The 210,290-nt window shown below is 48.9% G+C and overlaps 6 protein-coding genes across 7 annotated transcripts; 1 reads left to right on the top strand and 5 right to left on the bottom strand.

The window, feature by feature from the left end:
- Positions 1–6,307: 6,307 nt before the first annotated feature.
- On the bottom strand, positions 6,308–35,064 carry CRKL (CRK like proto-oncogene, adaptor protein). Of its 2 annotated transcripts, none has more exons than XM_045819820.1 (3): positions 34,237–35,064; positions 21,127–21,592; positions 6,308–9,855 (listed from the first exon to the last, which is right to left on the bottom strand). In XM_045819820.1, the coding sequence occupies exons 1-3, from the start codon at positions 34,545–34,547 to the stop codon at positions 9,721–9,723; spliced, it is 912 nt and encodes a 303-aa protein (XP_045675776.1). In that variant the 5' UTR covers positions 34,548–35,064; the 3' UTR covers positions 6,308–9,720. The 2 variants fall into 2 exon arrangements, with proteins under 2 accessions (XP_045675776.1, XP_045675777.1); XM_045819821.1 differs by lacking the exon at positions 6,308–9,855 and adding an exon at positions 17,756–17,829.
- A 2,464-nt stretch (positions 35,065–37,528) lies between these two features.
- On the bottom strand, positions 37,529–59,787 carry SNAP29 (synaptosome associated protein 29). Its single transcript, XM_045819860.1, has 5 exons — positions 59,340–59,787; positions 50,110–50,306; positions 46,132–46,217; positions 44,065–44,163; positions 37,529–40,432 (listed from the first exon to the last, which is right to left on the bottom strand). The coding sequence occupies exons 1-5, from the start codon at positions 59,574–59,576 to the stop codon at positions 40,275–40,277; spliced, it is 777 nt and encodes a 258-aa protein (XP_045675816.1). The 5' UTR covers positions 59,577–59,787; the 3' UTR covers positions 37,529–40,274.
- Positions 59,788–59,977: 190 nt separating this feature from the next.
- Positions 59,978–160,824, top strand: PI4KA (phosphatidylinositol 4-kinase alpha). The gene is made up of 55 exons (XM_045819751.1): positions 59,978–60,201; positions 75,318–75,434; positions 77,607–77,700; positions 78,996–79,084; positions 81,351–81,423; positions 82,075–82,334; positions 82,894–82,960; positions 84,957–85,105; positions 86,961–87,026; positions 89,343–89,439; positions 90,585–90,776; positions 91,270–91,370; positions 92,012–92,141; positions 93,150–93,282; positions 94,273–94,368; positions 94,710–94,893; positions 95,354–95,457; positions 97,797–97,965; positions 100,507–100,557; positions 118,795–118,903; positions 119,255–119,391; positions 119,592–119,725; positions 122,063–122,145; positions 126,683–126,753; positions 126,836–126,960; positions 127,528–127,609; positions 127,856–127,939; positions 129,036–129,125; positions 131,206–131,325; positions 133,933–134,025; positions 135,351–135,507; positions 135,765–135,892; positions 140,847–141,005; positions 141,301–141,452; positions 142,825–142,932; positions 143,545–143,672; positions 144,638–144,757; positions 144,920–144,999; positions 145,106–145,299; positions 146,267–146,357; positions 146,722–146,889; positions 147,501–147,554; positions 151,526–151,646; positions 152,399–152,528; positions 152,993–153,063; positions 154,563–154,635; positions 154,719–154,789; positions 155,945–156,054; positions 156,476–156,580; positions 156,673–156,798; positions 157,108–157,228; positions 157,650–157,809; positions 158,766–158,855; positions 159,333–159,416; positions 160,360–160,824. Exons 1-55 carry the CDS (start codon positions 60,052–60,054, stop codon positions 160,409–160,411), a joined length of 6,303 nt encoding a protein of 2,100 aa, XP_045675707.1. The 5' UTR covers positions 59,978–60,051; the 3' UTR covers positions 160,412–160,824.
- Positions 105,247–116,274, bottom strand: SERPIND1 (serpin family D member 1). Its single transcript, XM_045819752.1, has 5 exons — positions 116,158–116,274; positions 112,201–113,096; positions 108,630–108,903; positions 106,753–106,897; positions 105,247–106,084 (listed from the first exon to the last, which is right to left on the bottom strand). The coding sequence occupies exons 1-5, from the start codon at positions 116,205–116,207 to the stop codon at positions 105,893–105,895; spliced, it is 1,557 nt and encodes a 518-aa protein (XP_045675708.1). The 5' UTR covers positions 116,208–116,274; the 3' UTR covers positions 105,247–105,892.
- A 6,468-nt stretch (positions 160,825–167,292) lies between the features above and the next one.
- On the bottom strand, positions 167,293–169,652 carry TMEM191C (transmembrane protein 191C). Its single transcript, XM_045819928.1, has 10 exons — positions 169,498–169,652; positions 169,113–169,236; positions 168,912–168,962; positions 168,690–168,767; positions 168,475–168,531; positions 168,286–168,345; positions 168,066–168,130; positions 167,914–167,986; positions 167,608–167,648; positions 167,293–167,500 (listed from the first exon to the last, which is right to left on the bottom strand). Exons 1-10 carry the CDS (start codon positions 169,650–169,652, stop codon positions 167,293–167,295), a joined length of 912 nt encoding a protein of 303 aa, XP_045675884.1.
- A 6,525-nt stretch (positions 169,653–176,177) lies between these two features.
- On the bottom strand, positions 176,178–204,058 carry HIC2 (HIC ZBTB transcriptional repressor 2). The gene is made up of 3 exons (XM_045819851.1): positions 203,885–204,058; positions 184,442–184,540; positions 176,178–182,638 (listed from the first exon to the last, which is right to left on the bottom strand). Exons 2-3 carry the CDS (start codon positions 184,465–184,467, stop codon positions 180,814–180,816), a joined length of 1,851 nt encoding a protein of 616 aa, XP_045675807.1. The 5' UTR covers positions 184,468–184,540; positions 203,885–204,058; the 3' UTR covers positions 176,178–180,813.
- Between the last annotated feature and the right edge of the window lie 6,232 nt (positions 204,059–210,290).

Below are 210,290 nucleotides of genomic sequence, written 5' to 3'. Positions count from 1 at the left end.
GGGAAGTGATGTCACATCTATCACTCAACATATCAGGGCCCACCAACTCTGTTGTCCTATTACTACTCCTTTGGTGGCTTCAGTTGGGTCCTCATTTTTTCTGCCTCTCCCTTTCTTGGCCTTGCTCTCTCCCTCTAAGGATGACAATAAGACAGCAGTAATGGCCCTTTAATTATGCCACACATCACCTAGGGGGGCCAGTACAGCACCCCCCCTCCCTCATTTTACTGATGGGGAAGCTCAAAGGCTGAGTCTCCCCTAGGGGCAGGACCAGGGCCTTCACGGGTTACACTCACGCAGGGTGTGTGGGGTTCAGGCCATCCCTTTGTGGCCATGTGTGGATTTTACAGTTTGATTGTTGCCACTGCCATCACTGGGCAGAGGGCATTGCCTGAGCCTGGTGCCCTTGGCCTCCAGCCAGCCTGCCCCCATTCTGTACATGTGCTGACCTAGCCCACACCTCACCCCTCTCCCCACCCTTGACCCAAGAAGGCAGTATGCCCGTGGTCATGGCTGTGGCTTCACATGCATTTATTACTGTAATCTTCACAACATCCTGAACAGCAAGTTTCTCTTTGTATCATCTCCATTTTACAGGTGGGGAAACTGAGGTTCAGAGAGGTTAGAGGCTCCCAAAGGCCACATCGCTGGTGAATGGCAGAGCACAGACTTGAATCCGAGCAGGCTGGCTAGGCTGTGCTGGGTTTACAATATGGAAGGGTGGAAGTTGGACGGGAGAGGCCTTCCAGACCCAGCCAAGGCCTCAGGGTCTGCAGTTCAGAGTTCAAGTCCTGTCTGTGAACCTTTCAATTAGTGAATCCCTCAGCCTTAGGTTTCCCAGGAAACATGGGGGTTCCTGCATTGGCCCTGGGCTGGGCTGCCTCCAGGACAATGTGCACATGATGGGTGCAGGGCCAGGCACTCATGTTGTGGGGTGGAAGCTGCTGAGCTTGGGGTGCCAGAGATGAAATTTGAGGGGTAGGTCAGTATGGGGGCTGAGGAGACCAAGAACCTGGGGAGATGTCCTGACATGGGATGACTGTGGCCTTGACATGGAGGAGCCTGTCATGGTGCCCTCTGCCCTGGGGATTAGGCTCAAGGCTCTCTGACCGCCCCATGGTGGGACAGAAATGGCAAGGTCCCCATGGAGCCAAAGTTAGAACTGGAGTAGGCAGGAGTGCTGCTTCAGTGGAGCCCCTGGGCTTTGGGGTGGTGCCCATGGACATGGGGATCCAAGGACACTCAGTAGGCTTCTGAGCCTTGGGTAGGTCCTGGTCTAGTCCCAAAGATGATCCCGACAGTGTAATAGCATCCATCCCAGCAGCCTTAACAATACCTAATGGGACAACAGCAAAGAGGGAAATCAAGCTCTGGGTTCGGATGTAGTGAGGTGCCCTGAAGGAGCTGAGGTCCACCTAGACCAGCAGACACCCTTCAAAGGCAGGGTGTGGGTTGCCGAGGTCAGAAGGTGGGTGACCCCTGCCCACCCCCAGCCCTGGAGCACCCCCACCATGCAGCAAGCCTGTCTCTGCCCTCCTTACATCTTCCCCCTCCTGCTGGTTTCCTTGTTCCCCACTCCCCTCAGCCTAGGGTCTCCCAGTCCCCTGTGCAGGTCGGTCCTTTTTTAGCTGGAAAATGAAGTAGCTGCAATGTCTAACATTGGGATTGACAAGGGCGCCCCCTGGAGGCCAATCTGAGGGTCCGCAGGGCCCTCCCTGAGCTCTGGGCTTCTGAGGCAAGGTGTTGAAAGTGGGGCCCTCTTTCCTGCCAACTTAGGTAGATTTCTAGATAGAGCGATACCTCAGTTTGACTGACATATCCCCAGGAAATGTTGGGCTGCTGATAAAGCACAGCCAACATCTGAGCTGAGGCCAGCTGTGTTGAGGAGCAAGACGGGTAGAAATGATGATCAGAGCTGAACAGTGATTTATTCGTACAGGAGCAGAGGTTGGGAGAATCCTCAGGCTGGGTCAAGCCCCAGGTCAAACCCCACTCCCAGCCTTGTCCATGACTCCCTAGCTTGCTCTGGCTACCATAGTCCAGCCTCTCCCCTGCTCAAGTTGGTTTATACAGTCCGACCACCCTGTTCCCAGCACCCTCTAGGTTCTCTGGGGTCTCTCTGACTCTGCCGAGCCCAGCTCCAGCTCCCCCAAACCTCTTTAGCCCAGTCTGGACCCTCCCAAGTTGCTGGCTTGCTGCCAGCACTGTCCCGTTCTCAGACTCTGGTGCTTCCAGTCCTCATGAGGTGAGGGAAAGATCAGGAGGTCTTTACTAGGAGGTGGCAGGAGCTGAGGACAGATGGGCCAGATGGAGCTCATCAAAGGAGAGGAGAAGGGCATCTAAGCAGAAGAAATGTGTGGGCAAAGACAAGGAGATAAGGTGTCAAGTTCTGGGAAATTCGGAGTGTGCCAATCCAGTCTGGCCTGAGTACTGTGTTCTGGGTAGGGGTGTGGCATTAAATATGTCATGGGCCAGGGAGGAGGTGGGTAAGGGGTTTTCATCACATGTGTCTTTAGGAATAAAACATACCAACAACTAGGACTGACACTGTACTAAAAGGGAGAAGGGAGTCCAGGATGTGAGGAGACACCTGGGGCAAAGGCCAAGGGCTGGAAGGTAGACCTTGCCCCAGTGGACTTTACTTAGACCTGAGGATTTTGTCATCAAAAGATTGACACCTTTCCCAACCCCCGGTGACAGATGGACTAATTAATATAAGCTGCCTCATCCACGGAGTGGAAGAGTACAATATTGTTCAGCATTAAATGGTGCCTACAGAGGTTCTGTAAAGACAGTATAGATATTTTCTTACGCAGTGCTGGTTGAAAGTGCAAACAGGCAATCCCTACAGAGGGCAATTAGGCAACAGCACTGAGTTGCAAATGCCTGGAGCGTACGGCCCAGCAATCCCACTCCGAGGAACGTTTTTTTTTTAAAGGATCTGACCACCTGAGGTTGGAAAGGACCTACATGTCTATCAATAGAGGATTATAAATGAATGACAATGCATCCGTCTCATGGACGGTGATGAAAAAGAACAAAGACTCAATGTGCTGATTCATAACAACCTCACAGAGACTGAGGGAATAAAGCACTGTGCAGAAGAGTAAGTAATCTGTGCTACCCGTGTGCAGAGAAAACATTGACTAAGTATATTTACAGATGTATTCTCTTATATGCTATAAAACAACTCTAAACAGATATGTACAATAAACTGGAAACACGGAGGTTGTGGGGAGTAGAAAGGACAGGGAGGGAGAACTTTTGCCAGACACCCATCTTCTGAATGCCACATCTGTGGATGTTTTCCTCCAAATCCAAATTTCTCAAACTCCTTGAACTGTCATGGTTCAAGGCCATGGTGTCATGGGCTGCAGACCTCTATTCCTGGAGGGCCGGCACCGGAGCTTGGGTCCTCTCCTTTGGTAACTGGCCTGGCAGAGCCCTGCTCAGGTCCCTTCTGCTCTTGGTGCCTGCCCTCACCTGCCCTCTATGTAGTGGGCAGACCATCTACTCCCTGCACCTCGGATTTAGCTGCTGGGCAGCTCTGAGTGCCCACTCAGAGGGCTCCCCCTTCCCGGACCCTCTTCACCTTTACAGTGGTTCCACAGGGCTGTCTCGGGTGCGTGGGTGTGGGCTGTTTTTCCTGGGCGGCTGCCTAGCCATCTGCTCCAGGCCTCCCTCCTCCACTGATGCCTGTCCCCACTTTAGTGACCACGGGAGTCTAAAATGTACCTTATTCAGTTTCTTAGGGCCAAAAGCCAAGGGAAGGGTGGGAGGGAGAAGGCTGTGCTGATGACCCTGCCTCCCACTCCCACCCAGCCCTCTGCCTGCCTCCGGGGAGCCCCAGGCCAAATGCTGCAGTCCCAGGACAAGGGGCCCGTGAAAGGGACTCACTCTCCCGGACACTCTCTAGGCAGCAGAGGCCCTGTGCTGTGGAGAATGTCAGGGTGAGTCAACTCTTTCTAGGACCTGGAAGAGGGGAGGGAGCCTCCAGGGACCCAGAGCCTCAAGTCCTCCACATCCACAACGCAAGGAGTCTGCCCTCCCTGTAACTCCTACCCCAGCGGGCTGCGCACCAGGGACTCCCTAGGGTCCAACCCCTGCCCTCGGTGGGGGGCAGGATGTAAGGGGTCTGGAGGACTCCTCACAGTGGGGTTTCAGCTGAGTTTACCACCTGCCCGATGGCATCTGGCTGTCCATCCCTCAGGTCCCCCATAAAGGCAGACAGGAAGAGTGCCCCTACAGGGAGTCCCAGAGAGTCCCGCTGTGGTACTCGCAGGGCCTCAGCTCTCCTGCTGGCTGGCTCCACACTCCAGCGCACCAGCTCCGTTCTCAATAGTCGGAACGTGGATGACAGACCATTGGCCCAGGGCTTTGGGCAGCTAGAGTGGGCAGCCAGAGGGGCAGGAGTGAAGGGGTTCACTGGGAAAATGCTTCTCAAACTCCTGGAGAATTAAAAAAAAAAAAAAAAAGGCCAGCACCCAGATCTTTGAAATCAGAAACTGGGGTGGGATCCCAGTCTCCACCATGCAGTGTGGGTAAAGGGCCCAAAGTGCTGATGAGACCAGAGGAGTCGAGGGCGGGCAAATAACCCCAGGTCTCTGGAGTCAGAGGGAACGTGGGCTAAGACAAGAGCAGTAGCATTCCGAGGCCAGATTACCCTGATTTCCCCTTCCCTAGGTAGCCTGGAAGCCTTCCAGCACAGGCCCTAGACTCCACAGCAACAACCTCCAGACCCCCAGCGCCGGGGCCATCACCACGTCTGCACTAGGTGCTTTCCAAGGCGGGGTAGGGATTCCTGCGCTCCATCTGATAGTGTACCATCCAGGGAACCCAGGTGTGCAGGCAAGGCTGCAAAGGCCTATTTCATCCCTCAACTAATGGGTACAAATTCCACTTTCTGCTAAACAGCCCTCAGGTACTGGGCCCTCCCAGAAACTCAGCAGTGTCACAGTTTTCACTGCAGGGTGGTTTCAGGACCCATGCTCTGGTGGGCAAGCCCTGTGGATCATCTAGCAGAGGGAGGGTGGCAGATGGCGAGGCGGCCTCCACACCCAGCCCCCTGGGTCTGAGGACCCAGGATTTCTGACCAAAAGAAACCTTTTCAAACTGGAAGTATTCTTCAAAGGTATCTCTGGGGCATATCTTTTCCCCCATAATGACTTGACAGTTTTGGTATTTCCATTCAAGACAAACTTTTCTCTCATTCTGCAGAATCTTGAAAGTAGGAGCCAGGAAGCACCAGTTCTATATAAATATGGATTGGTATCACTTCCTGAAACTTGTTTCCGGAGGTTTTACCACATAATTTGGACCTCTCACTGCTCACACAAATAAGCACAGAAACAGGGTGATGGCTGAGGGGGTGTTGGAGAAATCAGTGAGCCCCCAATACCTCAAGCTGTCCACCTGAAGGTCCCTAGAATTCATCAGGAGGCCCTTACACAAACAGGAACACAAAACGGTTTTAAAGAGCCAAATAAATGCCTTGCCAGGGTAGCTCAGTTGGTTAGAGCATTGCCCCAGATACATCAAAGTTGTGGGTTCAACCCCTGGCCAGGCCACATACAAGAATCAACCAGTGAATACATAAGTGAAACAACAAATTGATGCCTCTAAAATCAATAAATAAAAATAATAAGCCCTGGCTGGTGTGGCTTAGTGGACTGAGCAAAGGCCTGAGAGCCAAAGCATCGCCAGTTTGATTCCCAGTCAGGGCACATGCCTGGGTTGCAGGCCATATCCCCAGTATGGGGTGTGCTAGAGGCAACCATACATTGATGTTTCACTCCCTCTCTTTCTCCCTCCCTTCCCCTCTCTCTAAAAATAAACAAATACAATCTTAAAAACAAACAAACAAATAAAAGGAGGTTAAAAAAGTAAAGCCTCAGAGGTATCATGCCCTGATCTGGAACAGGGCTATTTGACTATTCATTTTCGGTGACTTCTGCTTGAAACCATTCAGCTCTGGCTAGCTCATGATTAACAAATATTTAACAGAAGCCTTCAAATATGGGTGTCTATGAAGAAAAACACCCACATTTACCTTGGTATAAAGCATGGTAACTAGTGCCTCAGACTCAGAAGGCTGAGAGTAAGCACCAGCTGCTCCTTTTCTGGAGGGAGGACACAAGGTGGGGAAGGGCTGACGCAAGGTCCCACTCTATTTTACGGTCAGTAGCAGGGCTGGGTTGCAGGACTCACCCTCGGGGAGGCACCTGGAGTTTCACCAGGAACTGCTGGGGAGGCTAATGGGGGCTGAGCACCTCCAGGCAGCACTGAGGAGACACCGAAACACTGAAGCTGCTGCCACCACCGGCTGATGCAAGTTTTATTGAGACAATGTACAAACAGGCCATGGAAACAAGGGTTCTGATGCCAGAACCAGTAACGTAAAATGAAATACAAAAATAAAAAGGCACTAATCTGTTAAGAAAAGACACTCAATGTATTCTAAGAATATAAGTCATTTAATACTGTTAATTTTATAGCACAAAATAAAACAAGCTATGATCCCCAAAAATAATTTTAAAAGCTTACACAGAAAATATTATTGCCTGAAGTTTACGATCTTTAAGTTACAGGTCAAGAGTTTTGTGTTGTTTTTGTTGTTTCAAAACACACAGTGAAGACCGTCTAGAAGCAAGGCCACCGTTTCTCCTGCAGAGACAACGACCCTGTCCACAGAGAACTGTCCTTCCACTCCTTTAGAACGCACAATTAGTTCGGTATCCACACTGTCAGCAGTTACCAGGGACATTGGTCTCCGGTCCCGGAGGGTAGAGTTTGAGGCAGAGCTCAGTGGTGTCCAAGAAAGCATTAGTCTTAGGTATTGTGTTAAAACAAGAATTCACTCATTTTAAGAAGTTAATGAACATAATATTAAAGGATTAAATTATAAACACCTGGCACAAAAAACACATCATCCCTTTTCAAAAATAAAATGTTCATTTTCCTCTGAGCAGTCATTACAAGAGCAGCGGCCGCCCACGCCACCCGCCCCATCTGTAAACAGCTGTAAAAGAAAGCACAGTGCCAGGGATGCGTGAGCTCCGAGGAGGGAGCAGCTGTCCTTCCCTCCTTTCAGCTTTCCAACCGGGAGCACAGAAGGTGTCTCTTCTGGGCGACTGAAGTCAATGTGTCCTCCTCTTCGTTACCGTGTCATAAGGTGGTACCACACTGTGCATAAATGACAAAAATGACTCCTGTGTTGAAGATCCTTCCCAGGATAAGTTCTGAATCAACTGTCAATGCCCTTTAGTACGTAACTTGTTCACTTCCCAAGTGAATTAATTTAACATCCAAATATTTTCTTAAATGACAAGCAGTACAGTAGAGCAAGTAGCAATAATGAACCGTCCTAAAAGGGAAGTGTGCCCAGGAGGGAAGGAAGCCCTTCTGGAAGATTCACATCACTTTCTGAAGCACTCTTCCCAGACTGCTGGGGAACCCACTCACAAAGCCAAGGCGAGGGTGCTGTTTTTTGTATGTTTAGTGTGAAAAATTTCCCTGCCTGATTAAAAAACTACTAAGAGTCTAGGTCAAAAAGGTGCTACTTTTGGCACGTATCTTGAGAGTTCAGAACTCAAGGCTCACCCTGTTTGATGCTCTGAGTCTCCAGGGTAGTCCTGGAGACACATATGTGGGCTGAAGTGGTGAGCAGACAGACTTACTACGAAGCCAAACCTAGGCTGTGAGTGTTCTGATTCTGAAGTGCTCCACATAATGTGGGTCTGCTATACTGGTCAGCAGACATGGCTGAAAGAAAACCTTGCTTTCCAAAACGGCCGTTCTACTTCTTGTGTTCTGGGCCAACTATTGTCCTAAGAGGTGCCAAGCCCCCCAGTTAACGGGCACACATTCTACCTTCTGCTAAACACCCCTCAAGTACTGGAGCGCTAGCCGCAAGGCTAGTTTCTAGGCAGAGTGTGGGGGTCCTTCCATGCACGTGTCACTTGTCACCGGGCCTCAACTAAGAACAAGCAGCAACTGCAATGGATGAGTACCTTCAGAGCCACAGGTGCCCACAGTTCTCACTTGATTAGGAAGAGCCAATAGCTATCTTCTTTTAGGAAAAGTACAGACAGGCAGCCACAGTGTAATTTTTTTCCAACTGACCATTAATTCTGTCGCATAGGAGCACTCTCAAGATTCTTTAATATGGTGGTAACCTGCCTGACAGAATACAGATTAAAAAAATTTTTTCATTGTTATGCTAGTTCTGTTACCAGAATATATTGCTCTAATGCTCAAAACCTAAGACCTCTGGGAGACAAACAGATATAGCAGACATTCCGTAAATGACACAGAGATGCTCATTAGGTCACCGCTACATCTCCAGGTCTGCTGTATTCTTTATAAGCTGAGGCCTGTCATCATCAGTTTCCAGAAGTGACAGCAGGTTGAAATGCAAAAAGGTTCCATAATTCTAGTCTGCCTTAGCCACTTGTACCAGTTGGCTTACACGAAGAGGCCTCTTTCAGGTAACAGGGAAATTAACATCAAACTGGTAAATAGTTAATGGTAAATTGGTTAATGGTTCTCCCTAGCCACTAAAACATTAGACATCAAATACACTAACCAATGTCCACAGTCTGCACTTTCTTTGCTTGGGAGTATCATGAGCACACAGACAGAGGAACCAGTATCAGCAGCACCATCTTTCTCTGGCAGCCTGGTGAGCCTGGGCTGGGGCAAGGAGGGCTGGGCTTCAGAGAGTAGAATTTAAAGTAATGAATTCAATGATTCTATGAACAACCTCCCTTTTTAAAGAAACTTAAGTCCTATACTTTAAAAGGGTACACTCACTGAAGCCCAAGACAAAAAAACTGGTCAAGTGCCCTCTCCCCAAATGTTCCTATCGTTGACAAACAAGGTGAAAGCAAAGGTTCCCCCAAATCGCCCTCCACACTATTGCTTTGGGGGACAATGCAAATCTAAAAGGCTGCCCACACAGCTTGGCACACCGTGACTGCTGAGTTTTGGGGTACTGGGTGTTGTTTGCTATATGGCTAAAAAGATTCTGCCACCAACCAAGACAATAAAGGCCTCCTCTTCAGGGTTTTTCTTCTTTTTTCATTTCTTCTAGGTACAGTACCTCCAGTTTAGAAACTCAGAGGCATGTGTCACTCCTGGTGATATCACAAAAATCCAACCTGCTACTTAAAAACCTGTTCAGAACACACACATCTAATTAATTAAAGTCTTTCAAAATCAAACCAAAAGGAAAAAAAGACAAAAGCCAGATTTGGGGAGTTGAGGATAGAATTCCCTCTTCTTTAACGTTCACTTGCTCTGTTCTTTAAAGAAAAACAAACTTAGCAATTCAACCACTGTTTTGTTGAACAGCAACGTGCAATGTCTCACCATGGCCTGGAGCTTTCTCTGATGAACACGACAGAAACAGTCACATGTACAACAGGGCAGTGATGAGAAGGACCCTTGCCTTGTCAGCTCCTCTTGACGTGTGTGCTTCCACCAGTATTTCCAGTTTATGATCCAAAGGAACTCTAAAATCTGCTACTCTTTGACAATACAACTATGATACAAATGCGAAGGCAGCCACTGTGTGCATTCCAAATGCGTATGGGACCGCCAGTCTGCAGAAGGCTGGACGTCGGCAATGCAGTGTAACTTGCCTATGAAATAGGATGCTTTTCCATTGAAAGGACTATGACAGGCAGAACAATGAAGCAGCAGAAAACAGGGCAATGGCAATCACTCATTTTCATCTGGGTTTTGAGGGTCAATGATTTTGACATGAGTGAAGGGGAAAAGCCCTTTGCGCCCATTGACTTCACCTTCCCACTGGCCATTTATATTCATCCTCGTGACTTTCACAATGTCACCAACCTGTAAGAATGGAGAAAGAAGACAAAGTCAGTATGTTCTCTGTAAACTAAAGAGAAAATTAACATTAAATCACACACACCATCCTATCCAAAGGAAACTATACATCTTTTCAGGACTCAACTTACACGATCAGCCATTTTAAAAAAGCACTAAGAAGTAACTCCCTTTACAGGAGGATTGGAAACACACCAGCTATGCAGGTGACTATCTCTACACATGCCACCGGGAAGCAGACAACTTACCTGTTTTGCCAACACCTACTAAGTTTGTAAACTTGGTAATTTTGTCCTAATGTGACCACATATCAATATGAAAAGGGCTCATGCTGCAAAGAGCTGAGGGAAAGGCCCAAACAGGATGGAGAAGGAACCTGAGTTATGCAGGGTTTCTAATTCAAACGAGACACTGTGGATCAAGGACTTGCCCACGTGGCCCCATTTTCACAGAGGTTTTACCTCCTCTTTGACCCCCGACATATAGCAACCTCCTGTAAGGTGTGCTGGGATAAAAGATCCAGAGGCTAGAGCCCTCCTCAAGGTAACAGGCTGGTCCACCATGAAGCAGGGGCACAAAGCTAGGCAGCAACCAGTGGTGGACACTTATGTCCTTGCCACTCTGCACAATGCAAAGGCAGCAGGGCCCACCAGCACCTAGGATGACTCAGCCTCCCCCCTGAGCTTTTCTCACAAGACACCCTCTGCCCTTAATACCCTATCTTCTGAACTTCCGTCTGCAAAAGCAGGATGGCTACCACGAGTTCTGTACTTTCCCATCCTTCATTATTATTTTTTAGATTTTTTTAAAAAGACTCCATTTATTTATTTTTAGAGACAGGGGAAAGGCAGGGAGAAAGAGAGGGAGAGAAACACAATGTGCAACAGAAACAGTGAGTGCCTCTAGCACACCCCCCACTGGGGACCTGGGTCACAACCCAAGCATGTGCCCTGACTGGGAATCGAATCGGCAATCTTTTGGTCCACAGGCTGGTGCCCAATCCACCGAGTAACACCAACCAGGGCTCAAACCTTCATTACTTGATTTTATCATTCTACTTGCTCACTGGGATGTATGAGTCCAGCCATTTAGAACAACTTATAATTCCTCACACCTACTGAGAAATAAAACTATAGTCACTATATTTCCACAAAAGCACTATTACTAAATGGAGCTTCTCGTCTTGTGGAAACGGACTTATTCTGTGTATTCATCAAAATGACAATGGAAGAAAGAACTTTATCCCCTGAGGCTCCCTGGTTAGAACACAGAATAAATTCAGTTAAAAAAAATTTTTTTTCCTTTAAGTATCCTGTCTGAATTCAGTCTTAAACTCCTTTATTTGGAAAAACCACCAATCGCCCTGGCTGGTGTGGCTCAGTGGATTGAGTGTGCCAGCCTATGAAAAGAAAGGTGGTCAGTTTGATTCCCAGAGTACATGCCTGGGTTGCAGTCCAGGTCCCCAGTTGGGGGTGAGCAAGAGGCAACCTAATGATGTATCTCTGACACACTGACGTTTCTCTCCCTCTCTTTCTCCAGCCCTTCCCCTCTAAAAATTAATAAAATAAAATCTTAAAAATAAGTTAAATTGTGAAATACTTCAGTGGAGAATATTACAACTGAGAAAACATGCTTTCTCTGGCTTTGCCTTACAAGGAAATAAAAATTTGGAGGTGAGAGTAAATTGATTTAATATAAAAATTGTTTTAAAATATCTGGGACATACTAAAGACTTCTGAAATAGATTATTTTTAGTGCTTGGGGTCCAAGGATTGCTCCCTCTCTCCAAGTTACAATGTTTTTATTTATAGATAGAAGGAGAAGGGTCTTTCTTACTTATAACTGGGATAATCACACAAATATTCTGGATAATTATGAAAAAATTCATATTTTTTGAAGTGGACCAGGGATTTCACTTTATAATCTGTACATGCTTTCCCTATCATACAGAAGTCACACTACAGAACAACTTTAATTATTATATTTGTTTCTAGTAGAAGCATTTTTCAGATCTGCATTGAGAAAAACTCCATTGTGAATGAGAAACTTGAGTTATAGTAGAGACTGTCGAAATCACACAGCTGGAAGCTGAAGTTGATGACAATCTGGAATCACACCTTGTGTCCACTCTATAATCATCCTATACCATTTTAAAAAAGCATTATTTAAGCACAAACATAAGATATAATAATGCTTATTTAATGACACACATATTAAAATCAGGCCTAGGTGAGCAGAGAGAATCCTTCTGTAGGAAGGAGGTACTGTGACACTACAAATCATAAGTCCCTATAGCTGGACCTCCCTGATTTCCTTGAGCTCTGTACTACACATCCTCTAGATCTCTGGCCCCTTTCAGCTTTTCAGTGCAGGGACCTTCTGTCTCATTGTTCAGAATACAGTGAGGCCATCAAGATGAGGAGCTTCACTATCCTGCTTCTCTCTTCAACATGTCATATTCTTTGCTCATTCTCCTTTTCACCTAAGAAAACAGGTTGACTCTTTATTAAAATAAACACACAAAAAGGCAAGGACAAGTAAGAGAGTGTGTAGATGTATACCGGAAAAGAGGATTCAGTGGGGGAGGGGGGACAGATCAGGCAAACATCTGGTGTATTCTGCTGTCCTAAGGGATGATGATCAGAGGGCACCTGGGCAGTCTGGGGCAGTCTGGCAGGAACTCAGAGCCAGATCCCAGATCAGACCCCCAACAAGATGTTAAAAACAAAAGGTTACAGCAAGAATGAGCCCAGACTAAAAAGAAACAAAGTTACAGCTGGTGCTGACAGGTGATGTTCTGCAGATGTCAGAATTAATAGCTTCTCCATGTGACTGAAGTTTTTGTTTGCACTACTCAATTGATGGTCTACAAAAAATACTTTGAAACTGTTTTATTATACATATATTTTGCTATCTTTAAACTAGACTCCAGATGCTCAGAGAGCACATATTTTGAAGAAAGTTTAAAAATTTAGTTTGCCTTCGCTGAAAAGGACAGTCTCACCTTCCTGAAAATCCAGCCCTGGACAGCTTTTCCTTTTTTCTTCAGTGAACTCATCCCTCTAGCCTGGGAACTAGGAAACACATTCTCATCTGCTTACGTGCCCAGCTTCAGTTCTCCCCAGCCTCTCACAAACTGTCTCTAACAGCCTAGCCCAGCCATCCTGCCCTGAGCTACCTTACCTTCCATCATCTATGTCACCCCAGTCCAATCAACCAACTCCTAATCACCCCCCTCTCCTATAGCCAAACCTTGCTTATCATACTGTTGGCTATTGTTCCCATCATTTCACCAAGAAACTCCTGATAGCCCAAGTCAATAGCCTGAGTTCAATTTTCTACCTAAAACCGTAACATTACTCTTAGAAGAAAACATAAGAGTAAATCTTCATGACCCTGGATTTGGCAGTGGATTCTTAGATATGACATCAAAAGCATGTTAAGTTTAACTTCATCAAAATTAAGAATGTGCATCAAGGTAAGTCAGCCTGCGAAACAAAGGGTCACAGGTTCGATTCCCAGTCAGAGCACAAAAGCATCATATCAGCTCTACCACTATATGAGTGGAAATTAAAATTTTATGTAGTTTTTATATGTTGTAATATTTGTTCAAATAAAACTCTCCTATAATAAAAAAAGAATGCATATCAAAGCACACTATCGAGAAAGTGAAAAGACAACCTATGGAATGAGAAAAATATTTAGAAATCATGTTTGATAATAGCTTAATATCCAAAATATGTAAAGAAATCCTCAAACCCAATAACAAAAAACAAACAACCCATTTTAAAAATGGGGAAAAAGTTTGAATGTTTCCCCAAAGACGATATAAAAATGGCCAAGAAGCACATGAAAAGATGTTCAACATCTTTAGGAATTATGGAAATGCAAATCAAAACCACAGTAAGGTACCACTGCACAGCCTGTAGGATGGCTATAATTAAAAAAAAAAAAAAAAGGAAAATAAGTGTTGATAAGTATGTGGAGAACTGGAGAACTGTAACCCTTGTGCATTACTGGCAGGGTTGTAAAGTGATGCAGCCACTATGAAAAACAGTTTGGCCATCCTCAAAAAATTAAAGAGTTACCATGTAACCCAGCAATTCCACTATTAGGTATATACCCCATCCCCCCAAAATGGAAAATATGTATTCAAACAAAAACTAGTACATGAATATTCACAATACTCTTCTTAATAATCAAAAGGTGGAAATAACTGATGTCCATTGCCTAATGAGTAGCTAAACATAATGTGGTATACAGCCCTATAATGGAACATTATTTGGTCATAAGAATGAAAATATATGCTACAACATGATGAGCCTTAAAACATTATGCTAAAGGAAATAAGACAGACCTAAAGGACAAATACTGAATTTCTATTTGGGGTGAGGAAAAAGTTTCGGAACTAGTGATGATGATTGCACAACACTGTGATGTAATGAATGACACTGAGTTGTACACCTAAAAATGGCAAACACATTTCACAATAATAAAAAAAAAAATACCACAATAGGGTTGCTTAAAAAGACCATTGGTTAAGTCTTAGCTCTGGTACATACCACCTGTGAGACTGTCAGCAAATAACAACACAAACCTCAAGTTTTAAGTGCATAAACTGGTACTGATGCCATCCACCCCCATGAGGATTAACTGAAATACTCTCTGTGAAGCCCCTCACTGACGGTTCTTATTCAAAAGCTATTACCACATACAAAAACTGAGGTCAGCACTAATGTCCCAAGGCTGGGAAATGCCTTGTTTGAACCACACTAAGGCCACAATTTCATGTTGTTGTTTTTTTAATCCCATTTACATATTACAGAAGAAAAAGGAAAACTTTAAAAGAATAATCTCTGGCTCACAACCATGAGAATATATGTTATAAAAATATTAAAAAATATAAAATTCTAAAGGACTTTCTGCAGATTCCAACCTTTTTTAAAAAAAGTTTTATCTATTTATTTGTTAGAGAGAGAGGAAGCGAGGGAAAAAGAAAGGGAAAGAAGCAGATCTGTTGCCTTGGAATGAAACCGGTGACCTTCTGCTTTGTGGGAAGATGCCCGGCCAACTGAGCCACAACGGTCAGGGCTAAAGATTCCAATTGTTTTTTAAACGTTTAAAAAAAGATTTTACTTATCTATTTTTTAGAGAAGGGAAAGAAAGGACAGAAAGAAATATCAATGCGGGGCCACCACTCTTGTGCCCCCTCCCGGGTACCTGGCTCACAACCCAGACATGTGCCCCAGACTGGGAATCGAACCAGCAACCCTTTGATTCACAGGCAGGCACTCAATCATTGAGCCACACCAGGCAGGGCAAGATTCCAACTTTTGATAAGGTTTTGTGATTAAGGAGAAAAGCACTTTTGGTATAGAAGTAGAATATATCAAATTCCTAAAATTAGATGCTGTTAAGGACAACCACCACCACCAAAGACAAAAGGGAGGAGAAAGAGCCTATCAGTGTTGAGGAAATGCCCTGAGATTCTTATTAAGAAGCTGAATGCAAGCTCCTAGGCATCTCTGACATGCCTCAGTAAGAACAGGCATCACTGCTGACTGTGATAGAAGGTGGCTCATTACATGTCAGGAGGCTATGACCCTGAACAGATCTCCAGAGCTGAGCTGGATGCTTAATAAAGAATGTGTACAGCCCTGACATCACTGTGGGTATATAAACTACAGGTCGTCCAGCCACAGAAACTCACAGATAATCCTTGAGAGGTTTAAAAAATACAGCCACTACTACTGACACCTGTATTTGCTCTGCAGACTTTATCTCAGTAAGACATAGAAGAAGCAGTGAATAAACTGCTAGTGTGAATTTAATTCTAACCAATGAAGCAAAACCAACTGGTTGAAGTAGAAATCTGAGAATTCCAGACCACTCAGTGAAGGAACTGGGACCATAGGCCTTAAGAAGGCCAATTCATAAAATTCTGAGACCAGATGTACCCTGATGAATAGAGGTTTCAAAAATGGGGAGAAGGCAATCCAAGAAGAAATGTGAACATCACAATCACAAATGACCCCAGTGGGAGTGAGGAGTTGAGAATGGTGGTGAGCCCGCCCCCGCCCCAAACACTCTTGAGTGTCATAAAAAGAACACAGATCAAAGATAAAAGGATGACCTTCTCTGATAAAGATATCTAAGTACTGATGAAACACACTGGCAAGTAGGAATAAGAGTTTAATAGTGGTCCCTTGCCATAGCATCACAGGACACTGGCAGACCTGTGAAGGGTCAAGTCTCTTGGCTTTTGATGACGGCAAATTCTATAAAACATAAAAGGTGAGCTGCAAATCAAACCTGGACAAAATTCCGAATCAATAAGCAAAATATGGTTCACAAGGACTAGAATGGGAAATGAGATGCTTGGAAGGCTGAGCCCCAAAACAAGTCATGTCAGATCACCACCTCATTGTGTTTGTTTAAATGAGACATTAGATCAGGAGAAGCTGCAGGAGAGAACTTGGTACAAAGATCTGGATTGTGCTTTTATGAACTCTGTAGTTAGCATGAACCTGGGGGAGTGGGGGTGTGGATCAACATACTACAAGACACAATCAGGATTTTAAAAGATCCAGGCCCTGGACTGGTAGCTCAGTTGGTCAGAGTGTAGTCTTGATACACCAACTTTGCAGGATTGATTTCTGGTTGGGGCACACACAAGAAGCAACAAATGAATACATATATAAGTGGAACAACAAATGGAGAGGTATCTCTCTCTCTCTCAAAAAAAAAAAAAAAAAGAAGATTCAGAAGTGTACACATGGTGTAAGACTGAAAAGAAGAACAAAAAACCTGGAGGGACAACTGTAGGGCAACACACTGAAGTCCAAACACGGGCCAGGCAAATACAGGAAAGGGACTCACAGCAGTTTGTGATAGATAGATGCAAAGAATTTAACTACCCGAGTCACCCAACACGGAAGGAACCACCTCATGAGACTGTCCCAGAAATTCCACAAAGACAGAAACCTTTGTTTTGTTCATTGCTATACTCCAACTCCTGTAACAATGCCTGGTCACATAAGAAGCACTCAAATCTTCACTGAAGGAACGAATGCTTTTGAAGACTTCCGAGTTGGAACTGAAGTGCCAATGGATTTAGACACCGTAGAAAGCTAAAATCACTAGGAAGATGGTTAGGCTAAATGATTTTGCCTTTCTTCTTGGTTTGATCCTGAATCACTTTAGGCCTTACCTGTAGCCTAAGAAGTGGTTATTCTTTTCTGTTCTACTGACTTTTGATTGCCACAGACCCCTACACCTTAAGTCACCAACTGTATTCTTAACTCACACTACAGAGAAAATGGTTCCATTTAGATACTTTGATACAAATTTTCATACTCATGGGCCTGTATACTCAGAGTTAAGTACAATTCTGAAGATACTAAGAAATTTCTTCCCTTTCTTTTCTAGTCAGGCAAGTATACTGAAATATAAGTGTGTGAGAATGAAATTATTATAGGGGGACTCAAGCATTTGCTCTAATTTATTTTAAAAATCAATGAAAAAAGGTATATTGTCTGCAAAATTCGGAACCTTCTCTATTGCAAGGAATTGGCTATTTCATACCTCAATAAAGACAACACAAGAAAACTCTTGTTCTCTTCAGCTTAGCCCTTTTGATGATATGGCAACAGCCTACTTCCCCTGCTTTGTCTTTTGCCACTTTTACCCAACATACTCAGCATTCTCAACAACCCACAGCTTCTCAGTGGTGTTAGTCTTATTTATCCAAGCTCTTCCCTCTGCTAGAAATGCCTTCCCGCATCACCCAGCTAACTTTGTAACTTAATTCAAGGGTCACTTACTCCAAGAAGCCTTCCCAGACTCCCATTCCCATCTCCAACTCTCCCTTCTACTCTGTGATGTAGGCACACTTACCACACTGCTTGTTTGTCTCTATTCTTTCATAATGTGGGAAGCTCCTTGGTGTTAGGACGCTACAAGGCACCCCTCACAGGTTGGCTGCATGAATGGATGACAAATAAACAAACTAACATCAAGTCTCAGAGCCAGGGTGCCCCCCCCCTTTAAATAACTTATTTACTTATTCATTTATTTTTAGATAGAGGGGAAAGGGAAAAAGAGAGGGAGAGAAACATTAATGTGAGAGAGAAACATTAACCGGTTGTCTTTTGTATGCATCCTGACTGGGAATTGAATGGGTGACTCTGCTTTGCAGGACTATGCCCAACCAACTGACCCACACTGGTCAAGGCAGAGTCATGCAGAGCCTTTTAAGCTCGAAGAATTTAAGTAACCTGTCCAAGATCACACCAGGAAAAGCCAGGACTTGAATGAGGGTCCATGATCTTTCCCAACCACCTCACTTTCCCACTGTGTCACAGAATGCAACTCTGGCTACAAGTATTTTATGACAATAGCATCCTTGCTCCAAACATTATCTTCTGGCCAATGATATACTTTTGGAAAAGGCTATATTGCTTCCCTCAATCTGAGAATGCTCTGGTAGGGTGTGACCTGTCTCCCAGGAGCCCTTCCATTCCTGTGTCATTATCAAGGGCATTAAAAACAGCAAGAGCTGTTTTCAAGGAGTAGGGACACCCAGCATGATCCACCTCACACGAGCAGCAACTGTTCCCTTTCAAACCAAGCCCCAAGGATCAACTCACTTCTTGAAAAAAGGTGAACAAGAGAGGAAAATGGCTAAACATAGACCTGTTTAAAAACATCTCTTTACCTGCATGAACATTCTCTTGAAAATCAAGTTTTATGAGGAAAAAAAGTGAAATAATTTGAGAAATAAAGTTCACCTAAACTATCATCATTCTTTGTAATACTATCAAGGGAAATATGAAGTTTCAATTACTGGCACATTTTGTCCTATTTGTCTCATCTTTCTCATTTTAATTTTAATACGTTTATTCTGGTAACCTAATTGCAATTGTCCCAAGAGAGTTGTTTTTAACGAGATCAGATAGGTTAGACCACTAACTTTTAGAAGATAACACAATTCATAGAAATATTCAGTTATGCTATAGCTGAAAGTCTCATTTAAACATACAAAATGAGAAATACCATTAAGGAGAATTTGGCAAAGGTGTATTTCTTGGGTCCCACTGACACTCTCTCTGTGAAGCACCAAAGTCAGACTTTGACAAGGTTTAGAAGGCTGGGTTAGCGTCATGATCTGAGAGTCTAGGAGAGCTATGTAATGGCCAAGAATATAGGTTACCTTAAAATATACGTCATTAACCAGAAAGGCGTTCTCTTCATTCTGGTCAAAGGCACCTACCCATGTATCTACTCACCAAATTAAGTGATCCCCTCTATGGTACCCGCTAATCTTTCTCTCTATAACCTCCTATGCACACTTCAAGAATGCACCAGAGATATGGGTTTCTAAACTGCATCTCTTCAAGCCAGAGGTCAACAGGCAGGCGTCCTAAATGGAGTGAGGCTTTAAACACTAACTCAGGTAGGAACCCAATTTCTGGCTTTCTTCAGGGTCTCAACCCCGATTGGGAGTCACAACCCCCAAGGTTCTCACCTTGATGTGCCAAAAATCAGCTGCCCAATATATGCAAATTACACCCACTCTCTGAATCCTAGCTCCCAACTGGTATGATGCAATGACAGATGTGAAAATGACTTAGAAGGCAGAAATCACTACACAAACTAGAAGGTATGAAGAGCCCAGGACACACCAAGTTATTTTAGGGTGTTGAGAAGTAAGGAGCAGCCTGGTCCAGATGTGTGTGCTGTGCAGGGGCAGGTCTGTATGGGGCTGAGAAAACCAGAAGGTCTACTCAAGCCAGACTCGATCTATGGAGGCAGCTTCCTCTGTTTTTTCCCTCCTAGTCTTCCACTGGGAAGTATAAAAGCACCTGGGGTCCTATCCAGACCCTAGTCCCTGCCCGAAGCCTCATTTTTTCCTTACAGACAGCATGAAAGGGAGGAGTAATCATGGACTCTGAAACAGACCTTAAGGTGTAGTTCACACGTGACTCCTGGCTCAGAGAATACAGAGAATAACCAAAGGAAAAATATAAACAAAACAAATTACAGCTAATTTTTAACTGTGGGCAGAATGTTTTGAAAGTTAAATTTTGATTTTTTGAAGCAACAGGTTCCATTACTTCATCCTTCTACCGTGAACCTAGGCTGTCTCCTCACCCTGCCCTGCTTTGATCTTGAGGTAAATACACAGTGAACAATCATAAGTTAACTCTGTTTCTCTAATGTATATGCAATTTGATAATATTAAGAAAAAGTATTCAACTGTAATCATATTATAATGATACACTGCAGTTTGTGGTTCACAAAGCATTTTCAGTTATCAAGAAATGAGAGGTAAGATTTGTGGTACCAAATTCCATGTTCTGATACAATACTATTTGGGGCCTACCTCACTGTAGGCCTTTTATAACTCACTAAAAAAATATACAGGACTATTCTAAAAATATGAGTTTTTAAAATCGACTTAATTTGTCCGAGTCTCCTGTTCGTTCTCTCCCCAGGACTGCCACTGGGTCTGTGCTCATATGTGGTCACTCTGGGCTTAATCAGATGTCTCATCAAACTTCTTTCTACCTTCTGGTAGAAACTGTGGTATTGAAGCTTTACCACCCCCCCCCCAACAGGCTCATCAACATTGGTCTTAAGAACTTTTTTGTACTTCCGCAAGCTACAGTAATATGCTAAGCTTTGCAAGACTCTTTTTAGTTAGAAGAACATGACTTGGCAATTAAAATGTTCAAGTTCTAGGCCCAGGCCAGGTATTTCAGTTGTTTAGAGCAGTCCTGAGACACCAAGGTTGTGGGTTCGGTCCGCACACAGGAATTAACCTATGAATGCATAAATAAGTGGACAACAAATTGTTGTCTCCCTCTCAAAAAAAAGTTCAAGCTCTTACTTCATTCTATTGTAATTTACAAAAATCTCTTAACATTTTAAAAATTATTCCTCTGCCTGGCTGAACAGAATCCTAAAACATTTGTTCATATTTCCCCTCAACTCAACAGACCACAACATTAGAAATATGGAAAGGTGAAAGTGGCTGTGTGTATGTCTATCTACTGATGTCATTTCTAGGTCATGGGTCTTAACCATCATCTTTCCTTATTGGAACTTGGAAGAAACAAGGAATAGGAAAGGACAAAAGAATCATGAGAAACATTCACAGATCTTCCAAAATCATCTGGTTCCCTTATTCCCGTGAATATAACTTTGCAGAAACAAAGTTAAAAAACTAAAGATAAAAACTGAATGTTAATCCCCCAAAACAGCCATAGATTTTACCTCTAATGCCAAGGCAGTCTTGTCATATGCACAGGGTACTCTTTTCTGGATGGCTTTTGCAAAGACAGGTCCATTCTGTGTGGATGGCAAAGGGTTGATTGCTGCCCCAGGAGTACTGGAAACCGCAGGTAGAGGAGTTGTGGTCTGAGGTTGAGCATACGCATGAGCAGGTTCTGGGATCCCGTAACTGTTGGAATTCCTATTTCCATGCTTTCCATGTGGTGAGGATCTCACAAGCTTTTCAACATAAGGGACAGGAATCATGCCAACCCGGCCGTCCTTGTTCCGGGCACTCCACCATTGTTCTTCAGGCTTCTCTATTATCACCAGGATCTCACCTTTTTTAAAGGGTAGGTCTTCAGCATCATTCCCAGGAAAATCATACAGAGTCCGTACATATTCCAGATTTTCTTCTGCTGTAGGCAGGTTGGGTGCTGATACAGATCCCATTGGTGGGCTTGGATACCTTAAGAAAGACAGAAAATTATTTTAAAAGAAAAATCTTACCCTATACCAGTGTTGGTCAAACTTTTAAATAAACTATTATCTATCATAAATTATCTTTCTCTCTAAATTCTCAGTAGTTAGGAAGGTTCTGTCGCAGTGTTTTACTATTACTTGCATCATAACAGAATAACCTGAATATATCTTTTAAAATCACATGCCAAGTGTGCGCGTGCGCACACACACACACACCCCATACCTCTATTTTACAGGAATCTTTTGTTTACACAGAGATATCTGGTGTGAATCTATTTTAAAAATCTCAAGTTCAGTAGTTGTCTCCCTTAAGGACCCTGTCACAACCACCAGGCACTCTTCCTCGTGGTTCTAATCTATGGCACGCATCCTGCACACTTTCCTGGACACCCACAGAGAAGATGACAAAGACCTTTGTCTCTGTGTCCTTCACAATATAAAAACCAGAAAAGGGTTTATATGCTTTCCAAATTTAAAAAACCTCACACTGCATCTTGTATGGGAATCATCATTTGAACATCCAAGTGAAAGCATGCGAAAAGTTTTCACTATAAAACTCACAGGGCAAGAGTGCTCCATCTAGGCAATTAGTCTACAGACACCACCATACCTCTCTGCTGTGCTTACAGATTCAACTTGTATTTGACTTGCACAATGTGTAACTGCACTCCCAGACACAATTACACAAGCAAAGACCCCTGCTCTCCAGCAACATCCCATCCATAATGCCCCTTCTGCAAAAGAAACAGAAGTCTCTCTCGGTCTCTCTCAGAACCTAAGAAATGTTCTGACAAGCTGCAAACAAAGCTGAGGTTTTGAAGAAACTATTTTACCATTACCTGCCCCACACCCCCATAACTTTTCTAAAGCTCTGAAGCACACAATGTATGCCAGAGTAACAAACCCTGGGCTTCACACAAAGAGTCTGCCCATCTTTAGGAGATGACTTTGCCTGCAGGACCATTCACCAGAGCCAGGTTCTAGACTAGCCCTGAGGGAGTATGCCAGGGTACTTCCACTGACTATGGTTTCCAATTAGCTCACAGCCATTCTCTTGCTTTATTCCTCCACCAATGATCTAAGAAGTTATTTCATAACAACACGCTCTATGTCGAAACATTTAAAAAAAAAAGTTTGCTTTATAAAAAGTGTCAAATTATAGCATTCAACCAAAAAAAGGAAAATAGAAGATAAAAAAAAATCCCATAGTTCATGCCCTAATGAAGCTACAATTCTCCTTCCCCTCTCCCCTCCCACCAGCCCAGCTTATGGCTTTCCTTTAAAACGAGCCCTAGATATGCCCGCTGCAGGGTTTTTTGGGGTCCTAATACCACACCACAGGCATTCTCCCACATTGCTGGTCTTCTTCCTGATGACTTTCTCATCAGGGTAACATTTCATTCTGGGAGTCTGCTGCAATGAAGCATTCCCGTTTTCCCGGATATTTAGTTTTTCTTTCTTCCTATTTAATCATTCATGCCACAAACTTTTTAACCATATTTTCCTTATGTTAGATTTTTTGGTAAAGCCTCGATTTCCAGATTAAAGAACAGGAAGATTTTCATGGCTCTTGGTACATATGTGCCACACTACTTCCCAAAAGACAGTCTTCATAATTTGGCAAAACTTTCACCTTTATTTTTTATTTATTTTTAATTTTTTAAAAGATTTTATTTATTTATTTTTAGAGAGGGAAAGGAGGGAGAAGGGAGAGAGAGAGAGAAACATCAACGTGCGGTTGCTGGGGGTCATGGCCTGCAACCCAGGTATGTACTCTGACTGGGAATCGAACCTGCAACACTTTGGTTCGCAGCCCATGCTCAATCCACTGAGTTATGCCAGCCAGGGCTTCACCTTTATTTTTTTAAAAAGATTTCATTTATTTTTAGAGAGAGGGGAAGGAGGGGGAGAGAGGGAAAGAGGGAGGGAGAGGGGGGGGGGTGAGGGAGGTGGGGGGGGGGAGAGAGAGAGAGAGAGAGAGAGAGAGAGAGAGAGAGAGAGAGAGAGAGAGAGAGAGACAGGCAGACAGACATCGATTGGTTGCCTCTTGTATACACCCCATCAGGGGACAGATCTCGCAACCCAAGCAAGCAGCCTGACTGGGAATCAAACCTGTGACCTTTTGCTTTGTGGGATGACACCCAACCAACTGAGCCATGCTGGTCAGGGCAGACTTTTTCTCTTTATAAACATTTCTTTAATATTGATTTCTAGAGAGAGAGGAAGGTGGGAAGGGGAGAGAGAAAGAGGAAGAGAAATGTCAATTTTGATGTTCTACTTATTCATGCGTTCACTGGTTGCTTCACGTATGTACTCTGACGGGGGATGGAACCTGATAGGCTGCCACCTTGGCCTATTGGGATTTTGCTCTGACCTACTGAGCTACCGGCCAGGACAAAAGTTGTCCTATGCCAGGCATTATTTACAGTCTTTTTGTAGACATTAAATGGCTTAATCCTGCCCTGGCTGGGTGGCTCACTTGGTTGCAGCACTGTCCCTTATACCAAAAATAGGTTGCAGGTTTGATTCTCAGGTCAGAGCACATACCTACAGGTTTGATCCCTGGTCGGGGGCATACTAGAGACAACCAAGCTTGATGTTTCTCTTTTAGATCAATGTTTTTCTCTCTCTCTTCCCTCCTTCCTCTCTCTCTAAAATCAATTTAAAACATCCTCCAGGGAGGCTAAAAAAAAAAAAAAAGCCCTGGCTGCTGTGGCTCAGTGGGCTGGGTGCTAGATTGTGAACCAAAAGACTGCCAGTTCAATTCCCAGTCGGGGCACATGCCTGGGCTGCAGGCTGGACCTCTGTATGGGGGTGTGTGAGAAGCGACCAGTTGATGGTTGATGTTTCTCTCATGCATCGTTGTTTTTCTCCCTTTCTCCCTCTCCCTAAATCTTAAAAAAAATAATAAAAAAAATTAATAAATAAAACTGCTATATTCTCACACCAAGCTGGTGAAGTAGATGTTGTTATTATCTGCATTTTACAGACAGGGAAGCCAAAGCAGGGATTAGATATGCACTCAGGTAGTCTAGTTCTAGAGTTATCACTGATAACCTCTAAGCTAGTCAGCCTCATGAATTAAACCTTCACCTTTCAGGTGTATAAGAATTAATGTCATGTAAACACACAATACAATATACAGATAATTTATTATAGAATTGTATACTTGAAGCCTATATACTTTTATTAACCAACATCACCCCAATAAATTCAACTAAAAACAAAAAAGAAAAAAGAATGTCATAATGTATGTAAAACATTCACAACAGTTCCTGACCAGGCATGGAGCATCCAATTACCCCCCCACCGCTTTAAAGTATACCTCTGTTCCTATTTAAAGGACCATGACGATTTTGTAAAAAGTTTGAGTAGTACTACATAAATTTCAGATGCTTTACTAAGAGCATAATCGGTTGCATATCAGACCCTTCCAAGAGTATTTTACTGTTTGTATAGTAAAAAATTAAAAGGAGTTCTAGAATACTACAATGCAGATTGTGAGAACACTATTACAGCTTCAGTGGGAATTAACCCTAATGAAATCCATTTACCCAGATATCTACTGGCTTACTATATGGGAGACAAACTGAATTAAAACCAAGTTCCTGCTCTCAAAAGACTGCTAATTTAGTGGAGGAAGAGACTAGAAGACAAGTGAGAGATCTAAGTGCAATTGATGTATGTCATGATAGAAGTTGGCAGGGTCAAAGAGCACTCAAACGAAGGAGTGAATTGCTTAGGATCAGAATCAGTGAGGAGATAATGCACAAAAAGCTGAAGATAGTATTCTTTAAAGCTGATGGATTTTGTGGAAGATAGGCATACATATTTTGGTTCTGTTTCAGAAACAAGACTAAAGGCCCAAAGGTTCAAAAGCTCCCTTTCTCAGCTTCCCCACAGCTCACAGAACATACTGCTGGTTCCAGCCTCCAGAGGTTGGCAAATTTCTGTATAAAGGGTTGATATACGTTTGAGGCTTTGTGGGCTACTTACGGTGTTTGTTGTATACACATTTTTTATATATACAAACCTTTAAAAGTTTAAGAACCATTCTTAGCTACAGTACACTATACAAAAACTATCTGGAGTCTAGCCTACTGGTCTGCAAACTATGGTATGTAGACCTTTATTCCTACTGCATGGTTTCATAAGTAAAATTTTATTAGAACATAAGTCCGTTCGTTTCCTTTTAAAAAATACTTATTTATTTTTAGAGAGATGGGAAGGGAGGGAAAAAGAGAATGAGAGAAACATTAATGTGTGGTTGCCTCTCACACACCCCGAACTGGAGGACCTGGCCGGTAACCCAGGCACGTGCCCCGACTGGGAATCAAACCCTTTGGTTCGCAGACCAACACTCAATTCACCGAGCCACAACAGCCAGGGCCCATTCGTTTTCATATTATCTAGGACTGCTTTTGTACTGTAAGGGCATAGCTGAGTAGCTGTAACAGAAGCTTGTATTGTCCTACACTGAAAGTTTGCTGATTCCTGGTCCAGATTCTTGTGTTACAGGAGGGAGGAAGTATCTTCCAACTTTCAATACTTCCTTGGCGAGGGAATGTATGTATGCATAAATTTCATAAAGATGGAAGACAGCTTATACTTTCTGTACTACTACATTGATACAGTGACCTTGGAGCTCATTTCCTGTTTCACTACATGTGCAGATATCCTTCAATTTGACATCAAATCAATCTCCCAGCCTCCTCCCTGACACTGAAGTCTTCCACCCTAGTCTCAAACTTATTTATTCATCAAAACCTCCTGCAAATTACACATTATTTCCACTGTAGATGAAACTGTGATGATGCAAGGTCAGATATACTTGCCTTTTAGGTCCCACAGCCCACCCGAAGACATAAAATCAGAACAATTAATCATTTCTCAACTACTTCCCAGTTTTGATCAAGACTGTAAGTAGCATCCATCGACTCCTCTTTCAAGTTTACACAGAGAGAATTTTCTAAGCCCATTCACACATACCGAACCCAAGCTTCCCCTCTCTTATGCCTATAGTCCATGACACACTTTGAGTAGCAAGGTCCTGGAGGACTCCCTGGTAACTAGCTTTTCTTGTCTAATGACAATAAACCTTCCTCTTCTTTTGGTTAAAAGCAGTGATTTTCAACCCTTTTCATCTTGTGACACACATAAACTAATCATTAAAACCCTAGGGTACACCCCAAAATATAGTTTTTGCCAATCTGACAAAAAATTTATTTCACGTTGGACAGCTATTATTGTGTTGGCTATTGTCATTTTTTAAATTTGACAATCTAAGAGAAAGAGGTCAGTGCCCCTAACTAAATAGTCAGGTACTTCATGTTTTAAAAATTCTTGCAGCACACCAGTTGAAAATTGCTGGTTAAAAGCATTCTCAGCTTCATGTATTAACCATAGATAAAACGTTTCCTTTAAATTTGAGTGTTAATACCTTCTAAGCTTAAAATGTCCTCATTCATACTGAAGAGCAATATGATCAACCTCTGGTGGGAAAGTTTCAAGGGTACTGGTAAAGTTCTAGGTTTTTTTTTTTTTTTTAAAGATTTTATTTATTTATTTTATTTTTAGGGAGGGAAGGGGGGGGGGAGGGAGGGGAGAGAGAGAGAGAGAGAGAGAGAGAGAGAGAGAGAGAGAGAGAGAGAGAGACATCAATGTGCGGTTGCTGGGTGTTATGGCCTGCAACCCAGGAATGTACCCTGGCTGGGAATCGAACCTGGGACACTTTGGTTCCCAGCCCGCGCTCAATCCACTGAGCTACGCCAGTCAGGTAAAGTTCTAGTTTTTAAAAGGGGGTAAAGGCCCTGGCTGGTGTGGCTCAGTGGATTGGGCACCAGCCTACAATCCGAAAGGTCGCTGGTTTGATTCCTGGTCAGGGCACATGCCTGAGTTCAGGGCAGGTCCCCAGTTCAGGGTTTGAGAGAAGCAACTGATCGATGTTTCTCTCTCCCTTTCCCTCTCTCTAAAAATAAGTAAATAACCTGGCTGGTGTGGCTCAGTGGATTGAGCACCAGCCTGAGAGCAGGAAGGTCGCTGACTGGATTCCCCGGACAAGGCACATCCCTGGGTTGCAGGCCAGGTCCCCAGTTGGGGCATGCAAGAGGCAGCCAACTGATGATGTTTCTCTTGTATACTGATGTTTCTCCCCCTCTCCTCTCTCTAAAAATAAATAAATAAGTCTTTTAAAAGAATAAAAGGGGTACATGAATACTATTGAAGATTTTTCTGATTATACACACATATACATACACTCTCTTAAATGTATGAAATATTTCACAATAAAGAGTTGAAAGACAAAAAAAGATAGTAAAAGAATTCCTGGAAGACTGGCTAAGTACCCCTCTAGTAAAACTGCTTTATATAACCCTTCTTAATACTCAGTGTCATTGGACACTGAGGACCTCTCCCTTCTATCCCCGGACATTCATACTATCACTAATGGTTCTGCTTCTATGCTTCTTCACCTCCTTCCACAGCTTCTCTTCCTCTGCTTATTCCCATTCAGCTTATCCTGGGGTTTCCATCTAAGCTTAGACTCCCAAATCTATAAATTTAGCTGGCAACTCTCTTAGTAACAAACCCATCAGACTGCCAAACATCACCTGGCTTCCCAGTTGAAACAAATCATCCTCTCACCCTGACCCTTTCTCTTCTACTCTCTCAATTAAAGATATCTTTCAATCATCCATCCCTGAAGGCAAACCTCTCCCCTCACCTTCTATATGCAACTGCCCAAGGAGGACTGTCAGTTTCCATTTCATATTCCCAAAGCATTTGATCTTAGTTTCATCTTCTCAAAATGCTCAAAAAGCCCTGGCCAGTGTGGCTTGGTTGGTTGGAGCATTGTCCCGTGCACCCAAAGGGCAAAGGTTTGATTCCCTGTCAGGGCACATACGTAGGTTGCGTCAGTTTGGTCCCCAGCCTGGGTATGTATGGGGCACCAATCGATGTTTCTCTCTCTCTAAAATCAATGTATCTGGGGTGGGGATTTTAAAAACTACAATAAAAGCTAAAGACTAAAAGCACTCTTTAAAGTTGACAGATTTTGTGGGAGATAGGCTTACGTATTTTGGTTCTGCTTTATTCTTCCTTCCTAGCTTACTTCCCACCACTCACATTAATTACACTCCGTGCCTTTCCCAGCAAGCACTGCTACCACTTCTTTTACCACACACACTTGTTCTCATTCTTCGAGAGTCAAGTATGAAAGAGTACCTTCTCTATCAAGTCTTTTCTAACCCTTTATTTGATCATACTTGCTTTTAAACTCCCATGGTATTATATTTTAATTTGTTCAATATACTGAGCTTCTCAAAGGCTAAAACCATGGTTTATTCCCACTATACACCTTGAACCTAGTACTGGGCTTTGGTGTAGAGTAGGCCTATATACATTGAAATTCCCGCTAATAAAATTAAAATGCCAAAGACACAGGGTAGCATTTCCCATTCCAATTTCTATACTTTTTTTCTTCTGAAAATGCAAAAGCGTTGCCATTTCAATTTCCTAAACCTGGTTTAATTCTGTTATACAGGCTAGGAAATCCTGATTTGCCTTCCAAGTTGCTCTACCTCACCACTGCTCCACTCATACTCTTAGCCATCATTCCAGGCTAGCTGCCACATGCCTGGGCACCCACCTTATTTGTTAGGATCTTAGCTCAGACTCTAGGATAATCTGAACTCCCACTAATAAGCACTGCCTCCTTTCACTTATCAGAAAGAACTGAAATATTTTAGCCTGAAGGAGCCTTAGAAATAATCTACTCCAACTATTCAGATCAAAAGGAAAATTTTTTTACCTTTCTTAGGTAAAAAATTCTCTGGATTCAAGTCTCAAACAAGAGATATGTCACAAATTAAACGGCTACCAGTATTTCACATGCCATGGGCACACCTCTTAACTGGGCAAGCTTCTATTCCAGATATAATGACAATGTTCTTATATCTCATCTGAACTGAATTTAGATGATTTAAAATACCAGTAAGAGGACCCTCAAAGGTTTATTCAGTGTTGAATCCTATGGTAATCAAAATTACTGGTAATCCCTACTCCTAAATAGCAAAGTCCAGATTTGAGGTCCATTAAATATTTAGAACAGGGAATGTGGGGGGGAAATGTGACCCTGCTGCCTGTGGTATCTTCTGGTCCATGCGGAGTTTCCTTTCCGCTTCAGAGGTTTGAGGGTCCTCCTCCGGGCACTCAGGTTAAGCTTTTCTGATTCTCCCACAGATACTTTACCACATTAGATTGCATGGAAGTAGCCTTTAAAAAGTCTTGGTAACCAGTAAGTTCCTCAAGAACATGACAGGGACTGTTGATTTAATGTTAGTTCTGTATTACTAGGTACATGCGATATGCAATGTCTGTTGAGTAGGAAAGGAGATTTTCTCTGAGGGTCAACTTGCCTCAGTTTTTAAATGTTTACTTCTCATTATTTTTCTCCTAGCCTTCATACATAAGCTAGAACCGGAAAAGCAAGTTACACAAAACACACTTTCAATCCCTGGCTGGTGTAGCTCAGTGGATTGAGCGCGAGCCTGTAAAGCAAAGGATTGCTGGTTTGATTCCCAGTTGAGGCACATGCCTGGGTCAAGGGCCTGGTCCCCAGGAGGGGGTGGTATGCGAGAGGCAACCACACACTGATGTTTCTCTCCCTCTCTTTCTCCTTCCCTTCCCCCCTCTCTAAAAATAAACAAAATCTTTAAAAATAAAACACACTTTCAAGTTTCTAAACCATGGGAAAATATAGTTCATATCTACAGAAACCCCTCAGAAACCTTCTGAAACATTCTGTTGTTAAACTGGAAATAGCCTCTATTAAACAAAAAAACAAAACAAAACAAAACACTAATGCTTACCTTACTACTGACTATAACCACCACCACAGGATGTGTAATTTGTAATAGAAAAATTACATCCATATGCACAAGGAATAGGGTCATTCAAAATCAACAAAAGCCATCACACTGCACGGGACACACCCACATGCCTTTCTTCCCTCTCAAGCATGCATCTACTCAACTCTAAGGGTCCCCATGAGACTGGCGACCAGGGGAGCAATGGGCAGTGGCAGCTCATCCTGGGCTAACCCCTGAACCTGATTCCAAGGCCCCTTTACTCCGACTTTCCAGTGAGCCAAAGCAGCCCTGCATAGGCTCTCTCCTGTTGCTTCTTCTGTCCTAAGCCCTTTCCTGTTTCACTTGTTTAATAAATGTACTCTTGGGGGCAGGGGAAGCCATGTGACATGCTACCTTTTGGGGGTTAAGTTTACCACAGACAAATACAAAAAACAATTACAGTAATAAGATAAACCTAGAGGACAAAGTTATAAATATACCAAGTCATTTTTGTCACTTCCTTTTTCTTCTTCTATCACTCCCCTCTCCCATCAGCATCAATTTTACCTCCACCAAGCCACAGCTGTCTATGACGTCTATCTAACCTGTGACACACACCATCACTCACCATTATTTTGCACCTGGATTACAGCAACAGCCCCAAGTTCAAACTCCTTCCACAGCACCAAGTGCGCTCCATAATGGAGAAAGTATGTGTGTCACCCATCTTTTCCAATACCTATCACTGGGATAAAATTCTCTTGTAAATATTTGAATGAAAATATAAAATTAGCCCTGACCACTGTGGCTAAGTAGGCTGGGCATCGTCTCACAAAGTGAATGATCACTAGTTCAAGTCCTGGTCAGGGCACATGTCTGGGTTGCCGGTTCAGTCCCAGGTTGGGACACGTATGAGAGACAACCAATTAAAGTCCTCTCCCTCCTTTTCCCCCTTTCTTAAAAAAAAAAAAGGAAAATATAAAATTAGAAGTTAAGAAATATTCCTGCCCTGGCCGGTTGGCTCAGTTGATTGGAGCATCATCCCATACACCAAAAGGTTGAAGGTTTGATTCCTGGTCAGGGCACATACATAGACTGCAGGTTTGATCCCCAATAGGGGTGTGTACGGAAGGCAACGGATTGATGTTTCTTTCTCCCTTTCCCTCCCTCTAAAATCAATAAACATGGCCTCGGGTGAGGTTAAAAAAAAAACCAACAAAAAAACAAACACTAAGGAATATTTCAATAAAAAAATCAGACTAGAACAATACAAGCAATGACTCTTAAGTTCTGAGGAAGTCATAGTTATGACCTGTTAAGCAATAAACAACAACAAAAAAATTACTGACCATAGGTCATGTAATTATGCCTTTAAAGGAGCTTAGTTTTGATACCTAAAAAGTTAAACCACTTAATTTATCCCGTTTAGGGTGAGAAGAAGCATTACACTCATTTTTTGCATCTGGCGAAGGTTTTACTAGCCTCTAGTTTTCCATAAAGACTATTAACACATCAAACCAAATCTGTAAATTTCAGGCTTGGGAGAGGCAATCCAAAGACTCAGTACAACAAAGTAAATCCAGTTGGGGTCTAATTCAACCAGGACTGAAGGGCCTCTGAGAGATAGCAAGCCAGAGAAGGAGAAACAAAGCTGAAAGTGAGGGGGAGGGTCAGGGAAAGGCCCTATTATTTATGAGAAGCCTGGAACAACAGGTAGGTTTTCAATAGGTGAGGAGTGGGTGGAGTTAGGCAGTCTAAGAAGAGCCAGCAGCCTGAGCAAAGGTTTCCAGGGAATGAGTAAGCAGACTAATGGGGCTGCACTAGAGTTAAGAGGGGAAGGAGGCAAGCACAGACATCAAAGATAGATTTGGTATTTGGTGAGACATGGTGTATGGAAAATATGGAGTTGCTTTTTAGGGGTAGCAGGAAGCCACTACAGCATATTTCTTTTTCTCCCTCTAGAAGGGAATCTGTTTTTTAGACTTTTTTTTTGGGGGGGGGGGAACAAACTTTTAATGTGCCAGAGATACATCTGTTGCCTCTCTGCACAACCCCAACAGGGGACCTGGTCTGCACCCAGGCATGTGCCCTGACTAGGAATCAAATAGGCAACCTTTTGGTTTGCAGGCCGACATTCAACCCACTGAGCCACACCAGCCAGGGCTCAAGCCATTTATTTACTATTTGGAACAGCTGTATTATAGTACCTGTCACCTCAGCCTCAGCACAATGCCTTGCACATTGCTTGGCTTAAGAAATGCCTGAAATTAATGATGTAATTCACCTTTCCAAGTTAAGGAAGTCATTTACTAAAATATATTATAAAATCTCACCACAGTAGGTTCTAAGATGCTCTACAACACTTTATATCGAAATTATATTGTGCTCCAAGTTGAATTCAACTAGTAGCTTCCTCAGGACCTGGCAGTTTCACCAGATTCTTGGTGTCTAGGTCTTTGTTATATAGTATTTGATTTATAATCACTTTCTCCCAGTTTTTAAAGTCCATTTACTTCAGTAGTTAAATCTTATAACCATTATACTATTAGTTTTATTTCTTCTCTCTATTCCACAGACACGACACTTAGACCAGGCATCCAGTGAGTATTCCTTAATTAACTATAGTAGCTTTTAATGTTTAAAGCTCATAGTAATATCTTGTCAGCAAATCTCTAAAACGACAAATATGTCATCCCCCCAAAATCTGTATTAACACCCTGTCCTTTTAAAATAGATGTTTAAGAAACAAATAAAATGCCTTTTATTTTTAATATTTTAGGCAATTTCCTCAGCTCAAATTTGGCTTAATTTAAATTAAGAAACACTGATAAAACACCGATGAAAGCAAAGGAAAACAATAAAAGAATGCATTTTACTTGGAAAAGGGGATGCTTGATGCTCAGTGTCAAACAGATATTAAAATTAAAAGACATTAAGTCATTAGACTTAAAACAAAAAGTACATCTAAAATTCAAAAAAACTGTCATTCAAAAATTTGAATGACAATTCAAATAAATTTCTAGACTTATTCTTCCTTGGAATATAACCAAATGGGTTGCTAGCTTACTAACGATCCAGCTTGGAGTAAAAGTATAAAATAAAAATTCAGAAGGAAATCCTCGCTAAAGCTAATGTGCCCTCTTTTAAAATTTTTGTATTTAATGTATAATAGGTGTCTGGCTATTTCAAACTTGGCACCAAAGTATTAATATATACAGTTCTGATATTTCAGTTACAGGCTTTTGCTCTTAAATGCTAAAGCATTTTCATTTGTCGACTGTTCCAAAGGCTGCTGGACAGGAGTTCTTAATCTGGAGTTCAGAGATAGGCAGGGCGTTCAAGAACCTTGAATGGTGTGCAAACGGGTGTGTACGTGCATTTTGGGGGAGGATGCCAACGGCTATGCTCAGATTCTTAAAGAAGTCTATAATCCAAAAAAGGTTAAAAAAAAAAAAAACCAAACAACAAAATCCTGCTTTAGTACCATAACTAAATAGTGAACGTGACAAAAAAAAAAGACCCGTACATTTTAATTTTTAACTATGCAACCGCCGTGAACACGCATCCCCTCATGCACAGTGACCCAGATCCTGACGCTAGCCTTCCATTTGGAATGCTTTCTGGAAAGTAATTCGGTTTACACTAGGAGGAAATGAGATCAATCACCCGTACCCACACACACACACACTCTTGGATCGACCCCATGCACCAACTCGGCCATTGTCAATCCCCTCTTCTCTGGTCGGGTGGGTAGCACGCCCCGGGACCGCGGGCGCTTGCGTACCTGGGTGCGGGCTCGATTAGGGTGGTGGTGTCCAGGTAGTGAATCTTGTAGAACTCCAGCAGGGTCGACAAGTGGTCAAACTCCTGATCCCCAATCTTAAAACGGCGGTTGGGCAGCGAGTTGATGATGTAGTGGGAGACCCGCGAATTCTCGGACACCGACAGCACATAGTCCCCGGGGCAGGTGGAGGAGTCGCGGACTAAAAACATTCCGTGGCGCTGGCCCTGGAGCCGGGTCTGCGCCTCCTGACGAGACACTGGCCCCATGTACCAAGAGGAGCGATCAGAGGAGTCGAACCTGGCGGAGGACATGGTGTCGGGCCGAGGCTGTGGGGCGGGTCGGGGCGGCGGCTGCTCTCGCCTGCTCTGGACACCTATTCCCGGCAGACGGCTTTGGGGCCGAAGAAGGGCCTCTCGGCACACTTCGAGACGTGCTTAGAGGGCCGAGCCAGCACCTTCCTCTCGGCTCCGACCCCACAGCATCCTCCACTTTAGCCCGCCTGCTCCGGGGCCGCCTCACGGAAGGAGCCGGCTCAGGGAACCCGGGGCAGAGCCCGAGGTCGCGGCGGGCGAAGCCGAACCGCAGCGGAGGCCGCCCCAGGGTTCTCGGGCTGCCCCGCGTACCGGGAGTGCCTGCCTCCAGTCACTCCTGGCCTGAAGCGTACCGGTTCCGCGCCCCTACGGCTCTGCACCGACCCCAGCTACTACACCAAATACCAAACTCCAAGGAGCGTCGCGCCTCCAGGGCGGTTTTGCCTAGCCGGTTCCCAAGAGCCACAGCAACAAAATGGCGGACGCGGGAGAAGCTGCCGGCCACCTCCCCCTCCGCTCAGCGCGCTCTGTTTGCGCACGCGCGGGCTCCGGCTCCCAGAGGCAGTCGGGGCCCTCCCCTGACGTCTTGCGACACAGCCAATCAGGAGCGCGGTCGTGACGGTTCGGGCCTGCGCCGCTCGCTCCGGCTCCCGCGTTCAGGGAGGAGGCGGAGGAGTCGAAGGCAGCGGGCACTCCCTTCTTGGCCCTGCGTACGCCGCCGGGGGCGCTGGCGCTCCCGGATGGTAAGAAAACAGCTGGAGCCGAGAGGGAGCGGCATTTCGAAAACCTGCTCTGGGAACAAAGCGTAACGTGCAGGCCGAATCTCTGGCCAGGGAGGCGTGGTACTGGGGTGACCTGGCCAGCCGAGGGGACAGTCCCGGATGGGTTGAGGTAGCTTAGGAAGGAGATGATCGTGGAGCTGAGGCGGCCAGCAGATAGGGACTAGGTGACCCTGACCCGAGGTGTCCTGGTAGGCTGAGCGACCCGAAGTGGCCAAGTGACCCAACAGGCACAAGTTGAGGGTGAGAAGGTTGGACTGACAGGATTAAGTGGTCTAGGAAACACTGCCTGGTCGTTCCTGGCGCTGAATAATGCACAGACGCTTCTGGGGCGTGGCCGTCCCTGCTAGGGGCTCAGCCTACTTCTCCGTTAGTCTTTCATTCCCCCCTTGTGTAGCCGGCTCCAGCCGTGCCCTCCCAGCCTTTCTGTTCCCTAACCCCCGACTAGAATGTACATTTTGAGGAAGTGCGGACCTTGTCTGTCTTGTTCACCTCTGGGCCTAGCACGATGCGTGGCCCTGAGTTGGTGCTCAAATATTTGTTGAACAAATGACTGACAAGAAAAACCTTCCGGCTACTGGTGCCAGATTATTGGTAGCGCCACCCCAGGAACTGGACGGACAAGCCGGTCCAGGCCCTAGCCGGGTGGTACAGTGGGTTGAAGCCTCGTCTGGATACACCAAAGTTGCGGGTACTATCCCTAATTGACACATGCAAGAAACAAATCAGTTTCTTTCCCTCTAAATCAATTTTTAAAAAAAATATGGCAAAGGACCTAACAATCTGGGAAATGCCACTCAAGTGTCTATCTCTGCTTTATTGATCTGGACACAAGTACATAAGTCTGGAAAAAGCCTTTTAACTTGTTACATTGCAAATTAATTATCTTCAATTGAGGATTAGATGGAAGTTCCTCAATTGCACAGTTAAGTGGATTTTGATATATGAAAAGTTCCACTGCACTTGCCATCAAGATCTGAAAATGCTGCTGGAACTGTAGTTTGAGCTCAGAAAATGTATGTTGCAAATTTGTGTGGGAATGGAGATCTTGCTTTTGTTTAAATTTCTGACAGCATGGGAAGTGTATGAAGCAGTGTAATGTTACTTGTGCCGCAAAACATTAGTTATTGTCCAAATGACTTATCTGCAGTATACATTTCACATGTAAACACTGTTTTGCCCCCCATAACTTTAGGTTGAATTAAGAAACATTATCAATTAGCCCTGGCTGGTGTAGCCAAGTGCAAACCAAAGGGTTACCCGTTCAATTCCCAGTGAGGGCACATGTCTGGGTTGTGGGCTGGGTCCCCAGTGGGGGCCACGTGAGAGGCAACTACATATTGATATTTCTCTCCCTCTCTCCCTTTTCTCTCTAAAAATAAATAAATAAAACCCTTAAAAACTTAATTATATAGCACAAGCTAATTTCCAAGGCCATTAAGTATTCAGTAACAATAGTTTAGATTGGTTCTGTTCTGAAAAATCTGTCTTGGCTCTGAGATGAAAAAAATAATAATAGAACTTTACCATTGATTGGTAAGCCATCAAAATGCTGTGTAGTAGGGCAAGTCAGGACATTCAGCTTCTAATTCCAGCAAAAATTCATAGACCTGCCCTGGCTGGGTAGCTCAGTTTGTTGGAGCATCATCCCATTCACAAAACGTTGAAGGTTTGACCATTGGTCAAGGCACATACCTAAGTTTTGGTTTGATCCCTACCGGGATGTATACCAGATGCAACCAATCATGTTTCTCTTATGTCGATGTTTCTCTCCCTCCCTTCTCCTCTCTCTAAAATCAATGAGCATATCCTTGGGTGAGGATTAGAAAAATCACAAGAAGTATTTTGTGGCATGTAAAAATTGTATCAGGTTAAAAGTTCAATATCCATGTTTTATTGGAACATGGCCACTTATATCATCTTTGGCTGCTTTTGTGCTACAATTGTGGAGTAGATGTGACAGACGGTTTGGCCTGTGAGCCTAAACATTTACACTCTAGCCCATTCTGCATAGGGGGCATTGAGGTAGGAGACAGAACCAGAAAGCACTCTGACGGATGAGAATTTCAAGAAGGAAGTTTGTACATAGGCTAAATGTGGCAGGGAGCTAAATGTGGCAGGGAAGGCCATATGCAGGATGACTCAACAAAGAGGATTCCCCTCCACCAACTCTTTGAAAATAACTAGGTAGAAGACAGAAGCTGATTTAAAAACTTCACATTTTATTTCATGGAATATGGTTGTTGTTAAGTTGAAGGCATGGAACATAAGAGCTGTTCTGATACAGACTGAACAAAAAAGCCCACCTTCAATGTCCACAAGCACTTTCAATGACTAAACCATGATTCTGTACATAAGACATTTCATCCATCAGAGCGAGCTGAAGATGCTCAACAACATTGCTAACTTTAAAAATTCTTCAAAAAAGGCCTATAGAGACAAAGTATAAGATTTTTACTAAATTGGTGTAGTGTACACTTAAAATTACATATTTATAGAAAGAAGTTAGAGAATTAAAATACACTTCTGTATTTCTTTCCTTGCCACCTGAGTTAAATTCAGGCCTCCTTTCCTACAGAATGCAAAGACAACCCCACTGCTAAGTTACAAATCACTGATGTTAGAAATTGTTTCCTCTGGAGGAGAATGCACTTATTTTGAGGTTAGTAGCACATTTAACATATAACCAACCTAAAGTTAGAAAAACCACTTTTTTGAAGGCACAGTTTGTTTCCAGCTCAACAGTGGAAATAAAAATCTGTCTTATGGGCCCCATTTGGCAAGAAAGGTAAGTTCACTGGTCTTGTCTGTCATACCAAAGCCCATTCCACACCCAGCCCCAACCTGGGCACTTCTGAGTGTCTTTAGAGAAAAGAAAGTTCTTTTTGATCATCACCATCACGTGTAAAGATTCTAGAGGCTCCTCAGATATTCCTTCATTCTCTGAAAATGCAAACAACTTTGCTTTATAAAGCAGAATCAGCAATGGGTCTATTGTGAGTGTGGGAGCAGGGGTGAAGACCCAGCAGAAAGAAGCTGCTGGCCAGTATGTGGCTTAGGGACAGTCCCTTGGCAGAGGCCTTAGAACTAGGGGGTCTGAAGAACAAAATAAGATATGAGGCTGTCTAATATGCCAGTGGAAGACAAACTTCTGTGAAAGTAAGGACAACTTTCCTTCCATATGTGTGGGTTAAAAAAATGAGGTGAGGTGACTGGCTTCATCAATACAAGAAAGAGAAGGAAGGTATTTAAAATAAGGTGCTACTTGTTTCAAGTCAGTTAAATCACTCATCCCATTAGGCAAATGGAAGATTGCAGAAGAAAATTTTTGGCAGTGGGTGGCCTTTATTTGAAGGGAAAAAAAAAGTCTAGGTCTAAGGTATAATGACTGATCTCTGTAAGCGTATGCCTGATGATAATGAGCAGAAACAGTTACTACCTGAAGGAAGATGTTAGGGAAAAAACAAACTATTAGAACGAGTGGAAATGTACATACTGGCTGCTCTGTACTGTGGCTTTATGCTTTTTGAGCAGCCTTTTTGCTGAAAGCTCTGAGAACTTTAGTTTGGGCTGGGTATATGTTTAAAATCTAGCCAGTACCATGTTTCAAGGTGAAAGGCACTGTTATTGTAAAGTTTCTGACCTAAACTGTCTCATTAAAATCAGTCCCTTTGCTCACTTTCACCATTTTCAAAATGTTTTAATTTGCTTTTTAAAAAGACAAGAGCCTTGTTGCTTCAATTATTTTGTTGGCAGTTCCAACACAAAGAAACCCATTTAATTACAGAAATCAATTATAATGAATGCTTTTAAGTGATTCTTTTTGTAAAATGAAAGAACGAGTTGGGCCAGTTAAAATGATGTCTGGGCTTTCTCTTGTAACCAAATCCTTCTATACAGTCAGCATCATTTGTGGAGTTCCAGCCCGGAAACTGAGTGGCAGAGAACCAAGCGCTGAGTCAAGTCACCTTGTAAGATGTGCAAGGAGAGTGAGTGGGAACCCTGGACTGGTCAGGAGACCTAGGCCCTGTGTGAACACTGTCATACCCGATACTGGAGGCCTGGTCAGGAAGAGTCTCAGAGTGGAGGGCTCAGTGTAGAAAGGCCACTGCTTGGCCATGTGTGTATGATGCTCCATTCCCACTAACTCCATAAGGCCCCCAGTTGGTCAGCCAGGCACAACATTGAGCTAGTGGAGAATCTGCTCCTAATCATGAATAGAGAGTCAGGAATGAGGGCGCACAGGGAAGAAGGGCTTACCCAATTCCCTACATATTTCCAGGTGTCACAGCTGGCAGGGCTGGTCTAAACACCTTCCACTAAATTGCACACCAAGGATAGAGGCCAGGAGGGGAAAAGGTGACATCCATCAATGAAACAGTAAAGAGTGCTCACATATTCCATTAATGAACCTCAAACTAATCCTTTTCCAGGAGGTTAGGAGAATTACGTGCTCAGAGTGTACATGCATGTGTGGGGGGCGCTGGGAGAGGGATGATGACTGCTAAATAAAGGTGTGGGGAGGAAGGACCCTTCTGCACCAACAATGGGCTCACAGCATGCTTTAGCACTCTGATGAAGGTAAGGCCTAGGAATGAGATATACAACAAACAGACTGAAATTCTACCCACATCTTTCCATATGCTCATTAAAGAACTGCAACTTTTTCTTCTCATTCCAGCATGGTAATAATCAAAGGCTCAAGATATTCGAGGCAAGGAGACTGCTCAGGCTAAAACTCTAAGCATTCAAAGAAAGGAGCGAGGTGTTGGCTCTCATTAAAAGTGGGACACACACTTCCTATGACAAAATCTCTTAAGACCAACTCTATTATGACATTTGCAAACACATGTTAAATTACATACTAAAATAATAAATGAAATTTCTTGGGAGTTAAAAGATCTTCCAAATCTTTTCATCATAATGGAGTGGAAATCCTTCACTGTCTTTAAAGTTGTCGAACTTTTTTTTCTGTGCTTTTTATATTGACATCTAACTTGTCCACTTTGGTTGTGAGGCGGTCAATAATATCATCTTGCTCCTCAATTTCCGTCTGCATCCCCAGGGCTATGTTCTTCAGCCGGCCCAGTCCCATGGACAGCTCATCTGTGGGAGAGGGAAAGGACATGCAGGCCTAAGCAAACAGTGACAGCATTGGGAACTGCTTCTTGTTCCCTCCCAGGTGTTCAGTGACATTTAGATTATGAAGTCCTCTTCCTCACATAATAGGCTAACCTCCAGGGCTTTGGTTACATTTTCCAAAATACGTGCAAGTGAAAAGAAAATCTGCTTACTCAATAAAAAGTAATGTTCTTTTTTTAATCCTCACCAGAGGACATTTTTTTCATTGCTTTTAGACAGAGAGGAAGAAACATTAGTGCAAGAGAGAAGCATCGGTCAGTTAACTCTCATACAAGTCCAGACTGGAGACTGAACCTGCAACCTAGCTATGTGTCCTGACCAGGAATCGAACCCACAACCTTTCTGTTACAGGATGACACTCCAACCAACTGAGCCACATCGAACCCACAACCTTTCTGTTACAGGATGACACTCCAACCAACTGAGCCACAGTAGCCAGGACAAAAGTAGTATGTTCTTAATGTAAAAGCCACTTCCCCTGAGACCGACCATGCAAGATAAACACTGTTAATACAATGGTGTTTTGTCCTTCCCATGTTTTATAAAGTGTATGTAGATCTACATAATTTTTCAGTGGCCTTTGAACCTTTTCCTAGGTTGCTGCAAAAAGCAAGATCAGTACCCGTGGAAAAGAGCACAGAGGGGCCTGGAAACAAGTTTCCTTCCTAGATCCCATGATGAGTACCTGGGAGAGGTATACTGATTGTTAAACAGCCAGACTCACTGGCTTGCTCTTCAGCAAAAACTTCCCGTCAGTGGGTAGTGCCTGCTTTTCTTCCTCCCATCTCTAGCTCCCTAAAGCTAGATCAAACTCAGATCCAGAGTTAAAAACATGAAGATCTCTGTTTGGAAATACATCTGAGAGGCTGACCCGGGAAGCACTGTCCCTTGTAGAAGGGTGCACCCTGATGGTCCACTCAGCAAGTGGCAGGAGAAGGGGATTGGGGGTCTGTCACTGCCCTGCCACCTGGTACGCTCTACCAGAAAACACATGAACTACACATGTTCCCACTGGACCCAGATGCTGTGAGGTTCCTTTACCTATGTTATGAAAATTCACACTTTCCCACATTCATTTATTCATTACTCCCATTTCCCGGATCCACGAACACATCAATGCTGCCAACATTCTGGGGTACAACAGTTAGCTTGCATTTCCCAGAACTGGCCTGGCACCATTTCCTTCACATGCTTTGTAGTCAGAAAGAAGGCAGTAGCCTCTGAACAAGCTGGGTATACAGATTTCTGAAGCCTAGTGTCCCCATGTCAAAAGTGCTGAAGGTGCTGAGTCCCTTCAGAGATGCCAGATGGCTGAGTCCCAGGTAACTGTGGAGTACATTGCTTTTGGCAAAGGTTCAGCTTTTGTGCTAGGTTGTTATATCATTTTATTGAAATTCAAGTTCAACCACAAGAGCCCCACTTCCACCCAGGGGAAGTCTAGTATGGGGGAAATCCAGGCTAATTCCACTGGGCCTGAGTACAAATTCTGACCTCGCCCAGGACTATGACTACAGCTGAGGAGAGCCCACTGTGAGGAAAGGCCCCAGAAGCGCCTGGGACAATGACCTCTCCTTGTGAGCTCATTCAATTTCCCTCATTATGTTGTTCCACTATTGGTAACAAATATTTTCATTCTGTTTCAAAAAGTTTTCAATCTCATATTTGTTTTGAAGAGGGATAATGTCTATAAGGTCATGGCCAGCTTTAGGAGTACGTGAAGGGCTTGCGTGGCACAGACAACATAAAGAGGCATGAAGAATCCCCTGATGGGGCTGAGCTAACTTCAGATATAAGTCTTGACTCAATTTTGTCTGGACAAGTGATAAAGCCTTCTCCCCAGGTTTCATAACCGTGTGTGTGTGCAGATACACACCTGCACATGGGGAATGTGAATGGGGGGCATGAACAGGCGGGCACGAATGGAGGGCATGCCCAGAGCTGCATTCCGCTCTTTCACTGAGAACAGCAGGATAGGAAAGAGCCAGAGAGAAGACAGAAGAAGTGGTGCTTTGTAAATCTTCTAACTGCTAAATTACAGATTAAACACTAAGTGAAAAAAGGCCAGAATCTATAAATACTGGCACTGGCACAGCAAATCTAAGCTGGAACAGTTTTTTTTGTTTTGTTTTTTTTTAAAGTCTTAAGCCTTGTGCTTCTTGAGTTTCCTGGAACCCATGACCAGAAAAAGTAAAACCTGTGAGGTCACTGGCATCAGGAAGCTTGTTGGCAGCTGGAACAGCAAAGAACAGGCAGATAGCTACACTGAGATAAAAAGTGTTATAAAGTAAAGCCACCAGGCAAAGGAGTCCCCAAGACAGAGGGAGAGTGTGGTATGAAGGGAAGAGCTAACCTGCCAGGGCAGCCATACATGGCCAGTATCAGCAGGGCCTGGTGGCCAAGCTCTGAAGTCTCCCTGTTCCACCCCAGCCCTCCTCCACACCAGGCTGCAAGTCCTCATGCCAACCCTATACCCTCAGCCTGTAAAGGCGAGTTGGACATACTGAATCCTGTACCTTCCCTAGGCCAGTCTCCAGGAAAACCTTTGGTAGGGAGGACTGATGGCTTTCAAGCCCTTTTGTTTCTCTGAAATAAGTCAGATCCCGCAGATGCACCTTCTGAGGTCTTTGGCTCTGGGGCAGAGTCCAGAGGACAGAAGCAATGGGTGGCTGTCTGGGCTTTCAGGGCAAAGGGCAGGTGAAGTTTGGTGAGGAACCTGCCAGGGCATGGAAATGCTGAGATGGGCCCTCTCCCCTGTGGTCAAGCAGATGTAGTGATGACATTTACTCTGAGAGATGCACTGCTGAGTTGTGGGTGGTGGAATTATAGTTCTTTTATTTATTCTTGCTGATATCTATTCTCTAAAATAAATGTCTTATTTCTGTCAAGGTTTCTTTAAATGCTTAAAAGGAAGACTCTAGACTTCCATTCGAGATGGTGGCATAGGTAAACACAGCTCACCTCCTCACATAAACACATCCAAATTACAACTAAGTTATAGAACCATCATCACATACAACCATCAGAAATCTAGCTGAATAGAAGTCTGACAACTATGGAATTAAAGAAACCATATCCATCTACTCCGATGGGGCAGAGATGCAGAATGGGCTGGTCCCACATCTGCATGTGGTGGATAAAAATTCAAGAGGAGTATCTTGGGAGTGAGGAGTCCCAGTCCCATACCAGGCCCCCAGCCCAAGGTTCCGATGCCAGGAAGGTAAGTCCTCATAAATTCTGGCTGCAAAAACTAGTGGGGACAGAGGAGGAAATGTGGCTGTGTATGCCAAACAGTAAGAATGAAATGAGCAGGGGCCAGGCTGCATTGTGTGACCCCTAGGGACTCCTGGCCCCTGCTGATGTTACGATTCAGACAAGAGGTGAAAATGCAATGATGTGAACAGACTCCAGAGAGTGAGGGGTGAGATGGACACAACTTGTGTTGGATCTGACATGTGGCCAGGGAGAGGTAGACGCCAGGTTTTAGTCCTGAAAACCTGGGTGCCTACTAGTGCACTGGCTGGCTCCACACGATCTACCTGGAAGACGAGTGTCTCAAATAAGGGATCTGAGGAGGCTGGTGCAGCTTCCACTCTTACCTAGATTACTGTCAATCTTCTGGTGATAGGCTCGAAGGTGTGGGTTCTTCGGGTAAGCCTCGGCACTCACAGCAGACATGGCCCCTTCAGGGATGGAGTCTGAGTTTAGAAAGAAACATGAGGAGAACCATTGACTGATGTCCCTAGAAATGTTGCTTCATCAAATTAATCTCAATCTGGAAAACAGGTGGGAGGAATAAAGTGGTTGGTTCAGTGGCCATTTGAAGACGTAAGCGTGCCAGTGGATACCATGCAAGAGCAAGGGCAGTGGGCGGGCTTGTGGGGGAGGGAGAGATGCTTTCTCAGGGCAGCTCTTTGGAGATCAGAGACCCTTGACCTACAGCTGGCCTGGTCAGATACTGGCACATAAGCTCAGGAGACACAGATTCACACGAATACTAATATAGCAGTGGAAATGCAACAAAGTACAACCACACAGGCTCATAGGCAAGGTCGAAAAGACAAGGTTTAAAAATGAATTGTTACTGTTATAGAAATTGGATGATGAGTAATTTTTTCCTTTTGAAATTTATTTCTATATTGTCTTTTCACCTGAAACAAAACAAATAAGGAAAAAAGGGAACGTTAAATAATGCGCATTCATCCCTAGAAGTAAATGTGCCGCGAACTTCAGTCTCTAAATGTACAGAAAAGCCTGTCTGTCATCCCAGGTTATGTCTTTGGGGAAATAGCCCCTTCACACTTAGTGTATTCCCTGTAGATGAACCCACTGAAGCCATTCTACAAATACAGTGTCATTTTTTTAAGTCTCTTAATACACACCACACAAATAAAAACTCCCTTTAATTCCTTGAAATCATGTTGTTTGCATGTAGGGCTCCTGCTCCACTTCAGGGCACAAAGAGCTCGATTTTTTCCTGGGTTTATTTTAGTTCTTTCTCATTTCCTCCTGTGGTTTCTTGCCTTTCCAGATTGAACTGTGTTGATCTCAGTCTTTCCTGACCCCTGGCTCTTTCTCCACCAGGCCTCTCCTTAGTTGTATCAACAGAAGCCCCCAAAAGGCCTAAATTCCTTTTCAGGTAAGGAATATTTCCGGGCTTGTCGTGTGATATTAGTGGGATGATTTCATGCAAAGCATTCTATCTTGCACACCTTTTCCATGCTGCTGCTTCTTCCCCCCACTCAGGCTTTGGGGCTGTATTAGTCTCCCACTGCTGCTGTAACAAACTTATCCTTACGTTCTGGAGGTCGGAAGTCCAACATGGGTCTCACTGGGCTAAGATCAAGGTGTCAATAAGGGTTGTATTCCTTCTGGAGGCTTTTGGGGAGAATTCAATTCCCAGCCTTTTCTAACTTTCTGGCGGTCACCTGCATTCCTTAGTGATGGCCCGTTCCCTCCACCTTCAAAGCCAGCAGCACAGCATCTTCAATCTCAAATTATGACACTCCCTCTTCTGCTACCCTTTCCACTTAGAAAGGACCTTTGTGATTATACTGGGTCCAACTGGATAACCCAGGATAATCTCCCTACCTTGGACCATAAGACACACCTAGGTTTTAGAGGAGGAAAACAGGAAAACACTTTTTGAAGCAAAAAATGTGGTAAAATATTTTATAATATAAATAACAATATTTCACCAATGTAAATGTAAACAGAACTCAACAGCAGCATTAACAACCATTATTCCTCCCAAATGGGGGAGGGGGTGCATCTTATAGTCCTAAAAATATGGTATAATTCCTTCTGCAATCTTATTTCCCCCTTTGCCACATAACCTATTTACACAGGGTCTGGGGACATCTTTGGGGGGCCATTATTCTACTTACCTAGGGGTTCTCCTCCAGCTGGTTTTTCAGAGCTAAGGCTCAGGCTCCTTCTCAATGGGAAGGAGTCTCCCACTTTGTTATTTCACCCTCTGAAGCAATGCACACCTCCAGCTCCCTGAGAGCGGCACTGGGTCCCTCAGACCCTTCACCCAGCATGTGGGCTGACAGCAGCTGAAGTCCCTGATGCCCGCCCCCCACCCCATCCACTGGGGCCAACACCAAATCCAGAGGTCTCCCCACAAAATCCAAATGTAGGAGGGAGCGCAGGTCCCCACTAACCTGAGTCATTCAGCTTCCTGAGGTTTGGGTGGCTGGCCTGGTACTGTGCCTCCTGTTCTTTACTTGTACTTATAGCGTCTTTCAATCTTTTGATAAAAGTTAAGAAAAAAAGGAAGTTTTTATAAAGAAAAAACACTTATGACAGTACAGTCTTTTCAAGTAATCCTGTGTGAGAAAATCAAACGCCTTCCCTGACCTAAGAGGAGAGTCCATCAGCACATCTTAAAGCCCCACTGCCCATGTAGCAAGCTTCTGAGACACCTGCTTTAGAAGCAAAGCATCTAGTTAGGTGGCCCCCCCTCAGGAATATAAGGACCCTAGCCCCAGGTGGAAGAGAAGCATGCAAAACCACCAACTGGGTACTTTAAACTGGGACTCAGCAAACTTTTGACCTGCAGGCCATATCCAGCCCACCAGCTGCTTTTATACAGCCACAAGCAGAGAATGGCCTTTACAGATGTCTGCTGGCAGTCATTTAGTTAAATGATAGGGAACATTACCTTTGAACCTGAATTAAGAATTTCAGTCTTCTCATTGGTAGACTTACATTACAAAAAAAATTGTACTCAATTCTTATTTCATCAATTCTTATTTTGACTTTTATACATAAATTTTTTTTTCCTATTATATAAGTCCCTACAAAATATCTTTGATTTTGCTTCCTGGCGCATGAAGCCCAGCTTGCCAGCTCCAGCTGTAGACAGTGACTTCTCCTGGCAAATCAGTGACACTCACACTGCACCCAGCAGCCCACTGAACCCCCAGAGGTGTGGCACGTGTCTCTGAAGCTGGGCCTCCTGCATAGTCTGTGCTTCTCCATCTCTGCTGACCAGCAGCCTGGCCACTTCATCAACCAGCTGGGAGCCCCAGATAGTCTCCAAAAGGCCCTCCTCCTCCACAGACCATACAAACGAAAGTCCTCTTGATCTCCCATGAACCCCAGAAACCTGGCCCCTCCTTCTGCTCTGCCTCTCTTTGCTCTTAGGGGTTAGTTCTCTGCCTTTCCAATCCATATCCCCAAATGCCAAGCATCTTTCTAACACAATCCTGTCACGTACTTCTCCAGCTAAAGTTTTTTAGAGGCTCCCCACCACTGGGATTCTTGTCAGACTAACGGTTTTACAAGCCCCTAGTGCTCCACTGACATGTAGAATAGAGCTGAACCTTCTGAAACCTGAGGTTTTTGTTACAAAGCAGCAGTGACTTAAGGTCTAGTACACAAAGCTGGTTTCTCTGAGTATACCAGTGAGCACCAGACACTGCCTACACCCAGGCTGGGTGTAGGTGGGAGATGTGTGGCTTCAGAGTCTATCCCGCCACCATCCAGTCCGCACACCTCAGAGCTGACTATTTTTCAGTGCACTCTTATGAAAGGGCTCCCCCAAGAAAGCCAATTCTGGGGATAGTGACAGAAGTGATAAGAAAGGAAGGGAGACTAAGAGAGTGGTGGCTCTTGGTCAGAAACCAAGTCTTGAATGAGTTAGAGAGTTTTAGGTTTGGTGGTGGTGAAATCTATGATGTGAATGGATCTCCCATGAGCTTTAAATGGAATAGGAACAAACAGCTTATGAAGCTCTGTCACCAAGGACAATGGCTTACCAAGTGACAAAACTTTAGAGAAAGCCCAAGGATTTATGCAATAAGGAAGTACACAGGAAACACATGACTTGATAGAAATTTGGTTAGGAAAAACTTATTTTAAATGACAATTACCCCGTACTTATAGATTAAGGGTTTTAACAGGATCACAAAAATTTTACTGCATTTTGTAGAAGCAATTATATAATACAGTGTAGTGATTTCTGCAAATTTAGGGATTAGGAGCTCAAAAGCCATATCATCACAGGCCATGCCTCAATGTTAAGAACCTGGGGGGCTCCTGTTCTAGAAACAGTCATGTCCTCCCTTGCCCTGGCTTTTCTAGTGTCCTGACTGCCATGGGTCTGTCCCTTAACTCCCCCTTCAACTGGGTGACTTCCACAAAACCTTGACTCCAAGCAAAAGGTTGGCTCCTGAGTACCCAGGGTGAAGTTCTCTTCTTCTGTTCCTCTACTGCATCTGTTTACTGTCTGCCTCCCCATACCTTCAAAAGAAGATGGACCTTGCTCCTATAGCTCTGTCTCCCAGCCGAAAGCATGAGTCTGCAAAGTATGCAAGCTCAGGACCCATGAAGAAAGGAACACACACAAAGCTACCAGAGCAGCCTCTCTACAAAGCTGCACAGACCTGCTTCCACACATTTGGACCCTTGAATGAGAGCGAGTTGCTTTATGTAAAAGTTTTGCTTTCCTGCATGTACTAAGTGATGGCAAGAACCCTACCATTGACTGGGACGGATCTATGGGCAGAGATCACATGGGGTACCTGACGTGTGGGAACCGAGAAGCCCTCCTCTCTAAAATAACTCTGGTTGCCTCCCTACTGGAACACCTTTGTTGGGAAGGCCTCCAGTTTTCAAATGCTCCAAAAAAAGGTAGTTACCCTGGGAGACCCAGAACCTTAAAGGCTTTTATACTATGAGCTCCAAGAAAAAGTCCTTGGGAAGAGGTGTGCACGGCACAGGGCAGTGCTGATTACACAAATTGCCAGCTTCCCCCTCCTCCAAGGGTTTGCTCTTTTGCTGAGATCATGTGAGGTGGATGTCTCAATCCAAAGTGAATAGATATCCACACTTCCTGTGGTAATTACAGGTAGCCAAAAATGAGGACACAAATAATTTTTCTTATCTGCATGTTGAAAAAAACAAACAAACTACTCCAATTGGGCAAGCAGAGTGACAAGGTATTTGAAATTAGGGTCAAGTTGCAAAGTTGGAGATGAATGGACATTATGGCTGAGCTAAAACACCCCATAACCTTGGCCAGTGTATCCATAGAAAACAGCCCCTGGACCTCTCACCACCAACTTCACCCACTTGCTCTTTCTGCTGCCACCACTGACTCTTCTGCCCACACTTGTTTCTCCCCAGACCCACTGTGAGCTGAAAAGTTTCCTAATTTCTTCCCCACAGCACCCTACTTCCTGATCTGGGTGATGGCCACACAGGTATATACATAGGTAAATAGTCATTGACTCTCAGCTTGATAGTTATGCATTAAAAAAAAAAACAAAAACCTCTTAAAAAATAGCTCTGTATTGCAGAAGTAAAAGAGAGAGACGGCTTTGAAACCTGTGTAATAACATTACATCAAACATTTTTCTGGGTTAAATGGAAGCAGGCTACAAAACCAAATGAATACTCTGACATGATACAACTATGAAATCACTGAGTAAGAAGGAAAATGTAATTATAAGTTTTTGTGTTATGGTAGGTAAGGGGCAGATTTTCTATAATGTGGCTGAATCATTTTTATAATATAAAACAGACAATGACCTGAGATATGAATAGTAGTCATCTATTTTAGCAGAAATTCAATTTTTATCTTTTGTTTATTTTTACCACTACCATTCTCCCCCACTTATGCCCCCCAACTCTTTTATCTTTTAAACCTGTGACATTTAAATGCCTGACAAAATCACATGTATGATTTCATTATACTCTAGTCAAAAGATTCAGGATAATAATCTCTAATTTTAAAATGAAAATCAATTAGCAACTTGGATTAAATATGGAAAAGTTCACTCTAAAGACTTTCCCAAGCAAAATTTTGGTGAAGTGAGTCACATTTGTACTGATGAAGCTTTCTGAAGTGAACAGTCTCTCTTTCCAATTACTAGGGTCACAAGTACCAGAGCAGTAATTTACTGGAGACCCAACTGACGCCAAATTTGCAGACCGGATGTCAACCAAATGAAGGTAATCAGGAGTGCCAGGGAAATATTTGTTTCAAACTGTTTGAAGAGGAATCCCTCCCAATGAGAAACTTCCAAGGTTCCCAGATCCCTTTAAGGCACTAGAAGTGGCCTGAGAGTCTCGGCCATTTGCTCTAAACCCCACTTTCTTCTATTTCACATCAGAACGGCTGAAGACCCACTCACCTGCTGTTGGGCTGGGGGGTGAGGGTGCCATTCTGTTCAGGTGGGGTCTCTGCTGGTTTAGATTTGAAGTAGTTGACAAACCCCCCAAACACACTTTTAATGCTGTTAATGTGCTTCTGGCTGATCTTCAAATCTTGATCCATTTTGTCCACCATCTTCTCTGTGCGTTCTAAGACTCCTCGCTGACGCACAAGCTCCTGGGGAAAACCAGAGGTGATGGCATCACGTTTCTGTTTAATTCTTCCTCTCCTAGACAGGGCCACACACAGCAGACTCTTCATAAACCCTCAGTGAGCACATAAGGGGATAGAAACTATCACTTGGGAAGGGCATGCCATCCTTTCCGACAACACATTCCTTTGTCCCCTACCCCCCACCTCTATTTGCTTGCTTTTTCATTTGCTTGAGTCCACGTTAACATGGGTGCTTGTGGGGGCTCAGAGTACAGGGCCTGCACCAGCAGCGGAGCCTCTCCAGCCCTGCCCTTGGCCCTGGTAACCCTCACAGGCTTTGACCTGGCACTGCCCGGTGGACTATGATTTTGTACTCTTTCTTTCCAGATATGGAAGTTCCCATTGGGCCATGTGGCTTTGGTCATGTCTTTAATTTTGTGAGTAAATCCTGGGGTCCTGTTAGTGTCTGATTCCAGCTCACCCGTGGTGTCAGTTTTAAAACTTACAAAAAGAGGGACTCTAACACAGGGCCTTTGCACATGCTACTTTCTCTGCCTACAATGGCAGGTACTTGTATGACTCCATTCCTCAATGGGAGTGCCCACACAAAGCTCACTTCCTCAAAGAGTCTTTCCTGAACACGTTCTCCAAAGCAGAACTCCTTTCACCCTCAACACTCCGCTCATGACCTGCTTTAGTTTTCTTTACAGCATGCCAGCTCTGTGAAGCAGGGACCTGCTTTGCTCACTGTAAAGTTGATGAGTGGGCACATGAATGATGCTCTGTGGCCACAAGGACAGTCTAGATCTTATTCCCCAAGAGCTGATGCTCCTGACTGCAGATGTGAACTCACCACTAAAGAAATACTAACACCCCCTTTATTTGTGCCAAACTTGTTTCAGCCCCTATTTAGGCTATTCTAACCTTGTCTCCTCCCTGTGATCTGCCTTTCCAGTCAGAAGCCTACCAAGCCTCTCAAGGTTTTCTTCTTTTACTTCTTGATGCAGCCCCTGCCCTCAGGTATCTTCCTCTCATTCTCCTAACCCTGCATCTCCCTGTGGCTCAACAAATTAATTGTGCAAATAACCTGTGGAGATGTTCTCTCTTGATACCTAAAAACAAAGTCACGAAAAATGTAAACAAACACTCCAAAAATCCGAAGGATAAAAAGAAAACTCCAGGCAATGTGTTTGAGAGCCCATTTCAGATAATTGGAAAATTGTTTTAAAAAGGCTTTTAGGATATTTAGGGCCCAACATATAACTTGAGTTCTGAATGTTTAGTGGATAAAATTTAAAAATATACTGTGAAGACAAAAAGCTAAAACACTGGTTGAAATTACTATTAAATTCTGCTTAACTCTTATTGGAAATAAACTTAGAACTGTGGAGTTGTATACCATTGAACATGAAAATGTTTTTCACCAGCTTGAGATACGTCTGAAGAAATCATCAGCTTTTCCAATTAAAAAGAAAAAAATGTTTTCTGGACTGTGTTCTTCAAATATGTCAAGCAAATGTGACAAGGGTTAATTTTCAGGAACACAAATCTGTTAATTTATCTGGAGTTTCTACTTCTAACACCTCAAACCATCTGCATGTCCATTCAGAGGTAAGTCTTTTCTGGAACAAGGGAGAGCTATAAGTTAGTATTAAAATGACCTTTTCCAGCATTCACATGTTTTTTGAGTTGACATATTTTTACCAGTCCAATCCCACTTAGCTTATTTCACATGTTGCAGCAAAGAGAAGAATTTGAAGCTGGAGAGGCACTTGGGGCAGCTGGGGCTGGGAGTGGTGGCCAGGGCTTTGCTGCCCACCAAGAGGCAGGTCCTTGGCCTCCCTGACAGTGACCTCTCCCATCACAGTTCCGCTCATCTCATGAACTATTGGGTTGGCCAAATTCGTTAAAAGCCCATTATGTTTTTTCCATAAGTTGGCTCTAACTTTTCTTTAGCTTCATGAAGTTGGTTGTCTTTAACTTTGTTAGAAACAATTTTGTTAGATTGTATCATGACACAGTCATATATCAGCATGCGTTTTAAAGAAATCTTATCAAAATTGGTGAATTTTTGTGCAGCCATTTTACTGCTGAAGATAGAAAAGATGCAACATTTTCAGCGAATTATGCTTCATTATTTCAAGAAAGGTAAAAATGTTACTGAAATGCAAAAAAAAAAAGATTTGTGCAGTGTATGGAGAAGGTGCTGTGAATAATCGAACATGTCAAACATGGTTTGCAGTTTCTTGGACTATTGACATTTTGGGCAAATAATTCTTTGCTGTGAGGCTGTCTTATGCACTGGAAGATGTTTAGCAGCACCTCTGGCCTCTACCCACTAGAAGCCAATAGCGAGAGATAGCCAACATACTCAAAATATCTAAATCAATAAAGTTATTTGTGAAAATGAAAAATGTGTCTTTTACTTTACAGAAAAACACAACGGACTTTTTGGCCAACCCAATACTTTCCCTCCCACCCTGGCCTTTCCACCTCAACTTGGAGAGTCACAGCAGTAACAAGCAACTGACAAAATCTTTCTCAATTCACAGTGAGATTTTATTTTTTCTGTTCACAAGTGACACAGTCTTTCAAACTCTGAGTCAGTGTCACTGTGCTCACTCTGTAAGAAAACCAAACAAATTACTTAGATATTGTGACAGAAGTACAGAGAGATATGAGGGGGTGCCTTGTCCTGCTGGGAGGCTGGAAGGCCAGGAAGTGAGTGCTGCTGTGGTCTCTGAAAATTTCTGAGCTGGAAGCTGGTGTTTCCCAGAGGTGATCTGCTGGTCAGGAGGCCAGCAGAGGAGGAACTTCTGTTAAAATCGCCCTCCAAGGCAGAGAAAAGGACTGGACTCCATGTACCTGTGACCTGGTTCTAACCAACGAGGAAGAAGCGCTTGGCAGAACAAACACCAGGAATGAGTGCCAGGACAGAAAACACAGGCCAGGTAGGCCCTGTGCCCCAGCCATCACAGAGGCAGGCCTCACACGCTCCCAGCCTCCGGAAGTGGGGCTACAGCATGTCTCCTCTGTTGGCTCCTGTGGGAATGGGAGGTCACCTAAGAGACGAGGGTGGCTGTGAGCTCAGCAAAGTGCCCTCCACGTAAAGGGCACACATGCAAAGCTCTTAGCTCAGTTGTTATCATTACAGGTGAGTCGCCCTCTCCCTTGAGCCCCAAAGGAGTTTTCTAAAGTTAAACCAGAAAAGAGGATAGAGAAAAAATCTGGTTGGCTAGAGGTACAAAGCTGAGGGACACAGAGAGAGGAAGTGTCTCAATTCCTCTTTGGCTTGTGGCTTTTTGTCAAGCATAGGGATTCCTGACAGAACAAGGAAAAGCAGAAAGACAGCTGAAGGCACTGTTAGGGTGTACGCCACCTGACAATAGGTGACACCTGCCTGATGGAGTAAGTCCAAGTGAGGATGTGAAGACATCAGGGAATCATGGCTGGCAGAGAGCTCTTTGAAAACACACACACAATGACAGAGTGCTGAAAGATACCCACCAACACCTATTATCCGGCACCCTCTCCCTCTCTGCCAGGTACTGATCCAGGCGCATGGAAACCGGGGGTGAACCCCCCCAAATCTCTGCCCTGATAGAGCTGACAGTTTAGCAGAGAACAATACGATGGGAAGTTTAATTTGATTTTTCACTGTTGACTAATACTACGGTGCTGAGAAGCCAAAGGGGAAGGCAGCTGGGTCCTTGCTTCACTGAACTTAGTCTTGTAGGGGAGACAGAAAAGAAAGTCATCATACACATGACTGAGGCTCTGAGAGAGTACGCCCCTCAGAGGGACTTCTCACCTGGTTTAAGGGGGGAGGGCAGGGGTGAGAAACCAAAAGCTTAGAAGTTAGGGAGTCTAAGGGTTGGGGTGGGGCAAGAGCGTTAGGCAGAGGGAGTGGCCAGTGCAGTGGCCTGGGGCGGCAGGACCAGCTGGGGAACTGAGAGGAAGAGAAACTAAGCGGTGTGTGTGACAGGGAACAGGCAGGGGTGTGGGGCAGGAGCCAGCAGGGATCAATGAGGGGGCAGAGCTGTGGCCTTCAAAGGACAGCAGGGACTACCAGACCCCAACCCCACAGCCAAGGCATCTCCTAATATCCGACAGATCTTGGCGTCTTCCCTGCCTGAGCCATACTCTGAGTTCACAAGCCAAAGATGTCAATGCTAAGTTTCTCATGTTGAACTTGTCATTAAACTCAGGTATCAAATGATAAATAGGCAGATGACAGTTTGGAGCAAAAAAGCTGAATCTAGAAACTCGAAATTTATCTTTGTTATGTAGCTCCTCCTCCAAAGAGCACACATATGCACAAGCACTGGCAGGGAGGCGTGCTCATGCGTGTGAAGCATGTGCAAATCCGGGCTCTGTCTCAGTGTAGTAGCATGAGAGTCTCAGCATGTCTCATAGTGACAGCATGAAGTGATTCACAATCACAACCTGAATCTCAGGTTACACAAAAAACCCACCAAAGGCAAAGACAGTACCGTTGCTGCCCCTCACTGCATGTATGCGCGCAGACCAGGGGCCCAAGTAAAGGACTAACTCAGTAGGCCAGGATTGTCCACATCCTGCTCATTCCAAAGAAAGGCCATGTCTGCCTTCTTGCCCTTGAATTACTCACATAAGAGTGTTTTTGTTTCCCTGGGCCCTCAGGCCAAGCCACAGAGTTTGTGATGGGGGCCACGGGCCCACATGCTCGACTTCTGGAGATGCTGGACACTTAAGTCAGCCAGGTGGGCAGCCAGGCAGTCACATAGGCATCCATGCAGACATGGGTAACTCCTAATAAAATCTCTGGACCCCAGGTTTCGGTGAGCTTCTTTGGCAATACTGTGTGCGTTGTTGTACATCACTGCTGGGAGAAGTAGGTGCTGCCTACACAACTCCACTGGGAGAGAATGGCCGTAAGTTCATACCTGGCCTCTGCCCTATGAAAATATAACAGTTTTGCTGTTAGTCCTAAAGAATCATCAAACCTGAAGATGGTCTGGGGTCCCTCAAACAACATCTCCAACAGCAACTCCCACTCTCAGAACCACCAACTCAGAGGCGGAAGGCTGAGAGCAGAGAGCCCCTCAGCTTCCTGCAGCACATCACCTGGTCAGCAGAGCAAGGTCTCTCAGGACAGCACGACAGCCATGAGTGGACATTTCAGGAAGGGGCAGCAGATACGGCCAGGTGCCACATCTCTGGTATGGGATGTCTGACCTTACAGAATGGTGACAACTCATCCTCACAAGGGGCCTTGTTACAGCTAAGGAGCCAGCAAGTTTCCCTGGGATCCCAAAATTTTCCAGCCAAATTCAATCATTGACAGTTTACGAAAAATTTAGTAAAAAAATAAATCCAAAACAGACCTATTGGTGAAAATGCGGTTCAATGACATTTCTATCAGAGTCCCTTACACCTGGGTAGAAAGTCTGAAATGCCAAGAAGGCATTTTCTGGCCATCAGGAGGAAGATTTCATCTAGAGTCACACAGATCAGTTCATTCTTCCCACCTCGGTCTGTCCTCCACTACCAATCAATCCTCTGTTCCGCCCATTCCTTCTCTTTCCCTTCCCCAGGTCATTTATTCACCTGGCAACTATTTGGGAAGCACCTAACAACATAAAGGACACTGTGCTGAAAAGTGTGGGAGTAGAAGGTTGAGCAAGCAACTGTTCCTCCCCTATAAGTAACATTTAGAAATCTAGTGGAGAATTACCGAACCTAGCAGACATCTTGCCCTTCATCAGCCTTTGTGTCAGGATAGGGTTGTGCTAAGAACTATGGCCGCATCAGAACCACCACAGGCTGCCTTGAAGGGGAGACTCTGGTCTGTACAGCCCCTCTTTTGGAGAGGACATGGTTCTGCTCCAAGGCTAGTTTCCCAGAGAATGGGGGTACCGCAGTAAGTTATGGAGATAGACTGGAAAGATGACCATGATGATCTTTGTTCTGGGCTAAGAGGGTGTTCTTCTCTTGCCCACCTCTCTGAACTAAATGCCCGGTGTGGTTGACTGTTGCATGCTAGAAAGACACCAAGAAGGCAAGTGAGGCCCCTGCACAAAACAGTGTTGAGGACGTTCTGGCTGGGGGTGCTGAGGGCATCATGTTCGAACTGCTGACAACCACTTTCTTTCCACTGATGTTACTGCACCAGCTGTTCAGGGCTGGGTCTAGCATTTGTTGCTGGACTCCCTTGCACTGAGATCCCGGGGCCCACAGTATGTCACTGGAGCATGCTCAGCTCGCAGCCAGAAGGGATGTGAAGAGACCTGGGCAGGCTCCTCTGCCAGGGTGGGGAAAGGGTTTACACACACAGTGTCCAAGCAGCACACAAACAGGTTCACCAAAGGGCAAACGACTCAAACGCCCATCATTAAGGCCCTGGCTACATAAATAGAAGCCATCATTTAATGGAATATGACACAGCCTAAAAAAAAAAAGAAAAACAGCAGTGTATTATATATTGCTATGGAATAACCCCAATCCTATTAAGCAGAATAAAATGTATAGAATGCTTCTTAAGTTAAAATTAAAAAAAAAAAAAGGAAAAGAGGCTATAACCATACCTTTAAATGCAGAATATCTCTATAAAACATCTAAGGAACTAACAGTAAGTGGCTGCTGTGGGGGCAGAAGGGTAGGAGGAAACTTCATTGCTTTCTATATGCTTTGAACTTTGAACCAGGCGACTAGATTGTTGCTTCACAAAACTTAATCCTTAGAAAAAGAAATGACACTTGGGAGACAGAAGAGCTGTCTCTATGGTTCTGGAGTGTGCTTACCAGGCCAGCAGAGTGTGACCTGCTCTGCCCTGCCCACCTCTCCACTGCCCGCTGGCAGTCCTGACCTGTGGCTAGTCTCTGCAAGAAACGAGCCCTGCAGGTTTCACAGGAAAAGGGCAGTTCTCCTTCACTACAGGTGACTCCACTGATTTTCCTACTTTTGCCAAGCTGGGACCTCCCAACCCGTTATTATTTGCAGACTCCTATCCTCTATAAAAAAATCTGTCAAGCTTTGTCTTGTTTCATAGTGCTGGGTATCCGGCAGGTACCCGTCTAAGCTGGGAGGTGAGCAGGTGACTTGGGTCTGCTGGGAACCACCCTGTGCACTGAGGGGCAGGAAGGGCTCACCTATCCCACTTCCTACTGCCCCCCCTGAGGGGAATAAAAGAGTGCTGAGTAACTGAAAGACAGTTTGGAGAGTATGAAGTAGGGTGGGGCCATTCCTGCATCCAGTAATTGAGAACTTAGACAAATTCAGCATGGAATCATGGTAATGAGAGAGCCTGTCACTGCTCAGTCATGATCATGCTGTACCTCTCAGAGTAACACCAGCTTGGCCCAGGCCTCACAGGCCTGGGGCACCACTCTGTCTACCCTCACAATACCCCCTGCATAGAGAGAAAAGCCTCTGGGGACAGCATGGGGTGTGTCAATACAACTCACATGAAACAACTCACATCGTCTGTGTTTTTGGCTCTCTTAAGTTATGAGAACAGATCTTCCTTCCAGTCCACAGAAGGCTCCTAAGCTGCCTCCTACAGGCTCTTACCTCATCCTCATCTTATGCCTCACTTCCCTGCCCAGGGGCCCAGGGACCCAGGAGATCAGGAGCTCTGGTGCCAGGCTAGTGCCTTTGCGCTGCTCCTATTTTCCCTGGGAACATCCTTTTCTTCCTCACCCTTTTTGTCCAAACCGTAGTCTTAAAAGCCAGATTCAAGCTAATTTGCTATCATGACGCCCAACTTTGTGTAATTCTGATTTCCTACTTCATTTGTTTTCAACAGGTTTCCAAATGTGTCTCTTTAAGCAGTTCTTAGTTGGCTCCCTGGGCCTGGAACACTCAATCTAAGTGACCCCTCCACCAGGGCCCTAAGACCTCAACAATCCTCCCATATGTAAGTCAACATTTTTCCATTTAGATTCAAAAATGGGAATCCAGTAGATATGACATTTAAGAACTACAAGCTAAACTTGCTCAACAAGGCTAAAGACAGGAAGGTAGGCCATGAGGGATACCGTAATGGGGAGAAGCAGAGAAGGGAAATCAACCAAGAAAGGGATGATGGGGAAATGATGGCGATGACTATTTGAGAAGTTGATCAATATACCTCAAAACTGCCCAAGACCATAAGTGCTCAGGTCAGAATGAACTTTGCCAGGGAAAAGAATTACAAGGAGACCCATGGAGAAAGACAATACATTACATTTCAAAGGTTCATATGCTAAAGATTAATTATTCTTGGCTGACACACCAATAATCTACTATTTGAGTTTTAAAAAACTCAAAAAAAAATGTCCACACACAATCATTAGTGGGCTGAGGAGAGAATGCAGTGCTTAAGAAAGAAAAATCCTCACTTAAGGTCCTACTCTGAAATCTTCCATGGATGGGACGAACTGCCAGAGGTGAGTTGGAGCAATGGACTGTCCCAACCACACAGTCTGTTTAGATCTTTGTTTAGATTTGAGAAATAAAGCTAAGGCCCAAGACTCGACCAAACTCGTGCTTTGGCATACTCAACAGGTGCCCAGGCAGACAAGACCTCAACACCTCTACTGGAAAGGTCAAGTGCTCACTGATGGGGAAAAACTCAAGGCCCATTTGCTCTTCTGCTTCAGACACCAGCACGCACACAGTCCTCAATCATTCTGGTCACTGGGAGAGGAATGTCTGAAGCCCTTGGGCCAGGCTTCTAACCAGAAAATTATGTAAACGAAACAAACCCTCTATTTTCCTGAATCAGGCCCTGCTGTTCAGAATTTTTACTTACCTGGACCAGACACAGTGTGGAGTGTACCTTTGAACTAGAAGTACAAAAATAGAATCAAATAAGCAGACTAATGGCTAAGGAAGATTCCTGCGGGCAAACTGCCTCTTTGAAGTACTCAAAAATGCACCATCTCTTTACATTATAAATCATCAAGTCACTAAGTACGAGAACATATTCCAGGCAATTCAAGAATTCCCCTAACCATCGTGAGTAAAACATTTCTTGATTCCTGGGACAATGCAGACTGGCCGGTCCGGTCCAGCCCAGCCCTACTCCAGACTCACCTCGGAAGTGGCGACCCCGATCTTCTCGGACTCATACATGACCGACAGAGACCTGCTGGTGCTGGCGGCCGAGGCCTCGGCCCTGCGCATCACCTCCTGCCGCAGGTACTGCTGCTTGTCCGCAGGCGCTCCGGACCCGACGGAGAAGTCGCTGGAGTCCTTCCAAGGTGCCGGCGGGTCGCCTTCATCCTCAGCGTCATCGTCAAACGGGTTGTAACTTTTGGGGTAGGCCGACATGGTGCCGGTGCTCGGCTCACTCTGGGCGAGGCAGGAGCTGCGCGGCCGAGGCCAGCAACGGCCCTTCCGGGCCCACAGGGGTCCCGGATACCCACCGGCAGACCTCGGGAAGCGCCCACAGCCCTGCAGCCAGCCCTACTGGGCCGCCACCCTCTCCCAGCGCCTCACTCCGGCTGTCGACCCGCGGTCGTGGTAAGAGCTTCTTCGGCTCGTCGAGAGTCGGCGGCCACGCCTCTGGAGCAAACCATCTTGCCCTCGGCTTGGGGGGGAACCTCGCCCGGCGCGCGCCAACCCGCCACACACAAGGCTTTTTCCTCCCCTCTCATGGTCGGACCGCCCACGACCACGCCCCACCCTGTACTGCAACACAGAGGTCACGTGGTGGGGAAGCCGGAGGCAGATGCGCCTGCGCGGTGAGCTCCGGAGCGCTAAGGCCGGGTGTTGGAAGCCGGCGGTCAGCCCGGCTGGGCGCGAGATGATGGCGGCCGCAGCGGTGTCCCGGGGAGGCGGCGGCTCCAGCTGCAGCTCCGGCTCCTGTTCCAGTGCCTCGCGGGGTTTCTATTTCAACACGGTCCTGTCATTGGCCCGCTCCCTGGCCGTGCAGAGACCTGCATCCTTGGAGAAGGTAGCCTAGGCCGACCTGGCCGAGGGCTGACAGGAGTGGGGGACCGAGGCAAAGCGGGGAGGCTGGGCAGGGGTCAGCAGGAGGCGGAGTAAGGTGTCGCGTACTGCCTGTGAGGGGGGCTAATGAGCCGGTGTTCGGCGGGGTGAAGAAGCCCGTGGGCGGAGGGGGTTGGGAAAGAGGAGTCTTGGGAGAGTGGGCCGTGTGCAAGCACAGGCGGGGATGCTACGGGTAGGGGGGTGTGGGAGGGACGTGTGAACTACAGGCCGGAGCTCGAGACGGAGGGGCACCTTGTGACATCGCGGGGGCGGGGGTGGCAGAGAGGAGCAGTGGGAAGAGCGGAGGACCAGGATCAAAATCTGAGGCTTTGCTCCTAACTTCCCCTGCTTTTTATTCCGTGGCTTCGGGGAGATGCCTTTCTTGTAAAATGGAAGTGCTTTTACCTGCTTTGCCCACTTCACGAGATTGTCGTGAAGGGCACGTGAAATAGCGTTTTCTAGAGTGCTTTCTGAAATTCAAATCTACTGCGCATTGTTTTTCTGTGACACTAGAGGGGGCGTTAGATTGGGTAAAAGATTGTGTGTTTGAAGGGACAGTGTCAGGAAGCGGGAGTGAACTTTCAGTGGTTACAGACTCCACCTGGGGATTGCTTCCGAGGAAAAAGGAGCACTTAGGTCAGAGGAATCCTTATCTTGGGAGAAAGGTGAAAGGCAACTCAAGGGTGTGTTTGGGATGGTGGAAGGAACACAGGTCTTAAAGTCAGGGACCTAAGTTTGGTCCCTGCACTGTAACTCTGCATTGTTTTGGACAAGTTAATTCAACTCCGAGAGCCTCTGTTTCCTTATCTGTGGAATGAAGTGGTTCTTGAGGATTAAAGGAATTCAAGCATCGAGTGCCTTGCACAGAGTAGGTGAGCAGTAAATGTCAGTTTTCTTCCCCTACCAGTGTGTGCGTGTTGAAGGAATGGGCTTCCTTTCTCTCCACACAGCTTTCTCCAAGATGGAAAGGGAATGCTGTCAGTAGAAGAGCAATGGAGACTTGCCTGCTCTAGTTGGAAGTGGTTTTGTGGTTCTGGTGAGGGGTGAAGTTGAAAGGCTGTTTAGGCACTTTGGCAGAGTGACCTAGTTCTTCCTTGCTTTTGTAGCTCTCAGACTTGACTTGTCATTCAAATGCAGGATGAGCAGGTCTTGGGAGACTAATGCTAACCTGATTTCTAGTTAAAGGAGGAAAACATTAGAATAGAAAGAACATGAGTTATAGGACCACCTGAATTTAAAACCTGTGTTATGTTGATACAACTCTGGGCAGGTCACTTTCCCAATCTTATCCTCTGCTTTCTCCTGCAAAATACACTAATTAATTTAACCTTTAGGTTGGCAGCTCCCTAATACCATCTCTTACTTAGGGAGGTACTTCAGTTTCATTACCAACATTTACAAATCACTGTAGAAAAGAGTTAACAGAGCAAGCCTGAAGCTGCTCTCTTCAGAAGGGCTTGCTTGCAAGGTTGGCTCCTGATAGGCATCTGGGAACTTGGCACTTGAACTGTTCCCTCCATTTCCTAATTGATAAGGGTGGTTCACTGGGCATAGACTCTGTACAGACAATATGATTTATGTTGAACACCTGCTTTCCTTCTGGGAATCTGGAATTTTTGACAGTGCCTGTGTGATGAGCCCCCAATAAAAACCTTGGGTGCCTTATCTGTAATGAACTTCCCTAGGCACAAACACGGTGCCTATGCGACATGTCACAGAAGAGCAATGAGAACCTTGGGTGCTGTGTCTCTAATGCACTTCCCTAGGCACCACATTGTTTGCTGCTGTGAGAGGGAGTGTGCTCGGGGTATACCCTCACAGGAGGGAGAGAACATCAGAAAGCCTGTGCGTGGGTTTCTACAGGTTCTACCTGTGTTTTTCCCTCGCTGATGTCCTTCCACTGTCATAATAGTTAGCCACAAGTACAACTATGTACATATGGGTGGTCTTGGGGACCCCAGAACAACTTCTTTCTTAGAGGAGGCTTCCGTAGGTGGCTGATTCCATCAAATATGTGTGTGTGAATTCCTCTTATCCTCATCCAGGATATTGAGACTTGATTATGATAGGGATCATTGTTACTATTTGGTCTTAAAGTATTTGTCTGCTTACTACATTCTCCTCCTCTAAACCTACCAAAAAGAAGCCCTTAGCATACCTAAGCAAAAGATTCTTGAGATTCTTAAGAGGGAAGGAATTTCTGAGTACCCATCTGGGATAACAAAAATGGAAGCTTAAGGGGGAAGATGAATATTGAAAAATACCCCCCCCCCATTTCTTTGTTTCCATTTTCCCTCTTTTCCCAGAGAGAAGGGATCGGACTGAGAAGGGTTTAGTCTAGACAGGACTGACGTGAGGAAGGCTGTTTTCTGAACTTGACTTGACAGCTCAGCTCATACCTTGGTAACTCAGGCAGCCCTAATATGCTTTTTGGGGGCACATTAATGGCAGCTTCCACTGTCTTTGTCTCTCTCTGTGCCACAGTTGTGTTTATTTATGCCACTCTAATCCCAGGCTGTGAAATCAAGTTCATCGCTACTCAGTGGATTTTATTTTTTGTTATTTAATTCAGCCTTTCATTCAGAAAACATTTATTGAGCACCTAATGCTAAACCAGGTAAATAAGAAACAGTCCTAATTCGGTCACTTAGGTGACCAGCAACAAGTCAGACTTGCGTAAGTCCTCCCTCTAGTCTTGTGTCCCAGGTCAGGTGACCAGACTCCTGCCATGTTCAGGGAGCCAGACCCAAGACCCTCGGGCATCTATTCTCTGATCCATATATGAACTTGGACCTTTTTCTGCTGGGCTTGTCCCTAAGGCTGGAGTCTCAGCCCTGAGTTGCATCCCCAGGATTGCAGTCTAACTCTGAGGACCCTCAGTGAAGCCCTCTCTCTAGACCATGCTCCACTCAGTCCTCAACACTCTCCCCTCTGGGTGAAAGGAGAAAACTAGAGAAGAGATTTCAGTGTACACTGGAATCTCTATGTGTGGATGATTTCTAGACTCCCTCTGGCTGATTTGTAAATGCCTGGCCATCCTGCCCTGCTTTCCTGGTTCTTGCCTGTCTTCATAACATTGTTGAGCTGCCCCTGTCCATCCTCCTCCTGGCTCTGCCTGGTTATACTCCTCTGTGGCTAGGAATTCAGGTGTCCTGTTTCTGCCTCTCCTCTTCTGTCTGGTGCCATACTAATGGACCCCAAACCCTGGGACGTGGAGAATTCTGGGCAGAGCTGCAGAGTAGGAGCATTTGTTACCCTTCCATTCCTCTTCTCACCCTCAGGAGGCTTTGGGTAGAGTCCTTTCCCATGTCCTAAAATATCCTTTCTCTTTCTTTTCTTGGAATGCCAGAATCTCAAGGTCGTCTTAGCTAACTATTGATCTGATGTTTAAATGGCGCTGCGGCTTTGGAGACAGGCTGGACCCTCCTTGGTGGACAGATGTACTTAGAAGATGAGCTGATTAGCTCTTACCTATAATTGGAGCAACGTGTGGGCAGATGCTGAGGGCAGTGGGCTTTCTTCAGTTCATGGTTATCCAGTTTGTCCTTCACAGTGGTCTGCCATGGAATAAAAATAATGGTAATGGCATTTTTTTTTCCAGCATGATGCAGCTGAAAATTTTCTATCCTTGCTCCCTTTCCTGTGTGAGGCCACATTGAAAAGAATCCCAGAGTGAGAGGAGAGAGAGTGAGCATTGGCAGAGGGTATCATGTTGCTAGAACCATTGTTACTAAATCTAAAATACTTCAAGAAAAACGTGGAAGAAGAAAGTCTTTACCTGTAAACATGCCACATGAGCTGTATTTGTTTGCTAGGATTGCCATAACAGAGCACCACCATGGCTTAAACAACAGAGGTTTATTTTCTCACTATTCTGGAGGCTAGAAATCCAAAACGAAGATATCTATAGTGTTAGTTTCTTTTGAGGCCTCTTCCTTTGTCTTGTAAATTGTCTTCTCCCTGAATCGTCCCAGTCTCCCCTCTGTGCCTGTCTGGGTCCGAATGTGTTCTCATGAGAACACCAGTGAGATTGGTATTACTGGCCCCCCCATTACCTCATTTTAACCCAATTACCTCTTTAAAGACCCTGTGTTCCAATACAGTCGCATCCTGAGGTACCTGGGGGTTAGGACTTCAGTATGTGAATTTGCGGGGGGAGGCACAATTCAGCTCATAACATTAGCCCATCAGAACTTTCATTTCTTACAGTGCCTTTTTAGTCTTTACCCGCATATAGCGGTATTCACGTCATGATCTTTTTTCAAAAATAGCTCATATTTATTCTTTTCATGGCTGCATGCCATTTTTTTTTTGTCTTGACAGACCATAATTTACTTAAGCGTTTACTAAACTAGACTTTCTAGTTTTCCCTCTGTAAAAAAAACAGCATGTTTGTACACCTAGCATTTTGCCATCTTCTGAATTCCATGCTTGAGTTAAATCACGGGTGGGTAGTGATGTTTACTGCCCAGTTGTTTTCAAAGGACCACACTTCACACTTCGTCCATGATAGCATCAGCGGGACACCTTGTGCATATATATTCGTCTGTAGCGTCACCAGTTGTATTTTATTTCTTTTTTCCTGCCAGTTCAGTAAGCATGAAAGGGTACCTTATTCTTTTGATCCCAGGGTAATGATATTTGACGATGGTTGTCTATGTTAAATTAAGAGTTAAACAAACAACCAAAAAACCCCATAAGGTGGAAGTGGGTATGTGATACTGCTGCATTCTTGTTTTCTGCTCTGTGGAAATTCAAATTCAGCGTTCTCTTCATACTTGCAGCCCTGTTGCTTGAATACTGCCTCCTAGCTGTGCTTGCTGTAGACAGTTTATTTTCTACAGTTGGACCTACTAGGTGCGCATGCAGTCCCAGTCCTCAGCTAATTTGCAGGTACATAGCAGCAACGATAGTGCTGGGCTGGCCAGGTGTCTCTCCAGAAACATCCTGTGGTGGTGCACTAAGTGTCTTTTCAATAAAAATCCCATGGGAGGATATTTAGCTGTTTTGCATTTTGCTGTTTTGCATTTTGCATTTTGTGAGTTGGGAGGTCCAGATAGTTGGCTGGGGCGGGGCAGGGGGGGCATACCTTTTCTCCGTGGTGCTTGACAGGTACGTGCAAGATGGTAATACAAGATAAAAATGAAACGTGCTCTAAGAAAGTGAAAATGTTGTGGGCTCTTACCAGGAAGTTACTTTCCCCTGAGATTTTAAGTAGGGAAGGCTTGGAAGTGCTGAGGATGGGCGTTTGTAATGCCTAATGTGGTTGGCAAGGCAAGGTCAAAGCACCGAGGAGAATGAGGAGCAACAGGTAACAGGTTGGCAGAAACAGCATATGTAAAGGAAAGAGTGGAAATGAGGCTGGATGAGAAAGCAGGCGACCTCTTAGGTGGTCCCAGACTCAGAGTTTGGATTTCACTGATGAGACAGGGAAATGCCCTTGAATGTTTCAGGGCCCAAGAGTGATGTGCTTTAAGATTGTGATGGCTGGATGGTTGATGTGGACGGCCTTAGGGCGTCTCGGAATTGATGTGTCACTAGCTCTTTGCTCCCCCAGAGGGCAGAAATGTTCTATTTCTGACTCTGTACTGCAGATTCTCTTTTTTTTGTGATCTGTGTTTGCAGTTTGTACCCAGTGGTTGTTCCCACCAGCAGCTATTCTCGTTGTTGATTTTAGTTGCTGATATTTATCTATGTACTTAATTGTCCTAATGACTTATTTATATATTTGTTTTTGCATTTGCTTCTCTTGTGTAACTTGACATTTTGGAAAAATGTTTGGCCTCTTTTGCCAAGCGATCCAGAATACTACTTTTATTTGTGTGATAAACTGATACATAAATACCGTGTTGAGGAAAAGTCCTCAGTTCTCACTTGGATTTATTTGTTGAGTTCTGAGAGGCTCTGTTTCTGCTACCCAAGCCATTCTTTTTGTCTCAGTGTTTCTGTGTTTAGAGCTAGTCTGGAAGCCTAGATTTAGGACACTTACACGATTATGAAAGCAAAAGATGGTGACATTCACTCATTCATATAATAAATCTGTGAGTGCCTGCTGTGTGCCAAGCACTGTGCTGGGCCCTTAAGGGGCCCATTAAAGGGATGAATAAATAGACATGGTGTTGTTGTCATGGAGTTTACCATGGAGAGTGAAAGACAGACAAATAAACATTAAACAAAAAGTTGTAAGTAAATATAACTTAAAATGGTAACAAGTACCCCAAAACAAAAGTAAATGCTGTCGATGAATTTTGTCTCAATTTAAAAAAAGGTAAATGATGTCAGTAGAGATGAAATGGGTATTTCTATGGATGTAAGGGAAGATTTTAAACACAGCTAAAAGATGAGTAGAAGTTGGCCAATGAAGAGTCTGGAAAAGAGCACTCTTAGCAGAGGGTACAGCTTGTCCAAAGGGCCAGAGGTAGAAAATTTCTGACACTTTTGATGACCTTACAGAGAAGGCTGCAGTGATCGCAGCTTAGGGAGCTAGGCGGGCACAAAAATAGACTGAGGAGGGGGGCGGGGCCTGATCACCCCAGGCAGGTTGGGGAAATGATTTGCAACTATTTCCTAAAAGCAGCTTAATTGTTTTATAGCCTTTAGGGGATTGGTGAAGAATTTAAAATATTAAGAATAAGTAAAGTAAAAATGTCAATTGTGATTGGCATAGAGATGGAACTATTTTAAGACCACTTTAAACAGATTTGTGAAAATTACATTTTGTGTGAGTATTAGGTATTGTTTTCCTAGATGTCTTTTCTCACTTAGGAAAATAGTCTATTAGATCTTTGGGGCAACTTAAAATTATATAATTATAGGATCACAGGAATTTGGATCTTTCTTTGTTTCTAGTATGGTATTTAAAGATGTAAATTTCTCTCCAAATGCTGCTTTAACAACATCCCACAAATCTTGTAAGATGTGTTTTCTTTTTTATTCCTCTTAAAATGTTTTTCTAATTTCCCATGTGATTTCTTCTTTGATTCGGAGGCATATAGAAGTATACTGTGTAGTTTCCAACATTTGGGGGATTTATAGATGTTTGTTGTTGATTTCTAATTTTATTCTGGTGCAGTCAGAAAGCACACCCTGACCTCAGTGTCTTCTGGCAGGAAGCCGGGGCGCTGCGGAGCCCACTCTGTTTCTGCTCTCCCAGGCCTCGCGGTCCTCCCCATCCAGTGTGCGAAACCAGTGTTTTTTATGTTTGTTCATTCTTGTAGTTGTTTTATGGCAGGAAGGTAAACCCAGGTCCTGTTATTCCCTCATGGCTGCTCGCAGACATTCTCGGATCACAGAGTTTTATTGCAGGAGCAGACATTGCAAAACACTGGTCTAGTCTTTCTTACGCACATGAGAGAACTGAGATTTGAGGGAGATGATTTGTAATATTGGCATAATTTTAAGACACGCAGGCAAGATTGCATGTGTTTCTGTATATGCACATGCTTGGCGTTTTGTCCACATCGTACAGAAGGAAATATGACAGAAGGGCAGAGGTCTTCAGGTAGGTTTTGTCACTTATCTGTGGAGACAGAGGTGCGAAATGGCAGAGCCGGACTGCAAATCAGAGCCTCATGACTCCGTGCAGCTCCCCTGGTCACTGTGGCGCTGCCTGTTGAAATGATGTGCCAGGAACCAGAGGTGTGTGGTGGACACGCAGTACCCTGCCAGGCACCCGGAAGAGCTCAGGAATGGTGGCTCACTAGAGGTGTGTAAAGGCCTGTGCTGACGGTTGTAGAAAGCCATGTTAATGGGTCACGCAGTCATCTACCAATGACCAAAAGAATGTTTTTCATGAATCCCTCAGCCCAGGCTGCTTGTAGGAGCAGGTGCTATGCGTCCTGCACCTGCAGCTTCTCGTGCATCGATCGGGTCTCAGTCACCTCTGCTTATCCTCATAGCTTGGCATCACTTAGGAGTGTGAACCGTGCTCAGTGTTCTCTAAGGAGAAGTACATTTGAGAAAGAACAATCTAAAACATGGTTTATACCAAAAAACTACTGCTAATACTCAAACCTTTTTCTTTAGTTCTCAGGGAATTTTGTTTCTCCAGAAAGACTATTCCCAGAGGTTTTGGGTAACAAAAGTTGTATGCTTTTTTAAAAAACTGCTAATGCTATTATTATAGCTGTATTTTGACCCAAATACCATACTGACACGTACTGTTATGTCTGATTCTCATCTGCAACTTGTGAGGGCATCTTATTTTCTCCTTGGTTTAGCATTTCCTTACCTTGGCAGTCTAAATTCTCATTCCCTTCCCTCCCCTCGTATTAATTTTTGGAGAGTGGGGAAGGGAGGGAAACATCAGCTGGCTGCTTCCCACACATGCCCCAACTGGGGACCAAACCCACAACCCAGGCATGTGCACTGACCGGGAATCGAATCGGTGACTTTGCTTTGCAGGATAATACCCAAACAACTGAGCCACACCGGTCAGGGCTAAATTCCCTCTCTTTTAATAGTCTTGAGTTAAAGTGCTGTCAGGAGCTCTTATCAAAGTCTGTGTGAGTTACCTCTGTTGCCTCCCTGTGGTCCTTGACTTATTTTCCCCGTAAAGTAGTGTGTAAAGCCCCTCTGGATCCTTTTTGTAAATGGGAGTGCCCCTGGCTCTCTGTCCGTTTTGAGCTTAATGACTTTTTACAATGACAAGCTCTACACCCCTGCCCAAAACAACTTGTTAGTGTGTTGTAAAATTCTGACAAAAAATTTCAGTTATTATCTGTTCTCATTTTTGAATTATACCATCAAAGCTTTATCCTGCATTAGGACTTTGACCTCTCTGTGTCTCGGTTGTTTACTCCGTAGAATGAAGATAATTCACAGATTAGATAAGATAGTGCAGACCAGCGCCTGGCCACATTATAAGTGCTCCTGAACTGGTAGCTGTTTGTATTTGCAGAGTGGCAAGCTCCTGGGAACTGGTTCTCCCTTATCTGATGTGTGACAACTTCTGTCAGGCCTGGGTTCAAGTCTTCACATGTTTTTCTCCAAGAGTCTCAGTTTCTGAGGGCATTTTGCATCAGAGCCTGGACCTCATGCCAGGTTTTCTGGGCTGTCCGTTTGGTGACTGACTTGTGTTACTCACTAACTGTCATGTCCTTTTTATGGTTTTGTAACTCTCAATGGATTGTAAGGCTTGTAAGGGTGTGGCTGTATATCATATTATACATTGCTTTGATTGTTCTTCCAACCATCCTTCCATTCATTTGATGACGCAGCACATATTTGTTCATGCCAACTGCATGCCAGCGCTATGCCTGGTACTGGTTATATGACAATTATCAGAATGTACGTAAACCCTTAGGAAGCCTGCGTTCTAGTGGTAGTCTGTTTTCTTTCCTTCTTATTTCCTTAATTCCCTGCAGCACTGGCCCCTTTAGGTCCACTAAGTAGCTGTTAAGTTTCTGGTTAAGCAGGGTGTAGTAGATGCAGTTGATTAGGGTGACACAGTCCTGTTTGCAGGGAGTAGAAGGTAAATATACAAGTAACATCAAAACAAGATATAAAAAAGATAATTACCTCAAGAGAAGTACAGAGTTCTTGGTGGGCTACAGAGAGGTATGATGGGAGAGATCACATCCCATTGTAGGGTCTGGCCTTGGCCAGTGTGGCTCAGTTGGTTGGAGCATCATCCTGTAAACCAAGTGGTGGTGGGTTCAATTTCTAGTCAGGGCACATACCCAGGTTGCGGGTTCAATCCCCAGTTGGGGAGCGTACAAGAAGGAACCAATCAATATTTCTCTCTCACATTGATGGATTTTTTTTAATCTCTCTTTCTTTCTCCCCCTTCCTCTCTCTCTAAAGGCAATAAAAAATGTCGTCAGGTGAGGATAAAAAATAATTTAAAAACTTTGCAGAGTCTGACTGGAAAAGCTTTGAGAAGCAGGAGACATGAGATAGATGGGTAGAATTTTTATAGAAGAGGTGAGGCAGGTTGAATGAAACGTTCTGGGTGGGTGAAGACCATGGGAAAGGCCAAGCAAGGGGAAGTGGGTGTTGTATTCGGGTCTCGGTGTTCAGGGGAAGTTGGGAGCAGATCTCATTGCCAGGGTGGGAGTGCGCGTGGTGTGTTCATTGTGGCAGGGAGCCATTGCAAGTGCATGCACAGATAGTGGTGGCGTTGGAGTAGGGAGAGACAGAAGTCAGAGAGAGGCCTAGTTAAGAACCTGTTGCCTAAGATTATGTGTAACCTCTAACACAGGGTAGAATAACATACACCAATATGCCCGCAAGTGGATGTTTGGCAGTTGACTCTGTGAGAGACCTTCATCTATGACCCTGCATATGTTTGGGAGTTGTTGGTGGTCCTTCAGCATGGGCGGTGGGGTGGAGACATGTTCATGATGACGAAAACTTATCCTGGGTTATTGCTGGAGTGCATGCCTGTGCCCTTTCTGAGTAATTCGTTTCCGGTAAGAGTGTAATACCTAAAAACAAAAAAAACTAGCAAACAGACCCAACCCAGAACACCTGTCCTGCGAGGAGAAATCCATTTATTACATTTGACTTAAAGGAGGAGACCTTACGGTTTGCCTCTGCCCTCTGGGACAAGTGCCAGGATGGGCTGGCAGCATGCCCCAAATAGGAGAGGATCTGGATTGAGAAAAAAACCTGCCACACTGGTCAGAGTGAATTTTGGGCAATAAGGAAGAATAGACGGGCAGGGTCTGCGGCCCAGGCAGGAGTGAGCGTGTCGCTTATCACTAATGTCCACAGTGGAGGAGATGGAGATGCAAAGGTAAGAGATGATTTTTGCCCAAGGAGCTTACCAGTTAGTGTGCAGACAGATACATGCACTAATAACTGTAACAATAACAGTGGGGTAGCTGCTGTTATTGATGATGTCATTGGAGCCCTTCAAACACATGAAGACTGGAACTGGTCACCTAATAGCCTGATTGTCTCCAGGCTAAACACTCCTTTGACCGCTCCTTGTATGGAATGTTTCTAGACCTCATGTGTCCTGGATGTCTGACTTTGGGTACTTTTCAGTGTGTCAAAGAGGCAGCTGAAATAATCTTTCCCTCACTTCTGTACGCCGCCCATCATCAAGTCTGTAAACTCTTCCTCTGAAACATGTAAGCTGGTCTGTTTCTGTCTTTGCTTGTTCTGGTCACTGCTGCCTCTGCCTGGACTACTTCCTGGAGGACTATCGACCCATCTCTCTGCCTTCACCCTTGTCCTCCAAAATTTATTCTTGTAGCAACCAGAGGATTTTTCTAAACTTCAATTCTTAACGTGAGTCATTAAGGTCTCTGTGTGTGCCTCAGTGGTTGTGGCTTCCCATTGCTGTTAGAGTACAGTCCAGGCTCCCAACCTGGCCTGTGGGGCTGCCTGTGCTTGCACTTGGACTTCTGGGCACCCCTGCTGTCCCTTTCCTACAGTGCTGCCACCCTAGCCATCTCTGCCAGACTGCTCTTTCCTGATTCTCCTTCCAGATTTGTCCTGGCTGATTCCTTTTTTAAATTTTTATCTATTTATTTTTAGAGAGAGGAGAAGGAGGGAAAAAGAGAGGGAAAGAAACATCGATGTGTGAGAGAAATATCAACTGGTTGCCTCCTGCATGTCCCCACCGGGGGACCTAGCCCTCAACCCAGGCATGTCCCCTGACCGAGAATTGAACCAGTGACCTTTCAATTCATAGGCCAATGCTCAATCCACTTAGTCATACCAGCCAGAGCCTGGTGGGTTCCTTAATCAGTCCCAATATAATGGGCACCTTCTTAAAGAGGCCTTCTTTGATCACCCCATCGAAAGTCGTCCTGCAGGCACTGTCGTTAGGGAAAGAAAATTAAAAACAAAACCTCTCAACCCAGACACGCTTACCACAAAGGTAGTAGAGAAAGAAAACACTTTTATTACTGAATAAGCATTAAACCAGAACATGATATGCATCACAGGCCATCCACTAAGAGATTGCAGAAGCAGAAAGAAGTCTCAGCCATGTGCACAGCCAGGCAGATACAACCCACCACACACATGTTTTCAGAGGAAACCATAACTAGTTCTCAGGTAAGAAGACCTGACAGCACCCTCTGTCACACACAGTTCATTTACCTGGTAATTGGAGTCTGTGTCAGCTCCTTGGTTTAATTAGAGGAAAAGTGAACTATCTTTATGACAGGAGGTTGTTTCTCAACTTAGAGCAAGGAGCCTTACTGGAGTTAGGTTCCTGCCCTCCCACAGAACCTGGGAGGTAGGGGTGCTGTCCCCCTTGATATTTACATTCCAAAGATGGCTTCCAGGTTTTTGAGAAAGACATTCCTAAGTCATAAAGCTTACAAATTGCCAGTCTGGTCTTCAGCAAAATTTATGTACATTTCCAGAAAGTACAATAGTGAGTTTTCAGTGTAAATGAACAAAGAAAAAGGAGAAGAGGGAAATGGCTTCCCTTATTTCAACAGTGAGAATTAAGCTTCTTATTTTAAATCTGTCTTTGTTTTGACCCTGTCCCATCTGATAGTTACCTGGTCTGTCTGTTCGGATGTAGAATGAGGGCAGGGGCCAGTCTGCCGGGTTTACTCTGCATCCGCAGTTCTCAAGGCCGTATCTCCCACAAAATAGGTGCCCGGTAAAGAGTGAGTTAAAAGCGTATTGATTTGATTAACTCTTACGCAAGCCATTTGAAAGGTGTTATTGAAGAGCAATATAGCATGGACAATGTTTATCATGTCCTGGGAAGTGAGTCCCGAGTTCAGGTCTTATCTAGCTCTGCAGGGACTGCTGTACAGACAGGGAAGCTGAGGCTCAGCGTGTCACCCAAGCTGGCCGTGCCAGGGCCAGAATGTGACTCTGGCTCTAACTCCAAAGTTCATGTGCAATTCACTGCCCTAAAAATTGTCAAGATTAAATGTATTCATAGCCACAAAAAGAAAACAATCCTTACCCTGCCCCCAGAGCAATCAGTAGGGACAGAGAAAGGAGCTGAGAGCAAAAATATTTAAAATTTTAAGTGTATGTGTGTGTCATGTGGGAATATTGACAGGTTACCTTTCTTTGTATGGTTACTCTTTTCCATATTTAGTGGTGAGATTGTGCCAGTTTTGATGAGTTTCTGAGTCTCCATTCTGTCTTCGGGCACATTAGTCTTGCCTCCCAGGTATGAGGCAGTATATGTCCTTGTGTATTCAAGCAGAGTGTCGATTAAGTGTTGTATGGGACAGGGCAAAGTTCATGGACTTTGGCAGGGCCCCATACTCTTCTGTCTCGTTACCTGTTGATCCATAACCAACATTCTCAGCATCACACTGACTCATTTTGATAGAAATCCACCTTCCTTCCATCTCTTATTTACAGGGATGTTTCTTGAGAGGCTTTTTCTGTCAAGGTACGTGATTCTTCTGTGAAAGCGGCTAGAGCCTCTGGAAGTAACCACTTTATTGTGGTTGGTCTGCAGGTCTTTGTTATGTTTTGTTTTTCCGTCTGGTTGTGGAGCATATTCTTCTTGTGGAAGAACACTGGAGAAAGTGGAAGTTTTAACATTTCTGTCCCTCTCTTGTTATTACTTTATACTCTTTTGCCTACGCAATTAATAAAAAAAGCATGGATTTCTCCTCCCCCCATAGGTATATGTTTTTTATTTTAGCCTACTGGATGCTTTATCCTCATTACCTAAGTAATATTTTCCCCTAGAGCGTATTTTGGCAAATATGAAAAAGCACAAAGAAGACATGTAAAATCACTGGTCATCCTGCCCCTCAAAACTATTAACATTTTGATATGCTTTCTTACAGTATTTTTTTTGTACATGGTCATTCAGGATCATTCCTCTTGTAACTTTATAGAACATTTAGAGCCTTGTTCTGTCATTGTTTATCTTAAGAAGAACCCTTCTTAATACTTCTTAAGACGTTTTTAATGTCTGTAGTATTAGGTTAAACTTTATGAAAGTATTGTTTTTGTAGTTAAAAAATGGTTGAATATCAGTTATTTCATGTGATTCAACCTAATATTTCATCAATTGGTTAAATCATTTAATCTAATGTTGGATTATTTCTGATTTTCTTTTTTTAATGTCTTTATTATACATTTTCCATTACCATTTCTGGTTTTCAATTACTGCTTACAACACTGTGATGAAAGTATTTTACATAATCTTTGCCCAAGGCTGTAATTATTCTGTACAGCCATTCCTAGAAGGAACATGCTAGGACAGAGACCGTTGGCATCCTTCAGGTGAGAAGGGGCTTTTCTTTCAGGCCTGTGTTGTCTCTTTGTATTTGCGCTTTTAAAATCCAGGCAAACCAAAGCAGTTTGCTTTCTTTCTAAAAATTACAGTGGAAACTGGTTGATGCATTTTCAGGGTGATCGTCAAGCACTACACTTGTCTTAAGTCATGAAAACCTCCCATCAGGTCTCTGTCTGTGCTAGTGGGAACGGATCACTGGGTCTGCTCTCTGAACAGCAAGGGTGGGGCTTTCCCAACGGCCTGGGCTGTGCCACTGTGTTTGTGAATGCTCTGTTCAAGAGATTCCTGCGGCAGAGATTTTCAAGATTGAGATAATCTTTTTTCCTATTTATAGTAAATCCTTTATGACATATTTGCTGTTGGTTTGTTTTGAAGATAATTCTGATTTTTCTGCTTATTCAGTAAGTTACTGATTTATTGCCTGCTTGCCTTCTGCTAGCCACTATTATGGCATATCCAGGAATAACAGGTATTGTTTATTAAGCAGTTACTGTGTGTTGTGCACAGTCTTAAGTGCTTTACACACATTTGATTTTTAGAGAGACTTAAGGTGAGGCACTCTGTCTGTAGGTAGGTTTGGCTAATCTGCTTATAGGCATCATGGGAAGTGGGGTCTGTGCACTGTCCTGACCCCAAAGTGTTAGCCGTCAGCTATTGCGCTGTGCCTCCTCTGTGTATGCATGGTTGTAACCCTCTCCCCAGGTTCCTCAGGGTGTGTGTTTTGAGGCCATGTCTACAGTAATTTCTGCAGCCGGAGATGTTCTCTTTATGATGTTAAAATTGGAAAAACTGGCTTTGGTTATATAACTTCACTGGCCTTTTGTGATATTGGTTTATTCTGAATGTGGGTTGATAATTTTCTAATCTGTGGATTTTTTGGTCTCATTTTCTAGGTCCAAAAGCTGCTTTGCATGTGCCCAGTAGATTTCCATGGGATCTTCCAATTAGATGAAAGGCGGAGAGATGCGGTGATTGCTTTGGGCATTTTTCTCGTTGAATCTGACCTTCAGGTAAGTCTTCACTACATTGAAAGTGTTTCGGGCAGTATAAAGGGGGGTGTAATTAGAACTTAAATTTATACCATGCTTATGTGTCCCAAAGCAGTACTAGAAGAATGCATACAAACCTAGTAAGAGTGGTTAGTGGTGGGCGGGATAGAATAGGTGGAACAAGTGAGAATGAAACTTTCTTCAGGAATGAGATTTTTTAATGTACATCTTATGAAATTTTGTTTTTTGAACTGTGTGAATAAATTATGCTGTTAAAAGTTAGATTTTTTTGTTTGCTTGTTTGTTTACCTGCCAGAAAGTTAGTTAAAAAGTTTTGTGAAGTGATTGTGTGTCCTCCAGAGTAGACTTGATTTTTCAGTCTCAGGTAAAATGTTCATTAATCAGACTCAGAGTAACTACTTTTTTTCCTTCCAAAAGAACAATATTCTTTGCAACAATTTTGATATAATATCTTTTTCAAAATCATGATAGATATAGATTAAGTTTTAGAGTATGTGTTAATGTGCCTTTCTTTTCTTAAGATCATAATAACGTGTTTAATCCTACATTTTTATTATGCATTTTGGATATAAAATATTTTAATGCAAAAAGTGAATTTTTTATCACATACATATTTTTTGACTATTAGGTATGTTTTTTAATTTTATTTTTCATTATAGTTGGCATTCAATATCAACATTATTTTATATTCATGTCAGGTGTACAGCACAGCAGTTAGACGGTTATGTAATTTATAAAGTTATCCTCCTGATGATTCAAGTACCCGCCTGATCGTTCTTACAGTGTTATTGGCTGTATTATCTATGCTGTACTGTACATCTCCGTGAGTGTGTTGTGACTGCCTTGCAGAGCCCTTGGGAGTTCTGTGTCTGTTAGCATACTAGGATCCTGGACAGATGTTGTAGTCAGCTCCTTTTTATCTATTAGAGGAGAAATTGTTTTGTTTTCACTAAAGAAAGTTCTCTGGTTATCAGTTACAGTTGTGGTATGACAAACTATCTCAAAACCTGGTGACTTAATACAACACTTTTTTTTTTCTCATGAATCTGCAATTTAGACAGAACCCAGAAGAGTCACTGTTTCTGCTCCATTTGGTATCACCTGGGATGGCTTGAAGGCTGGGGTCTGGAATCACCTGAAGGCCCATTCATGTCATATCTGGGGGTTAATCCTGGCTGGGACTCTTGCCCAGGTCACCTCTGTATACAAGGCCTCTCCACGTGGCCCAAGCTGTGTCTTTGTGTCACACCATATTGTCTGGGTTCCAAGGACGAGTGTCCTGAGAAGGAGCCAGGTGGAAGCTGCACTGCATTCTCTAACCCAGCCTGGGAAGGCAGTCTCATGTGTACAACAGTCGAGATCCACTAGAAGCAAGTCTCTAAGGCAGCCCATTTTCCAGGAGAGGTGAATTCACCTCCGCCTTTCAGTGGGAGGAGTTGACAGAACTTGCAGCCGTGTATTCAGAACCACATGTTTTTTCAGTATTTCAGAACATCAAATAGCATTCCGCTTCTTCGCAGCACACTTACCTACTTTTTAAGTGGAGCATCTGTAAATAGGGAAACAACCAAAAGAGCCGATAGTGGAAGGTGATGAAGTTATATGCCGATTGACTAGTTTGGAAACTAGAAGAAAGTGAATTTTCATTGACTGATGATGGCTATAAAGTAATATTTAATTCAAGAAGAGCTAAAGGAAAAGTGAAGCAGAATATAAAAGCAAAACAAAAACACAAAGCAAGTAAGGGCCACGAACAACAGAAGCATCACCAAGTTTAGAAGCATGTAGCTGCAAGCTTCCTTCCAGTCCAGAGAATATGATCCTGGAGCCCACTGAAGGGTCTGGGGCAATCTGAGCACCTCTTAGTGAAGGCAGTTTTGAGTGCTTGTGCACACACATACCTTCTTTTGGAGAGCCCTCCCTGAGGGCACCTTCCAGGTGCCTCCTCCCCAGAGGAGGCCAGAGCCAGGCTGGCAGTCAGCTCCTGCTGGCAGGTCTTAGCACTGCCCTTAGGCACTTGAGCTGATGGAAAACCAGAAGGGTGGTATGCCGTGTGAATGTTCCTCTTTGAGATGATTAGGGTGTGGATATACTTTGCTTTGGGCTCAATCTATGCTAAATAGCTACCAGTCATGTATTTTAACTATAATCTGTTTTTTTTTTTCCTTTAAGCACAAAGATTCTGTGGTTCCTTACCTTCTTCGACTTCTTAAAGGTCTTCCAAAAGTATATTGGGTAGAAGAAAGCACAGCTCGTAAAGGCAGAGGTAATTTTGTAGAATGTGTTCTCTGAACGCAAGGAAGAATATATATGTTCATTATTTGTAAGAATTAAATGTTTAATTATACTGACACATCAGTTAAGTTGCTACTGATTGTAAACTAGGGTCAGGGAGCATTTGAGCTCTTGTTCCCCAGCATATATGTCAGTTTGGCTCAAGTGAACTCTTAATAAAAATTAAGAAAAAAAAAGAAAGGAAAGAAAGGAACTAGGGCCAGGAAGCAGTCAGTCTGCATTTTAGCAAGCCTTCCATGTGATTTGGATACACAGTCAAGTGTGAGAATGACCTGGAACTGCATCTTAAAATAAGTGCAAAAGTAGAAATGTAACAATTTTCTGCCATGCATTATGCGTATGGTCATAAAACTAGGTAATTCTGTATCTTTGATTAAATGTTTAGTATTCAAAATTGATTATATATTAAGTAGTGATTGGATGTACACAGCAGAGGTTCTAACATTTTGAAGGTGCACTTGGTAGAATTGCTTCTTCTCTTTTGGTTAGTTGGGTATAGTGCTCCTTTCTTGACCTTGAGACTGTGCTTTTGAGAACTTCCCTGCTAAGAGGCTCAGTAGTGGGAGGGCTTAAAAACCTATGAGAAATAGAGCAACTCTTTGGAAGTTCTTACTAAGATTTTCTCCATTATCCTGGCTGGGTAGCGTAGTTGGTAGCGTCATCCTGATACACAAGCATTGCGGTTGCATCCCCAGTCAGGGCACGCACAAGAATCAAACAGTGAATGCACAGATGAGTGCAACAACAAGTTAACGTTTCTCTCTTTTTTCCTGTCTCTCTCTAAAGTCAATAAATTTTTTAAAAAAGATTTTCTTCATTTGTCAAAATAAAGCAGAAAAGAAAATACCAATGTTTAATTTGGTTAATTTAGTATAAAGTAGTGGTAATACGTGTTTGACAGCTAGCCTCCATATCCTGCGTCTCATACACTATCAAGATTGATTTCTTGCTTTTGTTTGGGTTAGGAATAAAAAATGGAATTTATCATGCCGAGAGGCTGTATAATCTCATAAACTATAAACTGACTCAGGAAGCATTTATGTTTACTGAACCAAAATATTTTATTAAAAGAAAAGTTGGGGCATTCTCAGCAAGCAGGTTGGGACCGCATCTGTTCTGAGATTCATTTCAGTGAGGGCAGCTGCCACTTTAAACTGGTCCCCTGGCAGGCCGTGTGAGAAAAGGAACATACTGAATTGGGTGACGAGTAGGTGTGGCCCAGCATCTCATTTGTGCTGATCTGATTCGAGTCTTTATGGATTCCAGGCGCCCTCCCAGTTGCAGAGAGCTTCAGCTTCTGCCTGGTAACCTTGCTTTCTGATGTGGCTTACAGGGACCCTTCACTTAGGGATGAGGTAAGTGTGTGGTGAATTGTGCATTTCTGTAAGATCAGAAAGAGTCCCAAAGTGATGACAAGATTAAACAAAGCAAATTTGAAGTGATTGGGTTGTTCATGTTCATTTATTTCATACTGTTAACAGCATCCCTAAGATGTTTAATACTTGCTTACAGTACTTTACAGGTTACCCACTCATCTCCTGTGTCTGATCTCATTCAGCTTTCCGAGATAGCCCTGTGAGGTAGGCAGCCAGAGGCAGAGGCAGCTGGTTTTCCTGACTGGACACTGGGTACTGAAGTCTTTCATAGGAGAGAATTTTCTGGATAGTGGAAGCTAATCCTTTAAGGGCTCAGATATTTTTGGTTCTAGTTTATTTTATTGCAAATGATACTTAAATGCCTTTCATACTTTTTAAAACAAAGAATATGATTGTAATCTCTAGACTTTTTCCTAATTTATTATTTTGAAAATCAATTTTTAAAAAATATTTTATTTACTTGTAGACAGAAGGGAAGGGAGGGCGAAAGAGAGGGAGAGACACATTGATCAGCTGCCTCTCGCACTCCCCCTGCCTGGCCCACCACCCAGGCACATGCCCTAATTGGAATTGAACCAGCGACCTTTTGGTGCATAGGCTGGTGCTCCATCCACTGAGCCATACCAGCCAGGGCAAAAAATCAGTTTTTATATGCTGCTATTTTCAGGTCCAGCCAAGAAGTGCATGGTTGCTCGCCTGTATGCTAAATGTTCCCTGATAACTAAGCTTTTTGCATCTTGTATTTGTTTTGTTTTGTTTTTCTTAAGATTTTATTTATTTGACTTCAGAGAGAAGGGAAGGGAGGGAGAGAAAGTGAGAGAGAAACATTGACTGATTGCCTCTTACTCACCTGCAAATGGAGATCTGGCTCACAACCCAAGCATATGCCCTGACTGGGAATCGAACCAGTGACCTTTCGTATCATAGTCCAGCACTCAATCCACTGAGCTTTACCAGCCAGGGCTGTTTTTTAATTTTAAAAATCTCTTTCCTTGATATTAAACTGTAAATTCTGTTGTCAGTATTTCTGCCATTACATTCTTCTTCATTCTTCTTTCTTAGTTTAAGTTATTTGTTTGTAGGTTGGTTAAAGAGATAACTAGATACGTTAGAATCACATATTATTAAAAACTTAACAGGTTGAAAGTTAAGGGCTTTTCTTAAATGATATCAAAACAGAGAGGTTAACACTGAAGACTATGACATTAATATATGAAATGGAGAAAATATTTCTTTTCAAGTCTTCATAGGTTATTCAGCATCATTTAATATTAGCAAAATTAAGAAATTTGACTTGATTATGAACAAGTCATATTAACCAGCTTCATTTTCTTCTTTGCCTGGGTTTTCTAAGACTGGTAATAGAGGGCAGTGAGATGGGTATAGTCTAGTTGGTTTTCACCAAGGCATTGGACATACCCTCTCCTGATGTCCTGGGATATGTGCTGAGCACCACAGCAGTTCATCAGGAACTGCCCGGAGGACCACTGCGAAGGGAGACTGGTGAGGCGCCAGCCCAGCAGAAGTCCCCAGGAGCCTGTCCCCTGCTGTTGAAGCAAAATGAGCCAGGTCCATGAATGAATGGGAAAGCAAGTTAACCTCATTTGTAGAAAACACAACTCCAGTAATTAGCAAAAACCAGAATAATGAACTAAAGTTAATTTAAGCATTCTGTTTATCTGTGAGCCCATTGAGCCAGCAGTATAAAGAAGCTGCCAGAAAGCTTTTGACACATACATGAAAGTCTAGTATCTGTGTTGAGTTTGGTGATTACTCAGTTAAGTCCCAGCATCCCTGGAATATTAAAGGTTTTATGCTGAACACTACAATTGGAGATTTCTAAAACAGTGTACAACAGTAAAACTGATGCCATCAGTCAGCATCATAAAGGACTTGTAATCATAAGGAATGGATGAAAAGAAGTAGAAGTGTTTAGCCATAAAAAGGTGTTTCGGGGGCCTACACCTGCTTGCAGAATATGGAGGAAGACGTGGTGGGTACAGAGCACTAGGCGGACGCCATTGGCCCAATGTTAGGAGGAAATCTGGACCAGCCCCGAGAGGGAGGGTGTCTGTCCCTGGAAGGCCAGCCGATTGGCCCCTCGGCAGAGCTTTTGTGTGGGAGTTATGTGTCAGATACGATGTTGGACAAGATAATGCCTGAAACTTCTTCTAATTCTGGATTAATTTTGTGATATTTTTCTGATTTTGTTTCTAAGTTTGTTCTGTTTCCTTGGATATTACAGATTCTAGAGGCACTTTTGCAGGTTCTGCATGTCCTTTTGGGAATGTGCCAGGCTCTAGAGATTCAAGAAAAAGGTATGATTATATAGATCAAAGCTTTAAAAAAAATTGTTCTGTGATTAATTTTTTCCTTGCTTTTCCTCAGTCTTCTTTTCTATTCTTTATTACCCCATGTACATCATAGATGAAAACTCTCCTATTTTAGTTGCCTTTGCTGTGTGTTAGCTAAGAGGTCACACGGGGGCCATGAGCACAGCTTTGCCACCTGAAAATGCTGAGTGACCTTGGGCAAGTCACCTCATCCTTCTGGGTCTAAGTTTCTTCACCTGTAACATGTCTGATTTCCAAAGGTCATTTTTCTCTAGAGTAAGGCTAACAGTATGATCCTGGGAACAATAAATACACTGTTTAAATATAGTAAAGATGCCTGATAACGTGACTTAGCTGTATAACTGATTTGGATGTGCCATGAATAAGAATAAACCCAGACCTCCTAGAGGAGGCAGCTGTGTGTGATGCAGGCATAGTCTGGAGTTATTGTTAATGCCAGATTGAAAATATCATCGGACAGCCCTTTGCATTGACCCTGTCACTGTGGCTTATTCTAACCCTTCAGGTTTATTAGTGGGTGGGCTGTGATATGTGAGCCAGTGTTACAAGTTGGTAGGGTACGGTTCTCTCACAGGTAACTTTCTGATATCAGAACATTCTTACTTTGCCATCTAGAATACCTTTGCAAATATGCCATCCCATGTTTGATTGGAATCTCACGGGCGTTTGGGCGCTACAGCAACATAGAGGAGTCTCTCCTCTCCAAACTCTTCCCCAAAGTCCCTCCGCATTCCCTCCGAGTCCCGGAGGAGCTGGAAGGCGTGCGGAGGCGTTCCTTCAACGACTTTCGCTCCATCCTCCCCAGCAACTTGCTGACTGTGTGCCAGGAGGGCACCCTGAAGAGGAAGACCAGCAGCGTGTCCAGCATCTCTCAGGTGGGCTTGCACTTCTGGGGAGAGAGCAGAGGGGAGGGGTCTTGTTTAAGGGTTCCCGTGGAGAAAGTCCCGCTTGGAAGTTGCTTGGGGGAAGTTAGAGAACAAAACGTCCTCACTGGAATTCTCTTCAGGATAAAAGCTTCCCTTGTCCTTTTTATAGTTTATTAGTGGCTTCATCTCCTAGTCATGAAGTATTTGTTTCCTAGCAGTTAGGTGCCAAAATCTGTTCTGAGTGGGAGATAGTTGGTGCCCTGAAGAAGTATATAATAGACTCAGGGAGAAAAGGTAGATGCAAAATGTGAGACTGATTCTGCTTAGTAATCAAGTATAAAATGTATGTCTAGAGAGGAAGAATTTATATATAATTCATACATATATATATATGATTTGGTATATAGTAGAGAATGCTGTAGTTCTGGTGAGCTTCACGGAGAAGGTGAGTCTTGAACTACACCTTGAAGTACAACTACTGAGCTGGAAAAGAAAACCTTGTCTAGGACAAATCTGGTGAGGGTTTGACTGGCCTTTCGTGATCTGTGAGTATGGTTGTGTGTTTCAGGTCAGCCCTGAACGTGGGATGCCCCCTCCCAGCTCCCCCGGAGGAACTGCCTTTCACTACTTTGAAGGTGGGTTTCACCTCCGTATTGACCTAGCGCTCAGGTAGTGGGTTCATAGTGACTACTTCCTGTGATGCCAGGGATGATGATACTGACGCTCTGCTGTCATGCATCTAGCATGTCACGCTTTTAGAAGGTATTTACAGTATTTTAAACTTCATATAATTTTAAAATATTTTAAATGAAGATAAAAGGGCAGAAAATAATATATAGACTCCTATGTGCCTGTGGTCACAATTTTAATATGTTAACCTATGAAAGCTCTGGTTTTCAGTTGTTTACTAAGAACTTCCACAGAATTTACTAAATTTGATTCATATGGTAGCCCCGTGCAGTGTCCGACACTTGTTAAAATTGCCTTCAACTTACCCTTGAGGGAAGTAAGACTCTGATTAAGTAACAGAAGATGGGGAAACCAGATTCCACGCCTCACAATGTCACCTATTCCATTTTTGGATGAGGCTAATTGCTAAAAGGCCATTTCTCAATAGGATCTTGAAAGCTGTGAGGGAATTTTTTTTTTTTTTTAAGAGGGAGTGCCCTGGTCAGGTGGCTCTGTTGGTTGGAGTGTTGTCTTGTGCACCAAAAGGTTGCAGGTTTGATTCCAGGTCAAGATACACATACGTAGGTTGTGGGTTCGATCCCTGGTTGGGGTGCTTGTGGGAAGCCATCAATTGATGTATCTCACATAGATGTTTCTCTCTCTTTCTCTCTCCCCCTTCCTCTCTATAACATCAATTAAAATATCCTCAGACGAGGATTAAGAAGAGGGGAGTGTTTGAACTCAAATGTGGGCAACTTTGCATACTGTATTTCTTTTGTATTTGAGAAAACACATTACAGTCTTTGTGTATGTTAGAATATAGAGGCCAAATTTGCTTGCTTAAAATCCCACCTCTCAGAGAGAACAATTGTCCTAGAATACATTCCTCCTGACTTTGCACAACCCCTTTGCCGCCAATATGCTCTCGGGTGTCTGAGGACAGCCATGAGGTGTCCTTGACAGCTGCTGTTTCCTTGGTAAATTGCTGCCTGTGCTCAGGCTCTCCTTCCCAGTGGGGCTCCCTTCCTTTAAGCACTTCCAGTGAGTGCCTAGGATTGGGGCACACCCAGGTGTGGGCCCACTGAGCTTCATTTAGCAGGTATTACTGTCCTGCAGGGGTGAGCTGGACGATTTTTTCTGGCCTGAAGTGTACCTCATTGTCAGAGAGACCGGCAGGAAACCAGTGGTCCTTCTCTTTTGTTCCCTTGCCTCCTGTTTTGCTCAGGTTGTTCTTACAGTTAGTCTCCCCTTCTCTTTCCAGTTCCTCTTCCACAGTGCTGTAAGAATTCTCTTTAAGAATTGTTTTTTTTTTTTTTAATAAAAGATGTTATTTATTTTTTGGGAGTGGGGAGGGCAGGGAGAGAGGGAGAGAAGCATCAATGTGTGGTTGCCTCTTGTGCACCCCCTACTGCAGGCCTGGCCTGCAACCCAGGCATGCTCCCCGACTGGGAATTGAACCAGGGACCCTTCGGCTGGCAGGCTGGTACTCAACCCACTGAGCCACACCAGCCAGGGCAAATAATGGATTTTCAAATGCTTATATACTTTTGGCTTTTTATTATTATGTATTGGGTGATTGTTTTTGTTCTGATTTTGAAATTTATAGTAATTTGCATTTTTGTTCCAATTTTGGTGGTAAAATTTGTTTGGAGCCCTATGGACCTTCATATCTCTCAACGTTTTAGAAGGTGTAATTCTTCTTTTTCTTCCCGTATGTTAAGTTATATTGTCTCAGTTGAAAATATTAGGACATGACCATATCTGAGCCTTTGACAGCAAACACCCCAGTGAGGGGCATCGCTCCCCAAGGATTTGCACTTCAGCTTTTACTTAATTATAAAACAAGGAATTGGAGCACAAACAAAAGCAAAGTCTATCTTTGTTGGTTTTTGAGGGAGTCAGCTTGTGGAAGTATCGTGGCCACGTTACTGTGACTGCCTTTCTCGTTTTCTTCTTCATCAGCCTCTTACCTCCCTGACGGGAGTGCCCTGGATCCCGATTACTACTTCTCCACCATCAGCTCCAGCTTCTCCGTCTCTCCGCTTTTCAACGGTGTCACCTATAAGGAGTTCAACATTCCACTGGAAATGCTGCGGGAACTCTTAAACTTGGTAAGCGGAGCGCTGATGGATAAACAGCCCACAGGTACATCAATCAGTAAAGTTGCTAGTGGTGTAAACCTGTGTTTTTTTAAAGAAAAACTAGGAGTTTTTCAGTATTTCGAATGAACAGCTTACTAGTCGTAATTCCCGGGTTGGAGAAGGAAGGAGAGCAGCGTTCACGGGGCAGCCGTGCAGCGTGTTCTCCTCTCACCCTCGCAGCAGCCGTTTGGGGGAGGCAGCCATGGTCCCTGTTTTAGAGGTAAGGAAGTCGGTGTCCGATACAGCAAGCATCCGTAGGCCAAGGGCAGGGTCAGTGTCCAGCCCAGGGTACCTGATCCTCTCTCAGGAGCTGCTCTGTTCAGATCAGTACAAAACCTAATTTTTTCCAACTTGGGGACCTTTGAAGGGGCTCTGTGGTGACATCAGAGAAGGCATCAGTGTCATTGCCTGAGTCCTGAAATGGACTTTGACCCAGGGACTCTGAAGTTGTTAGGATTCAGCTGGGATGCTTCGACACATTTGAGTGGGTGGCGGAGAAGACATCAGGACAGACTTCAAAGGTGAGACTTTCTGTTTTGGAAAGAACGAGAGAGAATGAGAACGACTCCCGAAAGCACGAAGCATGCACTAGAGAGAGCAGCTGTCTCCTCCTGTGTGGAGTGTGAGTAGAGGTCACTCAGAGAAAGGCTTTAGGCTGAGGATGTCAGGAGACATTAAAGCATGGGCCATGATTAATGGGGATAGAGCCATAACAAATTACTAAATAGCCTAGGATGTTATTGAAGTTGCTGTCAGGAAGGAAAACTCCCCCTAAACTGTTCCTCACTGGCAGTGTCCCAGACAGAATGGTAGCCTCGGTGGCCTGTGGCCTTCTCAAATGGCTCTCCTTAGTAGCATCTCAGAAGTCTCAATTAAAGGCTGAATGTTTCAGATCCTTCCTTTTTATTTATTATCTATCTATCTATTTATTTTATTTTTAGACAGGGGAAAGGAAGAAGAAAGAGAGGGAGAGAAACATCAATGTGTGGTTGCCCCTCGAGCGCCCTCTATTGGCGACCTGGCCCGCAACCCAGACATGTGTCCTAACTGGGAATCCAACCTGCAACTCTGGTTTGCAGGCCAGCACTCAGTCCACTGAGCCAGACAAGCCAGGGCATCAGATCCTTTCTTAGGGGAATTATTTTTTCCACTATATTTTAACTTTTCAAGGTTTCCTTCGAGGTAATATTTAATTTCTTCTCCCGGCATTTTTATTTGTACATTCTGAAAATGCCTTCTTAAAGTACTACAAATGGTGGGGGTCGGGGAGTGGGTAGCGTTTTCATCAGGTGATCCCACAGTTGACAGAACAGTTCATTGCTGTACCAAATGCTGGCATAGAGATGGATAGAAATAATCACTTCTATTAGAAATGTAAAATGTGTGCTGCAGTTTGAGTACCTGGGCAGCTTCGGAAGAGCACAGGGGAAGAAGGAGGAGCCGTCAGCTTCCGAGAACTGGCTGTGAAGGTGCCCTTGATATTTGGGAGGGGATTTGGATGAAGCGTCAGTGATGCAGGAGTCTGAAAGTGTTCACATCCTGGGAATGGGAATCTAATGTCAGCAAATTTGAGAGAGTTGGTACTTTTACTGTTTTTATGTCATGCCAATCTAGGTAAGAAAGGTTTCAAGTGGTAGCAGAACTCAGGGCATTTTGTGTGTATAGTTTGATATTTATATTGTGGCCTATTTTTCTATCATAGTTTTCACCACGTGGGCCTGTTAGGTAGTTTTGTCCATCAACATTTGTTCTTTAGAAGAAGGAGCTGGCGTTCCTGTCTCTCACGGTTTGTCAGGTGCCTCATGAGGTCTCGTTTCACTGACAGGTGAAGAAGATCGTTGAAGAGCCTGTTCTGAAATCCTTGGATGCAGTTGCAGCCAGCGTGATAGAGGTGAGTCCCTTCTGAGGGCATCACACTGAGATCCGCCTGCTGTGAGCCTCTGTGTGGAAGGAGCAGGGAGGGTTTGTGTGGGGGGCAGTGAGTTTTCAGCTTAACTTTCCTGGTCTCAATAATGTCACTTGAAAGCTTGCTCTGTGCTGGGCTCTTTTAAGTGTATCATTGCACAGTGTCTCTGAGCCGTGGTCAGTGTCTCTTTTCACTCATGAAATAGGTTTCAGGGGCTAGCTACTGTGCCCGTGTCACATAGTCACCATGAGAGCTGGGAATGCGATGGATCCTTCTGGACTCTGAAGCACTTCATCTTCCTTGCTCCTTCGGTGCTTTCAAAGCTGCTTCTCTGGGCTCAGTGCACACCCCCAACACTTTCTTTAGGCACATACAAGCCCTGGCTGTTATGCATGAGAGGTGTGTGCCTAGGGAACTTTTGTCTTTAATGTATTTGAAATGAACACCTGCAGCATTACTTACAAAGTTATTAAGTGTTGGTGTTGGGAGGTCTCAAAACCTCAGGGAACTTTTGGGTCAGTCCTCTTTGGAGTGTGGGGATCCAGAGCGATTGCCATTGCCAGCCTGATGGTTGCCGTAGGCGTGTGCTGGACCCAGGTTCCTTGTTAAACCTGGTGTCTTTCTCCCATCTGATTGTGAGACACAGTGCCTGGTACCACTGGGGCTCAGCTCTGAAGGGGGAGGGAGCCCCAGGGACCTTCCTGTGCCGCCTTGCACTTGCTCCCAGCAAGCTGTCTGCATTTGCCAGGTGTGGTTTCCTCTGGATCGGGTTGTGGCTGAAACACACAGTTCTATAACTCTGCAGGGTACAGTCTGGGCTGTCCTACTTTGTCTTTAACCTTCTTGCAGTCTGTGTCTTGCCTGTTGACCTGAGCTTTAGCTCTCTCACTGCTTGCTGTGTTGGAGGCCTCTTGTATTTCTTTGTCAGTGTGACCCAGGACAGCCAGTGGCTGGGCAGGCCGAACTCCTGCACACTTGTCAGGCCTGCATGCCCTCTGTAATGAAAAGTGTCCATCTGGGTCCCCAGGGGAAAGTTGGAGGTCAGTGGGGATCCCTTTTAGGGCTTATTTTATGAGTAGAAGGAAGGCTGGGAATATGGGACTCTGGGGCTCTTCCCTGCTATTGAACCAGAGCAGTTTGTAGTATTTTTGTTATGTAATTGGTACTTTAGTATAAAAGTCCATCTTAAGAAATGGTTTTGTTGCTTTAAAAAAGTGTGAAAGCATGACTTGCATTACTGAATGTAACACTCATTATCAGCAATTGCTAGCAGTTCTTACATGCTTATGTGCCAACACCGGGTAGGGCTTGACTCACTGGCTCATTGAATTCCACAGCAGTCCCCATTTACAGAAAGGGAAACTGGAGCTTTCGGGGTAAGGAACTTTAATGACATAGCCAGTGAGTGATGGAGCTAGGCTGCATTACCTGGGCTCCCTTCCTGGGCTCCTTGCTTGCAGTGACTTCTCCCCAGCTCCAGAGTCAGAGCTCCGGATCACCTTAACCAGCAAACCTCATCTCCTTATCTCTGTCCCACAGGGATGTCTGTAAAGCAGTGTAACTGGTGCCCACTGATGACACATTGTTAGCCCCAGCTCCTGGCATCACTCTCATGTTCTCCTTGCAGTTCTCATGCCTTTCACGTGACTCCTTCACTCTCTGCCAGCCTCACACCACAGGCCCCTTCCCTGCAACCTGACCTCCAACCTGCTGCTGATTTGCTTCCTCCTCCTTCTCTTCCCCCTCATCTGTATTTGCAGAGCACTTTTTCACGTGTCAAGAATTCTAATAAATGTGCTTTTCCATTAGAACAGTATCTTACTCACTGCCTTAGACCTTGTATGATTTTCCCTGGGAAAAAAATAGTGCTATATTTTAGATTAGATTGCTAAAGAGTAATTTAAAATGAGTTTTAATTACAAAACATAAACCGAGTCTGGAGGTTCCATGGCTGCAGTGTTTGTTGAATCCTGTGGTCTGGTGCCCTTGTTGTCCCTCTTCTCCATTTCCTATGTCCCTCTGACTTCAAAGACGGGGAGCTTTCAGCAAGAGGAAGTAGAGGGTGCAGGCAGCTGCTTACGCATGTTTGGACTGTGTGAGCCTCCTGTTTTCCTCTGCCTGATGCCTAAGACGGGGAAGAGAGTAATTGAAGGGCTCTGGTGGGTGAATCATGGTAAACATCGTTCCGTTTATAATGCTAAGTCACCAGTGTATGGATTACTTAACTGGGCCTCTGCATGAAGGTGGAGGCCCAGTGGAGGGTTTCTGTGCTGTGTTCATGTGCCTCTGCCTCCCCCGCAGGCCAACCCGAGCGCTGATCTCTACTACAGCACGTTCAGCGACCCCCTGTACGTGGCCATGTTCAAGATGCTGCGCGACACTCTGTACTACATGATAGGTGAGGCCTTGGCACATGTGTGTGAATGCGGTGGGACTAGGTTCAGGCCCACTGCCTCAGGTTTGTGCTTCCTTTCTGCTGGGGCACTTAAAAACACAAGCAAGACGTCATATTGCTGAAATATTGGAGAAAAAGCAAATAAGGAAAAAAAATCTGTCCATGATCTTATGCCTCTAGTGCGATCAATGATGGCTTTTTGTTGGGTTTGTTTCCTCAGGTGTTTTTGTGACATGGACACATTGTATTGTCCTGATAATGCATGCAGTTTGGTGTATCTAGTTTAGACATTTAAAAAGTACAAAAAGAAGAAAATGAGGTATTCATCTTATAAATCAGAGATAATATCTTAATAGTGTAGCGCACACACAAATTTAGCATTTCATTCCACTCTCCTTCATGCATTTTTAAAACATTTTTCCTGTGCTCTTTTCTTACCTTATTGAGCACTCTTCATACTAAGTTGTTTTGTTTTGTTTTGTTTTAATTTTTAGAAAGGGAAGGGAGGGAGAAAGAGAGAGAGAGAGAAACATCAATGTGCGGTTGCTGGGAGCCGTGGCCTGCAACCCAGACATGTGCCCTGACTGGTAATCGAACCTGCGACACTTTGGTTCGCAGCCCGCGCTCAATCCACTGAGCTACGCCAGCCAGGGTAACTGGCAGCTTTTTAAAAAATTACTGTTCACCTGTACAATCGTTATACCATACACCTTAAACTTAAACAGTGATGTACATCATTTATATCTCAATAAAACTGGAAGAAGATAGTAAATATAAAATAGATATATGTATATGTTACTGAAGTATTTCCTCATGCTAATTGTACCAGTTTTAGTGTGATAAATCCCAACTTATGTGTTTCATATGTTCAGGTTTTATGTATTGACTGCATAAAAGAAAGCATGGCTCTCGCTTTCCTGGGAACTGATCATTTGCTCTGAGTGCCAGGTGGCGTGTGTGTGGAGGGCAGCTGTGCACAGCCTATTCAGGGTCTTCCCAGAGGGTGCTCTTGGAAGCATAGCAGCCAAGCAGCAAGCATGTTCTTCTTGGGTTTTTGTTAGAGAAGGAAAAACTAGAAGTTCACAGCCACTGCCTGACTTTTGGTGCAGTTTCGTTTCCACCTGCAATTCCTACTCTCTTTCCTGCAGACCTCCCGACCACCTTTGTGAAGGAGATCCACGATTTTGTGCTGGAGCAGTTCAACACAAGCCAAGCGGAGCTTCAGAAGATTCTGCACGACGCAGACCGCATCCACAATGAGCTGAGCCCCCTCAAGCTGCGCTGCCAGGCAAACGCCGCCTGCGTGGACCTCATGGTTTGGGCCGTGAAGGACGAGCAGGGTGAGCATCAGCTTCTGCCATGCCCTGGACATCTGGTGTCTGCACCTGGGAGGGTGGTGATGGCCAAGGCCACAGGGCCTGTTCTCTCATTACTTCCTGCTGGTTCTTGAGGCTTTTGTGTGAGAAGTAGGAATTCAGTGCTGGTCTACGGTGAGCAGCAGAATGGGAAGCATGCAACAGACTTGCAGATGGCTGCTGTTCACAGGACACTGGAGACAGGAACGAGGGGGCTCAGGGCCAGCACAAAAAAGAAAGCAGTCACACACTGTGCAGAGTGGTATTTTCACAACAGTAGCAAAGAAGCAGAGATAAGCTTTCAGTTAAGCACACCTGCCTCCTAACATTTTCTGGCGTAACCTGTCAATATTAATAAACCCTATAGGAAAGTGTGTCTCTGGGGTTTAATGAAATTATATGATTAATTGACGAATGGATATTTTGTAAATGTTGGCTTTGTTAATCGTTTATACACTCCCCTGATTTTTGAGTTTAGGTGCAGAGAGTCTTTGCATCAAGCTGTCTGAGAAGCTACAGTCCAAAACCTCCAGCAAAGTCATCATCGCTCACTTGCCCTTGCTTATCTGCTGTCTGCAGGTCAGTCTCACAGATACCCGGGAGACTAAGATCCCATCAACAGGGCCTTCTTGTTGTGGTTGGCACACCAGCAGCAGAGCCTTAGCTGTTGTCTCTAGGAACTTGAACTAGAGCCTGCTGTGGACACAGTTCACCACTGAATAAGGCTACTGCTGACAGGAGGCTGGGATTTCGGTGACTGGGCCCAGGAACAGCTGGGTCCTCCTTTGAGGGGAGGCTGCCCAGTATCTGCCAGCCAGGATGTTCTCAGGCATGCAGGTGAAGGGTTGCAGATGTGTGCCAGAGGGCCTCCTGGGAGGACGCCTCCTGACATCTGCAGTGCTGGCTCCCTTGTGCTGAGACTTTTCATCTGTTGCCAACCCCAGTGACTCTAGGTCTGGTGTTTAGAAAGCGTGTTTCGGACCCCATCTCCCCTGATTTACTTCAAAGAGAAATGGGCACACTTTAATGTGTCTCCCTCTTAGGTGGGGAGAGTTGAGACCATCTCCCTTTCCTGTCTTTGTGCCCCATGGTCAGGTAGCCCCTTGGGAGCTTTGACCTTGGACGTTTCTAGTCAAACTTTGGGTATTTGAAGGGTTGAGAGCCTCACTGCTCAGCCAGCCTTTCCCCGGGCTGCGTGACGGGCCAGTGGTGTTTTGCAGGGTCTGGGCCGCCTGTGTGAGAGGTTCCCGGTGGTGGTGCACTCGGTGATGCCGTCTCTGCGGGACTTCCTGGTCGTTCCGTCCCCCGTGCTGGTGAAGCTCTATAAGTGTCACAGTCAGTACCACACAGGTAACAGGATGTCGGCCCCTGAGGCCACATCTCCAGCCCTCAGCCCTCGTGTGCCCTTGAGGTGCCGAGAAAAGGACCATGCGATCATGTGTCAGCCCAACACGGTGTTGTGACTCAACACCTGGGGCTAGGCTGTGCAGTCTTCCTTCTACGTGGGCTCCCCGCCCTCCTCCTCCTGTTTCCCACAGCCTTCCCCCCAGGACCCCTTGGGACCCCAGACCTTTCCCTCTGCCTTCTCATGTCCTGTGCACCTGCCACCCCTGAAGGCCCCTCCCTGGTCCCACTTTTTTTTTCTTGGCCTCTTCTCACTGAGGTTGTCTAAAGTGTGAGTTCTTCCTGTCCCAGACACTGAGCCAGGTCTGTCTGTACACAATCTCACGTAGTCCCCTTGCCCCAAGGGAATGTACCGTTTCTACAGACAAAGCCCAAGGCCCAGAGCAAATCTGGTCACTTGTAATGACTGACAGTAATTAAACAACCACTGCAAGCTTGGGCCCCAGTGCAGGGGAGGAGGGTGCAGCTCATCCTCCCCACAGTCCTGTGAAGGTGTACATTTTATTCTCCCACAAAGGTTATAGATCAAGAAACCCAAACTCCTAGCACCTGAAAGACTTCCCCAGCCTGGTGCAGAGAGGGGTCCCTCTGGATCTAAGGCCCCTGCACTCTCCCTTGCCCCCACCCTTACCAGCTTGTACACATTAGCTAGATAACCCTCTGGGTGGGTGCCTGTGGGTGCTCATCAGCCCTTTTGAACCATTTCTTAAGAAATTGTTGTTTTATGTGTTTATCACTTTGTAACCTAAATGTTCTTTCTTTCCATTAATGCACGTTTGTTTCATCCTTCCTGTTTTCAGACCCTTTTGTTTCTTAAATGTTTGGTCAGATCTTTTCAGATTGATTGCTATTATAAGTTAAGAATGACTAGCATATTATTTGGTTTTGAATTACAGACAGGGAGGTAGAAAGTGACAAGCTTAGCCAGGTACACATTTGAATTTTTACCTTCAGTTGCTGGCAATGACATAAAAATCAGCGTAACCAACGAGCATTCTGAGTCGACCCTGAGCGTCATGTCCGGGAAGAAGAGCCAGCCCTCCATGTACGAGCAGCTCCGAGACATTGCCATCGACAACATCTGCAGGTGGGAGGCTGGGCTGGAGGGGCAGGTGACCGGGAGGGAGGAAAGGGCATTTCAGACAAAATACACTCATACAAAGTAAGAAATGTTTATAATTTTGTAAAGCTTGTTTCTGGTTGTTCTAATCCTGCACTTGCTCTATAAAGAGGAATTGTTACATATTTTTAAAAAATAAAACTTTCTGACTTTTTAGAAAAGTAGGAAAAGAATTATCCATTAGGCTATCATCCAGAGTGACATTTGTCATATTTTCTTTATTTTTTTCTGTATAATTTTTAATATAAATGATCAAGTGTCACTTTGTATATCGTTGAGTGTCCTATGCTGCCCAGACCTCTGCTACGTGAACTCTTGCTATCTAAACTCAGCAACCAGATCTGTCCTGATTTATGTGACAGGCATCTCGCCCTCTCTGAATTCCGGCTCCTGGCTCTCAGAAGCCAGTTCGAGACAGGATCTCACCCCCCCGTCTATGAGACTCCTACTCTTCTCTGCCTCTGAGGCCTGGCCAGCCAGATGCAAGAGTAGGAGACACCTGATAAGATTTTATCTTCTTAGGGCTTTTTAAATTTCCCCTTTTCTCTAGGACATAAGCATTTATCCATGCTCTGAAACCTTGCTATATAATTTTAATACTCCCTCAGCCATTTCAAGATCATCTGTCTTTTGAGTCCATTGCAATGACTTTTGTTAAGGAACAGTCCAGGAAATTTTAAATTGGAATTTGGGTGAATATAAAATTCTGAAGGAAACTGTTCTGAGCAAAACAATGAAGTTACTTTCCCCAACTGAGATATTATCAAGTGGGCAAAATCTGCAGCAGTTCTTTGAATTCATTCTATGTAATGACTGTCATTCAGATTTCTGGGACAGAATGTTCAGAGCATTCGTTCCTCTACACTGTAAACCTGAGAAAGGGAAAATTAAAACAAAACATAAAACATTCATCTGTGGTTGTGTTCCTCATGCCGTGTGGGTTTCCCTGCTGCTCAGGTGCCTGAAGGCTGGCCTGACGGTGGACGCAGTGATCGTGGAGGCCTTCCTGGCTAGCCTCTCCAACCGGCTCTACATCTCCCAGGAGAGCGACAAGTACGTCCCATCCCACGGGGGCAGCCCGTTGCTCTCTTCAGTCTCAGGGGGGCAGTGCCATTGTGCACCCCTGTGCTCCATTCTTGTACAGTGTGGGTTGTGCATTGGATTGTCTGTCTTGGACCACTGTTTGGGAGCAGGGAAACATCTCTGTCTTCCCGCCTGGTGCCCAGGACTTTGGTTTCTGCTGGTGGTTAAGGATCCCAAGCTGTCACTGTTAGATGAAGGCTTCGTTTGAAAGAGCGTGACAGTGCTTCGGTCCAGGTCCAGCTTCGGGTTCTGATTCACTGCCGTGTGCCAGAGGACTCCTCCCCAGGTGTTTCTGTTGTTCCCTCCCCTAGGGATGCTCACCTGATTCCTGACCACACCATTCGAGCCCTGGGACACATTGCAGTGGCCCTGAGGGACACCCCAAAGGTCATGGAGCCAATTCTTCAGATCCTGCAGCAGAAATTCTGCCAGCCCCCCTCCCCTCTTGACGTGCTAATCATCGACCAGCTGGGCTGCCTGGTTATCACCGGAAATGTAAGGAAGGCCTGGCTGTGAAACCCGCTTACCCTGAGCAAGCTCATTAAACTCCTTTGACTATCAGGAATGTAAAAATTACAGATTAAATCTACCCTGCAGATCAGCTGAATGCTCACAACTGGCTTAACACTGAGCAGTGAGGTTTTCTTTAAAAAAAAAGAATAGCATAATGATTCCGTGAGTTCTGAGGAAAGGAAGTTTAGACTAATTTCTTACTTATGAATAGGATCTTGCTTAATAATAGGATTTAAACTGAAGCTATTTTCTTTTTAGCTTTTAATTTGAGGTTTGCTTAAAGTTTCAGGCATAGATGCCCTGGGTGGTCTTTAGGCCTTTCTCATCCATGATTCCAGGAGCTTTCCCTCCTGCTGACAATAGAGGGGCCTTTTCTGTGTTCCAAGGAGGGGCTTTCAGGAGTAGGCACAGCATGGTAATGGTGTCTCTTGCTGTCTTCCAGCAATATATTTATCAGGAAGTGTGGAATCTCTTCCAGCAGATCAGCGTGAAGGCCAGCTCTGTCGTGTACTCGGCCACTAAAGATTACAAGGACCACGGCTATAGGTAATTCTTGGGGCCCCATTGTCTCTTTAGATCGTGACAGTATTTAACTCCCTTTGAAAATGTGCGGTTTGGGAATTTGCCTTTTAAACAAACTTTTCTTCCACAAAAGAAAATGTGCTGCATATCAGGGCGTACAGCAGGTGAGAAATGAAAACCCTGTATCCCCACCGCCTACAACTGGTTAAGCTCAGTGCTCATGACCGTCCCCACTCCAGACGGGCTCCAAGTGCCCACCCAGGTGACCTGTTTTTCCATGCAGCAACACGTCGGCCATGCCCTAAACATTCCTCTGCGTGCCCTTTAGTGGCCCCATCGTTTCCCATTGTAGAGCAGTGCTGCGATTTATCTAACCAGTCTCTAGCTGGGGCATTAGGTAGTTTTCCAGTTTTCCTTCTGGCAGGTGCACATTGAACACCTTAGTAGCTTCATATCTGTGAGCGTCTCTGATGCTTTCCTCAGGGTAGATTCACAGGCAGAATTTGGAGGGTCCAAGGGAATGGTCATTTTATATCCTCGAATGTTTGAAATTTGTGTAATGTCTGACCATTACCTGGGAGACTGAGAAACACTTCCTTGTCTGTCCCTTCTGGGAATGTCTTAAGGATAGGGACATGCTTTTCTGTGTTTGGAGGATCTCGCGAGAGTTCGTCAGATCAAGGATAAGAGGAAAGTGGAGTCAGGAGGACAGAAGGTTGGGCAGGGAGGAAGAGATGTTGCCCCTTTACTGGCATGTCTGTTCTCCCCTCCTGACCATTACCTCCGACTCAGTGGACGAGAGTGTGGCTGTGTGCCTCAGTTTCCTCATTCATCAGATGTTTCCAGGTGTGTGGGAACTTGAGATCGTACATGTGAAACCTCTTGATAATTGGAAGCCTTCAGCGCTGTTATTTCTTTGCCTTCTCACTGCCACCATCACGAGCCCAGGCTACTAGGACAGCTTCTGGAGTGGGGTGGGGAGGTGGCCAGCTCACCTCCACTTCCTTCTGTCCATCCTTCCTGATCTCTCCAGTGACACTGAGTCACAGACCAGAACACCTCTTTCCTACATTGTTTCCCTGAACCTCCCCTGCCCTGTCTTTGCCCTGTTTTCCTCTGACCCTGGCGTCTGTCTTGTTGCTCTTGGCCCTGCTGTGTTCCCATGCCTACCCGGTTTTCAACTTTTGACTCAAGTTTCCTCTTCTTCATAAAGCCTTTTCTGATATTGCCACCAAAAGTGATTTGTTCTCTTCCTCACCTGCAGAAACACTGCCATTCGTTTGTCCTCATCCAGGAATTTACCCATCTGTGAAATGGGTGCCTTTATCATGGCTGCCATTTGCTCCAGAATTACTGGGGTCCGGATGGTGTGCTTAGTGCTTCATGTAAAGTTTAATTCCTCCTGCACCCTAGGAAGAAGGAATTATCCTTGTTTTACTCAGGGAGAAACTGAGGCTCAGAGATGCTGGCTGCTCACTCAGGTCACAAAGCATAGAAATGGCAGGTCTGGCTGCCCCCAGGGCCCACAGAAGCCTGGCCAGCCTGGTTGGTTCACCCCATCTGGTTGAGGGGGCATGTCAGCTTCAAGTCTGGCGTTTACATGGGGCTGATGTGTGTGATCCCATGGCAGGTCGTCCCAAGACCACTGAGCACTTCCTAAGTGTCTGATGACAGCTGATACTAACATCAGCCCAGTGTTGGGAAGAAGCTGATCATCGGTCAAAAGTTTTAGGGTTGAGCCCTGGCTGGTGTGGCTCAGTAGATTGAGTGCAGGCTGCGAACCAAAGGGTAGCCAGTTCGATTCCCAGTCAGGGCACATGCCTGGGTTGCGGGCTGGTTCTCTAGTGGGGGCCACCTGAGAGACAACCACACATTGATGTTTCTCTCCCTCCCTTCCCCTCTCTCTAAAAATAAATAAAATCTTAAAAAGGAGAGTTTTAGGGTTGATAGTGATGAATTAAGGCTCTCTGTAATTTGAAGGGAAAAACAAGGTCCACCCAGGAAATGCCTGGAAATACTTCCATTTTTAATTATGTAGTAGGCCCTTGGCACTCAGAGGGAACTGTCCTGAACATTTCCAAGTTCGAAACAGGCATATTCCTGGAGCATAAAGAGTCCCCTGAGGCCCTTAATACAGGGGAGGTCACAGTCATTTCTGCAGCAGCTGACTTCCCGCTAGGGACCGTTGTTCACAGGGATGGTGTGTTCATCTCCTCTGGAGGGCTTCTTTCCTCACAGATACTGAGAGGGGGCAGTGAGGCTGGCCGAGGAAGGTGGAGTCAGCCTGCCTTCTCCCTGCACAGGGTTGGGGGGAGTGGTGGTCCCTGCCTCATGGTGGCTGTCATTTCTCTCCCCCTCCCCAGGCACTGCTCCCTGGCGGTGATCAACGCCCTTGCTAACATCGCGGCCAACATTCAGGATGAGCACCTCGTGGATGAGCTGCTCATGAACCTGCTGGAGCTGTTTGTGCAGCTGGGGCTGGAGGGAAAGAGGGCCAGCGAGAGGGCCAGCGAGAAGGGGCCTGCCCTGAAGGTAGGGAGGAAGGTGGCCCGGCGCCCTGTTGGCCAGGGCTGTGTCTTCAAGCGCCATCCTGGTTGACATGGCGCTTTTTTTTTGTTAAAAGATTTAAACACATCCGATGTAGTGCAAGAACAAAGGGGATGAGGTTCTTTCTCAGGGGTGCTGACAGGGGTGACGGGAAAGGGTAACTTCCTTGTCAGATAACATCCAGCTTGTGGCAGCCGCCTCCCCCAGTCTAGGGTGATGATGAGGTGACAGCAGACTACTTATCACTCCCAACCCCATCTCTCCCTTCTTGCACATCTGGTAAAGTGCAAGAAGCCAGGGGCAGGAGGCTGTCAGCAGAACACAGTGACAACCCGAGGAGGCAAGTTCTGGCCTAATCTCAGGCTATCCAAGGGAGGCAGTTCTGCGGGGGGAGAGAGCATGTCGGGTCTCAAACACCCAGAGACACAGGTTGGAGAAGTTGAGGCAGGTTAAGCCTCTTATTCCATCACCTCCCCTTTGACATGTCACGTGGGTGCCAGTCCCTCTAACACGTCTCTACCCTCTTCCTCCTTTGTGTCCTCTCAACTCTGCTCCCCTCCTTCCTCTGCTCTAGACTGTTACTGTTCACCTCCTGTGTACCTGGGGCAGAGGTCAGCCACCTTTTCCATGAGAGGCCAGATCGTGGATATGTTAGGTGCTGTGGACCACATGGTCTCTTTTGAAACTACTCAGGTCTGTCACAGTAGCATAGCATAGCAACCATAGCCATTAAATAAATGATGAGGGGTCTTGTGCTTTCATAAAACATTATTTCCAAGCACAAGTGGTGGGTCAGATTTGGCCACAGTCTGCAGTTTCCCAGCCGTTGTTCTAGGTGCCAGGGTTACGGAAGCAAATAGGCAAGGTGCCTGCTCAGTGGGAGATAGTGAAAGCAAAACTGGGCAGTGTGCTGAGGGTCGTGAGGGCCTCTGAGGAGGTGACAGCTCAGCTGGAAACTGAATGAGAAGGAGCCCTGTGTGTGAAAATCTTGGCTGAGAGGGAGTAGCTTATGCAAAAAGGGACCCTGAGGCCCTTTGCTCTAACTCAGCCTTGCTCTGCCAGGCTCCCACCAGTGATCTGGGTGACTGATTTCTCAGGTTACCTGGGTGGTGCGCTGAGAGACCCATCCTGATGCACAAGATACAAGGTCATCCATCGTGTCCAGCAGGGCCTTTGGCCTTTGGCAGCAGGTTGAGAGGGAAACTCTAATGAGGCAGAGGCACTCAGCACTGAGAAAGCAAAGGCTGTAGCCTGCCTAAGGGGTGTGTCTGGAGCCATTCTTCTCTTGGCTGGGAATTGCACCTACATGCCAACAAGGACACCCCTCGGACCTGTGGGCTGCTCCCCTCTGCCTGCGCTTACGAGCTGGGGATGGAGTTTGTGCCCAGGGCAACTTGGGGATCCTGGGGTACAGAGCTGTGACTTCTGTTCTTTGCACATAGTTTCTATCTACCAACCACGCAAGGTGAATAGGCGAGTATTTATTGAGCCCCTGCTACAGTTGAGGGGTGTGAAGCACTTGGAACAATGCCTGGCTGGCATGCAGTGGGTGCTGCACACCCTCAGCTGCTATTGTTGTGTAGTTACAGACAATAAACTGAATGTGCTTGGGCACGTGCTTCCGTGATCTGATGTACCGATGAGGGCTGTAGCTTAGCCACATTTGTGTTGTCTAGCCAGGGAGCTTCCCTTTCATTTGGTTGTTTTTAAGTAATCCCCAAATTTTTCCTGACTTAGAAAGAATATATGTTTATTGTAGAAGAGATTCAGAAACCTATAAATAATACAGCAAAAAATACTCATAATTCCTCAGCTCAGATCTAATCGTTAGCATTTTGACAAATTTCCTTCTAGACTTGTTATGCAAATATATTGAGTATTTATTTTACATCATTAGGGTTTATTTTATATAATTGAATTATAACTAATTCGTAGTATACTCTTAAATCTTGATTTTTTTTCATTTAACATTTTTTGGATACTTTCTGAGGTGACTAAACAGTTTACAGAAAGTTGTCTTCTTCAGAGTGATACTTAATCATGCAGGAGTACAGTGATTTCCGGTAATCATTCTACTGCTTGACATTTGGGTTGTTCCACTATTAAAATTATGCTGGATGAGCATCTTTATACATCTCTCTCTCTTCCTGTATATACCCCTCATCACTTCTCTTTTTTTTTAATCCTCGCCTGAGGATATGTTTATTGATTTTAGAGAGGAAGGGAGGGAGGTAGGGAGGGAGAGAGAGAGAAACATTGATGTGAGAGAGACACATGGATCATTCGCCTCCCGTGTGCACTGGACCTGGGACTGAACCTGTAACGTTTTGGTGTAGCAGACAGTGCTCCCACCAACTAAGCCACCCAGCCAGGGCTCTCACCACTTCTTTTAGATTAGGGAATTCCAGCTTTGCACAACCTTATGTCCTTTTTTTAAGATTTTATTTATTTATTTTTAGAGGGGGGGAAGGAACTTTTTAAAAAGAAACACATGCTTATCATTGACTCAGTTCTGTTCTTTCCTAGGCATCTAGCAGCGCAGGGAACTTGGGCGTACTCATTCCTGTAATAGCTGTGGTAAGTGTTCACGATTGAGTGGTTTCAAACTCTAGATTATGTGCTCATATTTTGAGTGTCGCACAGTGATGCACAGCAAATTCCTTAGAAAAATGCTGTTTTGAGGTGCCAGTGATTCTGTAGACGTGACTGTGTTTTAGTCACCACTAGCTTATCTGTAATTATGCCATAGGTATGTGCCACGGTGGCCTCACCACTGTACTCCCTTTCTCTGAGCCCTCCAGACTGTCCTCAGCAGGCCGACCAGGGAGCCCACTTCAGTTCCCTCCTGCGTTGCTCTCGGGTCTGCGGTCTGACTCTGGGTTCCTCCTGGGTCTCACATTCTGCCGTGGTGCCTCTAATACAGGTGGGCACCCACTTTCGAGTCCTCCCAAGCCCCATGGTCCTCAAGCCTTGAAGCAGCTCTCAGTGTCCCCTGGAGCACATTGTTGGCCCAGCACACTTTGGGGCACAGCCCCACCCACCACTGTGCTGGGCAGCCTTGGTACAGGCCCTGCCCCTCCCATGGCACTGTCTGGTAGAGAGCCCGTCTCCATCTTTTCCTGTCTCAACCTGCGGCCACTTCTCAAATGATTTTGATAAAAGGCGTTCTTCTTTCTCAGTCATTCTCAACTGCCAGTCCTGAGCCAGGCCCACCTTCTAGTTAAGCCCTTTCTTCTGCCTTCCAATTTTTTCCCACCTGCCCCCACCCCTGGCAGTTTAAGTCTCGAGCACCTACATGTGTGTCCCTTCACGTGAACACCGGAGGGGCTGACCTCTGAGCCGCTGTGTGACTCAGGCATGGAGGTCAGGCAGGCAGGTGGAGAGGCGCCTCTGATCTCCGCAAAGCACTTTCTGTACTTAGTGCAGTCTGGCCCTTCCTTATTCTGATCTGGGGCTTTTGGGAGGTTTAATTTTAACTGGCCAGGATGGATGAAAAACAGTAACTGATTGGTTATTCATCCTTTACCCTTAAGATGACACATTGCATTTTGTGGGGCATTCTGTTTCCAGTTCCTCTTCCTTCTGCCTGTCCTTTTCTGTCCTGTCCCTCCCTCCGGTACGTGGCAGGTTCAGGAAGGGAAGCAGAGTTGATTGTTCCCCATCACATCTTTGGCGGCACTCATCGTGCTGAGGAGACGAGGGTGGGCCCTGTGCCGCAGTGACTGTCCACGCTCCCGTGAAACCTCACAGCCCTCGTCTGTGCTCGGGTGTTCTCCCACAGCCCTTTGAGACCGGACTCTTTCTGCCGAAGTATTTTTCATCAACACCCTTGTTGGTTAACTTTTAAAAACAAATGTTTTCACTTCACACTTAATATTAACCAGTATACAGTTGTGTTTGGGCAGTGTCCCTGTACATGGGCCCTTTGTTTGACCGGGAGGGAGAGGTACGAAGTCCACAGTAGTCCATTGGCTTGTTGAAGGGGAGAGGGGCCAGGCGGCAGGTGCCACAGGGAGCAGGTTTTGGCAGACGGAACAAGCCTGAGCGTCAATGACACTCACATCAGTATACACCAGAATCCTGTGACACTCATGCTTATCAAGTCTTACAGTGCTTAGCTATTGTCATTTAGAGTTCAATAAATTAATAACAGAAACTTAGAGGAGGCATTTAGCACTTTTGGGGAGTGATGGGTGGTGAGCTTGGCTTAGGGTCACAAGGGCCAGGGTGGAACCCCTGATCCTGCGTGTGGGTCCTGAGCGAGCGTCTCAGCCTGTCTACACTGCCCTGCCAGCAGAGCTCCTCTGAAAGGCAGAGGTGACCCTCCGAAGTTCTGGCCGAGTCAGGTAGGCGGAGGTGTCAGCAATGATGGGCTAGAACATACTTAAAATATGATTGTTTCTTCTCCTGCAGTGACCTTTTGCATGAATATGGAATAAGTATTATAGTTTTAACAAAAGTTAATGGTTATAGTATGGGGGAGGAAACAAATATTTGATTCTGTTGCTCAACAAAGAGCACAGAGATCATGGGTTCTTGAATTTGCTTTCTGGTTACCCCTTGGACCTACTAGGAGAAACTGATTTCCAAAGTTTTTTTTTTCTTTTAATGTTTTGTGGTTCTTTCCTTTTTTTTTTTTTTAAGAAAAAGATAACTCTGTTTTGGATCTTTTGATAATAAAGTATCCCAAATTACTTTGTTCAGTGGAAGTGTCAGTGGGTTTGGGGCTGGAAGCCAGGGTGTCGGTCCTAATGCAGCTGTTCACTCATTTATCAGTGACCCTGGGAACCTGGAGGGAGTTGCTGGGGGCTGGGTCTTGTGATCTTTGAGGTTCCTTCCTGCTTAGGTTTGGTAATCTTTGCTCTACAACTTCATGAATAATATTTCTTCAGAAATATCACTGACTAAATTGCTTTTCTTAGTGTCTAGCCCATTAGTTGATTAAGCATTTTGAAAGTTCAGTATTGCTTAGAGGGCGGATTGCTCTATTGTCAAGAAGTAGTGATTTAATAGCATGTTCCTGCTGCTTGAAAAACACTTGTGACCTTGACTTGGAGCTAGTTGACCTGTGCTACTAGTAGTAGGTTGTTTTCTCAGTGCCTATAAAATGAGGTTTGTGGACTAACAACTTTTAGGTCATGGACCACTCTGAAAGCTGTGCCCTCTCCCTCCAAAAACAAAATGCATCTGTGCACAAGGGATAGCATTTAACCTCAGGAAGTTACGTGGAAGAGTCCAAGCCAAGGCCTGCCTGTTAGGAACCCTTGGGCTAGACACTGGTCTGAGGTGAAGATAGTCATTTTCATCTTCAGGAAGCCCTTACCTAGCTCTTGTTAACACTAAGCACAGATCTAAACTCTTTCCAAACATTAACTCACTTAATCCTCCCAACAACTCTGTAAGGTAGGTACTGCTATTATTCCCACTTTACAGATGGAGAAGTTGAGGCACAGAACTTGCCTCAAAGTCCCACAGCTACTAAAAATGTTAGATCCAAGATTCGAACCCAGGCAGCTTGGCCCAGGGTTCTCTGAATTAATACTTCATTGCCTTGAAAAATGGGTCAGCTCGTTTCAGAAAGAGGGGATCCAAGGGCATTCTGAGTGGATATAAGAGAATGAAAAGCATGCAGAGTAGAGGGCCTTGACCTTGCAGATGCCCAGGCTGGTGCCCGTAGAGGTTGGGTAGGAGACAGACATGCCGAAGGGCTAGGCAGAGTTTTTTGAGGTAGCTACATTTGGGAATAGGAGGAGCAGGAGGAACCAGCAGCAAGATGAGAAATGTAGGACAAGCACCAGAAAAGAACAGTGTTGAAGCAAAATGGAGGAGGAATTCAAGGAGTGGGTCATTAGCAACCTCAGGTTGACCTCAACCCTGTACTGGTTCGTAGACAAAGGCAGAGGTAGGTTTGGGTGCAGGAAGTTGGGAAGGGAGCATGCAGAGAGGGTTAGCAGCGAAAAGCAGAGCTTGAGGCAGATCACTTTACCTCTATGAGCCTTAGTTGTTTCTTCAGCTGTAAAAAGGAGGCAATGATAGTTCGAACCTGTCAGGGTCCATGTGAGATAACCCTGGGCACACGCATCACAGCGCCCCCTACACTGAGGAGCACTAGGTGCTCCCCTTTTGCTGTCCCCTTGACCGGTATTAGTCTCATTGGGTCAGAGGCCCTCTGTGACAAGACTCCACACATGACCCTGGAGTCAGCCCAACCTGCACTTGAACCCTAGCTCCACCACTCAACACTGCAGCGGCATCTTGGCAGGTTTCAGCACCCTGCTGAACCGGATCTCGCTCCTCTGTGGAGAGAAAGCCTAACTGTGGCGGTCACAGTTGGATAGCCACATGCACAATGCTTGTTATGCTCTCCCTGACACTGCCCATCATCCCCAGCGCTCTTGAGTTCTGAGCAGCCTCTTTGGATTCCACTTGTCTTAACCCAGGTAGCAAAGAGTCCAGAAATGTATTCCTCAGATTTGTTTGCTTTATCAAACCAGACAGGAGCACATCTGAGAGTCTCCCAGTGTCCAGGGTTGAAAGCCAAAATGTGCCCCACATAAAGACTGACATTTCATGTTAAGGGACTTATCTAAGAAAAAGAAGATCAAAACTATGAACAGTAAAATGACAACAAACTCACAATTATCAACAACTCAACCCAAACAAAAAAACTAAGCGAACAACAAGAACAGGCACAGAACCACAGAAATGGAGATCATATGGAGGGTTATCAGTGGGGAGGAGGTGGGGGGAGAACAGGAGAAAAAAATACAAGGAATAAGAAGCATAACTGGTAGGTACAAAATAGACAGGGGGAGGTTAAGAATAGTATAGGGGATGAAGAAACCAAAGAACTCATATGTATGAACCATGAACATTAACTAAGCAGGTAGGATGCTGGAGTGGGGGAGGTTACAGGGTTGAGGGGGATAAAGGGGAGGAAAAAATGGGACAACTGGAATAGCATGATCAATAAAATATACTTTAAACAAATAAACAAAATGTTTTTAAAAAGTAAAAAAAAAAAACAAAGAAAACCCCAACCCCAAAACCAAGACTGGTGTTTCAGGAATCCCCCGTGCAGCCCGTGCAAGCAGCCCTGCCCGTGGGCTGTAGCAGCACTCACTCAACAATTTGGCCTGCACACGAGTCTCTGTGGAGAACTCAAGTGGCTTTTTCTCAACCTCTGTCATTTCTGGGGCTATCAGCTCTTTTGAATTGGGCCTTTCTTGGTTATTTGAGCTTCAAAAATTAGCATTATGACAGATACACAGTGAAAGTGGTGATATTTATTTATCTCTAGGGTAGGAGGCAAGGCCATGTGTACATACTGTCCTCTGGGCAGCAGTGAGGTGACAGCAGGAGTACAGATGACAGCAGCAGTTCAGAAGGTTGGGCCTTTGTGAAAATTCAGCCCTCATGTCCAGGGCACCCCTTGAAAATATCACAGGGGGGCTTCTCTCCTGGGCATCAGGAATGGTGACGGCTGTGCACCATCCTGAAGAAAGGTGAGACTTCAGTCGTGCCGCTCGTTTCTGTGTTCTGTGTGGAGATGAGGAGCCCTGGTTGAGAAAGGCTCTGAGTAATAGAGCCAGATGCGCAAGGACGGGGGCTGCAAGGGAAGGAAGCGCCCAGGGAGGGAAGCTGGTGTCCATGTTGCCAACACCCTCTAGGTAACAGCTGACATGCTACAGGTACATTAACTGCTATGAACTGACAGTGTTGGTCACTGGGTGAAATTGATTCAGGCAAGCTCGTCAGTTGTCGCTAAATTTCTCCTCTCATGTGGGCCTCAACTTCAGAATGGGAGCATAAACCACAAAGGTCGTGATGCCAAACATCTCCGTTCTCACTGTTAGAATGGAAACGGAATTACAGAGTTCCCCCAAAACGTGAGACACCCAGACCTCCACCTTTAAGACTTGGTGGGGTTGGCAACTCTCCCCATGAAGAGCAGGCAGCTGGTACGGTGCTCATAGACGAGGAACAGAAAAGGGCGGTCCACGGTGAAGCGGACTTGGGTTGTCAGCGGCATGAACCCCACTGTGGTCACAGCAGCAGCTTGGGTGCCCTCCTCATTCACTGTGATGGTACCTTGGTGCTTGAACTGTTTCAAAATGGAAAGGGCAGTTGTTAGATTCTGTCAGCTGGCACATAGAAAGATAGAAGATACAGCGGAGTCGCATCTCATTCAGGGAACAGGTTGAAAGCCCACATACAAGGCACAGACCACAGCTGGTCAGAGTGACCCCTGAAATGCTTTCTGATCTCCTGACAGGTATGGGTCATTGTGTTTAGAGGCCACGTAGCATCGTAATCATTCTTGCTGGTGGTCACAGTACAAGCAGTCTGCGAACCAAGCCAGAGAGGCTGCAGGCACTAAGTCCTTCTCACACTCGGGTGCGCTTCGAGGGGAAGGATGGGGCCTGGAGCTGCACAGTATTTGGACTTGTGTCCTCCCCTTTTTGTGGAGTGTCCATCATTGGTGTGTTAGGTTCATTGTGCAGCGTCTCTGGGTGTATTTAACGGGACTTTCATGACTCAGCTGGGAGTAGGTATTTCAGAGTGGAGTACACACCTCCTCTCTGGTATCAGCAGGAGTGGGGCTGAGCCCCGGGCTGCTTCCAGAGACAGACCACCCTGCCCACTCAGTGTCTGGTAGACTCAAGGAAAGCAGACCCAGCTGCCCAGCATGTGAAGTTAGGGCCGGACAGTAGAGAGCTTTGCTGGGGGCAGACCCTGGGGATAGGGCAGAGGGCAGAGGGGAGAGGTTACCAGGTCGATGTTGATCCTGTGGTCTGAGATTCCTGTCATGTTGCTGTTTCTATCAAACAGTGCTGTGACCCCCATGGACTGCAGGGCCTCCACCAGGTTGTAGTTCTTCTCCAGCTTGAATTTGGGCAGGAGCACCTCTCGAGTTCTGGTCAGAGAATAAGAGGGGGCCCAGTTTTATGAACCACCAGTTACAAAAGAATCATGTTTTTTACATGCACCCGAGAGTGGTGCATTTACCACAGAATTGACACAGCACTTGTTAACATATCCCGGGACTGTCAGTGGAGGAGTTTGGAAAGACCGTCTCATTGTAACTGCAGTTACTGAAAACTGAGGCATGGTGGCTGCTGTGTAGGCACTTCCTCTGTACTGTGTGGTCTGTGTCCTGTCTTCCCGGTCAGCAGCAAACTGCTACTGGCTTGTGGTTTGAGAAGGCATCTGAAGAAATTCTGTTTGGGTTCCTAATTTCAGCCATTTCTTCTTTTGTTTAATTAAGGTCAGGGTGCTTAAAAAAAGAACCCTTTATATACCAGACAGTGCTAAGCATTCTTATTCCTTGCCTCAACTCATTTAGTCCCCAACTGGATAAACAGCAACAATAGTGCCTTTGGGGGCAGATTCAGCCTTCTCAGGGATAAAGAAATGTTTGATGCTATTCCCCTTCTCAAGAGCTTACTCTCGTTTTGGCAATCCAAAACTCGCGTGTGAAGCGGTGAAAGCATAAAGGCAGTATGTTAATGTCTGACCAACTAGAAGACATCTAGCTACTGGAGCCATCCAAGAGGGGGAGTGGAGAAGGGGTATGTCTGTGGCCTAGAAGGCTGCCCCTAGTTGAGAGCTGGGGGGTGGGTGTTACTGTGTGAGCAAAGGCCTGTAGGGAGGGTGAGGCTGTGGTCGAGCTGCGGTGCAGGGGGGCTCCAGGCAGGGTGGGGTGGGGGGGAGCAGAGCAGGCCAAGAGGCTGGGCTGTATCCCGTGTGTGGGGGTTTCCAGAGAGTTTATGAGAAGAGGCGGGTAGAGATGGTGTGGAGGGAATGCTGTTCTGGTGGCCAGTGTCTGGGTGAACTGAGGAATGGAAACAGGCAGGCTGGTTAGGCCTTTGTAGGCTCAGGGTAGAGGGTCATGGGCAGTGTGGTTAGAAAGGCAAGTACGGAGGGGACATTTTTAAGGAAAAATTGTCAAGGCCTGATAACTGATCGGCTACCTGGGCAAATACCTTCTGCTAAGGTCCTGCTTCTCAATTTACTGTATTCTCGTCCTGAAAGGAGATCCACACTCGATTTACTTCTCATTGTGGGCCTAGCCAGTGTCCAGTGAGCAGAAAGGAACTTGTGTATTTTCTGCCATGATCCAACAACAGTCTTAAGTGTTTAAAACCTGTAGTTTTGACTGTGGAGTAATAAATAATAATACAGGAAAATCATGCAGGACATGTGCTAATGAGTTAGGAGGACCTCAGTTTCTTGGGGAGGGGGAGGGGAGGCATCTGTGCTGGCAGACACATCCCAGGTTCCAGCACTGTGAGGGATGCTCGACATTGCTGGGAAGTTAGGGATCATGCCACTTTTTGGATGACAAAGCCAGGGCTCAAAGCCACAAAGCAGGTACATGGCAGAGCCAGGATTGTTTCCAGGCTGACTCTTAAGTCACCTGCCCCTAACTTCTCTCATTGTAGAGAGCAGATGTGTTTCTCACAGATGCTTGGATTGCTTCTCACCAAGCAAGGAGTTTGGGATGAATGAACAGAGTGGCCCAGTGTGGCAGTTCTTGAGTACTCATACAGATGTCTCCCTTTTCCTTAAAATGGCCAAGGTGACAGTATTCCTGGGCTCTCTCGGGGTCCTGGAAGTCACAAGAACAAACACTCAACCTGAGGTACCTGTTTGTCATGCTTTTCTGCCATCTCTCCACCACCTGGGGCATCAGCTGTGTCTCGAGGGTCTTCATTCCAGACAGCTTGTGTGGGATCACAATTAGCATGCTGATGCCCCCCACATACTCCAGCTGCAGGACGTCACAGTCTAGCTCCTGGTCATTTGCCGCCAGGAAGTTCCCCTTGGTCTGCATCATGGAAACCTTGACCACCTCTCGTTCATTCAGGCGGAAGTTGTGGTTGTGGGTCATTTCCACTGGGAATTTATTTACCCAGGACCCTGTGAAGTCAACAGGAATGGGGCTTTTATGAAAATGTTCTTTTAGAGCAGTGGTCCTCACATGTAAGCATGCATCAGAAGCCTGTAGGGCTTATTTGGACTGTAGGTCCCACCCCCAGAGTTTCTGATCTCCAAAGTCTGGTTTAGGCCAAGAACTGGCCTTTTGAACAAGTTCTCAGGTGATGCTGATGCTCCTGGTCTGCAAACCATACTTTGAGAACCACTGTCTTAGAGGATTCTAAGGTCAGAGCACTAACATACTTATAGGAAGCACGATAATGGTGGAGAGGATAAATAGACTGGAGTAGATTCTGGTTTAGATTCTGACAATAACTAATTGACCCTAGCAAGACACCTGACTTGCCTGGGCCTCTACTTGTTCATCTGTAAAATGTGTATCTTTGAGCTCATGGCAGATCTCTCCTGATGGCTTTAATCCCTGACACTCTGCAATTCTGCAAGAACTAACAAGATGCATTGGTGATACAACACTGCCATCAGGATCTTCACTTTAGATTTGGGTGCAGCACTGTGTGTCCAGGAAGATAAAACTAATTTAGCTTCAAGATGTTAGTAACCAGTAATGATGGATGCCTCACCGTTGAGACCTGGTGGTGTGTCAGGCATTCTTCTAAGCACCTTTCCTGTATTACCTCATTTTCTCCTCCAGCAACCATATAGAGGTGGTGCTTTTTATTATTAGCCTCACTTTACAAATGAGGCAACAGGCACATAATGGAGCAACTGGTTCAAGGTTTCCAGCTGGTGGGTAGATCCGCTGGATGAGACAAGCAGGAGGTTCCTTTGGAGGAAGTTTAAACACCACCTGCTTCTGATTCATAGCTAGGTTTCCTCCTCCCTGAGCCAGCCTCTGCCCAGGACTTCGCAGCACTGCTGACGCAGGCTACTCTGGCAGGTAGCTATCCTGACATGGATGTAGGATGTTTAGCAATATCCCTGCCCTAACTTCTGAAACTGTCCGTAAATGCTAGGAGTGCTTCCCCTTCTGCCCCAGGTTGTGACAACCACAAGTGTCTCCTGACACCTGCCCTGGAGCAGAACTGTTCCCCAGTTGAGAATCACTGCTCTCCCAGTTCTGATGGAACTGGCCCAACCTGTTTTCTTGTGCTTTACAAAGCAGTTATAACATCTGAAATTAAAATCAAACTAGCAACAAATTTGGGAGCTAGAGATTAAAATTACTTTTTCAGGCTCTCCTCTCCTTTGATAAGCCTCCATGAAAAACTGGATGTTACTAGCATTTCATCCCTCTAATTCCCAGGACCAAATTAAATTACTGTTCCAATATGATGGGGAAAAGAAGCATGTATTGTTTGCCACTTTTACACTTCAGTGGGACTCTGGTTACTAAGTTCAGGAGATTGTAAACTGCCCCTGCCCCAGCTGTTTCTCCAGCCCCTTTTCAGTTGGGGTGGCTTGCCACCGTGTGTCTGCCTGCTCCTCGACACCCAGCCGGCCTAGTGCAGAGGGTCTCGGGCCCAGGGGTGCCCCACAGACTAGTAGGGTGGAGGGCTTTGGTGTCCAGATGCCTGTTCGAAAGTCATCCCCAAACAGAATTTAATTGATTATAGAAGTAAAATAAATGTCACTAGCAGTATACATACTTAATATATAATAATGGAATCTGCATTTTTTTTCTCATCCAAGTTTATAGGGGGCCTTGCTGCCCTGGGCTAAAGTGTGGTATCACTGTCTCTTGCAGTGCTGCCCACAGCCCTGTCAGTAGTTGATATCTCTGTGATAAAGGTGAGGAAACTGAGTCACAGAGACAGCGAATGACTTACTTGAGGCCACACAAGTAAGAGATAGTGAAGCCAGGCCTAGATTGCAGTTTGCTCACTCCTGAAACTTGCATTGCTAGCCAGTAATAGAATACGCCTGTGTTCATCGTGTGTACAGGTTTCCTCCGCACTCTGAACACAGAGCAGTCCCGTGAAACCTTTTGTAAGCCAAACAGTGTGATGTGGAGAGAACCTGTTTTCCTGAACTGAAAGAAATCTGAAGAGTATTTTCATTTTTATGAAAAAAGCTGTTGCTGTGCTCACGTAGCTCTTTTGTGAAAGGAAAATGGTAACTTGCGGAACGTTGGGGATACCTGTGCAGCACGTGTGCCTGTGTCTGTCACAAACCTTTGGTTCACCTGCCACAAGGAAGCGCTGTGCTTGACCTTTATGGGGAGTAGGCCCAGGGGCCCGCCTCATTCCCGTGGTCTTGGCTTCTTCAGTCCTCCTTTCCCCATCTGGCAGAATACCTGCCCGGCACACCTGCTGGGAGGCCTTGGCATCGGCACAAAGCAGTGTACTGGCCCATTGAGGGGCCCTGGCCCCACAGCAACAGCCAGAAGAGACCTCCGTCCTTTGCCTGTCTGGACTGTTGTGGACTGCACTGTAGCTGACCACCCAGGGAGCAGGGCCTCCCGGGCCTGGGGACTCCTAGCTAATTCTTGGTGGCAGAGAGGAAAGTGGTCTGTGTCACAGTGACCAGTAGTGATGCTGACTCATTCCTATGTCTGCCCTCCAGCTCTCCAGGCTGGTAGAGTGAAGTATAGGTTTCTTGTTCAGGTCCCAGTTGAGGGCATTTTAAAAGAGAGTTCTGGGTTTTACAAATCCATGCCCATTAATTTCTACGACTCCAGGGGTCTTGTGTATGTATAGTGAAGGGGGAGTAGCCTCTTTAAAAAGTGTGTGGGTGCCTAGCCTAGAAGAGTTGCTCTAGAAATAATAGTTTATTTGCCCCCATGCCTGCCCATTAGTGCAGAAGTGTCCCAGAAAGAGTTGTGGGTGTTACTGTCAGTTACTCAAGCTGAAGAATTTCACTTCAGCCTTTTGTCCATGTTCCTGCTTACTGATAATTGGACAAGAGGCTGAAAAAAATCCAGGATGGCCAAATACTAAAAAGATTTTTGTGTTATTTTTTTTTTCCATTTTAACAAAGTGCTAAAGATGGCCTGCCTGGGGTGGCCTAGTTGTGCACTTGGAGTGTCATTTGACTTCTGTGTGCCCTTAGTGGCTCCATCTGTGAAGTGCGGGTGCTGGTAACAGTAACAGTCTCACAAGGTGGTGAGGGTTCAGGGAGTGTAAAGCACAAATGGGGCTCAGGGAAGTGTCAGCTCCCACTATCACCTTCTTGTGACCTTGCCCGTCTCTGCAAGCTGACCTTGTGTCTTGGTTTCCTGGATAAATCAGAGCTAGAATACAGTTCTTGGCATTCAGTCCACCTGCATGTATACTAAAAGAATAACTTGCACCTTTGCTTTGAGAAACATAAAACTATTACCTTTAAAGTAGATGCAGTTTAAAATCATCATCTGAGTGGCTGGGTCTATATCCTGCAGAGCATCTTTAATGAGGCCCTTGGTGAGCTTCAGAATGTGGTTGTTGGTTTTTGATATGAAGGCAGGGTCTGAGAAATCAGCCTCTTGGGCTTCGGCAAAGTAGTATTCTTTTACTTTAGTTTTGAAGTCATTCAGGATTGGAAATTGCTTCTGGATATAAAGGTCATTGACTGACCGCAGTGTATACCCAAAATTCCTCCTGAAGAGTCGATGAGTCAGTTTACGGAAGAGATTATGAATGGTCGTGATCTCGTATTTGCTGCTGGCATTGACGAAGTCTTTAAAGTGCAGAATTGAGTGCACTTGTTCGTGAGTCTCCCCCTTCAGGCCCAAGGAAATCATACCCATGGCAGTAGAAATGCCCACAGGGGCTATGAAGATGTTGTCGGAATTACTGGTCTGTTCTCTCAGTGCTCGGTAAAGGTTAAAAGCGAACTTTGCGTTGAGGATGTTAAGACGCTGGATCCGGGTCTTGCCCTGGAAGAGCTGGAGGATGTTCCCAGCACTGGCCTCTGGATCTGTCGGCAAAACCACGTCGATGATGTCAATGTAGTCATCGTCTTCGCTGAGCAGCTTCTCCAGATCCAGGTAGTCCTCGTCCTCCTCCCCCTCAGTGATCCAGTCATTGGTGACCGTGTTTTCCTTGTGGAAGTCAGCAGGGAGAAGGGGCATGCTCAGGTTTTTGCTCTTTAATGGCTCCCATTGGGGACCCACAGACGTGGAACCTCTCCCTCCTTTCTCAGGCTGATCCACCAGGCCGTTGTGCCCACACACGGATGTTATTATGAGAAAAACAATGAAGGATTGGAGTGGGCATTTCATTTTGGCAGAGCGAAAGCTAAGAGGGAAAGCATGACAAGTGAGAGGCAGCCCAGTAGACCCCACCCCACCTGTGTGGTGCTCACGTGGCAAGTCCCCGTGGCTCTAACCCAGGAAGATCCCTGGGAGCGCCCGTCTTTAACCATGTTAGGCTTATGGACTTCGAAGAGGACCTGGTGAATATAAACAGATACTAACCTAGTGTGGGGGCTTTATAAACCTGCCTGAAGGATCTGTGGGCCCCTAGATGAGAACCCCTTCTCTTTTCGAGGTTTGCAGAACTGTAATGGTCTGAAATCCTGGGGGCTCAAAGGCCCTGGGGGAGTTTCTTTTTCATTCATTCACTAAACTTTATCTCCTATCTTCACACAACATATTAGGCACTGGAGGCTTAAAGGTGTCCCCCACCAAGAAGCTCACCAGCAGCAGGGGTGGGGACAAACGTGCACTAAAGCAGGGGCTCTCATAAGGACACTACCACAACGGGCGGGGGTGCAATGCAAGTCTGGGGTGCAACTCTGCCTCCTGTAGTGGGAGTAGGGGTACCAGGAGAGTCAATTTTAATGCACACCCTGTGGTAAGCCTGTCTTTATCTACTCATCCTCTGCCTGTTCCAAGGAAGGGTTTGACTTGGCTTGTCACATCACTTCTGCCTGCCAGATGGCTTTGTCTTTTCTCTTGCTAGTTCCTTGCTATTAACTGCATCGTGGGTAGATGAGCTGTTATTTGATGCTTCTGTATTTTCCCAGGAGAGTGACACTGTTTGTAATGCTGTACAATCCCACACTATCTCAACTTCTGATGACTCCAGAAAGAGTTGTGACTTACTAAGTTCGTTGTGTGTGTGTTCCCATCTCCTGTTAGATATTCGAAGAACAATATCTGCTTCCAGTCAAGGCCAGATAAGAGTTACTGCTCCTGTTAAGTACATATTTGAACTTATCCGGCCTGAGGATGGGACTTCCTGTATGGATACCCCACTGCAAATGCTCCCAGTTTGTTGATGTTGACAGTGGCAGCCACTCTCAGTGCAGTCTCTGCGGGATGCCTGGTGCTGTACAAGGAGCTTTGTCTGTGTAACTTAGGCCCAGCAGCCTTCTACGTGTCAGAATACTGAACCTGCAGCTGTGGCTAGATTGGAACCAAGTTGGTTGAACATCCCCCTGAACAAACACACCCCTCGCTGAGCGCTCTTCCTGTTTGCCCTAGAGTGTGCCAGGACTAGTGTCCCCACTCTTAGTCACCCTCCTTGTGGCTGCTCCTACAGCACTGTTGAAATTGCCGCTTTACCTGTTGTTCTGTGCACAACTCGGAGGCTTTCGAATTGTATGTTTTGGAGAGGGGAAGTCATGTGGTTTCTGGCTGTGAAAATGTCTGTTTTGTCATGCACCTCCCACCCCCAAGTCTAGCTGAGGCTGCAGGGCCACACACGGAGCCTGCCCCTGGAGCAGTTTCTAATGTGTGTGGCTGCAAGCAGAACTGGGCCCAGTTCCCAGACAGAATTGGGCATAGGTATTGATGGTAATATACTTTTCAAAGTTAGAAAGGAAGAAAGTAAGTGACTGGGTGGAAGTCTCCTTACTGGGCTGCACTGAAAAGTATCCTTCTCAGATAAAAATAGGTTAAAAAATAAACCCAACTTGAATAAATAAGAATTTGGGAAAAGGAATGTGAGACCAGATGGGGACAGAGGTGAAGACATTCATGTTTTTATCCTGTGTGCAGATAGTACCGTATTTTGCCGTGTATGAAGAGCACTTTTTGCCCAAATTTTTTAGGGAAAAATGAGTATGCACATTATACATGAGTAGTACTAATTCTGTATCTATATAAATGTTTTTAATTCTTTTATTTATGCTTATGCATTAAAAGTGGACTCTAGAAAGCACTAATGATATCCATATGCAAAATAATACCCTGGAATATGGTAATTGGTTTTGTTTCTAAAATATATATATATATTTTTTAATTAATAAATAAAACAAAAGGTTTTTTTCCTGAAAGTTTGGGCCAAAAATGTGAGTGCACACTCTACGTGAAAGCGCATTATACACAGCAAAATACAGTATATTTGGAAGCTTCTTATACCCCATTCTGCATTATATGATGAAAAGCCAAAAATAGTTTTCATTATTCCCTTATCAGACGAAAGAGAAAATATGTCTGATATTTCCTATGAATATGAAACTAAAGATCTAAATGGTAAATCTTCCTGTTGTTTTTCCATGTAGTATAACAAGAATTATATAAGATACTTTAAAATTTTCACTAGGTTGTTGTTAAATCCAGATTACTATCTTTGAAGAGAAGCATTATTTTTCAAAGGCAAATCACTCTGAAGTTTGTTTTTCTGGGAATTTCATAAGGCGCTTTCTCACGGAGATTGCGTGAAGCAGGGTTGAGCACTTTGGTTATACATCAGAGTGTAGCACCGGGACATCCTTGTTCCTCGTGGCCATTATCCGGAGGCCCAAACAGGGCAGGTATAGTGGGAGAGAAGTAACTGCCTGAAGTTTTTAAAGCCTTTAATTTTGAAATAACTTCAGACTTCCAGAAAAGTTCAAAGAAGAGCATGTAGAACAACCCCCATGTACCCTTTCCCCAGATCTTCTGTTGCGGAGCAGTGGTTTCATCATTCCCTGTTTCTCTCGCCGTATATGTGTGTGTGTACACACACAGGCACACACATACACCTTTTTTTGCCTGAACCATTTGAGAGCAGGAAACTTCTCTTATGTCCCTCTAACTTTTCATTCTAATTATTCAGGAAAAAATGCCTAAGAACAAGGATATTCTTATACACCATCACAGCACAGTTATGCAATTCAAATAATTTAACATAGGTACAACCTTGTCCTGGTCTAATTCCTGTTCTTAATCTTGTCAATTGCCCTAATAATATAACTGACAAAATGTTATAATAGGAAAACTAAAAAAAAAAACAAAATTATTTTTTCATTTCTAAGATAGTATAGAAAGCTTTGAATTTGTAGTTTGATAAAGAAGTGCATGCACAGTTGTCCATCTCTAACCTCAAATAAGAATTTATAATCAGCAGAAATGTTAGAAACCAAACTCACCTCTGTGCTTCTGAGAAATGTGTTGCAGAGATGAAATCAGCCAAGGTCATCCAGCACAGTTTCAAAGTGAACTTTGGTGCTGGGCCGTTGTTGCGTATCTCCCAAAGTAAATACGTCCCAAATCAAACACCACTCAACCAGCTTTGTCAGCACAAACCCCTTAACTGCCTTTGATTACTGCTGAGTGACTTGTGACTCCTCGGCCCCAGTCCTGGTGTAGCTGATGTTTCGAATGCATGACTGTCACGTACTGATGGGAGCAGTCTCGCTGAAGCTACCACGTTCTAGAAATGCTCTGCAGAGCTCCAGGGCTGAGTTACTCCAGGGGCAGTATCAGCACTGCTTCCATGAAAGTAGAAGCCACTTGTCTGCCCTGCAGCTGTGAATTTTCCCTCTAGGATGATCGCAGCGTCTGCTTTCGCTCTGGTCCCCAGGGCTGACATGGCTACTAAGCGGACAGGTGTCCCCATCCTTTTGAGCTCAGTGAAAAGTGAAGAGGAGGAATGAGACTCATCCTCAGTCTGTGTTGGTTATTATCACTTTCACAAAACATAGTTTACTCATAGAAGAGATCTGGAAGGAGACACAGCCAACCTTTAACATTGGAAATAGGAGGCAGGTGGAAAGCTTTCATTTTTATTCTATATACTTCTTCATATCTAGATTTCTGATCATGTAATCCACTGTTGCAAAAACTGGATTTCAACCCTTAATGACACTTTTGACAATTTGGATCTGTTCCCCATGAGAGGTGTGTGGTTTGGGCTCTTATTATAAAGCAGTACCTTCTGTCACGCATACTGTACTGTTTCCTTTCCAGTTCCAGGGCTTGCCTCTCAGTTAGATACGCGAGGTATGTCCCACAAAAAAAAACAGCTGTTGTTAATATGAGATCTGTCCAGGAGGTATCCAGCCATGTAATATAAAAAATTAAGACATTTATTAAAGAAGACACAAGATATAAGAAACAGCCCTGGCTGGTGTGGCTTAGTGGGTTGAACGCAGGCCTGCAAACCAGAAGGTTGCTGGTTCGATTCCCAGTCAGGGCACATGCCTGGATTGCAGGCCAGGTCCCTGGTTGGGGGCATGTGAGAGGCAACCAATCAATGTTTCTCTCCCTCTCTTTGTCCCTTCCCCTCTCTCTAAAAACTAAATAAAATATTTTTTAAAAAGATACAAGAAACATTGTACATAGGACAATGACACCTCAGTCCCCTTCAGAGTATGCACCTTGGGACCTCACACAGTTCTTCCAATCGCCATCAGTAGCCTCGTCACATTTTCCTGAATCTCATTGGTGGTCTGAAATCTCTTCCCTTTCACAGGTGATTTTAGTTTTGGGAAAAGCCAGAAGTCGCAGGGCACCAAATCTGGGCTGTAGAGGGGCTGAGTCACCTGGGTGTTTTGATCTTCATCAGAAAACTGCACGAGATGTGATGCATGAACAGGCACGCTGTCACGATGTAGCTGCCAAAATCACCAGTTGCCCACAAGCTGCAGCCTTCTGAATCATCTGAATAGTTTGTTTGGAGGATGTTCAAGCTTAACCCCAACTTTGATGCAGATTCATTGCTCTGCTCGCTCAGTCATTTTTAATTCAGTGCCACACAATACACGTGCTCACTCCATATTGTCTATACCGCCCCCACCAAGTAGTACCAAATTACTTTCCAGAAAGAGTTGTACCAGTCTATAATCCAAGAGCCATGTGTGAAGGTGACCATCTCCCTGTGTGGTCCTTCTCCCCCGCTCTGCAATAGAGGTTATCATCTCTCCTACTTCTGTGTCCCCAGCCCAGAGTCTGACCTGTGCTTGGTGCTCGCTCATAAGTTACGGCACAGAGTTCCCCTTCCCTGCCGGTTGATTATGGGGGCTCGATGTCTGCTGAGGTCCTGTGAGGATCGACTTGTACAGCAGGCATTGTGCACACATTTAGCCATTTTACATGCCTGAGGAGCCACTCCATGCTCCCCACCAGGCAGGACACTGTCTGGAGCAGGGGGGCAGGGCCTTCAGTCTCTCACTCCTGCATCTGTGCAACTCTGCCCACACCTGTTGTATATACTGGGATTCTGCCTAAGATTACTGTTTGAAAAGTTGGGCTGCGGGGAGAGATGTGAAAGCCACTTCTCATAGTCTGTCTCACAGTCTGTCTCTCCAGTCACATCTGCTCACCTGAGCCCTAGCCCCAGTTCATTGTCGCCTTCCCCTGCACACTCCATCCACTCCACATTCCCAGGCTTTCGGCCTGATGCTGGGCAGGCTGCTCTCTTTTCTCTGCCTGGCTAAGGTTTACTCGCATGCTAACACTGAGACTCGTGACACCTTCTCTGGGAACTCCATCATACTGCTTGCTCACCTGCCTCCAAATTAGGCAGAAAGACCTTAAAGTATAGGAACGGGGCTCTTCCCCTCCCAGTGAATTAGCTAGTAATATTTGCTGAGTGAATGAACATGTACCAGGGAGCTTACCAAGAAGTGTTGGTCATTGCTTATGGTGCCTTTTCCTGTTCAGTCTCACTGACAGCTTCTGAGAATGCTCTTGGAGAATGAATCTGTGGTTGATTTCACAACCTTAGGTGTTAGGGTTTCGTGACCAAATAACTTCCTTTTCTCCCTCTCTTCTTGGCACATCAGCTCACCCGACGGTTGCCGCCCATCAAGGAAGCTAAGCCACGGTTGCAGAAGCTCTTCCGAGACTTCTGGCTCTATTCCGTACTGATGGGATTTGCCGTGGAGGGGTCAGGTAGGGGCGTGTCTGCTCTTCCGGGGAGGACGGAGGGCCGAGTGAAAACCACGGTGAGGCAGGACTCGGCCTAACTGTGAACGTGCACACATTCAAAATCAGCCCGATGCAGCTGCGGCTTCCTACAAGTATTTGCAAATGTTACACTTCCCAGATGTGGTTTAGGGTTCTGAGAATACCATGTATCTTAGGAAAAACCTGCCCAAATTAGGAAACAAGTTTGTTTCTGTGCCCCATTTTGGGGAGAATTGTCTTAAACCAGGGGCCCATGACTCCAGAAGGTGCCAGCGTCGACCCCAGTGCAGTGCCTCGCAGGCAGGGCAGTCGTCTCACGTGTGCCCTCTCTTCCAGGACTCTGGCCAGAAGAATGGTATGAGGGGGTCTGTGAAATAGCCACCAAGTCCCCGCTGCTCACCTTTCCCAGCAAAGAGCCGCTGCGGTCTGTCCTCCAGTATAACTCGGCCATGAAAAACGACACAGTCACCCCCGTAAGGATCCTCGCCCTCCCAAAGACAGACGGTGCAGCGCAGGGTTTGTGCCGAGCTCTCTGGAACCAGGAGAGCAGACCCTTTCTCTTGTTACAAGACGTGAATTAGCCAGAGTTAACTATTGGTGTCCGCCTTTCCTGGGGGCGGGCCGTCACCCCTCCAGTGCCCATGTGAGCCCCTAAGTGCTTGTTTCCCTCTAGGCCGAACTGAGCGAGCTCCGCAGCACCATCATCAACTTGTTGGATCCTGCCCCCGAGGTGTCCGCCCTCATCAACAAGCTGGACTTCGCCATGTCCACCTACCTCCTTTCCGTCTACCGGCTGGAATACATGAGGTAAACAAGCCTTTGCCTCCTGCACCTCCACATCTGAGCTGATTTACACTTTCGTACCTTCTAGGCATAAAGCTTGGATGGGACTGTTTTCAATCCCTCCCAAGATGTGCAAACATTCTTAAAAACAAAACACACCCTTTGCTTTTCCTGTGTGCTCCTCCTCCCTGAACACTAAAATTCTATGTCTAATAACACCCCAGGTGTCTGAACTCTGGTATTATCCTCCCCTCATAGGGAATGGGCTTCTGAGCAGTCGCAGCAGATGCTGCAAATCAGTCCAGTTGACTGGGCGAGAGTCCTGTTGGAAATCTGCCCTCGCTGAGACTGTCATTGGGCTGGCTTCTGGGACCACAGTGGAATGCAAACAGGAAGTGGGAAGGTGCCTGCTCCAAAATAATCCCACAGGGGCCTGACGCTCGGGATGCACCTATAACCACAGTGGGCCTAACAGCTGTAATTGTAATGATCCATAGCTGTCACTGTGACAATGTCAGTGTTAGCATAGACTGAGTGCCTGAGTGTATTTTCGTGCTTTTCCACTAGCCTGTGAGGTAGACACTCTTACATACCCATTTTGCAGATGGGGAAACTGAGATTGAGCAGTTAAGTAAATTGCCCAAGGTAATAATTCCTAATTGAGATGGAAACATACATCATCTCCTAAGCACTGGGTCTTGCTGCCTCTGGTAAATGAAGGCTGTGAGAAGCAGCCAGGATGCTCAGAATTTAGCTGCCTGTGGCTGCCAGCACTAAGGCTGAGGCGTGCTGGACTGCAGCCAGAGATCCGTGAGCCACAGAATCATGTGTCCCTGTCACAAAAAAAGTCAGATTACACTTAGCCTGTTTAAGTCACAGGATAGAGTATTTTAGAATATGATAAAACATCTTTCTCAAATGGTTTGGAAAAGAAGTATCAATTCTTAAAAGGAGGGATATTTGGAAAACACACCATTAACCTTATTTGGTGCCACAAAACTGTCTGGTAAAAGAAATCACATTTGGAAGCCCAGCATGTAAAATAGACTGAGGCTATTTGGGGTAAGTGGGAGTGAGCCCCCACCCTCCCTACCTCTGGCAGCCCGAGGACTCGCCACAGCAGGGCAGAATTTCACAATCAGTGACTCATTCATCCCAGAGGCCCACAGAGCTAAGGGAGCTTTGACTTTCTTTTCTCTTTTCATTGTAATTTTTTTTAGCTGCAAAAGTAATATGAGAACATTACATAAAAACTTGGAAATAAGTAGAGGGGAAAAACCCTGATCTCACCGCCATCCCCGAAAGCATGTGAGCATAGTTCCCTCTAGCCTTTTTTTATAAAGAATACATTTTCAAAGAAAAACAAAAGAAGTCATGCCAAAACAGAGTGAAAACCTGGTTTTAACCCTATCATGTGTGGCCACAAGATACGCCCTCAGCTTCATGTTCCTGCCGGCAGGGCCGTCCCCTCCCTTCCCACGAGGATGCCCATGAATGGTGATCACGGGCCCTCTGGACAGACCGTTGACTTGGCCGGCAGAGCCCTGGGCTGCCTGCCAGTCCCCAGGGGCACTGTTAGCATGGAGAAGCAAGACTGACGCCTTTATTCAAGAACCTGGCATAGATTCCCAGGGAATCCAGTTATTGGGAGAACTTTAAGAAAAGAGCCTCTTTTTTCCTTTCTCTTCCTTTTTCTCCAAGTCCAAAGATATTTTTTACTCTAAAAATAAAAAAGTTCAAGGTGCATAAAGTGAAAAAGAGAAGAAAAACGTATTGGGATATGTATTGGGATAATACAGCAGATAATAAAGATGAAAAATACAAGTATCACTTTCGTAGCTCTGCATCCAGAGATGCCCACTGTTGATAGTCCCTTACCTCCCCTTCTAGAAATCTTCTGTGCGTGTGCAAGCACATGTACCCTACATGTACACTAGGTACGTGGAAGCCTCTAGGGAACCTGTTTTTCTAGCACCCTGCTCTTTTCACCCAGCAGTTCATCTCGAGTATTTTCTGTAGCAGCACATACAGTGCTGCCTCTCATCTCGGTGGCTGCGTGGTGTACTTTGGTTTGTCTGACAAGCCTCCTGTTGATGGACATTCAGTCAGCGCTGTGAGGAGAATCCTTAGGCACCTAAACCTTGAGATGCATCACTAGTGGTGGGTGCTGGTTGGGACAGTGTGGGAATGTTATGATAGACGGTAGACATCACCCTTCAGAAAGCACGCATCAGCATTTGTCCCTCTGAATGGTGTGGGGCTTCTGTTCCTCGCAGCCTCACCATTTCCGGTCAGTATTAAGTCTGTGATTGGGAGGGCTCAGATTTTTCAAAATTTACTCAAAGTTGTTCTCCTTGTTAGGGTTTTGCGCTCAATGGATCCCGACCGCTTCCAGGTCATGTTCTGCTACTTTGAAGATAAAGCTATTCAGAAAGATAAGTCTGGTAAGTTTACTATTGTGGTAGTCTCGTGATGAACTGAGCTTTGATAGTATTGAAAAGGAATGCTTCTTCCTATTTTCTGTGTAGATAAAATAGTTTTATGAAACTGCACACTACATTGAAAAGATCAGTGTACAACATGTAACTTTAAAAAATACATATCCCTGGGGCCCTGCCACTGCGGCAAGGGGCCGAAGAGCAGAAGGAAAATCACGCGTGCCCAACATCAGTGCTCAGGTGTGCTCCAGTGCCGATCTCGGTCTCCGACACTGTCCTCTGCTGGAAGGATCCCGGGCTCCTGGGATGGCCGTTGATGGACCTGGGGCATGTTGTTATTGCAGGGAGCAGTCTTGCCTCTTCATGCCTGCAGCATGCTGAAACCTCCAGCAGGCAAATTGTCATAATTTGCACATGAGAACAATATTTTTATTGTCTTGCTTACAAGAAGGTTGCATATATTGGGGGATGTATAAAATATTTTTTCTTCTGTTAAGTATCTGTGAAGTAGAGACATGTAATTGTTTCCCTTGTGATCAGGAAAGAGCCACACCGTCCGGAGAGGAGGTTCACGCCTGGTCTCCGAGAGGAACCGGGTAGAAAGGTCAAGTGATGGGCAAAGGCATCCCACCAAGTAGCCAGTTAAAATCGCTCCATTAGCCATTGGAGAGTTTGGGGTGGGGCACAGCCTCCATTCCTCACCGTGAGGGGCTCCTTGGTGGTCTAGCCGGTTATGAGGGGACCCCACAGAAGACCACAGGTATTTCCAGTCACACCGTCAGACCAGACCAGAATGTCAGGGCAGCAGGCCAGGACCTGTGGGCCACATCTGACTGTAGGGATGCGTTATTTCTGGGAAAGAGTCCTCAGACCCTAAGTGCACGGCAGATCTCAGATGGAACCAGTCCCAGCTAAGAGGACCAGGCAGAAAAATAACTGAAACTCTCAGATGGGGTAAAAATATTACAGTTATCAAAACCCTATTGAGGTGTAAACCTAAGATAAGAATACTAATAAAAATAAGCCCTGGCTGGTGTGGCTCAGTGGATTGAGTGCCAGCCTGTGAACCAAAGGGTGGCTGGTTTGATTCCCAGTCAGGGCACATGCCTGGGTTGTGGGCCAGGTCCCCAGTGTGGGGCACATAAGAGGCAACTACATATTGATGTTTCTCTCCCTCTTTTTCTCCCTCCCTTCCCCTTTCTCTAAAAACTTTTTTTTAAAAAACAAGAAGAGATATTAAAATAGAGGCAGCAAAGGAAAAAAGTTTGATGCATAGTATAGGCACTGTTTGACCAGTTTTACTATAAGGACACTGGGAAGTTTTAACATCACTGTATTGGTCTGTGTGCTGATTTATAAGCTGTTTAAAAGTTGAGACTCTGAAAGTTGAAGAATTTGATTAATTTTGTAATCATGTTTAAATGAGGGAATTTAATAGGCTGGATCCACGAATCTTTATTGATTAACTATGGGTAACCATTTCGAGGAATGCTGACTGATAATCCTTAAGATTCATAAATTCAGTGTTAGTAAAGTACAGGTGGGAGTTCTTTCTGCTCCAGAAGCTGTGCACACCGAAAAACCTACCCGCTTGTTCTTGCCCATGGAGAACAAATCCCCAGCTACTTCTGGTTCCATTGTTTTCTTTTGTTGAAAAGTCAGCCTTGACAAAATCTTTTTTTTTTTTAATCACCTCGGGGACTCCGAGATGTTGTCCTGTGCAAGATTTCCAATAAGTCCTCTGCAGGTCACTTCACACTCCCGCACAACAGGCAGGAAGTTAAGCACGTGAGATTATTTCGGCAGCCGGAAGCCAGTGGGGTTGGCTAACAAGGAAGGTCGGTGTGAGGGTTCTGGAAGTTTCCTCTGCTGGCAGCGGAGGGGAAAGACTGGGGGGAGGAGAGGCCTGGAAGAGGCCAGGGTGGAAGGTGCAGGCAGTTTCTGAGAAAGGAAACCTATCTCACGAGGGCTGTGGGGTGTGGAAGAGGGGGGCCTCACGCTCAGGGGGTCTCCCACAAGTGACCCAGGACCGCCTGGGGCTACAGCGGAGATGATATTAACCACCGGCGGAGCTGCTTATTCACTCCCCTCGTCCATCCTCCCCGTGCTGGTTATTTAGCAGCTATTTTGTGCTAAGTTTTGTGCTGTATAGTTGGGTCACCCTAAGTTCTTTGGTTCTAGGAAGAAGAGTAATGGCAAAAAAAGTTGAGACTGCCAACCCCTAGGGGACTAAGAGCGTACCACATGTCACCAGTCTCCTAATGAGAATACCTGCAGGCTGAGTCAGATGCCTCTCTGAAGCTCTCTGTCTCACCTGTCCTTCTCTCCTGAGCGCTGTTTTTCTCTTGCTGTGTCGTCAGAGGAAATGAAGTCGTACTGATTTGCTCTTCACAGACATTGCCCTCCTCCACATGATTTCAAATGGAGTGTTTATTTTTGTTCTGAGTGTGGTATTTAAATTAAGCCAATTAACATGCACCTATTAAGTTTACTTGCCCCCCCCCCCACCTTTCCCTCCTAAAACACAAGAGGTGGGAAGAAAATGTCTTTGGAGACATGTTATTCATGAGTTTTCAGAATCAGCCAGGAGAGAGGTTATATAAAATGTTACCAGCCCCCAAAGGGGAGGGCTGGCCCTCCTCTGTGCCGGCATAAGGCAGGCCTCCTTGTGTGCCTGCAGGGCAGGAAGGTAAGGGCAGGAACCTGCTCTTTACTTGCTAGCTACCCAGTTAGTCAGTACGCTGGTAATCTAGAATTAACTTCAGCGCAAAAGGAGAACAACTTTTTCAAAGTAAAAGTCTCCTTAGATGCTACTACGTGATAATGGTGTCTGACCTCTGTCTGATTGTTATTTATTAGGAATTTACGATTTCAGTTTCCTAAGAGTTATATGAAAAACTATTGCACTAAACATACACCCCCTAAACAAGATTTCCCCTCCCAAATCCAGCCCGTTAGAAGGCAGCCTCTTTCCACCCTTAAGCATCTGTCCTGGTCCTACTAATGACTTATCATATTTCTGAGAGCTGTCGGGGTGCATTTATCATCATAACAAACACATATGAGATGCCTCTTTATATTCCAGACTCTGCTGGGCCCAGGTGGAGAGGTGCAGCACCTACCTGCCTACTCTCTGTCCTGCTGGCCTTGCGCCCTGTCCTTTAGCCACCCTAGTTAAAGACACTGGGTGAGTGGGACAGCATTGTGGAGGACAGGTTGGCGTTTAATACAGTTCTTTCTCACAGGGGTTCTCACAGTGTGCTGTTGCTCGTGAAAACCTGCTTTGTACCCCAGTAGAGTGAGCACACCCAGCGCCCAGATCTTGATTTCTAAATCCCATTCCCCAATAACAGACACCAGGGCTCCATGGATAAATGGTTGATGCTAGGGGGTCTGGGGCAGGGAAGACACAAGATGAGCCTGGGGCGCTGTGCTATAAAGGAAGGTCATACGAAAAAAAGAAAGAAAAAATGGTGTGGGCTTGTCACAAGGACACAGGAGCCAACCTAAAAAGCTCTAAGTGGCCAAAGCTGGAACAGTTTGGACAGCAAAATAACTACAGTGCTGGATTATAAACCAATGGAAGAAATAAATATTCATGAGTCCGTACTGATTAGACTATTGAACTAAAAAAAAAAAATGGGAAAAACATTCCTCACAGCCTTCTAATAACTCAAAGTAGAAAGAAGGAAGGACACAGCAAATCCTGATGAGAGGCACAGTCACTGCTGGGGATGAAACCCACTGAGAGTGCTGAGTTAGTGGGCAAAATTTTAAAGAGAAATGGGATATCTGCACGGTCTCAAAGTACCTTCTCCAAAATATTTCTCAGTTACCGTGGTGGTTTTAACTTTTCCGCAGATTGTCTTCAGGAAGTGGTGCTTAATTCCCCTCCCAGAGTGAGGGCTGGGCTCAGTGTCTCACTCACTCTTAGGGAATAGAGCGTGGGAAAGGAGAAGCAGATGGTGGGAGCCCTGGCCAGTACCACTGCACCCAAGTGGTCAAGGTCCAGTCAGTGATAGGAGATGCTGATTTCACACGCACCCCAATACGACGCGAGGAGAAGGGCACTTAAGCTCTGTGCTGTTTCTCCTGACAGCCTGTAACCTTAGTCGAATCATGAGCAAGTATCAGACAAGGCTAAACTGAGGGAGCTCTTACAGAATACCTGTGTTCTTCAGAAGTGTCAAAGTAGTACAAAATAAGAACAGATTGAGGCATCAACAGAGTCTGGGGAAAGTCCAAGGAGACGTGATGAGTAAATGCCATGTGGCATCCCCAGTTGGATTCTGGAACAGAAAAGGGATGCCAGTGGGGAAACAGGAGAAATCCAAATAAAGCCCAAAGTTTAAGAAATAGAGTCATATCAATGTCCGATTCTTAGTTTTGACAAATGCAACGTGCATGTCGGGAAGCTGGGTGAAGGGTGTATGGGAGCTCCTCGGTAAGTCTGAAATCCTGTCCAGACGAAACGTTTGAGAGTAGCAGCGGTTGGTCCCTTTCCATTGATGCTCCTGACCATGGAAACCCCTCCTTGTTTCAGGGATGATGCAGTGTGTGATTGCCGTTGCAGACAAAGTATTTGACGCCTTCCTGAACATGATGGCAGATAAAGTAAGCCTTGTCAGAGACCAGCTCGTGTCTGCCAGCAGCACACCGAAGGAACCTGATGTCCCTGTCTCTTCTGACTCTCCAGGCAAAGACCAAGGAGAACGAGGAGGAGCTGGAGCGGCACGCGCAGTTTCTCCTGGTGAACTTCAACCACATTCACAAGAGGATACGGAGGGTGGCAGACAAGTACCTGTCCGGTCTGGTGGATAAGTACGCTCGCTTTTCCTGTAGTGCTCTGCGAGTGCACGTGTATGCGCGTGCGTAAACTTTAAATCTGGAAGTCAGAGGAGGATCGTCATTACATTGTCAGTCCAGAAAAAAGTGGAGTCAGGATGAAAACTTTCAAAGGGCAGTGCAGCCTCCCACAGAATGTCAGTGAGTTTGCTGCAGCCACTGCAGAGTCCCAGCCTGGGGCCCCTCGCTCAGGAGCACCTTCTCCTCCTTACCCCCAGGGTGTCACGCAAACACTGCCATTTTCCATGTGCGCCATGGCATGAAAACCTCAGGAGCCCTGGTCATAAAAGAGGAGGATTGCTTGGGGGGCATGGGACAGTGTGGCCTGGCCACTGCATAACCAAGACAGTCGGGTTGGGAGCAGTCACTTGGGCCTGGGAGCATTTCTGACTGGGTGCCCTGCCCTGGAAGCCTCCTGGCCTGCTCTGACCCTCAGCCAGGCAGCCAGAGGTGGAACTCACAGCCTCCAGAGGCTACACCTTAAGCAATGTGGGTGCACTGGGGATTTGGCTCCTGGGCTCTGAGACGTGGCTCTTGGTGCAGGTTTCCCCACTTGCTGTGGAGCGGGACGGTGCTAAAGACCATGCTGGACATCCTTCAGACCCTGTCACTGTCGCTGAGTGCAGTAAGTGTCCCTGCCCATCATCACTGAGCCTAATTTATGCGACAAGTGGTTTAATCGGGTGTGGGGAGCTCACATTCTACCCTGGCCCTTCCCAGTAAGCCACATCCAGCTTGGAAGCCTGTCACAGACAGGACAAGTTGGAAGCGGGGAGGCAGATGCTATGCCACTCAGTGTCCTTGGAGGCACAGCTCAGCAGGGGCAGACTGGGGAAGGCCGTTGGAAGAGGGACTCCCGTTGTGCTTTCAGGATATCCACAAGGACCAGCCTTACTACAACATCCCCGACGCCCCCTACCGGATCACTGTTCCTGACACCTACGAAGCCCGAGAGGTAGGCCCAGAACAGTCCCCGCCCGTCTTAAGGGTCACTTCACTGCCATCTCCTGTGTCTGTTAGAGTCAGCATGTTCCACACATCATGTCACTCAGTCCCCAGCAGTTGGAGGTGCGAGCGGTATGGGCCCTGTTTAGCAGTTGCCGTGGTCACACAGTATGAACGGGTGCCAAATGACTCCCAGTCTGCCTGCCACTCAGCCGTGCTGACTCAGCTCTTTTCTTGGTTTAGCTGCCAAACGAGTTTTCAGCTGTCAGTTGGTAGCATCTCAGAGCTGTATGCACAAGCATGACTTTGAGACGAGCTTCACTGCTCTGAGGTCTGACTCAGAGCCTTCACTGTGTTAGATCGGAGCCCAACTCAGATGGGGCTCCCCCAGGCTGGGGCTGGTCACGTTCACTGTTGGGCCTCTCAGCCAAACCAGCTGCCAACAGCGCGATTCCCACGTGCACTAACGAGGCCTGTGTCGTGGCCTTCACCTCCCTGGACGTTCCTTCTGCAGTCACTGGCTCAGGACCTGTTGCCCAGTGGCTGTGTGATGCGCTGTGAGTGTGGGCTCTACCACACAGCCTCATACGGGAATTCCAGACCAGAATATGCTCACTCCCTGAACCCAGGAGCCTTGGTGTTAGGGCACAGTCCCTGCATCAGTTTGCTAAGGCTGCTGTAACCGAGTATCACTGACTGGGTGGCTTAAACAACAGAGATGTATTTTCACACGTTTCTGGGGCTGAAAGTCTGAGTTCAAGGTGTTAGCCGTGTTGGTGTCTTCTGTGCTCTCCTCTCGGCTGTCTTCTCTCTGTGTTCTCATGTGCTCATCCCTCTGTGTATGACTGTGTCTTCATCTGCTCACTTTGCAAGGACACCAGTCCTGTTGGATTGGGGCACACCCTCCTGACCACGTTTTAATTTAATCACCTCCTTAAAGGCCCTGTCTCCAAATGCAGTTACATTCTGAAGTGCTGGGGGTTGGAGCTTCAACGTGGATCTGGGGGGACACAATTAGGCTATAGCTATCCAGGGTATGCTGGGGACTGCCTTCTGACAGCCCAGGTACACTGACCGTGGGTTGAACACACCACACCCTCTTTCAGAGCATCGTGAAGGACTTCGCTGCGCGCTGTGGCATGATCCTGCAGGAGGCCATGAAGTGGGCCCCCACAGTCACCAAATCTCACCTGCAGGTACTTTTGTGAAATCTTCCAATATAAATCTTGATAAACTCTTTCACACCATCCAAAGAGCTTTACACAAACTCAATACAAACAGCACTAATATGAATAAACAGACCAAAAACATTTGTGCCTGAGGATAATAGAAGCCTCAGAAAATGATCTGCTTTAAGAGCACCGTAGGGGGTAAGTGTGCTGTTTGGGGGTGAGGAGGGCAGGTACGACCGGATGTGCGGGAAGGTGGGCCCAGGGAACCAGACTGTACACCCCTGGTGAGATGCCGGGTCTGTGGCAGGACTTGGGGCTGCTTGCAAGATGGGTGAGGAGGACGTGGTGGGCTGGGAGGCCTGGCTAGCCAGTGGCGGCAGCAGGTCCAAGGGCAGGGTACAGGAGCAGGAGTGAAGGTCATGAAGCAGAGTCAGGACCCATGCCCACGAGAGCTCCACCTGGGCTGCAGGTGTAGCTAGTTGTATATGAGTCCTTTCAGACCAAACCACTGGCTTATAAATGCAGGTGATGACAAGATAAGCCATTGTTCTGAAGTTGTTCGAGCAGGGATGAAATGATGCTACAACATGTAAGGGAAAGAGTCACCACAGAAGGAATCAAAGATAAAAATGCCACTAGAAGAAATCTGGCTTAGCAGGTGTGTCAAGAGGAGCTCATGAAGTTGACCTTGTCGAGACAAAGCTCGTCCCAGAGTGTGTGTGGGTGTGGGACTGAGGTAGCGGAGAGCAGCTAGCTCCAAGGCAGCCTCCTGGGAGGTTGTTTGGAAATGCATTTTGCAAGAACCCCTGGGTTTTGCCTGGGGTCACTGTAAAGTTCCTCCTTCCACAAAGAGGTTGGTGCAGTGAACATGAAGACACTGGGGGAGTGAAGAAGCTGGAGGCTTTCATCAGGCAGGCCTACCGGCAAAGCCTGACAAAGCTGGGCCTAGTAATTAGGCCACTCCTGTAACTTGATGACTTGCAGCTCTCCGGTCTATACACTGTTCTACAGACTGGGGTGGTTTCTCAAACTGTTCCTATTTGGGTGATGTCTGGTATCTTTTGGCTCATGTAAAGGAAAGGGACCTTATTTCCTAAAGCTTTAGTCTAGAGAGAGAGGAAGCTTCCTTTCATTCCCAAATGGGTTCAGTGGACAAAGTGGGATCAACAGGAAGAGCTGTTTATTTTCTTCAGCCTGGCCTAAGGAGGAAGTGGGAAATAAAAAGGCTTGAGATGGTCTTGGTGTGTCTACCAGGTATCTCTTTGGCCTTCTGTGTCCCTCCCCCTGCGCATCCTGTCTGTGTGAATCCCTGCCCCACCTGGGTTTCCTGCCTGCAGCCCAGCCCACCCTGAGCCCAGTTTCAGCAGCAAATCTCAACACCTCCCTGCTGCAGGTGCTCATCAGCTCCCCCCGCCCCCATCACCGTGGATTCATGGTTAGGCTTCTGGGGCTCCAGAGACCCTCCAAAACCATTGTTAACACTTTTGTGTGTAAATGCTCATGTGCATTTTCCTGAGGGGAGTTACATGGTTTTCCCTAAACTCCTTTGCCCAGCATACAAGGCCTTTCAAACCTGGCCTACCTCTGGCCTGGGTTTACCAACCCCATTTCTTGCCCCTTGTACTTGCCACTTCTGCAGTGTATCCCCGGGGGCCCCCAGAGCAGGAGGCCCCTTTCACCCCTCTGGGCTCTGTCAGGTGTGCTGCCTCTACCCTGTGTCCCCTTCCACTGGACTCAGGTACTTTGTCTGCCTTCACAGCTGGGCTGCTCAGCAGTAGAACTGCCCGCCTGTGGACAGCAAGACCAGGGCCCTGCAGCTGCTTCCCTGGCACTTGGCAGATAACAGGAGCTCACAAGGACATGCCAAGGAAGCAGTGGTTCTGTCACACTCACTGTGCGCCAGCTGCTCTGGGCACCAGCTTCGTCCTTCTGGGGACAGAAGCAGCAACCAGTCAGAGAGGGGCTCGCACTCACCGAGAGTCCCACAGCAGTCGGGAGGGGGCAGACCCAGCACCGGAACCAGTATTTGCTTCCCTGCCCCACACCCACTTTATAAAGTGTTATTTTTACCTTTAAAGTAAAACGGCATTTTCTCCTATTTCAGGAGTATCTGAACAAACATCAGAACTGGGTGTCGGGGCTGTCGCAGCACACGGGGCTGGCCATGGCCACTGAGAGCATTCTTCACTTTGCCGGCTACAACAAGCAGAACACAACTCTCGGGGTACGTGAAGGAGCTCCTTCAGCCAGGGGAGCCAGTGTGGGGGGAAGGGCCAAGGCCAATGTATAGCTTTTCACCAAAGCCACGTGGGCACCCACAGGTGGCCTGTATGAGGGTGCTGAAAGTGTCTGTTGGTAGATTGGAGTCTTGCGGGAGAGCCCCAGGGGCAGGGCGCAGCTGGTCAGTAAAGCAGGCATTTCCCTACTCTGCTTCTGTTTTGAAAATATGGGTTGATGGAGATCTAAGCTGGATTCATTAATGAGGTCAGATTTGGATTTCTGTGACATCCATGATTGTTAGACACAATCAGCAGCATTTTAGTCACGGCGACCTGAAATGTCGGTCAGCTTCCTGACAGTCCTGTATTCCGCAGATGCTGAACCTTGTGCACACGCCTTCAGTTTTATCTTGTTCCGCTCAAGATTAACGTAGAAGACAGACGTCCACTAGTAGTGCTTTCTGAGTAACCGTAGTGCCTCTGAGCAAAGCAGCGGGTTGAGAGCAGGCAATCTAACTGGCAGCACTGTGCCTTGGTGTCAGCCACCCCCAGGGCCCGGTGGGTGAGGCTGTGTGCTCCCTTGGTGCTTCTGAACTCTCGGGGCGGGGCGTGGGGAGGCTGCCTGCCTGTCTTTCAAGGATGTGGTATGGCGGAGGTGCAGAGCTGAGCACCAGGGAAGGAGGCCAGCAGGACCACCCTGTGACCTCGAGAGGAAGGGAGGAGCCCATTAGCAGGGCCAGAGGAAGCCAGTGTCTGCTTCCCTCCTGTCATCCTCGGAACGTGCACCCAGAGGTTACTGCGTTTTCTCTGGAGGCAGTAGCATCCCAGACACAGGCAGCAGAGGCCAGGCTGCCACCCCCGGGCCTTCCCGCTCTGGCAGGACCAAGTGGCATTGGCTCAGCTCCTCAACCTGGGTCTCGCCACCCACCTGAGGACACAGACAAAAGCCAGAAGCAGGACTCAAGGACTAAGAATGCATTTGACAACTTGTAGACTTTCTCTAGGCTATAGTCATCTGACTTGAGAGATCCGTTTTGCCTAAAGCACTTAAATATTATTCTCAGAAAATTAGATTTTGTTTAGATATTCCCTTTTCTGTTGCTGAAGACAAAAAGACACTTTATTGTGTGTTCTGATTGTTGCTGTGCTGGAGATCTGGCCTGGGTGCCCCTGCTCCATGGAAAGCAAAGAAGTCTGCAGGCCCCAGAGTGACATCTCTCTATCACATGGCACTTGGAGCCCTTTCAGAATGGAATTTCAGCCCAGCAGGTCATGTTGCCCAGAGAACTGAGTCAGAAAACCTCTGCAAACCAGCAGTCAGCTCTCAGTGCACTGGGCATGTGAGCCAGAGCAGTTGCATACGGAGGGGGCCAGCCTGCCCTGCGGCCCACTAGTGCTGCTTGCTGCCCCAGGGCTCTGCAGGCATCAGTGAGCCCCTGGACAGCCTGGTGAGAGAATGCTGTTAGCCGTTTTGCCAAGGGAGCACACCAAGTTTCAGAGAGGCTGAGTAACCTCCCCGGGGTCTCACAGCTGGTCACTGGCAGAGCCCGGCCCCATGGCAGGCCTGCCTGATGCCAAAGGCTACGCTGTCTCCAAAAAGCACAAAGCAGTTTTAGGTGGCCCCCTTTTTTTTAAATAAGCCAATTAAAAAGTTTTATGAGAAAATCATATATTTTTTTTCCTGTGTTTTGGTTTTTCTCAAAATTTATACTTTCTTCCTCTGATCCTCATCATCTCCCACCCCCACAAATAAAAAGTCTCAAAATTCCGACAATCGAGAAGTTCCTCTTGCTGGGTAGTGTCCACGTGTCAAGCAGTGGATCGGTCATGTTGGTTGGGGGTAAGAGGCGCTAAAGGAAGGTGATAGAGGGGATGATGCACATCGGCAGCCTTCAGTGGTGCAGGGCAGGGCAGCGACCACCAAGGTGTTCAGGAGAGGAGTCGTGAGACCTGGGGTCCTGGGGGGTGGGAAGAGGGCCGGGGCTGCGCCGAGCAGAGAAAGTGGGGAAGTGTGTGATTTGCACATGTTCTCCCCATCCTGGGGGCTGGCCGTCTCCACTCGGCGTGCCTCGCACAGTCCGCGGCAAGTGGGTGTTTCAGAGCCCCTGTAGCGTTTGCTGGCTCTGTCACTGCTCTCACTTCTGTCACCCTCTGCCTTCTCTTAAGTCACACACACCAGCGCCACCACAGAGGGACATTCCATGACCGTGAACCTCACAGCATTCCCACTGCAGTTCACGATGACCTTCACAGCGAAGTGGGGAGTGTTTCGGTTGTGGGGGCCTGTCCGCCCCTGGGGGTGAAAGTTGTCAGGGCGGCACAGCGTGCAGCTACAGTACAAGCTGCCTTGCAGACAAATTTTGCAGATTAAAACATTAAAAATATTTTTCCATGGGACATACCAGACTAGAGGTGTTCTAAGGTAATTTATTTTATTGACTTGCCAGCACTAAAGATTTTTAATAACTCTGGATCTGAACTTTTTTTTTTGAATCTTTATGGGCACTTTATTCAAATGAATCTGAACTTCAACAATTGGACTTAGGTTTAGCCGTGGTAAACATGATGGGAACATTGCATGGGATGAAGTAACTATTGATGTTTGTCTGCAGGCAACCCAGCTCACCGAGCGCCCAGCCTGTGTGAAGAAAGATTACTCCAACTTCATGGCGTCCCTCAATCTGCGCAACCGCTATGCGGGCGAGGTACTTCTGCCCCTGTGTCCAAGACCCTTCAGAGTGTCCCCTTGTTCTGATATCAGTCAGCTCCTTCCCAGCAGAAGGTGAACAAGGAGTCCAGTGAATATGGAACTCACTCCTTTTAGGTGGACTTGGAGGCATGGGGCCCTGGGGCCTCAGCACAGTCTGGAGCATTGATGACAAACGCTCGCCGCAGGGGCTATACTGAAGCGTTCTAAGTGCAACTAACATTCATTGAGTGCCACGCAGTATCTGGGGAAGCTGATGGGCTACAGCTGTACGTGCTATTATTCCAGTTTTACAGATAAAGAAACTGAGGTTCCCAAGGTTAAGTGACTTACCAAAGTCACACAGGCAGAGCAGGGTTGGGAACCACAGCTGACCATCACAAGGGCCTTTTTCACTGCACCACAGTTCATCCTAAGTCACTTCACCTCTCAGCCCTAGTTCCCTCATCCACAAAACACAGAAGCCAGCCTACACCATTTCTGAGGTCCCTGAAAGTTCATCGATGGCCTGCTCTGAGTGGGGAGGCTCATCTTCCCCAAGAGCTCTGCAACTTGCTTATTCTAGTAGTCGCTCTTCCCATCAGCCTGGGCAGTGGGACCCATGCTCTGCTCAGCTGCCACTGACCCGAGGTTCCAGTCACCGGGAATTGCGCTGAGCGCCTGTTCCATGTTTTGAATTCCCAGTGGCAGTGGGAAATCTGTACTTGGGGGAGAAAATTATATATGACTTTTAAAATAGTGAGGCTGAACCCTGGCCAGTAGCTCAGTTGGTTAGAGCATCATCCCAGTACTCCAAGGTTGCAAGTTCAATCCCTGGTCAGCACACATGCAAGAATCAGCCAGTAAATGAATAAGTGGGACAACAAATTGATGTTTCTCTCTCTCTCTCTCTCTCTCTCTCTCTCTCTTCCCTCCCACCCTCCCTCTCTAAAATCAATTAATAAATATAGTGAGAGTGATTTTGTTGAGTCACTGATTGATTCTGAAAGAACTTGATTCAACCCACATTTGTGTGGCTATACATGAGTCATCCCCTAGGCTCAGTACTGGAATGCAAAGATGGCAAGACCACATCCCTGCCCTCAAGGACCATCTAGAATGGTGCGAACACTAACACACATTTCTAAAAGAGAAGTTCCCAAAAAGCTGGGAACAATGGTGGCATCATTGGCATGAGCCCATCCCTCTCTGCATCCATCAGGTCTAGTTTGGGACAGGGAAGCATCCTCCAGTCCTGCCTTGTTTGTGGTTAGGTGGCTGCCAGGGCCTTGCCCACGTGCTGGAATTACGTGCGCCTCTGCTAACATGGCATACTTCTTGTAGGTGTATGGGATGATTCGGTTCTCCAGTGCCACAGGCCAGATGTCTGACCTGAACAAAATGATGGTCCAGGAGCTGAACACAGCACTAGACCTCAGTAATCCTCAGCACTACACACAGGCCATGTTCAAGTTGACAGCGATGCTCATCAGCAGCAAAGGTAAGGGACGAGCACCTCGGACCTCTGGGTTCATTTGTAGACAAACGTTGGCCTTCATCATCCTTAGTGAACCAGAATTCTGGCCGAAGGAAAAGGTGGAGCTCAACCCATAGAGATCTCTGTGGCCTCTCTAGTGGATGGGAGTAAAGAAAGACCGTTGTTGGCCCAGCTGGGGCTGACCACCTTGCTAACCTTGGGAGGCTGTGGGTTCATCCCATCATGTTCAAGGCTTTTGAGCATTGTGTATTTGATTCCAGATTGTGACCCACAGCTCCTTCATCATTTGTGTTGGGGTCCCCTCCGGATGTTCAATGAGCATGGCATGGAGACTGCCCTGGCCTGCTGGGAGTGGCTGCTGGCTGGCAAGAATGGAGTGGAAGTGCCGGTAGGACACCTGTGGTGGTCTGTGCTTGAGGGTGGAGCAGGGGAAGAGGTGAAGAGAGCTCCTTCTGGCTCCTCGGCTGATGAGCTTAGAGACCCCAGGCCAGCCCCTCACCCTCTGGGACCTCAGTCTCCTTATGTGTAAGAGTGTGATATTAACGACTGACCACAGGATAGACGGGCGACCCGAGAGGTCGTATGTTTAAACCATCCCAGTGGTGCCTAGAAGCTGCTATTTTTCCAAAATTCAGTAGGGGGAGCCATTTCTCTGAGATTGGAACCCCTGTCGTTGTCGAATGGGATCGGGAATGGTGTGTTTGTCCACAAGAGTAGTTCTCTTGGTCTGCTCATTTGGGGAGGGGCAGCCTCCCTTGTGTCCACATTCCTGAAGTTTCTGCTGGGGGGGCCCACAGGCGAGGTCATGTATGCCCTTTCAGCTGACTGAAGGAATGCCTAAGAAGAGTTTCATTTTTCAAAGATCCTGTTAATTTTCATAGTAACAGAGAATGTAACACTTTTTTTTTTGTTTTTTTGAGATCCGTTAAGTGGTCAAAAGTGGTGGAGTTTTTTTTCTTGTTCCCCGAGGGAAATGAGAGTATTTCCAAAGGTGGAATTAGTATGTTGCAGGCAGGTGGTAGTGGCAGCAATCATAATACTTCACGTTATTTTATAACTGCACGGAGTTTGTGTCGTGCACACCATTCAGAGCTGAAGGAAATGTTTCGGTTCGTTGGCGTTTGCGGGAGTTGCCTACACAGGAGGGAGCACTTGCCCTGCCTCTCAGAAGATGTCAGCGAGGGCCCCGGGCTAACCCGTGGCACCTGGGCCCTCTCCAGGTGGAACTGGGGTGGACGCTGCATCTCAGGCTCGCTCTCGTCAAAGAGTGTGCAGACGGGCCTGTGGGGGTCACGCTGCGGACTGCAGGGTTCCGCCCCAGAGCAGCGCTGCGCCTCTGTGCGGTGGGAGGAGCAACAAGGGCACTGCACTGCGGCAGAGGCGAGGAGCTGCTGCCAAGATCAGGTGGCTGACCCACCCACAGGAGGTGGGGGTGGCACCTGGCACGCAGTGCACTGCCAGGACGTGCTAGCTGCCGTGGGGGGGGGAAGGGGGGGACTGGCATGGGCAGGCGGAGGTTCCCTAGTGGCAGCCGTTTGCCACGGCCGTCACGCCTGCCCATTTTCTCTCGTCGTCCTTTATGTTTTGTTCTCGTTTATTTTCCTAAGACACACGTACACCTTGTGATGTTTTTTATGAAAGTCAGAAACCTTTCGAATAAATAAAGAAAAGAATTCTGTAAAAGCTTTATACCTGTATTCTAACATGTTCCATTTCTCACACTCTTCTGTGGGTCCCAACTTGCAGTTGTTCTCTTCGACCCGAAGAACCTCCTTCGGCACTTCCTGTAGTCGGGTCTGCTGGAAACAAACTCTCTCAGCTCTAGTTCCCCTTCCTTTTTGTATGCCTCTGGATGCTTTTCCTGGATGTAGGATCCTGGGTTGACGTTTTTGTTTTGCCGTGTCCAGCATGTAGACACATCCTGCGTTGTTCCGGGGCGCAGCCCGCAGTCCGTCTGACCACTGACTGTCTCAGAGTGTGCTCTGGGCTCTCCCCCTGGGCTGATTTCATGGCGTTTTCCTTTAGTTTTGATTTTTAGTAGTTTGACTATGATGTGCTGAGGTGTGGTTTTCTGTGTGTTATCTTGTTGGGACTCATTGAGCCTGTTAAATTTAGAAATTTGGGGTTTTTCATCAAACTTGGAAAGTTTGGGGCCAATACTTCTTTATGAAAATATTTCCCCCCATTTTCTCTGCTCAGTTTGAGGTTCCAGTTACCTGTGTGTTGGCGCCGTGATATTATCCTGCAGGTCGTTAATGTTCTCTGCAGTTGTTTTCATTTTTTTCCCCTCTGTTTCATTTTGGTTCATTTTCATTGGCCTGTCTTCCAATTCACTGGTATTTTCTTCTGCCTTATTCATTGTGATTAACCCATCTTATATATCTTTATTTCTGATATAATTCTCAGATCTAGGATTTCTTTTTCTTTTATATAGTTTTTCCTGCTCTGGTGAGAGTCTCTGTATTTTCACCACTTCTTTATATCTTTGAACATATATATAATAATTCTTTGTAAGCTCTTGTCTGGTCTGTCAGTTCTGTTATCAGGGTCATCTTCGGGCTGGTTTCCGTTGACCTTTTTTCAGTGTTCTACAGTTTCTGGTTGTGTACCAAGACATTGTACTTAGGGAAGCGGGAGAGGCTGAAGGGCATGTCTGATTCATTTTCCCAGAGACGAGCAGGTCTTTCTTATGTCAGGTGGCTAAAATGACCGTCACTGCCTCCCGAGGAGCTAGTCTTGGCAGGAAGTGTGGGTTCTTGCTCCTCTTCACCTCACCTTCCCTTAGATTTTATTTTCCAGCACAGTTAGGAAGCTCAGTCATGGAAGGATTTTTATGTCAAGCAGGGTGCTGTTTCATTTGGGATCTTTCAGACTCTGGTCTGTGCCCTGCCCTGCCCCCACCAGTACCTCTGCCGGCCTTAGTTCACTCAGCCTTTGGCAGACCTCAGACACCCGCCGGTGCCCAGACCCAGCACCGGCCTGTGAGCTGCCAGGGCTCGCTGCTTCCCAGAGAGATCTGCTCTCCCTGGGAACCAGTTCCTCGTGGCTGTCTTCACCCACCGCTCGGCAGTCTGACAGATGTATGCGGCATCTGTGTGTACGTGCGTGTGTTCCAGATCTTCCTCCCCGTTGGCTCGGGCTTGCAGGTCATCTGTTTCTTCTCCCGCCCCGTCTCTGCCTCTGCCAGCACCTGCCAGCCAAGCCCAGCAGCACCCCGTGAGGCCTTCCTGCTTTTCTTCCTGGGTCTTTTGTACTGTTGCATTCTGGTTTCTAATTTGTTCTATTATAAAAGCTATTTGCTCATTATGGAGGTGGTGGAAGGTGTGAGCCTAACAAAAAAAAAAATCATCATAATCACTGTGGTTCAGAGGCAGCCACTGCGGCTATCATGATATCCTTTACACTCGTAGGGAGATGAAGAGCTGGCGAGCTTGTCGATCTCATTGCAGTGTGAGGGCGCCTCTGCTCAGGGTCCGGGCCTTCACCCCACTACGGCAGAGGAAACTCTGGTTCCTCCGTATGATGCTCTTATTCATGACTCACAACAGATGAGGTTGGCCCATACTGGCCTCTGCTTGTACCCCAGTCTCTGGAACGGCCAGAGTAATTCTTCCTTCTGCTCAGACAAAATTCTCACAGCCATTGGTGACTTCCCTTTCACACTCCCCACAGACAGTCATCAGCAAGCCCTGTCAGATTTACTTCTTACCAGAAGCTGACTGCTTCCCACATCCCAGCTGCTCCCCCCGCCCCAGCCTCCATCTGCTTGCTTCTGGACCAGGGAGGCAGCCCCCGGCCTCCCTGCTCCCCCAGCGGTCCCTCTCCCCCTTCACGTGCAGTCAGGGCAAGTCGGTAAAACATGGGGTTGAATCAGGCCCCTCCCAGGTCCCAGACCTGGCAGTGCCTCCCTGTACTCAGCGGAGGAAAAGGCAGACTAGTTTCTAGGCCCTGCAAGGCCGCTCTGCCTCCTCGCCTCCGTTCCCCTCTGCTCCTCTGGCTTTTCCTCTGCGGGCACACTGGGGTCCCTGCTGCCTCCACCCTCCGGGTGTGCTCCTGCTCTCGGCTGTCAGTGCTGTCCCCGCTTGGGCAGTGCCCTTCCCAGGTAGCCTTGCTCTACGTCTCCTCCAGGGCTTGTCTCAGCCTCCCCTGCCCACCCCACCTAGAGTGTCATGTGTATGCACCTTCGTTCACTCCGCCAAGGGCCCCCATGGCTGTTTTTCCCTTAGCAGCGATCAGTGTCCAGGGTCTATAGCTTGCTTCTGCATTCACCTGTGGCCCTGCCATAGACTGTGTGGGTGTGTTTGTCTTGTTCATACTCCGTTCCCAGAGCCTGGAAGGCCCTGACCCAGAGGCAGTGGCCAGGAGGACGTGCTTCCCAAACAAATGAGTGGTTGTGCGGCCCTCGGCTGTGGCTCATCGGTGCTGGCAGCCCTGCAGTTTCTCGATCTACTGTAGCACTTACATATCCTTGCAGAAAACAGAAACCCAGCACAGTGCCTTGACCACGGGGGTTCGTCCTCCTTGTGTTACCGACAGCTCGTCGATATCTCGAGCCGGTTGCCTGCGACTCTGCCACCTACACTGTGTGGTCTTTGGCCTCACCCTCAGGGCCTTGAGATGGCTCCTAGGCCTCCGGGCAGGATGGAGGGCAGAGGGCCAAGGCCAGCGCCACTTGCTGTGCCCTTCTTCCCCAGGGCCTTGCCCAGCCGATGCCCACGTGCTCATTAGTGCATATGAAAACATGTGGCTACCCCACCCCACAGGGCCCTGAGTGGGAGTACTTGTGACTGGTCGCTTGGCCACCCACACAAAACTGTGAGGAAGGAGGAGGTAATAAATACTGGGCAGAGAGCCAGGGCATCTACTGCAGGCACCAAGCGTCAGTCGCCAGCACTCTGCAGGGGGCCCTGGACACCCTTGAAGGAGCTGCCTGGTGGTGTCAGGCCAACCGGGAGGCAGTCCCCCTGCAGACCCCACTCACCTCCCGCAGTTATTCCCCAGCCTGTTGAGCGGCGTGCAGGCATCGTGCCAGGTCCATGTGGGGCGGCCAAAGGAAGTGGGTTCTGGTCAGAGGTCTGCCGTCCCAGAGCAGTCCTGGCCACCGTCACACAGAACGTGGCCTGGCCGTAGTTCAAGAGTGGGCTTCTTGGTGAGGGGAAAAAGAGGGTTAGGCAGTGGGATCATAGTTGGGGGGATCATAGGTGATCTGTGCTTTTAATTCATACTTCCCCTTGGTTTTCTGAACTTTGTTCAGGGAGCATGTATTCATTCAATAATTAAAAGTAATTAGTAAGCACCTCTCTGTGCTTTACGAGGAGCTAACAGTCCTTGTGTACCTGCAGTTTATGCGGGAGATGGCAGGGGCCTGGCAGATGACAGTGGAGCAGAAGTTCGGCCTTTTTTCTGCGGAGATCAAGGAAGCAGACCCCCTGGCAGCATCAGAAGCGAGTCAGCCCAAGCCCTGTGCCCCCGAAGTGACCCCTCACTACATCTGGATTGATGTATGTCCCTGGGCCCCACCGCCTCACCAGAATCAGCTGTGCTCTACCCACTCTAGCGACAGGGGTGGGGGCTTCCCCTGGGGCCCGGGGCCCAGCGATCATGGGGCTCCAGGGTTAAGGTTGTCTTAGCTGGTGGGCATTGACTATTCCAGCCTCGTCCCCAAGCTCCTGCCGGTCTCTCCCTTCTCCCCTCAGACCCCACCTGCCCTCCTGAGCGAAGAGTTCCTCCCCAGCTGGCCGAGCTGGCTCTGGGGGTGGACCAGCCAGGTCCCAGCATAGTGTCCTTCCCTCTCAGTTCCTGGTGCAGCGGTTCGAGATTGCCAAGTACTGCAGCTCCGACCAAGTGGAGATCTTCTCCAGCCTGCTGCAGCGCTCCATGTCCCTGAACATCGGCGGGGCCAAGGGGAGCATGAACCGGCACGTGGCGGCCATTGGGCCCCGCTTCAAGTGAGAGGCTCTCCTACCCTGGTGGGGGGCGGAGTTGCTGATGCCGGGAGCCCTCTCATGGGGGTTTCCTATGGTTGATACTTATTCACCAGCACCTGACCGGGCCCCCAGTGTGTTCACAGCTGACTTGGCCCACTGCCCCCACTGCATGTGGAGGTCAGGCCTTGTTGTGTCCACAGCAGGGGAGTATCCAGAAAGCTGATCCTTTCATGGACCTGGGTCAGCCATTGTTGAGCGGCTATCTAAATTGATTAGGGGTGGGTAGCAGCAAAATGGTGTCACCATTCTGGTGACTTGGTGGTGAGTGGAAATTAGCAGGTGGTGTGACGAGCTCAGGCTGGGGGGCCTGCAGTGACTTTGGGCAGGTCACTTTACCCCTCTGAGATGTCCACAGAAAACCTTTGACCATGCCAGCTGCACGCCAAGTCCTATGCCAAACACCAGACACACAGGGGAGGGCACATCGTTCCCTTTGGGACATGTGGCCTGGCGGGGGCCTCAAGCCGGGTGCTATGACCAGGGGCACTGTGGACACAGCAGGAAGGCCAGCCCGACGTGGGGAGGGATCTGAGCTGGGCCTGCAGATGCCTGCGTGGTCAGGGGAGGAAGGTGCAGAACCCACCTGGGGTAGGCCACTTCTCCTGCCTGTTCCCCTTCCTGCTGCCCCCGGGCGATGCCAGCTCTGTCTGCCCCTCCCCTGAGCTCCAGACCCACGTTCCTGCAGCCAGTCGGGCGCCGCCTGGGCGCCCCCTGGGCTGTGCTTCTGAAACCACTGTGTGGAGGGGCTAGTTCTCTTTTCCCTAATTTTAAATCTGTCACCAACCTATGCCTTTATAAAATGCCATGAGAATGAATTAGTAGAAAAGGATCCACTTAGCAATGTGTAATTGCTGTAGAAATGATGAGGTGCTTCCTCTGTTCCCATATGTAACCTTGTCACAGACCAGCACTGTCTGTAGACACCTGTTCAGGAGCCCTGACCTGGCAGAGCCAGGTCCTTGGTAAAAAAAAAATTTTTAATTTGAATTAAATGTTTTTCCTTTTGAGAGCACCTGTAGCTGACGGCATCTCAGAGAGTAGTTTGCAGATAGCTTGTTCAACGGAAGCTTACTGCCAAGGGAGATTAACACACACATTGTTCAGTTTACCCCAACAGAAGTGAAGGTTTAAGAAGAACCTTTCCTGATTCATTTCGGGTGTAACAAACCTGTGAACTGCGATCGCCTGGCTGATGGCACAGTCCTGGCAACCTAGGTCTCTGCAGAGGTGCCCTGAGTCCAAGGGCCCAGTGGTCTGCAGGGCGGACCCGAGCCCCATGGGGGTTTGGTCCAGGCTGTGCACAGCTTTGACTCAGCCCCTGGTTCTGTCTTAGACTGCTGACCCTGGGGCTGTCCCTCCTGCACGCAGACGTGGTCCCAAATGCCACCATCCGCAATGTGCTCCGAGAGAAGATCTATTCAACCGCCTTTGACTACTTCAGGTACTACCCCTGCTGTGCTGTGCAGTGTCCAGGGACAGCCCAGCCCCAGACAGAGCCTCTGGTTGTCCCAGACTCTGGGAAGTCACTCACAGGAAGAAACACTTTGCCTGGTTTATGCCACCAGCTTCATCCAGCAACCCCGACCTCCTTGGATCTGAGTATCCTCAGCCCTGCGCTGTTTCATGTGTGCACTTAGCTGGACTCCCTATGAGATGAACAACGACTCAGTTCAATTGGCCTAAGAGATTAAGTGCATCCTTTTAACTTTCCAGTTAATATGAATGGTGATTGCATGAAGAATTTCAGCCTGCCTTCTGGGGCTTTGCAGGTGTGGGTGGTGGTGTCAATTGTGGTTGCACAGCCCGCCACAAGCCCACCGTGTGGCTGAAGGCTGGAGGCGTTGCTGAGGACAGTGGCGGAGGTGGTCACGAGAGGGCTGTGAGAACATCGCACTTCTGTGCAGATCGATGAGATGGTGGCTGCTGATGACGAGCTCTGGGATAACCTCTCATTCAGCTGTCACTGGCGTCGCCTCTCACTGCTTTATGATGTGCTGCCTTCTAGTCCCTGACTCCAGGGACTCAGCTCTTGTCCCCTTGTGGTTGTTTGAAGCTGTCCCCCGAGGTTCCCTACTCAAGGAGAAAAGAGGCTGCGTGAAGACATAAGCATAATGATTAAATTTTGGACCGCGATGTTCTCAGATAAGAAGTACCTGACCGCCAGCCAGCTGGTTCCCCCAGGTGAGGGCGGCTTGGAGCAGTGCAGCTGCTCACACGGGTGGGGGTGCTGAGGCATGGGGCGGGGGTACTGCAGGACAGAGGTGTGCGGTGGGCAGCCCTGAAGGGGCCAGGTCAGAAAAGCACTAGGGCCCTGCCTGGCTGCCGCTTTTCCAGCTCCGGAGGAGCCGAGGAGATGAATGTGCACAGGCAGCTCTGAGCAGGTGCCATCACTGTAACTTCCCCCAGTGCCAGCCAGGTTCCCGGGCACCCACTGCACACATGACAGGCCCCTGCTAGTAGGACCCAGTCAAGCCGACAGGTGATTTCAACCAGAGGGAATCATGGGGGCACCCCTCAAGGAGAGGTGCTTGGCCCATTGGAGTCGGGAGCCAGGACAGTTTTCTGGAAAAGGTAATATATGAGCTGAGTCCTGAGCTGGCCAGGGAGGATGCCACAGTGGAAGCAAGCAGCAGACCTGCAGACGGAAACATGTTCTTGCTTCTATAAGCGTGGAGCCGATCACACGCCATAAATTAGAGTGAGAAGTGGAGGTTCTGCAGCCAAACCCACAGCTGGCACCCTGACTGCCAGGAGGAGGAAAGAAAAACAAAAAATGCACACAGTGATTTCCTAAGTCAGCTTCCTGACTCCACTTAGAACAGGGCAAACAGCCCTTATCGTCTGCCCCCACAGGTCCCTGAGTTACTGCTGTCTTAACAGACAGCGCGGTACTGGGGGTCAGATAACTGCCGCCGTTGACCCAGATGACTGCCATATGTGTTTCTTTCTCTCCTAAAGGCTGGGAGGAAGATATAAATCTCAGTAAGCTTTTCATCTAGAATGGTTAGATAAAGAACTCCTCAGGTGTCTGGGTTGGCTCTGCACAGCTGTTATCGGCCGTGTGTCCCCCCGCTTTCCACTGGCTGCCTTGTCCTGGTGAAAATTCAGACACCTCTTTCTGGAAACAACGATGTGTTTGCCCGCAGATAACCAAGACACCCGGAGCAACCTGGATATAGCCGTCGGCTCTCGCCAGCAGGCCACACAAGGCTGGATCAACACCTACCCCCTGTCCAGTGGCATGTCGACCATCTCCAAGAAGTCAGGTCAGTTGAAGGTTTACTGACAGGTCCCCCAGGTCTGAGTCACATCTTAGCAGCTCAGATGGTGGACAGAGTGCTGAAAGACAGCTTCCCCTGGGCTCGAGAAACAAACGGTGGTCTGGTGACCTCCAAGGACACATATACACGGCTCCTCTTTCTCCCCAGGCATGTCCAAGAAAACCAACCGGGGCTCCCAGCTGCACAAATACTACATGAAGCGCAGAACGCTGCTGCTGTCCCTGCTGGTGAGGCCCCACTCACCATGTGCCCATGGCGCCGGGGAGGAGAGGGGAGCACAGTGGCACGTGGGCGCGTGCAGAAGGCCCATCGGCGTCTGTCTCCTCTCACAAGGCCACCGAGATTGAGCGTCTCATCACATGGTACAACCCACTGTCGGCCCCAGAGCTGGAGCTGGACCAGGCAGGGGAGAGCAGCGTGGCCAACTGGAGGTCCAAGTACATCAGCCTGAGTGAGAAGCAGTGGAAAGATAACGTGAACCTCGCCTGGAGCATCTCTCCTTACCTGGCTGTGCAGCTGCCAGCCAGGTGGGCCCAGGTCACACCTGCCTGATGAGGGTCCTGCCAGAGGAGCAGGGCTTTCATGGGGAGGAGTGTGATGTGTCTCATCAGGGACCGTCAGGGAAACAGTATTAGCAGGCTGGTCCTCTCCCTGGACGTCCACCCGGTCCCCTGTGCCGTGATCTCACGGCACAGACTCCCAGGGCCCAGGGAGGTCACGTCGGCACATTCAGGGCCCCAGTCTTACACGAGGAGGAAAAAAGTGCATGGAGGCCCCCACTTCAGGGAGTCAACGTGGGAAGGGTTGGGTTTCTCCCTGGGTGTTGTCTTTCAGTGGCAGGCTGCTCGCAGGAGACAGCCATCAGCCAAAGGGCTGGGAACTCTCTCGTGGAAGCTCTTACAGGGGCAGAATTCTTAGGTCGATGGTAGCTGGGAGGGACTTCCGAGGCCCTTCTGTTCACCCACCAGAGGGAGCACATCCCCCATGTGGATGTTTGCAAGGTTGGACCGTTCTTTCCCACAAACCCGTACTTGCTCACTGACGGCCTCCTCCTTCTGGTCCTGACTCAGTCCTCTGGGTCCGGACCGCAGCCTAACAGTACTTGTAGAAGGTCTGTGTGGTGTTAGTCTGGGGCAGCAACACCTGATTGCCTATACCCACCCTCCCGCGGCCAAGGCGCCTTCTTGCCCAGGGATAGGCCCCTTTGGGGGCCAGGGCCAGGGGGTGTTCTGACGGCACGCATTGTAAAGGGAGGCAGGTGTCCCTGAATTGTGAGATAGGACGATTCTTGTTTGGGATAGTTCTGGTGTTTCATCGTAGCCAATTATAGCGCTGTTTATTGTAAACACTTGGGTTCCGAGTTGCCACTGTGTCTGTAGCACAAAGTGTTTAGGTACTGCTTGGGATTGGTCTGTGTCCCTCCAGCTCAGGGCTCTCCCTGGCGCCCTGCTGCTGGCGAGGCTGTGCTGATCTTCCTACTCTCTGTGGCTGCAGGTTTAAGAACACGGAAGCCATCGGCAGCGAAGTGACCCGTCTGGTTCGGCTGGACCCAGGAGCCGTTAGTGACGTTCCTGAAGCTATCAAGGTAGCGTAGTTGCGTGCTGGGGCCTGGGTTCAAAATGCACAGAAACAGAATGACTTCTGGAAATGCCTGGAGACTAGAAATGTGATGAAAACTGGTGATCTCAGTGGTACGATGATTTTTTCTAATTTCCTGTGTTCTCTACTTACCGGAAGCATTGGTATTTCCAGCAGAGATATTGAATGTGCTTCACCCTGGTTGAAATTATGCTGGTTTACATAACTTTCAGAAGCCTTTCCCACCTTGTTTTAAATGCTTTATAATCATCCCTTTGGGGGCCATCCTTGTGATGTGGCACAGGGCCGACTGTCTCCAGAGGGGCCCCAGGGACTGCCTGAGGCCGACCATCTCCCTGTTTCCTTCCCAGTTCCTGGTCACCTGGCACACCATCGATGCGGATGCACCTGAGCTCAGCCACGTGCTGTGCTGGGCACCGGCGGACCCGCCCACGGGCCTCTCCTACTTCTCCAGCATGTACCCGCCGCACCCTCTCACGGCCCAGTATGGGGTGAAAGTCCTGCGGTCCTTCCCGCCGGTAAGCCGGGTCCTGCTGGAGCTGGCCTCATGGGACTACCCGCCAGTGTTAAGGTGGAGAGACGAGAGACGGCTTTATGTCACAGCCCGCCGTGGGCCTGATGAATCATTGGTCCTCATTTCCATTCAGACAGTCATAGAAGACAGGTTTAGGTCTGACTCAGAGGTGTTTTCTTATTATATTTCTTTTTTACTATAAGTGTTTGAGTTAAAACAAGGAAGTTTACTTGAGTTTGATTCTAGCTGTGGCCATATGGGCTCATCTTCCAGTGACCCCACATGACAGACATAGTGAGAGGCGGTCGGTAGAATGTTGCAGAGTCTGAATTACTGTGGCTCAAGCACACAGGTCTGCTGTAACCTCAGCTCTTGTTCCTTCAGCTTTTTCTCACCGATCATGTGTTTTGAGCCACCGGCCATTTTTCTTGCTGTCCTCTGGCCTTTCCCAGGGTCTCAGTATCCTGCAGGCTGAGCGCCACCAGGGCTAGTCCTTGGCTGGGGTGGGGAGGAACCTGGGGTGCCCAGCATTATTGAGTTGTTCTCACCGTTCCTAGACATGAGGAATTGTCCTTCCTCCCTGGGGTCACGGTCACTTCTCCTCCTCGTTTGCAGGACGCCATCCTGTTCTACATCCCGCAGATCGTGCAGGCCCTCAGGTATGACAAGGTAAGGCTGTGCCCACACATGCTGCCCTTCACGCTGACAGCTGTGCTGGGTGCTGGGGAGGGGGCCTTTGGCAACAAGGACAGGCTGTGCCTCGGGAGCAGGGCCACCAACCCATGACCATTGTCCCCGAGCTCCTCTCACACGCATTCCCACCACGATTGTCAGCAGTGCCCATGGCCAGGAGGCCCCCACTCACCCTGAGGCTCAGTCTCACTCTGTGAGTAAGCTGCAGAGTGAGCTTACTCCAGAAGTGTTCTCAGCCATTTGCTCAGGTTGGGCAGCCTGGCCCAGGTTCCTCACTCTCAGCAGCTTTCCTAACTCCCTGAATCTCTTCAGTGGGAAGTGGCGAGGAAACTTAGATGAGGTGATGTGCGCATTGGCTTGCGAGGGCTGCCATAGCAAAGCACCACAGGTGGGGGGTATTTGCCAACCAAAGTATTTTCGCACAGTGCTGGGGACTGGAAGTCCAAGATCAAGGTGTCGGCCGGGGTTGTTTCTTCTGAGGCCTCTCTCCTTGGCTTGTAGAAGGCTGCCTTCTCCCTGTGTCCCCTCACATGGTTGCCCCCTGTGTGTGTCTCCTGATTAAGGACACCAGTCAGACTGGATTAGGGCCTCTCCTGATGACTTCATTTTTCACTTAATCACCTTGTTAAAGGCCCATTTTCTAATACAGTCCCATTGTGAAGCACTGGGGCTTAGGACTTCAGCATATGAACTGAGGGGGGGTACGGGTCCGCCTGTGGCAGAGCACATGTACATACGATGCCTAGCACAGGGCCTGACACAGAGACCAGCGACGGGGAAGACCCCAGCCCGGACCCCACATTGCCCGTGCCTCAGGGCAGCACCGTGTCTGAATACACCAGCAGCATCTGCTTCTTCCCCGGTGGTGCCAACCCTGCTCCCCGATGCCCTGTGCCAGCCTCATTTCCCTGCTGCATCCTGGTGTGGGCCCCCTCCCACTACTCCTGTCTGCATAGCCGCTGTGAGTGCAGTGGCCGGGTGTCCCAGGGCTGACTTCTTCCCCATGGATTGGCAGGACGCTTCATCTCATTCCCAAAACCAAAGCACTTCTAGAATCACAGCCAACCTCTGTGGATAGGCTGGGTCTTGCCCTAGCTCAAAAGCTTTCCAGCCCCGAGCAGGGGATCCGGTGCTGTGTAGGACCACATCCACCAATCTGAGGCCTCTGCACCAGTCCCAGCACTGTGTGCAGTCGTGATGCACCTTCCTCCCTGTAACGACTCCCTTTACTCTCTCTCCCCTGCGTTGTGTTCGCTTCCACGTGGACCTAGCAGGAGGGCCTGATCCAGAGGAGGAGACAGCGGGAGGGGACACCAAGGGCTTCCTGGTGAGGGCACAGTGGTGGCCACCAGAGGACACTGCGCCCTTGGGTGGGCTGTGTGTTCAGTCTTTGCGCTGAGCAGGCGCAGGCCAGAGTGGGCTGCAGTGGGCGTGTAGCGGCTGGCATGTGGAGATGCAGGTGGGCTGTGGTTTGTTTTCTTCGGCTGTTACTTTACCTAAGAGTCCCAGGGTTTTTTCTTTATTTATTTTCTAGTTTTCAAAATAATTAGTTAATTAGCATTGTCTAAAGATGACCAGTGAGTTCCCCCCCCCGCCCACCTACCATAAATCCACGGATTTGAGGTGTTTGGTGTCCGCCGGTCACCACAGCTGCTTCTGAGGCCCATCCTTCTGACGACTGGGAACCCTGATTGTCCGTCAGTCTTTGCTCTTTGTTCAGCCGCGGAAAACCCCCTTGCTTTCCAGAACGACAAGATACTCTAGGCTGTTCTTGTCCTTTCCCTGCCCAGACCTGGAATCGCCAGATTTCCGAGGAGCTCTGGGCCACTTTACAAGAAATGGCATCGTGACCCCACAGTCTGCATGTTAAGCCAGATCACAGCCATTGGGTTGTCAGTGTTTCTAGGCCTTTCCGGTAGATAGAGCTCTTTTTTTTAGAAAAGTTAGCAGCACATCGTGTCATCATTCTGACGTCCCCTATTCAAATGCAGGGTCGCCAGGTGTCTCCCTCCTTTGACTCTGTGTCTGAGTCTGCCAGCACTGGCACTGCTGAGTCTTCCAGCACTGGCACCGCTGAGTCTTCCAGCACTGATACCACTGGTCCCTGGCAGCCTAGCACACTGCCTTTTTGCTTTGTTCTACTCTGCGTGCTTCACAGTTTCAACAGGACAAGACCAGTATTACTACTCATGATGTGGTTGCTGAAAACTGGGTCAGATTTTGTTGCCTTTTTGTCTTGATACATTTTACATTAGGGACATACGGTCAGATTAGTCTGTTTTACAATCACATGAAGTGATTTTTCTCAGCGTGGTTATGCCACCCAGGACTCAGCTAGCTTCACTGGTGTCAAGAATTTGTTTTCATTTTTAGGAATTCTTTTTTAGGTCTAAGCTTGAAGGGATACAAACTAAATGTATACACACACATATATATAATATATATTTGCTTATTTCTTTTTAAGATTTTGTTTATTTATTTATTTATTTTAGAGAGAGGGAAGGGAGGGGGAGAGAGAGAGAAACATCAATGTGCAGTTGCTGGGGGTTATGGCCTGCAACCCAGACATGTACCCTGGCTGGGAATCGAACCTGGGACACTTTGGTTCCCAGCCCGCGCTCAATCCACTGAGCTATGCCATCCACGGCTAGCTTATATTTTTTTAAAAAGAAGAATAAACCAAAACTAATAATGGCCAGAGAGGGAGCAAACAGGATGGAAGTGACCATGCTCAGTAAATTTTGGCTTCGAAACTGTGTCACCCTATACAAATTTATATATGTATTTTTTTTTCAACCTAATTGGCTAGCAAGGCATATTTTATTATATGGATTAAGAAACATAGGAATAAAACGCCATGATCTTTTCCAAAGTCTCTGTGGCCCAGAGTGACTGATAACAGTTTCTCCGTGTTAATACTGTGCCGCCTCAGTTTCCGTTTTCTTACCATTTTTGGTTTGTTACTTCATTGAGTCCCTTTTCATGGTCCTAGCAAAGTTGATTATATTACCAGTCATGAGAAAAGGATATGACCTAGGAACAGCCAGATGGAGGAGATGCGTAGGGCAAGGGGTGTGGGGGAAGCACGCACAGCTTCTCCGCTCCACAAGCGCGCTCCGCTGTCTCAGCCCCATGTGCCCGCCAGCCCAGAGACCCCGCGGACTCGCACTTACACACACTACAGGCTGAACATAGTTTGTCTTCAGATCCCTTCACTGGGTTCCAACTAGGAAACTCCTAGTGACGAGTTACTTGATATTTGACCTATTTGGTGAGCCCCCCCCCCCCTCAAGTTGAGGACATCTGTCCAAGGAAGACTTCACCAGGTGGGGCGTCACAGACTACCACAGGAAGGGAGAGGCCGCTCCTCCAGAAGTGTTCCAGAACGGCCAGCCGCCTTTCTAACCTGGGACACGGCAATCAAAACTGGTGTTGTGAGTGAGGGAAAGTGATGGAGGAAGAAGAGAGGTGGTCCATTAGGATGGTGGCCAGTGCTGACTCGAGTAGCATCTGTGCTTTAGAGAGCTTTCTGGGAAGCCCTGCATCACCGTGGACCATCGTTCTAAACAGCGGCTCACGGAGGAGGTTCGGTACCCAGCCTGCTCATTCCTCCTACTTGACACCAGCAGAAATTGGTGACAGAGTCATGGTTCTCAGAATCCAGGGGAAGGAACATGAAACAAAAGCTAACTCATGCTTATATTTCAGATCCCACCAGCAAGGGCCCCCGTTTACCCCGCTGACCAGCCCACCAGAACTTGACCCTTGGCCCTCGGGCTGGACTCACTGCAGGCCCAGAGAGCTTGCTCATGGCCAGAAACCACTCAGCCTCACTTCTTGCATGATCTGCAAGTGCTGAGAGTCAGCTCCTGCCCTGGGTTAGAAAGAGCCTCTCCTGTGTGAGGGGGCTCCAAGCCTGGGCTGGCGGTGACCTTGCTTTCCTACAGATGGGCTACGTGCGGGAGTACATCCTGTGGGCAGCGTCCAAATCCCAGCTTCTGGCACACCAGTTCATCTGGAACATGAAAACGAACATCTATCTAGATGAAGAGGGGCACCAGAAAGACCGTGAGTGTTCTGTCATCTTCCCTCAGGTCTCACACACTGCCCCCCGCCCCCGCCTCTTTGACACCTTCCGCAGCTGCCCAGAGCCTGCCCGGCCTCCAGAGCCCGCCATGACCCACACTGCCCCAGCCCGTAGTTCCCCTGCTTCCCACCTTGTGGCAGGAACACCTCCCCTCTAATACACCGGGGGAGCAGGACCCCACCCATCACGAAGCCTTCACTAGCCCACTCTCTATGCTGCCTGCTGGCCCCGTCCCGCAGTTCCCCGGGCACTTGTCAGACCTCCTGCTCTGACTGAGCTCCTTCTCCCAAGCAGTGGCACCTGCGCTTGACCCAATGACCCCACGTGAGACAAGGCAGCCACCCAGGGCAACAGGTCTCCGACAAAGACGTCTTAATCATCCTCACACCCTTAACAACACTGGGACCCTGAAAGAACTTCAGTTCATGTGGGCTTTAGCTGCCAGTGTGAACTAACGTACGTTAGAGCAGAGCCCTGAGAGCAGAGACGGGAGGCCCCAGGGACCACTCGTGCCCCTGGCCTCACTGAGGCGGGCAGATATCCTCTAGGTGTGATTTTGACGGAGGGGTCTGCTGGAGGGTCCCGGGGCCCCAGGTGTCTGCAGACCACACTCTGATGATGGCCGGTCGAGGTGCCAGGGAATGACTAGGCTGTGCGTCTGGCAGACATGTGGGGTTTCTCCGGGGCCTTCTCTGGCTCAGCTGCAGACTCGCCCTCTTGGTCTCCCTGTTAGCCGACATCGGTGACCTCCTGGAGCAGCTAGTGGAGGAGATCACAGGCTCCCTGTCGGGCCCAGCCAAGGACTTCTACCAGCGGGAATTTGATTTCTTTAACAAGATCACCAACGTGTCCGCCATCATCAAGTAAGCAGCCCTGCCGCCAGCCTCTGCCCGTGGGAACTGCCTGGGGAGCACTGACGAGTGGCCGGCGTGGGCGTCTCTGCCCTCTTGAGAGCACAGCAAATGCACGGCCGTGCAAACTTAAGAGAACGTGTCTTCGTTTCATCCCACATACTGTCCCATGGTTGGGGGCCACTCTGCTCTCTCCGAGTTCTGAAGCAGCATAGTTAGGAAACCAGACTCCATTGCAGCTCCTGCTGTGAAAGCGATCAGTGAGCAATCAGTGAGCCTCTCAGTGAGTAATACAGGACAGGATGGCTGTGCTCCTGAAGGAACTGAGTCTGGCCGAGCCTCCAGGAGGAGCTGGAGCTGGAGAGAGACAAACTCAGAGGGCAGGCGGGCAGGCAGGAGGGGGCCCAGGGAGGTCCCCCGGAAGTCCTACTGGCCTGTTCCCCCTGGAGACCCAGCGTGTCTGTCTTGTTTCACAGGCCCTACCCTAAAGGAGACGAGAGAAAGAAGGCTTGTCTGTCGGCTCTGTCTGAAGTTAAAGTACAGCCTGGTGAGCAGGGGGCCTCAGGAGGCCAAGGAGATGGGCCTCTTCCTGCAGGCAGGCAGGGATCGGGGCTGCTTCCCTTCCAGGGCATGTGGGGCGGGCGCTACTCCAGCTGGGGCCCTGGGCGCCCAGGGAGTGCCCCTCTCCAGAATCTGCCCCTGGTGAGCTAGGAGCAGCTTCTTAGTGGGTACTCCTTCTCGTCCTTGCTGCCTACTGGCCTAGGCAGCTGTTATTCTAGAAGATTCCTGAACTCTGGTGTGACAGGAGCATTATTGGCCATGCGGACGGTGGGCACAGGGTTGGACCCGGGGCATCACGGGTGTGTGCAGGACCCATGGAGCTGAAGGAGCCCGCGCGCCCTGGATGGGAGGCTGCTCCCCGGTGCCTGCACCCATTGGCGTGCAGGAGTTGGGGCCCCGTGTGGTCAGATCTATGCTTTTTCAAGCCAAGGTGTAAACCCAGGCTTCACTGCGTGGCTCTCCATTTTTAACCATTGGTACAAAGGTTTTATTGCAAAACCCTGGGCATCCAGGCTGGCCTCAGCGAGGTCGCCGGTGTGGAGCCCCAGTTTAGACCTTCCCTTGACTCGGTCCCGAGAGCTCCCTGTCCTGCTCAGCACCGACAGTGGCTCAGCTTCCCGGAGAAGGCTTGACAACCACAGGGGCCTCTGTTTCCCTTATCTGTGAGCACCGGCTCCCCACAGATTATGCTGCCGGGGCTTGTCCCGGATCTCGTCCTGGAGGCACTGGGGAGCCAGCCGGGGCTCTAGAACAGAGCAGTGGAGTTTGCATCTGTGAGAGAGTCTGGAGCTGGCCGTAAAGGAGGGTGAGCAGGAGGGGGCGGGACCGTGTGGTCCTTGTTTGCCTCTCTTTCCCCTGATGGGACAGCTGGCCTGCACCCCACAGCAAGGCCTCACTCCGCTCCCCAGGAGACCCAGTTCTTCCCGTTTCCGGGCCCCTCCTTGAAGCTCCCCCTTGGGGACTCAGCGAGCTCACTCCCCAAGGGCAGCTGCCAGTTCCTCGGCCAAGAAAGGGGCTTTGCTTGGCCTCCTACTTGACTCATGTGCTGAGCAAGGAGCCGCAGTTAGTGGGCCGAGTCCGAGAACTGGGGGTGTTCGGGTGAGCAGGGCAGGACAGGAAGCTCCCATGTGTGTCCTGTGAGACTGGGCCACCCCACACCAGCACTGGGCAGCCATGGGGGCCCCGGGAGCAGTGTGCTGGATCCAAGCTGAGTGCTCAGTGCGTCTTCTTGGAGAAGCATCTCCCAGGAGGCAGGGGCTCCTTTGTTAGATATCAGGAAAGCACCGCGGAGATCACAGAATCAGGGAGGGCAGCTTCTGTGGCTGGGAGTACAAAGTTATCGGTGCCACGGACAGACCTAGAGGTGCCTTCGCACCACCCCGTCTGCAGGGCGGACTCTGCGAGGAGAATTCTGTGTTGAGGATGGGCTGTGTCCTCGCCGTTCACACTTAGGCTTCCCATGACTTGTTCTCTCTCCCTGAACAGGCTGCTACCTGCCCAGCAACCCTGAGGCCATCGTGCTGGACATCGACTACAAGTCGGGGACGCCCATGCAGAGGTGAAGGCCGCCCCTCCCTCGGCCGCTTCTCCGTGGGCTTCTGTTTGCCGTATCACTTGTGCCCTTCCTTCTGTTGTTTGCAGTGCTGCCAAAGCTCCGTATCTGGCCAAGTTTAAGGTGAAACGATGTGGAGTCAGTGAACTTGAAAAAGAAGGTCAGTGGAGGATTTCTGATATCATTTGGGATCTAAGTGTCTCCCCTTGCTCATGCCACTTCCTTTTGGCGTGTTAGTTTGTCACCAGATCCCCATGAGAGAGGATGGCCATCTGGCCACTCTCACTTTGGCCCCTCATTTGGGGATGGCACAGAGCTCCTGTGCGATGACAGAGACCCCTAAAATTGGGCCCCTGAGTTGGTTCAAGAGACCTCTTCTTGAGACAGAGTGGCCAGGGCTTTTGGGACGTGTACTCATTTGCTCAGGGTCCCCTGCAGTAGAGCACACACTAGGTGACTTCAGCAGTGGAAGTAATCTCTCAGGTCCTGACCTGTAGCTGCGTCACTCCAACCTCTGCCTCTGTCCTCACCTGGCCTCCTCCATGTCCAAATCCCCCTCATCTGATAAAGGGCCCACCACAGTCCCTTGTGGCATCATTAATTTGTATGCACACACAAGATTTTTTTCCAAATAAGTCACATTCTGCCCTGGCTGCAGAGCTCAGCTTGTTAGGTCACCATCCCGAACCATTCACCAAGGCTGCGGGTTCAGTCCCCAGTCAGAGCACATAAAAGAATCAACCAATGACTGCATCAGTAAGTGGAACAACAAATCAATGTTTCTCTCTCTCCCTCTCCATTCCTCTCTCAAACTCAGTAAATAAAATTTTTTTAAAAGAATACCACATTCTGCAGTGGTGGCAGGGCCTGAATTTGGTGGGGATGAAAGTCAGCCCAGTACGGGGGTGTGGCCCCAGCCAGTGCAGAGATGTGGCTTCCGAGGCCTTACCTGAACACGGGACACCAGGTCCTCCCGGGCACCCCAGGGCACAGACACACTCCCTTGCCCCCCAGCTCACGGTGCCCACCGCCGCCTCCAGGTACACCTGCAGCGTTGCTTCTAATGAAAAGCGAGTTCTGTCCTCAGTTCCATTTAAGTTGCAGCATTTCTAGGAGAAGCCCCTCAGCCTTATGACTCCACCGGCCAACCCCAGACATTAGCTGGGCCCCCATCAACCTCCCCAGGGCTTCGGAGCAAAGATCCCCAAGGCTCCCAGGGCTCCTCCCCCGAGGCCAGGAGCAGGGTTTGCCGTGGCACGCTCAGAGGGCCTGCCACTGCCCTTGGCTGACAGGCAGCCCCCACCCCCACACGCAGGTCTGCGGTGCTGCTCGAACTCGGAGGACCAGAGCGCCACACAGGAGGCTGACGGCCAGAAGATCTCCTGGCAGGCAGCTATCTTCAAAGTGGGAGATGACTGCCGGCAGGTGAGGGGTTGGCCCAGGCCAGACTGGGGTCGGGGGGTGGCTGGCCTGCCTCTCTACAAGGCTCTAGGCGCACCTCACAGTCACACCTCATGTGCAGAAACACGAGTCTTCACTTCTACTTGGTTCGGGTGCTGCAGATTCAATCAGGGCTTTCTCCAACCCCAGGGCCTCTCCAGAGCCCCTTCCTGCTCTGCACCCACGAGCCACCCAAAGGGAGCTGCCCTGAAGGTTGGGTGCCTCTTACTTGCACCCCCACCAGGCAGCGGAGCTCAGCCCAATGCCTGAGGATCAGCAAGGCCAGGCCCTCCAGTCCCCTGCTCCCTGCAGCCTCCCCTACTCCCTCCCTCGCTGGGCAGGGCCCCCCGGGGTCGTGGGAGCAGGAGGAGACTGGCCCCCTATATTGTGTCTCCTCGGTTCCCAGGACATGCTGGCCCTGCAGATCATTGATCTCTTCAAGAACATCTTCCAACTGGTCGGCCTAGACCTCTTTGTCTTCCCCTACCGCGTGGTGGCCACTGCCCCTGGGGTAAGTTCCCGGCAGGAACCTGAATAGCTGCCTGTCAGGCCTTAGCCGAGAGCAGTCAGCCCACAGGCCTGGCACTCGGCCTTCCTCCCTAGTGTGGGGTGATCGAGTGCATCCCCGACTGCACCTCCCGAGACCAGCTGGGCCGCCAGACGGACTTCGGCATGTACGACTACTTCACGCGCCAGTATGGGGACGAGTCCACCTTGGCCTTCCAGCAGGTGAGCAGCAGGACAGCACCCAGACGGGGCTTGTTTGTGCTTTCCCCCCTGCCACCCGCTCCCTGCTTCCCCCCACTCCTGCTCTTCTGAGTCCTCCTACACTAGAGGGTAAATCCAAGGCACTGTGCAACCTTCCTTGGGATTTGAGGAACCCTCGAGATAGACTCCCCAGGAGAAAGTAATTCCTAGGCATGGGGGGAAGGGCCTACTGCTCCTGCGTAAGGTCCTGGGCATGGAACTGAGAGAGCACTCACAGGCCCAGGGGATGCAGCCTCGGGGCCGCCGCTAGTGCCAGGTCTCTTCACGCAGGCGCGCTACAACTTCATCCGGAGCATGGCCGCCTACAGCCTCCTGCTGTTCCTGCTGCAGATCAAGGACAGGCACAATGGCAACATCATGCTGGACAAGAAGGGCCACATCATCCACATCGGTCAGCTGACCCAGCTCCTCGCACCTCCTCTCCCTTCACCCCTGGAGCCCAGGGCACCCCAAGAGCAGGCGTGCTGGGGTCCCCAGCTGGGAAGGGTCAGGTTCAGGGTGGGTTCAAGCTGAGTTTTTAGAACTGAGCTGCTGGCCATCTGGAGGGCCCCGGGGGAGGGCACTGCTAGGGCCATGGGGCATGGAGAGCTCTGGGGTTAGAAACCAGAGCCAAGCTCACCCAGCCTGGGCACTGGCCTCTGTCTGCTCCTGCCTGGCTCCTGCCTCCACTTCCTCTCTTCTCTTCTTCTGCCGGCTGCTCTCCTGCCCTCTCTTAAGAAGACACGACCTGTGGTCAGCTCTGGGGTGCAGCAGCTGGTAGCTCTGCGCCCTGTCTGCTCTGCATCTGACCCCATTACAAATGGCTTTTGCAGACTTTGGCTTCATGTTTGAAAGCTCACCAGGCGGCAACCTGGGCTGGGAACCAGACATCAAGCTGACGGATGAGATGGTGATGATCATGGGGGGCAAGATGGAGGCCACGCCCTTCAAGTGGTTCATGGAGATGTGTGTCCGAGGCTACCTGGCTGTGCGGTGAGCCCCAGGGAGGAGTGTGGGCAGCCTGGCACCAGTCCTGGGTGCCCTTCAGCCAGTAAGGCCAGACTTGAAAATGTTCCATGGAGCCGCCTTTTTTTTTTTTTAAGATTTTATTTTATTTTTAAACAAAGGGGAAGAGAGAGAGAAAGTGAGGGAGAGAAACATCAGTGTGTGGCTGCTTCTTGAGGACCCTCTACTGGGGACCTGGCCTGCAACCCAGGCTTGTGCTCTGACTAGGAATCGAACCCGTGACCCTTTGGTTTGCAGGCTGGTGCTCTATCCACTGAGCCACACCAGCCAGGGCCCATGCAGCCTTCTCATGTCCCTGTATGAATGGAAGGACTAAGGTTCAGAGAGAGCAGGTGAGGTGCTGGAGGCCACCTGGTAGCCCAGGTCTGCCCGGGCCTTGGTTTCTTGTCTCCTCTTCCCTACCCGCCTGTGCCAGGGTCTTCTGCCCGGGGCATCAGTCCAGCCATGTCCTGCAGCCTCCTGGGCTTGGCTTCACTAGTCAGTGCCTGGAGCTTCCCCCTCTGAGTACCTACCCCCGCCCCCCCACAGTCCGCATGCCCGAGACTCACTGTCCTGGTGCCAGTGTCATGTGGTCAAGGCACACAACAGTGTATGGTGACATGACTCCAACCCAGAGTCTATCGGGGCCTACAGCCCTTGGTGCCTGCCACCCCAGAAGAAAAGGCAGGTCAGAGCACCTTTCTGCTGGGCACAGAAACCACAGCTGGAGAGCTCAGAGGGACCAAAGCGTGACTCCTCGGACTGTCGGGGGGTGTGCAGCCCCAGCCTGGGTGCTACAGGGTCTGCCCCAGTGAGACGGGGAAGGCAGCGGAGGTGTGTGGCCAGCAAGCAAGCGCAGGCCATGAGCAGCTGTTGGGCGGCAGCTGGGCTCAGACCTGTGGGCAGGGCCACCCACTCACTGGCCTCTCCCCGCCTCTCCCCAGGCCCTACATGGATGCAGTCGTCTCTCTGGTCACCCTCATGTTGGACACAGGCCTGCCCTGCTTCCGTGGCCAGACAATCAAACTCTTGAAGTAGGTCCTGGGCAGACACTAGGCCATCTGGGGGGATGGGAGCCTGTTGAGTGGGGTAAATGTGATTCTTACCAAGGCTGAACCCTCTCCTTGGAACCCCAGAGCAGACAGGGTTCCAGGGTGACACATTGTTACCGGACTGGGTTTGTAAGATGTCCTGGCCTCTGCCAGCCACTGCTAAGGACATTCCCAGAAGCCCCTTCCATGACCAAGGAGGCCAGAGGTTCCCCCCGGCCCCCGCCCCATACTAATGCTCCCCAGCCTTGGGGCCACTTACCCCGGAGGTGCTAGGGGCGGGAACGGGGCTCTCTAGGCCAGTTGGGAACAGCATCCCCACATGAGGCCAGGCCTGGCCCTCAGCTGAACAAACCCCTGTGCACGCTAAGGTCAGTGTGTGGGCAGGAGCACGCCCCGTGGGGAGGGCAGCTGCGGGCAGCGACCCTGGCAGCCGCAGCCCTGACACAGCCTGTCCACCAGGCACAGGTTCAGCCCCAACATGACTGAGCGGGAGGCTGCGAACTTCATCATGAAGGTCATCCAGAGCTGTTTCCTCAGTAACAGGCAAGTCACCGCCTCCTGCCCGCATAACCCACCTCCATCTCTCTGGGCACCTGTTCGGGACCATGCCTGGGCCAGGAGACAAGAAAGCCAGTGTTCAGGGACACTCCTGAACTCCTTGAAGGAGCCCTTCAGGATAACAGCTGCTGGCCTTGTGGAACGCCGGGCAAAGGCCCGAGGGCCAGAAACTGCCCACCTGGGGCCGAGTCTGAGGCCTGGGAGCTGCGATGAGAAGGGCCTCGGGGGAGGCCGGGGCCGTGGAGCTGCCTGAAGAGATGGGTTGGGGTTCAGAAGGCACAGCCCAGGGAGGGGCAGGGGCTGCTGGGACCAGAGAAGGCCGGGAGCCGGAGGGGTCTGACAAGCACAGGGAAAGGCCCGGTGGGCGCGGGCTGGGCTGTGACAGCACAGGAGCAGCGCCGTGCAGTTTTGCTGATGCACTAGCAGAGAAGCAGTGGGTGGCGTGGGGTGGGTGTGGGGACATGCCATTTCTGACCCAGCGAGAGGGGTCTGGAAGGCACTACAGGAAGGTCTCTTCTGGTCATTAGTTTTGTTGGTGAAATGAAAGTAGTTGGCTGAGTACAGCATCCCTCACTCGGGTGCCACATGCCAAGGGGCAGCCCTACAGAGGACGGACAGACCCAACGGCCTGAGGAAGGGTCCTCCCTTGAGCCCACATCTCTGGCCGCTGAGTGCGAGGTGGCCTCGGAGGAGGCGGAGCAGGAAACAGGCAGAACGTGGCTCGTGGCTCACACAGCCCTGGCTGCTGGTGGGGGAAGGAGTGTCCCTGCCCCGGAGGTGCTGGTGGGAGGCCAGGTAGTCTGTAATTCTGCATTTGCACCTAGAGGGAGGGGAGTAGTGGGGACTCCAAAGTGGACGGCTCAGAGCGGTGAGGGATGCCAGACTGGCGCGGGCTCCTTACAGCCTCCCTTAACTCTTGGCCCTCCAGGAGCCGGACCTACGACATGATCCAGTACTACCAGAACGACATCCCCTACTGAGGATGCTGATCGACCACCAGCTGCCCTGGGCCCCCACCCAAGCCACTCGCAATCATGGACCCCGTGAGCCCTCCCTCGCCCCGCCGCTGTGTGAGCTCAAAGGGGGTGAACTGCCACTGGCCCTGCCATTTCATCCAGAGGAGCGATTTTTCTAGGACAAAAGCTGCCCCCTGCAGAGCCTGGCCACCTGCTCCTTCCTCTGGGGTGGCCCACGTGTGGCATGAGACTGAAACGACAATCATGTGATGGCACTGTCTCTGCACGGGGGGAGCGCTGGGTTTGCACTGAACACATTCCCTACCTGTCTTATTTCATAGGTACATGAAGTATTTTCTTGTGTATAAAAAAATTACACTCAAGATTTAACCAACATGAAGAAAATAAAAGCAACAAAAGTGCTGTGTTGAACTCACCGGGTTTGTTGTTTGGTCCCAAGTGCATGTGATTCCTGGGCGTGCTGGGAAGACAGCAGGAGGGTGTTTTCTCAGCGTCCCAGAAAGGTGGCCGGGGGAGGGCCACCCAGCTGTGGGGCCTGCACTCACAGGCCTCCCGGGGACCCTCCCAGGGAGGGCCACCCTGCGGCGGGAGGCCAGGCGTTCTGGTTGTGAGCCTCACAGAGATGACTCACCACAGTGCAGACGCACTGAAAGTAACACGGCGTCTTCCCCAACTGCGCCCTCCCACTGCAAAGGCGTCTCCACTCGGGCCCCCACAGAGGCCGCCTAGCTACCGTCCTGCCCACGTCTCTCAGTGAAGGCATTGCTCAGAGTCCTGCCCCTGCTGTAGTCTTCTCCCGTTTCCTCGGTGTTCACGTCCAGGTGCTCCCCTTTGGGACGCCAGTCTTTGTGTCACTAGCCCCTAGCGGCAGCCACCTTCTCCCACCCAACATGACCCTCTATTTTAAGCAGATAGGAAGTAAAGACTGAAAAGTGGAACAAAATCAATGTTTCTCTCTAAAATCGATAAGTAACTTTATTACAAGAGAAGGAGTCCAGCCCTGGCTGGTGTGGCTCAGTGGACTGAGTGCCAGCCTGCGAATTAAGGGGTCACTGGTTTGAATCCCAGTCAAGCCCCATGCCTGGGTTTTGGGCCAGGTCCCCAGCAGGGGGCGCGTGAGAGGCAAGTACACATTGATGTCTCTCTCTCTTTCTCCCTCCCTTCCCCCCTGTCTAAAAATAAATAAATTAAAATATTTTTTAAAAGAAAAAAGGAGCCCTGGCTGGTATGGGTCAGTGGATTGAGCGTTGGCTTGTGAACCAAAAGGCTGCCAGTCGGGCACATGCCCGAGTTGCAAGCTAGGTCTCCGCTTGGGGTTGAGAGAGAGACAGCTAGTTGTTTGCCTCCCTCTCTTTCTCCCTCCACTCCCTTCTCCCTAAAAATAAACAAATAAAATATTTCTTTATAAAAGAAAAAGGAAAGTTGAATGAGAAGCTCCAATCAACTTCTAATGGGATTCCAGGGTTGGTGAAAAGCACAAATACTCAGCTTCAAGAAATGCAGCTGAACCCTAAGCAGTATAAACAAAAATTTAATAAGCCAATGGGTAAGTTAAAAGAAACTTTTAAAAATGTTACATTAAATAAGACAAAAAGTCAAGAAACTTACTTCACTCATGTGGGATCTAAAGCTGAAAGCAGATGAACAGACAACAGAAGCTCACAGACACAGCACACAGGATGTGCTGGGCGCCGGAGGGGAAGGCGGAGGGAGCAGCGAAGGGGGCCAAGCGCAGGTGATGGGAGATCCGACTCTGACTCTGGTGGTGAACACGCAGTGCAGCATGCGGAGGGTGTGCTATAGAACTGGACACCTGAAGTCTATGTAAGTTTATTAACCGGCACCACCCCAGTTAATTCAATCAAAAAAATGTTTGCATTTGCCCTGGCAAGTGTGGCTCAGTGGGTGGAGCACCAGCCTGTACACCACAAGGTCACCGGTTTGATTCCCAGTCAGGGCTCATGCCTGGGTTATGGACATGTAAGAGGCAACTGATCAATGTTTCTCTCCCTCTCTTCCTCCCTTCTTCCCTCTCTAAAAATAAATAAAATATTTTCCAAAATGTTTAAATTAATCCAAAAAAAAAGAAATGAGGAAGAGAAGAAATACCATAGGACAGAGTTACCATGCAGTGGTAGGCTTCAGTGCGACTACATCATTAATTATGTAAAATATCAATGGACCAGCCACTCCAATTAAAATGCAGGGACTAGAAACAAAAATGTGAAACAAATGCCCTTTAAATACAAAGACGTACCCCTAAGGTGAAAGTAAAGAGAGGGAAAAAGATGTACCACCCATAATCGGTGTGGCTGTTTGTTCATGGAGCAAAATTTGACAGAATTCAAGGGAGAAATAAATCCACTATCAGAGCTGGAGACTGCAACACCACTCTCTCCACAACTGACAGACGTAGCAAGAGAGTGACCACAGGAAACCTGAACAACTACATCACCCACCTTGACCTGATGGGCATTTTATTAAACGTCCTCCATCAGCAGCAACAACGCACTGCCTGTTTGCCATCGCAGGACGAATGCTGGGCCACAAAACAGGTCTCGGAATTACGCAAGGTGTCTCCTCTGATACATGGAATTAAGTTACAAATCAATAGCAACACACCTGGAAGAACCCTAAATATTGAGAAATTAAGAGTGGAGCCTTGGCTGGTGTAGCTCAGTGGACTGAGCATGGGCCTGCGAACCAAAGGGTCGCTGGTTCGATTCCCAGTCAGGGCACATGCCTGGGTTTCAGGGTCAGGTCTCCAGTTGGCGCATGAGGGGCAACCACACATTGATGTTTCCCTCCTCTTTCTCCTTCCCTTCCCTTCTAAACAATAAATTCTTAAAAACAGAGTGGAACTAAAACAGTAAAAATACATGTAATACCCACCCTGGCTGGATGGCTTGCTCGACTGGAGTGTCGTCCTGCACAACAAAAGTCTGAGGGTTTGATCCCCAGTTGGGGCGCATACAGGAGGCAACCAACTGATGTTTCTCTCCCTCTCCCTTTAGTTCTAGGCTCAATAAATATGGCCTCTGGGGAGAATTTTTTTTTTAAATACAGGTTAGATCTGATGGAATATCAGAGTTCACATGCTTTAAGGTAGTGTTTGGGGAGGGCAGTAGAGATGAGCCAAGGTCAAGTAGAAGGCAACCATAATAAGGGTGTAACTTCCAGAAAGATCAAACAAGATAAGGAAGGGAAGGGGGAAAGCATAGAAAAGGCAGGATAAACATAACAGAGCAGAAATACATTCAAACATAGTAGAAATCATTTCATTCCGCAATAATTGAAAAAAGAGTTTGTCAAATTGGCTTTAAAAAGAAAGTCAAGCAAATGCTATGTACAAGATTCTGGCAATACGGCAAATCATCTGTCTTGAAAAATTGTAAGTGCTATTTACAATACGGGAGAGAAAAATCTAAAGTCCATAAACTGACAAGAAAATAAGGTCTCTTTAGAAACTAAAAAAAAAAAGAAATAAAACATCTTAAGAACAATCACATTCCTATTTTGATGATGTGGGAGAAAAAAGACCAACCCAAGAAAGAGCCTGATGCCTTCGAGGAGTTTGTTAGCAGAGCTTGGTGTGCGCTCAGGACAGGGTGTAACAGATGCCAGCCACCGTCTCAACGGATGTAATGCAGCCATTCCTGAAAGACCAGGAACCTGCTTGGTAAGTCTGCAAAAACCCCGCATGCTTACAGGCGGAGCACCAAAAGCCGTGACTCCTGTGCAAAGAGGGGGGCCCACGCCTGCTGCACGCCTCCTCAACATCCAGCCCCAGAGGCCTGAGCCAGCCCGGTCAGGCCAGAAACAGAAACAGTAAGGAGAAATAAAACTCAGAAATGGCATCTGTGTACGTAAAAATCCGAAATCGTGTATAAACATGATGTATAGTCAAGGTTATAGGATACAGGTCAATATATAAAAGTCGTGTGTGTGTGTGTGTGTGTGTGTGTGTGTCTACCTCGAAACAAAGGAGAAACTGAAATTACAACAATACCATTTACAGCTGCGTAGCAGAACATCCATTACCAAGAAATAAACCCAATGAAAGGTTCATAAGAAATACTGAAAACTACAACTGTTGAAAGATCTAAACAGAGTAATACATTCATGGATTAAAAGAAGATATTTGTTCTCCCCAGACTGGTCTGTAGTTTCACTGCCAACGCCAATCAAAACCCTGGGAAGACGTATAGTGGACTTGGCAAGAGGTGAAGAAAACACAGCTATTTCCATCTTGAGGACCAGCAAACCTAGATATCAGCGCTTACCCTGAAACACTGTAGCTGAAACAGCATTGCTACCTGGTGCCGGGAAAGATGAATAAATAACAGAGAGACGAAGCCCAGGAGCCCTCCCACAAACGCAGAGACAGGCAGGGCCAGGGGAGAGACATGGGCTTTTCAGTAGGAGACTGTAGGAAAGAAAAAGAATCCCGACCACCTACCTCCTCACCTGTGACATAATCACTTCCAGGTGGACTACAGAGCTGTATGTTAAAGGTAAACGTTAAAGGTTTTCAGAAGAAAGCACAGAAGAGAATGTCTTCGTCTCAGGAAACACACACACAAGAAAAGGGAACAAACTAATTTGGACCATATGAAAGAAGGGCATGCCTCAGCCCTGGGAAGATATTTATAATACAATTCATACAGTCTTCTGTGTTAAAGGAAAATGATTTAGGTATAATAACAATTATATGTAATCTATGTAATTATATGTAATATAATTATAATCATATTAGTCCACATAATATATGATAACTCCATCATAAAGCCAAGATGAGTCTGAACCAGCAATTTTCACCCGGTGGCCCCAGGGATCTTTAAAGCCTGCAGTGCCTGACTGTTCAGTTGGGGCACTGACCTCTTCTCCCTTACGCCAAATTAAAAAAAGGCAGCAGCCAATACAACATTAGCTGTCTGGTGTGAATGAATCAAAATTACACCTAATTTTTTGTCAGACTGGGAAAAATATTTTTTGGTGTGCCACCGAGTTTTAGTGATGAGTTTACATGTGCCACGAGATGGAGAGGGTTGGAGGCCACCGGGCTGAACACGGAAGGAAGCAGTAACGCCAACGTCACACACTCTCAGAAAGCAGAAAGAACACGTCCCAATTCATTTTTTGTGCAGGCGGCATAGCCCTGATACTAAAATAACACAGGGATATTCCAATATAGAGCAACATCCCTTTCATGGAAAAAGAAAGATTGGAAAAGAAAAAGAGAAATTGTCCTGCTTCATAACAATAAAACTGTCTCCAGAATCCTGAGGAATGTACAGAAAAGAGCAAAGAACGATAAGGAAGTTCAGCGCTATCACAGAATCAAAGGTTCATATACAAAAGTCAGTGCATTTCTAGATGCTAGCAATGAACAGCTGGAAGATGAAACTAAAAATCTATACCGCCCCGCCTGGTGCGGCTCACTTCGCTGGGCACCGTCCCACAGAACAAAAGGCCACCAGTCAGATTCCAGGTCAGGGTCCCGGCCTGGGTTGCAGGTTCACATTTGGGGGAGGGGGCACAAGAGACAACCAATTGTTTCTCTTCCTCTTCCCCTCTCTCTAAAAATAAATGACTAAAATCTCTAAAAATCTATATTGTTTATAATAGCATCCAAAAAAATCAAATACCCACGGATAAATGTAAAAATGTGCAAGACCTCTATGCTAAAAAACACAAAACATTCCTGAGGGAAATTTTTTAAAAAATAGAGAATGACATCGTGTTAGATTGGAAGACGTATATTATTTACAAATTGGCCTCTAAATTCAGCATAATCAAAATCCCAGACTGTTTTATGGAAATTGACAAGCTGAGTCTAAAATGTGGATTAAAATGCAAAAAGATTCTTGCATCATAAACCCAAGTACGTACCCATGGATGGATGGAAAAACAAAATATTTACACCAGTGAAAAGTATTTGGACTATAAGAATGTCCTTACGACTTCCGGGCAAGAATGGATTTTTTAAAGACGCTGCACAATTCTTAAATTTGATAAAACTGGATACACAGCATTCCATAAACAAAATTAACCAAAAAAAGGTTAGAGGATACAAATCAATTAAAAAAAACAAAAAAGATTGCTTAAAGGCCACAACAAAAACACTTGTGTGTACAAGATCATAGAACAATTTCATTACTAAAAAAAAGTAAGTAAAATTAGAGCAGTGTTTGTATCAGACAAAATGAAACCAAGGTTCATCATTGCCACTAAGCAGAACACTTCACATAAATAAGACAATTCCCCTTGAAAGACCGAAGCCGCGAGCACGGACATGGAAGCGGACCAAAGGGAGGACCGCCAAGCTGCCCCGCTCTGCGGAGAATCCATCTCAAGAAAACTAACAAAGGGACGCTGCGGAGGTCTTGAATAACAACCGCACCGCAGGGCCAAAGGACACAGACCACCAAGGAGACCAGACCGACCAGCTCCCTCCCCAATTTCCGCTACCGCCCTAGGCTCACTAGCAAAGGGAGAGAAAAAAAAAAAAAAAGGCAAGTTTAACAAGATACAGACCAATTCCCAGCTGGCTCCAGGGCAGCAGCACGGGCTGTAGGAAAGGGCCTCCCCGCAATGCCGCCCGGAAGCCCCTTGGTGAGAGCACCAGGCGAAGGCGCACCCCACTCAAGCCAGAGGCTCTGGGCCGGATCGCCCCCTTGCTGCGGAGCGCCCGAGACAAACTCTCTAGACCCAGCGTCCGCCTGGAAGGCCCCCCGCCCACTGAGGACGAGGTGTTAGAGCCTGCCGCTGGGCGCCGAGGGGCACACGACCCACCCACAGGTGTTTCCCCTTGGCTTCCCCCAGACACCCAGAAACCACACGAGAGACAGAGGTGCAGGTGACCGCGGCCGACGTGATGAATCCTAGGCGGGCAGCAACCCGCGCGCGCGCAGCTCGAGCAGCGGGGACAGCGTATAGCGCAGGCGGCGGAAGGCCGTGTCCGACACCAGGCGCGGAAGCAGGCGGCCGAAGGCTTCGGGGTTAACCAGCAGCAGGTAGAGCAGCGCCAGCGCCAGAAAGCCGAGCGGCAGCAGCAGCAGCAGCATCTGCAGCGCGCTCAGTGCCCACAACCTGCGGGCCAAAGGACGCACGGACAGACAAACCGGCCGAATGCCGCAAGGTACTAGTCTGGGGGCGGACCCGAGCCCCGCGTTCCCGCGGCCAGTCCCTTGGCCCACCTGCTGCCCGTCGCGCCCGCGCTGCAAAATAGCCGCTTCTTCTGCGGGGGGAGGAGTGGCGTCCAGTTCTACGGCCGCCGCAGGGGAGCGGCGCGGCGTCTCACGTAAGGGGCGGGAACCACCGGGACCAGTCCCCCGCGAGTTGGGATCCTCGTGAGGGCGGGTCGGTCGAAGGGGTGGTGTCCTCATGGGGAGGCGGATCCCCGTGGGTGTGAGGGGGAGCCCCATTGGGGCGGATTTGGCAGAGGTCGGGCTCCGGTGGGGGCGGTCCTGGCTCCAGCCCTCCCCGCCCGGGTATGCGCTCACACACTCGGCCTTGGCCACCTCCTCCATAAGGGACCCCGCGCAGTCTTGCACCCGGCGTGACTGAGAGTTGCAACTGCGGGAACAGGCTTCGATAGGGCCCATCTGCCCGAACCACAGTCGCCCCGCCACACCCAACAGTCCTCGTCCCTTACAGTTCCGCGCTGCCTCGCGAGGCATCCAGTGCAGCCGCCGCCTCCATCACTTTCCCCTGCAGCTCCTGAAGGGGGTTGGGGGGTGAGGTTTCTGGACAGGGCAAGGCGTCGGTGGAGGGGGAGGGTGGAGCGGAAGGCGGGCTGTCTCTGCTCGGGAAGGAGGGATAGAGGCCGCAGGGGAGTCAGAGATGAGTGGCTCTCAAGGTAGAGGGGGCAGCACCTGCAGGACTCCGCTCTGCTCCTGGAAACTGGCCCAGGCCTCCTCTGTCCGCTGTGCGCCCTAGGGTGAGGGGAGCCTCGATTAGACTCAGGGGTAGGCATTCCCACCGCTGTCCACTCTTCTGCACGGGACCAGACTCCACCCGCATCCGAAGCCAACCCTCTCCCTCAGACCCGGCTGCGCCCGCACCTGACGCAAGCCCTCCGCCTGCATCGCGTGCTTGGCCTCCAGCAACTCCAGTTGTTTCTTCCATTGGATCCAAGGAAGGTCAGAAGCCCGGCCGGGCCGAGCATCCCGCCGCACCTTACGGCCGCGCCGCTGGCCCTCCGGACCCCACTCGCCCCAGGTCTCCTCATGGTCCCGCCCACGCCGCTGCTCCAGCCCTCGGGGCCCTACCAAAGTACCTGCAATGCTAGCAATTGGGTCCCGAGTTGCTGCTCCGCGCGCTGCCGACTGAGTTGGTCCCCTCCATAGTAAAATAACTGGGGGTGGAGCTTTGTGAGGGTGGGGTTTGCGGGCTTCTAAGGGCGAGGGATATACTGGGAGGTGGGCACGGGACGGAACAGAGACACGGACCTGAGTGGCACTTGTTAGGGGATGCAAGAAACGGCATTTCCTGAACGCACCTGACTTGACAGTTCTTCCCACTGCTCCTGCAGCTGCCGACTACGTTGCTCCTGCGGACAGAATCGAGGGAGCGTCCGAGCCTTCCGAAGTACTACCCTTGCCGCCTTCCCCACCCCATCCACGACCCCGCCCAATTCAGGGCTGGTCCTCTCCACCCGCACCTCCCGTAAGCACCGTCCCGTCCAGGGCCCTGTCCCCACCAGGTCCTGCTTGCGCTGCTGTGCTGCCTCCAACAGTCCGCGCGCCCGCTCCGCGCGCTCCCGCGCTGCCTCGCGCGCCTCCCCGCGCAGGGCCCGCGCGGCCTGGCTTCGCCTCCGCTGCAGGCTGCAGAGGGAAAAATGAGGCTCCCGCGGCCCAGGGAAAGACCCAGCCGTGGGTAGGGGCCGAGGAAGCCCATCTCGGGTCGCCGCGCACCAAGACTCCACCCTCCCCTGCGGGGATTCCCCTAAGCACCCAGGTCCCGACTGCCTAGAGCAGAGGTTCGGGGCGGGCAGGGGAAGAATGACTGACGGGTCGGTCGGACGCTTTGCGAAGCCACGGGTGCAGCCGCCCGCAGGACCGAGTGGAGTCCCGCTCCCTGCACACCTGCGCTCGCGCTCGCGCAGGTCCTGCAGGCGCCCGGTAAGGCTCTCGCTTTCGGCCTCGAGCCCGCGTACCAGCTCCTCCAGCTCCTGCTTCCTCTGGCGCCCGTCGCGGTTGTCCTTCTGCAGCTGCAGCATCAGCTCTTTCGTCTCGGACATGGCTCCCCCGGCTCTGCCCCACCGCCGCCGCTGATCTCGGGGACCAGCGCCCGCGTGCGTCACAATGGACAGTAGGGGGCGCCTAGGCGCAGGTCCCTTTTAGGAAGAAGCTTCCCATAGTTTCCCTCATACTTCACGGGCCAACTAGGGTACATACTCATTCCTAAGGAAGCTACCAGTAAATGGGGATCACACCAAGATGAAGGTATGGGACGTGGTGGATGATGACAAATGGTGCTGGGAAAACTAGCTCATGATAAAAAGGGAAATAAAAGTAGATCTCTACTTCACGTTCTTTATAAAAAGTTACCCTAGAAGGATCAAAGGCTTAAGTGGAGAAGGCTGTGACATTGGTGTGGAGGAAGATTTCTTAAGCAGGACACAGTAAGCACAATCTGTGGACAGAAAGTGAATGCATTTGCTTATGTCAAGTTTAGGAATTTTTGCTTCTCAAAAGACACGGGTGACAGCAACGCTGCTCTCTATCTTGATCGGAGGCTGAGTACATGAGCACATCCCACAGAACATTATGCAATTGTATCTCAAAAACAATCCACTGGGAACAAAAAGATACCAAGGGCAAATGTTATACCTGGGTGGCAGAATGTTATTCTGGGTGGTAGAATGGGAAAGGATCTTTGTGATCTCTGTAGTCTGTTGATCAGTAATGACTAGATGATACGGGAAATCCTGGGCCACCGCAAGAAAGAGCAAACATCAAAGGGCCTCATGGGACAATGCCCAAGGGAAGAACTTGAACACCACCAAGAGCGGGCGAGACGCTGCACTTTCCATCCTGCAGAGCAGCCAGCATTCAGACCTGGGCTGACATCAAATATAAGCAATGATGTGAGCGAATGCACAGCGACCAGCATCATTGTGAGCCATTTGGGGGAACGATTGCTCAAAGGGTGACCAGGGGTGGTCGACCCCCATGACCTCGACACCACTAAGGAGCATTCACTCCAAAGGAAGTTTCTAACAGGTTCACAAAAACACTGGGAACAGCCTAAGTGCTCCGCCAATGTCAGGGAATCAGAGAGCAAAATGTAATACATGAAATTTTCCAAAGGAATCTGGCAGAGCACTTAAGATGAGTAGGATCAACTAAAATCAATATGAAGAGACCTGAGAATAATGCTGACTGTAAAAATATAGGAAGTGTGGTGAGAGGTACCCATGGTGATGTTTACATTAACTAAATACATAGGGGTGAGTGGGAGGTGGGAATGGTGATGAGGAGGAGCACAGGATTGGGGGCGGGGAAACAGGCGTGCAAGGACCTCGGATGAGGTGAGAGTCATGTGCACTGTGCCCCGGGGGGCCAGCAGAGGATCACCAGGAGTGCAGGCCCTGCACGTGACAGCTCTGCAGATACCAAGTGGAGTTCAGGAAGCATGCTGTATCCCAGAGCTGGGTCTCCCCTGGCTAATGTTGAGAAATCAAAGACTGAAGTTAAAGTTTCTTACAGTAGCTTAAAAAGCGACCAACATACATACATGATGGTCGCTGTGCCATCAGCAGGAGGACCCAGTTCCCAGCTCGTTAATCTGCGCTCACCCTCGTGTCTGGCTCTGACCATTAGGAGGCCATGATGATTTGTGAGGCTGGGCCTTAGAGCCCTCCAGCCCCTCTCTTCCTCTCTTCCACCGAGGGAAGAAGCCTGGTGGGCCGGCAGCAGGCTCGGACCACGCAGCCCTGGACAGCTGCAAGATGACTGCAGACCCCTGGCAAGATCTGCAGAACTGCCCACCGAGCCCAGCCCAGCCTGGCCCAAGGCGCTGACCCAGGAGAACCAAGAGCAAACAAAGTGGCTCTGGTTTTAAGCCGCTGGGTTTTGGGGGTGGTGCATTTTGTTTGCTGCACAAGGTCTATTATGTAGCAAAGGACTGCTGGTTACTTATGATCCGTGTACGTGTACGAATGTGACGCCATGCAGTGAGCAGCCCACGGCGGGGGGGGGGGGACAGGATAACTTTATTCTTGGCCTCTCTGGTGTTGGAATCTGTCCCCTAGAGGTCAAAGGTAAACCCTAGGTGGCACAGGGATGGGGACGGTAGGTGCTGTGCATCCTCACTGTCTGCCTCCCCAGGCACATGATGAACTACTTCAATCCTTACACCCCCAACAATGTGGCACTTAGGTCCTCAGCTCACAGAGGGACATGAGGGCACACGTGTCCCCAGAGGCCCCACCACCACCCTTGGGTTCAAACCCAGGTTGATCTGAATCCAGAGACCTGCATCTAATACTCATTTTTTCCAACCACTGAATGTCTGTCCGCCAGCCGTGGAGTCTGCTCTCTTTCAAGACCCCCATGGATTGAATCCCCACAGACAGGTTGTAATAGGGGCCCCTCAGCGGGACAGCGTTTCCTGGGGCAGGGGCAGGTGTGTGTTTGCTTGTTGCTGCTGCCCCTTCCAGGAGGACGCAGGGCCCGGGGGTGAGGCAACCACTTAGGATCAGTCAGTTCTCTTCCAGACAAACTGCAGAGTTGTCTTGTCAAAATTCCCCAAGTACCTTGTTGGCATTTGTATGGGGATTGCAAAAAAAAGTCCCCTACATTGTTAGTCTATTAAAAAGGAAGAATGGACACTTTCCACTCTTTCATGATCTGCTCGGGAACAGAGCATTTCTGTCCAATCTGGGGGGGGTCCCCCATTTCAGCTTTCACCATCTTCCAACAGGTTTGGCACATTTATTACGGTTATGCAGCTGTGGAGGGTGAGCTGGTGGGTGCTTCTGGGGATGCCCACAGCCAGGGGTGTCCCATGGGACAGACCAGCCCCTCCCCATCCACCCCTACACCCCTATATGGACAGGGAAAATCTCTGCAAGGAGGCTAATTATACAGCTGTGAAACCTGAGCCGCTTCCCCTCAGTGGCCTGGAGGGAGGGGGATAAGGTGTGGGCCATGGTAGCCATGGAAACAGACCATCCTGGCCTTGGTGCCTCGGAGCCCTGCCAGGGAGCAGCCCACCTGGGTCCGACTCTTGCAGAGGCCCTGCCTTTGGCCCCCACCCCACTCCCACAAGAAGCACTCACCTGTCTTTCCAGCCAGCCCGTGTGGCCCAGTCCTGCCCCTTCTTCAGGACTCAGGTTCAATACCCTCCTCTCCCAGGCTGGGTTCCACCCAGTCTTCTCCCAGCATCTCCATGTCAGTTTCCCAGGCACCCATTAGGGCGACACTGGCCTGAGTCAGGCCATCCCACTGAGGGCCACTCAGAACAGGAAGGGGGGAGTGCCGGCTGAGTGACCCCCTGCACCACCCTAGAGATTCCTTAATGTCTTGGTCCTTTTGAAATTATAGTTGATTATAAAGAAATAGCCTACCACAGGTAGGCATCATTTTCCCCAATTTTTATGAATTTTAAGAATTTAAGGAATTGGTGAACTTACGAAAATTTTCAAACTTACAAAGGAGGTGAGAGATTTTAGAGTGAACCCCTGTAAAGCCAGCACTGAGATCCCACAGCTGTGGGTCCCCAGCTTCCTGGCACACCGCCAGCTCCCCGCCACAGGCGCTGTGGTGTCTGTGCATGCGGCCCGCTCCGCCCCCGTCTTTACGGCAGATGCAGTAATTTCATGTTTATTGCGGTCTGGTGACAACATCTACACGACGCTCTGTTGAATAAGAGAAAGAACAGTAATAAAATCTATACCTTTTGTGTAGAGCCCCCTTTTTTTGTGCTTGAAAACTTAAATTTTGCACAATGGAAAAATATTTAACCGGCCTACCAGATAGTGGAGGCGCTGCCTAGTAAACAACTATTTGATCAAAAGGGTTTCGTGGCTTTAAGCAACAACAAAAACCCATTCACTTGGATAAAATCCAAAATCCCAACTTCTTTAGCATGGCACACCAGGTCCCCGCTGTTCGGTCCTGCCCACCTCCTAACCCGTTGCTCTTTTCCCCTACAGCCGAAGTGAACTCCGTTTCAATCCCACCCAGGAGTCACAAGTTCAATGTCTCAGGACTCTTCACATGCTGGTCTGCGCATATGGGGCAGCCCTCCCTGGGATCACTGCTCTGTCATCACTTTTCCTGACCTTGATCTTTGTGGTCCTACTTGACCAATTTCCATCACAGCTCTTCCTCACGTAGAACTCCTGTTTAAGATTTTATTTATTTTTAGAAAGAGGGGGAGTAAGGGGGAGAAACCAATCATTTGCCCCCTGCACGCCCTAACCAGGGACTGAGCCTGCAACCCAGGCCTGTGCCCAGACCAGGAATCGAACCAGCAACCTCCTGGTTCACAGGCCAGCGCTCAATACAGAGCCACAGCAGTCAGCACAAGTTCAGTTTAATTGTTAAAGACTCAAAGTGACAGAGCAGTCACTCCTGACAATGAGATGAGGAGCTTCCCTATACTGTCCTTTGTGTGTGTCTGGGTTTCCCAGCAGACAGGCTACAACATTCCGAGGAATCCCACCTGCCCTTCAGCTCATCCTGCCAGGGGAGGCCACCAGGGCTCTCCTGAAGCCAGGCTCACTTTGGGGAAATGTAGAGGTGGTGCCAACACCAAGGACTCGCCTAACCGAGGCCTCCCTGTCACAGCCCCTCCCCTGCACTGGGGTCTCTCCTCTCCACACTGCGGGAGAAGAGGGCCCAAACCAATGCAGAGCCCAGCTTCCTCTGGCCTAGCCCTCAGGGAAGTCCGTTCCCGGTTCTCCCTGTGCCACCCACTGGCCACACTCGGTGGCCAGGCAACCCTCACGCTCCATACTGGTCCCTCCACTGCACGAGGCTCCCAGCGAGATTGTATGTGCCATCGCAGCCCGAGTGACTGTCTTTCCCTGCCAGCCACTCGGTGGCTTCCCCCTTAGGTGCACAGTACGTGCCGGTTCCCGCTGTCTCCCCGCTGGCATCTTCCTCCCCGAGGCCCAGGGCCGCGGGGCCAAGTCTAGCCTGTGCTAGTTGACTGGACAGCACGCATGGGGTCCCTGGGCTGCTGAAGCCCAAGTCTCACATATGTCCAGATTTCTCCTTCGGAGTCCAGAAAGACAGTCAGTGCAGGTGTGCGTGCTGCCTAACAGCCCAAGAGGCAGACCGCCGACAGTAACATTCTGCAGCACAGCCAAGAGCTTTTCACAGCGTGCCCTGGCTTCTGCCGGGTTTGGGGAAGGAGCTACTCAAAAGCTTCCTCTGCGGCCCTGACCGGTGTGGCCCAGTGGGTTGGGCGTCATTCCATGAAGCGAGAAGCCGCTGGTTGATTCCTGGTCAGGGCACACGCCTGGGTTGTGGGTTCAGCCTACGGTTGGGGCATGTGTGAGAGGCAACCGATTCGTTGCTCTCCCCCTCCCTTCCCCTCTCTAAAAGTTAAAATCATTTAAAAAACCTCCCTCTACGTTTGCTGTACAACTTAGAAATTTCTATGTCCTCATAGAAGGGTCTGTGGGAAACACTTCTGGAAATATTTGGCATCAGAGATACCTCTCCCAGCCTGAGGATAGAAACCGTTGTGTTTTTTTGGTGGTGGTGGTGGTGGCTTTTTTTTTTTTTTTTTTTTTTGACCCCAGGGCATGCAGAGCCAACTGTGACAATCACAAGTTCTGGCCTCACGGCAGCAGAGTAATTTTTTCCTACGGCTGCTCCTTTCCTTGGCTCAAACATTCTCTGCTACCCAGGAGGAGTTGGTAGATGCCGATCTTCCTCCACTGACTTTTGGAGAGAGCCGTGTTTTAAGGGAACAGTGCCTACAACCTGAACCTAGGAAGGCCCCCTCATCCTCTCCCTGGCTTGAGCTCAGGGTGCAACAGAGTATTTCATCTCACCTTTCACCTTTCTCCTCACTATTCTTCAAGGTGCTGATGCTAAGAAGCTCCAGGCCGGTTTGGCATGAAACCCTCGCCCTGGCCCCTTCTGTGAGAAGCACCGTGGCTGGCTCAGCACTTGTGAGGCCTCGGCTCCCCTCCCTGCATGGGGTCAGGGGTCTACTTGACTGCCCTCCTGGCCCCAATCCCCACTCCTCCTCCTCCATCTTCAGTTATCCTGGGATCCCATCCTGGTGGTTGGGAGGGACAGTCCTCCAGGAAATCTGACTACCCCTGCCCCTGGAGACGGACTCTTCTCTCTTCCTCCTCCATCACTCTCGACCCCAAGGCCAAGCAGGAAGCAGCAGCAGACATGAGAGAGCTGCCGCCCAGCCCCAGCCCCAGCCCAACTCTCCTGCTCCAACAGGTGGTCCCGGGCACAAGCCACATCTCCCCTCGTTCAGGCCACCGGATCCACACCCTATCCACACATCCACTGCTTCCTAAGCTGCACCAGCAAACTGAGGCCAAGGCCGCCCAAGAAGACGCCACCCCGAGAGCCAGTTCCTGGACCAGCGCCCCTCCCCGGGAGGCACACACCACCCTGGGGGGCTCCACAGCCCCCTCTTGAGACTTGCCCTTAGGACAGCAGTGGGCAGATGCCCACCCCAGCTGCCACCCCCTGGGTCTCAGAAGAACTGGACAGAGAAAGGAAAGCAGTTTGCCATTCAGCAGGAAAGAACAGCCATGGAACACAGAGGCCCCATGAAAGAGTTTTCAATCAAGCTTTTAATGAAAAGATCATAAAATAACAGTTTCTCATCACTGTACATTAAGACTGCACGCTTCTGAATGGAGAGATCAGTTGTCGGTGAATTGCTTTTCTATGACACTCAAGGGCTGCGTACTTGCAGCTCTGACCTGAATTTATCCAAACTCTCAAGGGAAGTGAACTCAATGTGATGACTGACAGCGGCGGTGGCCAGTACAGGAGTGCGATCACAGTGTCCCCCCCCCTTTCTGGGAAGGACGTAAAGGACATGATCCCTCTTCCAGTTCCAATTAAACAAACAGCTATAATCCCATCCCTCCCCCTCCCCCTCGAGGTATTTATGAATGGGCCAGTGCCCAACCTGGGCTTCCCCAAGGGGGGAGGGGGAAAGCAAGTGATGGGCAGGGTACAGGGAGGTTCCCCTCAGCACCTGGCCCCACAGGGCCCCGCCAAGTGGAGGGGGGGGAGCCCTGGGGACCCTCCCTGCCCCAAGTGAGGTCTGTTATGCAGCATTTCTGAGGTCAATAAATTACAGCAATAAATAGCAAGGTGAGGTAGGGGGAGGGGTTCCCGGTAGAAAACTAAAGTGGGGTGACTGAAGCTGGGGGGGACTGGGCAGCCCCAATTCCCACAGTGCACACCCACCCCCTGGTTTGGAATGTCAGACTGAGGCTCTGGTTAGGTCCCTTTCCAGCCCCTCACTCCTGGCATCAGATTCACAGGCTCAAGAACTACCGCCCCAACGCGGCTCTGGGGCAGAGCAAGGGCCTTGGTCCCTCCACGGGGCGTGGCGGGGCTGAGGTCCTCATTCCTTCTCCTAAGGCCTGGCGCCTCTGCTTCTGTCCCCCAAGCCAAGGGGACAGCATGGATGCAGTGACCTCTTCCCTGAGCCCTGCCCTCCCGGCTGCCCAGGCCTCACCCCAACTCAGGACGGCTGTGGAGGGGGGGGCGGCGGGGGTCCGCCCGCCCAGCCCGCCCCCCAGATCGCACTCCTGCACTCGGTCAGATCCAGTGAACACGGACAGGGTGGGGCAGGGAGAGCCCCGCCCCCAGAGTGGCGGCTGGTGGGGAAGGACGCGTGGCTGCACGAGGTCCTGCGAGTCAGTCGGGTCCGGGTGGTTCGTTTCACAGGCTGCGGTGTATGGCTATGCTGCGAGTCTCTGAGATTATTTGCTTAAAGGTTTGTCGTTTCTTTTTTGCAATCCTGGACGAGCCCTCGCGGTGGCTCGGTCTGGCAGGAGCGTGCGGTGGCAGCGCCCGGCCTGCCCCTCGCTCGCCCCAAGTCTGAGAAATAAATACATTCATCACTGCACAAACATATTGATACAAAAACAACACTGTTGAGAGTGTCTGCACCATCCGTGTTGGTAAGGACCAGCCCAGTCAGCCCCTCCCACTGCTGGCGGGGGTGGGGGGCAGGGTCCCCAGGGACGGGGACTAGCCAGAATCAATGGGCGTGCAAAGGTCCTGGCTTTTTGGCTTGAGAGGGACCCTGACATCAACCCACCCCGGGATCTCGGGCAGAGCAGCACGTGGGGAGGCTTGCCTCCATCCCGGGGCCCAAGCCCAGGCTCAGGTCCTGTGGTCAGAGCCGACGGCCACCCTCTGCTGTGCCAGTTGGCCAGGACTGCCAGGAGGTCTGGGGGCTGGTCAGCACCGGCCCAAGCTCTTTGGTGCCAGCTGGGCTTGGAGAGGCCCGGGGCTGGGAAGGAAGGCTCAGGTGAATGAGGGGCCTCCGCACCGGCCCCATAGCTGCCCTCTGCCTGGGAGCGCCAGCGGAAGGTGGGGACTCACTGGGACTGGCCTTACAGCTGCTGAGGTCTGAAACTGTAAAAGTTTATGTAAACAATGAGATAAATATATTAGTATCTTTTTTTCTGAGCCCGCTGAGGTTCCATACTCATTCAAAATGTGCTTTGGTTTAAAAAATAGGTTTTGTGAATTTGGGTATGAGCTTTTTTTTTCTTTTTTCTTCTTGTTGTTGTTTATCCTCTTTCCTACATGACGTCTGCTGTTTTCTGTTTCCTGTTTCTCCGAAACATTCAGGAACTAAGTGACTAAAGCAGAGAACTGTAAGCCGCCCTCGGCCTCCAACGGCCCAATTTCCTTGTGAAGCTCTTGACACATTTCCACGCACTCGCTCGCAAGCACACTCCACGTGAGACCAGAGGAGAAAGAAAACAAAACCAAGTGTTGTGTCAGTCCCACCCCGCCCGCAAACCCTTAAAATCTTAAATAGGAAACTAGTGTTCTGCTTTCTTGTTAAAATACAGAAAAGGCTCGATACAATACTCAGGTGGGTACAATACTACGTCGCGCGAACGCGTTGAGTGAGGGGCCTTTGCGCCCGTTCCCTGAAGCTCTGCGAAGGATCACCTGCTTCCACAGGACGCCTCACGTTTTCGGCTGCCCGCGGCCGGGAGGCCACACACGGGCCGGGCGTGCGTGCACCTCCCGTGCAGTACAGACTTTGTGTCGTGTGGCTTAAGTGCTGATGGAGTAGGCGGGGGTGGGGAGGGCACAGGGGCCCGCGTCAGGCCCTGCCCCCTCACTGACCTGCTGGAACAAGAGGCCCTGGCCCCAGCCCTCCACTCCCCACCCAGAGGGAAGAAGAGCTGGTCGAGCCTGGGGGCACCACACAAGGGCTCACTCAGGGGCCCTCACTCCCAAACACACCATTCACCACTCGAGTCCCTGAACTCAGGCTCTGATTTTAGCTGGAGGGTCTCTGGAAGGGTGAAGGGTAAGGGTAGGGGATGACTCCAGAATTTTTTTGGTCTGAACTTAAAGTAGAAAGAAAAAATAAAAAGCAAAAGCACGAAGCAAAATGAAGATAAAGCCGCCGGCCCAGTCCTGTGGCTCCAGGCAGCTGAGGACAGTGAAGCCAACTTCGGCAACCTCGGTCCAGCCCCGGAGCCAGGCTCTCACCCGGTGGAGGTGTCTGAGGCTGGCAGAGGAAACCTGAGGGGCAAGGGATGGAACCCCAGACAGGGCTGGGCCAAAGGGTGGCAGCCAGCCTTGAGAACAGTAGCAGGGGGCACATAACGCTTTGGTCGGCCCTTCCTCACCCCTCCACATTGGTAGCACCTGCTCACAATGGCTAGACAGGCTGCTGCTTTCACAAGCTCAGGCTCTTGCAGGCCCAGGGGACAGGATGGGAGGGGGGCTCACTTCCACCTCATCCCGGCCCTCGCAGGGAGCTGCAAAGAGCTGGCTTCGATCTCCCCGTTGCTGAGAACCTGGCTCCCACAGGGCTGGAGCACTCACACCCTCTCCTGGGCCCAGACTGGTGTTGGGCGGGGCTCCCTGGCTCTCAGCAACACACTCAGATACCCTCAGTGGCCATGGCTAGCCCTGTGCTCAGAAGAAAAGCCACACATGAGCCCTAAGACTCCAAAGCTGCAGAAGCCTCACTGAGCACGTGGTGTGCGTGGTGGGGCCCAGGGCTGTGCACTTGAACGCCTGCGTGCGCTAAGAAGAGGAAAACAAAAGTGTCACGGCCTCAACTGCCAGTCACCAACTTACTGTTCTTCATGAATTTCAAGAGGTAGCAAAAGGTCAGAAGTCTCTCCACCTTGACAGGTAAGGAAGAAGGAAAGCGCAACACCTGCCCACACACACTGCGCACACCACGCACACAAAGAAAAGGAAAACAAGAGTACCGACGGCCCTGGCACCCGGTCCAGCCTCCCCCCTCCCCCCTTGAACCCCAGACCTTCCAGTTCAAACATTCACATAAACATTACACTGGTTTTTGTCTTAATAAAAAACAAGTACCTCTAAACAAAGAAGATTCCTGGGAAACTATAGGAAAAGCACTCTCTCTCCTGAGGCAGCCGAGGTGGGGCTCGGGGCCCAGGGAAGCCTTTGGCCAAGAAGGGCTTCTGGGGCCTGGGGGGGTGGGCGCCCCGCAGCCTGCAGCCAGGGCGGGAGGGGCAACTGCCCCATACATTCAGTCTGCAGACCCAGGCTCGGCCCCAAGGGGCCGGGAGGAAAATAAACTCTGTTGGTTTTGGTTTAAAAAACAAATCTCATAAAGGAAAAAAGAACAGATCAGTAGGAATAACAGCAACACAGGCCCAGAGGGCTCTTTAGTTGTGGAGAGGTAGGCGGTGGGGCCCCCTGACTCCAGGAGGGAGGGCTCCGCCCACTCCCGCCAACACTGCTCACCCAGCACCGCTCCCCTTAGAGCTAAGGCGGCCGCACAGACTATGCTCGTGCCTGTAGAGACACTGCCCCTGGCCACAGGCAGCCCTGATCCTCCCAGCACAGAGGAAGGTCCCCACTAGCCCCTGCCCAGACCTGACCTGCAAGGCCGGGTCCCCTCGACCCACTCCCACAGGCCCTGTGGCAGCCCTGAGGGGGGAGCCAGGGGCCTGGGCAGGATCCAGAGGTAGAATGCACACCCACAATACCTTTGGGGCTTAGGACCCGGCCTTCCTCTGCTCTCTTCCCTTGGTACAGACTGTGGATTAAAGCTCTGGGTGCGGGGGCTGGCTGGAGGTACCACCAGGAGCCACCCTCGCTGGATTTGGGGTCCGGGTCCGCCCACCCGGCCTCCTTGCTTCTTCCTTCCGTTGTTCCCGAGGGCGAGTCTACAGAGGGCACCCGCAGGCCAGAGAAGGTCTTTGGCTTCTAGGAGGGGGAGGTGTGCATGCGCAGGTGGCTGATGAGGTTGCGCTGCTGGGTGAACTTGCCCCCGCAGAGCTGGCACTCGTAGGGCTTCTCACCTGAATGCACGCGCATGTGCTCCGTCAGGCGGTACTGGCGGGTGAAGCGCATGCCACACTCGTCGCAAGCGAAGGGCTTCAGGCCCAGGTGGCTGCGCATGTGGCGTGTCATAGTGCCACGCTGCGTGAACATCTTGCCGCAGATGTTGCAGGGGAAGGGCCGTGTCAGCCAGTGTGTCTTCTCATGCTGCCGCAGGGTGGCCGGGTCCTTGTAGGTCTTCTCACAGACCGAGCACTTGAAGGGCCGGGGCTCAGCGGCGTAGGCTGCACTGGGCGCTGACAGGTCCTCGGCCTCCTCCTCAGCGCCCCCACTGCCCGTGTCGTAGGCGCCCTCCTCCTTGATGAACAGCTCCTCCTCTGTGTGTGTCTCTACATGGGCGTTGAGCTGCTCGGAGCTGGGGAAGCCTTTGGCGCAGGGGATGCACACGTACAGGTTGTCCCCATAGGACACTGTCTCGTAGCCCTCCTGCCGGTACATGTAGTGGGCACTGGCGTGGCCGCTGCCCCCCTCACTCCCGCTCTGCCCGCTGTCCTCACTCCCGTCCTTGCCGTTCTCCTCTTCCTCCTTGCAGGGGTATGGGGGCTCCCCGTAGGGCCCGCTGGGGCCTCCCCCTGCTACGCTGTTGGCCAGGATGCCATTGGGAACCCTGTCCCCAAGCCCCTCGCTCTCCTCCCCTGGGCAGGAGCCCTTGGGCCCCACGTCCCTCCGCTCGAAGGGGGAACTTGCCATGGGCTCCTTTTTGTTCCATTCCTTCTTGCGGGCCGAGTGCCGCAGGCTCTTCCGGGACTGCCCACTGGGCCCCTCCAACAGGCTCAGGTGGTTGTCCTCAGGCCCCTCCAGATCCATGGGCTCACTGGGGGTGCCCCCCAGCTCAGTGTAAGAGGCACTGTTGGCAATGGGAGGGGCAGAGGCCGAGAGGGGTGAGCCGTGCTGACTGTCACTCAGCTGGGCCGGGTCATCAGGGGTGAGAGGGGGACCAGGGGTGGCAGGGGGCAAGGGGGGGCTCTTCTTAGACAGGTCTAGGCCCAGCTCCTGCTCACAGCCCCCACTGCTCCCATTGGTGCTGCAGCCACCCAGGCCAGCCTCCCCACTGGCTGGACAGACAGCCCGGCCCAGGCCAAGTGCGCTCTCCTGGTTGGAGCTGCCGAGGAAGAGCTCATCATCCGAGCCTTTGGCCTGGGGGAGTTCCTGGGAGGTATGGGCCCCCTTGCGCCCATCGAGGAGCCCCGGATACCGCGCCTGGATGACGGAACCTGTGGACAGCCGCTGGCTGCGAGAGGGTCGCCCCATGCCAGAGGCTCCCACCCGTCCAGAGCCAAAGGGCTTTCCAGCTCGCTTGAGCTTGCGGCGGCAGAGGGCTGCCAACTCGGGCAGCTGGAGGTAGCTGGCGGCAGTGAGGAGAGTGCTGAAGTTGGGCTCGGCCGGCTGGTCGCTGGGCAGCAGCTTGCCCGTATAGATAAAGTCCAGGATCTGCTGAAACACGGTGGAGCTGACCATGTCTGTGTCCAGGTTGATGAGGTTGTCGTGCAGGACCAGGGACTTGAAGTAAATGCTGCTGGCAGCCAGGACATTCTTGTGGGCCCGGAAAATGGAGTTCTCCACCATGATGATGACATCACACAGGAAGCCCTTTGTCCTCTGCTGGTTCAGCTGCAGCAGGAGCTGCTTCGAGTGGCTGGGCAGCTCCATGTCGGGCCCCATGTCCCCACGCCCTGCCCACGCGTACCACCTGCAAGAACAGGCATTCAAGAGTTACCTGACCAGGACCCTCATGCAAAGACTCCAGGCCTGTGGAGGGGCACAGTGGCACACAGAGAGGCCTCTGAGCTGACCTGGCCACTGGCCACCTCCTCAGGCACAGTACACAGGAAGGGGACTCACACTCATCACCCAGGACTGAAATTGCCAGAGAAAGGGTACTGGCCCCATTTGTACTGATGAGAAAACAGAAGTAGAGAAACTGGGGCTGAACTGGACTCCACAGCCCAGGGATCATCTGTGCACTAAAGGAAGTCAACCACATGCCCACAAGGGACCTAACAATGACCAGCAGACGACTACGATGCTGGGAAGTGGCTGGGACTAAGAAGCCCTGGGAGGACCAACTTGCCATGTGAATATGCAGCCACACAGCTTTGGGGACAAGCGTGAAATCTCCCGGTGTTAAATGAAGGTTCTTTTTCTTAAACGCCACATGGGCCAAATCAAATATGCAGCCTCTTGTCTGCAACCTCTGCTCCACCCCAGAGGCCTCTTTAAACCACCCTACAGGCCCCCCAAGCACTGTAGCCCCCTTGCCTGCTGTCCCTTGTGGCTGTCCCTTGCCTGTACCCAACCTGCAAGTACTTTGTCCTCAGGAGGTGCAGAGCACTTCCTGGTCTGGGTCTCTGGGTGCTGAGCAGAAAATGTGGCCAGCCAAGGCCCTGGCATGTCAGGGCCCTGACTCCTTTCTGGCCAAGGCAAGGCAGCACGTCTGGACACGGGAAAGACGGCCAGCTGGCCTCGACAGAGCGGCACAGATACCAACTGATGTCGTTAAATACAAAACTTGCAGAGGCTCTGGTCTCATCGGGAAGCCTGGAGGCTGGCTGTGCTGCAGTGTGCTCACCGTGTGCCCACCGCACTGAGAGGCAGGGTCTGCAGCACAAGGCCATGGCTCCCTGCCTGGCGCCCCCTGCCAGGCCCTCGGGGAACACAAAACCTTCCAGACAACCCTGCACCACACGGATGGGCGGGGGTTGGCAAAAAGCTACTTTCAGTCTCTGAAAGTAACAGTGCTCTGAGCCTTACCATACCTGGGACCCCCCGCTCCCACCAGGGGCGAAGCCTGGAGGGACTGTTCCAGCCCCATCTCCCTGAAACACAAATGTTCCTCCTTGCCCCACAGGTGCCGTTGTTTGTGAAGATTGAAAAATAAAACCCTAGCAATCACTCCCACCCCAAAGGCGGCTTTGGAGCTTACTGGTGAGCACATGCAGGTGGGTGTCAGGCTGCACCGAGGGCCTGACAACAGGAGGCAGCAAACATTGTAGTCCAGCCTGGCCCTGCAAGGCTGCTCAGCTGGGGCTCAGAGGCCAGAGCCCAGGTTCCCTGGGAGCCACCCCTCCCCTACTCCCTGCCCCACAGCCAGCCTGGCAGGGATAAAGAGCCCCAGGCATGGCTTCCACATCAGCGGGCCAGGATACCTGGCCCTAGGGACATGCAAGGTCAGCTCCGGCAGCACCCAGGACTCCTGGTGCTCTGAGCCTGTCGAAAGGACTGGGGACGGCAGGAGGTCCCATCCTCCAAGAGCCTACGAGCCCACAGCGGCCCCTCCTCCCTAGCCCCAGGACAGTGGGTCCCAGCCTCCCCTCTGTGCGCTTGGTGCTGCGTGCTCACAAAGGACCGCAGGCCAGGACATAGGCTGCGAGCTGCAGGGCTGTGTGGGCCTCCCGGAAAGCTCCCAGTGAAGGAACAGGTGGACAAAGTCCTCTCTCCCCTGAGCCTCCCTCACCCCGCCTCTGGCTCTGCCAGCCCCCCTTTCCCAACCTACCTGAGTGCCAGGGGCCCAGAAACCATGTGAGCAGCAGCCAGTGGGGGTGGCCTCCTTGAGCACGTGGCCTCCCTTGGGGGTGCATCAATGCCTGGTCACCTGGAGAAGATGGACACGGTCACCGAGAGAGCCATCATCGAGGGACAGAGGGAGGGACAGGACAGTGAAGTAGAAGGTGCCTGGTAGCCCTGGAGCCCTTGTTCCCAAGAAGGTCAGGGGGCTTCTCAGGGGGTTTCTCAGGGGGTTGCCAGGGGCAGCTAGCTGGGAAGGAGGCAGTGGCCATAGTGCCCTGCAGACAGGCCCGGTGGCAGTTAAGGAAGGTGGCAGGTCTAGGGAGTTCGAAGGCCCGGCAGCCTCCTCCCACCAAGAAGCTCCAGGGTACTCCGAGGACCACCTAGGTCTGGGGAGCCAGGGCAGGCACACAGTTCATGGCAGGCGTGGCAACAGGAGGCCTGGCAGCAGGAGGCCTGGGCAAGGCCCTTCCCAGACTGGCCACATTTACATAACAAAAGGTCAAAATTGGAGGCACTGGTGCAGTGGGCTATTTATAAGAACCAGTCTCAACCGCTTTTGCCTCTCCTGCCTCCTTCCATTCCAGATCTGCTCTTGCCCCCTCCTGCCCAGAAGGCCCAGCCTGACCACATGGCCTCCTCTTGTAGTTTTCGAAAGCTGGGCCTTTCAATACCAGCCTGCTAAAGACACTGGCAGCTGCTACCAGATGCGGGTGGGCTCCCTCTGCCCCCAACTGCCCCCAGGTCACAAGAGAGTGGGGTCCTGAGATTCCAGCTTCTTGTACACCACTCCAGAAGACCTGGGCTCCCTTGGAATGAAGCCAGGGTGGGGGAGGAGGCCTGTAGGAGCCTGCAGCCCATCCCTGCCTGTCCTTCCCCCGCCCCCAGGGCCAGGGAGGCTCAGCAGGTCCCTCAGGAATGTGACCAGACCCGGGGGTGCGGGTGGCTGGGAGGCCTCAACTCCAGCCTGCCAGCTGTCTCTCTGGCCCCTAGCACAACTCCCCTCTCACAGAGGTGGCCCGGGGGAGGGGCACTCAGTTGGTCCGGGCAGTTGGTCCAGTATCCCACCAATGGCCCAGAGGGCAACAGAACCAGCTCTGTAGGTCCAGCTGTCTGAACCGTCCACATTTAATACCTGTGTGGAGTTCAGAGACAACCAGCAGAGCAGAGCTGAGCACAGCCCTGGGAAGGAGAGCAGAGACCACTGAGACACTGGAGTAAGAACAGACAGGAAGGCACAGATGACCAGATACCTGTGACACTGCCCGTGCCTCCCAGCCTGCTCCTCTCTGGGCCTCAGGACAATCTAAGCGCTGCCCAGGCAGAGCGTCTACCCAGTGGCCTCCACTTCAGCTCGTGCCACACCCTGCAACTAGGGGGCTGCTCGCCCTGCTCAGAGATCAGGGCAGCAACTGCTGGCCAGACAGGTCAGGGAGTGGGTGGCAGAACAAGACTCAGGGCTCTCTGTGGGCACCTGCTGCCCAGCCATGCCAGGCACTCCAGTAGCCTGGGGACAGCCAAGTGGCTGACCACAGTCTCCTGGGCTGGGTCAGCAGTGACAGACCTCTCCACACAGAGATGCTGAGCAGAAAAGGGCAGAGCCAGCCTGGCTGCACCCTCCACTGGGTGGGGCCCAGCAGAGCTGCCTGCATGATGCTGCCCCACCAGGCACCCACCCCAGGCTGGGCCACCACTGTTCTGTAAACAACAGAACAACCTCAGCACAGGTGAGGTGGGGCCCCTGCTGTTCTTCTCTTCCAAGGGAAATGAAGACAGCCGGCGACTTCTGCCCTTCCACTTTCTGCCGGGCGTGGGAACAGCAAGCACCCATCCTGGAGAGCCACCGCCTGGGGGTGGAGGAGGCTCACCTTTGCCAGGTGAGCAGAAACATGACTGTGGGGACCGGACCAGCAAGCTGGAAGCAAAATGCCCCGCTGGGTCTGGACACCGGTGCCCAGCCCTGGCAGGAGCTTCTGTGGGCTAGAACGAGGACACCACCTGGCGCCCAGGCAGCAGGCCCAGGCAGTGTGCCTGTCAGCCCCAAGGATCCACGCCCAGCTCAGGCCAGCTGCCCACCCAGAGCACTGGCTCCAGGGAACCCAGGATCTGGGGCAGTGGGGCAGTCAGGTTCTCCTCTAGGGCCTACACCTGGCCAGCTGCAGGTAGCTGGATAGGTGTTTCCCAGTGGGCTGACACTGGCAGGGAAGGGCAGGAACACAAGTCCCTGGGGGCCAGCTCTGCCCTCTTATGAACACAAAGGGTGTGGGGGAATGAACAGAGGCCAGGCTGAGGACCTGAATCACCTTCCCAGTCCTTGTTTACAGGATGGTCGACACCCCCACTGGCTGCTGCTCACATGGTTTCTGGGCCCCTGGCACTCCCAGGAGGTCGGGGAGGGGGAGGGAGGCCGGAGGGAGGGAGACTGTGTGCTCTGCACCTCCCCCACTCTCTTTGCACATGAAGCCTCTGCCCCAACACTCACCCCCACTGCTCACCACCACACCCCACAAGGCAGAAAGGCCTGGGCCAGCAGTGTGGAGGAACGTGTCATCTGTGGCTTTCGATGTGACACCCCCTCCCAAGGGCACCAGTTCAGCCTCATGAGCCTGCTGGCACAAGGGAAGTGGCCCATGAGGTCAGAGTGACTGTGGCAGAAGATCCCTGTCCCTCCTGGCCCCTCCCTGTCTGTCTCCAGGAAGACCTAAGCTTAAGGCACCCCTCTGGTCAGCCACCCATCCCCTGAGCAATATCCCTTGGTACTGGTGTGATCCCAATACCGAGCCTCAAACGCACATCAGCTGAACAGCCAATGAGGATGGCAGAGGTGGGACCACGACTCCCTAACCCACGGAGCAGCAACACCCCGTGAGGCCCCCACTTACCCACAAGGCCCCATCCACCTTAGGCAGTGCACACAGAAGGCGAGAACAGGGCCACCTGGAGGCCTCTCTCCCTACTACCCACAAAAAGCAGAGTGTGCTCCAGCCCCATACTTTTCAGGGGCCACGAGAGGAGGTTTTAAGAGGAAAGTAACCCTTGCTTACACAGAAAGCCCAGAACGAGTCCTCCCCCTCCTCCTAATTCTGACAGGAGCTGCCCTGACTTAGTCTGGACACTTACGATGCCCACAGGAGTGCCTGGCACTCCGAACTGCTCCGGTCATTTGACCTCCAAGGGGCACCCTCTGGAGACCAGGCTGACACCCCACGCCCACCTAGAACCCCACCAGTGGGGGGCCGCACTCCCAGTGTTGTTCACAGCTGGCACTTCGAACCCTCGTGAATGGCGCCCCCAGGAGAACGCTGTCCCTTCACTCAGCACCTGACCTCCTTCGGGCTGGGATGCACCCCCACTGAGGTGAGCTCAGGCACCTTGACTAAAATGTGCCTGATTTCAGTAAACTCCCTGCAGCCTATGCTCAGCCAGGATGGAAGGCCCCAGAGAGGAAGGCGGAGGACAGGAAGAGGCATCCCCAAACCCCTCCTTGGGCAGGCCTCATCGCCCAGATCTTCTGGAAACCTCCTCACCCCACCTTCGTCCCTAGAGACCCTCCCTCAGTTCCCCAGAGGGGGCCTTCTCTAGGGAGGCCTGGAGCTGTGCTGGGGGCCAGGATAAGCTCCTGCCCAGCCTACCCTAAAGCACCCAACATGAGACTGTTCGTCCACCTTAACTACCTCCTGGTAAAGGAACACCCACTCAGAAGTAAGAGTGCATCACCCAGCTAAGAGCAGGGGACCTGCCCACTGCCCCAGACATGACAGGCTCGGCTCTCATTTCTGCCAACCCCCGCTGCCGTGGTCACCTGGTGCTCCAGGGGTGGCCTGCACAGGTGCGGCACTGCCTCTGCCCTGAAGGTACAAGCAGCCCCCCACCCGACCACCAAGGCTGCACACCCACAAGCCCAGCACTCTGTCCATCCCACCCCACGGCCTCTTCTCTACTCACCCGAGGACCCGTCCATGAGGCCTCCCCGAGCCCACAGGGCAGGAGCCCCTCTCCCCTTCAATACTGTGCAGGCCACACCTCGAGCTGCACCGATCTGCCTGGTGACAGCCCCTGGGAAGACCGAGGTGTTACCTCTACCTCCATAGTCACTAAGACAAGGTTCTGGGGGTGAGCAACTTGCCAAGGTCACAGGAGTGAGTGGCAGAGAGAGGACTCAAAGTGTGACTCCAGAGCTGCAGCCAGACCCTCCCTACCCCTGGGAACAGACACGGTACTCCCGTTCCCAGGCAGGAGCCGGGGTGCCACTCGCAGCAGTGCTGCCCTCCACACGGAGCCAAGGAGGGCGGCCTTGGTCCACGCCTCCACCCTCATTCTCCCCACCTCCACCACCCGCCTGTCACAGCAGGGCTGCACCTGGGCTGTGTCCTTCTGACTCAGTGAGGGCCCAGGGGTGACCCAGCTCCTCCACCACCCTGAGGCAGCGAGGAGCTTCTGGCTGGAAGCCACAAGGTGGGGCCCATCATGCAGCCTGCTCTGGGGGCCCAGGCTGCTCCTGCTGCTCCTCTGGGAACAACCCTGGCCTCCATGACCTCTCTGGCCCGATCCTTCAGGCAGGGCTAGTGGTGGTGGGGACTTACTGCTCTGGGCAAGCCCAGCCGTGTAATCCAGCCCAGATCTGGATGCCGGCCAGCAGCTCCTGGCTCTTCTCCCAGACCATCCTCCTGGAAAGCAACAGGCTCCACAAATGCCAGGAGACCAGCCCTCCCTCCGACACAGCTTCTTTGAAATAAATACTCGGGTTTCACTCAGTGCACTGGTGACTGAGGTGGTGATCGAGGTCCCTGGGCTGGCTTCCTTCCCCACCCGAGGCCGGTCTGGTCGACCACCTACTGGCTCACCCAGATCAACGAGTGAGGTGACACCCAACCCAGCCTGACTACCCTGAGTCTGTCCTGAAATCCCTGTGAGCCCCACTGAAGTGCGGTGCGGTCCATGCTGGTCCGAGTCCCACGAGGGCCTCGACCACCCTCTGGTCTGTGCCACTCCCACCTGAGGGGTGGGAGAGCTTGTGGGCACCTCACCGTCAGGAGGCTCCACAGAGCAGTGCGCCAGGCCCCGTGACCCTCAAGCCCACTTCTCCAGAGCAGCCTTGGGTCCTCTCCTCCTCCCACCAGGCCTATAACCCTTACATCACTCCCAGCTGTGGTGCCAACAAGGGGAAACAGGCCAAAACAACCTGGGGGACCTGCAGATAAATTTCCCCCGCTGGTGCTGGCACAACTAGCTAGTTAGCACCAGGAAAGGTAAAGGGCAGGGTCCTGCCAGGAGGGCTCCAGGCTGGATACAGTCTGGCCAAGAGCTCTGAGCAGGGCCCAAGACCTTGAGTACTACTGGGAAGGGAAGAGGCAGGTTAGCACTGCTCAGAGGGGAATAATAATTTAAGATTCTGATTATTGTTACAAAAAGCAGGCTCTCTTCCTGACCCTGTCCCCCACATTGCAGTGCCCCCTGCCTGGGGCCTGAGCTGCTGGCTGGGAAAAGGCTTGTTGGCAGTGACAGGAACAGGGGTCTGGAGGCGGGAGAGCCTACAGGAGGCTGGCAGGGTGGGTGTGCCAATAGGACAGCAGAGCAGGGGAAATCACTCATCCCTATCAGTCGGGGACCAAGTCGGGGACCAAGTAAAAATCCAGGAGGCACTTCAGCATGGAGGCAGACAGGCCTGGTGGGTTCCTGTTCCCCCAGTCCCACTTCGTACTAGTCTTGCTTGTCGTTGGGTGTGGTACAAGGACCAGCAGCAGCACCTGGGATCTCTCATAAAATGCAGATACTCAGGCCTCACTCCAGAGCTCAGAACAAGAACCCACATTTTAACTCCAAGGGATACATACACACCTTCAAGTCTGGGAAGAGCTGGAGTGGTTTATAAGCTTTCTGAACCCCAGAAGGAACAATGCCCTGCAAGCAGTCAAGGCTCCGACGATGGGCGTCAAGAGGAAGGAGACAGTCCCAAAGGGGAAGACAGGCCTCCCACAGAAACGAGCCTGGAATGTAAGAGAGAGACTGAGCCTGGTCACGAAGGCCTCTTGGAGCCAGGAAGGTGGCCGGGGGCTCTGGGTGTGGCCAGCGGGCAGAGGACTCAAGGAAGGGATGAAGGACAAGCAGGGATGACAGAACGGTGAAGTAGGTGGAAATTCCACACACAGGGAGCTTGAAGGACAGAGCTGAAAGGGCACTGGTGAAGCCTGGTCTGTTCCCCTGGAAGTGACTATCTGGATCATCTCACTCGCCCCAGGACACCCTTCAGACCAGATAACTGAGCCCCAGAGGGCGATGTGAGTCAGGGCTGAGTCACAGAGCTGCGGAGGCCCAGCCCAGGGATCTGGGAAGAGACTCTCCAGCTTCAAAGTTTCAAAAGCAATCCAAGTAGCTAACTATTTCTTATGCTAACAGCAGGAAGAACCACCTCTCAGTGTGGATGAGTCCTTCCCAAAAAAGTGTGGTTGAGGACCCTCACCCACACCATTGTCGTGGGCCAGTAAAAACTCTGAGGTGAGATGGCCGTAAGGAACCTCTGCCCTGCCGCACGGCTTGACCCTCCCGGCCAGGATGACACAGAAATGGCGTGCTAAAGAGGAATCAGAAAAAACAAAACTGATGCCAGACAGCAGTGATGGGTTTCGGTTGGCTAGACAGAGACTAAAAGAATCATCTCCTGTCCTGGCCAGGGAGCTCAGTTGGTCAGAGCAGCTTCCCAATATGCCAAAGTTGCAGGTTCAATCCCTGGTCAGGGCACATAAATAAATGGAACAACAAATCGACATTTGTTTCTTTCTCACTTTTCCTCTCTCTGTCTCTCAAACCAATTAAAAAGAATTATCTCCCAGGGAGGAAAGAGAAAGGTCACATTTTAAAATAAGACCAAGCAAGACTGCCCTGGCTGGTGTGGCTCAGTGGACTGAGTGCCAGCCTGCAAACTAAAGAGTCTCTGGTTCAATTCCCTGTCAGGGAACATGCCTAGGTTGCTGGCCAGGTCCCCAGTTGAGGGCGTTTGAGAGGCAAAAATTAATGTTTCTCTCGCACATGGATGTTTCTCTCCCTCTCTTTCTCCCTCCGTTCTCCTCTCTCTGAAAATACATAAAATCTTTTAAAATAAATAAATAAATAAATAATCAAATAAGACCAAGACTATAAGCATGCAAGCCTTCTGGACCAGAGAGCATACCGCAAGGTGCACACCACCAGAAGCCACTTGGGCAGGCGCTGGCTTGGCAGCCCTGCTCCCATAGGGGGGCAGCTGAAGGTACAGGGACTACCTACCACCCACCCGTCGGTGGTGAGAAAGCAGGACTGAAAGTTCAGGGTGAAACAGATGACTCTGCCTTCTGCAGGTCAGAAAGAGCTGATGGTCGGCAATGTAACCCAGCTGACTGCCATACACATGCTTGAGTCTCTCAAGGATACTTTGACCAAAGAAGCCAGACCTAAGAGACTATGCAGTGCGAGTCCATTCATGTAAGTTCAAGTTGGAAAGCAAGAATCCAGGGTCTCGGGGGTAGAAAAGGCAGCTGGGGGTTGGGGGAGAAGGGGTGACTCACAGGACACACAGGGGACTTTGGGAACTGTGCTTCTCAGCCTGGATGCTGGCTACACAGCATGTCCATCTGTGAAGAATCCTGGGAGCTGCCCCTCGTGACTCTGCCTACTTCTTATGGGGTTCACAGTGTGCAGAAACCTTCAGGAGGGGAAGCAGGGTCTGTCTTGGACTTGATTGGCAAGTGGATCAAAGCCAGCCAGCAACCTCTCTGAACCTCCGACTAATAACAATCACAAGACAAAAAAAAAAAAAAAAGAGGAAGGTGGCCCATTCAGGATGGAGTGTCCATCTTAGAAGAGGGAACTCTGCAGACAGGCTTGGAATCCGCAGGAAACCTAAAGACTACCTTAAAATCTCTTACTAGGGGCAGACCAACATCTGACATCCGAAGAAAACAACAACCTGATGATTTTTTTAAAATCTTCACTGGAGATATATGTTTATTGATTTTAAAGAGAGGGAAGGGAGAGACAGACAGACATCAATGTGAGAACACCAAGTGGCTGCCTCCCATACGTGCCCCAACAGGGACTGAACCCACAATCCAGGTACGTGCCCTAACCACGGATTGAACCCGCCGGTGTTCGGGACGACGCTCCAACTAAATGTGCCATGTGGACAGAGCCTGATACTGTCTTTAATCATCCTAGTGTTTAGCTGATACTTCTCAAGAGAGAGAAGGGCTTTCTTTTTAGATCCTGGGCAGGCAAGCCCAAGGGAGGAGAGAAAACCGAGCTCGGCAGGCTAGGTAGAAACACCACCAGAGAGCTCCCAACAAGGGCCTGAGCCGGTCCTGGGCACAGCCCACTGGGCACGCCAAAGGGAAGCGGCCAGGAAGAAAACGGACAAGGCCCTCAGGGACTGAAGTCAAAGGGTGCTGGTGGGCAGGTCAAGGGAATGCCCCCTTGCTCCTGCATGGATGATGGATGCCCCCAGCGCCTCAAAAGAAGGGCTTAAGGAGCGAAAGCCAACAGTAAGGACCAGGTGGTTTTAATCCAAATGGCGGCGGGGGGGGGGGGGCTGGGACAGAGACACCTGGAACATCCACTGAGGTTTTTTAATAGCTATTTTTAAGGATAAAATGAAGGAACTGCTCCAGAAAATTTTACAATCTGTGGCACTGTGCCTGAAAAGCCTCCAGGTGCAACACCTGACAGGAGAGGTCTCACCTGTCCAGCAGGTAACCTGAAGGGTCTCTGCTCAGACTCGGGGGAAAAAAATGCTCAAAAGCTTTCACCCTCCTTTCTATAGTCTCAGAGGTGCTGGAAGAATTGTTTAGAATAAAAGAAGCAGGTTTAGTCCTGGCAGGCATGGCTCAGTGGATTGAGTGCCAACCTGCAAACCAAAAGGTGACCCACCAGTTCCATTCCTGGTCAGGCCCATGCCTGGGGTATGGGCCAGGTCCCCAATTGGGGCGTATGAGAGGGATAACCAAACGATGTTTCTCTCGCATGTCACTGCTTCTCTTTGCCTCTCTTTTTCCCTCACTTCCCCCTCTAATAAATAAAAGATCTTTAAAAAACAAAACCAAAGTGGATTTAGAGACAAAATAAACAGGCACTTCTCTGGCTGGAGCAGTAGAGCCAGGGGTGTGTGAAAACTGGGCTACTGAGGCAGCAAGAAAAGAATTCAAAACTGTGAAGTCAAACAACCCAGACAATGACGCCGACACTCCCCGCCTGCCAGCGGTGCGATGGACTGCGGGACGGCGCCTCCTCGGGCCACTCCAAGTGGGGAACAGGCACACAGGAACAGCAGCAACGGCACTTAAGTGACTCAAACAGATTCGCACCCAGCTCTGCACATGCAAGAGGCAAAGCTGGCCAGATCCAGCCACCCGCAGGCCAAGAGTCCAGACAAGTGCAGAGAACAAGGAAGAAAAGCTAAAGGATGCTGAACCCCAAATTCAGAAGAGCGTGACTTCTGAGGGAGGCAGGGATGAGCACAGATGAATGTCAAGGGCTGGGGGGCTGTTTCTCACAGTGGGTGGGGGTGCCAAGGAGTGTGTTTCCCAACAGTTCTGCCTTACGCATGTAATTTACACCCTCTGCTCATCATTTCTATAAATAAGTGGGAGCACAATCTCCTAATCTACTGAGGAAGCTCTGTACAGACATCCCACAAGAACAAGGAGACGGACACAAAACCCTGTAGATCCAGGGAGAAGCCCAGGGGCTAAAGCTGTGTGACCCTCACTGTGTATCCCCTCAGTCACCTGACCCAGGCACCCCGAAAACCAGCAGAGCCACACACAGCTGGGCAAACATGACAAAAATGTATAAACAAGGGCTTCAGGTCAGTCCCACAGGAGATGCCCAGAAAACATCACTCTCCTGACACACAGAAAGCAACAGGAGCCAGGGGAGGCCCCCGAGTCTGGGAGGGCCAGCACGTCTCACCTGTCAGAAGGGAAACCACCAGTTCTTCCCAAGGACTGGCGGAGAAGAAGGGCAGTTAAAAAGTCATTCTAAGTGAAAATATCAAAGTCTAGCACAAATCTCCCCTCTGTAGCCTATGCCCCCTCCAATTCGGAGTCCAATCAACCCCCGAGTTATCTTTCTCAAACACCAACCTCATCAAGTCACTCCCCTGCTTAAAGCTTTCAATGGATTCCTAGTACCTGAATAAAGTCCACACTCCGGCCTGGCCTGCACAGCGCTTCGCAGAGGGGCCCCAGCCCACCTCTCAGCTGGGCCCCTTGCAGTCACACCTGGGTGCCCCCACCTCTGCCAAGACCTTTCCGCATGTCCCCCTCCCCCCAGCATCAGCACTAGCTACCCAGCTGCTCCCCACTGTGCACCTTCACTTATGCCCATGCCATCCCCCACCCCCAGCTCCCTAACCAGCTTCCCAAGGTTAGAGACCCTGAGTCCCACTAGCCAGGCAGCCACAGCAGCACCTGGCACACAGCAGTTCAGCACAGCCTGGTAAACGTTTGTTAGGTGAGCAAACGCCAGTCAGGAAAAAGCAGTGCTGAGCGGAGAACGGTAAAGGAGAGAAGGCTGCCCAGGGCCCTCCCTCGTCACTGCTCCCAAAACTTGTTTGCATTCTTAAAAATTAGCAAAGACTCCCAAAGAACTTTTATGGGACCCATATGTTACTGCAGTTGGTGTTACTCTATTTACTATTCTATTTACTGTACTAGGAAAACTGGTAAAACATAAAATGTAATTGATCTAAAATATCAATAATAAACCCATTTTATGTTAACATTAAAAAGAAAACTATTCCAAGTGAAAAAAATATTAGTGAGAAGAGTGACACTGTTTCATGTTTTTGCAAGTCTCTTTAATGTTACTTAAGAGAAGTAACCAGACTCTGGCCCTGGCCAGGAAGCTCAGGTGGTTGGAGCGTCATCCTGACACACTAAGACTGCGGGTCTGATCTCTGGTCAGGGCAAACACATACAAGAATCAACCGATGAGTGTGTAAACTAATGGAACCACAAGATCAACACTTCTCTCTCTGTCTCTCTCTCAAATCAATAAAAAAAAAAAATTGGATTCCCATATCTGCTTCTGTATTCAGTCTGTTGGGCTATGTGATTCTGAGTCAAGTCTATGAAGAAATTTTACACAGACGGGAGGAGTATGTCCATACCCTTTCTGATATGTGACTATTCTTCACTGATATACACTAAAACTTGACAAAGGGTAGCTTCTTAAAAGTTGCAGTGTAGAACCTGAATTGTCAGTGACTTATCCCTATCTGGGTATAACACAAGAACTCACTGGTCTACCCAGTACTCATACCCACCCAGAATTCTGTAACACCAAGCCCTGGTCATCTGGAAAGTACTGGTTTACTGACTTAACCACATCTTCTAAACGCTGCCCCATTTCATTACACAACACGGAAAAACTCACGTTAAAATCCACTAACTTTAGAGAAGTCTTTAAGTCAGGCTCCTGTTCACAAACACAAGTTTTTCAAAATTGTTGTTTTCCCGACAGCTCTTTCACTGGCAACGAGTACTATCAGTTTTCCTTGAAGCGGCAAGGCTCCCTTCGTTCATGTGAGGAAATATCTGGCAAACCGTGAGTCTGCATGACCACACCTTGTCTGTCAGTCGCTCACTCAAGCGAAAATGACGCTCAGCACACAGCCCAGACAAATGCGCAGTGCATTTCCTGAGGACCACCGCCACACTCCGTCTGTGACAGGAGAGCCTCCTGCGCACTCCAATCTTGTCACAGAGAATCCCGAAGAGGTGTGTACTCCAGGGTCTAGATCTACTCCTCGGCCATCCATGCTGCCTTCCCACGGCACACAGAGGAAGACTGGCAGTCTTGGTCCAGAGCATTGGAGGGGGCGGGGGGCCAATTCCAGGCAGTGTGTACCATAAGCGGGGCCACCCCTGTGGCTTTACACCATCGGTGCAAGTGCCAACATGGGGCAAAGACCAGTCACTTCGAAACATCATGGAGAGAGTCTTGGGTACCCCCAGGGATCTGCAACACACTCTGAGAACAGCTGACATGCATTTGAAATGTATCTGCCAACCCATTTTATAGGCAAGGAAATGACGCAGAGAGAGATCTGTCATGAGGAGGAAAACAGGTTTCACACCGGAGTCCTCTTTCTACAAAACCACAGTTGTTCACCAAATAGTGAAATCCTGGGTAAGGGACTCCTGCCAAACCTGAGAGTAACAAATTTCAAACAAATAAAAAGAAGTGCCATTTCAAATGGAACCCACAAATACTCTTAAAGGCAGGGCCGATGCATGCCATTAAAGGACCCCAAGGACCGGTTCACTCACAGGGCAGGCAATACCTGGAGAGGCAAGCTGGGCCTCTGGAGGCAGCGGTGGTCAACGGGGGAGGTGGGGGAGGGGTGCTACCGGAAGCAGGATGTGCATGTTGCCTGCTGGGGGCATGAAGTCAAAGTCCCCTTCTGCCCAAAGCAGCTGGGCCAGCCCTGCTGCCCTTATCAGCGTCAACACACGCATGGAATGTGGGACTTTGGAAACAACCCTCTCCGCTAGGACTGAACCCCTCTGAGGCTCAGGTTGACTTACTACCTCCAAAGGACAACCCAAGCCCAGTGCTCAAGCCACTCACTCCTGGAGAAAGGCACCTGTGGGTGGTGGCCCAGGGCACCTCAGTAGGCTGTTGCTTCACCCCTCCCGTCGCCAGGATCACCAGACCCCCCTGGACCCATCTACCAAGACACAGACTTACAATGCCGAGAGGCCACCGTGCATCCATCTCCAACACTGCCCTGAGCAATGCCTGAGCACCCCTCATTTGCCAAGAGAGGGACCTTTTCCCAGCTCCGAGTTTCCGAGGACACCGCCCCTCACGCGGCTCTCCTGGAGTGAGTTTCCATAGGGTTCCAACATGCCAGAAGGAAAGGAAGGAGTTGTGTGACTAAAAGGATAAGAATGGCCCAGAGTCCTCTCTGCTCTCCAGGTCCTGGGGGGAAGGGGAGGGCACCTCCTCAACAGGCTTGTAAAGGTCCCTCCCCAGCTCCAGGAACGGGAATCCCTGGCTTTGTCCAAAGCAGCCATCTTACCACCCCGAGCAAAATGAAACCCTTGACTGTCCTCCGGCTGAAGCTTCGCCCAGGGGAAGGAGCCCACACATATGCATTCAAGGCTGTCGTGCATATGTTTCTCACACTCTTAGAACTTCTCTACCTACTTCCTAGCTGTGCGACTGGAAGCTCATTATTTAAGCTCTCTAAGCCACTTGCACAGTAGGGATTGAGAAAATAACTGGGACCGCACAGGTATGTTCTGAGGATTAAATCTGTATGTACAGCACCTCCCACAAGGCCTAGCATGGGGTAAGAGTCCAACAGTGAGCACCCAGCCCTCTTCTGCCACTGTCTTCCCAGCATTCTGTCAGGAGCTCTGCAAGAACCAGCCTCCTCCCCATTTTCCAGCAAAGTTGCCATTAGCAGCCACCAGACAGAAATCAGCTGCCTCCGACCACCAGGAAGGGCAATGAGGTCCTGGGGAGGGGTGGAGTAAAGAGGTAAAAGCCCTGAGGCAGAAATCTATCCTTAGGATCACCCCTCCCAACACGCCCCGTGGGTCCACCAGAAAAGGAACCAAGGGAGGACCCCCTGATGTGACTCCACACCACCCCCTTCCTCCTTGACCATCCAACCCAGACCACCCCCATCCTATCCCCTTCTCTGCCCCAGCCCAGGCTGCCGCTCTTCCTGCTCTCCGGACACTTCCTTCCCAGGACACCAACCAGGGCTGCAGGAGACCACACCTCACCCAGGGGCCTGGACACTCACCTCACATGGCAGGCTGCACGTAGCAGCAGACGCTGTCCTGTGTCCAGTCAGCCACAGTTATGAACTAAACCCCAGGACAGCCCATTGTTCCATCCCAACAAAGGGGGCCGGGCCAGGCTGGGCTGGACCGGGCAACCAAGTCTTACCTGAAGCTCTGCCTCCAGCGCCCCTCCCACTCTGCCTTCTGGCCCCTTGTTGGCGGCCCTCCTCACACACCTTACCCAGGTAACAGCCCAGAAAACCACCTCAGGGACCAGTCTCTCTCTCTCCCAAGGTCCCAAGGACCTTGAGGTCAAAGGGAAAAAGAAGGAGCGCAGGTCCCAGGGGTCCCCAGCTACAGCCACAGTGGGTTCCACTGTGACTGGTCCACAGTTCCAGCCACAGTGAACCCAAATGTCACTAAGTCAGACCCTGCCGGAGCACACAAGAGGCCAACCAGGGCCAAGAACACAACCAAGAAACCAGGATAGGCAGACTCTGAAGGCCAAGCAGGACCAAGAATCTTGCAGTCCCTCCCACTGCCACCCAATTAAGAGGGACCATGAAGAATGAGCCCCCTCTGTACCTGGTGCTTCTCCAAGGCCCTGGTAACTAACAGAGAGTCAGCCTGACTTGTTCCGTGAATCCGATCCCATAGGCCATCAGAGTAAAGCAGTCAGTGACCACCCCAGGTCACATGCACTGGTCTATTTGGACTCACCACTTGCTTGCTTCTATTATTGACAAAGACTTATCACCTGCTAAAGCAGTGGCTCTCAAACTTGGCTGCACACCGGATTCATTTCAAAAGCTTTAGGACACATGCATGCCCGGGCCCACCCCAGAGATGGGCTCGGCTGGCCTCCACCAGCTCCCAGGTGATCCTAATATGCAGAACTGAGACACAGAGCGGCAGCGGGCAGGCCTCAGCTAGGCAGCACAGGTAACAGCACACACTCAATGGCTCAATGTGTAGCCTGTGCTCACTGCCAAGGAAAGTTCCAGTGTCCACACAGCGGCAGGCCACTGAGGCCCCAGCCTACCCTCCAGCCATCAACCCCACTCTCCCATCTCATTCATTTTGTGCAAACAAAAACTCACCAAGAGCTTATTATCCTGCAAAGCAGCACAGGTGAAGGAACTGCAAAGGCAATGGGGCAGTCCCCTCCTTTAAAGGCCTGCAACCAAGCTGATGAAGCTAAGGGGCTCAGGCCCCAGTGCAGTGAAGGAAGTGGCACCTCCACCCATGTGTGTGAGGGGATGGTGGTGCGGTTCTCAAGGCACTGAGTGGCCCCACGGTCACCTGAGAGAACCCACTCATCCAGAGGTGCTGCCGGGAAAGCAGCTTGAGGCCTTGGGAGCACCCTGGGAGGCATGGGAGGAGTCTGCACAGCAGTCACGCCCACACAGAGCCAGCAGTCCTTCCATCGCCACAACAGGCTAACTCCCTGTGACAGAGGCACCCACTAAGCCAAGCCCAAGCTCTGCCTTTCCTTAGTTGCCCTTGGAATTGCCATAGGATGAATGAAAAGACTGGGCCACTTGCCTTTCCAAAACCTACTCTCCCTTCCCACCACCCACCCCACCCCCACCCCACAGGAATGTGCTACAAAGCTCACAAGCAGCAGCAAGGCCCTTCAGTAAGAGGCAGCTGACTGTCCCTTCTAGTAGAAGGACCTGCTCTAACCCAAAGCCAACACTCTCCTTTCCCCTCACCCACACAGGACATTGCCGTGAAAAACACAGAAACTGAACAGTCAGAAGGAGGGGCTCTGAACTCCTTCCCCACTGTCCCAGGCAATTTCGTAGGGTCCCTTTCTCTAGTCAGTCAAGGTGCCCAAATTCTGGCCCCTTCCTCCTGGACTATGGCGAAGCCTGGAATCGGCTCCTGGCTTTCTCTCCCTTATCAAACTCACTGGGGACCCACACACAACCCCCACCCCCACTGGCTTTTCTTGCTTTGCCACTCCCAACTCAAACTGGGCTCCAGGTTGAGCCCTCCCCCAGCTGAGGTCCCTAACCCTTAGGGCAAGGCCCCTCCCAGAAGGAAGCACAGCCTGGTGGTGCTAGGCAAAGTCAAACTGGCCAGGTTTGTTTACAAGTCCCTAACCAAGCCCCTAACCCAGAGACAGGATCACTGTCTTGGGAGGGGGCTCTCCATACTGCCCCCCCCAGCACCCCGCAGATCTCAGACCTCTCCAGATTCCGCACCACAGGGGCCCTCACAGTCCCTGGAGTCAGGCATTTACCCTCTAGCCCCAAACGGACCAGTTGCCTACTTGCAGCTTCAACAAGTTATTTAACCTCTGAGTCTCAGTTACCCCTCTGTGAGAGAGCACTCTTGGGCAATTCAGGTGGGAGCCAACCACTTTTCGGCAGGTCTGTGAGCACCGGAGAGCAGACGCCGGCATGATTACTCTAGCTACAGGGGCTGGGCACTGCACTTTTGTTCTCAGAAATGTGTTGAATGAATAAAAAGCCTGTGAAAGAGCCTCACAGGTGCCTGGCACACAGTGGGTGTTCCAGGGCTAGCTTGTGACAGCATCTGCAGGGTCACACTCTGTCACTGCCTCACTGCGACTGAATACACACCCCGTCGAAACCCGCTCCGACAGCCAGCCTCCATGCAGCGTGGCGTTCCTCCAGCCCAGAGCCGGGCCCGCCCTCCAGGCCTCACAGCCACCATCCTTGTGGTGCCCTCTGAGCTCCGTTTGTCACTGTGCCAGTCCTTATCACCCCATCTTACAAATCATTTGTTTGCTTGTCTGTCTTCCTCAGACTGAGCTCTGGAGGGTGGTGATACGTGAATGTAAACCCAAGTTCTACTTCCATTTTAGAAACAGGACACTAAGACTCAGAGTTAATCACTGTCCAAAGTCAGGGACAATAAACGGCAAAACCAGTGTGGCCCCCCCAACTTTCTGACTAAGTCCACTTCCCCCTCTCACTGCCCTGAGAGTCTCTCCTCAGCCAGACTCCAAGAGCCAGGATGGCAGGCACCTGATTTGTTGTCGGGCAAAAGCTGCCTCCCAGGGAGCAGGAGCAGCCACAAAGAAGGGCCCCCACTCCAGGTGATCACTTCCAGCGGGCAGTGGCCCTCAGACCCAGCGGGCAATGCAAGCCAGCTACGGGGTGGGGCTGACTTTGAGAGGCCAACAGGCCAAGCAAAAGGGCAGAGCCACAGGTCCCCTGGGTAAACTGAACTTTATTCCTTCCTCACTCCTCTGACTCTCCAGAACTGTCCAGCCAGCCCTTCTCCGAGGGCTAGCTGCTGATTAAAAGGCACTGCACCCACCCCCAGCTCTGACCCTGGCAGACAATAAGGACTCTGGGAAGGCAGCAGGCCTGTCAACTCAATAATGCAAAACCCTGTTGCTCCGGTCCACGACAGCTGACTTCAAGTGGCTCCGAGGCTGTGCTTATTAACAAAATGAGAAATCTGATCTATGGAAAGAAAACACTACGTGAGGATTAATCCAGGACTGAAGCTTGTGGAGAAGGCTGGGCTGCTGGCCAAGACCAGGGACCAAAGACAGGATCATGCCTACCTGTCCTCAAAGCAGGTACCAAGCAGCGGTAGAGGACACATCGCCTCTGCCTTTCTATTGCCAGCAATTGCAGCAATCACTTCAGTTTTGCTTTAATTAAAGACCTGGTTCCCTCAGGCTGCTTCTTCCTCTACACAGAGCCAGCAACCTGAGGGAGATTTTTCTTTTCAGGAATCGCTTATAAAAGTCGAGTGACTAATCTACAAGTCCCAACAACTGGCAGGAAAACACTGCAGGGATAAATTCTGGGCACGCACCAGCACTCTAGTCCAAGCTAGAGAGAGAGGCTGGGCAACAGGCACTCAGCAACACTCCAAAACAGGCTTGCAGGAAGCCAGGAGCCAAAGAAGAGCAGACCAACCTAGGAGCTCTGACTCCCAAAATAGGCAGGCAGGTGGGGAGCCTCCTCCCAGCCTTCCAAGTCTATGACCTGCCTATGGTACATAGACATTTTCATAGTAAGCCCAACTGGGCAGGACTAAAGGTTCACCCAAAGGCACAGTGACCTGCTCTGGGGCCAAAGGACTCACTGCAGCCCTTAAGTATCATTCTCCCATCCACCCCCACCCTCACCCCCACCCCCAAGCTAAGAGCGGGCTCAACCAGCAATCTCACCACACAGCTTTGTCTCTAGAGGCCGGCCTGAGGCCGCCCATCTGCTTTTTTTCAGACCACTCCAACAACCCTGCCACTGAGAGTACACTCTTTCCTTGAGCCAGGGCTACAGACTGGCCACATGGCCTGTGCTCCTGAAAATGTCTGCTGAAAGGCCCATGGAGTCCAGACGCTGGCAGATGGAAATGGAGAGGAAGAAGTAAAGCCAGAAGCCGGGGAGCAAAACGTGCTAGCTCCAGAAAGGTGCTCAGTTTGGGTGCCCCAACTCCATCCCTCCAACCAGAGGCCCCCGAAGAACAGCCCCCAAGATCAGCCTAGAGGCTCTGAAGGCCCCTCCACTACCTGCCAGCTCTTCTCTCGCCTCAGTACAAGAAGCACAGCAATCCCCACATCAGTCAACAACCCCCTGCCACAGGATTCCTATGGGCAAGACACTGCCCCTCCCCCCACCACATGTGTCAGAAGGGTGGCCTCCCTGGGTTACACCCCTCCTGCTGTTGTGGGGGGCGGGAACCCAGCTTTCCAGATGTGCTTGGAACTCCTACTAGAAAAGACACTGGAGATGGAGGGGATAGGAGAAGGCATGGATAAATAACTTCAAAACTGCTCCAGCCTATTCGGAACAGCACTGGGCCCCCTTCTCCAGGCAGTCCCACGCTGTTCTGGGTGGGGCCGCTGGGAGCATTATCAGGCCTGGTTCCCTCCCCTCCATAAGTCACTGCCCCCCCCAACACACACCCGGGAGAGACATCCCCCGCCTCCACCACCCCCCATCAGCTAGGCCTGTGTGAATATGAACAATCTTGGTAGATAAACAGAGTGACAAGCTGGGGCCCTTCAGCCCCCTCCCTCTGCCAGCCGACCCCCTCCCCCAAGCCCATCTCTCTTCCTGCCAAGCGGCTGCCTACAGGAGCGATCTGGGGGCAGGGCAGCCAGCCTACCAGCCGCAAGACCTGGCGTTCTGGGAGCCGCCCCTCTTAGGGCCTGCTCGTCTTGCCAGTCTTTCTGTGGGAGGGGGCAAAGGAAGGGGACCGCAGACCACGCAGGGCCGCAGTTCTGGAAATAGCAAAATCCCCCAGTGAGGGGCAGCCGCGGGCGCAGGGTCCTTTGCATAATGGGAGTCCGCCCGCCTGTCAGGCAGCGCAGCTCGCCCGACGCTGTTCGGATTAGATTGCTAATGAAAAGGCACAAAGAGCCGGCGCCCGGCGCCCGCCGACCCGCGCTCCGCAGACTCGCGTCCAGGCTTGGCGCGGCCCCGGGGGCTTTGTGCTTGCGGTCCCCCGCCGCCTGCGCCCAGGCGGGCACCGGGACCACAAAGCCCCAGCGGGCTGCGCAGGGTCCCGCGTGCGCCCCGCCCAGGCCCGGCGGACACTCGCGCCCCTCCCACGCGCGCAGCCCCACGTCGGCCGGGCGCGCGCCCGCCCACACCCCTGCCCCCAGGGGCGCGCCCGCCCCTGGCCCCCGCCCGCGCCCCTAGCTATCCCTGACCGCCCCTCACCTCATGTGCGTCGGCGGCGGCGTTCAGCCCGCCGGCCGGCCGGCCCTGCCTGCGGCTCCTCGTCCTCGGCGCCCGGCCTGCGCCGCCCCGTCCTCCCGCCGCCGGCCCGGCTCGGCTCCCCGCCCAGCGCGCCCGGAGCGCCGCTCACAGCCGCCCGCCCAGCGCCATCTTGGAAGCTTGTGACGTCGGCACTGCCTGCTCACCCCTGACCCACAACTGAATGGACGAGCAGCGGGGCTGGGCCGGGGCGGGGCCTGCCCCAGGGGCGGGGCCTGAGGGGGCGGGGTCGGCGGGCGAGCGGTCCGAGCGCTGGGCGGAGCGGACGGTCGCCGGACCGCGCCGTGGGGGAGGGGCGCCCGAGGGGAGCTCGGGACCCCGACCTTGGTCGCCCCTCTGGTTCCGGACCCCAGGTGAGGGGGCTGGGCTGCTACCTCGCCCCGGAAACTCCCGGACTGCACACCCCAGAGAAGAGGACTGCGGCCCCCCCACAGGCCCAGGCCCAGCCCCCAAACTCTGAACTGACCCCCTTTGAGCCTGACCCTGACCTCTCGGAGCCCCCCATGAAGAACCCCTAACGCCCTGCGCCCACTTTCAAGACACCTTCTCACCCTTAATGCGTGCCTCCCTCAGGGACCCCACCTTCAAAGACGCAGCCCCCGGAGAATGTAGGCTGCGTGGTCTGGGCTCCTGGGGAGACCCCGGCTGTTTGAGTCTCAAGGAGAGGATAGCCTCCTACCCCTGACCCCTGCGCTCCCTCGGGACCCGGCGCCCGCAGCCCCGCAGGCTGGTCCTACCTGCTCAGAGGGCGCGGAGGTCGAGATCAAGCCGTGCTCAGCCAGCCCCTTCCGGTGACAGCAGCCCCTCGAAGGCCCCTGGGGTCAAGCGACGCGCCTAAACTGGCCCGCCGGGACCCAGGCTCCAGGCGGTCATTCAGATGGCCTGAGAAGGGGCCGGGGCTGGCCAAGAGCCGCGGCCACTTCTCTAATGAACCTCTGTCTACTTCGAACACCAAACAAAGGAACACACCACTGTCAAAGTCTGAGAGGAACCCAGATTTGCCATGTAGAGAAATGATGCCCCAGCACTACTCAAGACTGAAAACCAATTCAATAACCCCTCAGACGGCTGATTATGTGTCTTTTCTTTCCAAATTACTATATAAGTTTAATATAATTCTAACAAAACTATAAGTTCACCTGGAAGAATAAACAGCCAAAAACAGCTATGGTCTTCCCCTTTGGGAACAAAAAAGGAATGAGGCTGGACTTGCCACAATGGATATTAAAACAAATTATAAAGCTACTGCAGTCAGTTCAGTACTGTGCAGACCAAGAAGCAGAATAGAAAGCCTAGGAACAGATTCCAGACACAATAAATGAAAAAGGAAATATCCAACATCCATGAAAAAAGGAGATATCAAATACCTGGGAAGAAAGAAAAGGAATATTCCACATATAGAGCTTGATGGAGGACTCACTATTTGAAGAAACTACTGAAAAAAAATGTCAATGCTATACTAACAAAAGACATGCAAATTAAAGCTACAAGATGCTGATGCAAATCTTTTGGTTTTTACCAAATTAAAAATTAGTTTCAGATGAACCTCTAAACTTAGACAAAGTTCTGATGGGTAAATCACTCACATACTGTTGGAAGCATATAAATTGCTTCAAAATTCCTGAACACCAATTTAGCAATATGAGCCAAAAATAAAATCTTTTAAAATGCTGATGCTCCCTTGGACCAGAAGTAATTCATCTTTCAGGATTCTATTCTGAAGAAATTAACCACATTTGCAGACCATGTGCTAGATTATCTGTCTAACCAGACCACAAATTTGGAACTCCAGTGCCAAGAGCACACCTGAGACTTAATAAGCATTCAATAGTCACTTGTTTAATTTACATTTGAAAATCAATGTATAATCATCATTTTTTCCAAGTGTAGTTTATAATAGTGAAAAAAAATCAGGCTCTGGCCAGGTAGCTCAGTTTATTAGACCCAAGGTTATGGGTTCAATCCCCAGTCAGGGCACATATAAAAATCAACTAAGTAAATGCATAAATAAGTGGAACAATAAAAATCAATGTTTCTCTCTCCCTTCCTCTTTCTCTCTAAAAAAAATCAACATAATAATGAAAAATCATACACAAAGTAAAAGTCAGAATAGGGAGGGGATTGGTTAAATAGTCCACATTATGCCCTCTTAAGCAGCCACTACAAATGTTGTTTATAAGGATGTTTTCTGACCTGGAAGTGTGAAAAAGAAAACTACAAAATTGTATGTAACGAATACATGTAAAATATTGATCTATGGGGAAGCAAATGAAATCACATCAAAATACAGTAGTTCTCTCTAGGGATAGGGATAATTTTTACACATGTGTATTTTAGTGTGTTTCACTACAAAAGTAAAATTTCTCATTTTAAATTAAATTTATTAGGGTAATATTGGTAATAACATTATATAATTTCAGGTGTACATTTGAATTTCAGTAATTTGACTTCTGTGTACTCTATTGCACGCTCACCACCTGAAGTCTACCTTCTTTCCATTTCCATATATTTGATGCTTTTACCCACTTTGTATCTCCCCAAAAAGCAATATTTCTAATTAGAACAATCCTACCAACATGAAATACATTTTTTATAGGTTCCTGATTCTCCTCCCTCTCGGACTCCCATCTGTCCTCTGAAGTAACATGAACAATTGGAGCTGTATCTGCACCTCCTTCTCTGACATCTACATGTGTCTGTTCACATCCTACAAAAGAATTCTTACTGTTTTGAAACTATACAACATTAGACTATATAAACTGTAAGTCACCATAGAACTTACACTAGATTTGCTCTTCATCACCTAAGAATCTATCACAGACATCTTTCTACTTTGAGTTTATAATTCATTCTTTGTAATAACTGACAGATCCCAGCATATGATGGCTCCATGAGCACTCTCCTTAGTTATGGATATTTAGGTTGTTGAAATTATTTTTAAGTCCCTGGATACATATCTTTACATACTCCTGCTTTCATGTGCACAAAATAGTTTACTAGGAGTAAAATCTATGGGTTGGGCATTTTCAGTTTTAAGATTTTATTTATTTTTAGGGAAAGGGGAAGGGAGGGAGAAAGAGAGGGAGAGAAATATCGATGTGTAAAAGAAGTATCAATTGAACCAGCAACCCCAGACATGTGCCCTAACTGAGGATCGAACCAGCGACATTTGCTTTGCAGTATGCCACCCAGCAAAATAAGCCATCCCGGTAAGGGGCATTTTCATTTTTAACAGGTCCTGCCAGATATGCTTCCCCCAAAATGTGTAACAATTTGAATGCTTCAGGTGAGTTTTTATTTTTCCTGTTTCTTTAACTTTCCCAAACCTTCCATATTTTACAAACTTAGTACATACTCCTTTTAAATTCAGGGGAAAAGTCCAAGAGGTGAGACAAGATTTCTAAATCTCAGTGAGCTAGATACCCGACAACTTTCCTGGTTCCTAGGCAGCTTTGATTGATCTCCCACCTCCAGTGCCCATCCCCAAGCGTGTTCCTGAGAAGCACTTGATAAAATCCAAGTGTGTTTACTCCCCTGCGTCTAGTACAGTTTTACATAAGCACTTAAACTTCAAAAGGTGGGAGAAAGTTCTTGATATAATATTAAGTGAAAATAGTAGATTTCAAAATTTTCTTCTCACTGACAGCAACTCTATAAAACTATATTTGGGTGGAAGTTAACATAGAAATATAAAACCCACACAGTGGCAGGGATAGGAGAGCCGAGTTTATTTTCTATCCCGATGCCTGGATTCTCTGTGTGCATAGTATGAGACCTAACCTCTCTGACGATCTTTCTTCTCCATCATTTAGGGATAATAATGGTCCTGCCCTTGAGGCTCATTGGAGGATTGAATGAGGTGAGGCTAGGCAGGTAGAGTTTGAATGAGATCAAGCTTTGGCAAGCTTGGGGTAAGTAACTGTGATTGTTCTGTCCTGTATGATTAATCCAATAAGGACAATAGAGCTGTTTTTTTTTTTAATGTAAACAAATATACAAAAATATCCCAAAAGGTTAAATCACAGCTACTTAACATAACAGCCAGATTCAATAAATAAAAAATATAAGATACCCAATTCAATTTAAATTTCAATTCAATTTAAAATGATATTTTAGCTTGAGTACATCCCATATAATACCATATTTCACCTCCTCCCACCCCAAGCTCAAGCCACATTGGCAAACTCTCTGTTCTCGTACATGCCATGATTTCTTCCCCCACCTCTAGCCATTCATACCCAGGATTCCTCCTGCCTGGGTCACTTCTTCCTTCAGCTTCTGCTTGGTAAACTCCTACTCAGCTCAGACATCATCTACTTCAGGAAATCTGCCCTGATTTCAGGCTACTCACCCTGATAGTCATGATTCTGCTCCTGGGTAGTTGCCACAAGAGAGAAAGGCTTTGTCTTGTTCGCTCTTATAGACTCAGTATCCAGCTCTTGCCTGACACTAAATAGGTGCTCAATAAACAGTCAAACAAATGAACGAATTTCCTCCTGACCGCTGCTTACCTCCTGCACAATGTACCTCATCTGCTGCTTCCCAAGCTGTGTTCATTCATTCCTTGTCACGGAGAATGCAATGTGAGTGGTCCACAGAGGAAACAGAGAGGCACTACAGCAACTTGATGTTCAGACTGCTCACCTGGAAAGCTGAATCTCTCTCCCCAAAGCAACAGCACCACTTACATGCTTGCTGCTAGTATCGTCTCCCAACATTGAGTCCTCACTTGGTATGTGGGCAAAGCATTTCACACAAATGGGCTTGCTGTTCCTCATTACCACCTATGAGAGGGGTGCCATCGCTACCCCATTTTATAGATGAGAAAACTGAGGCTCAGAGAAGTTAATGCCTAAGGTCACACAGCTAAGCTCCAACCCAGGCTCCTCTGACAGGCAGGAACGGGGTGCAGCCTCTTAAAACAGCACATCATCTGAAGAAAAGACTCCCAACATGGGTATTCCCTAGAGTGAAAGCTGTGCCTTGTGATGAGGCCTTCTCCCTAAGTACCCATCTTCCATCTCTTTGCCCATCCCTATGGCCACAGGCAGAGCCAAACCCCCTGAGCCCAAGAGAGGATGCACACTCTATTGTCATTCAGCCAATAGTTGCTGAGAACTGAAGGTGAAGAAGGGATCACCAGGCTAGTAAACAGCACAGCAGTGGTCTCGGGCCCCTGGAGGACCACTGTCAAGGGAAGAGATAAGAGAATACTCACAGTGGGGCTGGAGCTGGCCTGGGAGAGGTGCAGGCTAGTCTGTGGGGCCATAACAGGGCAACTGACTACCCTGGTGTGTGGGGCCAAGGAGAAGGGCTTCGCCCACCCTGTGCTTTCTGCTTGGCACGCCATCCTTCAGCATCAGCTCCCGTGTCACTCCTGGAGTGGTTTTCTGTGACCACTCTTTCTAGAACAGCCACCCTTTGCTCTCTGTCATCACTCCCTAGCCTCCCAGTCCTTGTACCATTCTTACAGACGTAGGGGTATCTGCTTCCTTGCTCACCATCTCACCCTCACTAGAACATGAGCTCTGTGAAAGCCAGGATCATCCACTGCTCACTGCTGCAGCCACCAGTGTCTGGGACCAGGCTGGGCACCTACATGGTCAATGGTGATTTGGTGCATGCACAAATCTGCAGGTGAGGCCCGAAGGCCAAACTCAAGGGCAAGGCAAAATGAGGCCAGGCAGGGGAGCAGCATGTGTAAGCTTGTTCCTGAAGGGAGTTAGGGCTTTTGAGGCACCCAGAGAAAACAGGGCAGGTGCCATGCACGTGGGACCATGGGGTGTGATGAGAACCAAGGGGATGGGGGAGCACTGTCAGCCCAGGTCAGCACTGGAGCCATGGGGGGAAGCCCCGTCCACCAGTAACCCCAGGAAAGACCTCAGGGAACCCGGCTGAAGGTGGAAGCACTGTCTCCAGGTAGACAGGTGAAGAAGGGTGTGAACTGATTTACTGTTAATTCAGCCAAGATGTTCTGTTAAATGGAAGAAGCAAGATGCAGAACATTATGAACAATGTAATTCATTTATGGTGTTTAGAAATTACATCTGTTTCCATTCCTGCGTCTGCTTATAGATCCCTATAAAAAGCCGAGACAGGAAGTGGGGGCATGGAGTAGAGGCGAGGAAGGACTCTGCACACTCGACCATTCTTTTATTGTTGAAGTTGTTATGTCTTTGTATTGTTTTTGGTGTTTTTTAGAAAAACAATTTATGAAATAAAGAAAAAAGGCCCAGGCCAGACAGCTCAATTGGTTAGAGCATCATTGCAATATATCAAGTCTATGGGTTTGATCCCCAGTCAGGGCGCCCTAGTTCTCTCTCTCATTCCCTTCTTATCTCTCTCTGAA

Source organism: Phyllostomus hastatus, unplaced genomic scaffold (genome assembly GCF_019186645.2).
Source record: "Phyllostomus hastatus isolate PE091 unplaced genomic scaffold, TTU_PhHast_1.1 phas_scaffold_387, whole genome shotgun sequence".
NCBI classification, from domain to species: Eukaryota; Metazoa; Chordata; class Mammalia; order Chiroptera; family Phyllostomidae; genus Phyllostomus; species Phyllostomus hastatus.
This window is presented reverse-complemented; position numbering and strand designations above follow the sequence as displayed.

Bases quoted from the DNA above. Each gene is read 5' to 3' on its own strand.
- CRKL (XM_045819820.1), bottom strand. From the start codon at position 34,547: ATGTCCTCCGCCAGGTTCGACTCCTCTGATCGCTCCTCTTGGTACATG. The intron at 21,593-34,236 runs GTACGCAAGCGC...GTCTTTCTTAAG, and splicing joins CTAATCGAGCCCGCACCCAG to GTATCCAAGCCCACCAATGG. The intron at 9,856-21,126 runs GTAAAATCTATG...CCATTCTTACAG, and splicing joins AGACTGCCTTGGCATTAGAG to GTTGGTGACATTGTGAAAGT.
- SNAP29 (XM_045819860.1), bottom strand. From the start codon at position 59,576: ATGTCGGCCTACCCCAAAAGTTACAACCCGTTTGACGATGACGCTGAG. The intron at 50,307-59,339 runs GTGAGTCTGGAG...GGTTTTCCCCAG, and splicing joins TCGGGGTCGCCACTTCCGAG to GAGCTTGTGCGTCAGCGAGG. The intron at 44,164-46,131 runs GTTAGTGGGGAC...TTCTAAACTCAG, and splicing joins CAGGAAGCTGAATGACTCAG to ACTCCATCCCTGAAGGGGCC.
- PI4KA (XM_045819751.1), top strand. From the start codon at position 60,052: ATGATGGCGGCCGCAGCGGTGTCCCGGGGAGGCGGCGGCTCCAGCTGC. The intron at 82,335-82,893 runs GTGGGCTTGCAC...TGTGTGTTTCAG, and splicing joins GCGTGTCCAGCATCTCTCAG to GTCAGCCCTGAACGTGGGAT. The intron at 119,392-119,591 runs GTAAGGATCCTC...GTTTCCCTCTAG, and splicing joins AAAACGACACAGTCACCCCC to GCCGAACTGAGCGAGCTCCG.
- SERPIND1 (XM_045819752.1), bottom strand. From the start codon at position 116,207: ATGACCTTGGCTGATTTCATCTCTGCAACACATTTCTCAGAAGCACAG. The intron at 108,904-112,200 runs GTAATAGTTTTA...TTGACTTCACAG, and splicing joins AAACTGCATCTACTTTAAAG to GGTCCTGGGTAAATAAATTC. The intron at 106,898-108,629 runs GTACCTCAGGTT...TTCTCTGACCAG, and splicing joins CAGAAAAGCATGACAAACAG to AACTCGAGAGGTGCTCCTGC.
- TMEM191C (XM_045819928.1), bottom strand. From the start codon at position 169,652: ATGTCCGAGACGAAAGAGCTGATGCTGCAGCTGCAGAAGGACAACCGC. The intron at 168,963-169,112 runs GTGGGGACAGGG...TTCTGTCCGCAG, and splicing joins AGCAGCGCAAGCAGGACCTG to GAGCAACGTAGTCGGCAGCT. The intron at 168,346-168,474 runs GTGCGGGCGCAG...CCCTCACCCTAG, and splicing joins AGGCGGAGGGCTTGCGTCAG to GGCGCACAGCGGACAGAGGA.
- HIC2 (XM_045819851.1), bottom strand. From the start codon at position 184,467: ATGGTTTCTGGGCCCCTGGCACTCAG. The intron at 182,639-184,441 runs GTAGGTTGGGAA...CTGTTCTTGCAG, and splicing joins TCTGGGCCCCTGGCACTCAG to GTGGTACGCGTGGGCAGGGC.